The 243,133-nt window shown below is 48.2% G+C and overlaps 1 protein-coding gene, 1 long non-coding RNA gene and 1 pseudogene across 11 annotated transcripts; 1 reads left to right on the top strand and 2 right to left on the bottom strand.

The window, feature by feature from the left end:
• The first annotated feature begins 24,975 nt into the window (after positions 1–24,975).
• Cacna1b (calcium voltage-gated channel subunit alpha1 B) lies at positions 24,976–191,702 on the top strand. Of its 10 annotated transcripts, none has more exons than XM_057754967.1 (47): positions 24,976–25,259; positions 26,150–26,255; positions 29,758–29,897; positions 62,761–62,852; positions 65,098–65,250; positions 66,675–66,865; positions 76,426–76,529; positions 77,779–77,894; positions 78,668–78,724; positions 79,452–79,541; positions 88,733–88,942; positions 92,689–92,801; positions 95,653–95,765; positions 96,951–97,082; positions 97,344–97,416; positions 103,463–103,580; positions 106,976–107,043; positions 109,836–109,942; positions 112,703–112,765; positions 116,093–116,881; positions 117,667–117,884; positions 136,286–136,412; positions 139,314–139,443; positions 139,779–139,838; positions 141,190–141,296; positions 143,801–143,897; positions 145,092–145,252; positions 147,596–147,733; positions 148,165–148,366; positions 148,635–148,799; positions 149,648–149,758; positions 150,143–150,226; positions 160,634–160,750; positions 161,121–161,186; positions 162,363–162,454; positions 163,609–163,753; positions 165,888–166,015; positions 172,594–172,690; positions 175,296–175,404; positions 180,513–180,620; positions 181,202–181,314; positions 182,033–182,160; positions 184,778–184,913; positions 185,102–185,218; positions 187,574–187,778; positions 187,999–188,243; positions 188,561–191,702. In XM_057754967.1, exons 1-47 carry the CDS (start codon positions 24,976–24,978, stop codon positions 189,089–189,091), a joined length of 7,056 nt encoding a protein of 2,351 aa, XP_057610950.1. In that variant the 3' UTR covers positions 189,092–191,702. The 10 variants fall into 10 exon arrangements, with proteins under 10 accessions (XP_057610950.1, XP_057610952.1, XP_057610953.1 ...); XM_057754969.1 differs by having other exon boundaries at positions 79,449–79,541; positions 116,096–116,881; XM_057754970.1 differs by having other exon boundaries at positions 79,449–79,541; positions 180,516–180,620.
• LOC130864502 (ATP synthase subunit g, mitochondrial-like) lies at positions 37,502–37,806 on the bottom strand (annotated as a pseudogene).
• An 11,640-nt stretch (positions 191,703–203,342) lies between the features above and the next one.
• Positions 203,343–205,825, bottom strand: LOC130864303 (uncharacterized). Its single transcript, XR_009055973.1, has 2 exons — positions 205,520–205,825; positions 203,343–204,408 (listed from the first exon to the last, which is right to left on the bottom strand). It is a non-coding gene; the product is annotated as an uncharacterized LOC130864303 (long non-coding RNA).
• Positions 205,826–243,133: the final 37,308 nt, after the last annotated feature.

The raw sequence follows: 243,133 nt of genomic DNA, 5'->3' as shown, positions 1-243,133 counted from the left end.
TGGCCCATTAGCTCTAGCTTCTTATTGGCTAGCTCTTAACATCTTAATTTAAACCATCTCCATTAATCTGTGTATCACCACATGGCAGTGGCTTAGGGGCAAAGTTCCAGCAACTGTCTCCGGTGGGGCTACATGGTTTCTCCCCCGACCGTGCCTCCTTTTTCCCAGCATTCAGGTTAGTTTTCCCTGCCTAGCTAAGTTCTGGCCTGCTATAGGTCCAAAGCAGTTTCTTTATTCATTAATGCTAATCACAGCATACACAGAGAAATCCCACATCACAGAATTGGACTACATGATGTGAAACTCCCAGAAAATCATTAAAGTTAAAAAAAAAAAAAAAAGGATGTTAAGTATCTGGTAAGTTTTGACCACTACACAGACATTTATATCTCTTTGGAAGTTTTATTATATTTTTACATTTAGGCCTATAGTCCATCAAGTGACTTTTTTTTTTTGTAGAAAGTATAAGGCATGTGTCTAGATGGACGTTTTTCCCCCATCCATATAGAAATATGAAGAAGCCTCTATTCACCTGAGATAGAGTACTGCAGACCAAAGGGAAGGGTCCATCAAAATCCAGCTTTGGGAACCACTGAATGAAAAGCAGATTTTCTTTTCGGTATGGGATTTGATAGGAGCTGTTAATGCCACAGAAAGACGGTATGGCAGGGACTAGTAGGTGCATGAGGCAAAGCAGAGGTTTCAAAGAGTGGAGGAAGGTGTCATGATAGAGTGATGAGTAGCCCATAGTATGAGCTTGCAGTCAGGTTGTCTCTGATTCATGGTTGGCAGGAGAGGGACAGGTTTGACCCTTGGTTCAATGTGTATCCATCATATGGGATGTTCCTCTTGTGGCTCCTGATAGCTTAGGGTACTTTATAAACTTCTGTGAGCTTTGAATTAGAATGACTCACTCGGGTTCATATATTTGAATGCTAGTCCGCAGTTGATGGAAATGTTTGGGAAGGATTAGGGGGTGTGGTCTTGTTGGAGAAAGTGTGTCACTGGAGTGGATTTTGAGATTTCAGAATCCCACACCATTCTCAGTGCACTGCACTGGTTGGTTTTGTGTCAACTTAACATGAGCTAGAGTCATCAAAGAGAAAGGAGCCTTTGTTGAGGAAATGCCTTTATGAGATCCAGCTGTAAGGCATTTTCTCAATTAGTGATCGTTGGGGGAGGGCCCAGTCTATTGTGTGTGGTGCTATCCCTGGTCTAGTGATCCTGAGTTCTATAAGAAAACAAGCTGAGCTGGGCGGTGGTGGCACACACCTTTAATCCTAGCATTTGGGAGGCATGGATCTCTGTGAGTTCGAGGCCAGCTTAGTCTACAAGAGCTAGTTCCAGGACAGGCTCCAAAGCTACAGAGAAACCCTGTCTCGAAAAAGCACAAAAATAAAAATAAAATAAATAATAATAAAAAAAACAGGCTGAACAAGCCAGGGAAAGTAAGCCAGTAAGTAGTACCCCTCCATTACCTCTGCATCAGCTTCTGCCTCTAGGTTCCTTCCCTGTTTGAGTTTCTGAACTGACTTCCTTCAGTGATGAACATCAGTGCTGAAGTATAAGCCAAATAAACCCTTTTTTCCCCAACCTGCTTTATGGTCATGGTGTTTCACTGTAGCAATCGAAATCCTAAGACAAGTTGGAGTAGGGTATTGCTGTGGCAGACCTGACCTTGTGTGGGTTTACTGCTACATTTTACGTCTTGTTTATTTCAAGGTTTGTATCCTTGTGTCTGCAGACCATTAGACAATCTTGGTTGATGGTAATATTTTACTCTAAATTTACAGTTTTGGGTCGAGAGAACTGGATTAGCAGCATTTAGGTGGGGGAATTTAGCAGACTGACAACGGGCCCAGTGTTTCCTGCTCATCCATAACTGAACCCTAAGCTGACTCAATGCACTTTAAAATAGACCATCAGATTTTATTGCTTATTCTTGTATGCACTAGTTTTGTTTCATTCCACAAATTCTCGTGATATTTTCAATTAAAGTTGGCTTAAAGGTTTTTGTTTTTGTTTTGTTTTTTGGTTTCGTTTTTGGTTTTTCGAAACACTAGTTTTGAAGCCTGTCTTGGAACTTATTCTGTATACCAGGCTGGCCTTGAACTCACAGAGATCTTCCTGTCTCTGCCTCCCTAGTGATGGGATTAAAGACATACACCACCATTGCCTGGCCTGGTTTAAAATATTTTAAAAATTCATTTGTGGCTTTGTTTTTGACCCATGTGTCAGCTATCTGGGATTTTTTATTCTATATAGTTATTTTATGTGTGTATCTGTGTACAATATGCCACAGTGTGGGGTCATAGTCACCTGAACAATCCCAGTTCAGCTACTGATGCTCTGTAAGCCAGTCAAAAGAGACAAACTAATAGTGAAAACCATAAGAATGATTTGTTAATGTGGTCATATTGGGAGATGGGACAATGAGAGCCAGTAACCACTCCCAGAGTCCATCTTTGGAGTCCCGACATGAGGTAAGTTTTAAATAGAAAGCAAGAGATATGCAAAAGTAAGCTTTCTGACTGAGGGTCCTGCCCATTACTCCAAGTCTCTGCTGCAAGGTCAGTTGACAAGTTCCTCTGCTGCCTGCTCCCAGGGTCCTCTAGTTGTCTCTTCCTCCGGAAAGAAGAGGTTGCTGGGGAAATTCTGTCTTGAGGCCTACTGTCCTGGGAGTCCAATCACAAAAGTGAGATACAAATATCTTTTTAGAATACATTCATTCCTGAAAGTTAGATTCTACAGAGGACAGCTTATGGGCGTTGGCTCTCTCCTTACATGACATATGTGGGGATTCAGCTTAGGTGGTCCTTCTTGGCGGCAAATGCCTTTACCCATTGAGCCATCTTTCCAGCCTAGCAGTGTGACTTTGTGTGTGTGTGTGTGTGTGTGCGTGTGTGTGCTCTTCAAAGATTTGGGGATTTTTCAGGTGTTTTTGTGTGTTCAAAAGGGGCCAAAGAGATGCTCCTCAGGTAAAAATGCTTGCCACTAAGCTTGACAACCTGCGCTCAATCCCTAGAACCTAGAGAGACACACTACAAAAATTGTCCTCTGACCCCCACATACACACTGGCGTGTTCTGCCTATACCCACATACATCATAATCATACAATAATAGTATTTTTAACGTGTTTCTATTTTACTCTGTACTCATTCTTAAAATTGTTTTGGGACTGTAGATTTCCTGGTGGACAGTTTTTCTTTTCCTTTTAGCACTTTGAATGTTTGTTTTTTCTTTTTCTCCTGGCAGGGACTCATATATCCCAGGCTGGTCTTGAACTCACTGTGGAGCAAAGGATGACTTTGAACTTCTGGTTCTCCTACCTCTATCCCAGTATTGGGATTAGAGGCGTACCCCGTCAGTGCTGGGATTGAACCCAGGACTTTATGCATGCTAAGCAAGCTCTGCACTGAGCTCACTCCCAGCCCTCCCTTTTAGCACATTGAAAATGTCCTGATCTTTTCTGGCATGCCTTGTTTCTGATCAGAAACCAGTGCATTGTCTTCAGTGTTCTACTTTATCTTCAACACTGGAGAGCTTGCTTTTCACAGACAGGTTTTGGGGGCTGGAGAAATGGCTTAGCAATTAAGAGACCTTGTTGCTCTTATAGAGGACCTGAATTTAGTCGTAAGCTAGGTCAGTCCCTAACACCTACAACTATCTATTACTCCAGTGGCAGAGGATCCGACATCCTCCTGACCTTCACGGGCAGCAGGTATGCATGTGGTACACATTACATACAGGCAAGATACTCATTCACAGAAACAAAATTTAAAATTAAAAGAAATTTTCATCTCTAGACATTCTCTTTGGTTCTTTGTGAAGGGAGAGTTCTTTTGAATTTCTTTAAATGTGAATCAAATGTACCCATGAGCTGTCTATTAAGTTTCTGTTTTTATTATTGTTATGTGCATATATAATGGTTGGTCATGTATGCGACACAGATTGTGTATGGAGGTCAGAGGACTCTGTGGATTTAGTCCAAAGAAGTGCACTGTGGAGCCTGTCACGGCAGAGGCCCATTGTCTGTGTTTGCTACCTTCCTTATCACATGACAGAGCACCTGCGAGAAAGAGTTTGAGAACATTTTGGCTTATGGTTTAGAAGGGTCTGTCATGATAGGAAAGCATAGTGACTGGAGTGAGCGGCACCTGCTCATTAAACCGCACCAAGTCAGTGGCAGAGGCTTACATCTTCATTATGGCTCCATCCTGTCCCCTTCCCCTCAAATACCAGCTTCTTTTGCCCTCTCCGTGTCTCACCTATCATCTCAGCAGGAAGACTGACCTAAGTTTAAATCACACCTATAAAGTTATGTACACTTCCTTTTATTTATTGTGCTTTAGAGAAGCAAGGGCAGTAGTTAAATTCAGTTCCTTCTGTCTGCCCTATGCACAGTGTCCCAGCAGCCTACTTGGGCTTTACAAATATAAGCCTCTTCATTTTACACAGTGACTCTTTAGAAGGATTGCATCCCCATACAAGCAAACAGCACAAAGCTTACACAGCTTGTAAAAGCAAAGTTGTGATCTGCATAGTGTCTACTCCAGAGTCCTGGAGCACTATAGCGTTGCTTCATCTCAGGACAGTCCCACTAGCTGCCTGCCAGCATCAGAACTGTAGTCCTGTGTGTTGAAAGTTCTTTGCGATAGTAAGAAACAACTTTTCACATCCTTTCCCTGTTTCTAGTTGAATCATTAATGCTTTTGTTATTGATCTTAAAGAGCTCTTTGAGTATTGAGAAAATGCACTTCTTGTATTACAGGTTGCCATTATTTTAGATGTGGTTATTTGCTTTTCTGATGATGTTCTTAGGAAATTAACTTTGAGAGATTTACCACAGTTTCAACTATTCTGCAATTAGGTGAGCAGTCTGTGCCTGGATGGGTGGCTCTCGGCCCCAGTGGTACAGTGGGCTCCTGTGTGATTAGATGAGCATGACACTTCTAAGCTTTGTGAGTGGTAGGAGGGGACCCCACCTAGGCGTCCCCACTCTGACACCATGAGATTATTACCTCCTTGTGCTAGATACTTTTCTTGCGGCCGTGACAGATACCTGGCAAAGCAACGTCAGGAGGGAAGGGGTTCCTTTGGCTCAGGGTTTACGATGGGATACCGGGGCTGCAGAGGCAAGACGGCTGCCACGTTGTGCCCAGCACGGAGGCAGACAGGCCCCCTGGTGCTCCGGTCATGCTCTTCCTTTCATTCAGTCCAGGACCGTAGCCAATCCTGTGGTGCCCCCCACATTCAGAGTGGGTCTCCCCTTCTCACACCTTCCTGGAAATGTTCAATAGACACACCCAGATGTGTGTTTCCATGGTGATTCTAAATCCAGTCAAGTAGAAAATGAAGGTTAACCATCTCACTCTCGTTGCTCCCCCGTGGTTTAGTTTGCGTTGGCCTCATCTGACCTAGAACTTATTGCAGTGTCTACATGCTGCACCTTGTGGGTTGTGGGACATTTTGAAGTACATTTTCATATTATCCTTGATTATTGTTCCCTCAGTTGTCTCATTTCCCTTCCCCGCTCTTCCAGATTAGCTTTGTTATAAACTTGTCAATTTTCTCCCCTACGGTCTGAAATCCCATTTCAGTGTCTAGGGGAGAATGTCTAGAAGGAAAATGGACCCTCAGGTGCGAGGCTCAGGGCTTGGGAAGAGCTGTGGGTCTGGGAACTCGAAACACAGAGAAGCAATTTTCACCTGGGAACGGTGCAGGGTTGATAGGCGGGGGCATCACCCAGTGTGTAGCTTATCCTCCACCCCAGGGACTTGTCTAATCCAATGTCAGTGCTGTTAAAGGGCCATTGTAGTGACGGACAAACTAATTGAGCCCATACTGCTGGGTGTTGTTACCTGGAACACACTTGGGTGATAGTGTGGAGGCTGAGAAGAGGCCATGCTGCACGGCACTGTGTTCTAGAGAATCACCAGCTATGAGTTCTACAAACACAAGCCTGTTGGGGAACACAGATCTGCATGTGTTTAGTGTTGCATTCTGAAGGCTAAAGAAGGACCCAGCCCGTTGCTGTAGTGCTGTGGTTCCTAGCGTGGGGCAGCTCTACAGGTGAGCCCAAGGTGACAGTGAGAGCAGCGGCAAGGCTGAGCTTAAAACAGTCCAGCGGGACAGCGGCTGGTCAAGAGAGAAAATGTGTGGCCAGCAGTGTTTGGATTTCGACTAATGGCCCTCACAGCCTGCCCAGTGTGGTACCAGGCAGAAAGCAGTGCAGACTGGCTCATTCTCAGGGTGTCTATGCAAAGATAAAACAGTATGCACACTGTGATGGGGGAGCAGGCATGTGTAGGCTTCTCCAAGGCCTGAGCCAGCACGGCCCATGCCAGGCCTGTAGAGACATGTGGTGGACATTCGTGGGTAAGGTTTTATTTGAGCTGTGTTTTCGGCTCTATTAATTTTGATCAATTCCAACTCAGTTTCATTAATATATAAAACCTTTGCTCCTGGGTAGATAGCTGGTTCCCATATGCCGTTGTCACAAACTACAACTTTGTACACTGTGCCACCAGCAGGATGTCTTTAAGTGTCCTCAGCAGTTGTCTTTAAGTCACAGAGTTCTTCCAGAGGAACCACAGACCAACACCTTCAGATTTATCTGGCCAGGAAGCAAGGCAGACAGAGTATTAGCCTGTCCATTCTACCAGCTTCTCCTTCCTAGGCTAGCTGCCTCTTTCAACAGGAGGTCCCAAGCCTGAAAACTGAGGCAGGGATCTCAACTCTGCACCTCCAAGTTCCATTGTATCCATGCAGCATCTTGATCCCAGATCCCCTCCACATAACTTGGGCTTTCACAGAGCATGGCCTGGCCTCTTCCACTCAGTGATAGGCACTAGCATGGGGCACAGTGATGTCCTGATGAGCCATCAGCTGCTGACACAGCTCTGTCCCATCGTCTTTCTGCAGGTTGTGTGGACACAGGAGTCAACCAGCCCCATCTTCATGGAGCTCGGTTTACTTGTGCCTTTTGTTCTTCAAAGGCCTCATTAGTCACAGCATCCTCTTCCTTGGGCCGTCTTCTAAGGCCACCACCCATTTATACCTGGAACACCAAGTCCCAACAACTGGGGAACCCACTTCTTCCTTGAAAGATGACACTTGAGCCAGTTCCACATCTTCTCCTGATGCCATGCGTGTGTTCAAGTCTTCAAGATACAGGTACAGCTAGATATGTGTGGGTTAGATAAGGCCTCATGATACATCATTTCTAGAGTTAAACCTGGGGACAGCTGGGAGAGCAAGCAGCCAGAAATGTTGCAGTTCCAACATTAGTGAGGATGAGAGATGCAAGGTAGGGGGAGCTCTGCACCAAAGAGGCAGGGCTTGAGCATCTCCATGGGATAGGTCTAGATCCAAAGCATGGAGCTGGCCTTGTATCACGCTCTTTGTGATTTCATGCATTGCGTGAAAGCAATAATACCCTAGATGGATTTTCTGCCTCTCTTCCTTCTCTTTTTCTTTTTAAAAGCAAAGGCAAGACCGTAGGGCAGGTAACTCGATTGGTAAAGTGCTTGTCTTGAAAACCTGAAGATCTGAGTGGTCCCCAGAACTCACTCTTTAAAGGCAGGGATGATAGTGCTTACTTGTTTCAGCCCTGGGAGCTGTCAGGTAGATCCCTGCAGCTTGACAACTAGCCGGTCTATACTTGTTGGTTAGCTTCCAGCGAGGGAGAGACTTTAAAACAGCAAGGTAGAAAGGTCTTTGGAAATGACACTTATGGTTGATGTCTGCCCTCCACTTGCCCACGAACACATACATCTGCATATACATGTGCATGCCTCCCTGAACATACATGACCACATACGTAGAGAAACTGTGCTCAAGGTATAGAGGTGAATAAAGACTTTACTAGGAACTGGGCTAGAGGCTTAGTCATACTCTGGGGGAGGGGGATGTGATTGCCTTCTTCCTGATAATTTCACCATGCTGAATTAAAAGATAGTGGACTAAGGCATTATTGAGGAAGTTTGAAGACCGCGACATAGCTACCGCTCATGGCTCCTATTCGGATCTGCGGTGAGAAAGAGCAGCAAGAGGAGCAGAAAGCTTGAAAACTGTGTGAGCAGTTCTGACGCCGCACAGAAGAGTGGAGAAAGCAGCTGTGATAGCAAAGGATGCGCACATGGAAGAGAGCGCTTTGAGTTCTACCCTGGGACAACAGGAGAGGCACAAAATCATGCCGTGGAAGGCTCCAGCTTGTGCAAATGCGAATTGATTTGAAAGGGGAGAACCCCAATTGAGAATGCCACTACAAGGGTTCCTGCTCAAACCCTCTCCTTGGGAAGTGCTTTCTCGGGGTCTGCCTCAAAGACACACATAAGTTCTGAGCAGTGACAGATGTCTGAGATGAAGAGCAGTTCATTTTCTGGATTAGACCTCCTTGAAAGACGGCTGTGGTCCATGCTGCCCCTGGAGGCCATGTTGGTATCCATGGTCTGTTTCCCCAGGCCGTGTTGAAATTCGTGGTCTGGGCTGCCACTTGAGGCCATGTTGATGTGAGTGGCTTTACCAAGGACCATATTGGTGCTCATTGTCCTGATGTAGTTGGGGCCACGTTGATGTCAGTGACCTGTGTTAACCACTGAGGGCCGTGCAATGTCTGTGACCTATGCTGCTGCCAGGGCCATGCTGACGTGGCTGGCCTGTGTTCCCACCTGAGGCCATATTGATGATTGTCAGCTGGGCTGCCGTCAGAGACTATATCGTTGTCCACCGTGGGCTATGTTGGTGTCTATGGCCTGTGCCGTGGCAGGGGACTGTTTTGTTGTCCACGGTCTGTAATTCATCAGAGACCATGCTGAGGTCCATGGCACTTGTGATGGTGGAGATCACATGGATGTCTGGTTTGTGCTGTCACCGGAAACCATGTGGAAGTCCATGATTGGTGCTCTCTCCAACTATAAACGGCAAGGAAGCTACCTTTGCAGTAACATCGATGACTGCAGAGTCACAGTGGAGAAAGAGGGCTATAGAAGGCTTCTCCGACAACCTCCACACCCCCAAGAGTAACAGCCTAGATAGGAAATCATCCAAGAGAACTCTTAAAAATTGTGTTAGAGCCCAGGGTCTAGATAACAAAGAGGACCTTAAGAGAGACATGCATGGATTACATAAGAAGGGGAAAAACACAAGATCTCCTGAGTAAATTGGTAGCATGGGGGTCACAGGAGAGGGTAGAAGGGGAGGAAGGAAGGGGAGGGGACAGTAAAAACAATACAAAAACTGTGATAGGGATACTGAAGTGTAGCTCTTCACAGTTAATGGCTTCTGGTGGGGGTGGGGGTGGGGAAGGACTCAGTTTTCCTTAAGGGACTGGCCACTGGAAGTTTGGCCATACCCCAGTGAGTATATAAGCAACAGGAATTGACTTGAATTTGTTTCTTTTCTTTTTCCTCTTTTTTTTTTTTCTTTTTTTTTTTGGTGGGAGCAGGCCACAAGGATGGGGGGAAGACCTGGGTGGACTGGGAAATGAGTGTGATGGGGTGCATACTGGGAAGCTCTCAAGTAAAAATATTATGTTGGAAAAAAAAGAATGTTTACTCTGTGCTCTGTGTCATTGTCTATTGGGAGTGTATAATTTGTATTTTAATTTCATAGAGTTCACAGTTAACAGATTGCTTTGAGTCTCAGAAGACTCTGGGCTCTTGAACAGTGTTGGTAGTGTTAAAAGACTCTAGGAGCTTTTGGAGATGAAGTCGATGCATTTTATATTGCTAGATAAACATGAAAGTTTATAGTTCGTAAATGATATGTTATGATTTAAAAAGCATATGTTTAGGCTTTGGCCATTGTGGCCCCTGTCTTCAATCTTAGCACTCAGGAGGCAGAAGTAGGCGAATCTCTGTGAGTCTAAGGCCAGTAGGGGCTACGTGATCTCAAAACACAAGAAGTTAAAAAAAAAAAAAAAAGCGAAAACAAAAAAACCCAAGACATATGTGTTTAGGTGTCAAGTTGACAAGGGGTGCAGTTTTCATAGTTAATATTCATTGTCAAATTGACTGGATTTAGAATCAGCATGGAAACACTCCCGAATGCTCTAAGCCTGTGGCAGTTCTCAACCTCTTGAGTGACCCTTTCACAGGGGCTGCCCAAGACCATCAGAAAATACAGATATCTACATTATGATTCTAAACAGTAGCAAGATTACAGCTATGAAGTAGCAAGGAAAATAGTGTTAGGGTTGGCGGTCAGCACAGCATGAGGAGCTGTTTTAACACTGGCAGCATCAGGAAGACTGAGAACCGATCCTCTAAGGGTATTTCCAGAAAGGTTTGATGGAGGGAGGAAGGCTATCCTGAACATAGGTGGCACTGTCCTGTGGGCTGGGGTCCTTCACTGGATGAAGAGAAGAGAGCAAGCTGAGTGCCAGCATCTGTCTGTTTCCTGCATCTGCCTGAGGATGGGAAGATGACCAGCTACCTCATGCCACCGTACCACCACCCCACCATGGCACTTGAGCCAAAACACAGCCTTCCTTTCTTAAGTTGTTTCTTGTCAGGCATCTAGTCACATCAGAGAAGTAACTAATCCTATCAAAGCATGAAAATGGATCAATATCTCAAAAAGAAACAGCATAAATGTGTAGAATTTTTATTAAAAAGTGAAAGCGTTTACTGAAATGCATGGAGAATGGCCCTACCCAACAGCGATACACATTGCTGTGATATTAAAAGCTCAGAGTCACGAAGATTTAATTTTGCCCCTAACTGGTCTGGTGATAGATACTATGCAATTTCTGTGAAAAGCCCACTGTGTGCATATGCTCTACTGGACAGGCTGATATAAGATCTACAAGGGTAAATCAAAGCTCAAGAAGAGTTACATTTCCTACTGAAAATCAAGTGGGGCTATCTGCCTTTCCGTGAAACTTTAGGAGTCCGTGTCTTTCGCTTACCTGAAGGGAAGGCCGAGCCCAGGAATGACAGTCCTTCCCGTAAATGGTGTTGTGGCGATTTGATGCTATAATAAAAACAAGTAGATACCTTCTTTAAATCATGCAGGAAATTAGCTGAAGTGTTTAACACAGAGAAGCCCAGTCACACCAGTGTTCGAAGGGAGCACAAGGGAACACATCCTCAGCACGTCCAAAGGATGGCAGGAGGGTGCTGTCTCAGTGACAACTAAGAGCCTCTTAGGGTCAGTACCCCGCAGCACAAAAGCCAGATGGATGGGGAGTTTCATGGAGCTGTCCAGGGCATAACAGCACAGGTGCATATGAAAGAGTTCCTTCCAAGGTGGAACCCGTGCTGCTGGCAAGATGGGGCTGCCAAACCCGTGACAGGAAATCCATCTCCAGTACCCATGCAAAGTTAGGAGAACAAACTCCTCAAAGTTGTCCTCTGACCTCCACACACAGTCCTTAACATGTGTGTTCATGTGTGCACATCTGTACACACACAGTAAAAAACAAAATTCTACAAAGATGGGGCCTCGGGTACCTTGCTGGAAAAGTGACTGTTGAGGGAAGTGAGTTGAGGAGACTCTGGGGTTTAGACAGAGAGCCTGCTTCTTAGCCCTGGGTGGCTCTGAGAAATGCACCAAGACTATTTTGCATTATTTGGGAGCACAAAAGCCCTTGTGCCCAGAGATCACTAGGGAAACCCGGAATGTTAAGTATGTCACGTTGTCTTTTCAAAGAAAAGGATATATAACTTGTTTTTCTACCCAGAAGGCTAGAAACTGGACATGTTTAATAGCTTGGTAATCTGTGTTATCTGAAGGGCCAGGCCATATCCAGCTCCCACAAGCAGGATCAGAGGTGGCTATTAGTCTAGGTGATCTTTGTATTATCTGTATGGCCAGAGGCTTCCTTCAAGCTCCCATATCCAGGACTGAATGTAGCTAATAGTCCAATGCTATCTGTATGACCAAGACCATATCAGAACCTCTCCTGGGTTCTTAAGCTAATACATGTAGCTTATCTCTAGAACCCAGGTTACTGGAGGAAGTGACATGTACATTGAGTTGAGTTTTGATGTCGTTATGCCTCCTTGTGCACAGGGGATTGTATTACACTAGGAAACTCCCCTTCCCCCCTGATTGTACTGTGTTTAAATAGTCTTAAAATAAACGGCTCAGGGTCACATTACAGGAGTTTGAAGCTGTCCAGCTAAGTAAGTCATGCTGAACCAAGCTTCCTTCTTGCCTCTTGAGATTGCTTCCTCTGCTGGCAGTCTGAGCTGGCAGGTACCCCATAATGAGATGATCATGGTACTTTAGGGGCCATGGATGCAGTGCTATGGTTTGAAGTGATGTGTTTGGGGGTCAAGTGACAAGATGTAGGCTGTGTTAGCTAATTTCAGTTTTTCATTTGATTAGATAAAGAAGTACTTAAGAAGCTGGGCATGGTGTTCCGTGCCTTTAATTCCAGCACTTGGAGGAAGAGGTAGGAGGATGTCTGAGTTTGAGGCCAGCCTGCCCTACAAAGTGAGTGTCAGGACGGCCAGGGCTACCCAGTTAGAACTATTCCCCCGCCCCCAACAAAACCCTAGCAAAACAAAGCACAAGCAAATGAAAAACCACTTAAAGCATTACTGAGACTATAACTTGGGATGTGTCTGTGAAGGCATTTCTGGAGAAGATGAACTGAAGGGGGATGAACTACCGTGAATGGGGCAGTATCACCCCGTGGGCTGATGTTCTGGAGTGAATGAAGGGAGGCAGAAGCAAGCCAGTGCTGGCATCCCTTTTGTCTGCTTCCTGATCTTTCTAGATGTGAGCAAGCAGCTTCATATTCCTGCTGCCGCACCTGTAAGCCTGTTTTGCGGATATGTCTTTGTCTTCATGATGGACTGTTCTCCTTACATCATTCATTAAAATAAACCATCCATTTCTATGTTGCTTCTCTAGTACAATATGTTTAGACTGTGTTACAGCTATGAAAGCTATGAACTTCCATATCAAAAGAATCACTACAGGCTGGAGAGATGGCTCAGAGGCTAAGAGCATTGCCTGTTCTTCCAAAGGTCCTGAGTTCAATTCCCAGCAACCACATGGTGGCTCACAACCATCTGTAATGAGGTCTGGTGCCCTCTTCTGGCCTTCAGGCATATACACAGACAGAATATTGTATACATAATAAATAAATATTGAAAAAAAAGAATCACCAAATGGCAAGAGACAAATCAGAGTGAGGGACAATAATACTATGACTAGTGGAGGGCTCACATGGGAGAGAAAACTCAGCCGAGAAGAGAATGAAAAATTTGAACAGCCCTTTAACAAAAAACAAAACAACAAAAACAAAACAAAAAACCCTCAAATTGTAAAAAAATGAATAGATTCTCAGCTTCGTTAGTTGTTAGGGAAATGTAGATTAAAATCAAAACATGGTACTTGAAATACCAACCAGATTGACAAACTGTATCTGACAGCACCAGAGTCTTTGGGGTGTGTGTGAGATAGAAGGTGTTGTGGGTGCCACCTCCGTTGTGGCAGTATTAGCAGCACCCAATGGGGTCGCAGAGATATGGTTACTTCTTCCCTAGGGTCAGATGGGCAGACTCTTGCCTCACATCAGGAGAACCCATCAGCCAGGAATGTTTCAGCACCTACGTAGAGAATAAGTGGTTACACAACAGACTAACCCGTGTGGCAACAACAAGTGATTCCCGCTGAAGTGCGGGAGCACATACATCTGTGTTCATGTAGTTCACAGGGTTACAGCTCAGAGAGGACGATGCTGAGCAGCGTCGTGGCAGAGCAGGCTCAGGGCTGCAGAAGCAAGGGGTTGGGGAGCAGGTGGGAGACAGGGCTCCTGCGCCTCGTCCATGGAACCACTGGTTGTATCTCACTTTTTTTAAAAAATTTTATTTATTTATTTATTATGTATACAGTGTTCTATCTGTGTGTATGCCTGCAGGCCAGAAGAGGGCACCAGACCTCATTACAGATGGTTGTGAGCCACCATGTGGTTGCCGGGAATTGAACTCAGGACCTTTGGAAGAGCAGGCAATGCTCTTAACTGCTGAGCCATCTCTCCAGCCCCCTCATGTCTCACTTTTAAGGTAAATGGTGGTCATACTCAAAGGAAAAAATTCTTGTCCTTCTGTATAGCCAGGAGGATGGCACAGTAGCCAAGGTAGGATTTACCTAGCAGACATCAAAGGCAATTAAAGAAAGGGGACTTGCCAGGGATATGCAGAGACCATGTAATACCCACTCCCACTGAGAGTAGCAGGGGCCTGTCCTTAGACATTATCAGAGCATGGTTATAATCACCAGGCACGGGGAGGTCAGCAACTCAGGGACTACAGGGTCTTCTGGAAGATGTGGATGTGCAGTGCATGACTGCCAGCATGGAGCCTAGTTGGTACGACCCTGGGGACTTAAGCATTTTGTAGACAGATGTGAGGAGGGACAGAGTCAGAGGTGGTGGAGTAGGAGAAGTCGGAAGCAAGGGGTGTTGAAGTCAAGAGAAGGAGAGTGGCGCCTGGTACAGTGACAAAGACCTGTAGTCCCAGGGTTGAGTGAGGTTGCATATAACAAGAATCTGTGTTTAAACAGTAGAGGAAAGGGTAGGATTGATGAGTGCCATGAAGGTTCTGGGAGGTGAAACAGGCTCATGGAGGCAAGTTACTGTTCTCTTGGCCATTCTTTCCCAGCCTAGAGCCCATCCCCTGACATTTCTATCATGAGAGCTCTTAGTATATGCTCATGGACAAGTGACCAGCACCTATCATACTGACTTAGGATTTTGACTGCTATGAAGAGACACCATCACCATGGCAACTCTTATAAAAGAAAACATTTAATTGGGGGTGGCTTAGAGTTTCAAAAGTTTAATCTATTATCATCATGGTGCAACATGGTGGCATGCAGGTAGACATGGTGCTGGAGAAGAAGCTGTGAATCCTACATCTTGACCTGCAGGAATCAGAAAGTGTTCTGAGACACTGGGCATGGCTTGGGCATATATGATCCCTCAAAGCCCACCTCCACAGTGACACACTTTCTCCAACAAGGCCACACCTCCTACTTGTGCCACTGTGAGCTTATGGGGGGCAATGACATTCAAACTACCACACCTGCCCATTCTAATTTCACTGAGCAAGAACAATCAAGACATAGTCTTTGGTTTTTCCAATTCATCTACAACCCAACTGACACAAGCAGCCTGGGTTTGGCCTCTGCTCTATGAGAGCAGGACTTCATGAATACTGAGCCTCTTACCTGGACCTGGCACTCACCATCCTCCGGCATCAGCAGCCTTCCTTTATAATGAATCAATCATTAGTACACAAGTCCAATGACATTGCTTATCATTAAAGAAAGACAAACAACAACAACAACAAAAATCTCAAACTCCTGGTGAATTCCTCAAGCTCACTGGCTAGCCAGCCTGGCTAAATAATGTTTAGTGAGAGACCTTGTCTCAATAAATAAAAAGTGTAGAGTGCAATTGAGGAAAGATACCTGACATTAACCCCGCTCCTTTGCACATGCACACACACACACACACACACACACACGCCCCCCTGTAGCTGTTTACAACTGCTGTATATAAGCCCTCGCTGAATAAGCTGTCTACATTCCTGTGTGCACTTCCTCACTAGACAAGATGTTTACACACCTGCCCAGGGCAGTTCCTCACTGAATAAGCTGTTGACACCCACTGTGGTCACTTCACTGGACAAGCGGTCTACTGGTGTGGGTGCTTCTGCTTAGGAGGATCTGTCTGCGGTGTTGTTATCTATGCCTGTGTAAGTATGACACAGTAACTGGTGTCCCTTTGTCCTCGGGTGCAGCTGTTTCCTATTTCTCTGTAACACCCACTTTATGGAGGCAACAGTTACTCTGATTTCCTCCTTCCGTTTGCACGTCTGTTCACATCTCTCAAGGAAGCTGAATGCAAGTCCACTCTTGGTGTAGGGCGTCTTTGTGTTCCTCCTCGCCTACTATAGGTCTGACTCTTACCTGTTTCCCTTAGTCCCCTGGTAACGGTGACTCTGAGGCAGGCTGACATGCTAGAAGGTATAACCTACCAAGCTATGTGTGTGGTACAGTGAAGCCTCAAGAGAGCATCCGTGTATTGTGCCCAGAGGCTGCAGAAACAAAAGAAGGAGCAAGGGCCAGAGGCAGAGGAAGGACACAGAGTGAGGGCAGCTTGATGGACCTGCCCTTGGTGTGTATGTATGTGTGTCCTGCCTTTACCTTCTCTCCTCAGGAGGCTGCTGGTGCTTTCACGAACCACTGAAGCAGGGAAGTGTGGTAGAGAGGAAGAGGCCTGGGGATAGGTGTGAGATACAGTCCCAGCTATGACCTGCCATATGGGTACCTTTTGACAGCTGTGCCAAATAGCTTGGTGATGAGCAAGCTCTTCCCTGCTTCATTAAAGAGCACAACTATCTTCACCACCCCTCAGGCCCAAAGCCAAGAATCTCAGTTCCTTTTTTTTTTTTTTAGATTTATTTATTAGTGGTGTATAGTGTCCTGTCTGCATGTATCCCTGCCCGCCAGAAGAGGGCACCAGATCTCATTACAGGTGGTTGTAAGCCACCATGTGGTTGCTGGGAATTGAACTCAGGACCTCTGGAAGAGCAGCCAGTGCTCTTAACTTCTGAGCCATCTCTCCAGCCCCCTCAGTTCCTTTTCTTTCACTAGCATGTCCAACATATCCACAGTTCAGCTTGCTCTGGACCAGTTATAGCCTTTTTCTTTTATCCCCCAAGATAGGATCTCTGTTTAGCCCTGGCTGTCCTGGAACTCTCTCTTTAGACCAGGCTGGCTTTGAACTCACAGAGATCCTCCTGCCTCTTCCTCTCAAGTGCCCCACACCGCCCAGCAAGTCATAGCCTTTTCTATTATTCAAACCATGCCGCCTGGCGTTGTTGGCTGTCAAAGCCATCGACTGGCCTATTTCTCTCTAGGACAGTTGGCAACCCCACACCACTTCAGCTGTCCCTTTCACTATTCAGAGAAGAGAACCAACCCTGATTGTGTTTGGTACAGCTGTATGGCGGCTCTGGGGATGATGTTCTGTGTACCCAATGACATTTAAGAGTTCTACTAGGAAAGTGAGCGCTCACAATGAGATGGCCAAAAATTGTAGTTTCCCACATGTTGTGAGACAAAACTTTTATGGGGGAGATGCAACACACACATCTATTCACCCCAACTAGGGATCCCATGACAGAACAAAGTATGGATACCACCACAGTCCAACTTGTTGAACCAATGAGTTTTATTGGGGTTACTTACGAGAATATGGGTGAAGGGTGACTTGCAGTAGCAGAAATGACTGAAAGACCTTATCAAGGTCTACACCAGCATGAGTGATAGTTCACAAAAGCTGGGAAGCCTAGTGCACTCTGCACAGCCAGTAGGAAGCTCAGCAGGCCGCAGAATGGCTTTTCCAAGTGACTCTGGTGTAAACCTCTTCCAGGCAGCTCAGCTGGTTCTTCTTCCAGGTATCTGGTCTAGTCTGTCGTCTTGGTGACTTGGCTAGTCTGAGAGCAACTCTCAGCAGTCTTTATTGCTTATTCTGACAGGGAGGGCCTAGTCCACCTGGTTAGTTTCAGGGACTTTCTGAAGTCATTTTGAGTTGTTTACCTTGCTGCTTAAAGAGTGGGCTGCCAGTTCACAAATAATGACATGGAGACTTATTATTAATTATGAAAGCTCGGCCTTAGCTTAGGTTTGTTCCTAATTAGTTCTTCTAACTTAAATTAACCTATATCTTTAAATCTGTGTTCAGTCGTGTGGTTCAATACTTCTTCTCTCTGTATTGCCCATTCTGCTTCCTCCACACTGGCCGGAAACTCTGCCTTTCTTTTTCTCAGAGTCCTTTCTGCCCCTGGAAGTCCCACCTAACCTTTTCCTCCCTAGGTATTGGCCATTCAGCTCTTTAGTAAACTAATCAGAAGGCCCCTTGGCAAAGACACATCTTCACAGAGCAAACAAATATTGTGCAATATTTCCCCATTTTGTCTTAATAAAAGGGAAAGGTTTTAACTCTAACACAATAAAAACTGTATACAATGAGGGCAATTATCAGGAATTGTCTAAATAAAAAGGAAGGGTTTTAATGCTAACATAGTAAAACTATATACAATAAGAACAATTATCAGGTAAGAATTGCATTAACAATATCCAGTCCATTTGTATTAAGCAAATTTGAGGAAAGTACAGTTTTATCTGTTGTATTTTAGTGAGCCCAAAGTTTTGTACCTAATTCACTTGCCATCCTAACTTTTATTACCAACTCAAAACTATCTTTTTATATCTCTCAACCTTATATACTTTATACCTCTTTTATAAGTTTCTTTTCTGAATATGGTAATGAAGAAAACTATATCTAGTCTTCAACTCCATCAGAGACCCAAGAAGGAAACAATACTACCTGAGTAAACAGAAAGTATAGAGCAAGCAACTTCCAAAACCATAGAAATGACAGAAACAGCTGGCTGCCTGGACAGTCACCCAAGGTCTCTCTGCAACATTGGGTCATCTATCTTCAGCCTACATGCCTAGAATATCTGACAGACTTCTCTGTGAAGCAGGAATTTTGAAGGACTGTCCTACCTTGTCTTGGCAAAGTTTGACAGTTGCCTTTTATGTCTGGCTTATCCAATTTGGACAGCATACTGTCAGCAGTCGAGGCAAGGCAGTTTCTTGTCCAATGGATAACTTTGCTACAATTAAAGCAAACTCCATATGGAGGTTCTTTGATGCCTATCATCTCCTTTGAAGTAAATTGGTGCTGCCAGGAGCAGACATGTCTCATTGTCCTAAAAGCCTTTTGTTATTGAAACATCTTAAATGCCATATTATGTAGATCTCTGAAGTGTTTGAAGACCACCTGTTGATCTAAAATGTCTAAATATCTCTGTCTGACCTTGAAAACATACCAAACATGGCTACAAATTTGATTGTTATAGATGACTACTAACCTACATTTTTAATTAGTAGCCTTTAAGGACTAGAACTTTACATTACATTTTAAAATGAGCTGCATATATACAATATCTTAAACAAGAGTATAAATGTATATAAAGTATGTTTTTAACAAAAATAACCTTAAGTTTCTATCAATATATAAAATACCTTAAACAAGAGTATAAACATATATACAGTATAACAAAAATAGCCTTAAATTTATATCAAAATATAAAAATCTATACCAATATAAAATATTTAAGGCTGGTAGTTGCTTTTTTAGTTATAACTGATCAAATGAAAGACATTTGTTAGTCTTATAAGTTAGTTTAGTTTGAATGGCCACACTATTTGATGAACGATTGCCTCTTCTAACCAAGAGATCTTTCCTGTTCAAATTGAATTTTTAGCAATTTCGAAGGTATCCATAGCTTTATTCTCCTATGGAAACAAAAACAAAACCTCTTTCCCAATGTAACACATATCCTGGTTTCCATTCTGAAGTCAACATATCTTTAAAATATTCAAGCTGATTTCATTCAATAGTTTTTTTTTTCTATCCAATGTCTCTTTGCAGCTGTTGTTCCTTTCTCATTAGCATTTAAAAATTCAAAGTCAACAAAGCACTATGGTCTTTCTATGGTGGTCTTTATTATCAATTTCTGTTTATTAAGCATATCTTTTAAAGTGAAATTAGGTCTTTCTATAACTGCTTGCCCCGTAGGATTGTGTGGTATATCTGGTATATTCTTTATGTTGTAATATGTAAAAAACTGTTTCATGGCCGGGCGGTGGGGGCACACACCTTTAATCCCAGCACTTGGGAGGCAGAGGCAGGTGGATCTCTGTGAGTTCGAGGCCAGCCTGGTCTACAAGGGCTAGTTCCAGGATAGGCACCAAAGCTACAGAGAAACCCTATCTCGAAATCCCCCCCCCAAAAAAAAAAACTGTTTCATTTTACTAGAAACATATGCTGGAGCATTGTTAGACTTAATTTGTACAGGTATCCCAATGATAGCCATATATTCTAATAAATCTGTAATTATAGAATTAGTCTTTTCAGAACTCAAGCAGTTGCCCATTGAAATCCTGAATATGTATCTATGATATGGTGCACATATTTTAATTTTCCAAACTCTGCAAAATGAAACATATCCATTTGCCAAATTTCATTTCTTTGAGTACCCTTTGGGTTACTTCCTGCAGATAGTGGAGTTTGGTTATACAAAGAACAAATAGGACATTTCCTTATAATTTCCTTGGTTTGTTGCCAAGTGATAGAAAAATCTTTTATCCAACCCTTGCTATTAACATAGTGTTTCTTATAAAATTCAGAGACTTCTAGCACATTTCCTACCAATAGCTGATCAATTTCATCTTTACCTTGTTCTAGAGGGCCTGGTAGGCTGATATGGGATCTGATATGTGTTATATATAAGGAATGATTTTATTTCTGATTATTTCTTGTAATTGGATAAATAGCAAAGCTAATTCTGAATCATCTGGAATAGGTTCAGCAGTTTCAATATATAAAACAACTCTTTCTGCATATTGAGAGTCAGTAGGTATATTAAATGGTTCTGGAAAATCTAATAATACCATGAATATAGCATATAATTCTGACTTTTGAATAGAATCATATGGATTTTGAGGCATGTTACTTAAATTTCCTGACTTGTAACCTGTATTTCCTGATTTATTTGCATCAGTATAGAATGTAGGAACTCAAGAAAATTGGTGTTCCCTGTACAATATGAGGAAGAATCCAATTCTCTTTATAAACTGAAGACTTTTGCTTTTGGGTTATTGTTGCTAATCTCTCCCAACAAATTAGTGCAAGCTCTTTGCCAATGCTCATTTTTCTATCCATAATGAGGAAATTTCAGCTTTCGTAAATGTACCACAATTTCCGCCCACTCTATTCCTATTAATTGACAAAGCCTTAATTTTCCTCCCAGAATCAATTCAGCAACCTTTTCTACACAGGTCTTTAGTTTTTACTCTGTTTGTATGGTGAAAATATCCATCATAAGGTATTATCTTCTCTCTGCGCAAGAATTCCTATGGGAGAATATGTAAAATAACCAGGATACAATCAAGCTCTGGATCCAACTGATCCACCTATACATCCTGTAATTTCTTTTCTACCCAAACCAATTATCTCTCAGCCTCAGCTGATAGTTTTCTTGGAATATTCAAGTCCTTATCACCTTGTAAGGTTTGATAAATTACTTAGTTCTTGAATTGTCAATTGTGGGCCATAGCCAGTTAATAACTCCCAGTAATTTTTGAAAATCATCAGTTGTTTATAATTGATCTCTCCCAATTTGTTCTTTCTGTGGCTGAACTTTTCTGTAAGCCTATCTGATATCCTAGGTAATTAATAGAATCTTCTCTTTTAATGTTACAGAATATTTGTGTACACTATGTAGATTTGTCTTTGCCAAAGGGCTTTTCGAATGGTTTAATAAAGAGCTAAATGGACAATACCTAGGCAGGAAGAGGTTAGGCAGGACTTCCGGGGGTAAAGAGGACTCTGGGGAAGAAGAAGAAAGGAGGAGTTGCCAGTTAGTACCAAGGAAGCAAGATGGGCAGTTTGCAGAGATGAGGGATTGAGCCACACTGCTGAACACAGATTTAAAAATATGGGTTAATTTAAATTATAAGAACTAATTCGGAACAAAGGTAAGCTAACACCAATTTACAGAATTTCATAATTAACAAGAAATTTCTGTGTCATTATTTGGGATCTGGGTGCCTAAAGAAATATCTATCTACTTATATATAGTTTTACTGTGTTAGAGTTAAAACCTTTCCTTTTAATGTAGACAAAATGAGGGAAATGTTATGTCTTTTTGTACACTATGAAGATGTGTCACTCTGATTGGTTTAATAAAAAGTTGAATGGCCAATAGCTAGGCAGGATTTCCAGACACAGAGGATGTTGGGGAGGGCAGAGATGTGAGAAGGCATGGCACAAGCAGGGAAAGATGGATAGATTGTACATAGAGGAGGTAAATGGGCCTTGGGGCAGCACATAGATGAACAGAAATGGGTTAATTTAAGTTATAAGAGTTAGCTAAAACAAAGCCTAAGATATTGGTCAGGCTTTTATAATTAATCATAAGTCTCCTTGTCATTATTGGGGAGTCAACAGTATGACGAAAAAGTCCGACTCCAATTCTCTGCAGGAAACAATGTTTCAACCTGGACGAAACTATTACCTAACAGCAATAGTGCCAGCTACTCAGTGGTGTTAGCTTTCCTGGACAGATAGTAAATCGGTGATGTGGGCAGCAAATAAAGAGACTGGCAAATACCCACAGTGGAGAACCCCAGCGGATCATTTATTACTGTCTGTCTAGATCCAGGGCCATGGGATCCATACATACCCATATGTAGACAGAGTTACCTGTATAATTACACATATAATTAAAAGGAAATTTTATTATTATTTTTTGACAGGGCCTGTTTGGTTTGGAACTTGCTGTGTAAACAAGGTTGAACTTGAACATAGATGAGACTGGACCCAAACTCACAAAGATAAACTTGCCTTTGCCACCTCAAAAATATTTAAAATATCAGAAATATTTAATTTTGTAGAGTTTATTTCTTGTGTATGAATATCTGCCTGAATGTTTGTTGTGCCATTTTCATGCAGTGTCCTTGGAGGCTAGAAGAAGGCACTGGATCCCCTGCAACTGGAGTGACAGACATTGTGAGCTGCCATGTGGGTGCTGGGAATTCAACCCCAGTCCTCTAGAAGAGCAGCCAGTGCTCTTAACCTCTGAGTCATCACTATACCCCATCATAAGCAAATCTTAAAAAGTAAACAAATGTTTTTTTTCCATTTTTTGTGACTTATTCATTTTTTAATTTATTTTAAATTTTTTACATTTTATGTACGAGCCCCATATCCGCCTGAAAACAAATTTTTTTTTTTTTTTTGGTTTTTCGAGACAGGGTCTCTCTGTAGCTTTGGTGCCCGTCCCGGAACTAGCTCTTGTAGACCAGGCTGGCCTCGAACTCCCAGAGATCCGCCTGCCTCTGCCTCCCGAGTGCTGGGATTAAAGGCGTGCGCCACCACCGCCCGGCTGAAAACAAATGTTTTAAAGTGAAAAAGAAAAAACCCAAAAGTTTAAGAGTTGTGAACAAAATCTTTCCTTCAGAAATATACCCCTGTATAAAAGGATATGTATAATGCACTGATTTTAAAAATAGGTGCTTTTTCTACCTTCCTTCCCTTGCTGATACGACAGTGTAAACCTGTGACTGCATGGCAGCCCTTTGAGTCACGAGGTAACAAGCAAGAAAACAAGAGTATGGTGATCATGAAAAGTAGGGGGAATAAGATAAGGATCCCAGAGCTGACTTTTCATTACGTCAAGTTACAACTGTTTCTTATAAGCTGCTGCTTGCCTCTGCTTCCTTAGTACTTCCTAAGACCCGTGTACTGGTCTCCTGCAGTCTATGTTCTTTGCATAGCCAGCGGATGGATCCTTTGGAATGTGTCAGAAGCCATCAAGGAGAGCATCCCACTTCCAGCCATGGACTGCCCTTGCTGTGTCCTCTGCTAGGTCTGGCTTTGCACCCCTCACCTCCCAGTAGCACCCTGGAGTCATGTGCGGATCAACTTTCATTCACTAAGAACAACTTAAAGGAGGAAGGGTGTATTATCGCTCACAGTTTCAGAGGTTTCAGTCCATGGTTTCCGCGACACCATTGTTTGTGGGGAGTCAGAGTATCATGCCAAAAAAGGTGGAGGAGTTGAGAGGAGGGAGGGAGGGACAAGAGACAGAGAGAGGAAGGGACCATAGACCCATACAGCCCCCGGCAGCATGCCCCTCAAGGGCCCGCTCCTTTCAGCTACGTCACACTTCTGCTTTCCACAGCCTCCCAGCAGCCCATCAATTTATGAATCCATCAACGAATCAATCCTTTCATGAGGTCAGATCCCTCTCACGATACCAAAGCCCTCGCTTCTGATTACTGCTGTAATGGGGACCAAGTCCTCAGCACACGAATTTTCAGGCAACGTCTCAGATCCAAGTCAGAGCATGGCAGAGCGATCCCCCACCTTCCACTCTTCCACATCGCTGTGGCTTTGTGACCTTCCTTTGTCCATTTCCTGCAAGGGTAAAGAGGACCCTTCTCTTCCTCTGCCATTTAAGTGTGATTTGGGGAAGGGGTTAATCCCAATGCTGTTAGGACCCACAAGCCGTCCTGTGTACTCACCGTGTCTGCTATCACCTATTAAGTGCTATATAAATGTTTCTGCCTTTGGTAGAAAAATGTCAGCTCGGTGAAGGTGGATCCTGGGCGTGGCAAACAGGTGCACCACGAAGCTCTGTCTGAATGTTTATAGAATGAATGGCAGAACAAGGACAGTCTGAGCTGAGATCTTGGAGCGGCTCAGGGTCCGGTATACGAAAAACCGCAGATGGAACTCTTGACAGGGTCCATTGCGAGACCTTCAGGGGCCAGGGATTTCAAAGCAGGGCATGTGAGGATATCAAAAAATGAAGGGGCGACGATAGCCTCGGCATCCGATGGCCAGCATCGAGAGGGAGTGGCTGACGACATGGCCTCCGCAGGACAGGGGTGTGGACGCCAATGGGAACCTAGGCTGCCGCTTCTGGATGCCACGGACATCGCCCCACCGGGGAGGGTCTGTTCGGGTTCGAGGAGCGCAAGGGCACCCGGGGACCTCTCAGGCTGCTGACCTGGGGAACCAGAGGCAGCGAAGGCTTTGGGCGGCGCCCCAGGGGCACGCAGAGGCTCACGCTGCCTAGAGCTGGGCACACGCAACTCGGCGTTCCCCGAGGACCGCCGCGGACTCCGGCGGGGGCGGCCTCGGGGGCGGGGTCTGTGGGGTCCGGGGGTGGGACCGACGCGGATTGGCTAGGCGCGGCCGCGTGACCGACCCCTTATAGGGCGTGGCGTAGGGCCGCGGCTCGGGTGCGGTAGCAGCTGGCGGGCGAGGTCCAGGCGGCTCGCTGCGGCTCGGCTGGGAGCCCCTGGCGCGCCGCGCCCTCGGTGCCGGGCCGCGGAGCCGGGGATGCTCGCGGCGCCCAGGAGTCATGGTCCGCTTCGGGGACGAGCTGAGTGGCCGCTATGGGGGCCCCGGCGGCGGGGAGCGGGCTCGGGGCGGCGGGGCCGGCGGGGCGGGTGGCCCGGGCCAGGGGGGTCTGCCGCCGGGCCAGCGGGTCCTGTACAAGCAGTCCATCGCGCAGCGCGCACGGACCATGGCCCTGTACAACCCCATCCCAGTCAAGCAGAACTGCTTCACCGTCAACCGCTCGCTCTTCATCTTCAGCGAGGACAACGTCGTCCGCAAATACGCTAAGCGCATCACGGAGTGGCCATATCCTACGGGGGCCTGGCCGGGCGGGGACCGGCGGAGGTCAGGGGCTGGGGCGATGTCGGTGTCCGCGCGGCGGGTCCGGGAGGGGCGGCTGGGGCCTGGGCGGAGGCGCCCAGTGGCCATCTTTCTGGTGCTGGGAGGGGGTGCGACCCGGGAGAGGCGCGTCGCGGACCCCACGGGCCGGCGAGGAGGAGTGGGGCGGAGCCTCTGGGGCGGTCTCCGAGTGCGTGTGTGCGTGGTTTGGGTGTGCGCGTGTGTGGTCGTGGAGGCCACGACGGACTGGGTGCACGCTGGGCGGAGCCCCTTCTGACCTGGGGCTTGTCCCTTCGTGCACTTGGTCTTGGGGAGCCAGGTTGGGGCACACAGCATGCGGCCGTCCTGGAGGACACGGGAGGGCGAGTCCGAGTCTTGCAGGTGTGAGGGCCGTGTGGATGCGGGTCCTTGCGCGTGCTGACTGCAGGTGCCTGCGTTTGTGTGCGGGCATCGCTTGAGCCGGTGCTGCGCGTGCGTGTGTTCGGCATTCTTGGTACATTATGTTCACGTGCGGGTGTAGATACTTGTGGCTGTGTCTTTAGGTAAGGCGTGCGCCTGCGCAGGACCCGCTTCTGCTGCTCTGGGGGGCTACTGGAGGGTTCTCCCGTGGCGCTGGCGGGCTAGGCAAGGCAGCTGTCCGTGGTGCTGACGGCGTCGGAACTAGCGGAGGGGCTGGGCAACTGCAGAGGCCCCGCCTCTTGGCTGCCCCCAGAACTAGGGCGGGGAGCTGAGAAGACTAGCCTTGAAGGGGGGAAGGTGGGTGTCGGCCAGCAGTACTCAGCCCTGGCTACTGCACTGCGCTGTCCTCATCTTCACTACCTCCGTAGCGCCTCCTAGCCAGTCCTTAACCCACACACGCCCTTCGAATACATGATCCTGGCCACCATCATCGCCAACTGCATTGTTCTGGCCCTGGAGCAGCACCTCCCTGATGGGGACAAGACTCCCATGTCTGAGCGCCTGGTGAGTACTGGCTAAGGGTTTGGGGGGCTGAAAGCTTGGATAGTGGCAGGTTGTCCCATGTGTCTGAGCTGGACAGGCAGGGCCCTATCCTGACTCCCTGTCCAGTGCCAGGAAACTGGGGATGGCCAGTTGAGTGTGATGAAAGACCAAGGAATCACTAGCTGGCGCCCTGTGACTTTAGCTACCCCTACTCCCCAGATGGTTCATTTGTGCATGCTATGCTGGCCTTGACTTAAGGACCCAGTTCTAGACCTGGAATGAGGGAGGGGCATTTCTCATGGATATAATAAGAATGTCAGGCTTTATGGGTAGCCCTGTGGCCAGCTGACCCTTTCCTGCCATATTCCCTAAGGAAGCACTTCTTCCCAAATGTTTCGAATCCATATTCTCCTCTAGTGTCTTGCCAAGAGTTTCCTAGAACCCGGTGATGTCCATTCTGGGAACCAGAGGCCATACCTCTGGGATTATGACTCTCATGAAGTGGGAGGCAGGATTGAAGGCCAGCCTTCTGCGCTCTGGAGGTTTGAGGGGCTAGTGCCACTGCACAGATGAGGGCACAGCCACCGCTCTCTCCTGCTGACCTTTTGCCTGGGCTTAGCATGTGCAGGGTGTGACTGTGAGACTATAGTACTTCTTAGTATGGAGGAGAAGCTAGTGGGGTTCAGAAGGACCCTGGGGACCAAGCTCTCTAAGGAGAAGAGGCTGCTCCATTCTCTCTCCATCCTGGCTGTTGCTTCTCTGACTTCAGCTCAGATAAAGCAATGTATAGCTTGGGACCTGGCATCCTGCTGAGCTCCGGTGTGGCCTGTCTTCCCATTCTCTTCTGAAGTTTGGCAGGGGAGGTGGCTCTGAGAAGGTGGACTTCATGACAAACTAAGAGGATGTTTAGGATGGCCACCTGGGGTTGAGGATCTTCCTGGAGGACAGGAGAAGGCTAAGTGGGCTTAGAGAGTATAGTCTGGGAAGGAAGATTGTGAGTTAAGTCATGTGTCAAGGCAGAGGGTAAGTAATGGTCTCTGGACACCTTTGGTCATGTCCAGAAGGTTTTCTCTGTTCCTTTGGGCTTCTGGCCTAGTAGGAGCTCTGCTTGCTCCATTCTTCTCGTGAACAACCATTCCAGAGGCCTGAGAAGGGAGTGAAGTTGGAGGTTTACCAGGTTGAGCATCACCAGCGCCAGGCCACAGGTCATGACCATATCTCTAGGGGACTCTGGCACATGGGCCAAGAGGGTCACAGGACAGACTGAGGTCAGCTCAAGGGGCCATGAACTTAGGCATCCTTTGTTGGCCAAGTCTCGTGTTCAGCTTTCTGATTACCTTTGTCAGTGCAGCAGGTTTGCTTGGTGTTGATAATGATGGGGATGGGAAGATGTAACTTTTGTGGCTAAGCTATTGGGAAAGCAAGCAGTATATGCCACTTCGGGCCTATCCTGGAGCTCCAAAATGTTCTTGACTAACCTCAACCTTGCCTGTGGGCTAAGTCCTCAGGGGCTGTGAGGTTGAACAAAAGACAGATGGGCTTGGACACTAGAGCTTCTAGCTACCTAGCAGTAAGGGGCTGAGTGGTGTTAGGACCCAGTGTGTCTAGCCTCACTTGGGGTCGGTTCCTCATCTCTGGGGCCCCTGCTTCTTCCTCACTTCTCCTCTATAGCTGTCAAGCCTCTGTCTTGCAGCTCAGCAGCTCCCAAGCCATTGGCATACCCATCTTCCTGTCCCATCAGCCTCAGTCACGGGTCTGGCTTAGAGGAGCTGGGCAGAAGAATCTAAGGGAGGACTTTCTTGCTAGTGGCTCTAGAATATGGTCAGTTCTTCTCTTTGTCCATAAAGACATTGTAAGGTCAGTTTCTTCTTTGGTGCAGATAGTCAACAGTCCCTCCCCTTGGGGAACGAAGACCCTCCCAACTAAACCAGACCAGAAACCTTGAGGCCAAGACCAATGCATGAATTCCTTCAAGAGCTTCATCCCTGTTATGAGTCAGCATCAGGAGGCAGGACAGAGACACTGGGCCATCATGGATGCTCAATGGCCAGGCTCCTCGTTCTACTCATACCTGCCGATAGCCACTTCCCTTTGCAAACTTCAGGGCCATCAGCCAGTCTTAGGGGCTGACTCCCTGCAGGCAAGAGAGGGAGGATCAAGCTCATGTGTTGGCAAGGCACGGGGCCCTTGAGGGTCATACTTCTTGGAGAGAGGCTCCAGCTGAAGGAGTTAGTTGGCCCATCTCATGTGGCAGCTCCTTGGAGCATGTAGGCCACATGCCCAGTCTTCCTTCACGGGGGCATGGTGTGTTCAAAGAACAGTTTTTGCTGGAGCTGGTCCTAGGCGCCAACCCTCGTGAATGGACTCTGGAAGCCGTCCTGCTTCCCATCCTTTCTTCCTATTTTTAAAGCTGCTGCCCCAGAGTGTAGCAACTGAATCACGCTAAGCCTCCTTGTCCAGCTCCCTGAAGCTGTCTGCTCTCTTCCCCTTACACCTGATGCTCCTATTGCTTTCTACATCCGTGGTCCTGTAACATCCTTCTCCCCACGCTTCATACTGTTTGCTCGGCTCTGGTCCTCCCCAGCATCATTCCTTGTAGGTGTTGGCTAAGAAGTGGACATGGGGATCTTATTAGAGTCCCTGTCTCCATTCCCTTGGTCCTACAGTTTTCTCCGACAACAGTCTTTCCCTTAGACTCTAGCCCTAGAAACTTTTGTGGCCACGCCTTTGACTCGACTCCCTGAGCCTTGGTCTATCTGGGTTCCCGGGTTTGCTCCCACCTCCCAGTCTCATGCCTACTGCTGGGATGTAGGCCTAGCCTGTAAAGGGGCACTGTTCCCTGGTCTTCCCAATATTGTCACTGTAGTTTCCTTAATGCTGGAGCTTTGCTTCTGTTTATTCCCCCATCAGAATCTGCATGTTCTGCTTGTCTATGTGTGTTGCATGTGTGAGTGAGTCCCAAAGCAAAGACTAAGGATGTCTTGCTTTCCAGGTGACCTGGCACAGTGGCCGGAGCCTAGGGTCAGACCCAGGTGGCTGCTGGGGTTTATATATGGTCCCTGGTCTAGCTATTCCCTCTCTGTGCCTTTGTGCCCTTAGAAGGGAGAAGACCTGACTGTATAGTAAGAGTTGTTCTAGTTAATACAAGGACTTGATTTACAGGCATCCAAAATGAGCATCATCACTACCGTTTTTACCTCCTTGAGCAAAGTCTTCTTGATGATTCCAGCAGGACAGTCCTGGTACCCTGTGAGTGGAGCGGAAGCTGGGATGACAGAGTAGAGACCTAAGGACTCGTAGGCATGGTCAGGGCACTACTGTCGCATCAACAAATGGTAGATTCCATTATTAGTCGTGTCAGGTGGTCACACTCAGGCTAGTGGGAGTGAGCAGTGCACACTGGAGAAGCCTGAGGTACCTGGCAGGGTTAGCCGTGGGGTAGTAGGTGTGCCCAGACAGGGACTGCTGACTAGCCATTTTGCTGAGGGGACAGAGGTGAACACTGTCCTGTGCTCCTCCTCAGGATGACACGGAGCCTTATTTCATCGGGATCTTTTGCTTCGAGGCGGGGATCAAGATCATCGCACTGGGCTTCGTTTTCCACAAGGGCTCCTACCTTCGAAATGGCTGGAATGTCATGGACTTCGTGGTGGTTCTCACGGGGTAGGTGGGCCAAGCCTGAGTGCATTGGTGTGTGCTGCCCCACCGTAGGGCTGAAGTGGAAGAAATGTTCATGTTGGTACCCCATCCCCTGAGTGCAGTGCAGAGGTTAAAGAGCTCTCTGATTATACTTCTGGACAAATGGCGATTGCTTCTCCCCACTCAACTTACTGGGCTCCCAAGTAAGGCTCTCAGAGACATTGGGGTCTGTTCCCATCTGCTGTGCTCTGAGGACCATGCTTGTGTTTGTACTGTGTTTTCCCAAAGGGCTTGCTCCAAGGCCTATCAGGAGGAGCCTGATTACAGATCCTAAAAGCAAGGCAGACACTGTGGGCATAGGGTCCTGGGCACTATGGATGGTGTGACCAGCAAGTGAGGTGCTTCTTCAGAATGCTCTTACCCATCTGTGATCTTGAGGAGCACTTGATATCTGAGCCATTTCCTGTGTGAGAAGCTACCTGGGACATCTCCCTGATAGCTCTGTGCCACTCCACTGTGTGAGGCTGAGTATGTGATCCTGGTTCGCCCTGGCAATGTTTCTGATTTTAGATTTATTCAATGTATGGATGTTTTGCTTGCATGTGTATGTATGTGTACCACATGTGTGCCTGGTGCCCTCGGAGGTCAGAAGAGGGTACCAGGTCCCCTGGAACTGGAGTTACTATGTGAGTTCTAGAAGCTGAATCTGGGTTCTCAGCAAGAACCAGAAGCGCTCTTCGCTGCTGAGCCATCTCTCCAGTCCCTCCGCCCCTGAACGTGTTTAGTTCCAGTGTATGCCTGCTGCTCCCTATCTGTCAGTCCTTTCATACAGTGACCAGATTAAAACTCCCTACCGCCCAGGAGCTTGCCCATCTCCTGGCCATCTCGGTTGATCTGTCTGCCTAATGGGCATTGCACATTCTTCTTCCATTTCTCTGGTGTAGACTGTGGACTGGGGAACTCCTGTGCTGGGGGCCGAGGCTGTGGTTGGGATGAGGGTTACTCACACAGAGCCTGTGGCTTTCTCAGAGGCTCTGTCCTGGTCTAGGGATGGCAGTGTCATCTTCCGTAGGGCCTTGTGGTTGGGGCTTTAAGTGCCAAGATCAGGGCATAGGGAGCAGGCCCATTATAGGTGAGAATGCTGCACTTTTTAAAATGGGAGCTAGGGAGGTTCCATCTCTGCCCACCGACCTCCATGGAGGCCTGGTGCATGTAGGTGTGTGTAGGAGAGGGTTGAGTGTCAAGAAGGAGGTGTCTGAGAAGCCTGGGTCTGGGGCTTCAGCCACCGTGCTCCCTGTGGTTGAGGAACAAAGGAAGTCAGGTAAGACTTCTGGGCTCCTAGGTAAGACCTGCAGAGTCATGGGAGACAAAGATGCTCCCCATCTTTGTGTTGTAGCTTCTGTCGTGAGGTCCACGTTTGTAAGGCTGAGGCTGGGGAAGGTGTAAGGTTTGTCTTGTAGAGTTATCTGGTATTCCCGAGGAACTCAGTGTAATGATGGCCTCAGTGCCACCGTGTGTGATCTTTGCCCACGTCTGTGGCTTGCTCCTTGTTCTAAAGTGGGAGTGTGTTTACAGAAAGCCCTCTGTAGCTTTATGGACGCTTGCTTTCCACCGAAGACACAAGTGAAGGATCACGAGGGGTTGGTAACAAGTGTGGCCCCTGTGGGTCGGGTGTTCCCCACGTCCAGGCTACCACCTGGGGCATCTAGGAGTAGCTACAGCTGTTTACAGTTCTCTTTCCCTTGAGTTCAAGTCCCCGAAGACAAGAATGGCGTCTTATTTTTCAGAGTGTCCCCTGAGCCTATCTTGGGGCAGCCATCCAGGAGGGGGCAGTGAGTGGTGGCAAAACGAATGGATGCTGAGGGGAGAGGCCGGCAAGGGATGCTGGACCCCTGCTAGTAGAATCTGCCACTCAAGGTATAGGGTGCCCGGGAACAAGGAGGCCCAGGAGGGAGACCAGAGCTCCCTGTCCCACCCCATCCTTACCTATAGGACCCCTGGATCCTAGGAGAGGCCTGATTTTAGGGGACGCAGCCCATTGCTGGGTGGGGGAAGACAGGAATGCTAACCTTTCTGTGAATGCCTGTGAGACGATGCCAGGGCCCCCAAAGGAAGGCAGGACTGTCTCGTTCTAGTCTTGGAGACCCCTCTCTCCATGTTCTCTTTGCCCCTTCTCCCTTTCTGTCTCTTTGTACAGCTGTCTTTTCTTCCCTTCCACTTCTCCACCCTTTCTGTTCCCCCCACTCTCCTGTCTTCCTCCCCTCTGTCGCCCGTCTCCTCTCAGTCTCTTGCTTCATGTCTCCGCCCCTGCCCTCCTTGTCCACGGGAAAGTTGGCACTGCTGTTGTGGTTTTAGGTTTCTCCCCTTGTAGCCAGTTCCTTGAGGTAGTGCCAGCCCCAGGTGGGAGGATGATCCATGTCTCATGGAGGCCCACACGCAGGACCAGAGCCACACTTGGAGCTGCTCTGATGCTCCCATAGGATAGAGTCACGAGGACCCTAGTGTGTCTGTGTTTATGGGAGGCTTTGGTGGAAAACCCAGGGAAGAACCCATCTCTAACCCTTCTGAGCTGAGGTCCCAGTGGTAGGGTATATGTGGGGGTGTGGCACGTTCTTGTTATTTTGTTGTTTTAATTAGGCTTTGTTTAATTGGTGCTTAGAGGGTTCGAGGCCCGGAGGGGAGAGGCAGACAGCACCCTGGCCTGTTGCTTAGTGAGGCCAGGCATATCCCCAGTGGCCAGCAGGGGTCTCTGTTCCTGATGCTGGTTGTGAGAGATGCCTGGGTCGTGGTAGGGTAGGGAGTTGTGAGCCACCACCCTGTTCTTAGAGAAGCTGAGGTTGGGTGCCTGCTGTTGTCTGCCTTGTTTCCTTCTCTGGTGTCTCGTTATCTGCATCAGCGGATATGGTACAGGGGCTGTAATCAACTAGGTGCACTGGTCACTTGCTGCTCTCTCTGAGGCAAAGATGTGATCTGGTTGTGGATCTGTATAGGTCACAGGGATGCCTCTGGGAGCCTGGGGATTATGAGAGATGGAGTATGGGCTTGTGCTCGGGGAGTCTGGCCCCTCAGTTATGACTTCCTTTTTCCCACTGGACTAGCCCATGGATTACTACCCAGACTGTTGTCCCTTGGTAGGGTGGGGACAAGTGCCTAAATCTCCTAATATGAGCCCTGCCTCACTGCTAGAAGGGTTCCCTTCCTGGTCCTACAGCTTCCCTGCCCACCTCCTTTTCCATGGACACTTTTTTCCTCATACTAGGATGAGCAGGGCCCAGAAGTGTCCGGATAGGAGCCCTAGTTGGAAAATGACAGAAGAGTCACCGTCCCAGCGCAGCCAGGGGCCTCCTGAGAGCCATGTCCTGCTCCTCTTCGGCCTGTTTATCCCGTGCCCATTGGCATCATGTTCACCCGCAACTCTGTTCATTTTCCTGAGCACTTGGACTTCTTGTCTGCTCACACACTCCAGCCACTCACCATTAATCACTACGTTCTCGGCGTTTACCAGATGGTGTGAACATGGGGACAGAGCCACAGAGTCCCTTCCGGTGAGTGGTGTCCAGAGTGGCAGGCATCCTTCCCAGCCTATTTCTCATCAGTGTACGTGATCTCATGCCTGGGTGGTGCTTACATATGCCTCTCTGCCTCTGAGACGGTAGCCAGGGCAGTCTAGCCTTGGCACTGACCAGCTTAACATGTTATGGAAGGGCTTGATCTTGGTGGAAAAGTGGGTGAGGAGTACATAGGGCAAACTTTATATAGGCAGTCAGGGAAGGCTTCAGGTTTGGGAGGGCATGAATGGGCTTCAAGGCTTAAAGGTATAAGATACTTGATTTCTGGGGAGAGCTGTGGCCAGAGTATAGAGAGACCAGGCAGGATCGCCAGGAACTAGAGAAGCTGTCTTGGACTATACCCTGATTCCTATACCTATGGCTGCTCGGGCAGGGAGGTGATGGAAACCCAGGGGAACACTTGTGTGCAGCCGGGGATTCAGGAGGAGTATGCTCTACTACAAAGCCGACATCGGAGGGAACCGTGTGATGTGGCCTGAAGTGGATTAGCTGTGTGTGGGAATGAGAATACTGAGTATGGGGGCCTCGAGGGAGGACCTGTTAGTAATGCTCATTGTTAAAGGGGCTTTGCAGCAAAGCAGGAGAGAGACAGTTGCGTACTGTGGGTAGAGGAGAGAGGCCCAGAGTGGCTGTGTTAGCCTGGGAACTAACAGCCTACCCGAGCATTGGTGGGAGGTCCAGGAGAAACTGATGCAGCTGGAGAAGGCCAGCCCTAGAGACTCGAGTGAAGTCATGTCCAGGGTCCCGGCCAGTGTGTTGGTCTCTGCAATGGAAATGAGTGTCTGGGGGCTGAAGATGGCTGTGCTTAGGTGGGCAGGGGTGGTGGGGATGGCTGGAGTCTTCACAGACTGAATCTGGAAGCAAGTGCGTCGGCTGGGATGTGTGAAGATGAGTGAAGGGCTGTGGAGACAGAGATGGAGGAGACAAATGTAGGGCAGAGCAAGGAGGGGTGCAGAGAGAGGGAGAGCAAGCGAGCGCGTGGGGCCCCTAGAGCTCCCCTCGCCAGCGCCAGCCTTCCTTCCCAGCTGCCCTCCTCCATTGCCTGCTCCTCGCCTTGCTTGGCCACCTGGAAGGTAAAATTGCTGGAGACGCCTCTTGCCTTCTACTCTGTTTAGGTTTCTTAGAACACAGAAGTACCCCAATAGGTTTCTTGCCCTCTGCAGGCCATGTTTTTCTGGATATATGAATGGAGTGTCCATTTGCCCTTGGGGAGGGGAGGGCTCACAGTCACTAATGGGAAATTCTGTCGCTGGTGTCAGGAGGTCCTTGAGAGACAGTTTTGGTGGATGTGGTGGGGGGCAGGACAGGGCCATGGTCTGGGTGTAGGGCAGTCGAGTTGGGTTTATACTGGGCACAGGGAAGAAAGCAGACGATTGAGACTGGGGGCACTGGGGGCAGCAGCAGCCTGGGTAGAGACTCCAGAGAGTTCAAGGGGTGTACTGAGAAGGTAGAGTCTCCAGGAACCTCTGGCACCTTCCAGATCCAACACTCGTTTCCCAGGCTGCTGTCTTTTCCGTGCTCCCTATGGCAACCATCATACTTCCCCCACCTCACACCCACCTTGTCACTGCCTCCTCTCCTCCAGGACCCCTAGAGAGCCCTGCTGTGGCCTTTGGCCTGGAGGACTTCAATTCATAGGTAACAAGGACCTCTGTTGTGGCCTAGCCTGCTGTGTCCCCTAATGGCCTATAGAGACACAGAGAAACATGTCTTGGCTCAGGCAGGTGGCTCCCTGGGGGGGCATTTCCAACCACAGCTTCTCATTTTACTTCAAATTAAACAGAGATTCCTTTCCAGGACGTGTAATTAGAGCTCAGGCTCCTCTCTCTGGATTCATCTCCTGTGGGAAGAGGAGAGGAGTGTGGGCTGCCTCGTGGGAGGGAAGGTGGACAGTGAGCTCAGAGTCAGGCACGGTCACCACAGACTCGGAACCTAGTGCCAGTGTCTAATGGCTTTTAGGGCACAAGGATGTAGCCTGATTTGGGAGGTGCTCCCTGGGGGCTGGGGAGGCACAAGGATGTTAGGGACAGAAGAAATAGATGAGCACATGGATATCTGCCAAGGCAAAGGGGACAGTGCTTAGGGATACCGTGCCTGCCGACTAGTGACTCGACATATAGCTAAAGGCAGCTCCACACAGTGGGCTCTTCTATAGCTCCCTGGTGTTTAACTGTGACTCTGCTGGGGAATGGCCTCTGTGCTGCTCAGGTTGAGATTCATTGGATTCCCTTTCCTTTCCTACATCCAGGGCTCTGATTATTTGCTGCCCTTAAGTGTGGCTGGAGTTAGGAGTTCAGGAGTTCTGTTTTGAGAGGTAGCCTCTGCAGCCGCATGGAGGAAACCTTTGATCCCTATCTTCTGAGATCAGGGTTAAGGTTTTCCAGGTAGTATCCTTGGGTTTTGCAACCTTTCCTGGCCCTGTGGCATCTGGGAACTTGCCAGGACAATGGGGGTCTCCCCAACGCCCCCGCCACGTACAGCGAAGTCTCTGCCCCGAGCAGCTCTGTGAATGTGGGCACTGGGTGAGGGGGTGGTGACGCTGGGTTCAGCACTGGTATTCATATCTCAGATGGCCTTATTGATAGTGGCCTCCCATGGTCTCATGTCCCTGTGACAGCTCTAGAGTCCTCTGCCGGTTACATAAAGCCCCAGGGATGCCCTGCTCTGATGAGTGGCGCCCAGCCTCCCTCCTTGGCACACACCCCTGCAAGTGGGTATTTATAGAGGACCCAGCTCACTCTCTTCTCTGTCTCCTACTTCCCCCAACTTTTTCCTTTGCTTCAGGACTCTGTACTTCTAAATCATGGAACAGAACCAGGCCCTTGGGGACAATCCCCATTGACTTGTGTTCAGGGGTTCAGGCTGCTCCCTGGTCCTAGGCAGGTGGGGATCCCCAGTCCCCTTGCTGAAGTAGCTTCAAGCTCTCATCCTGCCAGGTATTTCTAGGGTCTAAGAGTCCTTGTGTGTTTCTGGGTTAGGAGCAGCCCTGGGGAAACTATTGTACAGTCTTCCTTATATGAAAACAGAGTGGGGTCTTCTTGATGAGTGGGGGCTGGTTGGGGTGCAGACCTTGACCCTGTGACCCTCAGTGGTTGCACAGAGGACCACCTTCCTTTGGGCTAGACCACAGGTGAGTGTGGGGAGACATTCCTGAAGTCCATTAACCACTGACTCACGGCAGAAAGCGTCCATAATCCCCAATAGCCCAGACCTCTGCCTGACTGCAGGGTCTAGGAGTGGGATATGCTTCTAGTTGCTTCTTGCAATTGCTGGCCACCACCTTCCAATGCCCCAGCCATAAGAAAGGGCAGAAAGCAGGAATCTTAGGCCCTAGGGACACATGCCCACCTGTCCCTTGTACTTCCACAAACTGCCTTTAGACTTGGGTGGGTTTTGGGCTAAGACACCTCTAAATCCAGCCTCCACGGCCTTTCAGATTATTCGGAATAAAACCCAGAAGTTTCTTGGTGGTCAGCACCCTGGGTGGTCAGTCAAGACACCTGCCCATGCCCTGACCTGGTCTGACCACTACAGCTTAGAGCTCAAGAAGTGAAACCTTTTCCCAGAACGTCCCATTGGAGAGAAAGGGACATGCATGTGCAAAACTAGCACAGTTGGTGCCCAGACTGGTGAGGGACCACAGCCTAGCCTTGCAAGATCTACAGAGCTCCAGACACAGAGTGGACCCAAGGTGCTGGAAACACCACTGCGAGCTGTGGACAACAGTGCTGGGCCAGGGAGCTGGTCCTGTAGCATCCAGCGAGGGCCTGGCACAAGGTGTCAGACAAAGGAGTAAGGGTCTGGTACAGCATGTACTTCACGTGGGTCCATGAACCCATTTCCAACCTGGCCCAGTAGCTGGTGGCTGTAGGCCTAGTCAAGGTTTCTAGATGGGCTCTAAGTTAGTTGTCACCATTTAGGAGGGAGGGGCCTTGTGAACTCCCTCCCAAGTTTCCATTTTTTTTTTTTTTTGACAGTTGGTATTTTATTCAGATAGCAGTCTCATTACATGTGGTCCAAGAATATTGAAAGAACTGAAATAAAATCAGATGTGAAGGTCAGTCTTCACACATCATAGCCGACGATGCCACGTTTGCCTATGATCTCTCCGACATAAAACCACATCCACGCCTCAGTGGCCACCAAACCATTCAGCACAGCTTCCTTAACTGTAAGATGTTTGAAGCTGCCAGTTTTAGCACTTTGAATTATTTTTTTCGCACTCTGAATAGCTGCAGGGAGTTCAGCAGGGGTTGGGGGAAACCAGCTCAACCTTGGCGTATTGCCAAAATGTGGCCAATCAAGGCTTCGAGTAAGTCACAGCAGCGGATACCCGGGGCGAAGTTACGGATGAACTTGGCCATGGTCTAGGGTGGAAGGTCCGTCTCCTCGAACCACCGGCTGAATGTCACCCTCGGAAGCCCAAGTTTCCATCTTGAGTAGACACACCAGTTCTACCTGGTGGTCTCTGCCTGTCTGGCTCACTAACATGGCTCTGTCCTAATTGGTGGTTCCTCGATAGGCTCAGGCATGGGTGTTCAGGTGTGGGTGCCCTGGTGTGTTGGGCCTTGTCCAGACCAGCGATATTATAACCCAGGGCAGCTGGTACTGCATCCTGTGGCTGTACCCCCACAGATGTCACAGGAGTTTAAGTTCACACCCAGCAAGGGTGGCACTGTGAGCAAAGAGGAGCGAGCGCACTCATTGGCGTCTCTTCCCCCCTCCTCACACCCGCAGCCCAGAGCTGTGATCCATGCCGAGGTGAGAATGATTGCTAATGGTGTCTCTCTGTTACTAGGCTTGGAGCTAGTCCCTGGACCAAGAGCAGGGTGGCAAGCAGGCCTCCTGCTCACCCTCGATTCCCTGATCAGGGGCCTTGGGAGCTTCCTAGTTCCTGAGCTTCTATGCCTACTGGAGTAGAAAGAGTGGCTCTTCACTGTGCTGCTTTCCACACTGTTGTAGCGTCCTCTAGTTGGCCTGTTTTACACCCCACCGTTTAGCCGGGCAGAGTTCCAGCAGGCCACATAGCTACACCTGTCATTAGCTCGTGACACTTAATCTCTGCCTGCTTTCTTCCCTTGCTGCTGCCATCCCCTTTTGTTGTTCCAGGTCTGGAGTGGCAGGGTTCATACTAGAATTCACATCACACCGTCACAGAGTCCATCTGCGGCTCACCCTAGGAAGAACCCTGTGCCCTGGTTGGCCTACAAGGCAGTGCTGGGGCCCATTTGGAATGGACTTGTACTATATCACCACCCTCTCTTCCCCAGTGCTGGCCTTAGTCATCTACTCTCACCCCGCCAGGGCCGTCGTGTGTGTGTGTGTGTGTGTGTGTGTGTGTGTGTGTGAGAGAGAGAGAGAGAGAGAGAGAGAGAGAGAGAGAGAGAGAGAGAGAGTGTGTGAGAAGGCAGGCATAACACAGTCCCACACAGACTGGGCAGCTTTGCCTGTTCTGGGAGCTGGAAGCCCAGGTTCCTGTGAGTACCAGAGGCTGTGATTATGGATGGGATCCAGCTGTAGGCCCAATTGTTTTGTGACCCCTTGCCACCCTGGGCTGGCCTGCTCTTCTGGTGACCTGAGACTCTAGCTAAGCATTGTGGAGTGCTGCGTCACCCCCAACTTCAGGCCTCTCCTCACGTGCATCCTGCATTTTCCTCCCATTGGCCACGGACCCTGACAACACAGCACCCAGAAAAGGATGAGGTTGGGAGTGAGGAAGGTGACGGGGTGTGTGGTCTGAGGGCAGTGTGTTGTCTAACGTGGAGTCCCTGGTTCCACCTCTTCTCAACATCTGTCTCAGACCCTAGCTCAGGAAGCACAGTTGTTCCCTGTTGGAGAGGAGGCCAGGGCTGCCTTGTCTGCTTGCAGACCTAATCAGTACAGGGGAGGTGGCTGACTGCTGCCCACAGGTGGGCAGACAGGAGGGGCCAGAGGTTTTAATTGGGAGCGGTGGACATGCAGGTTTCCACGGACTTATTGGACTCACACTGGTGCACACTGGTAGGACCAGGGCCAGGAGTGTAAGGGATGTGGGCCAGTGGACCAGGGCCAGGAGTGTAAGGGATGTGGGCCAGTGGACCAGGGCCAGGAGTGTAAGGGATGTGGGCCAGTGGACCAGGCAGATCAATGGACTGGGCACTGAGCTCCGGAAATTAACACCACCTTAAAAAAAAAAAGGTCAGGTTTTGATTTTGAGCCAGCCGTAGTATGGAGGGAGTATCGCATCCTTTCTCGGGTTTCCCAAGTGACCACCTGACAAGTGCAATACAATGCCACAGCTAGGACACTAAGCCTCATATTCCCAGAGGGAGCTCTCCTGGGGGCCTTCTGTAGCCCTGCAGACTTCTAGATCATCACCCACCCTGACCCTGAGTCCTGGAAATCCTTTCTCTATTTCTATATATATAGAAATATGTATTTCCATTTATTTCTGTATTTCACTAATCCTTTCTATATTTCTGGGCTTGTTGTTGTTTCCAGAATATTATGTGAGTGGAGTGGTATATGTCTTCAGGATCCCCCCACCCCCCACTGGGCACAGTCCTTTGCAGGTTGTGGCAATGGCAGTTTGCTCCTTTCATTGCTAATTTCAGGCATGCCTCAAAGACATTGTCGTGTGGTTCTCATCAACTACCATGAAGTACATTTTGCAATAAAGCAAGTCAGGACTTTTTATTGCCCTAATGCATATAAAGCTATACATTTTATCTGCTGTATTAACTGCAACAACATTATGTCTAACATGTGCATTCCTTACTTTAAAAAGTGCTTTATTGCCGACAGTGTTAACTATCTTGAGCCTTTTCCGTTGAGGGGTCTTTTTGTTGGTGTCAGCTGCAGAAGAAAGTGGCGCCTGGCAGTTTGCTAAGACAACAGTAAAGTTGACCTTTCGGCAAACTCTTCAGGTACATCTCCTCCATTTGCTAAGACGACAGTAAAGTTGACCTTTCGGCAAACTCTTCATGTACATCTCCTCCGTCTCCAGTACTGTTTGATAGCACGCTATCCACAGCGGAACTTCTTTCAGAATTGTGGTTAGTCCTCTTAAGATGCCACTGCTCTGCCAACCGATTCATGTGGTGCTGGGAACTAGGAGCAGATTCCACTTCAGGAAGCGATTTCGTCCATCTGTCTTTAAGAAGCAGCTCGATGTTTGCTCCTGAGCTGACAGTGGCTCAGATGGTTCTTCAGGTCTCTTGCTGTTGTCCACAGCCGCCGTCAGCTCCTCTGCCAGAGTCTTTAGACCCCCAAGCCCTCCATCAGTGTTAATATCCTCTTCTAGTCTGTGTACGTTGGTGTTTTGATTTGACCCACCCTGAGTTACCAGTGTTCCTGCCACTTAGCACAGTGAGTCCTCAGACTCTGTAATGTTTATTTCCCAGATTTATCAGGAGACTAAGTTGGAATTATGTCTCCATTTGTGAGCTATGGAATGGCTGTTGTGTTAGCTGGCTCTCAAACAACACCCATCTCCTTTAAGACCCACATCCTACCTCTTTAGTGACCAGGTGCATTGTCAGTGGGCAGTGCTGGTTAACAGAATCCTTGTCTCTGAGCAGTGAGCAGTGAGCCTCCGTAGTGGGCCCAGTGTCAGCAACACATACTTAGGTGTGGGATCATTCGAGCAGAATAGACTTAGGATAACTTGTGAGGCCCGAGGATTTCCGCACGGCAGATGAGCAGTGGCTTCCACTTGCCTTTCTGTCTGCATCAGTACCCGGTGAAGTCATAGGTCCCTTCTACCTGTGACAGCTGTCAGTGGCTTCTTCCCCCAGGAAGTACTGCTCCAGTACTGCAAATCTGTTTTAAAGAAGCCAGCTCCCTCAGCTCCCTCAGCTCCTTCAGCTGGGCCGTCTGGATTTCTTGCTATCGCGGGAACTGCAGCACCTGCTGCAGTCCCTGACTTGTGTGTTCCAGCCTTGGCCTTGCGGACGTGAAGAGAGTTGGACTCTGCTGAGTTAGGTGTTGGCTTAAGGAGCAGTGGCGGCCAGCTGATTTCTACAGACCGCTAGCTCTTTATCCCTGTCAGCAGTAGGCCAGTAGCTTTCCCTTATATGGTGTCATTGGACTTCCAGAATATTCATTTTGATTTACAACTTGGCTGTTTGGAGTAAGAGGCCACTTAGTCCCTCTCAGCTTCTGATAGCCTTCCTCTCTCTGCCTCCTCATCCATAGTTTCTCTTTAAGGTAAGAGATACATGGGTCTTCTTTTCCCTTGGACACTCTGAGGCCGTTGTAGGACTATTGCTAACCTGAATATTGTTGTGTCTCAGATTAGAGAAGCCCAAGGCAAGAGGGAAGATGGGGAATTTGCTGATTTGGGAAGCGATCATATCATAACATTTCTTTTTTTTTTCCTTGTCTTATGTGTGTAATTATGTGTCTTATGATAAATGTTGCTCTCAAGTATAGTAAAAGTTTCAGATATCAATCAGCTCACAAGAGTGGGGCTGTGTCCTTTATGTTGGACATTATGATACAGAGCATCCGTGATGATTTACTTGAGACCCTCTTTGGGTAGATCTGTTAGTCCCTTTCCTTGTGAGAATTGGAGGGAGGCTTACAGGATTCATTTCCCAATCCACCCCCACCTGCTATTCATTCATCTATCTCTCTATCTCTTGTCTGTCTGTCTGTCTGTCTGTCTGTCTGTCTGTCTGTCTGTCTATCTATCTATCTATCTATCTATCTATCTATCTATCTATCTATCTATCTCTTATAGCTGTCCATAGTTGCCAAGGGCACTTCCTGGTGGCATAGCCACCTCTGAGTTGTCCACATTCCTGTAGGTAACCCCAGCAAACTCACTGCTTATCAGGCCAGACTTCTTTGGTTTGTTGGTGTCCTATCCAGGGTGAACAGATGTTCTTATATCTCCCCATGAAAAATCATGCAACACAGGTCACTCTAGCAAATCAGTAAGAATGTTTGGAATACCGCAATAGTTGCTAAGTTGTGGCAAAAGCCAAAAGCAAGAAAATGTCGTTGGAGAAGTGACACAGTACTTGATGGACACATTTTATTTTATTTTTTTTATATTGGTTTATTTATTTTTTTGTTTTATTTTATTATTTATTTATTAAAGATTTCTGCCTCCTCCCCACCACCGCCTCCCATTTCCCTCTCCCTCCCCCAATCAAGTCCCCCTCCCTTGTCAGCCCTAAGAGCAATCAGGGTTCCCTGCCCTGTCGGAAGTCCAAGGACCACCCACCTCCATCCAGCTCTAGTAAGGTGAGCATCCAAACTGCCTAGGCTCCCACAAAGCCAGTACGTGCAGTAGGAACAGAAACCCATTGCCATTGTTCTTGAGTTCTCAGTAGTCCTCATTGTTCGCTATGTTCAGCGAGTTTGGTTTTATCCCATGCTTTTTCAGACCCAGGCCAGCTGGCTTGGTGAGTTCCCCATAGAACATCCCCATTGTCTCAGTGTGTGGGTGCACCCCTCGCGGGATGGACACATTTTATAAAAACACTGTTGGATGCGCAGGAAAGCCAAGGACAAATCAAGGGCTCTAGCTTGTCTAACCATCTCCTTGTGAAAAGTTTCCATACATTTTCAAATAGAGTTGTCGTGTGTGTGTGTGTGTGTGTGTGTGTGTGTGTGTAGCTAAGGAGTATATTAACCAGGCTATATTATAACTCCATGTTTAGTGTTTTTAAAAGAAATTGTGGTAGCCCAGAGCAGGTCCACTATTGCTGTGTTTACATCCCCTGGCGGGGTGCAGAGCTCTCTGTCTATGCTGGCTCATTTGGGGTTGTCGTTATTTCTATTTTTCTGTCCTCACAGGCAGTGGACTGCCTATGCTGTGTTGAAATTATTGCAGTTTGTGTTTTCTAATGACAGTGGCAATAGACATCTAGTATCAAACACTCCAGCTAGAACTGAGCTGAGGGTGTAGCTCAGCGAAAGAGCGTTTGCCTATCATATATGAAAGCCTGACTTCAGTGCCCATTATCATAAAAACAAAACAGACAAAAAAAATCAGCAAAGTATTTAGAGACTCAGTTCATGGGCTAGGACTCAACAGGTGGCACATCACTACAGCTGTCTTTATTTTGTGTTTTTATTTAAAGAGTGTGTGTGTGCATGTGTGCTGCATGTGTGTGTGCATGTGTGTGTGTATGCCACAGTGTGCAAAGGGCAGCAGATTGTTTGCAGCAGTTTCTTCCCTCCTACCATGTGGGTCCTGACGATTGAACCTTTCATCAGGCTTGGCAGCAAGTGACTGAGCCGCTGAGCCATTTTGTTGATGCTCTATCTTTTAAAAATTAAATTAAAAAAGTTTTTGTACTGTGGGTTCTGCCTGCGAGTAGATACAAGCTTTTATAAATTAAATTTGGAAATGTTCTCTTTTCTAGAAGTCACTACATCAAAATGACATTTCTTGAAATGTTCAGGATTTCTGGAGTGAATCCATCTCTAATACTGGAGATTAATTTTTTGGGGAGTTTTAAAAATTTAAGATTCCATTTCTTGCATTGTCATGGGGATAGTCAAATGATCCGTTTCATACTGGGTGGGTTGTAATAGCTTGTGTTCTTTTGGGAGAAGTTCATCTAGTCTGAGGTCTCAAGAGTGGCGGCTTCTGTAGGAACTCTTACTCTGCAGGGCTTGTAATTTTCGGCCTTTCTCATTCCGTAGATGGGTAACTGGCATCTACCCTTTTGTTTTTGTTTGACAGTGCGGTTATAGAGGTTAGTCTCAAAGATGACTAAACTCTGATTTTTTTACCATAATGTTTGAAAACCTGTTCTGCGTTTGCCAGTTAGTGTTGCTTTAGCTGTCCACCATTTATTTTGATATACTGTATTGTCAGTTTAACTCAGGGCTGTGTTATTGAATGTTGCTTTGGATTCCTGCTGTGACTTAGGCGTTGTTCAGAGGTGTGCTCGATGTCCAAGGCCTTAGAGATTTTACACTCTTGTCACTTCCCTTTGACTCCATCGTGGTCAAAGATCATACTCAGTATGATTTCAGTTTTAAAATTTTGTTAAGACTTCTTTTGGGGACAAATTTGATTTATGTTGTTATCTGCTCCTGTGGATACTTGAGAAGATTGTGTATTATGTCATATGGAACGTTCCTCAGCATCTCCTCCTGTTAGTCGCTTTATTCTAGAAATTATTGTTATTATTATTTTTTGTCTTCTTGAAAGTGGCATTGAAGCCTTCACGTCTCATTTCGAGTTTGTATATTTCCCTTCCAGCTTACTAGTTTTTTTTCTTTTTTCTGTTTTGCAGCTCTGTGGATTGGTGGACATACTGCTTTGGTTTAGAATCAGTGGTTCTCAACCCGTGGGTCTCAACTCCTTTAGCAAGCCTCTAGCTCTGAAAATATTTACATTACAATTCATAGCAATAGCAAAATTAGCAATAAAAATAATTTTTTTGGTTGGGGGTCACCACAACATGAGGAACTGTATTAAAGGGTCACAGCATTAGGAAGGCTGAGTGTTATTATTTTTTAATGCGGGGGTGTTGTTCGGGAGGGGGAGACACGAGACGCGCGGGGTTGGGGAAGGAGAGACAAGACACGCGGGGTCCCACGTGGGTAAACTTTAATGGGGGAGGGTAACATACAAGGAACGGGAGTAAAGAGACGAAAGGAAAAAGGGAGGGGAGAGAGTGAGAGGCGGGCGAGAGAGAGCGGGCGGGTTGGAACGCCCATTTTTAAAGGGCTCTGGGCATTTTGGGAAAAAGTGTCCTTGCGCGTGCGTAGTTTTCCATTGTACCACTGGGGTTTGTAGTCCGCTTTGTAGTCCGCTTGGAGACTGTATTTTCTGCGCACGCGTGGCCTTGTCTCCAAAGGAACAGCATTCCACCCTTTTGGTTTTATTAAAAAAAATTGAGGGGGGGGGGTTGAGGGTCTTAACGGGTAGGGAATAGGGGCGTAGCCCGGTCTCTCATGACTGCTTCCTGCTGACTTTGGGCGTCGAGGGGTCCGGGGAGCGTCCGGTTGTCCTGATGTCATATCGATGTTTTGTCCGCTGGCATCAAGTGGCTGATTGAAGAAATCGCATCTGTCTGGAGATTGTATCTGTCTGGCTCTTGAGTAGCTGGGTCACCGTTAGGATGCTGGAAAACAAAAGTTGCATTAGTAGAAAGAAAAAAAGTTAGAGGGGAGATTTGGGGTGGAGGGGGTGGGCTTCAGGAGGCCAGGGGTTAAGAATAAGAATAAAAAAGGTAAATGATACTTATTCCGTTAATTGAATGATACTTATTCCGTTCTGTTTGTGTCTGCTTTGTCCAGGTGGGTCAGGCTGGTGTCTTGGAGCTTAAAGAAAATGTCTTAAAAGAAATAGATTTTAATCATATATTCCTTAACATTTTAGGGGTCACTGCTGCAGTCAGTGACAAACCTGTTATGTCAGGAACTTGGTTAAGCATTTGCTTATCACCTGAACCTCTTGGCTCTGTGTTTGATGATGATTCCTGCAGAGACAACTGGATGGTTATTTAGGAATTTAGAAAAGGGAGGGTGTATTAGCACAGGAGGAAAAAATGAAAAATGAGACCATTGTTTTCCTTAGGCTGGAGTAGAGGGGGTTGGACCTGTTGTCCTTTGGAACTTGAGGGAACATGGTCCCGTCTGAGTTACCGTGTAAGGAGGATTGTTCTGAGCTGTAGGGATGAACGGTTTCAGATGTGACAGGTGAATCCAGTGAGGAATTCCCTCGAGCTTGGCAGCTGTGGGAGTTAGAAGAATTACCCTGAGAGGACCCTGCCATTTAGGGGAAAGGGGTGAGGGACGTTGACCTGGAGGTGAGAATAAAACCTTATCTCCTATTTTAACCGGTGGTGGACATGTGTTAGCACATGGTTGAGGTAGTGAGTGATCCGTGAAGTCCCACAGCAGTGAACGTAGGTGGAAAAGGAGGGGAGTGAGCAGGTGATCAGGAAGGGGAGAGGTTCCCGATGGGAGGCCAGGGGTTAAAACTGGCCGCCCATACATGAGTTCAAAGGGTGAAATGAAAAGAGGGCCCTTTGGGAGAGCCCGAAGCCTTACCCAGTCGAGGTGAAGTTCTTGTGACATCTTAACGAGGGCATCCTTTAAAGAGCGGTTAGTCCGTTCTACCTTACCTGAAGACTGGGGGTGGTATGGTATATGAAAATTCCAGGGGATTCCAAGTGCCCTAGACAGATTTTGAGAAATCTGGGAAGTAAACTCTGGGCCGTTATCTGACTGAAGAGAAGTTGGGAGCCCGAACCGCGGAACAATTTCTCGGAGGAGGATATCAGAAACTGTCTGGGCTCTCTTGTTAGAGGTGGGGAAAGCTTCAACCCACCCAGACATTGTATCCACCAACACCAGGAGATATTTAATTTTTTTAACTGTGGGCATATGAGTAAAATCCAGCTGCCAGTCAGTTCCCGGAAGGGAGCCCCTGGCTTGGTGAGTAGGGAAAGGAAAGCTACGATGTTTGGTCCTGGGATCTGACTTTTGGCAGATCTCACAGGAGGCAGTGGTAGCCTTTAGGCACCTGATATCCTCAGGGAGTGAGCGAGGCGGCGGGCGGGAGTGGAGCCCAGAGGTGCTTTGGAAGATCGCGGCCTAGGGACGGGGCGGGAGGGGGATGGGGAAGAATCCGAAGACGTTCCCGACTGTCTGTATGTCCTGCGGTGGGGGCGGGTGGAAGCCTCCACCCCCCCATGCGACCTGTGGTGGGGGTGGGGAGAATTTTCCAGCCGCTCCCGGGATCGGCGGGGGCGGGTGGAAGCCTCCACCCCCCCCTGCGACCTGCGGTGGGGGTGGGGAGAGTCCTCCAGCCGCTCCCGTGATGGGCGGGGGCGGGTGGAAGCCTCCTCGGAGGAACTGGGCGAAATCCCTGTAGATCCAGAACGGGAGCCTGTTGGGGAACTAGACGGAGAATGGTTAGGTGACCTGGAGGAGGATTTTCTGTGCCTAAAAGAAACTTTGGAGGAAAGGGGAATGGAAGAACCATCGTTAGATCTGGCAGAACGGGAAGGAGTAGCCCCGCGAGGCCGGGGAGGTGGAGGTTCGTCCGCGGGGTCCATAGCAGGAGCAGGAGGTTCCGGGTGGGGCGGCATTGCTAAGAACATGTGAGCAGGTGAGCACTGAGAGACAGTAGAAGGATTTGTTTTTAAAGCCATGTAAAAGAATGCCATAATATACATCATTTCTTTCCATTTAGCAGAACGGTGGCAAAAGTTAGCTAGTTCCCGTAGAATATCGGGGTCAAAAGACCCGCAAGATGGCCATTTAAAGTTCCCCTGTAGGCCGTAGGACGGCCACCTCTTAGAGCAAAGGCGGATGAGTGTAGATAATTTAACAGAAGGAATTAAGGCGTGGGGCTGTAGGGCTTCCAACAGCTGTCCCAGAGGAGAGGAAGGGGGAATTGGTTTTGAAGACTTAGCGCCCATGGCTAGAACCGTGAAAATATCCGCAGAAGGCACCCGAAGATGCCCCGAACACAGTTGCTCTGGACACAGGCGTCAGAGTACCCAGGGGACCGTGCTATGGGCTAGCTGACCCAGTCCTAGTTTTCGACGGGAGACGGGGGTCTAGGCTAGGAGGGGACAGTTACGCCCGAAGGCTGCCCGTTGCAGCCGAAGAACACCCAGGCCCTGTGAAAAGGCGTCCGATTTCACAGGGGGGGTGGTAGGACCTTGGCTGAGTCGAATTCAGCCAAGGTCGGGCCGCACCGTAGCAGCGGGCCGCACCGTAGCGGCGGTCACGATGAAGAAGAAGAAAGAAAAGGAATGAAACAGAGGACAGAGAACCAAAAGCCCCGGGCTTTTGGGCGCGGATAAAAACAGGTCTAGCCTAGGGCGGAAGGTCGGGGGAAGAGGGGGGGTTAGCAACCACACCCAGGACACGACAGAGGAAGCCGGGAGCTCGGCCGGCCTCCTCCAGGTGAGAGGGGATGGTTAGCCAGCCCAGGTAAACTCACGAATTAGCCGCTGACGGTTGGAGAGGGAGGGCCGTGTCGAGATGGCTGGAACACGTGGAGTGGTCGCAGGTCGTCCGGTTCTGACCTTGTCCCGGGGGAGGCCCCGAGCTCCAGGAGGCGCCAAAACCCAGAGCCGAGGCCTCAGGTGAGGGCCCCGGGGCGAGAAGGTCCCCGAGCAGACGGCACCAATGTTATTATTTTTTATTATGCGGGGGGGGTGTTGTTCGGGAGGGGGAGACACGAGACGCGCGGGGTTGGGGAAGGAGAGACAAGACACGCGGGGTCCCACGTGGGTAAACTTTAATGGGGGAGGGTAACATACAAGGAACGGGAGTAAAGAGACGAAAGGAAAAAGGGAGGGGAGAGAGTGAGAGGCGGGCGAGAGAGAGCGGGCGGGTTGGAACGCCCATTTTTAAAGGGCTCTGGGCATTTTGGGAAAAAGTGTCCTTGCGCGTGCGTAGTTTTCCATTGTACCACTGGGGTTTGTAGTCCGCTTTGTAGTCCGCTTGGAGACTGTATTTTCTGCGCACGCGTGGCCTTGTCTCCAAAGGAACAGCACTGAGAGCTACTGGAAGCTTTAGATGTCTGTGCCCACTTAAAATTCATGTTGAATTTTAATCTCCTATGCAACCATATTAAGAGGTGGGACCTTTCAAAGGCAGTGGCAGCGTGAGGACTCCACCCTTATGGGTGGCCTTTCCATCATTTTGGCTCTGTGGGGATGCAGAAACTGGCTCTTAGCAGACATCCAGTCAGCGGCCACTCCATTTTGTACTTTCTAGTCCTCAAACCCATTAGAAATATAAACCTCTGTCATTTGTAAGTTTGTAAATATTGGTCTGGGGAGTTTTGTCACAGTAGCACAGATGGCAAGTGAATGAACAAGTAAAAAGGAAGGGCATGACCGTTCCTAGGTATGGCAGAGGAGAAAGTCTATTGTAGATAAAAGGGAGACATAGCTAGAGGCAGAGACATCTGGGAGAGTCCAGAGTGGACGACCCTGAGCCATGTGAGGAGAGGATGAAGGGGAAGAGAGAGGGGAGAAAGGGGAACCAGGTCCAGAGAGAGAGCAAAAGGTAAAAAAGAGGCAGGTAACCAAAATGGCTGGATTATATAGGGAAGAGCCTCTGGGGGAAGGGCAAGCTGGAGAGTTGTGGGGGGGTGGGCTGGGGGGGTGTTGTGATGGGTAGGGACTGTGGAATGCTGGGGGAACCCAACAGCCAGGTTCGCTTTGATATGCTAAATAGGCACCTCAGCCTTTTGTCCCAGGGTTTGAGACCTTTGTGTGTAGAATCACCACGTAGTCTTGGTAGGTACTGGCAATGTTTGGTTCTGAAGTCTGCTTTTTGTCTCCCCCGATAGTAGTTACTGCTGCCTTTTTTGGGTAGTATTTACGTGATGTTTCTTTTTAAACCTTTTATGTTCAACCTGCCTATGTCATTATGTATAATTATTTTAATTAACTACTTTTAAATTTATTTTTATTTATGTGCATGTGTATGTCTATATGTGCATATGCCATGTGTGCAGGTGCCCAAGGAGGCCAGAAGGGGTCATTGGATCCCCAGGAGTCACAGGCAGCTGTGAGTGCAGCCGTGTAAGTGGTGGCTTGCGGGTGCAAGACTTGCCCCTGCCTTCTGAGGGTATTTTGCTAATTTACAGGAGGAGAGATCCCGCCATTACCACACTCTGCTTACAATTGCCCTAAGCATTTCTTGTGTTTATATTTAGAAGTAAGTTAGTAAGTCCAAGGAAGTTGACTTTTGGTTCAGCCACCAAATATATCTCACAGAGGGAGAAGCAAACTGTGTTTCCCCCACTCACACGGTGTCCTGATTTCCCTTGCCTTCCTGAAGGACGTTTTTGCAGTTGACAGTTCTTTTCTTTCACCCCGGGAAACGTGCCGCTTCCTTCTGTCCTGTGTGGTTTGCGATGTGAAATCAATTCATGAATTGCTTTCTATTATCATCAAGATGAGCTTTTCTGTCTACTTTTAAGACTTCTTAAGATTTTTCTGGAGGGTTACTGTGTTGTGTTTTATTTGGAATACCTATGAATTGGTCCCGTGCAGAGTTTATTCAGCATCTTGAGCCTGATGGTTTATGTGGCTTTCATATTTTTCAGACATCATGTTTTTGAGCACTGTTTCAGCCTGTTAAACCTGAGAATCACAGGAGAAAGACCATCTCCACAATTTTTGAGCTAAATTTGAAGCAAACATTAAATACTGGCCAGGATGATGGGCTCTGGCCAGGACTATTCCAGGATTTCCAGAAAATGGCAACAAATCACGTTTTGCAGAGGCTTAAAAGGGCAACACCACCAAAAGCTACAGAGAAACTCTGTCTCGAAAAAATCCAAAAAAAAAAAAAAAAAAAAAAAAGGGCAACACCATAGGGCCATGCTTCCTCAGGTTCAATCAGGAGCAAGCATGCATCCTGACCTGTTTCCTGCCTATGTACCGCCCACCCAGGTATGATCAAGCACATGCAGTGCAGTTGGCTCAAACAACCTTGTTTAGGGGTGAGAACATGTGGCTTGTTTTCTCCCACAAACAACAGCCTCCAGCATTTCAGGGGCTCTCTATCTGTGGGCAAGGGGGCTTACAAGTTACAGGCGTTTTTGTTTTATGGATCTCTCAGGCACAGTAATTAAATTTTAGAACATAACTTTGGCTCTCCCAGGCTCAGCCTTTCTCTCCTGGTCTGGAACTGTGATGGTATTAACATCATAGTCCAGAGGTGCAAGCCTCCCTTGTTGTTCTTGTGTTTTTCCTTATGTCTGTGTTCTCTCTGCTCACGGTGGACAACGTCCATCATATTCTGTCATAGAGTTCCTTGGTTCTGTCCCCTGTCCCTGTCAATCTGACGTTGAGCTCATCCACTTAGCTTTTCATCTGATGAGGGTGAGTGTGTGTGTATGGGATGCACACATATGCCGCTGCACACTTTTGGGAGGTCAGAGGACAACCTGCAAGAGTCAATTCCCTCTTTCCACCCCGTGAGTTTCCCAGGTATTGAACCCGGTTTGCCCAGCTCGGCAGCAAGTGAGCCTTCTCTCAGGCCCTTTGTGGTGTTTTTGGAGTGATTTTTACATTAGAACTTGGACATTTCCATATTGTATTCTGGGTCTCCGGATCTTACTTAGACCTCCTGTTCTATCTGGGCCCTTTTGAACCTAACACTAAAGCTGTAGAGGTTGTGCACTGAGGGTTCCTTGTTGAGGAAGGAGGTAATGTTCATCCTGCTAGCTGGAGGTCTTCGGCCGCAGGTCATAAATACAGAAGGTTCAGCACCAGAACGAAGATTCCAGCTTCTTCGTTCCTAGAGATGTAAAACCCCAGGAAGGGCTGGAGTGCAGCTCTGGGGCCAGCGCTTGCCTATCCTGCCTGGAGCCGCGACTTCAATCCCTAGCATTGTACACACTGGGTGTGGGGTGTAGACTTGGAATCCCAGCACCCAGGTTGTGTGTGGGGTGGTGGCCGAGGCAGGAGGATCAGAAGTTCAAGGTTGCCCTCAGCTACACTTAGAATTCAAAGTCAGTTTGGGCTATGTGAGAATTTGTTTCAAAACGACAACAGCAACAAAATAACAATAACAACAACAACAAACGGTTAAGAAAAAGTCAGGTAGCACCTGAAGCATTTCCTGGTCTCATGGGCACTGTGAGTGTCCTGCTCACTCACTCAGCTTTGCTGGCCCGAACTCTACTGCACCTGATCAGCTGTAGGTCTCTTCTGCACATATATAGAGCACACTAGCCAGCGCAAGGTTTCAGTGTCCTCCTAGGTCTCTTTCTCCTGGTGGACGTGAGTGACAGAGGTCTGAGGGTGATGGTGAGGGCCATGGAAGCCTGTGAGGTTGCCCTTCCTGCCTGAAGAGGAAGTTTGAGGCCTGGAAGTCACGGGGTACTATGTTGTCTAACTCTGTCTGTTTGTAGTGACGGAGAGGATGATGGCACAAGGCTAGGGCCTTTCCTGAAGGGACTAGGACATCCCTCTGCACATGGCGCTATGTGGCAAATGAGGCTTTGGGATTTTGTCACGATTCAGAGATTTTTCCTGAAGGCTGATTCCATTCCCAGTTGCCCTTTTCTGTGCAGTGAGTGCCCCGTGTCTGCTGCTGACGGTTGTGGTGCTAACTAAGGGTGTCGTGCAAGACCCTGGCATGCAGTGGGCAGCCCACAGTTGCCTGCTGTTGAGTGTTCTCAGGGTCTCTACATGACAGACCAAGCCCTTCTCCATCCTACCTGAGATCTCTTGGGTTAAGGGGGAGCAGGGGCTTGTACCACAGGAGAGGCAGGGAGCCCTGGGTTTGCTCTTCTTGTCCTCTTGGAGTGGGGATGGGGCGTGGAGGCTGGGATAAAGCCAAGGCATCTTTGGATAAGACTCAGAAAGTCTGTCTCCATGGAAACCAGCAGCAGCTTCTTGGGTGACACCAGCACCTGGAAAGTCAGTGACAAAGCAGTTCCTGGGAGATGATGCCTCTGCTGCCGTCTGCTGTGCAGCAGCTGTCTCTCTGGGCTGCCCTGGGTAGGCCAGAGCCAGGGTGTGCAGTGCAGACCTTTTCCAAGCATAGCACCCTGAGCTGAGGAACTCAGATGCCTCCTTACTACTCTCTTGTCTTACTGTGGTAGCAGGTCACAAAAGGACACTGGTGTCTGATCCTGCCACTAGGTGCCAATGGAGCTGGGCACATTTGCATAGCACTTCATGACATGACACTTCTCTGTGACCTCTGTTAGAGTGATAAAGGACTAGGTATGCAAATAGGTTGGGCAAGAGGACAGGCCAAGCGTGCGACTCAAATGTCTGTCATTTAGACCACTAGCTTTAGGTTGCAGGAGCCTCTAAGTTCCTCCAGGCATGACTTGCCGAGCCCAGAGTGTGAGTTAGGCTAGAGTGGAGAGATACCTCTAACTGCCTGGTCTAGTGGATGGAGAGATGCCCCTCCTATCTCAGCCCTTAGCGGGAGAGTCTCGTTTTAAATTTCCATCACTGGAGTGGCAGCCCACGAGAGATGGGTTTCCTTTCCCCCTAGGTTTTTGTTTTTGTTTTTTTGATTAATTTATTGCCCAAACATAGATGTTTCTAAGTGTCAAAGGGCTGCCAGTAGCAATGTTGGGATGGTATGGTCCTTCTGTTTTGTCCTGTGGGCTGTCCTATATTGCCCTCGCTGGAACTTTATGTAATGGGAGCTTCAAGGTAGAGCTGTCGGCTCTGTTCAGAGGACGCTCAGCCTCATGCTGGCAAAATGGAAGACAATTGCCTATGTTCCAAGAGGCAGTACTGGAGCTCAGTGAGCCTTGCAGAGACTATGTGCAGATTCAGTGCTGTCCTCGTGGTTTTGATGGCTGTCCCCAGATTGCTCCAAAAGCATGTGTACATGGGCATGGGACTGCCGGGTGCCGTGAGCTTTGTGGTCACCTCCATGCTTGGTACAGGTGCCCCGAGGAGCCAGCCCAGGTGGATGGGGCCCCAAGACGTCAGTTTTCAGTTACCTCTGGTATTCCAGCTGGTGTGGCTGGGCTCAAAGGATGAGGCCTGAAGATCATGGGAGCAGCTGTGAGGGCCCGGATGCTGCTGCTGACAGATATTGAGTTAGTCACCTTTGCCAGCTTATGACTTGTGGGTGTGTGGCCACGAACACCCAGCTGGGACTTCCAAGTTTGAGTAATAAGGGGTTAGTTTCAGGGTTGGCACCGGATGATAGCTATAAGGTCCTGATCCCTCCTCTGGGCCTCTGTTCCTGGGAGGGCCTCCTACTGCAGGTGCTACCGCTCCCCAGGGAAATGCTGTTTTATCTGTATGAGTCCCTATGTCTACACATGTGTCCACATGTCCCTTCATGTGTCCACACATCAGTCCATGAGGGTATCCCTTGCCTAGGTTATGTCCTCCTGTCTGGGTTATCTGGGCCATGTGTCTGTCTTTCCATATCCTTGGCAAACTTCCGCGTCTTGCGGTAGCTGTGTGTACAGAGGTGTCACGGTATGGACTGACCGCCCACAGATGCAAGATGTGTGGCTGTGTGTTCTGAGGCTTTGAGTCCCCGTACATTTTATAAATGAGGGAAAAGTTTGCACTTAACCTTTTTTTAAAATTGAGGCTTATTGTGGCAGACACACCACCACCTCCATCTTTTGCAGTGCCTGATCACTGTGCTTTGTGTGAGTGATGTTGTATGCTCATGGAGTTGCACCCCTTGGTCTGACTTTAGCACATTCGCATCCTTAAAGAAGCCCCCAGTGGGCCTTGTGGTGCCCACCCTGCTCGGTGCCCCTGCTGACAAGCGCATGTCTGTCTGTTCTTGTTATATCTGTGAGCTTTGTGTGCCATGACTTTCTTTCAGGATGGTGGGAGGCCCATCTATTTTGTAAGTGTGTCAGTCTTTGACATTGTGTCACATGTATACGTCCATGTATTGCTGTTGTCTGCAATGACCACTCTATGCTATGTTCTGTTCTTGTACTAAGTGCTCTCTGCTGAGCCCTGAGAGTTCTGAGTTGGGGCCATTGATTGTGAGCCTGTGACAACCAGCTTTGGCGGTACTTTGTAACTCTGCACGGTTTTGGTGGGGCAGGTTCCCAGGATTGCAAACAAGCGTGTGAATGGTGCAGCGCCCATGGGCCGGTTTGTTTCCAGATGGGCTGTGCCACTTTCTGTGCCCACCACTTCCATTATATCTTTATTTTCATGTCTAGTTTGCTGCCTCTCGGCATCCTGGTTTTGAAACTCTTGTTAATTCTTTCTTTGTGAGTCTGTGCACCATTTCTGTTTAATTTTTTGGCTTTACACTCTGAATCGTGCCCACTTTTATAAATTTACAATGAGTCCTTTGCCATTAGGTTTAGAATCTGTGGAACTTGTGTTTTCTCCCAGGATTTACGTTAACTCTTGTGAGAGGGAGACCCGTGAGTGAGAAGGGAGGTGAAGGCGCTGGCTCTGAGCATCCACCGGGCTGTTTAGGGGTTTGTAACACTGAGGACTTAGAACATAGGAAGCACTCAGGAAATACTGGCTGACTGTAGAATGAGTGTTAGAATAGACTGGTGAACTCAACAGAGCTTGCTTGCTCTGCCTTCCAAAGCTGAGATTAAAGGTATGTGCCACCACTCCTGGTATTGAGCTTTCGTCTCTATCACTATTAATATGAATGTTTAGATTATCTTGAAGCTGCTGTTTGTTGTTGTTTTGTTTTGGTGGGGGATTTATCTGTGACTTTGACGGATAGTCTGTTTCTCTTCGTTGCAGGGAGGGGGGCCCAGCAATAGACCAAAGATATGGGTCTGCCCAAGCCCAGCTCCGTGAAGCAGTGAGTTTGACTGGGTTTACAGGAGCATGGGCGGCGTAAGGGCAACTGCCCCCTCCCCCCACAAAGGAGTTTCCTTTGCCATCAGGTCTTTGTCACATGCTCACACATGCTTAGAGAGGGAAGCGGTGTCTCGTGTGGTTCGTGAGCCTCTCCCCTTCCATGAAGGAATGTGCTGTGGACAATTCCAGCTACTCTGATCTTAAGGTGTCAATGGTCCTGTCATTCTTGGGAGACAGTAGAAGAACCCTTCTGTCCACAAGAAGGATAGCAGTTATAAGATACCAAATAAAAACAAAAATAATGACTGTAGAATGCTTATCAGAAGGACCATGGTGGTGATGCGGCGCCAGCACCTGGCAGGAGGATTAGTCCAGAGTCCTTTATTTGTCTTCGCTATCTCCCTCCCTCCCTCCCTCCCTCCCTCCCTCCCTCCCTCCCTCCCTCCCTCCCTCCCTCCCTCCCTCCCTCCGTGTGTGTGTGTGTGTGTGTGTACACACCACAGTGTGGACACTTAAATGCAGAGGATAACCTGTGAGAGTCGGGTCTTTTCTTCCAGCTCAGATTTCAGGCTGCAGACTTGGCAGTGCCTTCGCCGGCTGAGCCATCCCACTGGCCCTCATACCTTTTAAATTAGACTCACTGTGCAGTTGCTTGTGTTCCGATAAATTCTCTTAGTCATAATTAAAAAATATTACCACAGGTTTGATTTTTCATAAATATTTTTGTATTATTCAGGGTTCCCTAACTTCCTGATGCTGTGACCCTTTAATTCAGTTCCTCCTCATGTCGTGTTGGCGCCCAGCCATGAAATTATCTCACTGCTACTTCATAACTGTAATTTTGCTGCTGACATGAATCATAATGTAGATAGCGGGAATGTGACTCCGGTAAGGGTTGCGACCCACAGGTTGAGAACCACTGCTTTAGAGGCCCAGAATCAATAGAATGAATATAATGATGTGTATGGAAAGGGGATGTATTAGACTGGTCTGCAGGCTGTGGTCCAACTAGCCCAACAATGGCTATCTACTAACAGAAGGCTCAAGAATCCACTAGTTGTTCAGGTCACGTGGCTGAACGTCTCATATGCCAGAATCCCGAAGAAGTAGACTCTAATGCCAGTAAAGGCACAGACTTGCCAACGAGAGCAAGCATGGGAGCAAGCAGGCAAAGAGAAAAAGTTTCTTCTTCCATGCCAGCAGAAGGTGGAGCCCAGGTTAAAGGTGGCTCTTCCCAGCTCTAAAGATCTGGATTAGAAGTGGGTCTTCCCACCTCAAATGGTGCAGTTAAGGAAAAATCCCTAACAGGTGTGCCTAGTTGCTTTGATTTTAATCCCAAATGTGGTAAAGTTGACAGCCAAGACTAGAACCACGTTTACTCTACATCTTCTGGGGTTTAGACTGCTAAATCCACTAAGGAAACTGTCTCCTAACAGCAGATGAGGGTAAAGACACCTTTAGCACGTTTATGGGTTTTAGCATTACACTTGGTGGCTGACACTGTGGGCTGGGACAGGGGCTGGGGTCTCAGAGCCTGGGAAAGGCGGTTGGCTGTGAGTACTACAGTGCTTATTTGGTACTTGGGTGCTGATCAAACCCAGGGCTTCATGCATACCATGCAAGCTCTCTACCAGCTGAGCCACAGTCCCAGTCCTGTTTTAAACATTTTATATACTAACGTATGTGGGCCTATTTAATTTTGCACACTCATCCATTTTTAACTGTAGTATAATGTGCCATTCTAGGCGTAGCCCCTGATTATTTTCTCCCCTTTCTTTGTGAGGAAAGCAGTAGGCTATTTCTGATCTTGACTTTCACAAAGAGCTACAGGACCATGCCTGCATATATTGTCTGTATAGCTAGCAGTGCTTCCTGAGTCACAGGCTGCTCACTTTAGCATTTGCCGGGATCAGCCAGCCACTCTCTGTCATGATTCTGCAAGTTTTTCTGCCTTCAGTAGAGCTGTTGGGAGAAACAACACCAGGCTTAACATAGCCTGCTCAGCTTGGGGTGTGAATTTCCCTGGCTGCCAATGGCTCCGAATGGCTTTTTTTTTCCCTTTCCTTCTTGTGACATTTGATTTTTCTGATAAGCATTTTGCAATTTTCATGTGAATTTTTAGGAACTTACTTTTCCTGGATGCCAATTGTTTTCTGCTGCTATGTGCACTGGAAGTATTTTTCCCTTCCTTTCCTTTCTTCTTTCTTTCTTTCTTTCTTTCTTTCTTTCTTTCTTTCTTTCTTTCTTTCTTTCTTTCTTTCTTTCTTTTCTCTCTCTCTCTCTCTCTCTCTCTCTCTCTCTCTCTCTCTCTCTTTCTTTCTTTCTTTCTTTCTTTCTTTCTTTCTTTCTTTCTTTCTGGTGGTGTTGATGATTGAACCTAGGTCTTGCATAAGCTAGGCAACACCCTACCACAAAGCTACATTCCAGCCTTCATTTTACTTTTAATTTTGTGATGTCTCACTAAGTTATGCACGCTGGCTTTGAACTCACTCTGTAGCTAAGGATGGCCTAGACCATCTGGTTAGTTCCCCAAGTAGCTGAGGTGCTAGGCCTGTACCTTCAGGCCAAGCTAAAAATATCTTTTTTTGTTTTCTTGATAGTATTCTATGTGTGTTGACAAAATTTTCTGTGTCTTGACAGAATTTTCTGTCCCGCCTGGTTCCACAGCCATTCAGTCCCCCCCCCCCCCCAAAAAAAAACCACACACACAGAGGTCTACATTAATTATAAACTGGCTGGCCTAGTAGCTCAGGCTTCTTATTAACTTTTATATCTTACATTAACCCATAATTCTTGTCTGTGTCAGCCATGTGGCTTGGTACCTTTTATCAGCGAGGCATTCTCATCTTGCTTTCTCTGTGCCTGGGTGACGACTGCAGACTTCCCAGAATTCTCCTGTTCTCATTGTCCCACCTATACTTCCTGCCTGGCTACAGGTCAATCAACATTTTATTAAACTAATACAAGTGAGAAATCTTTACAGGGTATAAGACAATTGTCCCACATTATAAGTGGTATTGTGGTAAGACTTTTCAATTGCTACTTTGTAATTTGTTATTTTAGTGTTCTTTGACATCCTTCAGTGTTTTAATACCAGTATTTTAAAATTTTTATATATATGGATATTTTGCTTGCTTGTATGTCTGTGTACCAAATGTACATAGTGCCTATGGAGGCCAGAATATGGCATTAGATAGATCTCTTGGAACTACAGTTAGGGAGGGTAGTGTGGCGTGTGGGTGCTGGGAATCAAATCCAGACCCTCTGCAAGGGTAGCCAGTGCTCTCCAGCCCTTCATTCCTTTCTCTTTTGAAAAGATTTAATTATTTATTTATATGAGTGTTTTTTTTTCATGAGTATATGTATACCATGTGTAGCTTAGTTCCCAAAGAGGCCAGAAGAGAGTGCTGGATCCCCTCCAACTGGAGTTGCATACAATTGTGGGTTATTATATAGATGCTGGGAATCAAGCCTGGGTCTTTTATAAGAACAAGTGCTTTTAGCGACTGAGCTATCTCTCCATCCTCCCCCCCCCCCATGTTCTCAGGTGACTCCCAAGACCCTTTGTCATAGGCAGACTGGTCACCTGACTTGATGACAAGGGAAAAGGAGAACAGCAAGCAGCCTAAGGCATTAAAAACATTGTACCTTTGAGAACAGCTAGGAGATAACCCATTTCCACCAGAGGTTAGTGTTGCTCATCCCATGGTATAAAAAAATCCAGTTAAGGTGGGAATGAGAAGCTGGAAACTCATCTGTGGAGAGACCTCTGCCCAGAACGCTAAGGTGAAAGAAAACTCCAACTGTGGTAGTAGGCTCCCCAGGTCATTTCTGCTGGGTGTTAGCAGCATCCGATTTGATGACCTTACCTGTCTGCCACTTGCTACTTGTTTTACTAACTCTTGTTTGCTACATACTTAATACATCCATGCAAAATGGAATGTCTGGTTACTGTAGGACACTCTTTGGACCAACAGCTTGTCCTGCGCTAACTTCACTCCTAGGCCTACTTTTCTGTAGCCCGTAGACTTTGATGCGTTGTTTCTTTCTTTTCATTTGTGCTACAATACTTTGTTTTTCTCCGTAATTTCTTTATGATCCTTTAATTATTCAGGAGGCTGTTTAATTTCCATGTGTTTGTATGATTTCCATAATTGTTGATTCTAATTTTCCTCTACTGTGGTTGGAAAAGATACATGATATGATTTTGATGGCTTAAAGTATGGTTCTCCTAGAGGGTATTTATATAATGAGAGGAATGTGTATTCTGATGCTGTGGTAGGAAATGTTCTCATCATTTGGTCTAGACTTCATTTAATTGATGTTTCTTTGTTGATTTTCTACATAGGGGGTTTACCCATTGATAAAAGTTGGGTTTTTTCAGTTATTATTATGGTGGAACCTGTCTCTCTTGTAGATCTGATATTTGCTTCATGTGCTTGTTTGGCTCAGTGTTGGGTTCATATGTGCTCACAGTTGTTGTATTCTGTTGCTGATTTGTCCTTTAATCATTGTACAATTGCTGCCTTCTTTGTCTTTCTCCTCTTTGTGAAGTTACTTGAAGGTAGTGTGTCTTTTCTTATGAAGTGAGTTTTTTGTAGTGGGCATACAGTTGGGCCTTCTACTTAAATTAATTTAGCCAGTCTATTGAGGGATTTACTTAAAGATTATTATTCATAGGTAACAAGTGACTCCTGTCATATTAATTACACTTTGGCTGTTAATGTATATATTTTATTCTTCCTTTTTTTTCACGAATCCTTATAGTTTGGTGATTTCTATAGCAACAGGGCTTTCTTCCCTTTCTCTTTTGTATATCTTCTCTACCAGTAAGTTCTACAATTTTGTGTCTTTCATGATGGATATTTTCACTTCTAGATAAAGGATTTCATTAATCCTATTTCATAGGGCTGGTCTGGAGGTGATGAATTCCATCTGGGTTTGCTTATTTGAGACAGACCTTAGTTCTCCACTTCTGAGGGTAAACTTTTCCGGGCATGGTATTCGTGGCTCCCATTTCCCGTTCAGCACTCTGAATGTTATCTTGTTATCTCTCTGCCTGCAAGTTTGTCCTGAGAAATCTACTCTAATGGGAGTCCTTTATATGTGACTTTTCCCCTCTAATTTTAGAATTCTGTCTTGGCCTTTAACCTTTGACCTAATATTAAGTTCTAATGTGTCTTGGAGAGTCTTTTTGGATTGAGTCTCCTTAGGCCTATGGCTTCATGAATCCAGATGTCCATGTCTCTCCCAAGTTGGAAAAATTTTCAGGTATTATTTTGTTAAATGTGCTTTTTGTGCCATTCTCCACCTTACTCCCTGGAACTTTCATATGAAAGTTTTTGTTTATTTAATCATGTCCTGTAGGCCCCATAAGCTTGGTGACTTTTTTCATATGATTGAATTAGCTAAAAACGCCTGTCCTCAAGATAAGAAAATTCACCTTCTACTTAATCTAGCTTGTGTAGCCGTCATCAGCTGTGTATTCTTATTTCATTCATTAACTTTATCAGCACCAAGTATTCTGTTTGATTCCTGGTTGGCCATTGGACTGGACCTGGGTGCCTGAAAGTTCTGCCAGCCAGGGTCTCTGTGTTGGCTTATCGAGGACAGGACTGTTTTCTGACTGGTTGTTGAGTTAGGTTTGGGCACGTGTGATTGCTTCTGCTGGCTGCCTATAGCAGGTGAGTGTGGTAGGGTTGCCGTCTGTCTGGTTGTAGGTCTAGGCTTTGTGTGTGTGCGGTCACATAGCTGTGTGTTGCTCTCTTCAGAGGGAGAAACAAGGCTACTGCCTGACTGTTTATCAGGCCAGACACAATATATGTGGTATCCCGGGCTACTGACTGTGCATGCTTTCTTTCTGTGCACATTGACCCGTATCTGTGAGGTAGAGGCTACACAAGTGTAGATGCCGAGTCTTGGGCTTTTTTCTGAGTCAGTGCTCTGAGCAGCTTTTGGATCTTGATGTTGCAGCCATTTCTGTGTGGCATGAAGGTCACCATTGCAACCACCCCAGGGTCAGATGTACTCAAGTAGCGGGCCCAGTTTAGAGCTGACAGGAAGCTGTCTCAGCTTAGGTCCCTGGATGAGGTGGAATTTGAACAGGGTGGACTACTCCTATGGCAGTAATGTCACACGAACTCCGTGTTCAGGGTCTGTGAGGGCTGTGGGCGTCTTCTGCAGTCACCGGCCACAGCAGTGTTGAACAGCTGGTCTGGATGAGGTGAACAGTACAGGGCGCCTTACTTTCCTCTTGATGGTGTGTTATGGGTTTGTATGCTTAGTTAATTAAAAATATTTGTCTTCAAGGTCAGAAAATCTCTCAGTTCATGTCTTGTAACTCTAGTAAGAATGACAGCTTTCCCCAAAATTTCTGCTGTTGACCCATGGGAGCTGAGCAGCGGGAGGAAGAGACCAGACATGGGAGCTGCAGGAGGAAGGGACCTGACATGGGAGCCCAGCAGCAGGAGGAAGGGACCTGACGTGGGAGCCCAGCAGCAGGAGGAAGGGACCTGACATGTATTATTTACTACTTGTTGCTGTGATAAAATACCATGACAAAAGCAACTGATGGAAGGATTTATATGGCTCCTGGCCCCAGCCTTCTTGCCGACATCATTCCATAATGTTTCTCGAGTCCTGAATCTTCTGCTCTCTTCTCTAGGATAGTATGACGGAGGGTTATGGGAAGTGAGACTCGGCTGTCCTTCAGGATCCAGTCTACCTCTGCCACTACACTCTGTGCTCCTCTGTGAAGCAGCAGGAAGCACAGTTAGGGCTGATTTGGGAATGTGGTTTAGGCATGGACTCAATTGGAGTAAGATTCACCGCCAGGCCAGTGGTCGTGTGACCATGCAGATGAAGCCCTTGAACTAGAGAGACAGCAGGCAGATGAAGTCCTTGCCAGCGGTCCTCCAGGAGTCAGCTCTGTTCCCCCTTGCCTGGCCATGACCTGTCCTGGCTTGTGGTTGGATGGCAAGGCACACAGGAAAGAATGGTTGCTGCCCTTGGAGAAAGGGCACACAGTGGTAGCATGAGTGTTATTTCTTCACGGACTCATAAAACTCTTGTATCCCTTATCCTTGCTTTTGCCAGGATTCTTGCCACAGCTGGAACCGACTTTGACCTCCGGACCCTGAGGGCTGTGCGTGTGCTAAGACCTCTGAAGCTGGTGTCTGGAATTCCAAGTAAGTCTAGCTGAGACAGCCAGGCCCATACAGCTCTTCACCCTCATCAAAGCTGTGACTTCTAAGTATTGGGCCCTTTGAATACTTTTTCTGTGGGGGGAGGGTGTTGGGGATTGAACCCAGAGCCTTGTGCGTACCGGGCACGTACTCTACCTGCTACCGCTGCAGGTTTCTCCTATGACAGAGGAAAGAGGAGCAGACCTATATTGTCACCTTTTGCCGCTGTAAGTGAACATCAGAGCCAAAAACAACGCACAAAAGAGCTTGTTTTCATTTATGGTCCAGAGGGAGAGTCCTTCATGGTGAGGGAGGCATAGCAGCGGGTGGCAGGGCAGGAAGTCCAAAGAGCACATCTCAATGACGCATAGGCAGCAGACGGAGAAAACAGGAAATGAAGCCAGGCTGCCCACTCCTCCTCCTCAGTGACAGCATCCCTCCAGGAAAGCTTTAAATCCTAAAGTTCATAACCTTGGCAAGCAGGGCCACACACGGGGGACCGGTGTCTAAATACCTGAGATGGGGAATAGTTCTGACTCAAACCACTACAAAGCCCCTTTCAGTAAACTCTTTATGAAATCCCAGAGTGTGACTGTCTTGTTAGAGTTTCTATTGCTGTGAAGAGACATTACGACCACGGCAATCTTATAAAGGTAAACATTTAGTTGAGGTGGCTGCTTATAGTACAGAGATTCAGTCCATTATTGTCATGGGGAGGGGCATGGCAGACATGGTGCTGGCTACATCTTGATCAGAAGGCAACAGGAAGTGGACTGTGATCCTGGGTGGTATCTTGGGCATAGGATATCTCAAAGCCCTCCCCACAGGAACACACTTTCTCTAACAAGGCCACACCTATTCCAAAAAAGCCACACCTCCTAAAAGTGCCACTCCCTATGAGCTCATGGGGGCTAGTTACATTCAGACTATCATAGTGGCCCTGTTGTTTTTCCTGACTTGTGTTTCTGCCTCTTAGCTTCATTTTCTGGGATTGAAGAACAGATTAGAGACCAAGCAAGGTGGTAGAATAGAGAAATGTCTAAGACTGTGAAGGGCAACCTTGTCTGAACACCAGAGGGGCCTGGTACTGAGATGGCCAATAGGTATGCTTCTGGGTGGTGCCACTTAAGAAGGTAAATATGGGCACGAGGTTGGCATGGGACTGAGTAGGCTGTTCCTTGGTGTGGGACAATTCTGTATTCTGTCAATTACGTTTTAAATAAAAGCTAATTGGCCAGTAGCCAGGCAGGAAGTATAGGCGGGACAACCAGACAGGAAGCAGAGGCGGGTCAATGAGAACAGGAAAATTCTGGGAAGGAGGAAGCTTATTCCTCCTCAGTCCTGTCCAGACACCAAAGAAGAAAGATGTGACTTGCTCCCCCAAAAAAGGTACTGAGACATGTGGCTAACACAGATAAGAATAATGGGTTAATATAAGTTATAAAAGTTACTAAGAAGCCTGAGCTAATGGGCCAATCATTTTATAACTAATGCAAGCTCTCTGTGTGATTTCTTTGGGGCTAAATGGCTGTGGGACCTGGTGGGAGGACAGAAACCAGGCAGGACAGACAACCACAGTCAACAGTTCCTTGTGGCTGTTCCCTCAGGCTGCCAGAGATTTGGCTTTAGGGTTACTAAGGGCCTGGTTTCTCTACAAGAAAACCCTTGGTGGACTTCCTGTTCTGCTCAGAATAGACAAAGGTTTGGTTCCATATCTAAGAGCTGAGGCCAACAGGGAACGGTGAAGGATTAGGGTTATAATCTATCTTGGCAGTTTCTGCCCAGCTCACTTGTGCCCTGTGGCTAGTGACATAACACTTTCTGGTAATTTGGAGAATTACCTTCCCGAGGAGATGGATCTACTAGGCGTCTCTGTTTACTTTTCCAGGATCCCCTGCTCCTTATTCCCAAGATCCCTCATTCCTCTTAGGATGCTTCTTTTTCTTCTATGTATTTCATTCTCTCTCCGCCCCCTCCCCCCGCCCTTAGTGTTTTCTGCTCTTTTCAAACTCTGAATTCTTCTTTATCTTTCTCCCTTGTGCCTGTTCCCTATCCCGTGTGCATGCTCTGAGAATCCCTTGTCTGTCTTCTTCCTTCACTTTCAGACACGTTCATCCTGCTTTTCCTGAGGACCTTGTGCTTTGCCAGGAGGGCTCCTGCCACATGAGCTCTCACTGTTCTGTCCTTCCCCTGCTGTCACTCTGCCTCTTCTGCCGCTGACCTTCCCTCTGCTGTCCTCTGGTTCCAGGCTTGCAGGTGGTGCTCAAGTCCATCATGAAGGCCATGGTTCCGCTGCTGCAAATCGGGCTGCTGCTTTTCTTTGCCATCCTCATGTTTGCCATCATTGGTCTTGAGTTCTATATGGGCAAATTCCATAAAGCCTGCTTCCCCAACAGCACAGGTGAGTTTAACAGTGCCCCGTGGGCTCAAAAGAGGACCCCAGATGTATTTACCCACAAAACAGGTCCCTGGTCCAGTGCCAGAGGGACTTTTGAGCTTCTAGACCAGTAAGGTAGAACTTATGTTATGATAAATAGTAATAAATAAGTAGACACATGAATAAAATGACACTGTGAAAATATCTATGAAGGAAACAAAATATATAGATATAGAATAGATATAGATGGCTTGAGGCCTGTTTGCATAAGGTCCCAAGGGGCGGCCTTCCTGGTAAAGCCGATGATGAACGGATATCTGAGCAGGGCAAGGATAGCTGTTTGGCCACCCAGCCAGAGTGGTCCAGTTACAGGGACAGTAAGTGCCAAAGTACAAAGTGGAAGGACACTGAGATAAGGAAATCACGTGGCTTCGGGGCTGTGGCCAAGATCCTGAGCCTTCTACAAGAAACAGGAAGACTGGAGGGCTTTGAACAAGGTGTGGTGTCTTCTGGTCCCAGTGCCGCAGTGGGGAGGCAAAAATAGAAGCGAGTTGAGTAGGGAAACCTTAGTCCAGGAGCGAGGATGGCAGCCCTCGGCTGGCTGGACAGTGGCTGGAGCGGGTGGCATCCACGATCTGGGGATATGCTGTAGGTGAAGCCAGAGGCTGTTCTGAGGGTTGAGGCATAATTGGATAAAAAGGAGAGAGCTACATAATTATCTTTTAGATGCAGAAAAAGCTCCGGCTAGAAATTAAGTTATTCATTGTTAGAAAAAAATATTTTATTAAACTTGAAATAAGTCATTTTGTTAGATTCTCCAAAATCGCTACAAATATTAAACCCTATTGTTTAAGTTCAGAACTCTTTCTTTAACGTGGGACACCAAACAAGTTGTGGCAGTCCCTGCTGGTCCCTGTGGCATCGGTAGTTACAGCGGTGCATGAGACAAGGAAACGAGGGAAATTGTGTCAGGAAATGAAAAGGGGGAAGCAGAACTGTCTCTCACAGCGAAGACAACTGGCCACAAATGCTCAAGTGATGGTATTTTTGAAGCCTTAGTCAAGCAGTTTGGAGAAGGAGAAGTAAGTGTAGTAATCATTTGTGAAGCTTATCGTTTATCCATCATTTGTGAAGCTTATCATTTATCCGTCCCCCCACCCCCCAGGCTGGAGCAGGAACGGTCAGGTTGCACTTAGAACAGGCAAATAGGTGTCTGCTCGTGTTGATTTTAGGATGAAGGGATCTTGAGACTATCTGAATGGTGACAATGGGGAGATTTCAGGAGAGCGAGGAAGAGGGAGGGGTGAGCACGTTCCTTGGGGTGGGGGCAGATGTTAGGTTAGTGAGAAGACCAGTCAGGTGATCAGGCACAGGTGTGATAAAGGATGGGGCAGTGGTGGCGCCTTAGGGAGCATAGATCTCAGCTTTGCTTTACTCCCTCCTCACAGACGCAGACCCTGTGGGTGACTTTCCCTGTGGCAAAGAGGCCCCTGCTCGGCTGTGTGAGGGTGACACTGAGTGCCGGGAGTACTGGCCAGGACCCAACTTTGGCATCACCAACTTTGACAACATCCTGTTTGCCATCTTGACAGTGTTCCAGTGTATCACCATGGAGGGCTGGACTGACATCCTCTACAATGTGAGTTCTGTCTTGGCCCTAGCCCTGGCGATGGGGGCTGGAGGTCTCAGGATGGTGCTCTGGGGAATGGGGGTGTAGGGACTTGGGGTCTCTCTTAGGGACACTTCTTTCCCTGCCCTTAGCCCATTCTCCTGCTCTAGGGTGTAGTATAGGTCCCTGTATCAAGATCCTGTGGTCCATGTCAGCTCATACTCTGGACCCAGGTCCTCCTGCAGTCTTCTTTTATGATGCTGAGACTGGGGGCTGCTAGATCAGAGAGTTAGCGTAGAGAAGGTGCTGCTGTTGCTCTTGGTGATGACGGCAGCTGATGCTGTGAGCCTGCCCATAGGAAGCCTGTTGAGAGTCTCAGGCCACACCCCTGTTGACTTGTTGAACAAATGATTAAGAACAGGTTATAGAGAGTTGATTAATTTGTAGCCTACTGTTGACCACTAGCATATTCCTATTGGAATTTTCTAGACTGAGTCAAGGGACAGTGACGTCCGAGGGCTAGGTAAAGGTGGCGTGGAGTAGGATGAGGAAGTGCAGACACCTCCTCACCCATATCATGCTGGAATTCCTCCAGAGCTCGTGTTTTGTGTGTTTGTTTTCTGTATACTTTGTCCATTGTCCTGGTTGGTCTGTCAGCTTGATACAAACTCGAATTACCTGAGAAGATGGACCCACTTTTATATATATATTTTAAAAAATGCTGCAAGATCCCCGGCGGCAGTAGGCAGCAGAAATGCTGTAGGTCCCAAATGGTGGTAGCGGGCCCTGCGAACAGCTAGTCCCAGGCAGAGACGGCTGCCAGTCCCCGAGCAGTGGCTGGTCCCAGGCAGGGAGACACATGGCGGGCGGGCAGAAAACAGACATGGATAGACATGACTTGCAGAGTGAGGTTGAATATTTATTCAGGGGGTTATGAACATCAGCCTGCCTTAGCAGATGGGGGAGAGAGTGGGCATGACTTGTCTCTTAAAGAGACAGAAAACCATAACACCCACGATTGAAAAAAAATGTCTCCATAAGATTGGCCTGTAGGCAAGCCCGTGGGACTTTTCATAATCAGTGATTGATTTGGGGAGGGCCTACCTCTTGTGGTTCATGCCACCGCTGGGGCAGGCGGTGTTGGTTGTATAAGCCAGCAGACTGAGCGTTGCTCCAGGGCTTCTGCTTCAGTTCCTGCTTCTAGGCTCCTCCCTTGGGTTCTCTCCCTGACTTCTTTTGATGATAATGGTGTGGGATTATAAAGCAATAAACTTTCATCCCCCCCCGCCCCCCCCCCCCCCGCATTCTCTTTAGGATTCTAGCCTGCCTCAGCAATTCGAGGTAGTCTGGGTTTGGTGGCTGTCTTAGTCAGTGTTCTATTGCTGTGAAGGGGCACCATGATCAAGACAACTATTATGAGGAAAAGCATTAACTCTAGGGGCTTACTTACAGTTTCAGTGGTCTGGTCTGTTATCAGCATGTGCTGGAGCAGTAGTGAAGAGCTCCTGCCTGATCTATAGGCAGAGAGACAGACTCTGGGCTTGGCAGGGACTTTTGAACATTGAAAGCCCACCCCTGTGACCCACTTCCTCCAACAAGGCCATACCTCTTAATCTTTTCAAATAGTGCCACTCCTAGATGACCAAATCTATAAAGCTATAGGGTCCATTCCCATTCAAACCACCACAGGGGCCATGATGGATGTCCAATATAAGGTCTCTGGGGTGCCGGTGACCCACTTAATTTCACTTATACCCGAGGTTCTTCTCGATGATTCTTCAGCCAACTCTAAGAAATCTCCATCTTTTTGTAGGAAGATGGCCCTGTTACCTCCCTCACCCTGTCCCAGAGTCTTGTAAACCATCTACTAGGGAACAAAGACAAGGAAGAGCCCTCATGAGCTGTGGGATTTAGACAATGGGAATGGAAAGGCACTGGAGAAGGTGGGACCAGTGGACCCTTGGTTTTGGATCAGTAGAGGCATTTGGTTTGGGCTACAGTGGGGATCTGGAGAGTAGGGCATGAGTGGCTGTCATTTACACTTGAGGGTGAGGCATCACATGGCCCTGGAGCCCCGTTTCTCCTTCCATGGACTCTAGCAGCTGTATCTGAGCCTCCCCCATGGTTTCATGGGGACCCCGGTGATCTTAGCACTAAGAATTCAGTAGGTGGCTAGCAGATGCTTGTTGGTCAGCTCTGTCAAGCTTGAGCAGGAAAGTGAAGAGTTAAAAGAGAAGCTGGCTGAGGGTCCTCTGAAGAGGACGGTTTCTTAGTGAGATGGTGTCGTGTGGTAGGGATGGGGAGCATGAATGCAGCCTCAAAGGCAGGGACGGGGACTTGGGTCTTCTTTTTTGCCAAGCATAGAGAAATTTCCACAAGGACAGACCCTAAAATCAGCTCCATACTGGCCACATTCTTGCTGTTTGGCCAGGTTTCTATAGCCCTCAGAGCCCATGGGAGCTTTGTTGAATGGGCATAATGACAGGTTCCCTGTCTGTGTTTATATCCAGGAAGGATTGGCACAGAGAGGCCAGAGTGGTTTCATCCCATATATATTTCAGCTGGACTCACTGGCAGGGGGCACTTTTATGGGGGAGTCAGGCCTGAGGACCAGGTGATGCAAAAGGTTGAGGAACACGGAGTGCCTATTTTGAGGGTGCTCGAACCTTTAGAGTCCAGAGGCCAAACACACATGCTGAGGTACGAGGATGTGGGTGGCATGCAATCCAGAGCAGGAAGCCGTGCACCAAGGCGATTTATTTCCCTCCTCGCATCACTCCTTGGAGACTGGCTGTTGGCGGTTGGATAAGATTTTTCAGGGGACTCTGGAGGGAACCTGCCCTTCACCTCCTGACAATCCTGGACGTTGAGGCAAATGCCCCTTTGAGTGGGGAGACTGGGTTTTGTGTGGGCAGAAGCCTCTGACCTGCTGTAGGAGTTGAGGGAGCCAGATGGAGAGGTCACTTGGTGTGGGAGCAGGGCAAGCCATATCTCCTTGACCAGCGCAGTTAGGACAACTGCAGCCGGAAAGCAGCATGTCCTTAACAGGGAGCAGATTCCTGTATGGCTGGTGATCACAGCTGGGGAGGGGACTGTGGGGAAATTACCTGCCTTTGCTTTGGCAAGTGTGTGGACTCCAATGGAGCTCCAGGAGAGATAGCACAAGTGACTTATGAGGTTTTGTCATCGGTACCTTCCTGCCAGGCCAGAGAGAGGGATTGTCTCAGGGAAGCACCGTTAGGACAATCCCCTCCGCTCTCCCTTCCCCTGCCTTAACAGCTTTGGGTGAACATCTCCACAGGCAGCTGAGGAAGGGGAACAACGAGGGGCCCTGTCTGCCTCGCCCATTGAACGTGCCAGCTGTGGCGAGCAGCTCAGGAGAGCAGCAATTGGCAAGAAATTTATTAGGCAGTTTGCTAGCAGTTGGGACTGGTCACATCTGATTACCAAATCCAAACTTTTTTTTTAATGTGAAGTGGTAATATTGCCATGACAAACACCATGACCGAGGCCCCTGAGGAAGCAGCTAGAGTCTATGTCTGGTCCACAAGCGCAAGTGGGGAGGGCAGGGGAAAGCATGCTACCTGGGAACGCTGTGGGCCTTTGAAACGCCAGAGTCTACTCCCAGGATGCACCTCCTCCAACAAGGTCACACATGTTAATCTTCCCATCCACGAGCTGGGACCAAGCATTCAAATAGACGAACATTCTCATTCCCTTCCCGGCCTCCATAGGCTTGTGGCCATACCGTAATGCAAAAAACAAACTTGGTCCCCATAGTCTTTCACAGTCTCAACACAGTTTAAAATTTCTAAGTCTCCTCTGAGACTCAACACAGCCTCTTAATTGTGACCCCCTGTAAAATCAAAAAGCAAATTATATACTTCCAATATACAGTGGCAAAGAGTATGGGTTATCATTCCAGAAGAGAGGAAAGGGGCATAGTGAGGAAATACTGACCAAAGCAAGACTCAAAACCAGCAGGGCAGATTCCAGACCTATAGGGATAGATCCAAGTTTGTTGTCAGAGTCTTAATGGCTCCTCCCTTCCAGCTTTGCTGACTGCAGCACACTTCTCTGTTAGGCTGGGTCCACTCCCTGTATGTCGCTCATCCCGGCAGACATTCCATGGCTCTGGCACCTCCAATGTCTTGGAGTCCTCCAGCACAATCCAGGCCTTGCTTTCATAACTTTACTCAATGGCCTCTCTGGGCCTTCATGCAGAGATTCCCCTGCCATAATCTGGTCTCACCAGCTCTCCTTAGCTGCAGAGGAAGCGTCCACAATCCCTTTATGCCTGTATCCAGTCACGGCTTTAAAGCCAGAACCACACGACCAATGCTACCAACTTCTACTGCCTGCTTGGACTGGAACCTGGCTCCCTTACTGAATTACATTTGTGCAAGCTTTGACTTTAGGAACAGATAGTTCCTTAGGCCTTTTCTGTTCACAAGTGGCAGGCTGGGTGGAATCTGGCCTTGAGGGCACCACTTCCTTTATTCCCTTCTCGCCTCTCTTACCTCTTTCAGCACAAAGCTTGGTACTCTTTTCCTCCCACACCGTACAGTTGTATTTCTTTTTGCCCCAGTTGCCCTTTTTCATTGTAGACCTGTGTAAGAGTCATCACTAATAACCATATGACAATCAATATTAGGCTGTTTTGAAATTATCTCTGCCAAGGAAACTCATCCAGAACTCTTCACTGTGGCCTTGGGCAGATTCTCAGGACAGGAGCAGTAAACAACCACATTCTTTGCCAAAATAACATAAGAATGCTCTCTATCCTAATTGCTAACATTGCTCACCTCTGAAATCACAGTCAACGTAGCTATCAGCACTGTTGACTTCTAAGATCCTTGTAGGATGGCTCACTAATCCCCTATTACGTCCCACAGCCACCTTCCTGGAACAAGGTCCCAAAGTTGTAGCCAATTTTCCAATAAACAGTGTGGTCATGCCTGTCACAGTAATAATCCCTGTCCCCAGTGCCAACTTCTGTCTTAAGCTACTTTTTACTGCTGTGACACAACACCATATCCAGGGCAGCTTATAGATGGAAGCATTTTAACTGGGACTTGCTTATGGTGCCAGAGGGTGCGACCATGACCATCCAGGTGGCGAGCGTGGTAGCAGGCAGGCTGGCATTGAGCTGGAGAAGTAGCTGAGAGCTCACATCTGATCCGTAAGCACGAAGCAGAGAGAGCTAACTGGGAATGACATGGGATTTTGGAAACCTCAGCACCCAGAATTCAAATATATGAGCCTATGGGAGCTGTTCTCGTTCAGATTGCCAGAGGTATTATTGGAGAAGTCATGGGACTTGTCTAAATTTTTTTATCCAGGCAGGCACATGGGAAAAGCTCAGAGGAACAATGGGATAATACCTCACTTTGTTGCCTGCAATTTACACATACCTCAGGAAAGAAGTATTCTGAGGAGTGGGTATAAGGCTTTATTTGATGTTCACAGAAGCAGGACTTGATTCTTGATGGACATGGGATGAGGGGAAAGCAGCTGCCGTTGGCTGAGAAGAGCTGGGGGGCAGGTGCTTTTCTAGCTTTGCTTTAGTGCAGAATGATAGGCAGCTCATGGCTGTTTTGGCTCTGTAAGGCTGTCAATAACTATTTTCACCCTAGAAGAGAGCTCAGAAGGAACAGAGAGATGGGATGTACATCGAATTACTAACTCGAGGACAGTGTTGAGAAATAGAGAATTATCGGCGAGGATGAGAGTACCTGGATAGTGAGGGCGGGTGACAGAAAGATGTCTACCGTTTCTCCCTAGTAGGAGTCTCCTTTTGGAGGCCAGGGAGATAGGGACCATCAAAGAGTGGTGGTGGAGCTTGTGGAGGGCAGGAGGAATGCCAGGAGCTGGTCCTGGAAACAGAGCAGAACATTTGAAGAAGAGGAGCCAGATGTTGCTGGGACCAAGAACCAGGGAAGAGAAATCTGACCGTTAGTATACAGGAAGATGAAGGCTTCCTCGGGAAGAGCCTTGGCCAGAGCACTCTTGGTGCTGTGGGTGAAATCCTGGATGCATGGGCTGAAGGGGAAGGGCAAAGAAGTGAGGCTTCCAGTACAGACTGCCATGTCTAGGGAGAAGAACAGTGGGAGTGGGCACAGAAGATGCGCAGTTACACAGATGGGATTTTGGTGTGGAAAAGTGAAGTCCATTGGAGAGTGCTGTGACTTTACCAGCTGCTGTACAGAAAGGCCATGCGTATCTCTGCCCTTTCTCCTCTTCTCAGTACTAATAACTTGAAAGACTGTGTTAGACAGGGCTCTCAACCTTCCTAAAGCTGTGACCCTTTAATACAGTTTCTTATGTTGTAGCGACCAGAAAATTATTTTCCTTACTATTTCATAACATAATTTTACTACTGTTATGAATCTTAATGTAAATATATGATATGCATAATAATATCTATATGTGACCCTGTGAAAGGGTCATTCGACCCCAAAGGGGTCGCAGCCTGCAGGTTGAGAACCACCACTCTAGGAGAATGTGGAGTGAATATGTGGTGAGAGATAACATATGGATTGGCTCGCTCGCTTGATTTGTTCTGAGTTGTCCCAGCAACCACTGTGCCACACCAGAGAGGCCAAGAATTTGTTTGCTCAGTCCAACACAGTAAGATATCTCAACAGTCCTAACCTGGTGCTCAAGGCCTGGAAGGTTCTGGAGAGCTGCTGGTCTTCGCTCTATCTAGAAGCTTGGAGAATTTGGTTCTAATATCAGCGGAGACACATAGCAGTGACGACTGCAGGACAGGTGAACTTGCCAGCAGAGTGAAGGTCTGCCGTCCCCTTTTATCTGGGAACCCCCAGAAGGTGCCACCCACATTTAGGGAGGTTCCTCCCACTTCAGATAATCTGGCCAAGAAAATTCCTCATCAGAGTGCCCAGCAGCTTGCCTATTAGTTGATTTTAGATCCGGTCAGATCGACAGCTGATATCAATCATCACAAAGACCATAGTCAATATCACAGCTGGGGCTTTGCTCCTAACACAGATGTGACACAGAATATTCCAACCCTGGATGATTGCCTGCCCTCCATAGTCAGACTTCCTTGTCTGTTGTCCTCACCCCCTTCTTGAGCTCTGTCATCAGGAGCTTGCTTACTACTTGTGTTATTTCTGATTTTAGTAATAGTATATGTAGGGAGCAGTACCACATATATCTTTTTTGGTGTTAGCATTTCACTCAAGCTTGATTCTCTGGGTTTCTTTAGTGATTCTATTTTTTTGTTAATTTATATTCTTATGTCTTGAATTGTCTTCATTATTTTCTTCAGCTATTCATCTTTTTCATGGTCTTTGTTATTATGCATGTCCTCTTTGAAGTCTTTGGATATAGTCACACTTGCTATTTTGAAGTCCTTGTCTTGTGCTTCAGCTAAATTGCTTTTCTCGGGGCCTAAGATTAGGGTTGCTGGCTTCTGGAGGAGACATGTTGTCTTGGTTGTTCATGTTTGTGTTTTTGTGCTTGGATGTATGCTTTTGATGTTCCTAGGAGACAGTCTCCAGAAAACTCCCTGAACCTCTCTGTCTCTTTACAGTCTTTCTGCCTCCTCTCTGCCATGTTCTTAGGTACGGCGCGGTATAGATGTATGAGCTCCACATCTCTTCATTTTAATTGGTTATGTTTTACTGTAGTGGTATCCATTTGTTGCAAGAGAAGTTTTCTTGGTGAAAGTTGATGACTACTCTTATCTGTGGGTATAAGGACAGATGTTTATAGCATTTTGTTAGGCATTATGCTGGTTTAGTAAATTAGTGGAGTGGCTGTTAGATTCTCCTCCAATAACCATGACTTCACTGAGTAGTTAACTAGGTCTCCAGTACCAGGCATGGCATCTGCCTTATTGGTCTTAAGTCCAATCAGAGAGCTACTGGTTACTCCCAGGCATGTGTGCCACTACTGCGCCCTTAGGGTTGTCATGCCATGGCCGTTAATGTGGTCATAGGCATCATAGCTGGGTAGGACTGTTGGTTGCCTACCTCCTTTGGAAACATGCATGGCACCTTCTGGTACCATAAGAGCTGGTTCTCAGGGAGGGGGGATTGAAGTCAGTTCTAGCTCAGGGGTCTCTGGGCCCTGTTTCTGAAGTACATGGTTTCTTTAGCAATAGGGACTTACCTTGTCTAGGGGCTAGCCATGGGCAACAACAATTAGGCTGTGTACTTTGGAGGTCTCTTAGCTCTGGCCAACAATTCATAAAAAGAATGGAGGTTCAGACTTCTTTGGCTTGAAGTCTGGGGTATATGAGGTAAAAACAAAACCCAGGGAGCTCCCCTTAGGTCTTGAGGTCAGAGCTGGTCTACCTTTTCTAGGAACTTTCCTGTGCTTCCTTCTATATAATGTTCAAAAGAATTGATCCTGTTTAGTAGAAGCAAGGAGGAGAATGTGACTACTTAGCTTCCCAGAAGTGGAAGTTCTGGTTTGTGTTGCTTTGGAGAAGGGAGAAAGTGCAGTGGCTTGGCTCGTGGAGAGGACGATCTACGAGGAGAAATATGGGTGCTCTGTGGGGGAGGGGCGGGTGGGGTTGCAGCAGTGCTGTCTCCTCTTTGAAGGAGGATTATTCTGAGGGTGGACTTGCAGGGAGGTTGCTGCTCTCGGTGGCTGTTTCGCCCATGGGTCAGAGGCACTGTATGTTTGTGCAGGGTGTGGGATATGGGAATATGAACTACAGTTTAGAGCTGGGATTCTGAGTGTCAGTTCTGAGTTGGAGACAGGTATTTTGGTGACAGCCTGCAGTCAGTGTTCAGAGCTCAGAAGTTTTAAGCTGCTAGGTGTCTAGGGCTGTTTAAGAACAGAGCCTGCACAAGTGCCTTGGTGCCTAGCTTTGGAGCAGGGCTCAGCATCCACCCCACGCCGTAGATGCACATGGAGAAAGAGAGTCACTGCTCCCTTCAGCCAGGTCCACTGGAGTCCATACAGTAAAACAGCTGTGGAGTTGAGCTGGGTTCCGGGGAGCTTTCTCTTCAGTGGGCTTGGTTATAATAAGCAAAGGGGAGCTGTGGAGTTGAGCTGGGTTCCGGGGAGCTTTCTCTTCAGTGGGCTTGGTTATAATAAGCAAAGGGGAGGCCTTCACATTTTCAGCTGTTCAGATCATGCCTGGGTGCCAAGCCATCGGGAGCAGTCATGGGATGAGATATACGTTCTACAGGCTAGTGGAGAATGCAGTGTGGAGGCCCGTGTGGCCTGAATTGGGAACCTACTGAAGATATGCTCAGACAGGACTAACCCTAACCATGGAGCCTATGAGGCTCCATTTACGAGGAAGTACCTTTGGAGCTGCTCAAGGAGGCCATGAGTATCCAGTCCTATCAAAGAACTGTCCTACCAGACAGAGGCCAGACAAGTAGTCCTCAGTGTATCGTGGGCAGCCTCTGGCTCTCTGGACTTGCTCCTGGCTGGAGATGTGTGGTTTTCCTGGTCCTCTGGAAGCCTCTGCCCAGGGAAGGTGTTGTGGGGCAGGAACAGGTCTGCCCAAGCCCGGACTCCTTGCCTGGACCTTCCTGAGGAGGTCTAGAGGCCAAGCACCCAGATGTGGTTTGCCGACTTTCTCATCTCCTCTTTTTTTCCAGACGAATGACGCAGCGGGCAACACCTGGAACTGGCTGTACTTCATTCCTCTCATCATCATTGGCTCCTTCTTTATGCTCAACCTAGTGCTGGGTGTGCTCTCGGGGTAAGAACCATGGGCTGTGGAGCGGGCCCATGGGCACATAGCACCCTTCCTTTCTGCGCCTGGGCTCCTACCTTATATTAGCCAAGGAAGTTATGTCACAAAGATGGTAAGGGGTCAGGCCTGACCTGACTCTGCTCCTACCTGAGCGGCAGATTCCCTGGATGGCTCCATTTGTCTCGACCGGGCCTTTGGCTTCCAGGGTGGATGGCAATAGAGCCTGGTGGCCCCAAAGCAGCTGCCAGGATAAAGAGTAGAAGTAGAGGACAACATGCTCCAGCGCTAGCGTGGTCCTGGTCTCTACGTGTCCTACGATAGCTGCAGCCATCACTAGCATAACTTTCCAGGTACCTTTGCAGGGGCTGCCTGGACCTCCAGTGTAGGTGACTGTCTTAGCCACTGTTCTGCTGGCATAAAGGAGCTCCATGACCGAGATTGTTAGAAGAGAAGACATTTAATTAGGGCTGGCTTACAGTTTCAGAGTTTTAGTCCCTTGTCATCATGGCAGGGAAGCATGACGACATGCAGGCAGGAGCTGGGAGTTCTATATCCTGACAGAGAGAGAGAGGGAGGGAGGGAGGGAGGTGTGAAGAGATAGATTGGTTAACTAAGAGTGACTCTGTTTGGGCATGACAGGGGCTTTTGAAACCTCAAAGCCCACCCACTGACACCCTTCCTTTAACAAAACCGTACCTCCTAAACTCTCTCAGTGCCACTCCCTAATAACTGAGCATTCATATATATGAGCCTCTGGGACCATTCTTACTCAGATCACCACAGATATGAGCCCATGGGGGCCATTCTTACTCATATTACACAGTGACAGTAGAATTAGTCTGATGAGGAGATTTAAGGCTGAGAAGGAACCCGAGGATGGGGCATCTCTACCGAGATTCAAAGAGAGGGTTAGGAATGAGCCAGGTAGAGGATGGATGAGAGCCGGCTCAGCAGAGCACAGGAGGCTGGCGGAGCACAGGAGGCTGGCATCTCAGTAGAGCACAGGAGAGTGGCGGAGCACAGGAGGCTGGCATCTCAGCAGAGCACAGGAGGCTGGAGGCGCAGCAGTAGGGAGGAGTATGACACAGGACTAGGGATTCCCAGGACTGGAGCCAGAGCATGCGGTGGGTGAGGTGAGGTGAGGACGTGGGCGCTGGCAGGAGCCTGCCTCCAGTCATGAAGCTTCCAGAAGCAACACTGTCCTGCACACCTGCGCTCACTGGAGCTGCTTGCTCTTCTCTCCTACGTGATATAGAGAGTTCGCCAAGGAGCGGGAGCGAGTAGAGAACCGTCGTGCCTTCCTGAAGCTCCGTAGGCAGCAGCAGATTGAGCGAGAACTGAACGGGTACTTGGAGTGGATCTTCAAGGCGGGTGAGTCTGTGGGCAGCTGTACTTCTGTTTTGTTCACTGTCTATCTTGCTGCCATCAAGGAATCCTGGGCTCTGGGTTGGAGCTTGGGGAAAAAGGCTAACTCTTAGTGCATTAGTACATTGTCGTGTGATAGTCAGAAACCCTCTGAATGGAGGATCAGTTCACACTGGGTCTGAGTACCCTGCTATTGCCTTGCATTTTTCTATCACCCTTGCTCTGGGCACTGTAAACCTAAATCTAACCTACTTCCTTCATCTCCAGTAAAGTAGCTCCCCTGTGTGTGGCTGCTCCCTCCACTTGGGAAATTCCCTTCATAGGGCTATCTCTATCCCTTTTGACTGCCCCTCTCCATGTGGGCAGTTTCTCCTCTTCGCGTGGGCTGTTCCCTCCATGAGGTCTACTCCTCTCAGTGTGAACTGTTACCTCTGTGGGCTATTCTCTTCCATGTGGGTTGGTCTATCCATGTTGGTAGCTCCCTTCCATGTGGTCTACCCACCTGCCTGAGTCTTAGAAATGCTTCCTGAGTGGTAACTCCCAGTTCCAGCTGCTGCCCAGGACAATCTGTAGGTTGGACATGGGATGGTAGGGATGCTGGGCCTCTGCTCAGGGCATGGTTTGGATATGGGTAGAAGGCACGCAGTCACAGCCTGCTGGAGTGGGTGTGTCCAGAGGAGCAGGCAGGTGCTTCTAGACTACTTTCCCAGGTTTCCCTGGGATTGAACCCCTTTGGGGGATGTGTAGAAAGGCCCTGACCTGAGCTTTGCCCCTCGCAGAGGAAGTCATGTTGGCAGAGGAGGACAAGAATGCAGAAGAGAAGTCGCCTTTGGATGGTAAGTGATCTCAGTAACACTGCCCACATAGCGGGCGCTCAGAGACCTGTCTCTCTGGGACACTGTGACATGTTAGGTCCCTTACATCTGTCATAGTGATACAGGAGCCATAGAATCTGAGCAGCCTGGGTTCATGCCCATGTATACGCTATCTTTGTTGGAAGCTAAACTGGACAACATTGCTTCTAGAAGCTTCATACCTGCAGGGTTTAAGATTAGCTGTCTGCCTCTGGAGTTATGGTTATCCCCAAGGCCACAGAAGACTTTGGACACCATCCAGGGCCCTTAATAGAGTTGGAGGCCTCCACTGCTGTGGGCGCCTGCTGTGCCTGCACAGTTCTAGCCACAGGCAGGCTTCGGTTGGGACCAGACAGCGTGGTATGCTGTCATCTCTGCAGGTCACCCACTAGGAGCAGATCTATACCTCTGCATCCCTGGCCTGGCCCCAGAGGGATGTGTCTATGTCTTCTTGGTGGTCAGGCCTCCCTAGGGTCCTTGCTTCAGATGAAAGAGAAAGAAGGGTGACCCTTAAAATTCCATGTCCTTTTCGTGTGAGGAGTAAGAAGGGCCCAAGGGTCAGGGAATTGCTTTGCCTCAGTGTCAGTGCGGAACTGAGATAAAGGGACCATTCTCAGGCACGATAGTGCCACACAGCTGAAAGACGCCCTGAGACGGGTTACCTGATGCTTGACTCACGCTGGTCTCCACTACCCATTGTTTAAAGCAGTGTTGAAGAGAGCTGCCACCAAGAAGAGCCGAAATGACCTGATCCACGCAGAGGAGGGGGAGGACCGGTTTGTAGACCTCTGTGCCGTTGGTGAGTCTCTGGAGCGCCTCCTGAGGCGGTACAGGCCCTGACTGGATGCATATGTAGTGCAGATATGGGCTTCTTCTGTCATACTGCTGGGTCTTCCCTTTCCTCTGCCTGATCACTCCCTGCCATACCCTTCTCTGGGGGCTGCTACTTTTGTGGTCAGAGAACCAGGTTGAAAGGGACAGAAGGTTCCGCTTGTCTTCTGTTGATCTTCCTTTCCTTGGCTTGGGCCTGTAACACCATGACTCTAGGCCATCCTTCTCACGTAGTGAAGCAAGACTGGTTGATTTTTCCTTCAGAGCAGGAACTTTAGGTCCCTTAGTGCCCCAAACACCTGCCATTTCCCTTCTGAAAGCATTGGTATGCTTCATTCTGCCAGGACGATGCAGCTCTGGGTCTCCTGCACAGCTCCAGCCATGCCAATGCCACACAGCGACCCCAGCTGGCTTGTCTAATCCTTCCGAGTGTCCCAGAGTATGGTTACAGTTGGAGTCTGGTCCCTGCTTGTCACTGTGTGCCCTCTCCTGCTTCTGGCTGTCCCCTTAGCCATGCCACTTACTTTTTTCTATTTTTTTCTCATAATGAGAATTGTTGCCCTAAATTACTGTAAGCGTTGGTGTTTTCTTACCAGAGCCGTTGTCTCCACAGATAGACTTCACAGGGTGGGCTCCCGAGGTGTCTGCACTTTTGAGAATTCCAGCGTTAGTATCTTTCATTAGTAGTTCAAAAAGATGTTTGCCCTTTACCTCGGTGTCTGTTCCTTGAAAAACTTTTTCCAGGTTTTTGTTTGTTTTATTTGAGATTGGGGTCTCTATGTAACCCAGGCTGGCCTTGAACTCATAGAGATTCACTTGCCTCTGCCTGTCAGGTGCTGGGATTTAGAGCATGCGCCATTGTGCACCATTATCCTCTTCCCCACCCCCAGTCTGGAGGCAATGGTTGAACACAAAGCCGTCTTTGACTGGGGCTGTAGCTGTTGTTTTATTGACTGCTGACCGTTCTGACCCTCTGGTTACCTGGAGTGAGCAGCCACTCACTTGCTCTTCTGTTGAGTTGTGTTCATTCTACAGTAATGACAGGCCAATGGGTATTACAGATCTAAATTTAATTTAAAAAATTATTGTTGTATTTAGATAACTTTCTTTGATCATAATTTTACCTACATTCTGATTTTATAAAATAAATTAAAAATTTTGAACCCCCCCTTTTTTTCTTTTCTTTCTTTCTTTTTAACTGTGGTATAACATGCTTTTAAAGACTTAGAATTGTATGGCTCCCGGTTGGCTGGTTGACCACACTCTCCTGGATGGCCCCAAACCCTGCATATACAGGCAGTACAAAGTGAACTTGGTCAATTATTTTTTAAAAAGTAAAGAAGGACATGGAGTTTGGAGGAGGTGGGGAGTGGGGGTGAGACATGGAGTTTGGAGGAGGTGGGGAGTGGGGGTGGGTCTGGGAGGAGGTGGGGAATGGGGGTGAGACATGGAGTTTGGAGGACGTGGGTAGTGGGGGTGAGACATGGAGTTTGGAGGACGTGGGGAGTGGGGGTGAGACATGGAGTTTGGAGGACGTGGGGAGTGGGGGTGGGTCTGGGAGGAGCTGGGGAGTGGGGGTGGGTCTGGGAGGAGGTGGGGAAGGAGCAGGAGGAGCCTATGATCAAGGGACATTGTAAGGATTCCTCAAAGGAATTCTTAAAGATGTTACACTAAAGAGCGCACTGTAGTCATTTATAGGCAAGTTTTAACTGACGGCCTGTGTGGTCCCAGAAAAACGGGGGTGGAATGGACTTGGGCCAGTTTTGTAATTTGTACTTTATTAAGAAATGTATGGGGGTTTTTCCTATAGAGTTGCATGTAGCATTCTCTTAATTAATTTAGTCCCTCTTGTGTTTAGTCATCTGTGTGTTTATTCCCCCAGTAAATATTCAGGAAACACCCATCCTGCTCCAGAAGTAGTTTGAGGCATTTGAGCTGTTGTGTTGGACAGATGATCAGGGCCCTTTTCTCTGGGGTATCTGTTGCAGCGAAGCCTCAGATGGGACGGACGGATGGCGTCAGATGTGTAGCACACCAGATGGAGCTGTGACAGAGGAGGGGAGGTGCAGGAAGGGTCTTAATGTATTGTCACAGTTCATGGCCTCAGGACAAAAGCATACCCTTGAGTACAGAGCTGAGAAAGAATGGAAAGAACCTTCTAGAAACAGGTATCCATACCCTGAGGCAGGAATGGAGCTAGCATTCATGAAAAATGTCAAAGGCTACAGGTAGGCTAGGTCCGGGCAAGGATTCCAGGTGCCTGTCTTTGGTCTAAAGGTCTGTTGTCTAGCTTTTATGGAAACAGCTGTGTCTCCTGGGGATGCTGAAGGTAAAGTGATCCGGGGAAAGACCCAAGCAGGGAAGCCAGTTAGTAAGGCCAAATCAAAGAGGAGGAGGGTTCCTGTGCCTGGCTTTGGAGGTAGTGGAGGAGAGATGAAAATGCTCGGACGTCTTTGAAGATGGTCCAGTCAGGTGTGTCTGAGAGGAGGCGCGCCATCAAGGAAGCTCTGGGTTTTGCCTGAGGAACAGCAGGGGCAGAGGAGCTCTGGTTAGGAGAGGGGCTGTGGGTTGGGTCGGGGCATGAAGGTCTTGGTTTGCTGGGAGCACAGGTATCGTAGATGTCTGTTGAAGGCCAGGCTCACACAGGTGTGTGTATGTGTGTTGTATGTGCAAACTGCTCGTGGCTTGTGGCTGACACAGCCCCTGTCAGCATGGCTCTGCTGCTTTTGGCTGAGTATCCTCAGGGTTCTCTTTTTTCTCATTAGGATCACACAGAATGACATGTGGTCATTGTCATCATATCACACATTAGCATGTATGTACTGATGAATGGTCATTGTCATGTGGTCATTGTCATCATATCACATATTAGCATGTATGTACTGATGAATGTTAGACAACCTGCTCTTTAGACTTCTTTGATCATATTTTTAATTTTATTGTTTTCCTCATTTGTGATTTATTGTTTTGTCATTATTAAATCTTATATTGTTTTGGTCTATTACTTTCTAATTTATTTACAAATGCTTACTTTTGTTTATGTGTGTGTGCCTGTGTGAGTTAACCTGTGCCACATGGGTGCAGGAGCAGAGGCCAGAGGGCATGGGATCTCCTGGAACTAGAGTCACAGGTGGCTGTGAGCTGCCTAATGTGGGTGCTGGGAACTGAACTCGCAACCTCTGCAAGAACTCTGAGCACTCTCAACCCCTGAGCTTTCTCTCCAGTTCTATTTTTTTAAATTTCTTTTTCTTTAAAAAAAAAAAAAGTACTTATTTTCTGTGCACGAATGTTTTGCCTGCATAGTGTGTGCCTCCAGGTAATTGTGAGTCACGGCGTGGGTGCTGGGGGGCAGATCTGGGTCCTCTGCAGGAGCAGCAAATGATCTTAAGTGCTGAGCCGTCTCTCCATCCCTTTTCAATTTCTTAAACATAGGTCATTTATTTCATTTTTTTCTTCGTAAATAGTGAAGGCATTTGGGTTGTGTGCCTTCCTCTCTGCCATGAGCTCCTTTTTTGTTGGCCTCCACATCGTATTCTTTACATGCCCCTTTGAGCCAGAGGTTGTCTAGGAGTTTGCTTCTTAGCTGACAAGGAGGCACAATATTTGGATGCTCTTTAATTCGGTAAAATTATACTAGATAATGGTTGGGAAATGTGGCCTATAAATCTCCTGAATTTTATAAATTTTCAAATTAAGGTTTGTAACTAATCTTAATGTTTCATTAGCAGAAACAGGAAGTATATGTCCTGTAGCTGAGAGTTATCAGGCTTGCTAAATGAAGTCCTTTGGTTTCTGCTTTGCAGAACTGTCACTTCGGAGGGGTGCTGTTGGGCTTCCTGCTGCTTGCTTTTGAAATGGTGTTGTCTTGTATTCTAGCCTTGTTTGTGAGGCTGCAATCACCGTGCCTCCCTCGGTTCTCTCCGTGTCACCACACAGGGTCTCTTCTTATGCCACCGGACACTTAGCTTTTTTTAAAATTATTATTATTATTATTGACAAGGTCTCACTCAGTAGCTCATGCTGGCCTGGAACCACTATGTAACCAAGTACCGCGGGCTGGGATTATAGGCACCATGTCCGTCCTTTATCTTGTCTGACGTTATGCTGTTGTTCTGTTCTTTTGTTGTTGTTATCAGTGTTTTTGGATTGCATTTACATGGCAATTTTCTCTTTTTTATTCCTCTTAGAATAATGTCTTAGATAGAGTTCCTATTGCTGCAATGGAGCACCATGACCAACAGCAAGTTGGGGAGGAAAGGGTTTATTTAGCTTACATTTCTACACATCACTGTCCATCACTGAAGGAAGTGGGACAGGAGCTCAAACAGGGCCAGAATCGGGGGCAGGAGCTGATGCAGAGGCCATGGAGGGTGCTGCTTCCTGGTTGCTTGGTTGGTCTTTCAAATAGAACCCTGGACCACCAACTCAGGAATGGCACCACCCACGATGGGCTGGGCCCTCCCCATCAATTACTAATTGAGAAAATGCCTCACAGCCAGATCTTATGGAGGCGTCTTTTCAGCTGAGGCTCCCTCCTCAGGTAACTCTAGCTGTGTGAACTTGACTTGAGACCAGCCAGCACATACATGACGTTCCTTTATAGAATGTATTTAACTGGCTTTCGCTTTTCCCTCAAGCTCTAGTCGTGGGTCTAATGTGACTTCTTTCCTGGTTGCTCTGTCTTTATTCTCTGTGTTATTATTTCTGTGCCATCTGGTCCTCACCTCAATTTTGCTGTCTGGATGGAATGGCGCTTGTCATGTTCCCATGCCTCATTTTTAGCTCCATCCCACAGACGACCTTTCCCTTACCTGCTGTCATAAATACAAAGGATATTGTCCTGGATTTATTTCCTTCTGTACCTCAGTCACTGAATTGTTGTCTCCATTTATTCTGTCCCACCCCTCACCTGGGGGGGCGTGGCCTTTGCAGAATTTCTGCATGCCATTGGTCCCTTGGTGAGCCCCTGCTGTGGGCTTCCTGTGCTGAGCGCCTCTCCCAGTGTAGGGGAGAGGAGTATGGTGTGTGGCTGTGTTCTATGGCTCTTGGGCCTTCCTTTGGTCACCACGGGTGGTACCTGGACTGCTGTGGACAGCTCCTCCTTGGCTCCAGGCTGTGGCTTCATCTAGTGGTTGGTTACTGTTGACCTCTTCTCTGCCTCCGTGTCAGGGTCAGGCTTGCTGTCATGGGACTGTTTGTCCACCTGGTTATTTAATCTCTTTTTACTGACCGAATGGCTTAGAAATGAAATTCTTTTTTCTCTAAGAAGCCTCTCTGAGTTAACTATTATGTTTTGTGAAGGAACACTATGATCAAGGCAACTTTAAGGGAAACCATTTAATGTAGGGGCATTTCATTTGTATTTTAATAAATAAAGCTTGCCTGAAGATCAGAGAGTAAAACAGCCCCCCTGGTCAGCCTTACAGACTGGGCAGTGGTAACACATACCTTTAGTCCCAGTAGCCACGCTAGTTGCCATAGAAACCAGGCGGTGCATGCCTTTAATCCCATTGGTGCATGCCTTCAATCCTAGCCCTAGAAAGAATTATAAAATGGGAGGAGACAGCTCTCAGACACAGTCTTATGCTGAGATTCCTGGAGGCAGGATCGCCATTTTGGACTGAGGTAGAGATAAGAGCAAGTGGCTGGCTATTTTGCTTTTCTGATGTTCAAGTTGAACCCCAAATTCTCTCTCGGCATTTTTATTAACCATGCTTCAATTTAGTTGGGGCCTAGCTCACCATTTCAGAGAGTTGGTCCATGACCATCATGATTGGGAACATGGTGGCCGGCAGCGGGCATGGTGCTGCCGCTGTAGCTGAGAGTTCACATCTGATCCACAAGATGGAGGCGGAGCGAGATGAGACTGGGCCTGGTAACACGAAGCCCATCCCTAGCGACCACACCTCTAACTCTTCCCGAACATTCCACCCACCAGGAGCCAAGCATTAAAATAGATGAGCCTATGGGCGCCGTTCTTACTCAGACAACACAGGTTCCTTCTCTCTGAGATTCACTTTGTTTTGATTAACTTGGTACTATCCTTAAATGACTTCCCTTCTCCACAGAACCCAAGGATGTTGGCGTGGGGCTTGGACTATGTTACTCTCAGTACCACCCACTAAGAGAGGCCAGCTAGGCTGGAAGGGTGCTTGGAGCTTTCTTTATTCCAGTGGTCTTAGGTAGTCAGTGGTGGTGTGGATCTTGGTTATCCTTTGCTTTCTAGTACCTTCCTTAGAGCCCCTCCTGTATCAGTGTATACATGGCTTTGAACTAGTGTGATGAGGGCCCATGAGGTCCTGAATTCACTGCTGCTCCTCATAGTTGATTGGGGGGACCCTGTGTGTAGCTGGCTGGGCCTGCTGTCGTTCATGGATTACATAGTTGATTGAGGGGACCCTGTATGTAGCTGGCTGGGCCTGCTGTCATTCATGGATTACATAGTGGATTGAGGGGACCCTGTGTGTAGCTGGCTGGGCCTGCTGTCATTCATGGATTACATAGTGGATTGGGGGGACCCTGTGTGTAGCTGGCTGGGCCTGCTGTCATTCATGGATTACATAGTGGATTGGGGGGACTCTGTGTGTAGCTGGCTGGACCTGCTGTCGTTCATGGATTACATAGTGGATTGGGGGGACCCTGTGTGTAGCTGGCTGGGCCTGCTGTCGTTCATGGATTACATAGTGGATTGGGGGGACCCTGTGTGTAGCTGGCTGGGCCTGCTGTCGTTCATGGATTACATAGTGGATTGGGGGGACCCTGTGTGTAGCTGGCTGGGCCTGTCGTTCATGGATTATTTTCATCTCTCCCATACTTGTAGCGTGAAGCCGGGAGATCTTGTGTTCTTTCTTTCATTATGCGTGCTTTTATTATAGCTGCTATGTGCTGACCTTAGCTACGCCTGGGAAGCACAGAGGAGTAAAAGAAGGCCCTAGTCGCTGGTTCCCTCATAGCCTACACGGCGAATGGTGTGTCTACCAGAGACCTCGCTGGAGCTGCTGTCCACAGCAGACTTGAACACACATGGTCTGCCTGATGGAAAATGCAGCAGAGACCCAGGTTCACAAGGTGCCCTAGAGGTTTATTGGCCTTGTTGCTATGCTTCCTGCCCAGGGGCGCCAGGCTTCTGTGTATCTGCGGCTGGAACACCTATTTTTTTTTTTTTTGTGCTAAGGAGCAGAAGTGGCTTCAGGTTGCACTCTGAGGGCCCTGCCATGCCTTGAGTATGTATTTAGAGTGAGGAGCTGGTGGGGGGGGGGGTGTTTCAAGGGCAGTGTAGGGGAGAGGAGTATGGTGTGTGGCTGATAGTCGTAAAAAGACACATTCCCATGAAGCTTTCCTACAGGAGTTGCTGCCCTTTCTTGGATGGTATGATGAGCTGGGTGTGGATGATCTTGTTGTCCCCACCCCCATCCCCCAAGACTTTGCTGAGTGACTCGCTCACAGTGGTTTGCACATGCTCTGTATTGTGAGTGGCCCTGTGTGTGTATGTATGTTCCTGTTGGGTGCTGTTGAGTGTGTGAGCATCTGCTTGGGTCTCCAACCAGTGAGCCTGGCCAGGTGCTAGATGTGTTCTGAATGCACACGTATGACTCTGAGGTTTCTGTGTGACCATGTGAGGATGTGGGTGTGCGGGGTCTGAGGCATTGCCTTGCTCTACACATGAGCTATCCTGCCTGGTGCAGATCTTTGCTTGTTTGTTCAGGGGCGCCTTCCCCAGACCCTGTGGGGAAGAACAGTGCCTTATTCACAGCCCTTCTCAGCACTGGCCCAGAGGCTTCTTCGTATGATTCAGCCCCTGTTTGTGGAATTAGGCACCTACTGGTGCCCATGTGAGCCTGAGGCTGGCTTAGTGGGGAGTTGTGAGGGAGCACAGTCTTCTGTGGATGTGTGTTGCTGTGGCATCCAGAACCAGGCATTGGCCTTGGAGGTCATCGCGGGCTGATGGACTTTTTCTGCACCTTCCTCTTGGTCCTGACCATCGTGAAAGCTTTTGCCTATGGAGAAGTTCCTCCAGAGGCTCAGGGACTTGGCTCCATTTCCCCAGACTGATAATATTTTCAGTGTGCCCCTGAAAGCCTGGGCATGTAGACACTGGGTGTGAAAAACATATATTCTACATCCATTCACACCCCACCAGACCCAGATGCTCAGAGGTCCCGTAGCTGGGGTGCAGTGTGTGCTCTCAGAGGAGCACATAGAAACAGCTGCTCTCAAGGCCCTCTGTGCAGAAACTAGGGCAGTAGTACAGACTTGAAGAGCGATGCACTGGTATCTAGACACAGCTGTGCCCTTCACTGTACCCAGCCATCCAGAACTTCAGGTACCCAGAGACCAGCCTCGCTTTTATGTCAGCATTTATGGAAACCATCTGTGTGAACAGGGCTCATTGGCAAGCACAGTGACTGTGGGGATGAGGCTTTTGTCCTTGTTGGGAATGGATTGAGGACCGTAATTTAGATGGAGCATCAGAAAAGGATGCTGTAGAGGTAACATTGAAGCCAAGACTCAAACTCAGGAGCCAGTATGTAAAGGAATAGATGAAGGCCAAGGTGGAGCAGGAACAGTGAATGCTGGAAGTGGGAGGAGGTGGCCATTTTGTTGTATTTGGAGTCAGATTACAGCAGGGTCAGCAAACTTTCTAGAACATGGGTATTTAGGGCTCTGGATACGCTAGTAGCTGCCACTACCCATAAACACATTTAGCTGTGTTCCAGAGGAATTGCTTAAGAAACAGGTGGGCAGTGGTTGCAGATCCAGGTTTATAGGGAAAAGGGAAAGGCCAGAGACTACAGAGCTCCAAAGGTGGGATTCATGGTGGGCTGTATATCTTTGGGGGAAATCTTGGAGTACCGCAGAGGGTACCCGTGTCAGAGATATCCTTTTGGAAGTTGACTAGGGTCTTGGGGACCAGAGACAGTGATTGTTGACCGTCTGGTTTGATACCTAGTAGCCCTGGACTCCCTAACCTGAGTAATGAGAAAGGGCTCAAATTCATTCAGGGGCATGGAGGTAAGCAGCTTAGTTACCTGTGGTCAGGAAGATGTCTTCCGAGTGCTCAGGAGTAGGTATATACCTGAGGGGGATGTGGGTAGGTGGGTGGTTGCTTGTCCTGGGTGCCCACTGTTCCCTGAGCCCTCATCAAGACTTGTCCTGCAGGGTCTCCCTTTGCTCGTGCCAGCCTCAAGAGTGGGAAGACGGAGAGCTCATCATACTTCCGGAGGAAGGAGAAGATGTTCCGGTTCTTCATCCGGCGTATGGTGAAAGCACAGAGCTTCTACTGGGTGGTCCTGTGTGTGGTGGCCCTGAACACACTGTGCGTGGCCATGGTGCACTATAATCAGCCTCAGCGGCTCACCACTGCCCTGTGTACGTACTCTAGACCCTTCTCCAAGGCCCTTCCCAAGCGTTCTGCTCTGTAGCCCAAAGACCCTGGTGCTCTGGATGTCACCCCACCTCGACTGCACAGTCACGGACCTGGCCTCTGTTCAGGGCCTGAAGATCCCCCATTCTTAATTGATCTGGCCAGATGCCCATCATGACTGTGTTATGACATGAAATGGGGATCCTTAAGGGATGACCAGGGGTGGGCCAGACTAGTAGACCCGGTCATCTAGTGACCAAGTTCCTTGCCTCTTTGCCCTAAGGCTACGACTGCCACCCTGGATGCCCAGGGAGGCAGAGTTGGGTTTCTGCATTCTCCCAGGGGCTCTCCTAATCTGTCTCTACCGTGGGCTGAACTGGGGAGTTTCCATTTTCCCACAGGGCCAACTTGTCTCATATCATGAGCCTCTCACTAGTCACTAGGCTCTGAGTCATGTTCAGCTGGCCCCAGCCACAGTTCAGAGAAGGCAGACGGGGGACCCTGGAGGGTTGAGACTTCCTATGCTTGTCTGACATCAGAGTGGATCCTCAGAGAACGACCCCCCAGCCTCCCTCAAGTGTCAAAGAATCTACCAGCGTTCTGCAGTCAGTGTGTTGTTCCCATTTCCTCGGGGCTCAGCTGCGCTGGCTCTTGTTGTCTGCAGTGGGTGTGGAGGAATAGAACTAATTTACCTTCACTTTCTCCTGAGGGGCTCTGTATGCCAAAAGTTGCCTGAGTCCTCCTGGGGGAGCCCGATCTGACCTAGTGAGGCTCCATCCTGGCCTCTGCTGGCCGAGTCCTTGTCCTTATGGTGGCCTTTGGTTACCACACTCCTATCCTGAGGACCACTCAGCCTGCTCACTCCCTGAAGGGCTCCCGTCTGGTGTAGGCACTGACAATCCTGTAGACAGTCCGTGCATGTCTGTGCATATTGTTTTGGGAGGAGGATTCTAGGTTATAGCTTCCTAAACTGTGTGTTGAGATGTATTATTGCCTCATAAGGTGAAGGCGTAGCTGCAGTAGAGACTAAGGGATAGAGGTGGCATCAGCTGTCAGCCTGACTTATGCTCCGAGGGCAGGGTGAAGATCAGGGTTAGTGCGTATTACACAGCAGCAGGGCCTGGCCGCCAGCACCTGTGCCCTAGGGCTGGTGGTTTGATATCTCAGGACTTTTCTCAAGACTGAGCTCATTGTTTCTGTTGGTTCTCTAGGCTCACGTTTTCCCCACCGTTGGGGCTGGGTGGGAACAGAAGACTCTGATGCCTGCTTGCTCAGTTGTTCAGTCTTGTACATGAGGAAGCCGGTGGAATCTTGTCAGCCTTTCAGTTCTCCTGGTGTTTGCTGTCTGAGCAGGTTGTCTGTATATGCTGCAGAACGTTGTCTGCTCGCGTGTCCGATGTGTGGGAAGCACACGGCTGGAACTGCCCCAGTGTTGGGTTAGGCTGGAGTAGGCCACCAGGCGATGTGCCCCTTGGGTCTGTGGTGGTTTCTCTTAGTGGTTTCCTGTAATCCTTGACTCTCTTGGCCTCGTTGAGGGAAAATTGCTAAAGGATGCTGGGCCTTTACAGGATCTGAGTGTTTCTGTGCTGTGTCTGAGGCGTTATTTGATAACTCGGCTGACACGGTAAGGTAGGGGAGCTTTGCCTTGAACAGACCGGCGGGAGCGCTGCCACACTACTGATGGGCTCTGTCCGTCAGGGTACCCATGCCCCTGATGATACCAGGACCTTGGAAGCTAAAACTTGGATTATGAAGGGGGAAACTGTGGAGTCTTGTCATTCCGTGAGCCCTATGAAGTCTTACCCGTCATTCCCCTCTGTTCTATGGCATAATGGCCTCTTACTAGAAAGAACTAGCAATACCCCAAAGCAAAACAATTTTTTTAAAAAAAACATCTGATTGGTCAGAGGGCAGCTTTTGGGAGTTAATTCGCCCCTTTTACCATGTGGGTGCTGGGGAGTCAAACTCAGGCTGTCAGGTGATGACAGGTGTCTTCCCCACTGAGCCATCTCACTGACCTTAGAAAGACACACTGAATTATCTCTCCCTGCTTCTCTTTAGCTTGCAAGCCCGACAGAAAACTATGAGTATTGTCTCCCATGGCAGCTCCCGGCGGCTGTGGTGCCAATTGAATGAGTAACATAGGAATGAATGAAGGAGCCTTCACTGCTTCAGAGGGAGGCTGCATCTAATGCTGTGACAGGATATCAGGGCATTTTTTTATTTCTTTCTGTGAAACTTTAACTCCTTGCAATTCTTGTCCAGACCCTCTTATTTTATTTTTCTGAAGAGCAGGCTCAGTGCGTGGGCAGCCACACCTTAGCACATAGGTGGAGGTATGCCAGTTCCCCGGGGTGCTCTTTTTGGTATCAAGGTACTCTGGGCCTCAGGAGGGTTGGGTCCCCTCGTTCTGCTGTGTGTCTCCTTTGTCTACCGAGCTGTTCCAGGCTGGTAGGTGTCACTATAGCTTTCCCCTATATCTCACTGCTTGCTGCCTAGAACATTCAGGCTGAGTGTTGGTCACCTGGGCAGTGTCAAGCCTGACTGGGGGGGTTCTGTCTCCGGTAGGCTCCTCCTGCTTATTAGGATCCCATGTTAGAAATGGGTACCTGACAGTTTTCCCAGTGTCTCTGAGGGCAAGCTTGCTGGGTTGAGTTGCTCTTGGGGTACGAAATGGACGCCTCCTCTCTCTGTGTGACGCTGTGGCTAGCATTGCAGCTGCTGCAAGCTCGCCCCCATGGAGCATTTGGATGGGCACAGAATGACCTTTGGAGAGTGGTGGGTGCAGGCACATCTCAGGGTACACTGGCATGGAGAATGAGTATCTTCTGTCTTATCAGGAGCTGTGTCTCCTTACGATCCCACGTCCTTGACAGTGGGATGTTAGGTTGACGGCTTTCTGTGACAGGACTCTTGGAAACTCGTCTTTGGTTCTTTGTTATGATTCTGTGCTCTGTGCGACTCTGCTCTGGGTTCTGAGTGACTGCCCTGGTCAGAGGTCGCAAACACTGGTGGTATCTTTGGAAGCCCATACTAGATGGGTGGTGGAGAGTAATCCATTTAGTAGTTGAGACAGACACATGAGTAAAGTTATCAAACCTGGTTTCTTGGGATTCTAAGAAAGGGTGCCAGGAAGTTTCCATGGGAGACTCTTAGGAGGAGGCTGGGATCCCTAATGGAGACTGGAACATGGACAGCACAGAAGGCCACTGGGATGCCCAGCCTCCTGAGTGTTCTGAGGCAGCACAGAAGGCCACTGGGCTGCCCATCCTCCTGAGTGTTCTGAGGCAGCACAGAAGGCCACTGGGCTGCCCAACCTCCTGAGTGTCCTGAGGCAACACAGAAGGGTCACTGGGCTGCCCAGCCTCCTCTGACGTGTCCTGAGGCAATGCAGAAGGGCCACTGGGCTGCCCAGCCTCCTGAGTGTCCTGAGGCAACGCAGAAGGCCACTGGGCTGCTCAGCCTCCTGAGTGTCCTGAGGCAGCTTACTCCTGAGGCAGCTCACTCCTGAGTTGATCCTGTGGTTGTTTCTTACAGACTCTGAGCACTTGTTACCTTATAGACTGGGACTGGTGCATCTCCTATTGTTCAATTCTTCATCCCTCTCCTAAGCTGTGGCCAGAGTGGGGAATGAGGGGAAGGGGTTACAGACCAAGCCCAGAAGGCTCAGAGGTGTGGTCATGTCAGGCTTGGGCTAGAGGCCAGGTGGGAGGAGCCTGAGCTAAACCTTCTCTTGTCTGACTTCTCCTAGACTTTGCAGAGTTTGTTTTCCTGGGTCTCTTCCTCACAGAGATGTCCCTGAAGATGTATGGCCTAGGGCCCCGGAGCTACTTTAGGTCTTCCTTCAACTGCTTTGACTTTGGGGTGAGTAAGAGGCCTCACTAGGACCCTTCTGATGGGTGAGTCTGAGCTGTGCACAGCCCCCTCCCCTATTATACTCAGAGTGGGCTCAGATCTACCTAGTGGCCAGAATGTCAACAGCTGCTTTCCTGAAGGATGTGCCCTTTCCTCCCTGATCCTACATATAGATTGACAATTACAGCAAGGCTCTGTAGCTCCTTCTGTACCCGGGACCTTGTCACTTAGTAATTCAGTTTTCCCAGTAGAGCTTTGGGGACTGCAGTCCAGCATCCTGCCCTCCTGCAGTCTGGCCTGGATACCTGTACCTGTGGCTGTGAGAAGAACAGTTTGCCCTGCTAGACTTGCCTTTTTGGAGAGTATGTGGTAGTCCTGGCCTGATCTCCTCCTAACCTCTATGGGTCAGAGAGACCTCAATGAGAGCTCTTGCTATGGCTCATCCCGAGAGTAGACACCAGGCTCAGGGTGGGGCCGCACAATAGAACATGCAGGATGTGTTTAGCCGGAAGCCCCAGGGTTGGTCCTGTTGGCCCCTGCCGAGGTGATGAGTGGAAGGGCCACAGCCATGGGGAATGACTTGGAATGTTGGAAGCAGACAGTGAGGGAGACTTGGCCAGAGGGAAGGAAACTTCAGCACGGAGTGAAGTTTTCCTCTTCTCAGGCTCAAGTGTGCTGTTTTTGAAGTCCTCAGTCTGCTGGCGTGTGAGACTGTAAAGGACCTCCTCCACACCCAGGATCCTACCCCACAGCAGCGGCAGGATAGGGTAACCACCATCGGCATTTCTATTCAGAAAAGGGCCTCTAGGAAGCACAGGGGAGCACAGGTACAGCCTAGCTGTCCTCGGGGCTCCAGTTCTGCCCCTGGGGCTCTTTCTCTGTCTGCGAGAAGAGCTTCTTTGCAGCAGGACAGTTTCCTTGGGCTGTCCCTGTCAGTAGAGTTTTGAGAATCAAATGACCTATTTTTGAAAAAAGATTTAATTATGTGTGTGTAGGTGCTACGGGGGCTAGAGGTGTCGAATGTCCCCAGAGCTGGAGTTACAAGTGGTCGTGGGCCACCCAGTGTGGGCACTGGAAAGCGAGCTCAGCATCCTTGTGAGATCAGTATATGTGCTTCACTGCTGGGCGGTCTCGTGCCCCAGAGACTTCGTTTTGTTTCGTATTGCTTGATCGTTGTCAGCCATCTTGGTGTGCCTGGTATACACTTCTTTTAAAGGCATATTGGATATTGAAGGTTATTTTTATGGCTATATTATAAACCTTCTTGGAGTTTACTCCGTTAGATAAAAACCAACTCCTTTACTCATGTTTCCTGTTGTACATTAAGGTTAACATCCTTTAGCTTCCTGGAGCACTCACCGTCTCAGGAACAAGCAGGGATCACACCTCAGTCTCTTACCCCCTCAGTACAGGGTGGGTAGTGCACCCCAATGTCTTCCTCAGTACAGAGTTGGTAGTGCACCCCAGTCTCTTACTCCCTTGGTACAGAGTTGGTAGTGCACCCAATGTCTTCCTCAGTACAGAGTTGGTATTGCACCCCAGTGTCTTACTTCCTCAAGACTAGGTAGAAAGTCCACTCTTACGTCTTGACTCCTTTCCAGCTGGCCTGGGAGGCACACACTAACCAGGACCAAGTTGGGAGTCACACTTGGGTTTCCCTGTCAGAACTGCCTTAAGCCATTTTCTTTTTTTCTTTTTTTTTTTGGTTTTTCGAGACAGGGTTTCTCTGTGGCTTTGGAGCCTGTCCTGGAACTAGCTCTTGTAGACCAGGCTGGTCTCGAACTCACAGAGATTCACCAGCCTCTGCCTCCCAAGTGCTGGGATTAAAGGCGTGTGCCACCACCGCCCGGCTACCTTAAGCCATTTTCAATCCAAGTGGAAGTCACGGTGTTGTTTATTCTTGGATTCGTCTTTAGACCATGCCCTTTCTCAACGCTGGCCCCATTTGGTATCTGGAAGGCCGGGCACTTTCTGAATCGGCAGGGCCTGGCTCCCTTCTGGTGATTGTTTTTGCCTTTTACATTTGACGTAAGCAGAGTCCAGGCAGTCCTGTAGCGCTTGGCTTGGACATCTCCAGAGCAGAGTTTCCCTCACAGTTTACTGAGCTCACTTTCTGCTCCTCCCACATTTGCAGGCAATGGTGTGGCCGGACGTCTTGCCAGGGGCCCATGGCACACAGCGCCTCTGGTTGTCTACAGGATATTTCTTGTGCTCTTGTAGGTCCTGGTGGCAGTGTTCCCAGTGTCCAGGGCACTTTACGTTTTCACTGACAGGCTGCTCAGGGCTTGCCCTTTGCCTCGGAAACTGCTGCTAGTGTTTGGTTTTAGTACACAAGTGCTCTACTTTGTCCCTAAAACCCGTGCTGACTTTTCCTGCCTGGAAACATTATCTCGATAGTGAGTGGCTTAAAGCAATGAGCACACAGTGCCTCACCGTGTCTGAGAGTGACAAATTCTAGAGTGTCTCGCCTGACTGCCTCTGGCTCTAGTGAGGTCCTACGTTATCCCAGGTTCATCCGGGTATAGAGAATTCACTGCTCCGCCTGCCGCCAACTCTGTTCCTGGTCCCCCAAGTGCTTTCACACTACTGGAGAGCCATTGCTGCGGTGTATCAGGTGACAGGGAAGAGCCCAGAGCAGTGAGATGGACACCACAGTATCCGTGTCTTCTGCTATGTTCCCTGTGCTCCCAAGTCCCTGTTAGACACATGCTCATGGACAGGAGGCAGGGCGGGTGTGTACTGAGCAATGCCGCCAGACCAGCGCACATGCTAGGCCATGTGCATGCGTGTGTCAGTTTCACCCATTCCTGCACATGTGTCCAGGTACAGATGTGCCCTGTGTTGATGCTGTCTATTTCAGGTGATTGTGGGGAGTATCTTTGAAGTAGTCTGGGCTGCCATCAAGCCAGGAACCTCCTTTGGAATCAGTGTGCTGCGGGCCCTCCGATTGCTGAGGATTTTCAAAGTCACGAAGTATGTCATCTGCGTGTTCCTGGTTGGGGGACACGGATGGAGGCCACGTGTGACGCTGGATTACACGGGGATGGGTGGCATCTGGAGGCTTACGCTGGGGTTTACTGGCGTAAATACAACCTTGGTGGTAAACAGCAAATGCAGGGACTATCGTGACAAGAGCCTTTAGGCCTGTAGATGCTCCCAAGGGGGTCAGGGACCCTTGTCCGGAGGTAGGGCAGCTCTTTCCAGACCAGAAGACTGGACCCTTCGTGAGTTTTCTAATACTCCTGAATCTACTCATGTTCAGATTCAGAATCAGAGAGGCTGTGGAGGGTGCCTGGGCCCCTGACGTGGGGTCAGGGGGAGGGAACCCCTAAGAGGGTGCACACAGGGAGCCTGGCATCTGCCTGGTGTCCTTCCTTCCCTGTGTCAGGATGGCAGAATAGCACGTGCAGAGATGCAGAGGCTGTTGGGGATGTCTGAAGGCTCCTGGGAGAAGCGCTCTAGAGGCTAGGATGGCAGTTGGAGTTATCACTCAACAGCAAAATCATTATAGATACAGGTGGGCCCTGTATGCCACGAAGACTGTCTGTGAATGAGGAAGTTGCGTTTTCTCTTCCAGGAGTGTGGTGAAGGGGCTTTAAGAAGCACCAGGTCAGCTCTAACTTGGCCGGCCGATTGGACATTGGGTGGTGAAGGAGCTCGAGCAACAGTTCTCAGCCTGTGACCCTTTCACAGGTCACCTAAGGCCGCTGGGAAACTCAGATATTTACATTATGACTCCTAACAGTAGCAACATCACGGTTAGGAAGTAGCAATGAAAATAATTGTATGGCTGGGGGTCAGCACAGCAGGAGGAGCTGTGTTAAAGGGTTGCAGCATCAGGAAAGTTGAGAATCACTGAGCTAGAGTGTTGGAGAGCAGGAAGTCTAGGTTTGGGCCTGGCCATCTGATAGGTGGTGATATCTTCTGTTGAGAATTGATGTGGTTTGGGAAAGCTGGGGAACCCAGCACTGCAGACACGTGTCTGCTGTGGCTATCCCACGGCTGGACTGAGGGTCCAGGATTGTGGGTTTTGATTCCTGGAGAGGTGCATGCTTCATGTGTAGACAGGGGCTCAGCTTGAATACGGAGAGCCTGGATGAGTGGGAAGCAGCTCTGGGGTGGTCCAGCAAGACTTCCTCCATCCTTCCTGCCTGACAGGTATTGGAACTCCCTGAGGAACCTGGTGGTATCCCTCCTCAACTCCATGAAGTCCATCATCAGCCTCCTCTTCTTGCTTTTCCTCTTCATTGTAGTCTTCGCTCTGTTGGGGATGCAGCTGTTTGGGGGACAGTAAGTAGCCCGGAGGAGGGCGGGCCAGGACCCCTGGGGAGGCAGAGCTCAGAGCAGACAGTGCTGCCCGCCCCAGGCCATTTCCACCCTCCTTCCTGAAGGTCCTCCTCCTACCTGAAGGTCCTCCTCCTTCCTGAAGGTCCTCCCACAGGGCTGAGAATAATGAGCGCTTCAGAGCTGAGTCTATTGATGTCAAGGGACTGGTCCCCTGGCTCCCGACGGGACTTACTTGCTCTTCTCAAGATTTCTCTTTTCCCCCAGGTTCAACTTTCAGGATGAGACCCCGACCACCAATTTCGATACCTTCCCAGCTGCCATCCTCACTGTCTTTCAGGTGAGGCTTCTTGCACTCTCCGTGGTTCTCGTCTCCCCCAGGAGCTAGGACAGAGTGAGTGAAATTAGAGGCCCATGTTTAATCGTAACTGCATAACAAAAGATGAGCCTTGGCAGGTCCTGGGTCTGGGTGTCAAGGGCAGGTGCGTTGCCAATCTGGGGAGCAAGCGGAGCTCCCTTGGGTGTCTGAGAAGCCACTTCGTCACTTTCTCAGCTCTGAGGCCTGAAACCACTTGGTTTCTACCCTCAGAGCAAAACCAAAGCTCCTCCTGAACTTCTGTAGGGTCTCAGGCCCAGAGGCCCCCTATTCATTTTCATTCTGGGATATGTGCCTACCAATGCCCCCTGGAAGGCTGTGGCTGTGGGCCCATTGTCTGTTTGATGAGGTCCTTATTGGCTTCAGGGGTCACCTCCTCTCTTGGACAGCTTGGTTTTGGGTACTCTTGGTTGTTACTTTCTCCTTTGATAGTTAGCCTTCTAATGTTGCTCATTGATCATTTGGTATTCTGTGTACACGCCCCATGATTCCTGCTTGGATACCTTGTCTGAGACAGACCAGGACAGAATGAGCTGCCTCCCTGTTGTGAGAACTGTTGGGAGGGGGACTGTCAGGCTCAGATCTTGGTGTCTGAAGAGCCTGAGCTAACCCAGAGCTGCGCCCACATGTGTGGAAGAGCCTTTGCTCCCTGTCAGAGGGAGGGTGTGTTTCCAGCAGCTGATCTAAACCCAGTCAATGACCGGCTAAGAGAGCAGCAGTTTGGCCCTGGGATTTGTATCCCTGCCCCACCCTTGGATTCCCAGTGCTCCTGTCCTTTCTCCATGGACTCCCTTTCCCACTCTGGCTTGCTAGCAGGTCAGTGGCTTCCAGAGTGTGAGCCTCTAGTGTGGGATCGGGCCTGTCAGCCCCTAGAGACAGAAGAATGTTGCCCATCCCGGGTCCTTGCAGAGTGCATTGTGTCTGCTTGGGAATAGATGTTCATGGTGGGAGGGAGATTTCTTCATATGGTTCATGGATCTAGGGTACCCGAATACCAAGGAAGGGAAGCTGGGAGAACCACACCCCAAGGCTTGCAGTGAGCGTGTTGGGAGAGCAGTCCTTGACCAAGGCCCAAGGATTTAGAGGCCAGGTTAGAGAGCCCTGTAAGCAAGGTTTTGACAGGTGCTACCCAGTGGCAGCTCTGATGTGACTCCAGACCATGGCGGGTGACAGGCTAATTGTGACTGTGCTCTTTGCATTTGCTGTCAACGAGGAACTAAGCCTAGCGGGGGCACAGGAGAACTGCTTCTTTCCGCACACCGGGTTCGGACAAGACCTCTGCTCTAGTTTGCTTTCTGCTGCTGTGATCAACACCATCACCACAAAGCAACTGGAGAGCAAAGGGCTTATTTGACTTATACTTGCCTGTCACTGTTCATTACTGAGGGAAGTCAGGGTAAGGGCAACCATAGGAGCCAAGGAGAAAAACTGCTTCCTGGTTCGTTTTTAGTCTCTGGGTCAGCTACCTTTCTTACAATTCCCAGCACCCTGCCCAGAGGTGACACTACCCACAGTGGGGTGGGACCTCTCACACCCACCAATCAGCAATAGAGAAAATGCCACACAGACTAATCTGATGAAGGCTTTTCCTTAATGGAGCGTCAAGCTGGCAACAACTAACCATCATGATTGCGCACCCTCTGCTCCGCACACAGCAGCAGCACAGCAGAGAGCATCTGAGTGCCACTGCATCAGTGGGGTGCACGTGTGTCCAGACACTGATTACTGGAGGAGGCCAGCAATGCTGACAGGCTAGCCTGTCCTCAGCAGGATGTCTTAGACCAGAGTCTTAAGACCCAGGAAGGGAAAGCTGGTGGAAAGTGTGGGTGGGAGGGTGCAAAGGAGGAAGGAGAAACCTTCCAATTTGCTCATGGCGGGGGTGGGGGGGTGGGGGGGATGGGGGGGGAATGGGGAGTGGGGCTGCAAATTAAATACTGTGAAGCGTTGACACCCTGGAAGGGAGGTGAGACTACTTTCAAAGAAAAGGGAATAAGAGAGCAAGTGCATCTGACTCTGGGCCAAGTCAAGGGACAAAGGAAGAACTCCCAAAAATCCCCCAACTGAAGAAAAGCATCTAAGTCAAAGAGTAAGAACTAAGCAGAAATCCTAGACATTAAAGCTGTAGCAATTCAAGTAAAAAATGTAAGCAGACTGCACTCTGGACACTAAGTGACGGCGGGCAGCTGAGTTAGAGTGAGATGCCCAGCTGCCTGTGTCATGGAGATGGGATTCATGCATTGTATGAGCTGGGCTTGGAGATCAGAGGGGCAGGGGGTATAGCTGAGTGGAGAGATTTTGCCTAGCATGCTCTGACCCCCCAGTTCAATTCCAGAAAATACAAAAGGAAATGAATGGAAAGAGAAAGGAGCGGCTAGTTCTAGGCAGACTAGAGGAACATGTGTTCATAGAGGCTGAGCAGGATGAAGAGTATAGACGGGGACATTGTGCCATGTAGAAGACTGCATCCCGAGGGCTGCCCTGGAATAGCATTCATACAGAAAGACAGCTCTTGGTGTGGCACTGGTGGTATAGTGGCAAGCACAGCTGCCTTCCAAAAAGACAGCTCTTTTGATGGTGTATCATGAGTGACAGATACTAGAAGGTCATGGAAAGTAACTGTGGGATATTGGGGTGCGGTCTCAGAGCCCAGAGTCCTGGGCTGTGACTCAGCATGAGGGAGGACCTGTAGGACTGTGCCCAGTGGTAACCGAAAGCACCTCAGGTGCCCACGAAGGAGAAAATACATTGACCTGAGAGAAAATAGGAGGCCTGGGTCAAAGCCAGCAAGTTAGGACAGCGTTAGAAAGGAATTCTCCTAAATATTTGAAAGGAACTGCAATTCTGTGTAGCCCATAGAGAATATATAAGTTTCTCAGTTATTTTATGAGGCTAAAATGTCATTGATAAGAAATACTAAATGAGGATATGAGAAAAGAAAAATGTATGTCATGATCACAAACAGAGGCTAAATCATCCAGAAGAAAACTGAGGTGTCTAATATAGTCACACTTAAACTTTTCTACATAAACTAGGTCAGACCGCTCATATATAATTCTAGCAGCAGGAGGGTGAGTCATGAGGATTATGAGTTTGAGGAAAGTCTGGACACCTCCCTCCCCTCAAAAAGGTAAAACAGAATCATAAAATAATAAGAAACAAAAGAAAAAATGGTCTGTATAAATAACTTGTATTCTTCGTGGAATACAAGCAAATGGTAGGGAATCCTTGAATGTGAGTCATGGTGTTATCCAGGGTATTAGAACATGAGACAAGCCACCCGGCAGGGCGGAGAGACAGGCGTGGGACATTCCAGCAGAGTACACTAGTGTCGGCAGCCTTGCTGCAGTAGAATAAGAAACAAGCAAAATGTAAGATTTGTTTAGAATCAACAATTAAGGAAACTACTCATTAGAAATAAAATCTATGTGCTGCAATTGCATGTGGCATGGAGAAGTTGGCCACCCATACAGAAGAATGTGAAACTGGGCTGTGAGATGGCTTCTTGCACAAGAGCACTTGCCATGCAAGCCGGCAACCCGAGTTCAGCTTCCGGGACTCACATAAAGTTAGAGGGAAAAATTTGCTGAAAAGATCTGCCCTCTACGTGTACACTGTAGCATGCGTGTGCTCTCTCCACGTGTACACCATAGCAAGCACATACCCCCTCCACATGTACATCATAGCATGCACGTTCCCCCCACATGTACACTTCAGCATGCACGTGCCCCCTCCACATGTATATAGAAGCATGCATATGCCCCGCCTCCACATGTACACTGCTGCATGCACATGCCCTGCCTCCACATGTACACTGCAGCATGCATGTACCCCTCTCCACATGTACTGCAGCATGACCGTGCCCCCTCTACATGTACACCACAGCACGTAGTGCCCCCTCCACATGTTTACTGCAGCATGCACATGCCCACTCCACATGTACACCACAGCATGCACGTGCTCCCTTCACATGTACACTGTAGCATGCACATGCCCTTCTCCACATGTACACTGTAGCATGCACGTGCCCACTCCACATGTAACCTGTAGCATGCACATGCCCACCCCACATGTACACCATAGCATGCACGTGCCCCTCTTCCACATGTACACTGCAGCATGCACGTGCCCCCTCCATATGTACACTGCAGCATGCACGTGCCCCCTCCACATGTACACCGTAGCATGCACGTGCCCCTTTCTCTCCTGCTCTCTCATTCATGCTAATATTTAAAATTTAAATTTAAAATTTAAAAAAACATAAGCAGGGTTTCTACATTGTACTTGGTATGAAAAGTAAGCAAACCTAAAATTTTAGTGCACACATTGAGTACCGTGTTATTAACTAAAGGCAGGAAAGGCATTAAAGAAAATATAAACACACAACACAAAGGCTGTGATCAACTAATTTGATTGTGTAAAATTAATTTTCTGTGCATTGGAAATCACCATTAAAATACTTTTAAAAGTCCAGAGCCAGGGAGCTCTTCCTAGTGTCAGCAAAGCAAAGGATTAGTTTCTAGAATGTACTGAAAACACTTAGGAAACAAAAGAAATGACCCTGTAGTAGGAGAGGGCTAAGATACAGACCTGCGGTTACAGGAAAGGAAGGCCTAGTGAATACGCTAGAAAAACTGTAGTTTTTACTGCCTCCAGGGAGATGCAAATTAAAACCACAGTGACCATCCTTCCCACCTCCCATTGTAGCCAAAATTAAGAAATCATACATCAGAGTTTAGAGAAGGCATGGTTTTTAGAGGCCCTACCCCGACCCCGTGCACTGATGGTGGGCATTGAAGTCATGCTGGACCGTGACTTCCTAACATCCTGTGAAAGCTGCCTAGCTGCGCTCTCCCGCTCAGGGGTCCAGATGGGGTCCAGATGTGTGTGAGGTGGCTCAGCAGCACCAGCTGTCATGACAACATGACCATAACATCAGCGTGCTCATCTTGTAGGGACAGTGGAGGAAGCATGTGTTTGGAACCAGGGAAAGCAATTGACCCGGAACTAAAAGTGTCAGCATGGATGCGTCTCACAAATGTAATTTTGAGCAGAACAAACAAGCTTCAGGGTAATTTGGTATTACTGGATGACATTGTATGCTGTGTAGAAGAAGCCCTCGTGAGATGATAAACGCCAAAGTCAGGAACTGTATAACTGGTGGGAGGTCCCATCAGGAGACCTCAGTCCCATTTGGATGTTTACTTTTATTTTTAAAAAAAATATTTTAAACCTTGTGTATGTGAATATCTCTGTGTGTGAGTGTGAGTGTGAGTGCCCACAGAGGGGAACTGGAGTCACAGGCAGTTGTGAGCTGCTGCTGTGGGCAGTGGGAACTGAACTCCGGTCCTCTTCTACCAAGTACCAAGCCATCTCCCCAGCCATGGAAAACCAGTTCTATGAGAAATATAACACTGAACTCAATGACAAAGGCTAGGGTATTCACAACCTGGGTCTGGAGAAATGAACACCATTAAGAAAGAACAGGATAACCATTCCCATAATACACAGGGCTCCAGGTGGATTAGAAACTTATGTGGAAAAAATTCCACTTTCAGTGATTAAATAGAATATCTAACCAGAACAAAGGATGGGAAGTGGGGCAGGGCAGGGAGAAATAAAGGTTTGCTGACGGGGCAAAGGTCACACTTATCCAGTCTGTGAGGGTGGACCTGTGTGGCCAGAGGTGGCAGGAACCTGGGGAGTCAAAGGCTTAGCTTCCATCGTGTGACACTGGGCAGCTTGTTTTCTCCTCTGACCCTTGCTGTCTGTAGTAAATGACAGTTGTGGCCAGGGTGGCTCCAGACGGCTTTGCTTTCCTGTGCCACCATCCTCTGTTGCTTGGACCTTGGGAATTCCTGTCATTTAAGGATGTGTACATGGGCACACTGCCCGCTGATGTATGTGTGCCTTGATTCAAGCCTATGTGAGTGTGTGTACATACTCATGTGTACATGTGTGCTGTGTGCTCCTGGGTGTGATACTGATGTGTCCTATGTTTTCCCTCCTGCAGATCCTGACAGGAGAGGACTGGAATGCAGTCATGTATCATGGGATCGAGTCACAAGGTGGTGTCAGCAAAGGCATGTTTTCTTCCTTTTACTTCATCGTCCTGACATTGTTTGGAAACTGTATCCTTCTTGGGGCTAAGTGCGCGTGGTTCATATTCAGCACGCTTCCTGTGGCCACCTCCTGGCTTCCCCGAGAAGGGCTGGGGTATTTAAGCAGTTCCTTTCAGAGTGTGGCTGATGTTCATCCCCAGGAGGCAGAGCCCTGACTGTGGAGGTGCTGTGTGGGGAAGGGGTGTCTAGAGGTTGGGGAGGACCATGTAATTAATTACCAGGGGCTCAGGAAGCACTCTGAATGATCTTGGGGTCCTTGTAAGAAGGTGTGGATGTGGAATGGGTAGGGAAGAAAAGCTTTCTTCCTCATTAGGTTTAAGGGAGTAAGGTTTGGCTCTGGACTCCCCTGCTGGAAGTAGGGAGTTGCAGAGCTTGCCTCTCACCTTTGCTGCAGGCCAGAGCTAGGCCTGCAGGGCAGCGGGGAGTGGGGATGTCCACCTCCTGGACCAAGGCAGACCCAGCGGCAGCAGGGACAGTGTGGGGAGACTTGGGGCAAAGAAGAGTCTGCATGGCTGGTCATGCCTGCCAGGGTGAGGGCTGAAGGAAACAGGTGCGAGTGTGGTTCGAATGCACGTGAGACAGGAATGGAGCCTTATCAGGGTTCAGGTTAATATTTTTGTGACCTGCATCTGGCTGTCAGACCTCTGAGATTCTAAAGCTGGAGTCCCAGCCTTTGTTAATAGTTCTGTTGGTGCCTGAGAGTTCACAGGCAGGGTCTGATGTGCTGGTCCAGGAGCCATTCAGAAAATGTGGTGGAATGTTGTAGAGCCCAGAAGCAAGTTGTAAGCAGAAGCCAAACTGCTGTGAATTGTTTTCCAGATACCTCTGCAAAGGGGGTTCTTTTATAGCCTAGGATTGGTGTTCCGTTCCCTGTCACGAGGCTGAGTGAGGTCTGGAGGGCGAGTGGGTACACAGTGAAGGCAGCTAAGTGTGGCTCTGGATTCAGAGAGGGAAAGGAAGTGCAGTGTTAGCCTCACATTGGGCAAAGCAGTGACAGCACACAACTGTGTTAGTCAGGGCTCTCCAGAGTAACAGAATTTCTAGAATGAATCTTGAATGACTCACAGGTTGTGGTCCAGCTGATCCCGCAATGGCTGTCTATGATCAGAAAGTTCAAGAATCTAGTAGTTGTTTAGTCCACGAGGCTGGATGCCTCAGCTGGTCTTCAGTAGATGCCAGAATCCCAAAGAAGCAGGCTCTAATGCCAGTGAAGGAGCAGAGTTACTAGCAAGGGTGGACAGCAAGTAGACAAAGAGCAAAAGCTTCCTTTGTCCATGTCCTCATACGGGCTTCCCAGCGCAAGTGATCTGGATTAACAATGAATCTTTCTTAGAGATGCAGATTAGAAATGGATCTTCCTCCTTCACATTAAGCAAAAATGCCCCATAGGTGTGCCCTCTATATTTGGGTTTTAGTTAATTCCAGATTATGGTCAAGTTGACACCAAGAATAATCATCACAGTAGATGAACACTGACATTAGGTCAGGCATATCAGCCATCAGGTGTTTCCCTTCCTGTTTAATTCAGGTGGCTTCTGATGCACTTGTCTTTCCATCTGCATAGGAATGCAGCCTGTAGCTCTGCCTTGGGCAGGGAAGAGCCTCTAGGCTTGTGTGGTTGGATTAGTCCATAGGGTAGGTAGTACTGAGAGGTGTCCTGCTGGGTGTCAGCTGGGTCATGATGTCCTACCTCATGGGTACTGCTAGAGCCCTGAGCAGGCTTGCCTGTAGCAATGCTCTGGGCCATGGGCCCCAGCCAGAAGGCCAGACTTGGGTTGGTTATGGCTGCCAGTTGTTGCTTGACTGGTTAGAGTCCAGGGCAATAGGGAGAATGGTACTGCCTGGCAAGGGTGAGTCCCCAGACATAGGATGGAAGGGGCCTTAGTCAGGTGAGCACTGGGCTCTGTGCACAGCCAGGAGACATCAGATGGGGTCTGCAACATTTTGGTTGTCAGGATTAATGCCAGGAAGTGCACTGCCTAGTGTGTTAGCAGTACCAATGTTTGAGATTACTCAGGAGGGTAACCTACATGGGAGGAGGTGAACAATAGCAATGATGTCATTACAAAGAACAGTTCCCTTCTGTAGTGAGAAGAGGCTTGTGGGAATGGCAGTGACAGAATGACCAGGTCCTGGTGAGATTCAGGGAAGACGCTTATGTTACTCTGGGATCTGGTTCAGGTATCTCCCCCTGTCTTCATCAGGGTTCCAGTGCTGTGAAGAGACACCATGACCACAGCAACTCCACAGTGAAAGGAAGCATTTGATTGGGGTTGGCTTGCAATTTCAGAGGTTTATTCCGTTGTCATCATGGCCTGGAACATGGTAGCATGCAGGCAGACATGGAGCTGGAGAAGGAGCTGAGAGTGCTACATCTGGGCCAAAGGCAACAGAAACTCTGGGCCTGGCTTAGACGTCCGAGATCTCAGAGCCCATCACTAGTGACATATTCCCTCTGATAAGACTACTATCTCCTAATCCTTTCAAAAATGCCACTCCCTGGTGACTAACTGCTCAAATCTACATACCTGTGGGGCCATTCTCATTCAAACCACTACACATGCTGTGTAACTGTGGCTTCCTTGTCTCCAAGGCATGGTGGTAGCACCTCACCATAGGGTTTCAGGGGCCAGTTCAGGGTGGGTACAGTGTTGGGTGCTCAGACCAGTGTTTATAACCACCCTCCCGTTTCCATTGTTACTCAGGGAAGCATGCTGAGGAAGGGTGCCCAGAAATCCACATGAAACAGAAATTTCAGAAAGGGAACTTGGAAGACAGGGAGGTTTTGTGAGCCTGGCTTGGAAACTAGGGCCTGGGAGGTGCTGGTCATGGGTGGATTTGTGGATTAGATTGGGTGGGTTGTCTTCACACCCCTAGAAGGTGGCAGAGCCTGTGAAGGCAGGATGTGTTTGTTTCAAGGCTTCTCATACAGACTAGAGAAGAGAAAAACTGGGGCTAGTGGAAGATGGTCTGTGTATCCTCTGAAGGAGCCAAAGGCAAATAGATTGAACATGACCTTTAATATTTGGTTCTACAGTGCCATCCCCAAAGATCTAGATGAGAAAAGAGCATACTCTCGCCCCTCCCCTTTCTGTCTGTCTGTCTGTCTGTCTGTCTGTCTGTCTGTCTGTCTCTCTCTCTCTCTGTGTGTGTGTGTGTGTTAGAGAAGGTTGAGCCTTGTGAAACTGTAGAGGTGCCATCCAGCTTGTGAGAGCAGAGGCCTTGGGGGAGGGGACCTTGTATGTATGGTACAACAGGGCCCAGAATGGGCTGATGGTGTCAGGGGACAGAGACTGGGGACTTGGTAGATAGATGGTTCTTCTGTCTTTCATGGGCCACGGTGGTGGACGGTATGGGACAGGGTGTGGGATAGAGGGCTCCCTTCCTTAGCTGGAGCCAACCAGACACCCTGCTGAATGTTTTCCTAGCCATTGCTGTGGACAACCTTGCCAATGCCCAGGAGTTGACCAAGGTATGTAGAAACACCGCCTGCAGCCTAGAAGGTGCTAGAAGGTCTGGGACTCAGTACATGTTACTGGATACATGTGGAGTTACGAGGAAGGTCAGCTCCTGGGTCAGGGTTCATGTGACTTCAGGGGAGTCTCCTCAAAGTCATGAACAAAGAAATATTAATGAGAGCTCTGGGTACAGAGGATCGCCACCGAAGCAAGGAGGGACAGGGCCATAACGAAGGTTCACGTGTGGACAGGCTCCTGGAGAAGCTATGGAGGTACAGACTGGCCAGGACTACCCATGTCACAGAAGTAGAGGGTCCTGAGACAGGCTGATCTGAGCAGGCGTGTGACGAGGATGAACAGCGTTCTCAGACAAAATGTATGCATGGGCCCCGGGGAAACACTCAGCTCTGAAAACCAGAAAGGGCAGTGAGAGGACACCTGTGGTGCTCCCCTCAGATGCTCAGCTCGGCTGGAAGCTGGAGGAGCAGCGGTGGTTCTGTCTGTGCACATCTGTGTCACAGCAGGGCAGCTCCTTCTCTAGGTAGAACCCAGCAGGCACCATTCAGTATTCATTTCTTACATACAAGCCCCAGTGGGGGACATGATTATACACATCTCTCTCTGGTTTCCCTCTAGAAGACACCACCCCCTGTCTGGTAGCCCTCAGTCTACTGCCTGCTAGGGAGCTAGGCTGCCTGCTGTCAGCTTTAGAATTGTGTTTTGATTCAAGTTCTGCTACCACGTGCATTCCAAATGTCGTGTGTGCGCGAACCGCATCTCTGTAGGGTCTGTGTGTTCTCTGCTGCTCAGGTTGTCACCTGTGCACAGCTCCCAAGTCTGACCTCCTCAGTGCTATATTCTCCTCACTCCGGGTCCGAGGAAGGTGGGTTTAGACGCATGCAGTCCTAGGCTGTGTCTGAGGTCTGGGACACCGCTTTGGCTCTGATCCCTGGCTTCTGAGGAATTCCACCAGTTTGTTTTTGTCATCAGTCTGGTCAGTGCTGATGATTACAATCCTGCTGTGGCCAGATTCCTGGCTGGAATGCATGGGCTGGGGGAACCCGTGCATTTCCAGAGCTGTCCTTGGTGTTAGTGATTCTGGGACACCAGCAACTTTAGTTCCTGTACAGGAGAACACTTGAGTCCTGATGTCTCTCTCTTCATGTTCTCCTGTGGGTCTTCAGGGACCTGCCTGCATATAGAATTCTGCACGCTGGATCCTATACAGGAATCCTCCCGCCTTGGGATTTGAGACCAATGGAGGCCTGTCTGTCTGAGCACATGATACTGCCTGGATTGGACAGGAGCCCTAGAAGAGAGGACTTAGTCCATTCTGTGTTAGCTCCTCACTGCTGTGACAGGAAAGCGAGAGAAGCAGGATAAATAGGTGGAAAACTTTATTTTGCCTCATGGTTTGAGAGGGCACAGTCCATTATTGGCTGACTCTGCTGTCCCTAGGTCTGTGGCAAAGTCCAAGGTCATGGCAGAAAGTTGTGGTACATCAGAGTGCCCCTCTTATTGGTGGCTAGGGAGTAGAGATGCATAAGAAGGGGCCAGATCATGGTACAGCATCCAGTGACATTCCCTAGTGACCTCTGCCCTCCAGCTAAAGCCCATTTCCTAAACAGGGACAAAGCATTTGACAGATGAGCCTGCAGGGCACGTTGAATAGCCCATCCACGCCTGCAAATGTGTTCCAGCACTAATTACTTTTCTGTGGGGTAGAAATAAAGTCAAACTGGATTATTTGTAGGATATTTAGGGCAATTTGCATATACCTTGAAGTGATTAGGGGGACTCCTTCCCAGGGGGCTATAAATCATGACTGGTCTTGTGTCTTTAAAGAGTGCATGGCTGGGAGTGCTCTATGGGGGAACTAGTTAACTCTTTCTTGGAGCTGGAGCCTGAGGCTCGTCTCTGTAGAGGAATTTTCTGGACAGCGACTAGGAATTCAGTTTTTTTTGTCATTTTTGTGCTCCTCAGGCAGATTTGGGCACATTTTGAGGAATGCTAGCTTTCGGGGGAGCTAAGTAGGCCTAGGCTTAGGGGTTTTAAGAAGCCCTGGAGGACCCAGTAGTCCAGAAGAACAGCGTGGAGACCGTCCTTCTTGGGCCTCGGACTCTTGAGTCCTGGAGCACAGCTAATTGGTTTGCTTAGTGACCTGGGGCCAACGTCAGAGGGTCTGTCAGCTGTTTATTCCTCTTCCTGGACAGGTAACTGCACAAACATAAGTCCTGTTCCAATGGTAAGCAGCCGTGTGGGACTTCATGGAATCTGAATGGTTCCGGCGGAGAAACTCAAGGGTGGAGTAAGGTTCTAGTGGGAACAGGAGGATCTTAGCATCTTGCCCTCATGGGGGAGGCCAACTTTGCTCAAGTGGTTCAGGAGCTTCTAGAAGGACAGGTGGATGGGAAGAGAGACAAATTTGCTGTGACAAACCTGAGGTAAAAAAAAAAAAAAAAAAAAAAAAAAGAGAGAGAGAGAGAGAAAAGAAAAATAAAAAAATAAAAAATAAAAATTCTGGCAGTGTCTTTGCATGGTGTAGTGATGGCAGGGATAAGGCCTGGCTGCAAGCATAGCTGCAGCGGCATCAGCTTGTAGAGCATGCCGCAGGTGGCACAAGCTAGACAACATGAATGCAGTGTCTTGGATACTGTCACTTCTAGCCACAGACAGGAGAATGCTGGGGAGAAGTAATCCTGGGTCACAGGGAGCTCTACCCCTCAGGGCCTGGATGTGTGCTCCAGGGCAAAGCAGCCTCAGAGTGGCCGCAGCCCCTTGAGGAGACAGTTTGTTGTTCAAACAGGATGAAGAAGAGATGGAGGAAGCAGCCAACCAGAAGCTCGCTCTCCAGAAGGCCAAAGAAGTGGCTGAAGTCAGCCCCATGTCTGCTGCCAACATCTCCATTGCTGCGTAAGGCTCCCGGGAATGGAGTATGGGTGGCTGTGGGGAGCAGCAGTGCGAATGTCTTCCTCAGAACCCCCCTTGTCCAGGGCTGCTGAAGACACAGCCACCCCCCTTGAAAGGAACTTGAGCAGAGGGCTCACTTGAGCCTACTTTATGGCTTTCCCCAGCCTGAATGTGGGCAGAGTGTGGAGGCGTGGCCTTCATGGTGAGTAGGGATAGCTGGGCTTCTGAGTCACTGGATGGTGTCTGGGTGACCCTAGTGCTCCTTTTTTGGTGAAGCCCTGGTTGGGGTCAGGGTACAAGGAGTCTGCGTGTAGATGTCATACATAATTTTCCAGAAATGTACTTTGTGAGACCAAAGGTTCCAGTGGCACTTTGGCAGCCCATCCACTTCCAAAAATGTCCCTGCAAGTGCTTGGCATGAGGGCATCTGTGATGAGACATGGCAGGAGGACTCTGGGAGGACCCAGTCTCCCTGCCAGCCAGCTGGGTGTCAGGTACAGTGATGTTATGGGGGCTAGGGACTTTGGGGGGAATTTAGTGTTTAGGAGTCACGGAATTAGGCATGTGGCCTGGGCATCGGTGAATCTTGGGAGAAGTACACCCTGCTGGCATTGAAGCTGCACACTCGCCCTGCCACAGTCAAGGCTGGGCACATGGCCTTGACTCAGCCCTTTGTGGTGACTTACGCCTGCACTGCTAAATTATGTGTTGGAATTGGTTGGTTGTGAATGTTGGTGTTGTGTGTGTGTGTGCCCAGAGTGGTTCTGTTCCTTCCCAGAGGTCACCAGATAGTATTTTCAGACACTTGTCTCTACTAAGCGTAGAGAAAGCATTTGGCCTGGGAGCCAGAATGGCTGCAGTTCACACAAACGGCTTTTGGACCTCACTGTTCTATTTTGGTTTTCGCTGTCTGGCTAGTTCAGTTACTAACTAGCTGGCTAGTTTAATTCAACAGTTTGATCCTGAGGTTGACGAGACTTGGCAGTTATCCCTCCTTGTGTCCTTCTCTTGAGCTCTGTGAGCTGCTGGTGCTCTGTAGTTCAGAGGATGGCATGATGAGTTCCCAGCCTCATGTGGACCTGCGGCATGTGTGATGTTCTTTTTAGCACGTGCCTTCTCTGCTGTTCCTGGATGTGAGTGCTCTTGCTGCCTTGAGGGCCACCATTCCCGGAGGTGTTCCTGTCTAGACTAATGCCTGGGGAAGTGAGTCTAGGTCCTTGACATAAGCCAGAAGAAACTGCCTAGACATCCCCACTCCCGTCCCTGCGTGGAGACACTGTGGTAGATGGGGAGTATCCCCAAGAATGGGATATGTACTGCACAATATAGTGGTGTGGTGTGACTAGAGATTCTGGAGAATCGGTCACACAAGGTGAGGCCTTTCCTGGGTGCATGGTACTGAGTATGGGGGCTATTGGCTGTTGACTCTTGCCACTCATGCCAAGAGGGCGCTGTATATGAGTTCCCCCTTGTTGTTTGCTGCCAGACTGGGGAGACTGTGGCTGTCAAGAATTTCTCGTCTTGGCAGTGTTCCTCACAGCCGTGTCTCCTGGGGTGTTGTGTGGCTGCTGAAGGGCCCTCGGTATGCATGGTGATCAGGCCTTCTGCACTCTGGATAGCAAGACAGGTGACTCCAGGATTGCTGGGGTGAGGTGCAGTCCTGCGTAGGGTGAGGTGCAGTCCTGTGTAGCCCCGGTGGAAGCTCCTAAGGAGCAGGACACTGAGTGAGAGGCATTTTCCTGCTCTCCTCTGTGACTCCTCATCCTCGCCTGCTCTTCTAGGCGTGCGCGCGCACGCGCGTGCGCACACACACACACACACACACACAGAATTGCTCTCACGTTGTACATAGTCTCGCACTCACAATATTGCATGTTCTTACACACATTCACTCATACGTTTATAATCTCCCATTCGCAATTTCACACACTCAAAATCTCACACTCACAAGTCCTATGTCCGTGCTCGCGCTCACGGTGCTCTGTCAGCAGTATTGTAATGCACTTACATGCCTGTTCACCCTGGTGTGAAGGTGAACTCTTTCTAGGCTGCACTGTAAAGATCTCGGCCTTTAGAAAGGGGCACTGGAGACCTTCCTGGCCGTCCCTGTGAAGCCAGAGGGAAAGGAAATGACTGAAAAAGGGATTTTTGCTTTCTCTGTTTGTTTTTAGAAAAACTTTTACACGTCACTTGGAAGTGGCTGCATTAGTCACATGGAAGGCACTGTGGCCTAGAAGCCATGAGACTTGTGTTTGGGAACTGAGGGTCTGGGAGCAGAGACTCAGTGCTTATGGGGAAGGCAGATGAGGTCGGTGGCAGGGCCTGGATAACACCTCATGTAAGGGTGCTTTTGCCTCCTGTGTTTGCCATGTGCTCATTGGAGGCCCACAGCTTTAGGTCAGCCTGCCCGGGTCTCTGGGTGTGACTGTAACTCTTCCCAGACCACTCCCTCTTAGAGCAGTGTGGACCAGGCTATGGTGATGGATGGTCCCAGAGAGAACTCTATCTTGTCTTCCAGCTGTGTAGGGTCTGCTGGTTCAGTTCAGGCTCACTTGTCTGCACATGGAGAATTGGTTCTCAGCTTCTCTTTAGCCCTGGCCTTGGCCAGTGCCTGTCTGGTGGATGCATCGCTAGCCTTCTGCCAGATGTGCACTGCGGCCCGCACCTGTACCTGCACCGACCTGGTGCCCAAGTGTCACTTGTGTCTCAGAACGTTCTCTGGTTTTCTCACTCCTGTTTATGTTTTGTTTCTTGCATGTGCAGTTTTGTAAAGCAAACTCGAGGTACTGTATCTCGCAGCTCATCTGTCTCCAGCGTAAACTCACCGTGAGTGGTTCTGCTATGATTCTCCATCTGTGACTCATGATGACTGTGTGCACACCTTCCCTCCACACCTGACTGCTTCCCCCAGTCATTTGCTTCATGGGCAGCTCCAGCCCAGCCTTCTGTGGGAATGGTGGGCTTGTTGCCTGTTGTCCCCAAGTCCTACTAACAGGCCCAGATCTTTCTGAGCTTGGCCTTCCTCTCCCTTCTGGTCTCTGTCCTTTTGTCTGCCGTTTGTCTGTGTGCAATCTCTCTGGTACCTTGTATATGTCTACTTCTTGGATAGGGTGGAGCTCTGTGGACTTCTTCACAGAAGACCTACTTTACAGGTCTTCTGTGCGTTTCATGAAGTCCTGTGCACAGGGGTGGCAGAGAGGGTTTTTGGAGACATTCCTTGGCTCCTCCTAGCCCCTCCTTACTTTGGGGGAGATTATGTAGGTTATTCTGAGGCAGCCCTTGTTTTAGCATGAACAAAGCTGCTATTGAGCTTATAGTACATAGGCCAGGGGAGTGCTAAAACTCCTGATTGGGAGCTGAGGGCCTGGGAGCAGAATGGGGACCCATATTCTGCTCACAGAGGAAGAAAAGAAGGCAAGTAGCTGATCAAGCTGGCTTTCCTGGTGGTGACATTAGCCTGGCTGGGTCACTCTTCCTGGGAGATGTGATTCTGGTTCTTCCTTCAAGGATGGGGCCAGGACCTGTAAGTGACGGTCCCCTGTTTCCCTCCTGGAAAACCAAATTCCCAGGGGAGGTTCTGGTACTGTCTTCTGCCAGTATCTCCTCATGTTAGAGAAGGGAACATTTGCTGTTGAGCCCTCTGTGTGGAGAGTCAGGTAGCTCCTGTGTCTTGTGGCCGCTTTGTGTGCCTTCTCAACAACAGCATAGAGCAATCTGGGTCTTCTCACAAGTGTGAGATGCCGCCAGATGTTGGGGCCCTGATGTCTGGTAGGATGAGAAAGTCTGTTGAGTTCTCAGTAACTTCCATGTGGCAGAAGTGAGGTGTCAGTTGGACATACCTTCCAGGTATGGCTGGGAGCAGGACCTCATGAGAGCAGCTCTTCCCCACGGCTCCTTAGAGAGCCCTGTTCAGGTGGATTCTGCCTGCGTCATGCTGCCAGCCATGTAGCAATCTAGGTCAGCAAGCAGTTTGCCTTTCAGGAGAGGCTCTTGAACTGTTTGTGAAGTTTTTAAGAGGAACAGTGTGAGGTGTCTGTCCTAGGTGCAGTGGACAGAGGTCAAAGAAAAGCTCTGGAGAGTGACCAGGGCAGGGGCAAGATGGCTCAGATGTGTAGAATGAGACTCAGGAATCTGTCCTGGGAGGAGTCCAGTGATCTCTACAGGTTTGTGACGAGATAAAAGCAGCCGGGTGTTATTAGGTCCCAGAGCACGGGGCTGGGGGACTCTACCAGTCAGCAGAGGTGAGTGGTTGGCCCTTGCCCAGCTAGTTGGTACATTGTTCTGTGTTTGAGGGGCCACTGCCAGCCCAGTGATGCCCTTCAGTCCCACAGGCACCCTGTCTTCCTCCTGTACTGATGTGGTTCCTGAGAAAGGGTCATACCTGGGGCAAGGCTAGGGCTGAGTGAGCCCAGTCCTGCCTGTGCTGGAGTTGGAGCTTCAGGCCGGCACATGTACCCATCGTCTTCATTGTCCACCTTTCACAGCGGAGAACCGTGATGCTGGCCCCCGCCCAAAGGTTCCTGTGAGCCATCCAGCTCTGCTGATCAGGGGCTCAGGATCCAGGGCCATCTTGGTGTATTGGACTGATTGAGAGTCCCAAGGTAGTGAGCAGACATCAGTCCTCCCAAGATTCTTGAAGATGGGCGCATATCTTCAGGCCCTCTTCCTTTTCTTGCCTTCCAGTGTGGTACAGAGATGAACCGTACCAGGGACAAGGAAGCTGTGTGGGAATTCTTGGAGCAGGGATATCACGGTGGTGATACCTCGGCCTCGGCGAGGACAAGTAGTAGCCGAGGTCCTGAACTAGCAGGTGCTACTTGTCCTGTCAGCCTCACCAGGGCTCCTAGGGGTGGAGACACAGATTCTATTGTTCTTTAGCTTCCAGACTTGCCAGCTGCTGGCTCCTCTCAGGAGAGAAAGCTTAAGATTTGCTGTCCTTCCTCTAACCGGTTTATTCCAGTGACTGGGCTGGTCCCCCGGGCACACTTTGCACCCGTGTTTTGATGCAATTGAGGTTGACTGAGAGATTGTGTGTTCTTCAGGCACTCCTTCCCTTCTGCCCCGTATGCATGTGAACCTCACTCCATCAGTGACTAACTATGGGCCCCGAGCAGGTCATGCCCTCTTTCTAGGCTCAGTGGCCCTCCTTATGGAAGGCACCTGTCCTTGAGGTAGCCATAAGGGCTGTGCGAGGGGGACATGGAGCCCAGAGCACTGGTACTGTCGCTGTTACTGTTAGTGATGCCTCAGACACAGCCAGGGTTGCCCAGAAGCCTCCAGAGATGGAAGGATGAGGCTGTAGCCTCAGATGAGGTCTCTACTTGGCAGAGGTGGGACTGGGGCCACATCCTTTGATGCTCTTATTCAGAACCCAGACTGGAAATGAGCTCCCTGTTTTAGATGTGGGAATGGAAGATGTCTGGGCCAGCGAGGTTTCAATGAAGATGAGGCCCTTCATTGTTCAGTAAGGACTGGACTAGACTGCTTCCTACCCCCGTGGCTGGAGGATTTCAAGGGTACGCCTGACTCTTAGTGGAGTGTGAGGCTCCCTACAGAGTAAGGGACAAGGGCGTATTGGTGGCGGTGAAACAGGGTTTTCTCAGCTCCAGACATGATTTCCACTACTCGTAATTGGTTGAGTCAAATAGTGGGGCTTCCAGAATGTTTCAGAATGCAGCAGAAACTGTGCTCACCACAGGGCCACATGCTCCCTTGGGAGGTATGGTGGGTAAGTGCCTCTAGAAGTGTCCATTTGACTGGCCTCTCCTGGACCAGCTCCCAAGGCAGGCTGTAGGGGTGCCTCCATCAATCCTTCTCGGTTTGCAAGATGGTCTCCCTTTCCATTTTGCCTTCCTGGCTAGCTTCCCATTTACCTTGAAATTCTGTTTACCCACTCTGCTGGTACCTGGCATCCCCTTGCGCCCTTTAGACTCCGAGCCATTGTCCTCCTGCTAGAGTGGAGTCTAGAAGGACACTGACAGGCGAGCTAAACTGTGCCTCCCCCCAACCCTTCCCCACCAACAACAGCAGAGGTCTTTAAGACTGGTTACCTCTCCCCTGTCCCTACATCCCTCCATCGCTTGTGTTCATCTGCGGCTTCCCTGTGAGGCAGAGATAAGCCGGCCGGTGACACTCATGACAGTCTCCCCGCAGCAGGCAGCAGAACTCGGCCAAGGCGCGCTCAGTGTGGGAGCAGCGGGCCAGTCAGCTAAGGCTCCAGAACCTGCGTGCCAGCTGTGAGGCACTGTACAGCGAGATGGACCCCGAGGAGCGCCTGCGTTATGCCAGCACGCGCCATGTGAGGCCAGACATGAAGACGCACATGGACAGGCCCCTAGTGGTGGAGCCTGGCCGGGATGGCTTGCGGGGACCTGTGGGGAACAAGTCAAAACCCGAGGGCACTGAGGTCCCTGAAAGTGTAGACCCACCGCGCAGGCACCACCGGCACCGTGACAGGGACAAGACCTCAGCCACGGCCCCTGCTGGCGGTGAACAGGACAGGACAGACAGGACAGACTGTCCAAAGACCGAAAGCACTGAGACAGGGGCCAGGGAGGAACGTCCGCGCCCACGGCGCTGTCACAGCAAGGAGGCTGCAGGGACTGAAGTGCAAGCTCGCAGTAACAGGCGTCACCACCGGCGTGGCTCCCCAGAGGAGGAGGCCACTGAGCGCGAGCCCCGGCGCCACCGTGCCCACCGGCATGCACAGGACTCGGGCAAGGAGGGCACTGCACCGGTGCTGGCACCCAAGGGCGAGCGACGCCCACGACATCGAGGCCCTCGCACAGGCCCCCGTGAGGCAGAAAACAGCGAGGAGCCCACACGCCGGCACCGTGCAAGGCATAAGGGGCCATCAACACTTGAGCCCCCAGAGAAGGAGGCTGCAGAGAAGGAGAGCAACATGGCGGAAGGAGATAAGGAAACCCGAAACCACCAGCCCAAGTATGTAAGAGGCAGAGTATGGTGGGGTGGGGTGGTTAGTAGCCCTTATGCAGATAATAGGGAAAGGGACTCTGCCAGGCTGCTCCTGTTGTCACCTCACACCCCCATTCCCAGTTCTCCTTTTGGTAAAATCCCTTGTGGCAGCCAGTGTGTACTCAGCGACACCCAGGAAGGGACAAAGGACTTAGGGAGAAACTGGAGACACTGGGAACACACTGACCTGGGAAAGAGCAGAGCATCCAGGAGAAGGGAAAATTGGGGAGGACACTGGGAGAGGAGACACGAACAAGGTTACTGGCTGACTTTACAAAAAGCGGACCAAAGGGTACTGGCCTGCTTTTTGGCTCTGACTCTTCAAGAGACCTGGAGACTGGAGGTTGAGGCTGAAGCCCCCATCTTTGAGCTTGCCCACTGGCTGCCAGAAACCAGGTTAGGCACAGCTGGAGGCCGTTGTTGAGGGTCAGCCTAACAGAGAGCACCGGGTGCGGCGGGGTGCGGCTCTAAGGGTGTCCTAGGGAAATGGCCTTCTTCAGATTGCTTCGTTCTGCAAGGGGGTTTGATCCACATACAAACTGTAACACCAATAGTGCCCGGCTCTGCTAAAAGCAGATGGGTCAGCTCCATACCCTCCTTCTAGACTGCAAGATAACCTAAGTGTGTAGTAACAAACCACGCAAAACACAGGAGAGCTGCTCTCCCGAGCTTTACTTGCCTTGTGTAAAGGGGTAGCTGTTAGGAGCTGGGTCTCACCTACTGTATCAGACTAATGGGCATTTTGGTTTCAGGGAACCTCACTGTGATCTGGAGACCGTTGCGGTTACAGGCGTGGGCCCTCTGCACATGCTGCCCAGCACCTGTCTCCAGAAAGTGGAGGAACAACCGGAAGATGCAGACAACCAGCGTAACGTCACCCGGATGGGCAGTCAGCCTTCAGACCCCAGCACCACAGTGCATGTCCCAGTGACACTGACAGGCCCTCCCGGGGAGACCTCTGTAGCTCCCAGTGAGTATCTCCCTGTACCAATGGCAGGTCCAGCTTCCCCCATTCCTGCTGTTCCGTGTCAGTGGCTGGGCATCCAGCTTGCCTCTCTGAATTTTCTCCCTGATGGAGAGAAAGTTCTTTGCTATCGGTATCTGACCTTTGATATCTCTTGGCTTTCTGTTGCCCTTCAGGCGGGTGGATGTTAAATACCTTTGTCCCTCCTCCTAAAAAACGTTTTCACGTTGCTGGCCATGCCAGGCTCAGCGTCAGAGTGCTGAGAATACAGCGGAAGGTGGAAAGACCGCAAAATCTTCATCTTGTGTCGCTTGACTAGTGCTGGTGGCGGGTGGGACCAGGATCTCAGAGCTGTTACCTATTCACTGCTTCGGTACCCTTGCCCTAAGCCCCACCCCCTTGTCTGACTTGCTCTCTTCTTCCTGTGTGTGTGAAACCGGAAAGGAGTGTGTGGCGAGAGCCCAGTGAACAGGCGTGTAGTAAGAAGAAACTTGCAGGTGCCCGTGTGGCCCTCGCCAGGACAGATGCCAGAGAGGAAGAAATCATTCCAGGAGAGAGGCAGGGCCTAAGGAAGGCAGGGACGCGCTGAGCTCTGCGGTAGAACACGTGAGCTGTATACCGCGTGCCCAGACACACCGGTAGTCGGTCACACACGCTGGGAAGACAGTGCTGGAGGGCGGTGGCCTTTAGCTCTTTAGCCACCAGTTTCTCTGAGCTTCCAATGTGGAAAACTTGATCTTGGCCCATTCTTGATTCACTTGCCATGCCTACAGATGGGTCTGTCTTCCCGGCCCCTCCTTTGTTCCTCTGTAGAGTAGCCTGGACTGAGCCCGGGACCCCCTGGGATTTGGTCCACAGTCGGCCCCATCCATGCTGGCAGCCACAGACCTTGTATCAGAATGTCACATACTTGGCCATGCAGCACATAGATTTTCAGGTTAACGTTTAAAAAAGAACAAGTTTTATCACCAAAAAAGGGGTTTTGTGGCTTGCTAGTTGGTTTCTTACCACACTGAAGGTCCAGTGTCGGGGTGTACCACAGCTGTCCCACACCCGTCAAGGGCGTTTCAGTTACTTTCGTTTTGGTGGTTATAAGCAGACATACGTGTTTGGGGTTCATGTTGGTGTACTTTGGGAGTGCACACCTAAGCATGATTGTGAAGTTGTATGTGATAAGACTGTGCTGGGGTTTATGTGAACCCCAGACTGTCTTCAGTGTGGTGGTGCTAGCTACATCCCCATTAGCGGCTGACGCTCTGGCTGCTTCACGTCTTTCTGAACCTTGTGTCACCAGTGCTTTGGATTCAGTTGTTCTAATGAAACATTAGTAGAGTTTGTTTACCTTGGCAACTTCCTAATGATGTACGATTCTTATTATGGTTACTTGGCAACTGTGCATCTTCTATGGTGAGATTTTTATTCAGGTCTTTTGCCAATTTTTAAATTTGTTTAATAATTATGAACTCTCAAGATCTACACATACACATATGGATTTACTTATTTTATTTTACGTGTGGATGTTTTGCCCGATGTATGCTTTTGCACCATGTGCATGCCTGGTGCTGGTGGAGTCAGAAGAGGGCTCCAGAAACCCTGTAACTGGAGTTAGAGACAGTCATGAGCTGCCATGGGGGTGCTGGCTACTGAGCCCATGCCCTCTGCAAGAACAAGAAGTGCTCTTAACCACTGCCCTGTCCCTCCAGTATATATCTTTCTATATTTTCCACAGAGGTCTTTTTATCAAATGTGTTTTATAAGTATTTTCTCCTGGTCTCTGACTTGGATTTTTAGTGTTTGAATGCCGAATGCCTATATATATATTTTCCCCCCTGAGGCAGGGTCTCACTCTGTAGCTTAGACACTGAACTCGGTCTTTGGAGTGCCAAAATTGCAAGTGTTCAGTACCAACTTTGTTCTCCGTCTGGTGTTTGTGATTATCCCTTTTGAGGTTAATCTGAAGCCTGTCACTACTTCTGCTAGAAGAAAAAAATATATAACTATTGATTTTTAAATTTTTTATATATTTATTATTTATCCTTTTTCTCTGACTCTTCAAATCAGGCATTAGTTTTAATGTCAATTCTATGTTTGTTTTCTCTAGTACATTATCAAAACTTCTGTGAGTGAGTGTGTCTCTCTTCCAAGTTTTTGGTCTCTCATAAATCTGATAGCACTGGTGAAAATATCCAGGTTACTGGGTACCCTGGCCTTGTTTCGTCTGCACTGAGGTAAAAGTTCTGACTTGAGACCTATGTAGAAACATGTTTCTAGTATACATTAATTCCTGTTTGAGTAGGTTTTTTTTGTTTTGTTTTTTTGTTTGTTTGTTTTGTTTTGTTTTGTTTTGCCTGTCCACAGAGTTAAATTTGGTTAAGTCTTTCCAGCATCTCTTATTTGTGGAGATATAGAGAAGTGGGCTTCAGATCTGGATCTGTCTATGTGATGTCGGAATATACCTCAACTGGCCATTATTTATTAGCATTCTGTTTTTCTGGTATGAAAATAGAATGAGCTACATCTGATAATAAATAAAAACTGTGGTAGCCACTGAAGGAGCCTGCGTCCTCTGAGTGGAGACTTCTGTGTGGGTTTTCACAAGATGGTCAGTGAGTTCCTGATAGGGAGACTTGGTGAATATGGGCTCTTTCCAGAGGTTGGGGGTCAAGTAGCTGTAGGTCTTGGAGATGACATCAAAGGTGGCCTTGGAGAGGTTGCCAAAGTAACAGTATAGACCTAACTCAGTGTTTCTCAGCTTGTGGGTCGTGACCCCTTTGGGGTTCCATTTCAGCTGTCCTGCATATCAGATATCTACATTATGATTCATTAAAGTAGTAATATTATAGTCATGAAATAGCAAGGAAATAATTTTATGGTTGGGCGTTACTGCAGCACGAGGAACTGCATTGAAGGGTCGTAGTGTTAGGAAGGGTAAGGACCACTGGCCTAACTGGTGTGTAGCAGTCATCAACATCGGTCAGCAGCAGCAGCTTCCTGGACAGAGGAGCAGGGACGAGGCCAGTGGCTCTGGGGGCAGAGATAGGGCACAGTAGCACAGAGACACAGTGGTCTGTCACTTGACATGGGATGGCCAGTCTTGTTTCCCCAATAGCCTCTCCCCATAGGGATAATGAAAAGCTTTGGCCAAGGTGATGACCCCTTTAAAAGATGCTGGCTACTCTCTTGGAGCATTTACCTCCAGGACCGACATGATCATTAGGGTCCCCAGCAGTGGTACAAGCTTGTGAGGAGACTTTTGTGAAGTGGCTGGTGGTGATTGTAGCACCAGCTCACCCCAGCTCATGTCTGTGGTGCTCCTCTGGGCAAGAGGGGCCGCCGTGGGGCCGCTCTCTCCTCTCTCACTGTGTACAAAAGTCACACGGTGAAGCCTAGTGTGATTGCAAAGACTAAGACGGTCATACTTACATTGGAATGTGCTGTTGGATTCTATTATTCTTTTTCTAAGATTTTGGCCTGTTTCTTTAAAGTGAGGTGTGTACGGTGGTTTTATCATCCTGTGTTTAAGCATTGAAAGGTTAGGTTATTAATGCCATATAGTCATATCATGCTCAACCTCAGTACTCCATCCCTGAAAATTAATTGTTCCAACTATAGCCATTTTTTTTAAAAAATTGTATTTTGTCTTCCTGGTGTTAAGGACCAAACCTAGGGCCTTTCACGTGTTAGACAAGGAATTCATTACCGTTCTCACTTAAAATAGTTTTTAAAAATTACAATGTTGCATGCTAACTGAACCCCATGGTTTCATAAAATATGATGAAAAAACTTCCAGGTCAAAAAGTATCATGTTAGGGCATAAAACATAAATTTTTCTGATCACTGGTTAAAATAGCTATTAATAACAATTTGGATACATCTCTTTGCAAAAACATTCTACCTGATTCTGATAATCTGCCACTGGAATTTGGACTGCTACCTGTGAGTTTTTCTCTGCATTACTCTGTTAAAAACATTATATGATGTTCGGGGTGGGCATACCCTTCTACATGAACATCAGGCAGTAATGATGACAACATTGTAGTGATACAGTTTCCTAGAATGCTGGGCATCATAAAAGGTGAGGATGTGGACTGGGGAATTTTCCTCAAGTCAGGAGGCGGCCTGTGGAATGTTATTAGTTTATAAGAAGAATTGGAGTGTTTTGCTGGTCATTGCTGTGGCACAATCTTTAAGTGTTTGGTAGAATTTTGTAAAGCTCTCTTACGGACTTACATAATGGTGTAGATCTTTGTATACTGGTCTGTTTATTGTCTCTTGAGATGAGCTTAGTAAATTATATTTTCCTTTTAAAAATTACCCATTTAGGGACTAGGGAGATGGGTAATTTGGTAGAGTTTGTCCCACAAGTGTGAGGACATTAGTTTAGATCCCATGGAAGATGGCAGGCCCAGCAGTGAGCCTGTAAGCTCAGGACTGGCAGAAGATAATCCTGGGGCGTGCTGCCAATCAAGCTAGCTCACTAGTAAACTCCAGGTTCAAGAAGGGACTGTCTCCCCAAATGAGGTGGAGAGAGATGAAGGAAGATGCCTACTGTTGACTGGTGGTCTCCATATGCACGCCTTTACGCATGTGTACGCATGCATATGTACACACCAAACAGTACGTTTAGTCTAGGGTTTTTAACTTACTTACATAAACTTACGCAAAGCATTGACTTAAGTTCTTTTCTTTTGATTTTTTTGTTTGTTTTCAAACAGGGTTTCTCTGTGTAGCCCTACCTGTCCTGGAACTCTCTTTGTAGACCAGGCTGGCCTCGAACTCACAGAGATCCTCCTGCCTTTGCCTCTAGAGTGCTGGGATTAAAGGCGTGCACCACCACCATCTGGCCTTAAGTTCTTTTTCCTTAATTTCCTTCTTTTTTTTTTTTTTTTTTTGGTTTTTCGAGACAGGGTTTCTCTGTGGCTTTGGAGCCTGTCCTGGAACTAGCTCTTGTAGACCAGGCTGGTCTCGAACTCACAGAGATCCGCCTGCCTCGGCCTCCCGAGTGCTGGGATTAAAGGCGTGCGCCACCACCGCCCGGCTCTTAATTTCCTTCTTGTTTAATGTTTTTTCCCCCTTATCATTTTTAGAATTCTGAGCATTTCTCTTTTTTTTTTCCTTGATTAGATCAGATTAGTTGGTGGCTTGTATACTTTGTAATCATTATAAAATAAAAATTAATATTATAATTCATTTGTTATTTCTACCATAATTTGTTGTAAAAATCATTGTTTTCCATTTTTGTCATTATCTTCCTCTTTTTTGTTTTATTTTGTAGTTGTTACTTTTCTAACTTCCTAAGTTACTCAGGCTTGACGTATTTTATCTCAAACATGTATTTGTAGATCCTTCCAAAGTCTTTACATAAAAGTCACAGATGAATAATTTAATTTTTTCAGTTTTTATTAATTTTTTTTTTCATTTCTTGGTTGTGATATTCAGTGCTACAAATTCCAAAGCTCACATTTCTTCCAAGGCTGGGATTGTAGACTGACATAGCACAATCAATTTTAGTTTTCTTTTTCATGTGTCCTTGTCTGGCTTGGGTATCAAAGTAAAAGTGGACCCATAAAATGTTTTGGATCTTCTGGGATTATTCCCTCTGCTAATTTCTGGAGTAAATTATGTTGAACAGAGTACTAATTGTCCTCTAAGTATTTGGTAGAAATTATTCAACAAGCATTTTCATCTGAGTTTAAGTTAGTACCTACTGGGTTATGTTCCTGGTTTCATTTTGGATGACTTTCTTCTTTCTGCTTTTGCATATCATTGAAGTTGCTAATTTTATGTGTGTATAGTAGGCCATAGTTGGTCCCTTTTTATCCTTGTGATGTGTTCAGGCTCCGACCACGTGCCTTTGATGGGCATGTATTGTCCTCTTTTCTTTCAAGTTTGTTAGGTTTTGTTCCATGGCCCAGGATATAGACCATAACAGACGTTTATGATAGTTGGGAAAGACTATGTGTTCTGCTGTTGCTGGGTGGAATGTTGTGTAAGGGCCAGCTCCATCCTGTTGGTTGGCCTTTCTGTGTTTGTCAGTTGTTGAGAAAAGGATGCTCAAATCTCTGTAGCTAACGCTGGATCTAAGCTTCCTTTCCTTTCACACTGTAAGTTGTTACTCTCACCTTTGTGAGTTGCTATTAGATACGAACACATTTGTGGTTTGTCCTTTTGGTATAACAGCCTCTTTATCGTTGTGCTATGCCTTTCTCTGACCGGGTAACTTTCCTTGGTTTGAAGTCTATCTTATCTTGTAGTAGCATCTTTGCTATTTTAAATAATATTTGCATAGTTGATCCTTTTTACCTTTCCATTTCAGGCTAGTTGCACAGTTGTATGTGAAGTGAATGTCTTATAGACAGCATGTGGTTGGGTCATGGTTTAATTCACTGGAAATTCTTTTATTTGGCATTATAACATTTACATTTAATGTAATTGTTGGTAAGATTAGAGCTTAAGATTATTATTCAAATTTTTGTTTTTTATCCTCTCTGATTTTTTATTTCTCTAGTTTAATTTTTCTGCCTCTCTTGGAGGCAGGAAATGTATTTTAAAGTCCAATTTGTTTGTCTGTAGTACTTTCAAGTGTCTATTGTATATGGTAATTGCTTTAGTTATTTTATTATATAACTTACCCCAGTTTACTCATTCTGCCAGTTTGAAAACAATATAAAATTTCTCTGTGTATACCCCTCTCATTTATGATAATAGCATTCTTAAATTTTTCCTCTGCACAAGTTTAGAATATCAGCAGAATGTGTTTGAATTTTTGTTTCATCTGTCAACATAACATAGAAGCTGAAGAGAAGAAGGGAACTGTTATATTTAATCATTTTTCTCTTATTATTCCGTCTTCCTTTCTGGTATTCTATATTCTCTCATAAGTTGTCTTTGTGTGGAAGGCTTTCTTTAGCTATTCGTTGGGGAAAGATCTGCAGGTGGCAGATTCTCTTTAATTTCCGCATCCAAGAATGTCTTGATGTTCCCTTGGTTCCTGAAGGATATTTTCCCTGGGTCTAGAATTCTGGGTTGACAGTTCTTTTTTTTTCAGCACTTGAAAAAAACGTGTGCCTCTTCTGAGCCCATGGTTTCTGATGAGAAATCCACTGTCAGTCGGGTTGTTTTCTTCCGATAGGTAAGATGCCCTTCCTCTCCCGCTCCTCAAGGGTGTGTTTGTCTCTGTATTTCAGAAGTTTGAGTACAATATATTTGGATGTGGACTTCTTCAGATTTATCCTGTTTGGGGTTTGCTTAACTTCTTGAATCTGTAGGTTAATGTCTTTTGCAAAATTTGGAGCTATTTCATCTTTTATGTCTTTGGAGTGCCTCCATAGTTCTGCTTCTCCCTTTTCTTATTCTCAGACTCTGGTGGTATGAATGCGCCATCTTTGGCTGGGCTCCCAAAGCCTCTTGGGCTCTATTGGTTTCTTCTTTTTTTTTAATTTTTTTTTTTTTTTTTTTTGGTTATTGTTTTTCCAGTATGTTTTCTCCCCGTTGATCAGGTTGGGTAATCTCTATTTTCTTCTAGTTCACGGATTCTTTCCTCTGTGTCCTCCATTCTATAGTCGAGCCTGCCCCGTCTGTCACGGTTTTCATTTTAGTTACTATGTTTTTTAATTCTAAAGTCCTCGCCTGCTTCTTCAGGTCTTCTCTTTCTTTGCTGAGATTTTCTACTTTTTGTTTGCTTCAAGTTTTTTGTTTTTCAACTGTCAAGAATTTCTGGGATGTTGTTTTAAATTCTTTGTCAGATAGGCTTAACATCCATTTTCTTGGGGCCTACTGGTTGGTTTTTTGTTTTATTTTGTTTTTGTTCAGGTGGATTTCCTGGTTCTTGGTGTGACAAATAATGTTTTTATTGAAACATAGCTACTTTGGAATTATATCCTGAGCCTCTGAGTCTTGTTTAGGTCTTCTGCTTCGGCTTGTGCTATGATATCCTCAAGGAGGAAAGTGGACAACTGCCTCGTTAGCTCCAGCTGAGGTAGGGAAGTAGATTCTGGCTTGGCTGCTATGGCATCAGTGGTAAACACCCTTCATTCTTGTCGGCCTAAGGTGAGCGCACAGTCCCTCAGCAGGTCTCTGCTGCTCCTGTGTGGCTGCCATGCACAACAGGCTGGACCCGACCACCACTGGCTGGAGGTATATGTGATTCCTGGCTTTCTACCAGCACTCCAACTCCAGCTCCAACCGGGGCTTTGGGTTGCTTCCAGGTAAAGGTAAAGATGTAGGCTTCTTCCTCGGTCTGTGCTGGTGTGAGTAGAAATAGGACTACCATTTTGTTTTGTTTTGTTTTGTTTTGTTTCTGTTGAGTTTGGCCATAGTAGAGCGATTGCTGACTGTAAGACCTGGTTTGCTAGGCTTGTTTCCTAGGCCTTTCACTGGGACTTTTTCAGGTCTGTGCCTGTCGGTGTTTATGGGTTCCAAGCCAAGTCTGGATATATGAGGCATACAATAAAACCCAGAAAAGGAAGCATTCTTATTGTGCTGCTCCTTGGTTCCAAGGTTCCATAGCCAAACTTCATTTTCTTCCTACTTCAAAATCTCTCTCCATTTATCTTGATGTGGTCCCCAAGGATCATGTCTGTCTGGGTGTGCTTCACCGGGTGGAGAGGGGAGGATACTTTAACTCCATCTTTCCAGAAGGTCACATCTTGAGTTAAGTTCTATATGTGGCATAAGGTAAAGATTAAGGATCTCTCCTGACCCCTGGGCCTTGCTAGATCTTCAATTGCTTCATTACCATTTGTTTAAAAAGGACTGACCCCTTTCTATTAAATTACTTTGGCACTTGTGTTGAAAGTCAATTGGTAGATGATACCGAATTTCAGAAAAAATTTCTGGAATTACATTTTTAATGATTAGTTCTGTCACATTGTTTTGTTGTTGTATATTAGACGTTCTAGTTTTCCCTGGGTTTGCCTGCTGCCTGCATAGCTTTCTACCCTTTTTAAAGCTCATTCCTTATTTGATATTTGTTCTCGTGATGCACTTTAGTCCATCTTTCCCACTTGCAGTACTTTCGGCCCCCGTTCCTCTGGGGGCTCCCTGCAATTTCTAAATTTATAGTTTAGTTTGATTATTTTTCTCACTTTCTCTCCTGAACTTGGTGAGCTGTCATCTCATCTCTCAGGTCTCCACCGATCTCCCCTGGGACTGTTAGGTCTGTGGCCCTCTTTCTCATTGGCAATTGGCTTGTGCATTGTATTCATCATTTCGTGTTTGAGAGCTGTTTTAACTTTCTTCCTCTTTACAGGTGTGTGGATGTAATATTTCCATTAGTTTCCGTTTTCTTACTATAGGAACCGTGCATATTGGAGACTGTTTCAGATAAGGATGCAGTAAGGACAGTCTTCATTGTACTGGTTTTGTTTTTTTCTTTCCTAGCAGTTGCATTTGGTTCTGTGGAGCACATGTTAGCGGTGTGGAACAGTGGGTTTGCTTTCTAGTTCAAGAGGTTCCCTTTATGTTGACGCAGTGGAATGTAGCATCTTTGTCAGGATTTGGGGTAGGGCTCTTCATTCTTCTAGCACTCAGTATACCAAACACCTCTGTTGTGCCCTTGACCTCAGCCCCCGAAACCACCAGCATACAGTGGCTCGCTCCCTCTTTGTGGTGATCCTCGTCTTCAGTAGCAGGGTCCAGGTGGCTTCCTTCAGGCCCAGGCACTTTCCACGTCCCCTGCTTTTAAGTTCCCAGGTGCAGTGGTCTGATTCACCTGGCCTCAGACCTGTTCTTACTATTATTTGTTAAGGATGGCACCTCTCTTCTAGGGCAGGCATCAAGTGATGTCCGAATCTCACGTCACCAGGACTCTTATACAGCCTCCTTCCCCCTGGTTTCTGCCTGCTTCTTCAGTTCTCAGTGTATCTTCCCATTTCCTGTTAGAGTCCAGACTAGACTGTTGCCTAGACAGTGCTAGTCTGCTTCGTGTCCCGCCCCACCCAGGACTATTCCTAGGAACATCCCTGCCCCGAATTCCCTGCCTCCCTGTTCCCCCATGAACCTGAAGACAGCCTAACTTGGTGAAGTCTCCCGCTCCTCTGAGACTGACAGGAAGGAACCCTGACTCTGCCGCCTGGGCCTGGACTCCTTCGCAGCCCCTGCCATGGCAGCCGTTACTCTGGGCAACGGGGCCTGACCTCTGCTCAGGCCCCGCCATGCTGCTGTTCTTCTGTCTGCGTGCTCATGGCGTTCATAAAGTTTAAGAACGAAGCTCTTACCTAAATGGCACTCCGAGTCAGTTCTTCCCTTGAGTTCAAACCAAGACCATTTACTCTGTGTCCAAGTTAATAGTTTTTTTGGTTTTGTTTTATTTGTTTTTAGATCTCCTCTATGTGAGAGATGTCAGGTAGGGACAACTTGGTTCTCTTTCCTTATTGACCGTACGGCTTGTGAAGGGCACAGGGAGAAATGGAAGTACAGAGGCTGCCACATCTGTGCAGAGTAGTCTCCTGCTCCTCAGCTGGATTTATTTTATGTGTAAACAGTGCTCTCCCACTGACCCACACCTCCAGAATTCTTTACCTTTTCTTTTGAGATAGGGTCCGAGGCTTTACCAAGTGGCCTGGGCTGGCGTTGACCACTCTTGAACTTGGGATTCTCCTTTTTCTATCTCCTGATATCTGTGACTTCAGGCCTGGGTCACCAGCAGCTCTGTCTGCATTCCTGATGTCCCTCCCTCCATCCTTCTGAGCCCTTTCTTTCTCTAAAGGCCTCTCTGCTTAAGTCGCTGTCATGGTCTTCCCCACTGTCTTTGCTCTGTGTTAGTTACTGCTCTTACCAGTGCCCTTGTCCTCCTTTCTTCTCTTCTCTGCCTTGTAATGTCCCTTCTCCACGTTTCCTTTTGATGTCCTCCTCTCAAGCTATTTGGGCTTTTCTACTTTGTGCATTTTAAGCTTCAGATTTCGCTCTTAAGGATTCTTTTGGTTATATAAACAAGCTTTTGAAGCTTGTTTTTGTTTTAAGTCTGTCAAGTTTCATTGTTCCTCATCTGATTCATCAGTGTGGTTTGAATTTCCAAACAGCGGAGCTTCCTCTCAGGGGTGCCCAACCTGTGGCAGTGGCTTAAGATAGCAACGAACATGGCCCAACTAGAAACTGCAAACTGTACTTAGATCAAGATGAGGCTTCTGTGGGGAGGGGGACCAGCCGACAGTTCTGGGCTGTGAACTGTAGACGGGGTGCTGCATTAGCAGAGGATTGGCTACTCCTGAACGCCTCTACTTGATATTTTTCACCGTTCATTTGTTGGGTTCATTATTCCTTCTTAGCTTTCATTACTTTTATATTTCAGATCGTGTTTTGGGTTTCTTCCCTCCCCTCTTCTGCTTGAAGAACACATTTCCTAACTCTTTTTTAAATGGAGTTTGACAGTGAGACTTTCTCTGGATAACCTGTATTCCGGCATTGTTGTGAAAAATGGTTTTCCATTGTATGGCATTCTAGCTGCTGGTTATTTTCTCTTCCTATTGGGACTGTTATTCCATTGTCCTCTGCCTCCTGTTCTGTTCAGAAGCCAGTTGTTAATTCAAATTATTGTTCCTTTGTATAGCTTTCTCATTTATCTATGGTTGCTAAAATAAAACCATTTTTATTTTGGAAAATTGAAATGTATGAAAAGTAGAGACAGGCATAATGAACCCCCATGTTCCGTTCCTCGCCCTTAGCGCTGCTCTCTCTGCAGTCTCGTTCCAGTTGCTTCTTGTTTTCTTCTGTATCGTGTTCAGAATAATCACGCCAGTAGGCATCGCAATTAGGGGTTTAAAATAATCATAGTAGCTTTATTGCACTGAATGCTGATAGTAATTCCTTTATTTTGCTCATTACACATTCCAAGTTCAAGTCATACAGTTGTCTCAGAAATAACTTTTTATGTGGTTTTCTTTGTATCGTTATCCAGACAAGGTTCATTCATTGGATTTTTTTTTTTTTTTTAAAGTCTGTCTAAACTTCTACCCTACTAAGCATCTCTCTTGTCTCCCTTGTTTATCCGCTGGGTGGAACTCCCCATAAGCGGTGTCAGGTGTCTGTCATGTGGTACCTGTCTCTGGCTGCACCACACTCTGCTGACTGGCGGGGGTAGACTGGGCTTCCGGACCCCAATTCCTCTGAAACTGTCTTGTTGGCAACTGCATTGTTTTAGGAGGTTTGGTAGCTTCCTTGGCCTCTACCCGGTAGGTGCCATTGCTATTCTGTGAGAATCGAAGGATGTCGTTAGACGCCCGATATCTCCGTGTCTAGAGACCTGGTGGTGAAAAGAGCTCCAGTGATGACCGCCTGGCCCAGGGCAGCGTCACACCTGCCGTCTCCATGGGTGATGTAAGAACAGAACGGTGGGTTAAGACGAAGCCTTTTCTTATAAAATTCCCCATCAGCCTTTTCCCATAGCGCCAGTGACAAGGATGATTGTTACTTGATGTGCGATTTCAGTAAGGGTCACGGATTTCCATTATATCTCCTGTATTTATCATTGAGACTTTCACTGGGGGGAGGGGAGGATCATTGCCCATGAAATACTTGGTTACCTTGAAATATGTTTTGTGTTTGTGCTGAGAAAGAACGTGCTTATTTGTGTTCACTTACTTATAAAATCTCAGAGTAACAAATCAGGATCTTAGCAACTAATCCAAATCAATGAGAAATATTATTTTGAAATTTTAGATTTTAGTGTATTTGATGTGAAGTGAGGTTTTTGATATTCCTGTTACTTTTGGTGTTTCAAGTTTTCCCATTTTGGCCCAGGGAGTCCCTTTACATTGGGCTTTTGCCCTTCTCACACAGAGGACATTTATACAGATTCCTCACTCTCCTGTGTAGCATATTCCAAGGGCCATTTTGTACGTCTCTCCCAGAAAACCATGTATTGAATACTGCTGCTATGGCCAGATTCCCCTTCCCTTCCTCAGGAAGCTCTGGCTAAGAACTGTGAGAATGTGTGGGTGCTCCCCTCCCTAGGGCAGCCCTGGGCCAGCCAAAGGAGTCTTGCATATTTTGCGCACCAAGCCCTGCAGCTGCAGGCCAGGATGACCTGCAGGGTTACTTGAGAGCCCAGAATGCTTTTGCTGGACTCATCTGAAATTACACCCCTGCTTGGTCCCTTTACATCTCTGTCCATTTTCACTTCCTTCTGGTTGCTTCTCTGGACCCTCACGCAGACGCCACAGTGATAAATCATGACCTGTGGTCTTTGCTATTGAGTCAGTCAGTCTCAGTCATGTTCTCCAGATCCTTCTGTGGCGTTGGGAATGGAATCTAGGGCCTCACACGTGTTAGACAAACTCTGCCTCTGAGCTGTACCCCAAACCTGCTGCTGGCTTCTTTCATAGCTGTTAGACTTTAGTGTTTAGTGTTGTTGTTTGTTTGTTGTATGTTTTGAGAAACCTGTCACAAGTATGCTGTCCTTACAGTTCAAACATAAGATTTATTTCTAACTTCTTTAGTTTTGTATTCTCGTTTCTTTTATCCTGAAAATTTTGTCTTTTTACTTTGGTTTTTCTTTTTTTCCAGAATGGTATTTTTTGGTTTTTGTTTTTTATCTTTTAAAAAAATTCTCTCCCTCTTTCCCTCTCTCCCTCTCTCCCTCTCCCCCCTCCTCTTCCTCTTTCTCTCTGTATTTGGGTATAGGGGTGTGTGTGTGTGTGTGTACCTGAGGGCCAGTGTCCTTAGACTCCAGAAGAGGACATTGTATACCCCTGGATTAGAGTTACAGGCAGTTATGAGCCACCTGATGTGAGTGCTGAAAACTGAACCTGGGTCCTCTTTCTTAGCTGCCAAGTCACTCTCCAGGCTCAAAGATAGTGGTCACCCAAGGAATGCTGAGAGTGGAGACATAGTCTTCTCCAGGGAAGAGCTCACCAACTGGTTAGCCGATGCCAGATGGTCAGCCCTGAAAACACACATACATAACATCATATAGACTGAGCAGGTTAAGAATGTAGTTGTATATACGTATCCATATATGCTGTAATAACAGTTAATGAAAAAGATCATAGATTTGAAAGAGAGCAATGAGGGGCATCACGGCAGGGTCTGGAGGGGAAACGATTAGGGAGAAATGATGTAATTACATTACAATCTCCAAAATTAAAGAAAATTTCTATTTGCTAATCTTTTGTTCCTTTATAAAAATTTAGGCAAAATTTTAATCTGGTGACCATGTTAAGCCACAGAAGTGCAAATAAATGCTCTCCTTACTCTCCTTACTCATAGAAGTATTTCTTTGGACTAAACTGCAGGATTTGTGAACACGTGTTCACACACATGCACACACTTTTCGAGATAGAATCTCACCATACTGGTCTCTAATTCTCCCTGCAGTGCGGCTGTCTCACAGCTGAGATATAAGGAGCCTGACATGTCTGAACCTACTTCCGCCTCTGAGCACAAAGACAGACATACATCACCATGCCTGGTCATTGTCTGAGCCTACTTCCGCCTCTGAGCACAAGGACAGACATACATCACCATGCCTGGTCATTGTCTGAGCCTACTTCCACCTCTGAGCACAAGGACAGACATACATCACCCTGCCTGGTCATTGTCTCACTTTTGATTGATGGGATCTTTAAAGTCCATGACACAGTTACCAAATGTGAAATTTTTATTTTAATCTTTTTGACTGTTACTATGATTTCTAATTTAATTGTGCCATGATTAGGATATTGACCTGTGAAGCACGATTCATAAAAACTCAGAGAGTGAAATTGGGGTTCAGTCTGAAGATCCAAAAAACAAAACAGCCAGCCACTGGCTCTTACTTTGATGTCAGTCTGAAATGGCGATCCTGCCTCCAGGAATCTCAGAATGAGACTGTGACTGAGAGCTGTCTCCTCCTGTTTTATAATCCTCTCTGTTCTGGGATTAAAGGCGTGCACCACAGGGATTAAAGGCATGCACCACCCAGTTTCTATGGCAACTAGTGTGGCTCCTGGGATTAAAGGTGTGTGTTATCATTACCTGGTCTGTAAGGCTGACCAGTGGGACTGTTTTACTCTCAGGTCTTCAGACAGACTTTATTTATTAAAATACAGTTGAAATGCCACCTTCAGACCTGTATGATAATTTCACTTGAGGTTCGTTGATAATTCTCCAAAGCGTAGCTCTTGGTTCTTTATATCTTAAGCTATTTTTTTTTTTTTTGTAAGCACGTGATCATCAAGCAGTGGCCTGTGTCCTGTTTTACTCAACTTCCTTATCATTGCTAGTCAGCATTTTTCAGGATCACTTAAATAGAAGTTGTCATTGTTTATCTAGAGAGACAATACTTAGATTTTCCAGTTTATTGGCATACTGCTTTTTTGCTGTAACATGATTTATGTTTTCCTGAAAATTCAATAGGCCCCTTGGAAAGGAGGGGTCCATATAACTGCAAAGAACAGGAATGAAACAAGAATAGTCTGTAAATTACAGCAGGTTTCTTCTCCATGGCGTTGGCACCCAGAGTGGAGATCAGTTAGAACTCCTATAGCTGGGGCTCCTGCAGGCTGCAGGACTGGATGTGGGGGATGGACTTACTGCCAAGGGAGCCTGGTCTCTTCTGTACCCCGGGACATCTGTCTGTGCCGCAGACGTGCTGATGGCTCTTTCCTTGGGACTCAGACACCATTGTCTTTAAACTCAGTCTCTCCACCGTTGTCTCTGTGAAACAGTAGTTTCTGCTGGAATTTCGTTGCTGAGTGTGGCAAATGGGAATTGGTCTCAGAGAACATATGGGTGGACACGTGGGCTCTTGTTTCTTCCTGCCAGAGAAGTCTGCTCTCGTCCCTTACGGCACTGATCATGGTTTCTTCAGACAGACTGCACCTGTGTTTCCTCAGCTGTCACAGGGCCTGGGGGCGGCAGTGAATAAGTTCCAGAGTTTTATTGCTTGAAATTTTTTTGAGAAGATTCACTTTTTATTTCTCAGATTTTATATTTGTCATCTAAAAAAAAAAAATCTAAATCTGAAGTCGTTGGTGGTGCCAGTTGATTGACTGCCATTTCTACCCATTTGGTTGTGGTGGCCTTGTTTCCTGTGTGTGCATTGGCCTTCCTTCCTTCCTTCCTTCCTTCCTTCCTTCCTTCCTTCCTTCCTTCCTTCCTTCCTTCCTTCCTTTCTTTTATTTAAAATGTGATTACTGTTAACCTTCCCTTTCTCGCCTACAGTGTGAGGTCTTTACCTCCTACAAAGGACTCACTGGCTTCTCACTTTGATTCTAAGTCAGCATCTAACCAATGCTGTGCCAGATGAATAGGAAAACGGACTTAAATTATTTTAAAACTCTCTTAGCCTATAGAGATTCTGTGTCCCAAACACGGTTAGTTTTCGTCAGGAGGACTTACATGTCCCCTCCCCAGCAGCCCAGTCTTGCTCGGGGTAGCCACTTCTGGAAGGTGATTTGAGGAAGGAGGCCATTTCTGCCCTGTCTTAGAGTGAGTGCCATGCTTGGAGATCGCATTTCAGCACCCGTGGTCATTTCCCCACACAACCATTCCTTGGGTCAGTCTAGATTTGGGCCTGGAGGGAGGAAAACCACCTAAGGTAGCTGGGACACAGCTCTTGGAGTCTGGCTCTCTTCCTGCCCCACCCACTCTGCAGCTGACTGTTCTGCTGAGCGTCCTGTTTTTCAGTATATCGACTTGTTAGTCAGAAGTCTTGTTTAAATAACCCACTTTCAAGAGTGGATTTCATAGCCTGTGGAAGCTTTCATCCTGACCTTTTCTCTTGGTTTGCTCCCTCCGAACCCTATCATGGACCCCCCCTTTGCTGTCTTTCAATATCATGGCCTCTTTTCACTTTGTCACTAGTCGTTATTACGCGCATGTATCTATATGTTTGTAATTTTCCCATGATTTTGTTATGGCAGTTTTTTTCTCAGTAGTAGTTCCATCCAGGCTCTGGTGTGTTTATTTCATTTCTTTCTAGTAATTTAGTTCTTCGACTCCAGAATGGTTCTTTTCCTCGTTTATTTCCTCTTGGCTTTGCTGTATTTCTAAGGGAGGAGTTAAAGGCACAACATTAAAATACTTCTTTCTTTAAAAGTATGTGCTCATTATGGAAGCATTTTCTAAATGTTAAAAGCTAAAAAATAGTTGTTGCCAGAAGCTACTCATGCCAGGTCTCCTTGTTCTGTGTCCCTGTGTGGTGCCTCTGTGGTGACAGGGCTCCTGTGGGACAGCCAGCACGGTGCTCATGGCTCCCCTCTGACCTCACTAGATCACATACCTCTGTCCTTTAAACTTACATGCTTTCAGTATCCTCCATGTATTTTTGTACATTACCTGTGTTTGCACGGTTTATAATTTTTCACTATTAAAGAACTTAACAGATTCTCTCTACCCTCAGAGATAATGTTGTATGAATTAGGATGTTGGAGGGTTAGTAAGTATTGCCAATTATTTCCTCAGAAGACGATGTAACTTGCATCTTTGGCAGGAAAATTTGATGGTGCTTGTTTCAGTGCATTTGCTTTAAAGCACTTGCAGACGGGTGGTCCTGGAGCCAAGCTCTGCTGTTTTGCTCTAGCTGTTCTCCCCTGCGTGTCAGTGGCCAGTGGTCAGGGAAAAGCTGGATTCTTTGGTCTCCACGGTGGGCTTTGGCATGAGCACCTCCGCTTTGGTTGCTCTTTAATATTGTCTTTGGTTTTATGGGTGGTCTTTAAAAGGCTAAAACGAATTCGGCAGTGGGAGGTGGCTCAAGTCACTGCATTGTCTCCTTTGATGTCTCTGAGGTCGTAGCCACCCTGCTATCCACAAGAATTGGAACAGTGTATTATTACAGCTAAAAATGAAGAACTGAGAGAGAGATATAGCATACCTGAAAAGGATGACACTCTGGGCTGTTATAACCTAAGGGAGCTGCGTTTATGGGCACAAAGATGGTGGGCGCTGAGAGAGCAGAGGGGACAGTGGAGAGGGAGCGGGACGAGTGGGAGTCAGGGAGGAGCCCGAAGAGCTGGGTCTACAAGTGGGGTGGCTGGCAAAACCTCTGTTCTCCAGAGCCCTTCAAGAGAAACCCCAGGTCAAGTGGAACTAGGGCTGGATGATGGGGCTCAGGGGTACTGCCAGGTGTATGGGTTCCCAGAAGTCCCCTGCCTCACTGCCCAGAGATCTGCCAGGCAGAAGGAAGGGCTCCCTAGGCTCTGGGAGGCATTGGTGTCCATATCAAGGGAGTGGTACCACCATGGCGCCTCTCACATAGCAGTGTAGGAAGTGAGCAGGGCCTGCTCAGATGTGTCCGGTCATCCTCTCTCTCTCGTTTGGTGGTGGATCATGTTCTGCTCAGTAAAGCATTGATCTTAGCCAAATATCCTTCCTTGCCTGGGGATTTGGTAGCCCACCTTACTTGCCCATGGTCTGGAGCTGGGAGAGACCCATGTGTCATGGCTTTACGTGTGGACATCCCCTAATTTTGAGGCCCTGTGTCCCTGTAGGTGGTAATGTGGACCTGGAAGGCCAAGCAGAGGGCAAGAAGGAGGCAGAGGCTGACGATGTGCTAAGAAGAGGCCCCCGGCCCATCGTTCCATACAGCTCCATGTTCTGTCTCAGCCCCACCAACCTGTGAGTCTCCTCAGTGCCCACGGCCTGGGTTTGTCCTGCCTGTGTCTCTGCCGTGAGTGTGTGAGCAGCTAGCCAGTGTGTATGGGTTGTGCGCCTTGGAGAGACTAATTCTATACATTATTGAACATTGTCTTTGCTCTATAGATGAAGATACAGAAGCACAAAGTTTCGTGCCCTGTATAGACACACAGCCACGTAGTCTTGGTGGTGGGGGCTGGGTCAGATGCCAGTTCCTCTCAGAGCCCTGCATCAACCTTCTTCTCTGCCATTGTGTTCATTGCCTCACACAGGGCCCTGTTTCTACGAGGCACACAGCTTGTTTCATTCACCCGCCCTCTGTTGCCATCGTACGTTCCTTCCCACGGTGGTCCTGACTTTTCATCCATTCACCATTTCGGTACTTTGTTAACCTAAACATTCACATGCAAACAGCATTGTATGTGCTGAAATTTGGTGATGATGAAGACAGGCAAGACTTGACTGTGTTTAAAGTATGTGGTCTGGTGGGAAGGACAAGCAAGCAAGACGAGGCAGTGACATATAAGATACGGGACAGTGATAAGCACAAGAAAGAAACGAGCGGAAGTGGTGGCTGGGCTTCTGTTATCACTACAACTAGTGGAGTGGTCAGGGCGGGGCCTCAGAGGGAGGAATGCTGCAAACACTGGAGGAAGGGGAGAAAGAACTCTCTGGGTAGAAGGGAGAGGTTAAAGCCCTACAAAGGCCAGCTGGCCAGAGTGGGGTGGGTGGGGAAGGGGTCAGAAGGCAGAAGAGCGACTGTCACTGCTCAGCTGCCTCTGCCCTCAGCTCTCCACACAGCTCCTGCTCTTCAATGCCCCCTTTCTTCCCCACCCTTTGTGTTTTCACTCAGCACCTGCTTACCGGGAGCTTACTCTGCTGGGCTTTCGGTTAAGGGTAAACGGTAACAGCGACATCCCTTTCCCCTGCCTCCTCGGAATGGCTGCCTTGGTGAGGCAGAGAGATGTAAGATGATAAGGTTCCGATGTTCTGGAGCAAGTGGGAGAAGGCTGGTGGAGTTGTCCTGGAGGGAGTGATGGCTCAGTGGAACATGAAGGGTGTCGTGAAGGATGTGCTCGGATGAAGTGGAGAGGACATTTATGATGGCCCAGAAGTCGAAGGCAGCTAGTTGGACGGATGTAAAGAGAGGCTCATTTTCAGCTGTCTTGTGGAGGGTTGGGCACAGTGGGACCGGTCTACTGCAGCTCAGTGCTGCCCACTGGTGGACGGATATGGAAAGGAGACAAGGGCCAGACGATGAGCTGTGACTTTGTAGTGAGGGTAGAGGCTTGAAAGTGAAGTGTGTGTGTGTGTGTGGGGGGGGGAATTTCAGATGCAGAATATGGTGATGGATTAGAGATGGATGGAAGGGAGGGACCGAGGCTCTATGAGCTTCCGTTTGCTGACAAAAGGCTGGGAAATCAGTGAGACCAGAAGTGTTTGGGGGAGTCTGGCTGAGCAGCTCTGGAGCTCTAGTCTGTGTGCTAGATCACACAGACGTAGGACGTCTGGGGCAGCTCATGGCCAGGTGAGCTGGGAGCACAGCTGAACAGAGGAGCTGTAGCTATGAGCTGGACGGCTGAGTTAGAAGAAGAGAGGGCTTGGTGGAGGAGTAAAAGGCTAGCAGGCTGCCTGGGACGTGGGAAGAGTAGCTCTGTAGGACGGGCAAAGGGTTACGGAGGAAGAGGGGAGAAGTGGGTACCTGAGAAGGTAGGCTTTTGACAGCAGATGTCGCTGGAGACGTTAGCTGGAGAAGGGACCTGGAGGGGTTGGTGGCAGGGGTAGACTTGCAGAGCCTGTTGGGTGCTGGTGATAGTAGAAGAGACGTCTGTTCCACTTGCTAGGCCCGTGTTGTTCTTTCTTGTCTGCCACATGGGTTCAGCCATTGCGACCTGACCGGGTGGCTGCTTCACTACGTGACAGCTGAGGGGCTCTGGCTTCTTTATCTGTGCACTGCTCAGCAAGGACTGCTCATTAGAGTAGAGCTTCCATTACAGGGACTTGGCTTTCTCATTTGATGCACAGGAATGTTGAGAACCAGACACAGATCCTGGTCAGCTGACGTGGGCGGCAAGTACACAGTGGTGGCTTGCACTCCTCACAGGATCAGGCACTCTAAGCCAGCAGTGGCCTGCCTGCTGCCCGGCTGGTCCAGGCTGGTGACAGTGTTCTGCCTGCTGCCCGGCTGGTCCAGGCTGGTGACAGTGGCCTGCCTGCTGCCCGGCTGGTCCAGGCTGGTGACAGTGTTCTGCCTGCTGCCCGGCTGGTCCAGGCTGGTGACAGTGTTCTGCCTGCTGCCCGGCTGGTCCAGGCTGGTGACAGTGTTCTGCCTGCTGCCCGGCTGGTCCAGGCTGGTGACAGTGTTCTGCCTGCTGCCCGGCTGGTCCAGGCTGGTGACAGTGTTCTGCCTGCTGCCCAGCTGGTCCAGGCTGGTGACAGTGTTCTGCCTGCTGCCCGGCTGGTCTAGGCTGGTGACAGTGGCCTGCCTGCTGTCCAGCTCATGTACTAAAGAGCTCTCTTCACGGACCACCTCCTCTACGCCACCCCTCTGTTTACATGTCTGTGAGGGGCCGGCTGGTTCCTATCCTCTGCTCTGGGGCTACAGACAGAATACGACTGGATGGAGGCAGCTGTGCTCCCCAGAATGCTCTTCACAGGCATCAGGTCTGGCCTCGACCTGTATTTTGCTGATCTCTGACCTGAAATGCTTTTTCAGGAAACCCAGTCACAGTCACCTGGTTGCGGGCTCTTCACCACAGAAATAAGGGGCAAAGCTCCATTCTGATGCTGCCATGCTCTCCTGGTAGCCAACGGGCCCTTCTTGTGGGAGAGGTTGGCATACTCGGGTCTTGGCCTATGATGACCTGAACCTTGTCCTCATAGGCTCCGTCGCTTCTGCCATTACATTGTGACCATGCGATACTTCGAGATGGTAATTCTTGTGGTCATCGCTCTGAGCAGCATTGCCCTGGCTGCTGAGGATCCTGTGCGGACCGATTCTTCCAGGAACAATGTGAGTCACAACTACTGGGACACTGTGGGGCGCCACCAGACATATTCCCAGGGTCCACGGGATGGGGTGGGGCTGGTGTCCTATTTTCCTCAGACAACCTTCTTCCCTCTGGGGGTATTAGAACCAAAGATCTGGAAAAGCCTGTCTCCGTTAGCCCTTGTCTTGGTAACATGCCAGAGTCGGCAGGGCAGCCACCAAAGGACCCTTTCCAGAGGGATGTCCTGACACCGTTGCCAACTGGTTCTGCTCAAAGACCTGGGGGGAAGCTGGGGTCCTGCCAGTGATCCTGGCTCCAGATCCAGGCCTGCCTAAACTAATCTTACCTTTGGTTCTAGGCTTTAAAGTACATGGATTACATCTTTACAGGCGTCTTCACCTTTGAAATGGTCATAAAGGTGAGATGTAGTGACCCCTGCAGCTTCCATGGAGGCATGTAACGTGTGCTCCCGGGCATGTGTTCAGTCGGTCAGTGTGCATGTGTGAATGAAGTATTTTAATGACTAAAAGCCTTGCAAGCCACAGGGTCCCCAGTGTCATTCTGTCCCATGGGATACTGCTAGGGTACTTTGGTCCTGGTGTTCTTGACTTCTGAGCATGGGGACTTTGGGCTTTACTAAAAGTGCATGTGTGTGTGTGTGTGTGTGTGTGTGTGTGTGTGTACTTAGCCTCCTCTCCAGGGTTGCCACATAACCGCAAAGAAGGAGCCATATGACAAGGCACAGAATAAAGAAGACCTTAGGGAGAGCTGGTTGGAGTGCTGTTGGATGCTGCAGACTCAGTTTCTATAGGATCGAGAGATGTCCTGATAGGCTGAGAGCCTGCCATGTTATTACAGCTCCTGCTGTCTTTACAAGGGGCCCCGTGTCTGTGTCTGGCATACACTGGTGTTCCTTCAGTGCAGTGAACTACACACATGTGCACAAGCATCAGTGCAGCTGAAGGCACGTGTGCCCCGCAAGCTCGTAGTTGGTTCAGAGAGACTGCGCACAGCACACTTACAAATGGTACTTATACCTTCTGCTGCTCATGCACTCACAGGCTGTGAGGAAGGGGCAAGCTCACTCTGCACGTAAGGATGTTGAAAAGCAAAGATTGTGGTATTTTCTGAAAGTCACTGTAGCAGAAATGGCTCGGATCAGCTTGTTCTTTTCTCCCGAGTTTAACTTTCAGGTCTGGGCTGTGTGAGTTCTTGAAGGAGTGTGTCTGTTGCTAGAGAGGTAGGGGACGATGAGACAGCCTTCTTACCACAGCGGAGCTCCAGGAAAGCTTGGAACGTAAACAGGACTCAAGACAGGTATAGCCTTTCTAGGGACACTGAAGTCAAGGCCCTATTGAAGCCATTTAAGAGTGTGAGCCAGGGACTGGAGAGATGGCTCAGCAATTAAGAGCACTGACTGTTCTTCCAGAGGACGTGGGGTCAATTTCTAGCACCCACATGGCAGCTCACAACTGTCTAACTCCAAGATCTGACACCCTCTCACAGACATACATGCAGGCAAAACATCAATGCACAAAAAAATAAAAATAAATTATTAAAAAAAAAAAGAGTGTGACCTGTGTTGTGTCCACTCTCCCAGAGTGTATGTGGAGTGTGTCTGAGTTACACTGAGGTCATAGTGTACACAGTATGTAGTGTGTTCTGAACCATGTCCCAGTTCTCAGAAGTGTGTTCCTCCAGGGCTGGGGCCTGCCTCCGCCTCTCTCTTCCTTATGGACTGTACTCTAATGCCAGCTTATCCCCTTAAGATGATAGACTTGGGACTGCTGCTGCACCCTGGAGCCTACTTCCGGGACTTGTGGAATATTCTGGACTTTATTGTCGTCAGCGGAGCCCTAGTGGCATTTGCTTTCTCGTAAGTAAACCTTGCATGGCCTCTGGATCCTGTGGGTGTAGGCAGTGAGACGTGAGGTGGCTGGAGGATGCTCTGCAGCTCGAGCAGGGCTGCCCTGCCTTCTCCCCAGAGACCTCTGGATTGGGGGCACCTGCCTTGCTTCTTTGGAGCCTGCTTACCCACCCAGAGGTGTGCCCGACTCAGGGATTTACCCCAACTGGTAGATATCTTTGTTGGGATAGGAGACTGTTCTCTCTGGTTCCTGTGTTACTCTCCCTTAGCTTGGTGATAGTTGGGACTAGACCCTCCGTAGAGAACCTAGGTCAGGCCGGGCATAAGGTGAAAGAGGGGGAAATTGTGGAACGAAATTTAGAGGCAAGAATGACCCAAGGGGAGGGTCTCTGTTTCTCTGGCCTTGGGGGGACCAGTGGAGGACTGTGTTCCACTCCTTCAACACTGACTCTGCTCTCTCTGTCTTCTTGTTGCTGGACTCTGGTAGGAGCTTCATGGGGTAATGCCTCCCCTTCCCTCCACACTGCCTAACATCATGGCACGCCTCTGGCCCCATCCATCATGGCCTCATTCCTGCTCATCCACCGTCACCCTGTTTAGGCTGCATGCTACCTACTAGCCATCCCCAGGCCACCATTCCTGCCATGCCTCTGGGGACCCGTTGGGGGCTGGGCTGGGCTAGGCACAGTCAGCCCTTGGTAGGGAGGGCCTGTATGAGCAGGGTATCTGAGTGAGAATGTGAGAGCCTGTGGCATTGGCCTCGAGAACAGTGAGGGTTCTGGGGTAGAAGTTGCCAGTAGTAACCACAGCCCATGATGCCAGACATTCTGAAGTGCTTTCCCAAATGGCTACTCTCAGGAAATGCAGCTCTATTTTTTCTTCCCTCTATACAGCCCCTTTCCCAGTACCTCTCAGTGTCTCCTTCGGGAGTCTTAATGGACTCTCTGTCTATGACAAAGGATATGAACATTTTGCTAGAATATTAGCAAGGGCTCTGGAGAACTCCAGGCCGAGTGTCAGAGAGGCTTTGGGGGGTAGCAGGAAAAGAGTGGGACTCAGCCTGTGGTCTCTGAGCAAACAGAGATGGGAAGACTTGAGTCCAGAGAGTGGCTGCAGTCGACAGTTCTTAGAAGTCCCCCTCTTCCTCCCTGGATGGTCTGTGTCCTGGTACAGACAGAGGGAGGTGGCTTAAGGTGGGTGTTGGAAGTGTTGGGCGATAGAAGGGCAGGTTTTGTTGTTTTGTGTAACCAAGCCAGCCCAGGATAACCTCGCACTTACAAGCCTTATTTCTGAGCTTCAAGGACAATTTGATCTGATTCCAAGATGTGGGGCTGAGGAGAGGGAAGTGTGGGGACCATGTGTCTCCTTTCCTGTGAAGAAGGCCTGGGATATGCAGCTGCTTTCTGTTTGTCCTGGAATTTTGCTTGAACCCAAAGAAAGCCGTTTGGGGCAGACCCAGCCACACTGTAGGCCAGGCTCAGGGTTCTGGGTGGGAGTAATGTCTGAGCTGGCTAGGCTAGGGCTCCCTGTATGCAGGAAGTCTTCCCAACCTTGCAAGTCTTGCAAGCCTGGTCCCTGACTTCTGATTCTTGCCATCCCCAACCTCCAAGAGGTTGGGACAGCGTTTGCGTCTGTTCTGGTTTCCAAGATGGTTCTTTTCTAAAGATTTATATATTTACTTTATGTATATGAGTGCTCTATAAGCATGTATGCTTTTATGCCAGAAGAAGGGCATCAGACCCCATTATAGATGGTTGTGAGCTACCATGTGGTTGCTGGGAATTGAACTCAGAACCTCTGGAAGGCAGTCAGTACCTTTAACCACTGAGGCCTGAGGGTTCTTTTCTAATCCTAGATTTCTGAGCTTGTCGCTAGTACCAGGAGTTTTGCCTAACTTTCTGACTCTCCCACCTGAGCATTCCTGTCTGCTACTTTCTTGGTCGTCCTGGTATCTGGCTGCTTCTCTGGGTCTGTCTTTCTCTTTCCTCCTCCCTACCTCTCCCTCTCCCTCTCAGTTGTTCCCTCTTCTCTTCCCTCCTCTCCCCTCCTCTCTCTCTTTCCTTTCTCCTCTTTCTATCTCACCTCTCCAGTATCCAGCCTTGCTACCCCCTGCTTCCCTTTTGGTTACTTGAGGGGTGTTCTGCAGCTGATGATAGTCAGGTGGCACCCCTAAGTTCTAGTGTAAGAGGTAGGCTCACAGACCTCCACTCCGCTGGTTTGGAGGTGTCTGTCAGGAACTCTGCGCAGGTGGAAGTGGCCATTGCAGACAAGAGCTTGGGCTCTTTCCTCTAGAGAAATCCGCTCTCCCTGTGCACTAGCTGTGTTGCTCTGGTTTGGTACTGGCCGTAGCCCACCCACTGTTCTCAGGCCGCCGTGGGAAGAGTTCCCCCGCTAAGTCCTCTGCTTGGAGCCTGAGACAGAATGCACAGGGTTTATTAGACCGAGCAGACTGGGTAGGAGCTGGACTCAAGCCAGCGCTCTGCCTGTCAGCATCAGCAACTTCTCCCTTCTAGAGGATCCAAAGGGAAAGACATCAATACCATCAAGTCCCTGAGAGTCCTGCGTGTCCTGAGGCCCCTCAAGACCATCAAACGGCTGCCTAAGCTCAAGGTTGGAGTCTGGAGTTGGCTGAAGGAATGTGCTGTGCATGTGGGTGGGCCGGTGGAGGGGCGGGTGCACGTGTCTTCACAGACTGTTCACCTGTGTGAGGGGACAGTCCTAACAGAGGACCCCCTTCCTTAGCCTCCAGCACCAGGTGGGACACTGCGGCAGGACAGGGAAGAACAGAGGACCAGGGGCATGGGGCCAGGAGTCAGGGATTCCAGAAAGTAGCTGCTGGGCTCAGTGGCACAGGGCGGGTGCAGCTGAGTTTCCAGATGGAGGAAGTGCAGTGTAAACGTAATCTAATAATTAGTGAGCCTGAGTCAAGAACAAAATACTTTCTGCGCTTTAGTTCCTCGAACGCTTCAAAATGCAGGCAGTCGGTTTTCACTGCAGCAGCTCGGCCATGTGAACCTCAGAGACCCTGGTCAAAGTCTAAGTATAAGGGAGGTGGTTTGGTTCTTGTGTACCAAGTGATCTGTGAGGAAGTGAACCCAAGAGGGTCTCAGGGAGTCCCTGGGCCAAGGCTGAACTTGTACTTGAGGCAGCGTGAGAAGAATGCTGGGTAGGCATTTGGAGTATGCTAACCAGTGTCTCCAAGGTAACCTGAGAGGAAGGTCAGCCCTGGGAGCGGGGTGAGGATCCTGAGTCACATCTTGATCCCGGACACATTCAAATTCTCTGCCGCATGGTCCTCAGGGACACAGTCCCTTGTCTGTGGCTTTAGTCATTCCCATATCAGTGCTGTTGCTGAGCGGGGCAAAGCAGGGGCCGCATACAGGTTAGTACATTTTCTCTGTACGGGCCTTCTGGCTCCAGCCTATTGCAAGGCCATTTTCCCTGGGTATACAGGTGGCTGGCCTGGAACCTCTAGCCCACTGGATAAAGCCAGGATGATGCTCCCTTCCTGAGAGAGAGAGAGAACTGTTAAGGCAGCTCGCAGTGGTGCTTTCTGTGGCCATGGGTTAGAGGGTCTTAAGTGGTTCTTCAATACCTCCGGGAGTCTAGACCTCGGGAGTGTTGGGGTTCTGAGCCTGTAACTGTCCTGTTCCTTCTTTTGATCCCCTCCATACCAGTTCCTACCTACCCCCCATCTCCTGCCCTCTCTCAGTGCCCTAGCCTCTCCCTACGACCACTCAGCTCCTCTTTGCTTCTCCCCTGCGGACTCACTCCTCTGCTGTGCCCTGTTCTCTCCCACCGCAGGCTGTGTTTGACTGTGTGGTGAACTCCCTGAAGAACGTCCTGAACATCTTGATTGTCTACATGCTCTTCATGTTCATCTTTGCCGTCATTGCCGTGCAGCTCTTCAAAGGGAAGTTTTTTTACTGCACTGATGAATCCAAGGAACTGGAGAGGGACTGCAGGTAAACTGAGGCTTAACCGATGTGGAGGTTCGTTCGTCGTGCGAGCACCTTGTTAGGACTTAACGTCAGTTCTGTGATATGCCACGTTTTATTACTGAGTCACTTGTTGCCTGGCATTTGGGTTGTTTCTACATCCTGGCCTGCAGATAGTGCTGCCATCAACATTTTTGCACAAGTTGTCTTTTCTTTTCTTCTTTTCTTTTTTCTTTTGGAAAGGTTTGTTTTAATTTCTCTTGGATGTTTAGCTAGATGCATACATCTTAGGTAATATGATAACTGTTTTGCTGTTTGAAGGGATGCCAGATGGTATTCAAAGTGGCTGAGCCATTCTGCATTTCCCTAGATCTTTACCAACACTTGTTCTTTTCATTGCTTTTTATTTATTTTAAAGTTTTGGTTCCATTTATTTGTGTGTGTGTGTGTGTGTGTAAGGTGGGGGCACTGCACACTTGGCACAGCATGTGCCACTTCCTTCTGCTACCACGTAGGCCCCAGGGATTGAACTGAGGTGGGCAGGCTTCGCAGCAAGCACCTTTACCTGCTGAGCCCTCTCGCCAGCCCTGTTTGCCTTTCTGTGCTCGCACTGATCCTAGCAGGAATGAAGTGATTCCTCAATGTGCTTTTGATTTGCTTTTTTCTGATAATTGGTGATATTGAGCATTTTTCATGTAATAGTTGGTCTTTTTATGTTTTCTTCAAGGAAAATGTCTGTTCAGATATTTGATCCATTTTAAAAATTAGGTTGTCTCTTAGCCAGGCAGTGGTGGTACACGCTTTTAATTCCAGCACACTCAGGAGGCAGAAGCAGGCAGATCTCCGTGAGTTCAAGGCCAGTCTGGTCTATAAGAGCTAGTTCCAGGACAGGCTCCAAAGCTACAGAGAAACCCTGTCTCAAAAAAAGAAAAAAAAAGTCTCCTTGGTATGGATTTTATTTGTACTTTACATGTTCTAAATACAAGTTTTCTGACCAAATATTAACAATAGTTTCTCTGATTATTTAGATTATCTTTTTACTTTGTTTTTCTCTCTCTTAACCCTCTTGAACTCATGACCCTCCTGCCTCAGCTTCCTGAATGCTGAAATTGAAGGCAGGCACCATTACACCAAGAGAACTCTTATTTTAAAAATGACCTATTGTGTTCATTTTTGGGTGGGGCACGGGCCATAGTAGCCATGTAGCGGCCAGGACGACTTGTGAAGTCTCCCACCACCCATGTCTTAGGGATTGAACTCAGGTTATTAGACCCCAACTCTGAGATGCTAATTCCTCAGGAGGGTCGCCCCATGGAACCACTCACCAGTCCAATTGATGCAAAAGCAAGAGGAATTTTTTCTCGTTTGCGCAAATGGGCTCCTCAGCCAGGTGAGGGAGAGAAGCCCTGATTAGCTATTACAGGCTACTTTTAAAAGCAAAAACCACATATTCAGGGAGGGGGTACAGTGGGTTGTTGGTCAGACGCAGGGATTGGCTCATTTTAAAGGCATTTACTATGATTGGTTATGTCAAAGGCGGGACAGGCATTTGCTGGGTCGGGCGAAGGACAGGGTAGCACCTGCAGGCTGTTGGAAAACACCTAAGGTTCTAGTCAACAGGCAGGGTGGGGTCAGGACTAGTTCACAAAAACATGTTTTCTCTAGTTCGCAAAAACATGTTTTCTTCAAGGTCATTACTTTGGGCAAAGCGTACTTTACCCCCTAACCCAGCTCACCAGTCCTCACCTACTTTCTTATGGGTGTTTTTGAAACAAAGAAAGTTTTTAATTTTGCTGAGATCCAATTTACTTTTCCCTTTGCTTTCCTTGTTCACAAGTTTGGTAATCTCGCAAAGAATCCATCCCCAAATACAAGGTCATGAATATTTGTTATGTGTTTTCTTCAAAGAATTTTATAGATTTGATACCTACATTTACATTTTTGATCCAATTTTTTTCACTCTTAATAAAAGCTTATTTTAAAAATCATCAAACAGTGAACTCAATCTGTTCCAAAGTCAGTGCATCTCAGTGATCAATATTTGGTAATGAGGGCGAGTATGCAGTGGGGTGCAGGAAGTCTATCCATCTCAGTGATCAATATTTGGTAATGAGGGCGAGTATGCAGTGGGGTGCAGGAAGTCTATCCATCTCAGTGATCAATATTTGGTAATGAGGGCGAGTATGCAGTGGGGTACAGGAATGGGGCCGCATGTAGGATGACTGGAAATGTGTTTGTCTCATGTTATTGAGGAGACCGCTCTTTCCACATGGAATGATCTGTTAGTTTTCAGAACCATTTGACTATAGATCCATGGGTGCATCTATACTGAGCAGCTTTAATTTCTTTTGTCTGTGTTCCTGTTTGCAGGGGTCAGTATTTGGATTACGAGAAGGAAGAAGTAGAAGCTCAGCCAAGGCAGTGGAAGAAATATGACTTCCATTATGACAATGTGCTCTGGGCCCTGTTGACGCTGTTCACGGTGTCTACAGGAGAGGGCTGGCCCATGTGAGTGCTAGTTTGGCAAAAACGGGTAGGCTGAGGTGGAGTCTGCTTGGTTTACCTGCTTCCAACCCATAATGAAGCCAGGTGTGGTATAGATAAGAGCACTGTCCTCTAGAGCAGAACTGGGTTTCATCCCTAAGAGGTAAATACACACCATTCCTGGGTTTCTGTGAAGTACGAACTTGTGCCCTGTCCTTGACGTACAAACAATCTCATCCCTGGGGTACACATGTGAGCCCTATCCATGAGATGTGGTCCTAAGTCCTATCCTGAGATGCAGACCTGCTTCTTGTCCCTGAAGTGCACATCTGAATCCCCATCCCTGAGGTACAGAGATGAATTCTGCTCTTGAAGTGCAGACCTGAGCCCCAAGCCAGATGTGCAGATCCAGGCACCCTGGAAGCTCTCCTGAAGTCTGCTCTCCCCTTACCTAGGGTGCTGAAACACTCTGTGGACGCCACCTATGAGGAGCAGGGGCCAAGCCCCGGGTTCCGGATGGAGCTTTCCATCTTCTATGTGGTCTACTTTGTGGTCTTCCCTTTTTTCTTTGTCAACATCTTTGTGGCCTTGATCATTATCACCTTCCAGGAGCAGGGGGACAAGGTGATGTCTGAATGCAGCCTGGAGAAGAATGAGGTAGGCAGAAGCCGTGGGATCCCGGGACGGGGGCATATGGGCAAGATCACCAGGCTTCCTTCTCTATGTGTCTGCCCTGTGGCTGGCATAGGCAGGACCTCTTTCTTCTGCAAACAGAGGCTATGCTGGTCAGTTGGGCCTACTTGGAGGAAGCCTAGCTGCCTATACTCCGTTCTCCTATCTGGGCTCCCTGAAAGGGCGTGGTGAGAAAGTTCCAGTTGTAGTGGGCGATGCTTTGAGTTCATGGTATTCCCTTCTCTGCCTGCAGAGGGCTTGCATTGACTTTGCCATCAGCGCCAAACCCCTGACACGATACATGCCCCAAAACAAGCAGTCGTTCCAGTATAAGACGTGGACATTCGTGGTCTCTCCACCCTTTGAGTACTTCATTATGGCTATGATCGCCCTCAACACGGTGGTGCTGATGATGAAGGTAAGTAAGGCACACCATACTTGCCAGGGGCCGTTGTGTGTTAGACTTCTTTTTATAGGGAGACATCATATATACATACACATGTATACACACACAGACCCTCACAGACAGACAGACGAACAGACGGACAGACACTACTACTCACCCCAGATAGGGAACCCATAACAGATCAAGGAACAATTCTACCAAAGTTCAGTTAGGTGAACCAAAGAATTTTTATTGGGGTTACTTACAGAAGAAGGGACAGGGTAAATGTGGCTGTATCACCAAAATAAAAACGAACAAACAAGCAAAAAAACCAAAACCCTCAGCATCGATGACGACTCGCAAACGCTGTAACGGAAGAGCTGTCTGCACAACTCGCAGGCAGCTCAACATGTCTGAGAATCTCCTCTCTGCAGCGAGACTGGTCAGAGTCCCCGACCCCCCCAGCATCTTTCTGTCTTATAATCCTGGAGAAGGACCCTCATGGCTCTTGCAAATTTCAGCTTTCCCAGACCTAGGAAGTCTGTCTGCAGGAGATGTTTGAATTAGGAGGAAACTGTTATACAGTCTGGGTGTGTGTCTTATTTTGAGGCCCAGTGGAGGATCCCCTTCTTGCTGGCACGTGTTGGAACTGAGTGACCTTATGTCCTGGCCCTCGCATGGTGCCCTGGGATCCTGTTCTCTCTTTGTAGCTGAGGCAGTGAGAAGGTTCTAGAAGAACCGGAAAGAGCAAGAAGGGGTGACCCAGGTATGGGCAGACGTAGATATTTTTCTGCCCACTGTGTAGACAGGAAGTTATATTGGCTCCATTTGGGGTACTGGGTTAGTTTACCTTGGCCGTCAGCCCTTATTTCTTTGGGCAGTTCTACAACGCACCTTACGAGTACGAGCTGATGCTGAAATGCCTGAACATTGTCTTCACATCCATGTTCTCCATGGAGTGCATATTGAAGATCATCGCCTTTGGGGTTCTGGTATGTGCCAGATTCTTTCCCTTTTTTTGTGTGACCTTTGAAACACATGTTATACTGTGGGGGTCCTAAGGAAGAGCTGCTTTGTTCCCAATTGCTTGAGTCTTGTCCTGCCTTGGGCTAGGAGGACTGCAAGTCTGAGATTCTTCTTTCTGGACTTCTAGCTCTCAGATGTGCAATTACCCAGCTGGGAGTATCTGCATGCTTACTATGACATCTGGTGGTCATTGGCCTTAGGTTAAGCATCTACACACACACACACACACACACACACACACACACACACCCTGCCACCTCTCCCCAGCCCTTTCTTGATCAGGGACCACAGCCTGCAGGTCCTTGCCGGATAAGCCTTTCCCACTAGCCCTTGCTGTCTTCTCTCTCTAGAACTACTTCAGAGATGCCTGGAACGTCTTCGACTTTGTCACTGTGTTGGGAAGTATTACTGATATTTTAGTAACAGAGATTGTGGTAAGTAGCATTTCCTGTCCCCCACCCAGGGTCCAAAGTGGCTTTCTTCTGGAGGGTTGTCCCCGAGGTGTGTCCCCAGGTCCCACTGTGACTGAGTTCTGGGACAGGTCACTGCTACTGCTGTTCTCCAGAGATGGAGCTGGATGGTTGGGTATTGAGGCAGCAGTTGTTCTTCTTGGATAAGAATGCAGTTCTGGGGTTAGAGAGTTAACTCAGCAGTTAAGAGTACTGTCTGCTCTCAGGAAGGACCTGGGTTCAATTCCCAGCACCCACATGGAGGTTTACAATCATTCATAACATCAATTCCAGGAGATCTGACATCCTCTTCTGACTCCCTAGGACCAGGCATGCATATGGTACACAGTCATCATGAAGACAAAACGTACATATACACAAAACAAATAAATCTTGTTTTTTTTAAAGTGGTTCTTAGAGGGCTTTCAGGTTGGTAGCCTAAGAATTTCCTGGAGCTCCATGGTAACCAAGAAGACAGGAATCTTAAGATGTGTGTGATTGTGTATATGTCTTTGTGTATGTGTCTGAATGTGTGTGAGTGTGTGTTGAATATAATTAACAACCTGGTATCAAGAATATATAAGCCAAACCCAGTAAGAATTTGTAACCCAACAAGAATTTCTATTTTTAAGCCCTTCCTTCTCTATTGAGATACTCTTATTAAACATATATGGATAATCTCCAAAAATTGTCCCATATCAGGGCGTAGACAGATTTCAAAGAATTGGAATCATAAAGCATTATTTTTTAGTGTGAAATTAAATTGGAACCAGAAAATCTCGTCTGTAGGAGCAGCTGCTGAAATGGATATTCATGCAAAAGTTACTTCTTAGAAAGAAAAAGTCAGTAGGGACTAGGAAATAGCTATGGTAGGAGAAGGTAAGAAATGCTGTATCCTGAGCCGAGTATGAAGGGAGGACCTTTGAGATGCAGCAAGCTCCCCCTCCCCCCATCAGAGTGTCTCTGCAGGGAGGGAAACTGCAGGATCTTATGTCCTGAACCACATGGGCAGAGGGTTGTACCGGGGGCGGTCTGCAGCCCCTAACAGCTCCCTAAGTGCACATGTGGAGGTGAAGTGGGCTCTGGCTACAGCTGTTGTTGAGCTAAGGGACATCACTGGTGCCATTGTCACAGGGACATATTTTCAGACAACACTTTCTGCTTCCCTGGGAGACAGACCGGAGGTCTCTAGTGTGTCAGTTCAAGTGACCTGGAGTCATCTTTCTGTCTCTCTACTGACTTCTAGAGTCCCAGACAAATGGCCAAGCCTCTGCTGCTCTAGTTTCTGGCTTGGTGGGGCAATCCATATCCTTGCCCTGTTGTTTGCCATCCTCTCGTCTGTCTCTGGCCAGTGACAGTCCAGTCACAGTTAAGGCCAGCCATGGCATCGGAGCTCCAGGTTCCAGTGGCTTCTCTCTTGTCCACCGTGCAGCAGCAGCTCTGCCCTCTGGAATAGTTAGGGTCAGGTACACTGGCCGACGTGGAAACTCCTTGCACAGCAGTGCTGGCTTTCTGAGGAAGTCTTCTTTTAATCATGTGACTGCTATAGCTTTGTGTAATTTCCCCAGTTTTCGGAATGGGACCCAAAGATTCATTGATTCCCAAAGTCAGGAAGATGAGACACAGTCCACGCTGGGTCCCTGGAGGGCTGGTGAGCGCTCCAGTACCCCAGGGCACCAGCTCACCTTGATGTTAGCACTCCATCTTCATAAAGCACATGTCCAGCGCTTTGGCTACTGTTTCACTGTTTTGTTTGTTTCTTTCTCCTGGGTGTTGTGTTTGTGCCCCAGTAGATCTCTTGTGACCACTGTCTTCTATGTACCTCCTTTGCTTGCCCTGATATTCTATGGATTCTGTGCTGGTCAGTCTGATACTGACCCTGTCTGAAATAAACAAACAACAACAGCAACAAAACAAAGTAAGGAGGGTGAAGCCTAAAGGTTGACTTTTGACCTCCATGTGCATATACACTTATGTGCCTACAAGCTCATACACACATGAACATTTACACACATGAAACCCCATGCAATGTGGTTAGCCGTATGTACAAGATTGGACCATGAAACATTTCGTCAGGGACCCTGAGGGACCATTGGCAGGTAACTCTTGCTGGGAAAGGGGTACCGTTTTCTTTAATGGTGTAGCCACTGCCAAGTATCCCATGCTCTAGTAAATAACCCTTTATCTATGGTCATGCAATCACGATATCTTCTTGCACAGAAGCTCCATGTTGAGAATGCATTTGAACACATCCAAAGAGCCAAGGGTACTCTCGGGTACCCTCAAAGTGTCCAGTGCATGGAGTCGTAGGTCATTTGATGGCCTCTTACGTGCAAAACTAACCAGAAAAAAAAGAAAAACCTTGAGATAGGAATAATTTGTTTTAAAAATGTAGAAAAATCAGCTATCCCTGGAAGAAAGCCCTTCAGGTTTAACTTCGGCTCATCATGCTGCATAGGGGATAGCAGGAGGTAGAGCTAAGCATCCTGGGCAGGGAGTACGAAACTTTCTGTCAAAATGTGACTTGGGCTTCTATTTTGAGTAAGCAGTCTTATGAGGAGGGATTGTATAAGGCCTGCCTCTGGCTCCTTGTTTGGAATGAGGCACAGAATAGCCCAAAAGCAAGTAGCTGTCTCTGTTGGGATCTCCCAGAAACAGAGCCTATGCCAGAGTTTTCATTTGGAAGTTGATGTTGGGAATACTGGGAAGCAGTGAAGTGGGGGGCAGAGTGGCCACCCACAAAGGTATCTACTACTAGAAGTTCCCCCATGGGGAGTTCGGGGTGAGTGTGAGGCATGCCTGCCATTCTGTTAAGTGACAAGGAGGGAGTCTTTATCAACTACTGTTGTTATTAGCCGAAGGCTTCTAGGGGAGAGGCCAGGGAACCCACACCTTCTGGGAAGGGGCTAGGAAAGCCCCCAGGAAAGAAGTGAATACAGTATTGGGTTCTGGCCCCCAGACACTGAGGTCTGTGGGACATGTTTACCGTAGAAGTTTCCTGCTGAGAGTTGGGCTGTGGAACTGTGAGATGGCCTGTGGGTGACAAACCACTGAATTCTAACGTGAGCAAGGGATGAACCAGGTATGGCCATGAAAGATGAGGCAAACGTGACATGGAGTCTGTGGAATGAGCTCTTAAAAAATGGGGTTGCAGTGAATAGAACTGGGAGTGATGCATGGTTGGTGTGGCTGTTGATGTGAATATTCTAGGAGCAGGTTTATTGTGGAAGTCTGGATATGTGGATGGAGCTGGACAACTTAGGTTTGCGTCTCTCAGTAGACTTCCTTGAAGAGTTGTCCAGTAAGGTGTTGGACAATAGCCCTGGAGCTCAGTGAAGAAAACCAGGCCACCTACATGAAATTTGTGGTAGTGAGTATATAAAATGTGTTAGCTATCAAAGACTGAATGAGGTCAATAAGGGGTGAGTGATTGGGCCCTGGGACGTTCCAGCCTGTGGTGACCTAGGAGGTGAGGAGGAGCCCTTGCTGCAGAAGTGGGTTCTGGAAGGTTCTAAGCAGCAAGGACCTTCTATGAGTGAGAAAAGCACAAGACGGGGACATGAGCAGAAGGTACGACTGGGCAGCTCACAAATGAGAAAACATAAATGGCCAGGTAGTACAGGAGAAGGCAGTCAGCCTTGCCTGTACTCAGAGAAGCCCGAACTGAAATCACATTGAGTTGCCATTTTATACTGCCTGGTCTGTCTTGATGCCTAGAGCTGACAGGCTGTAGGCCATCCAGACCTCACACTGCTGTCGGCTGGTCTATCCCATATGGAAATGTTCTTACAGAAGCTAAAAAGTCGGTAGCATGCACATCTTCAGCTTGGCTCTTCACATGGGTGCTGTAACAGTACAGAGATGCCTAGGCACACAGCAGCAGTAGAAGGGGTCACCTTCTGGGGAGCACCAATACTGAGAAGACAGCGGTGTCTGTGCATAGGTGACACCCACTTTGGTTGTCTACTCCTTGTCAGAGCTGTGTTTGCACAAGTCAGAGAAAGTTTGCACAAGGCAGAATAGGCAAGTGCATAATGCATTGGTAGTAAAAGTCTGTAGTAAAACTGTAAGAACAAGCAGTTACTGGTAAGTATTAAAGATTGCTACCCCCCTGTATATCAGCAAGAGAAACAGAATTCAAAGTGATGGTGCTGCTCATGCTTTTTAAACAGAATGGTGACGATATGGGATTTGTTTCTGTTTTTCTTCTAATTAATCTATGCAGACTTGTTTGTGTATATGATATGTTTCATGGTTTTACAAGGCCAATGATACGATTATTCCACGAAGAAAAACTGGAGCCTACCATTTAAATAGAGAAGCCAGGGCATTTTGTCTTTCTAGTTCCTGGTTTTATAGACTCTCACTGCAGTGCAACTCACTGGGAACTGTTAGTCCCAGTGTGGTTTCTGAGAAGAAGGCTTACTGCTTTTCTGATATTGGTGTACTGCCTCCCTTGGAAACAGGATTCTTTATCTACCAGATAAAGTGATCCAAATATCAGGCTCCTTATTGTAAGGACAGTGCTGGGGGCGGGGGGTTCATGTGGGTGGATCCCTGTTTCTGAGAGACCTGGACTGCTCATTGCTGAAAATACCTAAGAAGCAGTACAGGCAAGGACCAGGAACTGGTTGACATCACTGATGTGTAGAGCTTTGTTTGGTGCAGGAGCAAACATTAACTAGCCGTTCAGTACCTGCGCTGCTGGATGGTCAGCTATGGCAGCCTGTGATTGTGTACAGTCTGGTCCAGAGCATTGGGAGCCTTAGTGCCCATCAGGGAGGCTGGGAAGCTGGGAGCCTAGGAGGCTGGGAGGCTGGGAGGCTGGGAGCCTAGGAACCTGGGAGCCTAGGAGGCTGGGAGCCTGGGAGCCAGGGAGCCAGGGAGCCTGGGAGACCAGGGATTGTGAAAACTCAGCTACGGTTTAGCCACTTGCTCTTGGAGCTCAGGCCCCGACTCTGACTGCCTGGAGGAGAAGAGAGGAAAGGAAACCCATCACGTCAGCTGACCAGTATTCTGTTTGTGTGTTTTTCATTTGGAGCCATTTTATACATTTGCTTTGCAAATGCCGTTTTTTTCCTTAGGCAAAAATTTGCGTGTCAGTTTCAATCCCCAACTTAAAAACCAGTAGACGCCGCAATGGCACCCAGAAGAGGGCTCTAAGCCTTCATAAAACTGACGCTGATTTCTTTGCCTGGAAATAAAAATAATAATAGTAAGTGTGTGTGACTCATCTTTGGATTTGCATTACAAACAAAATGCAAATGGATCTCATTGTCTGCATAACCTATAGATTTCAAAAACTTGCTTTGAATGACACACTTTCAGAAAATTATGTGGTTTAACAAAATCCTACATTTTCTAGTTAAGTATTCAGAGTTTGAGTTCTTGCTTGTGTTGATGACTCATTTTCTCTTTTGTTCCCTGTTTTTGTTCTTGATTTACCTTAACCAACCTGCTGACTCACGCCATCCAACCAACATACAATGCGAAAACCCATGTCTCCGTCTGTATGTTGTGCACCTGCTGCTCAAACCACCCCACTTTGTAAATAATATGCAAAAACCCATCCATGAAAACATCACACATAGGAAACGGTTGGTTTCACGACTTTAAACAGTTCTTACCCCTCTTTGTCTCTGCTTACTCTGCTCCTCCACTCTTGTCTTGGGGTCTCTGCCCACTGCCTCTGAGGCATGAGCTCTTTTGCTGCACTTACTCACCTCTGGCCTCTTCTGGTGTTTCCTGAGGCAGCACGGGTTTCTGAGTCCTCTAAGGAGCTGTTTGAACCTGTGAGGAGAAGAAGTGGGACTTCCCGGGGTATGTGGTGGGCAGACCTAGGGCAGATCTTTTTGCTGAAACTCATTCAAATTTGCAAGGCGTGTTTGGCCCTCCTCCCTGTGAATCCATGGTTTCTGTTGCACTCAACCTCTCTTCCGCTATGCCCCTGTCTTGCCGATACAGAGAATGCCTATCCTTGCCAATATGGCCTCTGGTGAAGACCCCACGTATTAGTTTTGGTTTCTTTTGCTGTGATCAGGCAGCATGATGAGGGCAGCTGACAGAAGGGAAAGTATTTGGGGCTTACCGCTGCAGAGGGATTAGAGCCATCACCACAGCAGCCTGGGGCTGGAACTGTGGCCCAGAGCACACATTTTGAACCAGAAGCAGGAGGCAGAGAGGCAATCCTTTTGAAACCTCAAAGCTTACCCCTAGTGACATTTCCTCTAGCAAGGAAGGCCACACCTAATACTCCCCAACTGGCAGCTGTTCAGGTATTCTGTGTATTCAAGTATTCAGATGTTCAAGAGATCTTCAAACCGGGCGGTGATGGCACACGCCTTTAATCCCAGCACTCGGGGAGGCAGAGGCAGGCGGATCTCTCTGAGTTCGAAGCCAGCCTGGTCTACAAGAGCTAGTTCTAGAACAGGCTCCAAAGCTACAGAGAAACCCTGTCTCAAAAGAGCTCTTCAAACCACCACAGCCCAGCAGCACCCATCCTTTCGTAGACGAGCTCTTCCTTAGAGTGTCGGAGCTGAGATCTAAGGTTTAGGGGAGGGTCTGTGGAGGGCCTGGATTTTTTGTGTATTAGAACTCATGGATTCTCATCCATGCCCCTTCGCATATCACAGATCTGTGAGCATGCCTTGTTCAGGTTCCTATGGACCTTATAGGCCACTAGACCTCCTCCTGGTCCTTGAGGGTTTGAAGAAGAGAGTAAGGGCATTTGGTAGCAGCTCATCTTCTACTGTGGCTATGGAAGTTCATCCACACAGGCAGATATTTGATATCCCTGTTATGGAAGCTGAACACTTCATGTAAGGTTTTACAGCTAGAGTTAGCTTTGAGGAGACACTGTGATACTGTGAAACTTTGGCATGTTTTTTTTTACCGCTCCAGCCAGGCCAGGCAGTTTCACCTCCTTGTCTCATATATATTGATTTTATTGAGCTCTACATTTTTCTCTGCTCACCTCCCTGCCTCTCCCCTCCCCTTCAACCCTCTCCCAAGGTCCCCATGCTCTCAATTTACTCAGGAGATCTTGTCTTTTTCTACTTCCCATGTAGATTAGATCTATGTAAGTCTCTCTTAGGGTCCTCATTGTTGTCTAGGTTCTCTGGGATTGTGATTTGTAGGCTGGTTTTCTTTGCTTTATGTTTAAAAACCACTTATGAGTGAGCTCATGTGATAATTGTCTTTCTGTGTCTGGGTTACCTCACTCAAAATGATGTTTTCTAGCTCCATCTATTTCCCTACAAATTTCAAGATGTCATTATTTTTTTCTGCTGTGTAGTAAGTACTCCACTGTATAAATGTACCACATTTTCCTTATCCATTCTTTGGTCGAGGAGCATTTAGGTTGTATCTAGGGTCTGGCTATGACAAACAAAGTTGCTATATGAACATAGTTGAGCACATGTCCTTGTGGCACGATTGAGCATCCTTTGGATATATACCCAAAAGTGGTACTACTGGGTCTGGAGGAAGGTTGTTTCCTAATTTTCTGAGAAATCGCCACACTTATATACAAAGGGGCTGTACCAGCTTGCACTCCCACCAGCAATGCAGAAGTGTTCCCTTTTCCCCACAAACTCTCCAGCATAAGTTTTCATCAGTGTTTTTGATCTTGGCCATTCTTTCAGGTATAAGATGGAATCTCAGAGTTGTTTTGATTTGCATTTCTCTGATGACTAAGGATGTTGAACATTTCCTTAAGTGTTTTTCAGCCATTTTAGATTCTTCTGTTGAGAGTTCTCTGTTTAGGTCTGTACTCCTTTTTTTTTTTTTTTATTGAATTATTTGTTCTTTTGATGTCCTATTTCTTGAGTTCTTTGTATATTTTGGAGATCAGCCCTCTGTCTGATGTGGGGTTGGTAAAGATCTTTTCCCATTCTGTAGGCTGTCGTTTTGTCTTGTTGACCGTGTACCTACTTGTCTCTTATCTTCCTCTTCATAGCCCATACGACCACCCAGTGTCTGTCTGTCACTTTCCCTCTCTACCCATTTTGAATGAACGAAAGAGAATAGCTGGTTTAGAACTGCAGAATTTTGTCCTTTGGTGCTTGACCAGCCTATGTCCATAGATCTGGGCGTCCTGCTCAGTTGACATTCAGGAACAAGGTCACGTGACTAATTAGAGGCCATGGTGGGGTTGGATGCCAGGCCTCAAGGTCTGGAATAAGTCCAGCTATCCTTGGTGAGAGTGCCGTACAATGCTTAGTGTACTTTCAGCTCCCCTTCTCCACCAGTTATGCCTCATCAGCTGGGTATGGATGCCTCTCGAGGTTGTGAGCAGAGGCTGAGACTGAAGTGTTAGGGACTGGTTAGACTACCCATGCCTGAGACTTAGTGAAGCAGAAGCAAGGACAGTCCTGGTAGCTGGAGCCACTTCCCGTGCAGCAGAAACCATGGGTCCTGGGAGTACAGGACAGGTATACCTACCACCAGTGAGATGACCCAGCCAGAGGTGAAAGTACACGACGCACAGCTGTCTGCTTGTCCTTTGCCATCCTGCATGTGCTTGGCATGGTGGTTGCCTAGCCCATCACTTAACGCTTGGGGCATCTGGCAGTCATTACCATCTAATATCATGGTACTCTAGGGTTGCCTATCTGTTACTGCCCTGTTCAGTCCTGAGCACTTATGGAGCTCCCAAGGGGAAAGCTTGGGTGAAAGGGGTGTGAATCTCTGTCACCAAAGTGGAGACAACCATAGTTCAGTCTTGCCTTCATACCACAGGTCGTCTAGATATGCTGTTGCTTACAGTGCTTCCCCACCATCCCTGTTGCCTTTACTCCAAGAAGCCCTTACTTCCCCCCTCTTCAGGAGGTCTTCTCTTTGACAGGTACAGGCTGCTTTGAGTTGGGCAAGCATTGTATTGCTCTAATCCCTGTCCCTTAAACCCAGCTAAACAGTTAGTTACCAAATAGAAGCCCGGAGAGAGGCGGGTGCTTGCCTTATGCCTACTAATCCTTGGTATGAGTAGACAGTGGTTCTTGGCCCCAATGTCTATAAGCGAGATTCTTTTCTCATTGCGAGCTAGGAGTCTGCCAGCTGTGTCATCTTTCAGGGTCATGCCCTGAGGTGATATTTGCCCCATTGCTGATCTAGACATAGTTTGGGGCCCCTCTGTGTCCACAGACCCTTCTGTATAGTGCCTGAAATCAGTGCTGCTTCTAAGGCACCCACATCCTGCCCAGAGTCACCGTCAAGGTGACTATACCTCACCCCTTGCATGAACAGTCCAGAAACATTCTTACTCTGGTTGAGAGCCATACAAATCCATTCCCAAGAGTGGAAGCAACAGACAAGGCAGATGTCCATTGGAAGTCGGCATGAAAGCCATCCCCCCACCCTCACCCCCACCCCCAAGATGGGCAGCCCCGGAGCATCTTCTCAGCCGGTCCCTGCTTCCGTGTCTGCATGTACTGTCCTGCTTTTCTGTCTCATTCAACATTTGTCTCCTCTTTCCTTTTCATTCGTCCCTGAATCTTGACAACACAAACGTGTATGAGCCTGAGCTGCTTGCATATTGAAAGCTGCCAAACGGTAGGAAGTTGCTTTCAGGCGATAGCATAGGCGCCTGGTGTCTAAATAGGCAGACAACACCTGGCTGCGCAGGTGCGCTGTCAGTGCACGGATACCGCCACAGATCCAGAGCCCTGAAAAGGCCTGTCAGTAACCCAAGGTGCCCAGGGTCAGGTAATCTTTAGAGTCTGGGGTTTAATGGTTTATTATTTTCGTGTGCTTGGTTTTGAACCCTTGGTTGAGGGAGCAATGCCCAATGTCCTGGGTTCTTTAGAACAGAGGCCTGAGTGTGGGTGGCACAGATAGCTTCTATGGTAACAGCAGCGGTGACAACCATTCCTGCCCCTTATGAGAATGTCTGCTAACGTCTGGACCAGTCCCAGAGAAGCCAGCTAGTGGCTCAGACAGGCAAGACCTTTCCTGATTGAATCCAGAAGGGAAGATTGACTGCTAAGCTCAGGCAGGGGTCACTTCAGGCATGCCCTTGGGAGAGTACCTGGGCGGTTTGGCAGTGTTCTAGGAGAGGTTGCCAACATTCGAGGCTCATAGGTGATCTCCCAGCACTACCTAGCAGAAGGGGGGACATTGGAGAGTTTTTCTTTATGTCCTTTACTGTTGGGGAACGGCCCTAGTGTGAAGGGATTTTCTCTGACTTGCTGCTTGAGAAGTGACTTACGGTGACAAGCTTTTCTTAAGGAAGGATTTCTGTGCAGCCAGTTGCTGCTTAGGCTAAAGCGATTTCCTTTTCATTTCTTTTAACCACAGTTCTTTGGGGGTCACAGGGACCTGGGGAAGGGTTGTAGGATGGATGCAGTCTGTCTGCTCTTTTGGAGAGAGATTCCAAACAACGCTTCTTCTTTGCAGAACAACTTCATCAACTTGAGCTTCCTCCGCCTCTTCCGAGCAGCCCGGCTGATCAAACTGCTTCGCCAGGGCTACACCATCCGCATCCTGCTGTGGACCTTTGTCCAGTCCTTTAAGGTAAAGCAGGGCTCCGGTAAGGGCTGGACAGCTCCCTTTGGGCAGTTTCTGTTTCTCTTCCTTTGCCACGCTTCCTCTCCCCAACCCAGAGTGGAGCTTCCTCTAGAAGGCTGAGCGAGGGCAGGTCGTGCGTGCCTCTTTGGCATCTGCTCTCCTAGTGCATATCCCTAAAGACGTTCTGAGTGAGCAGTAGGTTATTTCCTAACACCCGTACAACTCTGAGCTAGGTTTGTGCTCTCAGGTCACAGACAAGCAGACAGGGCCACTTGCTGCTGGAAGGGCTCAGTGGTCAATGGGGTGGAGTTGGGCCAGGCTGAGGTGTGTGTAGCCTCAGGGATGCCCTGGAGCTGATGTGCTCATGTGTCTCCAGGCGCTGCCCTACGTGTGCCTCCTCATTGCCATGCTGTTCTTCATCTACGCCATCATCGGCATGCAGGTGGGTGCCACCTGCCCAGATTGGATTGGACACAGGGCTCCTGTCTGCCGGGTGAAAGGGATATGGGCCACTGTCATTAAATGATGATAATACGATGAAGCGATCATTTACTGTGAACCAGATACTGGTGTAAGCATTGAATTCAGCCCCAGAAGCGCTGTGTTGTGGCAGAGGAAGCCAGGACAGCGCAGGCTGGGCTCACAGCCACCCATTTTGCTCATTCCCGTTTCCCTGGGAAGCCATACTTCGGTGTTTTTGAAAGTGAGGTCCACCAGGGGTTAGGATGTCCATCCAGGCACTTTTAGATTAGTCACCAGCATCTGACTGGTGGCTCCATGCTGTCCGGCAGCCAGTTAAAGGTCAGATGTTACTGATGAAATCCTTCCCAGAGTGTAAGCAGAACCCCCCTCTCCCCAGATCATTGAACTCGACAATAACCTAGTTTTTCTTTATTTTGTCAAAGAATACTGCTGTGCTAATTCTTCAGGGCAAAAGAACATCCAGAAGATTTAAATCAGTATCCTAACTGTAAATGTGGCCACTTCTGAACAGTGTAGACAGGAAGTGCCAAAGCCTTGAGCTTTATGAATTCTAAGACTCTTATTTCAGACTGCAGTTTTCTCAGTTTAAAGCTTTCCTGAGATTTGATGCTATTTAAAACAAGCATGTACATTTTTTTGTTGCTTTTGTCTTTGGGTGTCCAATAACGTGTGCTTCCCTGATCTTTGTGGAACGATGATAGTTCATAGACGTTCACTTTGTCTGGGTATTGGGCTTAGCTTGGTTCCTGACTCGTCTGCATTTCTTATCCTGGAAGCAGTCTGTTAGATTGCCCATTGTGCTGTTTGCACAGGAGATCCCAGAGAGCATTCCTTAAGCTGTAACCAACCTAATTACAGTTTTAGGCCAAAGAGTGACCTAAAAGGCTCCCTTCCTAGTCACAGCGGAGCCCAAGCCCCATGTATCCGGACTACTCCGAGCCCCAGCCACGTGCGCGGAGCTGTGGGATGAGTGTGCTCCACCCAAAGGTTGTCTGTGTTGGGACCTGCGGTAGTCCCAGGCGACCCCATCTCTTGTGCTGCCCTCAGTGTTGCATGCACACTTTCTCTCACCCCATCTAGTGAGTATGGCTCCCCAAATCCAGCGCCGATATTCTGTTATTTTTCTCCACTTCAGGTTTTTGGAAACATTGCCCTTGATGACGACACCAGTATCAACCGACACAACAACTTCCGAACATTTCTGCAAGCCTTGATGCTGTTGTTCAGGTGTGCTGTTGTTCACCTAAAGAGCGCGTCCACTCTTAATTTGGTAGACAAGGATCAGTTCCATTCGTCGGGACCACTTCCCTTCCAGAACCAAAATTATGCCACTTCTGTCGAGTGGTCCTTCTAGTTCTTTTACTTCCTATTTATTTTTTTCAAAGGGCTCTTGTCTCCTTCCTCTTGATAGAAAAGAAGTACCTGGGGTAGGGATCCTGTGGCCCCTGTGCCAACCTAACTTGTAGCGCTGCTCCCCAATGAGAGCCAAAAGGTGTCTGGAGGCGGAACAGTGTGGACGGGCGGCAGGTGCTTGGCAAGGTCCCCTTGGACCCGATCACTGTACTGGCAGCACCTGCATCAATGGATAAATGAGAAACAGGACCCCCAGGGAGTTTTCAGCTACTTAGAGAGAGGAGCCAGCTCCACCAAACTGGTGGTCTGAACGTGCCTTCACTCTCTGCCCTTCCCCCATTGCTCTCGCTGGACCCACAGTGGCCCAGACTCCTGGATGCATTCAGAAAAGTAGCAGGCGACACTCAGGGGCCAGAGCAAGAGGCCCATCTGCATGAGCTCTAGTGCTGTAGACACCCCTAGTCTTCCTCGAAAGTGTTCTGAGGCTTGAAGTAGGAGGAAGGTGTGAGATACCTCTCTGCCTCTTACAGTCTTTTATCAGCCATCTCTGGCTCTAGACTGAGGAAATGGGCTACACCCCCGCCCTGCTGGGACCCTGTGAGACAGTGGGAGCCCACTCCAGCATTCTCGCTCAGGGCTGATAAAGGGGAACAGTGGTCTTGCTGATGGCAGGCTGCTGGTGGCAGAACGCAGAAAGTGGTTGCTAGACTGGCCACAGAGTTAAAGGATGACGAGGATGAGGAAGACTGAGTTTCAAAAGTCAGGAGCGTGCTGGAGCATGTTGTGTGCACACGGGAGTGAGTGTGCACGTGGGCAAGCTCCCAGTGCATAGGCCATTTCCAGGGCTTTCTCAGCTAGTGGTCGGTTTGGAAATCTCCTGACATCCGGGCTCTGCACTTGTACAAAACCTCATAAGAGGAGGTTCCCTCGACCCAGCTGTCCCAATGGCTCTGCCACCCAGGCTCTGGGCTTGCTGGGCAGCTCCCCCTGGGCCTGCCTTTGTGTGCTTACCACTCTGTCCTTCTCAGGAGTGCCACTGGGGAGGCCTGGCATGAGATCATGCTGTCTTGTCTGGGCAACCGGGCCTGCGATCCCCATGCCAATGCCAGCGAGTGTGGGAGTGACTTTGCCTACTTTTATTTCGTCTCCTTCATCTTCCTTTGTTCCTTCCTGGTAAGTCCTTTCCTTGGGCCACGTTTGCCTGTCTCAGGCCATCACTTTGTTGGGTCCCGAGTTTGATCAAGTTCACATTATACGCTAGTCCCATGCTAAAAGCCTGTGTGCACTGTGGCAATGGAGTTCATTGAGGCAGGGTGCCTGGGTTGCTGAGTAAGTGACTTTAGGATTAGATGTAAAAGATTGGTGGCCTGGTCCTTAGGCATGGGGAACCCCAGGAACCTTGGACAGTAAAGGATGGAGCCGCAGAATGAGTGGAGAGACAGTGGCCAAGAGGAGGTTGAGAGATTTGGGGAGGGCTCATCTACAACTTGAAGGTAGAGCTGATTAAAGAAGAGAAAAGAAAGCCACGCTCTGGAATTTTCTAAGCACTAAGTGGGCCCTCCCTCTGATGGATGCATGCAGCTCTGCCGGCGTAGGTTAGAAGGCCAGAGAGACACCGTGCGGATTTGGGGGCTGGATATGTGAATGAGTTAGCCCTGTGTCAAGGTGGCAGTGTAGCTGAACTGTGTCTTCTGTGTCCACGACGCACAGCCCAGCAACTCGTGTGTCAGCCTCAAGCAGCACGAATCTCTTAAGTGCCTGTTAGAAGTGCAGAGCCCCTGGGCTAGGAAAATGGCTCAGGCGGTAAAGCGCCTGCCACCCAAGCAGGAGGACCTGAGTTCCTCAGCACCTATGTGAGAGCGGTGCTTATCTGTAACCCCAGCGCTGAGAGGAATGCAGTGCGGAGCTGACTGGGTCACTGAAGCTCCTTACATAGTTAGAGCAGCAGAGTTAGTGACCTCCAGGTTCAGGGAGAGGCTCTGTTTTAAAAAGTAAGATGGATAACTGATTAAGAAAGACATGTGATGTATGCATGTGTATGGACACACAGTGCCCACACATGGGAACAGAAGCAAGTACATACAGCTTATGAATACACATATATGTGCTCAGGGTCCACACCAGAAAACAGGAGCAACTACACACAATATACACATACATCCAAGGAGGAGAGGAGAAGTACTGGGTTCTGCCTCAGGCTTACTATAGCTCTGGAGAAAGGATCCAGAAATCTGAGCTTTTTCCTTAAAAATAAAAGATGGCCTTATTTTTGATTTTGCATATGCACATCTTGCTGTGTCTTAAGTGTGTCCCAAAAGGCCAGAAGAGGGAATTATATTCCCTGGAGGGTCACAGGCAGTTGTGAGCCACCTATATGGATGTGGTAAACCTAACTCCAGCTGTTCTTAACTGCGAGTCATTTCTCCAGCCTCCTCCCCTTTCATGCTTGTGTGTTTATGTATGTTTTTCTATGAGTGTGTGCATGCGTGTGCAGGGGGTGTATATGCATGTGGGAGCCAGAGGTTTATGCCAGGTATCTTCCTCAATTTGCTCTCTACCTTATCTTTTTGAAACAGGGCCCCTGCTGAACCTAGAATGCATCAGTTTGGCTAGGCCGACTGTTGGATGAGCTTCACTAGTGCTGGGTTACAGATGTGCCCCTCTGTGCCTGGCAGAATGCTTGCCTAGCATTCACAAAACCCTGGGTTTGGTTCCCAGCACGGCGTAAACAGGGTGTGGTGGGCACGCACCGATAATTCCAGTACTTAGAAGGTGTAGGATCAGAAATGTAAGGTCATCTTCTGCTGTATAGCAAGCTCTAGCCAGCCTAGACTTTGCACAATAATAATAATAATAATAGTAATAATAATAATAGTAATCAAAATAGTGTTATTGACATAAGGATAGATGTATAAGTCAGTCAAAAAAAGTCAATAATCTAGAAATTATCTAAACACTATGGCTCTGACTGGCGGGCTTATTGAGCATGCTGCAGGGGCCTCATGGGAGTACCGGGCAGTACAACAGTGCCTCCTGTAGCCCGGCCAGGTCATTTTTTGACAGTGGCACTTGTAGGGAAATGATTTTCTGCCTTTTAGTCTTTCTGTCTTTTCAGTAGTAAAAATTGGGATTTCTGGGGTTAAGAATCCCCGAGTCTGAGGAGACCCTGGAAGTCCCAGTGCAAGGAGGCCTTAACAATAAGAATGACCTCTACTCCCAGAGGGCTCCTCTGGGCAGCTGTGGGCAGAGCTGGAGGGCGGGTAAGAAGGCCCACTGGATCATGTGCCACCTCTTCTTCTCCCTGCAGATGCTGAACCTCTTTGTTGCTGTGATCATGGACAATTTTGAGTACCTCACGCGGGACTCTTCTATCCTAGGGCCTCACCACCTAGATGAATTCATTCGAGTCTGGGCTGAGTACGACCCAGCTGCGTGGTGAGTGAGCACCAGCGCTCTATGGTCCTCAGGGATGTCATTACCTGTGGCTCTCCAGACAGGGCCAGGGTGGACTTAGACAGCCCCATGTGCATGTCCCCCTCAGGTGTTGGTCTGAGGCCTAGGGACTTAACCTGGTTCCGCATATGATAGCAATGGTCCCCCTTTTGGAACACGTTCCTCTTTGAACCCATGCCTTGGTGCAACTCTGGGACAGAGACACAGTCTTTGAGACCCTCAGTATGCTCCTCAGGAGAGTGCCTATGCCTGGGGGTCAGGGACATTTCCAGGGCTCTTTGCACAGAAGTGTCCTGCCTTCTCCCAAGGCTTGTGTGATGGACATGTGATCGATCTAGTGCGGGAGGGTGAAGAGACAAATGTGGAAGAGACCTGTATAACGACCAGGGGCTTGAGAGCAAATGTCATGTGTGGGTTTTGCTGCCACTGCTGCTGATGTTTGAAGTATTGGTGACTGAGCCCAGAGACTTGTACTAGTTGGGCTGGCACTGTGCCAACTCTACCCTACTGTCCATAATGTGGGCTTTAAATATTTCTCTAGATGGACTTGGGTTTTCCTCTCTGCCATTTCTTTTGGAGACAGGAGCCAATGTGTATGTCTGTTCCTAGCCCTAATTGCATGTTGTAGGTTGCTAGGTGGAGTTTTATTAAAACCAGAGGAACTGGGAAGGTCTTATTATGTTTCTGCTCCTTTAATCAATGCAGGAAACAGTTACTATGCTACATAAGTTAGGTGTGATTTGTTTCTAGACAGCAAGGGCCTCACAGAGTGGTTTGGGTTCAAAAGTCAAAGTTGTTTGGCGCCAGGTTCCACAGAGAGCCCTGAAACATTCTGTCGTACGAATCTCTCATGCCAGAGACCGTACTCAGGAAGGCAGGCAAGCAGGACACCAGGGGCTCCCCATCTGTGTGTGTGTGTTCATCCCTTCGCCTACCTGGCCCTGAATACTCTGAGCGCTCATTTCATTTACTCGTGCACTCCTTCATCTTCTCTCGCCTGTTTCCTTGTTCACTTCTTCATTGTGTTAATGACTTTTTGGTTCTGTGATTGTATCTATCTATCTATCTATCTATCTATCTATCTATCTATCTCACAAAACAACTTAAGGAAGGAAATCTATTTTGGCTTATAGGTTTTTGTTTGTTTGCTTGCTTGCTTTTGTTTTTTGAGACAGGGTTTCTCTGTATAGTCCTTGGCTGTCCTGGAACTCTCTCTATAGACCAGGCTGGCCTCGAACTCACAGAGATCCACCTGCTTCTGCTTCCCGAGTGCTAGGATTAAAGGTGTGTGCCACCACAGTCTAGTTTGGGCTTATAGTTTAAGAAGTGATAAACCTAGCATGGAGGGAAGGCATAGTGGCAGGAGCCTGAGACAGCTGGTCACAGTCATAGATGGATGCTGGGGTTCAGCTCCTGTTTTTCTTTTCCTTCAGTTGGGACCCCAGCCCTTGGAATGATCTCCCTTACATTTAGACTGGGGCTTCCCATCTCAATTCTCTCACAGAGAGACGGCTCAGAGGCTCGTACCTTGGGCAATTCTTTTTTTTTTTGGTTTTTCGAGACAGGGTTTCTCTGTGGTTTTGGAGCCTGTCCTGGAACTAGCTCTTGTAGACCAGGCTGGTCTCGAACTCACAGAGATCCACCTGCCTCTGCCTCCCGAGTGCTGGGATTAAAGGCGTGCGCCACCACTGCATGGCCCTTGGGCAATTCTTGATCCCGTTGATCCCGTTCCGCTGACGCTCAGCATTGACTGCATACCCACACATTCACTTGCTCAGTCATTTCTTACTTAACTGCTCGTCACGTATTCTCTTATTCAGTCGCTCAAGTGGTGATCGCTGAGGTCTCTTCCCTATAAGATAGATTATAGAGAAAGAGGCTGCAGGAGCTGACTGATGGGGAGATACAAGCCTCTTGTCTCATTTACCATGACTGTTCAAGAACTGTGCTGGGAATGAACAGTTTTCTCTGAATGAATGAGCGTTCACTTCCTACACCCTAGGGATGGACGTGCAGCTGTAGGCAGCTCCCTGCCTGCCCTGGCCTGCCTGTCATAGGTCTGTGTTCAGCATTTTCCTATGGGAGAGTCAGATGACTGATGATAGGGTACTCGTGGAGTGGTTAGGCCGGGAATGCTCAGGTGTCTGATTAACACCCTGGAGGATGTTTAGGTTTCTGGTGGAGAGCTAGAAGATACGATCAGACTACTGGCCAGACTCCCGCTTCCCAAGGAGCCCTTGGATTCTGCCCCCTCTTCCCTAACTTGATGCTCAGCACAGGAGTGCTCAGTCCACCCAGAGGACTTGAGGGATAGATGGACTTTCTTCTGCTGGGCTAGAAGATTCCTGTTGCCCCTCTCTGCCTCTCCTCTGCCGCTAGAGATGGACAAGAAGACTATGGTTGTATTCAATTCCTCACCTGCCCCTGCTCCTCTCACAGGGTGCTTTCTGGGGTGCCTCATGAAGCTGTAGTTCTAGAAGTTTCACAGCATTGGTTAGGAGCCTGGGACTCAGGTCTCTCCTGTTGGGGCTATTTGGACTGACAACATCTCCATGTATATTTTCCATTTATATGAGAAATCTTCAGTTTTTACATAAGCCAGAGGCAGCAGAATCATTTGTTGTTGTTATTGCATTTGTACTTGATCAGTTTTTTACTTTGCAGAGGCTTCTCATCTCTGATATATCCATATGCTTTCCCTACAATGTCCAAGACCCTTACTGAGATGCATAGGCCCAGGGATATTTATTACATTGGTTCTGTGGTTAGGTATGTCACTGGGGTGGGGTGCAATGGAGACACTAGACCTTGGCATAAAAAGGGGAGGACAGGCTCCAACTGCAGAACTGCTCCTTGGCACTCCCCAGTGAGCCTGACTATGACCTGAAGAGTCACTGCTGTTTCTGGGATGTCTTCCCAAGAGGAATATGTGCTGCAGAAAACAGGTGTTCTGTACAGTGCACTCTGTGCTGAAGGCCAGCTGCAAAGGAGCAGTGTCCTCAGTTCCAACCATCGGTTGTAACCAAGAGAGGGAGTAATGTGCACAGCAGTGCTTAGCGAATGGACATGGCCCGGGTACAGCCATGCAACCATGCACAGTAGACTTCAGTCTGTTTCCTAATTCAAGAGCTGAGGAACCTGGGGTCCTGGAAGTTACGGGCAAGTTGAAGACAGGATCAAGCAACCCAAAGTACAAGTACACCAGTGAGCATTGAGGTTGATGCTGGTTCCCCTCCACACTACTCCAGGAGCTGAGACTTGACGGTGCACCCAAACAGGTTAGAGCTGGACCCTACATCTGAACAGGGTCACTGAAAACCTGGCAGGTGGTTGTCTTTATTTCCCAAGCTACCACATGATTTTTCTCATCATCTGAGAAAAACTTTGAAACCACACACAGACGGTCAAATTTTCTAACATTTGTGTATGTGTATGCACAAGCACAGATGTGTGTGAACATGTGCATGTGTGTTTATGTGAAGGAGCCTATGTGTCCTATGCATGTGCACAAAAATATGTACATACATTATGCATACATAGGCACATACATGCATACAAACATGTTTTGTGTATCCATGTGAGTTTATCTCTGTGTATGTGTGTGAGAGACTGTTTATGTATACACATCTATGTATGTATGGTAAATATACATGTATGTTGTGTGCATCTGTAAGTCATTACATGTATGTATGTATGTACATACATACATGTTAGGGTGTTTATGTGTCATTTGTGCACTGTGTGAGCTTACACATGCTGTGGGATACTAGAAAGGCATGGAGCTCCTGGGAGCTGTGGATGCCTTTCTCCAGCCTCCCTCTTGTGGCTTCAACACAGTGTGTTGAGGCATGGAGACTCAAAATGACAATGACAGTCACATATTCACCCATCTGTTCAGTAAGCATTTCCTCAGCATCTGCTGTGTCCTGGTCTGGGTCCCAAAGATGAAACCGTCCGTAAGCAAGGCTGTGTGATGGGTTAGTCGCGTGGCCACCGCTTGAGGCCAGGATGTTGTGGAGGAGGGAGAGGTCATGTGGCATGGGAACTGTACGAAAGGAGGCGAGCGGAAGAGGGACTGAGTTCTAGGTTGCTGGGTGGGCACAGATGTGAGGGGCGAGCAGGGTGGACGATACGAGGCTCGAGCGAGTACTAAAAGCAGAGAGATTGAAATAGTGTCAAAGGGGGTGACTTTGCCTTTTTTTTTCTTGGTAGACAGTGGGGGAGCTTTTGAATGTTTTTGGGAAAATACCCAGAAATATCAGGGTTAACAGTGTCATGTCCCACGATGCTGCTGTCATATTACAGACTTGGTGGAATGGCCCCCATTGCCATTGTCCCTGGGGTCCAGCAAGATTAGCAAATAAGGGGTAAACACAGAAAACTGGGTGCGGCTTGATGCTGATTGAACTTAAGAGGGTAGAAACAGGAGAAAGGGGGTCAGTGCTGGCCAAATTCCAGGGGACACCAGTGTGTCCAGGGAGATGGGGGCAATCTGGAGGCATTTAGGGTTTCTGCATTTGAGAAATGGGTGGGGCGTGTCATGGTAGTGAGAGGAAAGGTCAGAAGGAGGAGCCGTGTGGAGAAGGGCTCTGGCATTGGGGAGCTGAAAGAAGGGACAGACAGCAAGTGCATGGGCAACGCTGCCCCGCCGAGACCGGCCAATGATAGGCGTGGCACAGCGTGCAAAGCGGGGCTCATGGGGGTGCCGCAGGCATAGACAGCATGTTATTCTGAGTGTTTCCTGGCTTCACTCACTGTAGGGATTATCTTGGGGCTGCCATTTTCCGGGGAGCACTGGACTCTAGGTCCCACTAGGAAGTACTGTCTAGTCGTAACTCTCACTTCCACCTCACAGCTCATCTTCCATTGCAGACTGGGTGGGTCGGTGGGACGGGCTCCATCATGCCTTGTTGCCATAACCTGTGACATTTCCTTTCCAGTTGCCGGATTCATTATAAGGATATGTACAGTTTGTTGCGTTGTATTGCGCCACCCGTTGGCTTAGGAAAGAACTGCCCTCGTAGGTTGGCCTACAAGGTTTGCAACTTCAGAGCCTCCATCTGACATACTTCCCTGCCCGAATTGCAAACACTGCACACACTCCCTGCCTGACTCAGGAACGACAACACCTCACCTTCTCTTTCCTCTGTCCTGCCCTGCCCTGCATTCCAGCATCCTGGATACTGTGGTTCCCTGTCTTATCTCCCCGACCCATCCAGCTGGCTGGAGGCAGGCAGCCTTCGAGACAGTGCCCCAAGGAGTTTTCTGACCTGGCTAGGCTGAGTCTAGCAGGCCCAGCTGACTGGGTGTGGGGAGTGGGGCTGGGGGAAGGGTTGTGGGTGAGACAGGTCCTGCCTTTACCAAAGCAACAGCCATCACACCCAGCATTCCTGCAGGCTCTTATGAATGGGCTGCTGGTCAGACAGGCCAGAGGCTGCGAGCCCAGAGGAGAAGTATGGATGTGGTGCAAATAAACAAGGAGCAGGGGTCCTTGTGGGTCAGAGAGGCTTTCAGGTCCCAGGGGGAGGGGAGAGAGGGGAAAAGAAAGAGGAGCCCTCCTGCGTCGCTTCTGGATTGATGTGCTCAGCTCAGGGAGAAAAGCCCTGGCCTGGAACTGGGAGCGGAGGGCAGGGTCTGGACAGATCTGCCCTCTGGAGAAAGGCTGGACTCTGCTGTGTCTCTGAGACCCCAAGCCCACAGGCAGGTGCCCTGGGGTAGAGGGAAGCCCCAGCCTCTCGACTTGGGAAGATGCTTCACCAGCCCCAAGATGCTCCTCTGAGTCCCCAACCGTGGGTTCCAGGCCCCACAAGGGGCACATCCAACCTGTTGGTCCCAACCCGTGCTGTCAAAGGCACCAGTGGCACCAGGCCACAGCTTACTCAGCTCCTCCCTTCCTGCGGTCTCCTTCCCACCCGGCCCTGACCTCAGCAGCAGCCCTGCCCTGGGCTGGCCTCGGGCGTCTCTGGGCTTGGAGCTGACTTGCCCTGTTGTTAAGTTTAGTCCCCTAAGAGCTCCAGGGCTCCTTCTCTGGTTTTCTAGTCTGTGGTAGCTCTTTCTCCACTCTAGCCTCTGGCCTTACTTGGAAGCAGATCTGAGCTGCCCACTGAGGCAGGCGTCGCTGTTGTGGCTCTCAGTGGCAGCCGTCCTGGCCCCACACAGCCTGGCCAGTGCTTCCTGCATGGTGAAACAGTTCTCTCTGATTTGGCCTTGTCTATGGTTCTAAAAGATTAAAGTCAGAAATTTATAACCCAAAGCCGCCCCGATGCAGCCCTCCCTCAATCCCTCCATGTTCATTAGCTCAGACGTCACCCCTGCCCGCTGCCCTGCACTGGGCTGCTATGAGGAGGTGAGGCTGGGGGTGGGGGCAAGCAAGGGTCAAATCAAGCAGAGACTCCCTCATTTTACTTGTTTTGATTTGGGGCGTTTACCCGACACTTTGGTTAACTGAATCTGTTTTCTTGTCTGCTTCCTCCCCTGCCCGCTCCCTGCTCTGCCCCTCCTGCCGTGTGCCTCTCCTGTGGACCACCCCACTATGCCTGGCCTCTGGAACGGGTTTCCAGTGGGCGCATCAGTTACAATGACATGTTTGAGATGCTGAAACACATGTCCCCACCTCTGGGGTTGGGGAAGAAATGCCCGGCTCGAGTTGCATACAAGGTAGACCTTGACCCTGCACTGACCCTGCACTGACCCTGCACCCAACCCAGGAGCCGGCTGTGCTTGGGCCTTGCTCAGCCTGCAGAGCACTCATGGGCTCCCCCTGCTTTTTCAGGGTTTGTCTGGCTGTGTGGCTGTACCTGGCTGCCTTACTGCTGCTCCCATACCACCCTGAACCCCATTGCTCCCATCCCAAATAGCGGGACATGTCTCTGCACTAACCCCGACGACCCACCCGGCTTCCCCATTACTGACATCCTTGAGAAGCTCAGGACGATGGAGCCAGAGTCAACTCCACCCTGCCCCCACCCTTTTCCCTTCCCTTCCTTTGCCTTCCCAAGAATGAGAAGACAAACAAACCGATGCTTTTTGGACAGAGGGTGCTTTATTCTGGGCTTGGGACTACCCGGCTGCCCTGTCCCCTGTGCTCCCATCATGGGCTGTCATCCAGTCTGCAGGGTCAGGCCTTAGGGGATACACAGGGCTGGTGGAGCCTCTGCCGCTCACCTCTTTCCCTGCCCTTCTACCCCTGCTAAGCTCAGCCTTGTAGGGATGTCTGCCCAGCTGCAGTCTCCAAGGGCTTCCTAAGCTTCCTAGTGGGAAGGGGTGCCTTGATATTGGAAAGGAATGGGTGTTCAGACACCCTGGGGTGAGGGTCCCAGCTTGGGAAGTTCAGGAATCACGAATCACCTAGTCACGAGGAAGGAAGTGAGCAAGGACACCTCCAGGCCTCCTTCCTGGCCCAGTCACAAGCTTCTTCTGCCTGCAGTGCTACCTTCAGCACCCCCAGTCCCTACTGCTCCCTAGTAAACAGCACACCCTGTGTTTGCCTCTGTCTGAGAGAGCTTTCTGCCAGAGCCTCCCTCTTTGGTTCACCGTCCTCTGTCCGTATTCTGTCTCTGTACCCCATCCTGGGTTTATGTCTGCCACGTCATTCAGTGTAGTCTGTGGGAACCAACCAGCTCTCCCAGCACTCACAGATGCCTCTGGGTTCTTCCTGCCTTTATCTGCCCCCAACTAGCATGTGTGTTGAAAGCGCAGAGGCCCTGCATGCATGCATGTCTCCATCCACAGGAGGGAGAGCTCTGTTCCTATGACACCCGGTCAGGCAGAAAGGCAGGCACGAAGGCTTGTGCTGCCCTTTCTAGCCATGCCTACGGATCCCGAGGTGCAGGGTATGACCAGATCAAGGGAGGTTTCCTGGTAGGTTGCAGGTGGCTTGGGGAAAGATGGGGAGGGCCCGAGAGCGGCTTGGAGTACCATTTCTGAAGCTTATTTGCCCTGGTCTTGCCACTCTGCTTCTCTGAGGTTCTTTCTCTGCCCTCCATGACTAGGGGCAAACCAGTGGGAAGTGGGAGCCTTATAAGGGTAACCCTTGGTGTCCTGGACAGATCTCCCCCTCTCAGAAACAGTCTGCTTGCTCTTCTCTCATTCCCATCCTAACCCCCTCCCTGGAAGAGGAACTCCCTGGCCTCTCACACTGCCATCGGTGCTGGTCTGCAGGGATGCCATGCTCTGGGAAGCAGTTTTTCTTGGTTTGTAACATACATGACATGTGAGGTCCTGGTCCTGTAATTGGATGTGCCCAGTGGGGCTTTGCCAGCATTCGTAGGATAAGAGCCTACCTCCTGTTTTCTGTGCCCCTGTGCCCCCTCTCTCACAGCCAAGATACAGAACTTGGGGACAAGGTACTAGGGGCTGGGCTTTGTGGCCCTCCCCCAAAGAAGAGTGCTTGCCCCAGGGAGGAGCTCCTGTCTCTGGTTTTCTCCTTGTATAGAGGACACAGTGGGGTACAGTAGTCCTGGAGTGCTTCTTGGCCAAGGGAGTGCTCCTTAGATGCACCTCAGTCCTCCTCGAGGGCCCAGATGTTCTCTTGCAGTTGCCGAGTTGCCCCAGAGGACTGATTCAGACACGTCCTGTTTTAAAGGTGTTTTGTCTCTGAAAACTGAGAAAGGAAAGGGATCTGGCCACTGAGATGGGAGCAGAATAAGCCCGAGACCGTATTCACCCCCTCCGCTCTGGCCCCTGGAAGGTCTGTTAAGACCTATGATAGTGTGTCTCTTCAAGTACCACCAAGTGTTTCTTTCTGGCCTGTTAGTGTGGTTAAGACATGAGTTAAGTAAGTTTCTCTCTTGAGGCATGCCCCACCGGGACTGGACCTCAGAGAGGCCTTTGGCTCCTAGATGATCCCCGTTGCAGGTAGAGGAGGACAGGTAAGCAAAGTCACAGGACAGGGTCCCATCTGTTCTTTAGGCTGTCCCAGGGAGTAGCGCTCTGTCTTGGATCCACCTTCCTCAGCCAAGACTCCCCCACCCTTTTGGCATTCACAGGCAGTGGGCAGGAGCCAGGGTCCTGGCCCAGCCTCTGCTTTAGCTTTTACTTGGATCTCTGCTCTTCTCTAGCCAGGAGAATCTCAGCTCAAATGAGAGTGGGGTCCGGGAGGAGAGAATGCTGGCAAAACTTCCACCAACCCAGCCTTCTTGGACCAGGCACCTGCCGGGACCCCTCTCAGGAAGTCAAGCCAAGCTCCAGAGCCCAGACACTAACTGTAGGGTGGGAGTGAACCTGCCATGCTTGGCCCTGATCTGCCCCTACTCATCCCCAGCGCCTGGTTCGCATGAACATGCCCATATCCAATGAGGACATGACGGTGCACTTCACCTCCACGCTGATGGCCCTCATCCGGACAGCGCTGGAGATCAAGCTTGCCCCAGGTGAGTGGGGGGCCCTGGGGAAGGGAGGGCACTGGCCAGCCCATCCTTGGCACATTTACTGCCAGCCTTGGGCACTGTGACTTCCTGTTTCTAAACAGAACAACACCGCACTAAAGTGATGTACTTCACGTAAGAAGGAGGATAAAGGAACGGGCTCTGTCTGGGCCCAACTGGAGAGATTTACCTGCTCTGCTAGGCGCTGTCTACCTTGAAGATTGCGTTAGCTCTACAATGACCTCGTAATTAGGGGAGAACCAGCACAGTGAACTGCAATCCCTTGTTCTAGATCATTCCATCCAGCAGTGATAGCCTGCCCCCATCGTGTAATAGGGAGCCTGTACCATCTTTCCCTTCCCCTCTACTAGAGGGACCCTCCACCCCATCACTCTCCCGCAGCTTAGCCTCTTGTGTTGTGAGGAGTGGAGGCCCAGCCTCCTTTGTACTCCAGGTCCCATCTTCTCTCAACATCTCCCTAAGGATGTTACCCATGGTTTCATCCTCCGCTGCTTGTGTCAATATGTGAGCACACGCTTATCGCTGCTTTCTTTAAAAAGGTTTCTTTCTCCCTTACTCCTCTGTTGATGTTCCTCTTTTTTTCTTTTAGATTTATTTATTCACCATGTATACAGTGTTCTGCTTGCATGTGTGCCTGCAGGCCAGAAGAGGGCACCAGACCCCATTACAGATGGTTGTGAGCCACCATGAGGTTGCTGGGAATTGAACTCAGGTCCTCTGGAAGAACAACCAGTGCTTTTAACCTCTGTGCCATCTCTCCAACCCCCCATGTTCCTTTTTCCTTTCTTCATAGGAACCGGCTACTTGAGGGCCTAGTCTGCTGATCTCTCTTCTCCAGTTTTCATTTAGGCAGCAGCCTTCCTCAGAGTTCAGTCCATTGTCGTTTTTTGGATCTCTGGCTTCTCTGGCCCACCACCTTTGAACTGTGGGTGCCTCGGAGCTCCTTCTTGCTGTTGCCGCCTTGCCCAATCCTTGTGCATATATTGAATCCTAATCTTGTATTTTCAGTCCAGACAAGAGTAGCATAAGTTATTCCGTCTTCACTCAGAGGCTCTGCGGGAATTTCCCACTGACTTGTCTAGCTAAACCTTGGTTCCAGGTCCTTCCGCATTCTTCCCTGTCTCCATCATGGAGAACTCTGTTCTTTGTTCCCTGACAAAACCTTGGAGTTACCCTTATTCTGTTATTTTCTAGTTTACATCTCCATGCTGACTTCAAAACCACCCTGCATGTAGTCACCTCTCTGCCTTGGCCCACTCTCTGCAATGCCCTTGCCCTCAGTCTGCCAGAGTTTCCAGGTTAAAATCATAACAAGAATGTAGGCAAGCCTCCAGCTAGACCAATCAAGAAGAAAGATGCAGATAACAGAAGTAAAGAGCAGAAGAGGTGCGTGGTCACAGTTGCTGCTGACAGTAAAGGATGGCCAGGGAGCATCGTGTGGGCGAGTGCAGCATCCTAGCGGGGATGTGGGAGCTCTTTGAAGAACACAAGCTACCAAGCTCTTCCAAGAGTAGATGAGCTCAGGGCTAAGGGCATGAGTGACTCTTTTGATAAACCCAGAGTCCACATAAAAGTGCTAGGCATGGTGGTGCTTATAATTCCAGCACTAGGGGTGTGGGAACATGATTTTTTTGGAGTTTCTGGCCAAACAATTTGTGAGCTTCAGGCTCACAGTGAGATTCTGTTTGAAAAGGGGTGCATAGCAAGCAGCTGGGCGGTGGTGGTGCACGCCTTTAATTCCAGCACTCAGGAGGCAGAGGCAGGAGGATCTCTGTGAATTGGCTACAGAGCGGGTTCCAGGACAGCCAAGGCTGTTACTTCAAGAAATACTGTCTCAAAAAAAGGGAGGGAAGAAGGGAGGGAGGGAGGGAGGGAGGGAGGGAGGGAGGGAGGGAGGGAGAGGGGAAGGGAGGGAGAGGGGAAGGGAGAGAAGGAGAGAGAGAAGAAAGAGAGGGCAGATGGCTTTGTGAAGATGATGGCCAAGGTCATCCCTTGGCCTCCACACATGCACAGAGGTGCTTCACACAAGCACACAGGTGCACATACACGTGCATATGCCCCTCACAGCCTCACGCACCCCACACATATGCATGAAAGATGAGATAACCTTAGTGATACTATATTTCTTAGGTAAACTGATAGCAAACCACCTTCCAGCAGGAAACTCAAGGCCTCGATGACTTCCTTGATGAAGTCTATCAAACATTCCAGTGAATACAGACTGTCTAGACTCTTACAGGAAATAGAAGAGGGGACATTTCTCGACCTGTCTTAAATGTACTGTGTTCTGACACAGGAAACAGAGATATGGCAGGAGATAAAACAGCATGAATGTGGGTATAAAGTTCTTCAGTATAATTTTAGTTAGCTGAATCTAGACATAAAAATCTTCAGTGCAATTTTACCAAGCAAATCTATCAGTCCATAAAAGAAGACAGTACATGATGCCATTGTCAAGGTTATCCCTGTGGTGGAAGGCTGGATTATGTTCTAAAGCCCAGCCAGTGTAACTTACTATAGCAAACGATATCAGAAACTATATGATATCTCCACGGTCACACAGGAAAAGAAGCATCTGACAAAATCCAACATTCATTCATGCTAAGAACATTTCTATGTAGACTTTGAATTAAATGTCCAATAAATGTATGATAAAGGATATCTATGAAAAATTACAGCTAGTACAATATTTAACATAGAGACTCTCTTGAAGTCAGTACTAAGAAGATGGTCGGCCATCAGCACTCATTGTCAAGGATGTACTTGAGCTGTAGCCATTGTAATACGATAAGAGAAAGAAACAAGAGCTAGAAATGAGGGGGAGGGGGAGAATATGATCACAGTAGAAATGAGGGGGAGGGGGAGAATATGGTCACAGTAGAAATGATGGGGGAGGGGGAATATGGTCAAAATATATTTAACCTTAAAAATGGTTTTAAATAATAATATAATAACAGAGAGCAAGAAGTGAAAGTGCCTGTGTTCAGAGTTGGTGTTATTTCCACTCTGTTTCTGAAGTTGCTGAAACTGACAGGTACACAAGGCTAGCCTACAAAAGATTCAGGTTTCTGTGTAGTGCTTATTAACAATAGAGTTCCTTGAAATGACGCCACAGTTATAAAGCACTTCTGCACTGTTGATGATTCTAAAAGTTCCCCTGCACACCTTATTATTTAATGAGTTTCAAATGTTCATAAGAAAAATCAAAGAAGAGTTGGGTGATGGTGGCGCACGCCTTTAATCCCAGCATTCGGGAGACAGAGGCAGGCAGATCTCTGAGTTTGAGGCCAGTCTGGTCTACAGAGCAAGTTCCAGGACAGCCAGGGCTGTTACACAGAGAAACCCTGTCTCAAAAAGCCAAAAAAAGAAGAAGAAAAAAGTTGCTACCTCTAAAAACAGTGTGTGTGTTAATTTTCTTGTTGCTGTGATGACCAGCAGACAAAAAGCCGCCTCAAAGGGAAGGGTTTAGCCGTGCACCACGCCCCCGTGTCTGCACTCTGTGCGCTGGCACCCAGTTACCGAGCTTCAGGCAAGGGGCTGGAGGTTGAAGACACAAATGCAGAGACAGACTGACACACGCAGCTCCAAACGCTGGTTCAGAAAGACCCTCTTTATTAACACCATGTAGACTTAAATACACTGCAATTAATGGCCAACAGGTGATCCTCTGATCCTCTAACTAGGCACAGCTTCTAGTAACTTGTATTAGAAGGTTCTAGGAGGGAAAAGCAACTGAAGGCCAGGACTCATTAATCCCAACAGGTTTGTTTCAGCTGACCAGTGCAGGGGATTTAGGCCGTCATGGCAGGAGGGGTCGAGGCAGCTGGTCAGATTGCATCCTTAGTCTGGAAGCAGAGAGGAGGTGTTCGTCTCTCCTGCTTGTGCAGCCCAAAGACCGGTGTGGCCCACCTTTAAAGCGTGTCTTCCCTCCCAGTCAGACCTCCTGGAGCACACCATCACACACGTGAGAGTTTGTTCGCAACATGATTCTAAATTCTGTCATCACAGAATACTGGCAAAATACCACAGGCTGGGTAGCTTGCCCAGGAAATACATTTCTTGAAGTTCTGGAGACTGCAGAGTGGGTTTTATTCTGAAGTCTTTTCTTGCTGAGGCCTTTCTTTTGAGGGTACAAGGTGAAGGGTGGCCAGGATTTGATGTCTTCTCATAAGGGCACTTTTAATGTTGAACTCATTTAATGCAGCCATTGCTTAGGCTTCTCTGTCACTGGTTCTTGCAGCTTCTGTGTGGGTACAATGCTGTGCCTTCCGATGCACAGCACATGTTCGACCCTCCTATAGAACTTAACTTGAAGTGGGCCGTAGAGGTAAACCTAAAATGACAAAACTTGTAGAAGAGAGAGATGTGTCGGCAACTGAGTTAAGTGGAGACTTGTTTTCAGAGATCAGGGATGGAGCCGGGGGTGGCGGTGCACGCCTTTAATCACAGCACTCAGGGAGGCAAAGGCCAGCCTAGTTTACAGAATGAGTTCTAGGACAGCCAGAGAGACACAGAGAAACCCTACCTCGACAAAAAAGGAGGGGGGGGGGGAGAAAAGAAGTCAGAGATGGTTATGTGGGTGTCCTCCTCTCTAGGGTATCAGAGTTTGGATCCTAGAACCACATCGGGAGGCTTACGGATAGGATCTGATGTCACTTTCTGGCCTCCATGGGCAACCCCTATAATCACACAATAAGTAAATAAAATGAATACACGAACCATACAGGAAAAAACTGATAAATTAAACTTCATAAAAACTAAAACTTTTACTCTTCAAAAGATACTTAAGGTGCTGGGGTTATAGCTCTATTACAGGGCATATGCAGGACCCTAGATTCTCTCCTACACACGCGCACGTGCACACACCCATGCACACGCACCCACGCACACACAGTTTTGCCATCTTCAGGACTCTGCAGGGAGGTCTGTAACTAGTGTGCAGGTCAGTGTGTCTTCCTGTATCCTCCCTTTAGCGCTGCCTCCTCCATCGTCCCTCTGCCCATGCCTCCACATGCACTGTCTCCAGCTCTGCCTGAATGAAGGGCCTGCAGAACTCCTGACACGTCTTCCCTTTCCCCCTTGTCCTGGCCCAGCAGGGACAAAGCAGCACCAGTGTGATGCTGAACTGAGAAAGGAGATATCTTCTGTGTGGGCCAATCTACCCCAGAAGACGCTGGACCTACTTGTACCACCCCACAAACGTAAGTGGAGATTAAAAGGTACCTCTGCCCCCACCTCCCCTGGTCCCTCAAGGTATATAGGAGTAAGACAGTGTGTTGTATTGGAGAAGTGGGCTCCCCTCATCCCTCTGTAGCTATGCTGGGTAGCACAGGAGCCATGAGAGGTGATTCAGGGTCCTCCTATTTTGAGCCTATATCTCACAACACAAAAAAAAAAAAAAAAAAAATGCGAGAGGGAATTGTATGGACACAAAGAAGAGGGGCTCCGTGTCGAGGACCCCTTGTAGGGATGCATCAGTCAGTCCCACATAAAGGACACAGGACTAGTTAGTGTGGTCCCACACAAGGGACACAGGACTAGTTAGTGTGGTCCCACACAAAGGACACAGGATGGGATGTATTCTGTATCCAGAGGAGACAGGGCTCTCGCTCCTGTGGCTGAGCACCCACCTGAGCTCCTCAGCCCGGCACGTTTCCTGGAGCCCACATAGGGGATAAGGGAAAGACGCGGCCTCCTTATCCAGCTACATCTCCTGTGGTTTCTTTGTGCTGTCTGTCCTCCCAACCTCGGCCTCTGGTTCTTCTCTGCCTGCTCTGTTCAGCTGATGAGATGACAGTGGGGAAAGTCTATGCAGCTCTGATGATATTTGACTTCTACAAACAGAACAAAACCACCCGAGATCAGATTCACCAAGCTCCCGGAGGCCTGTCCCAGGTACAGTTGTGGGGGACCTATGACTGGACAGAGTTCCATGGCAGCAGGAGGGAGCCCCTCTCAGGCCGCCTGCTCTCAGTTAGCTACTTGCTTGCTCGTGTTGTGGAGCCTTGACGCTGAAAGCTGGCTTTCAAGGGCGAGAGCAGACGCTCTGGGCACTATTACGTTCTCTGTGGTAGACAGAGGAGGGTGTGATATTCAGAGGATGGGAAGAGAAACTGTGGGACTACACGCAGGTACAGACCGAAGACATCCACGCTGATGGCCCAGAGTTGCTGTTGGCTTTGCTCATGGTTGTGTGGAAGGTTTAGGGTACAACTTTCTGGTGCTGTTACAGCCATGTCTTCAGTGACCACCTGTTCAGCTTGGAAAATCTTGTAAACACACAGAGCGTCCAGTGATATTCACCTGACTCTGGGTAGGAAGTGCCTGGCTTCATTCCTGCAGTCTCCTCAGCCTGGCATTCCGGGTGGCAGGCACTGGAAACTGAGGACAAGATGCATGATTTTGTGATATGACCAGCCCCCCGTTGTGTAGACAGAGAAACTGAGGCTCTGCATGTTCCTCTTGGGAAGTGAGACAAGATCCAGGGAAGCAAAGGTTCTATGCTGAAGACCAAGGAGCCCACGCTGTCCTGCGCAGAGACTGGACTCTGCTACATGTTCCAGGCTGAGGTCCTCAGACACCAGGCTCTCCTCTTCCCTGTTCTTCTTTGTAGATGGGTCCTGTGTCCTTGTTCCACCCTCTGAAGGCCACCCTGGAGCAGACCCAACCAGCTGTGCTTCGGGGGGCTCGGGTTTTCCTTCGGCAGAAGAGCGCCACTTCCCTTAGCAACGGTGGGGCCATGTGAGTGCTGGTGGAATGGGCAGGGGGAGCTCACGACTGGTGGGGAGTGGGCAGGGGGAGCTCACGACTGGTGTGGGGTGGGTAGGTGGAGCTCATGACTGGTGTGGGGTGGGCAGGGGGAGCTCACGACTGGTGTGGGCTGGGTAGGGGGAGCTCATGACTGGTGTGGGGTGGGCAGGGGGAGCTCACGACTGGTGGGGAGCGGGCAGGGGAGCTCATGGCCAGTGGGGGAAGGAGATCTGTGACTTCACCCTAGCTGGTTTGCAATGCCCTCTGGCCTCTAACTCACCCCCTGAAATGCCTAAGGGGCCCACCCACAACCTGCATAGTCCTCTGAGGACAGGTGGTCCTCAGGACCCATCCCACTTCCTGGAACAAACTCTGGAGCAGCTCCATATCTGCCTCCACCCAGGGCACACACAGACGTTTGGAAGCTGGTAAAGATTGCTGCTGCTAGTGGTTTCCTATCTGCCTGTTCCTACAGGGGATTTCTGTTAGCTGCCTAGTGTTAGGTAGACGGCTGTGCTACTCCTAGATGACAGCCATCGCCTGTCCCTGTCTCTTCCAGATTCTGCTGTCATAGGCTTCTAATGCCTGTGGACTGTTAAGAAATTGTTTCTGCCTTGAGTTCTCAAATACCTATTCATAGAAAATTATAACTCTGACCTTCCTGGCTCCTGTGAGCCTTTCTCCCAGTTTGTCATTTTGGCTTTGCATTCTAAGGCTGTCCTAGACAAATTGGTCGGTCCTATTGTTTGACTTTACTCTGAGACGGTGTTTCTTGATATCAAATTCAGAGTCAGAAGTCAAGGGTCACTCACCAAAGGCTGTGGAGGAGCTCTGGCCAGGGCTTGTTGCACACGGAAGGCCATGCTATTTTAACTCCTGGCTTCCAGGGACACACCATCTCATGTTGGCCCTGAAAATGTCAAAAGACGAGGTGCCGATCTCATGTGGCCCTCTCCTTCTGACTCACAGGCCATAGCCCTACCAACATTGCACAGTCAGGCCCAAGCTCATGGTGTGGGCAGTAGACAATGCAGAGGGAGCCCTGATGGCAAGTGCTGTTAGCTGGGCTTCCAACTGAGAAAGTCCATCCTGGGACCAGCCACACAGAGCCCTGCAGACACCCTCGCTTATGTGCTTTCCCTCACACAAGTTGGTTAGGGTCCCTCTTCTGCACTTAAGATTAAATACACTAGGAGCATGTGTAAACATACTAAGAGTATATGATGGGGAATGTGTGCTTGGGCATACAGGACTTACAGGTGTGTATATGAGAGTATGTGAGTGTGCATGTGACTGCATCCTATAAAATGTTAGGAGTCTTTAATTGGATTTGATCCTTGCTTCCAGGAGGAAAATAAACTTCCGGTACTTTGATGATCGTAACCTCTGCATAACGCAGTTGAAGGTCAATTTCTTAGTTAAGGTTTCTGTTGCTGTGAAGACACCATGGCCATGGCAACTCTTATAAAGGAGAACATTTCATTGGGGCTGGCTTACAGGCTCAAGGGTTTAGTCCATTGCTGTCATGGAGGGAAGCATGGCAGCATGCAGGCAGACGTGGTGCCAGAGAGGCAGCTGGGAGTTCTACATCCAGATCAGCAGGCAGCAGGAAGAGAGACACTGGGCCTGGCTTGAGCTTCTGAAGTCCCAGCCCCTGTGAAACATTTTCTTCAACATCGTCACACCTCCAGTAATGTCACTCCCTGTGACTCTGTGGGTACCATGTTCATTCAAACCTTCACAGTCAGAGAACACTGTATTTAATGTCCCAGCAATGGAGGGTCTGGGCTCTGCTGTGACCTCAGAGCTGACAGTGCCCCAGGGTTTAGCCTGGCCCCCTCTCAGCTAGAGTTCTTTCCTGGGGTTGTTTCAAGAGTCACTGAGGTGAGATGGCCTACAATATTCCCAGAAGGCAATGGGTAACTCTTGTTTAAAATGCACAGCAAGAACAGATCTGGGCGGCTGTCTCAGTACAGTGTGTACTGAGTCTGGCCCTGTGCTAAGTTGACCTGCTCCAGTGTCACTCAACCTGTATGATGCAAATGAGGTCATTGTAGAGAGGCTGCTTGGGAGTCTCACCCTGAATCTAAACACTCCAGGCTCCCCGAGGAGCATAGTAAGTGGCGGGTACTGAGGGCGTATATAATCTGATGACTAAGAGGCTAACGGGACACTAAATGTGTCCTTTGTGGTGGAGAGGTGGGTGTAAGGAAGAGCCACCAGCAAGGGACCTCTGGGGAAAGCAGCCCAGGAATGATTCTGGAGTTCCTTTAGCTGCGGGCTATTTACCCAAGCTTCACCACAGAGTCACTGTGTGGCCTTGTCCTTCCCACCATAGTCTGTGGCATGCCTGTATCACAGGAACCGGTAACAGGGTTGAAGAACTTGCTGATTGTCCCCAGACTAGGGAATGATGCATCTGGCTTCCCTCAGAATAAGTCCTTCAAGTTCTCTGTCCTCAGGAACCATCCTGACCCCATGCCCGGTGCTGTATCTCGGTTTGGGGGCCGTGCTGGAGCCCCTGTGCTGGAATGTCGTGGCTGCAGTGGAGATTTCCAGCACTAACAGCACTCCACAGCCCACGGATCTCTAACATTTCTCTCTCCAGACAAACCCAGGAGAGCGGCATCAAGGAGTCCCTGTCCTGGGGCACACAGAGGACCCAGGACACTCTCTATGAAGCCAGAGCACCTCTAGAACGTGGCCATTCTGCAGAGATCCCTGTGGGGCAGCCAGGAAAACTGGTGAGCCCTCCCCGGAAGGGTTGTGTTAGATGCGAGTGTGTGAATGGGGGTGAGGATTGTGAGTTGAAGACACACTCAAGTGCTATGGGAGATGGCAGATATGGGTCAGGGGTCAGAGCAGGTGAGATGGGGAGGAGTGGGGCCAGATGGCTCTGTGATGTGTAACCGAGGGGCTTGCTGTCCTCCAGGCTGTGGACGTCCAGATGCAGAACATGACATTGCGAGGACCTGATGGGGAGCCGCAGCCTGGGCTGGAGAGCCAAGGCCGGGCTGCCTCTATGCCACGCCTGGCAGCAGAAACACAGGTGAGTTATCTTGGAAGGGTCTGGGCTGTGGGAGGACGAGGTGTTGCTGGGAGAGGGGGCTTGGTGATGCACATTGTGAGAGGGAACTGGGGGCAGAGAGAAGCAGGCAGCAGCCTGAAGTCACCTGCCTCTGCAACCTTCCCTCTGGGACATAGTACCAGCCTCACCAGGACAGGCTTATGGTCAGAGAAAGAGGCATTAAGAGTTCTGAATCTGGGGCTGGAGAGATGGCTCAGTGGTTAAGAGCACTGACTGCTCTTCCAAAGGACCTGGGTTCAATTTCCAGCACCCACATGGCAGCTCACAACTGTCTGAAGATCCATTTGCAGGGAATCTGACACCTTCACATCAATGCACATTAAATAAACCATAAAAAATATTTTTTAAAAAAAGAGTTCTGAATCTACAGCTTTGGTGTCTTTGTCCCAGCTCTGGTCCTACATAGTCCTTGTCCACAAGACCCTACTGTCTCCTTGGTGTTCTTCCTCTGGCTCTCATAGCTGCAGCTCTGCTGTCTCCAGCTGTGCTCCCTCTTCTCCATCTGTGCTCCCTCTTCTCCATCTGTGCTCCCTCTTCTCCAGCTGTGCTCCCTCTTCTCCGGCTGTGCTCCCTCTTCTCCGGCTGTGCTCCCTCTTCTCCGGCTGTGCTCCCTCTTCTCCGGCTGTGTTCCACCTTCTCCGGCTGTGCTCCCTCTTCTCCGGCTGTGCTCCCTCTTCTCCGGCTGTGCTTCATCTTCTACAGCTGTGTTCCACCTTCAGTTGTGCTCCCTCTTCTCCAACTGTGCTCCACTTTCTCCAGCTGTGCTCTCTCTTCTCCACCTGTGCTCCCTCTTCTCCAGCTGTGCTCTCTCTTCTCCAGCTGTGCTCCCTCTTCTCCAGCTGTGCTCCACCTTCTTCTCTGCTAGTGTTTTATTCTAGCACCAGAGCAGATTCTACAGTCCAAAAAGTAATGCCTCCTGCCTCAGTCTACCCTTCTGTTGTTTTGAGGCTCTGGTTTGGCCCTTCCTGCCCTGTACCTGGACCATTATTCTTCTCTGACCTCTTGTGGGGTTTTCCTCATTAGGCCATTTAACTAGGAGCTGGATGCCTGACTTTGGAATCGACCTTTCTCAAGGCCACAGCGAAGAATCTGTGGCATTTCCACTTTTGAAGCCAAGAAGGGACTGCAGATTGATCTGAGTCTTCAGGGCCTGCCCAAGCCTGTGTGGTTCTCCTGGCTCTGCTCCTTCTTCTTCCTATGGTCCCTAGATACTGTCTCCTCCCCTCTGCCATATCTTTCATTTACAGTGTCTTTACATGGCCCTAGCCTACAGCATCTCGTTCCCTGTCTTCCCCCTCCTTCCAGCTGTTTGTTCTTCTGTCCTTGGCCCAACCCCATGGTGTTACCTCTGAGGTGCTTTCTGCTGGCATTCAACATTCGGGTGGCTGTGGCTAAGCTCCATAGCAGTTTCTCTCCATAGGTCCTGAATTTATTTGTCATGGTTGGGGGATGGGGATGGGGACAACATATGAACTGGTCCTCCAGATGGACCGAAAGAAGTTGTCCCCTATAGCCAGATAGGAATCTCACTGGGGCTCCTCAGTCAAACCAGCTCATCTCCTGGCGGGACCCACACAAAGCAGTCCTGTTTCCAGTCTGCCTGTCTGGAGCAGTGCCCCATCTCCAGACATCTGTCGCAGATGTGGCTCCCTCTGACTTAACTGGGTCTTAATCAGGTTCACTTCCTCCACCAGTTAAAGAATCAAAGGTAGGAAAAGACCTGGAGCCCACCAGGTAGCGATGGAGAAACCTCCAGCATCACAGATAGCACAGGCTGAATCAGCAGTTGAAGGAAAGCATTTATGGCAGCGAGGTACACGTGCAGCAGACATGCGTGCATGCAGCAGTCATGTGTACATGAAGCAGACACGTGTGCCTGCTTTGCATGGAAAGAGACCCTGCACAAAGCAGAAGGGCAACTCGGGGAAACTGAAAAATCCATTCTCCTTTTGACGCTGAAGTTTAAGTCTCTGAAGAATTTTCCTCCTCTAACGTAGTCAGTTTGAAGATGGTGGATTGACCTACAACGGTTGTGTAACACATCCAATCCAGCTTGCTGAGCCAGTCCACCAGCAGGGGCCTGCTGGCCAGAAAGACAAAGCTCACAGGGCAGTTATTTTAAGATGCCAGGCTTTTGTCTCAGGCCAGGAGCCTGAGGGAGAAGCTGGCCCTTTTGGAAATCCACCACCTTTATTACTTAGCCCTGGCCCCTCTCCATATCTGTTTGCCTACCAGGAAATCTGTCTAACTCCTGGTCTCTCAGCTGCCTGCTGACTCAGGCCCTGCGCCTCCTCATCCCTTGTCCTTTGTCTGCAGCCTGCCCCTGATGCCAGCCCCATGAAGCGCTCCATCTCCACCCTGGCTCCACGCCCCCACGGGACCCACCTCTGCAACACCGTCCTGGACCGGCCCCCACCTAGCCAGGCCTCACATCACCATCATCACCGCTGCCACCGGCGCAGGGAAAAGAAGCAGAGGTCCCTGGAAAAGGGGCCCAGCCTGTCTGTTGACACAGAAGGGGGTGCGTGCGCAGGGTCCCGGAAGGGTCTAGCAGTCCACAGGACCATCTTCCTTGGTGTGACATGTGGTTCCAGAGTTAGCCCACAACAGAAGGGTGCATGAGTCAGTCTGGGGAGCAGGTCAGGCACTGAGTCTCAGTCTGTCCCAGAAGAGCACGTAGGTCTAGCAGGTCTCTGCCCTGCTCCTGTTCAGCTTAGCTAACCTCTCTCCTTCTTGGCCAGCACCAAGCAGTGCTGCAGGATCTGGCCTTCCCCAAGGAGAAGGATCCTCAGGCTGCCGAAGGGAGCGCAAGCAGGAGCGGGGAAGGTCCCAGGAGAGGAGGCAGCCTTCATCCTCTTCTTCAGAGAAGCAGCGCTTCTATTCCTGTGATCGCTTTGGGAGCCGGGAGCCCCCGCAACACAAGCCCTCTCTCAGTAGTCACCCCACATCTCCAACAGCGGCGCTAGAGCCAGGACCCCACCCACAGGTAACCACACGGGGACGCATGGCTCACACGCTCCAACTTCGCTTCCCCCAGACTGAGCACCTTCCGTGTCCTGCACCCCAGCTCGAGCCTGCCTTTCTAGCCACCGTGTCCCAGATCCTCCTCAGTGCTTTCTTCTCCATTTTCCTCTCTGACTCCGGGCTTCTAGCCCTTGCTCAAGGTGTCTGTCCTTCCTGCTTCCCCTGCTTGCCTTGCGTCCTCCCCGCATCCCTTCATGATGGTGCCTATGTTTTCTGTGTGCTGTGTTGTTTAATGTGGTTTTTATTTTTTATTTTTTTGCTGTTGCCTTTTTCATGTAGGGCAGTGGTTCTGTTAATGGGAGCCCCTTGATGTCAACATCTGGTGCTAGCACCCCGGGCCGAGGTGGACGGAGGCAGCTCCCCCAGACTCCCCTGACCCCACGTCCCAGCATCACCTACAAGACCGCTAATTCCTCGCCTGTCCACTTTGCTGGGGGTCAGAGCGGCCTTCCAGCCTTCTCCCCTGGCCGTCTCAGCCGCGGCCTTTCAGAACACAATGCCCTGCTCCAGAAAGAGCCCCTGAGCCAGCCTCTGGCCCCTGGATCTCGCATTGGCTCTGACCCTTACCTAGGGCAGCGTCTGGACAGTGAGGCCTCTGCCCACACTCTGCCTGAGGATACACTCACCTTTGAAGAGGCAGTGGCCACCAACTCTGGCCGCTCCTCCAGGACTTCCTACGTGTCCTCCCTCACTTCCCAATCCCACCCTCTCCGCCGTGTGCCCAATGGCTACCACTGCACTTTGGGACTCAGCACCGGCGTCCGGGCGCGGCACAGCTACCACCACCCAGACCAGGACCACTGGTGCTAGCTGCACCGTGACCACCCACGCACCAGCTCCATGGGTGCGGGTTCCAGTTGATGAGTTTTATCATCCGCTCTGGGCTGTGGGGCCACAGCCCTGGGAGGAGGGTCCTCACGCCGTGGCCTCTGTGGTGGAGGCTCCTGCTTCTCTCCCTCCCTCCCTTTTACATTGGATGGACTAATAAAGCCCTTTCTTAGAGGGATATGGTTCTCTCTATCCTCCTGTGTACTGCCTTCCTGGGTTCCATGCCAGATGTTGGATCCTAAGCAGGAGGTAGCTGAGTCGAGATGAACCCAGCAAATCCAAATCCTATGGCATGGCCTCCAGCACCCAGGGTGGGTACTTGGGACTTTGTTAGGAGGTCTGAGTCTCATGGCGAGTATCGTTTGTCCGAATGTGTTGGCGTCGGGGAGAGGGTGCACCTGAAAGCAAGGAAAGGAGCCCAGCTGTGGCCTGGCAGCACCTGCTGGCCGCGGTAATCTCATGTCTGTTGTCGGTCTTGAAGTCAAACAGCACACGTGCGTAGAGATGCTCTCAAGGCCCTGCCTTCCATACTGTCTCCACCTAGGGACCGAATCTGGAGAATGCTCATGCTGTTGGTCCTGGCTTTCAGTCACAAAACCTTAAGCTGTTTGTCATTTCTATAGAGTTGATCTAGAAAAAAAACAAAAGCAAAACAGGGAAAGAAATGTTCATGTAACTTTAAAAAAAAAAAAAAACATGTAGGAAGGTCCCGTTTTGCATTGTTTCTGTGACTTGTATGCGATGTTCCTGTATATGGATTCTACCCTGCCTGGGAAGTCCCCAATGCCCCTGGCTCCTCTGTTCAACCAAGTGCCTGATCTCTGACTCTGAGCGTCACGTCTGAGGTGAGGCCTCAGGAACTAGCGAGTGGATTGGGTGGGAACTGCTCAGAGCAGCTTGTGTCGTGAGGAACACTGACAGTGTCCAGTCAGAGAAGCAGCTGTGGTGCCCCGTGCACCTCCCGAGTGATGGGTTCCCAAGAAGCCACAGAGTAGCAGAGCGCGTGCTTGCATGAGGCATTTTCAATCTGTTTTTAAATCTGATTCTCAGGGATGGGATGCCTGCCAAGTAGGGTATGATCTCTGTTGTGTTAAAACAAAAACAAAAACAAAAAAATGAACAAACAAAGTAGTTTTCACGGAATGCTGAAGAGTGTTAAGCACTAATAAAGATGAGGGAGAGTAGGGCAGGAGGAAGAAGCCCGTGCTGGCAACGTAACAAGACACAGGCAGGGAGGAAATGGCTCATGGGGTGAGACTGGATAGCTAAAGCTTTGTGGGGTCCCTGGCCCCAGATCTGGGCGGGGGGGGGGGCAGCAGTCAAATAAAGCCTCGCCTCACCGCTACTTTGCAAAGGGAAAACCCATACCCAGGAAGGCTCCATGTGCACAGTGGGAGGCCACTAGAGCAAGGGTGCGCATAGGCAGGCAGGCACTCCTCGGTGTGTTCTCTGTGTTTTGAAATTTCTGATGACTTCTTGGTGGGATTGTTGACTTCTATCCCATGTTTCGCACAGAAACTAATGTGTGATTGTGTGTGTGTGTGCGTGTATGCTCACAGGAGATGCAGGCGTGTGTGTGTGTGCATGTTTGTGTGTGTATGGGTGGGTGGGTGTGTTCAGCGAATGGCTATTGTTAACCATAGGGCTATGCAACAAAAGACACATTACTAGAAACAAAACACAAGACCACCACTTGGTCTAGGGTTTCAGCATGATTGTGACCAAACCTTTTATAGAATTTCCTTATATGAAGGCACAATACCCTGAAACTTTAACGATAACAGAGTATTTTATTCCAGTAGGGTAAAATTAAACAGGAACCTTGGACTGTGCATGTGACTGCACCTATGTTGCAAAGTAGAAGGATGTGCATTTTGATACTGACGTTCTGTCTCTGTTCCAAGCCCAGCCCCTGTTCTCTTTGAGTGTTGAGTGTGTACATTCTGTATGGAACCACAGCTGCTCCAGACAGCCCTGGGTTGGGAATCATCTTTACCCCACATTACCATAGCTGGCTTTTCTTCCAAGCATTGGTATACATGAAAATTACAAGAAGCAGGGAAAGGAGACATGGTGTCTTGTTTCCTGACTTTGGGTTTGTTTCTGTACTGTCTCTTCTCAAGCTGTTGTCTGTTCCCCCTTGAAATTTCATAGTGAGTTGCCAAATTTGAAATGCAACAACAACCAGCTGTCTGCATCTGGAACCTGTCAAGCAGTGGCTGTAGTTTGAATAAGTTATGTGTGCATGTAAAATATATCCATATATACATTATATAAGTATGCGCATGAAATGTATATCTTCGTACTTTTGATACAATGTATTCATTTGTTAATTTTTAATTATATTTGATATAAATTGAAGGTTTGTTGCAAAACTTTATATTTAACAGTGTTGAGAGAGAGAGAGAGAGAGAGAGAGAGAGAGAGAGAGAGAGAGAGGTCCAATCACGCAACACAAATGGGATCTACTTTAAAAGAACCCCTTGACTAGTTTGCTGCCTGGATAGTATTTACAAACCAAACTTTGGATTCTGCTCTTGTTTCTACAATGACTTTTTGTATAAAGCAAAGTCCTTGGATTAAATAAAAATAACCAAAAAATTTTCAAAATCAAAACCCAGGATGCTGCTGGGTGGTACCTGAGGGCGATGTGTCTCAGTGCGTCGGTGGAGAGGGTGCACTGCCAGGGAGGCTCAAGAATAATCGAGAACTTCAGCAATGTGCTTGTGAGCCCTGGATTAAATGCAAGAGCCAGATGTGGTCTGACAAACAGGGTGAGCATTTCTTGGAACCCTGCAGATGCCAGGGTGAGAGTTATCCAGATGATGAGAACAATAATGCCCAGAACGCTTTAATGCCCGATGCATGAGAGGTGCTGGTGCCCTGGAGTTCCCAGAAGACACTGCAGTGGAGGCTGTGAATGTAGGAAAGACTATGCTTACCCAGAATCCTGCAGTGCTCAGTGTGAGTGGGTGAATCGGATCCTGCAGCTCATAAGACCCTTAGGAGATCGGCTTCTGAGCTACAGGTTCTAACAGCGGCTGCTGCTGTGCTGTTGTTTACTTAAAAGTCAAGAGCCTAAAAAGGCAACAGTCCCTGGCCAAGACCCTCCAGCTCCAAGACTACATGTCCTAGAGTGTCCTCAGAGCTGTTACTGGTTTGTGCCCATCCCTGGAAGACACATGCCCACTGGTGTACATAGCAGAGACACATGGCCCCTGTAGACCTCACGTCTCTGCCTATTCCCTCAGTAGGTGAGGTGCCACAGTGATTTGACTGTTTAAACTCTAGAACAAGGGATGTGGAGAGTGAATTGTGGGCATCATTACTAAGTGAGGAAGGAAAAAGAGTTGGCCAGGCGTGTATATAGCAGCTGTCTAAACGGAACAGTAGTTTTAAGGCTACTGCCATCTAAAACAAAGCTAAGGTTGGGCACCTCAGTTTCTCAGTATGCCAAAGATAAGAGGAATGGTGGGAGGTAGAGGAGATTTCATCCGTGTGCAGGAACAGCTAAAGGGGTCCCAGTTCTTCTGGGCACCGACCCAATATTAGTCTTAGAGAAAGAACTGGGAAGATGGGAAGAGAGGTAGTCATAATTAGGTCCTCATCAAGGGGTGTGGTCCAGCTGGCCATTGTGTCAGTTCTAGATCTGCAGGGTGGTCCAAAGTTCATCCAGGGCACAAAGTCTTAGATGATTACTTCTCTGGGGGTGCAGTTTCATCACGGTGATAGGAGAGTCTGCCATGTGAGCCTATGCTGTCCCTGAAATCCAAGATAACTACACAGGTTTAGGATGATTGGGTACTTTTTGGTACCCTTTGGGAGTGTCTGGAACAAGATATTCTAAAAATTTGTAAGATGCCTTGGGCTATTCTCCCTGTGCCTTCAGCCTTGACTGAATGAGATAGGCTAGGTAACGCCAGTTCTAGGTAGACCAGATGACCCAAAGTAAAGGCAAAAGGTAAAAGATGAAAACAGAAAAGCTAGTCGCCCCCCCCCCCGACTTTTAGTTACATTGTTGTCTTAGCGCAAAAACAATAAGGTGCTTGGTTTATTTGGACTGTGTCTTCCTGTAGAGTCTTGGAAACTGGCCTTTTCCTACCTGATGATGGATTATACCTGATGATTATATTCTCAGAGGAGTTGTAGCCAGGTTTTGAGTTGTAAGAGAAACACACACCATTTTCATAAACATTTCTGTGTGTGACCATTTCCTTAGCTACATGAGGTCTATGGTAATAGTAATAGGGTTTTGAAATTTTCCTCTTGGAAGCAGAGAGGAGTTGAAGATGCCCTCCCCAAGATTCCATTCACCATACCCACCCATCCAAGTGGTCTGATGCTGAACCATATATGAGGTAAAAAGTTGACTGGGCGTAGGACGTTTTAGCCAGCCATGCTCCTGTGAGTAACTATAATAAACTCATTTATTTCCTAAGCGGGACTTGATGGAATCTTTGTTCTGTTAGCTTCTCTTTCCCACAAGTATCTTGTGGGAAGATACTTGTTTTATGTCTCTTCCCAGGAAACTTGTGAAATAATTCCAAGAAAGTGAGGCCAGGGACCTGTTAGGTTGGTTGGAGCATAGCACATCTTTCCTGTCAACTGTGAGCTTTCCTCAGGCAGATCTTGCAGTAGGAGGTGGAGAGGGACGTTGTTGTGATCACGTAGGACACAGTCTTTATCCTCTCTGAAAGCAAGGCTGGGTTAGTTTGGTCAGTCTCTTGGTACAGGCCTTTGGAGTAGGTGAGCATGTGCGGACAGGTCTCAGTTCTTTCATTCTTTCTGCACCCGCTTAAGCAGTCCCCTGAGAGCATGTTTGGAGTTCTGTCAGGGGAGCATAGCTGCTAGGATTTTTTTTTTCTTTTTTGGTTTTGGTTTTGGTTTTGATCTTGGTCTTGGTTTTCTGAGACAGGGTTTCCCTGTGTAACTTTGGAGCCTTTCCTGGAGCCTGTCCTGGAACTCACTTTGTAGACCAGGTTGGCCTCGAACTCACAGAGATCCGCCTGCCTTTGCCTCCCCAGTGCTGGGATTAAAGGCCTGCGCCACCACTGCCCAGCTACTAGTTAGTATATTCTTGACTGAAGGTGGGTCCTTTAGCTGGGGGAAGGTTCTCCTCTTTGACTGGGCATGCAGCCTCAGGAGGGAATTCATAAAGTATGGTGAGAGGAAGAGAAGACCAGTCTAGCCAGCTAGGTCAGCCAAGCCAACCCTGGCGATTCATGAGGTGACACCAAGTGTCAGCCAGATTGCCCTCATGTCTTACCTGTTCCCTAATAGTTTTGAGTGGAGATACTTGCTTGCAGATTTGCTTCATGCATGTTTTATCTGTAGTCCAATGCATTACTTCACTTATTTTGGGAAGTGCTAGTCAGACTGAACTAATCTTAGTACTTTTTCTAATGGGAAGAAGTAAGACCATTTTTGAAAGGGTTTTGTGATGAAAGAATATCTCAGTGATTGGGGTGGGGGCAAGGAATCCACAGAAACCACACCCTGCCACAAACCTCACTCAAGGGCAGGGATGGGGTCAGCAATAGGCCAGACTGTGCTGGCAGGCTTTATATGCACATAGGAAAAATAGGACAGTGGCAGGGCCTTGGCGCTGAGTCATTGAAGGTGGGGTTAGGGTTGAGAGAAGGGAGCTCCAAGGAACTGTTCTGGAATGTGGGCAGAGGACTTCTGGCGGTTCTAAGTATGCCCAACAATTTTAGTATGCTTTGGGGTGGTTGTATTTTAGCAGAAGAAAAGAAATTGTGGTCAGATACAAAAGGTTAAATATAATTACGATTTTATACGGCTCTGAGACTGCTATACCTGGAAAGCCGATTGAATGAAAAAAGGAAAAAGAAGAAGAAGAAAGAAAAAGAAAGGAGGACATGACTGCCCTAGCTATGGTGGAGGAGACAGCTTATTGTAGATCTGTGGGAGAGCATAGCCAGAGCAGGGGCATCTGGGGGAGTCCAGAGTGGACAGGACCAGGCTGAGCTGGGTCATGTGGGAGAGGAAACCAGGTGCAGCAGCCAAGAAGCCAAAAGTACAAAAAGGGTGGGTAACCAAAATGTCTGGGTTCTATAGGGAAGAGCCTCTGCGGGGAGGACAGCCTAGCCCCTGGGCTGGAGAGCTCAGACTAGAGAGCTGGGTATGTGAGCCACATCCTGTAACAGGTAGGGACTGAGGGATGCTGGGAGAACCTGGCTACCAGGTCCAGCTTAGATATGTTAAATAGGCACCTCAGCCATTTGTGGGGGCGGGGGGGGGGGGTGATGGGGGGTTGAAGCTTAACACTGATCATCCTCGGCAGGCAGAGTGGTCCCTGTTCTAAAATCTTTTCTACTCCTCACCCTTTGTAACCAGAGAAGTTTTATAAGATCATGAGTATGTACATGTATAAAGTACATAGAGAAAACAGCCCTTGTAAGAAGGGAGGTGGGCAATGCCATGGGTGCCCATGAACGTCCTGTAATGGTTGTACCCACGCAGGTCAGAAGAGCACAGCTGCCTTCCATGAAAAAAATTGCTTAAGAGTAAGCCATCAGGAAATTTATTTTAAAGCAAGTGTTGAATATACATATATATTTCCGTTTATTAAAGATGAAAGCAAATTTGCATACTAATGAGAGGAAATGTCTGATTATTTTTACACAAAGAATTACGTCTTAGCTGAATATTAATATGCACACAGAAGGCAGAGCATTCACAACATTATTTCAGAATTGATGTTTGGATTTTACAGTTACCATTGCTGAAAACACTGCTTCACACAAACACCACAAAATTTCAGAAATGTATTTAGGTACAGTTCAGAAATAGCTGGAAATTCCAAATTCCAAGTCAAAATTAATTTGATTTTTTTAAATAGGGCCAGAAGCACAAATACTGTAACATGATGCACTCCAAATAGATGCTAGTTTGATATATGCTGAGGAACGACAGTAGCAATACTAAAGGTTGTTGTTTTCTGTAATTAAACTATTGTTCCTATAGGGAGGGTGCAGGGGAGCCATGGGTGGGAAGAAGGCTTATTGCTAATACGAAAGAGAATAGCCAGAGGCATCTGCGGGAGTCACAAGTTCAGGGACAGAGAGGGGCAGACTGGCAACAGCCAGGGCAGAGAGGAGAGCAAAGCCGGTGGGGAAGCTTGAGGTGATAGCGGTAACCAGGGTAACCAGCTGGGGCGGGAGGGAAGCCGCTACTCTGGAACAGCCGAGAGCCAGAAGGCTGGAGGGGGTCTTTGGTGCGCTTAACAGGAGAAAGCACCAGGTTAACAGGGTTTGCTGAACTGGGGAAGTGACTTCTCAGGTTTCTGAGGATGCTCTAGGGATCCTCTTCTGTCAGGCCTGGGCTGAGCCCATTGCTGCCTTATGGGGATATTGGAAGTTTGAAACCTAATGGGTTTTCTGTACCCCGATAAGAGATCTCCCTGCTGATGCAGTAAGCCAGATCAAGCCAAATTAAAAAGTAGAAGACCAGGTTTGTTCTGGGCAAAGCAGCTCCCGGGTGACTCCTCCTCCAGCCCCCAGAAATCAAGGCAGGAAAGGGGGCAAGAGAAAAAATCACATGGCCGAACTAAAGGGGGGCATTTATGAACTGTAGTCCAGGGGTGATGATGTGTTTGCCACAAGCTGGCCTTGTGTCCAAGTGTGCTTTTAGGCAGGGTCTTGGACTGTTTGCTGCTCTAGGGGAGGAGCCACCAGGAACTCGGACTTTGAGGCTTTTCTTTGTTGGGGATTCTCCAAGGGTGGGGTTTGCAGATGGCAGGGATGGGGCTTTTGAAGAGGTGAACTGTTCCAGCTGAACATTCCCGACCTTCTTGGGTACATGGGTGCCAGTTCAAGTCTGGCTATTTGCTGTTGGCATGGGACGACATGGGAAAGGAAGTCGGGAGTCGGTGGGCTCATGTTCCGTAGCATGGGTGAAGCAGCATTGGGTTAACCACCGTCCTGGAGACCTCAGGAATCTGTTCCTCAAGGAAGCAGAGAAGGCAAGTTGCTAGGAGAAAAAAATAGATTATTATCAGCCCTGTGAACTGGGCTAGCCTTGGGAAGAGTGTAGATCGTCAGCAAGAATGGAATGGATATGTACCCTGGTTGTACAAGAGACTAAGGTGAATGAGCAAGACACAAGAGCAGTAAGCCCTTCACTGGGGCATTCCAGAAGACCAGCGGGTGGAGGGTCCCAGCTGCTGGACAGACCCTCTATCCTGGGTAGGTGCCTGCGTGAGCCTGGAGAGGTACCAGCACTGTGGCGAGGCTTACAGTGTGGGGTCCTGTCCATCAGGGCTCTGGAGACTTAGAAGATAAAGTCTTGAGAAGTACCATTACATAAGCCGCCTAGGGTTCTATAGAATCAGCAAGTGAAATACCTGGACCTGGGAGGGCCCAAAGAAGAAACGAGAAGAATGACTCAGAAGGTCTGAGAGGTGGTTGATAGACTGGAACAGGATGGTCTTGGGGGCCTCCTGGGTGAGTTCAACCTACCTCTAGGGCTCTCAAATGTGTCTGCTATCCACACACGGTGGGGTTTAGTTGTTTGGATAGGAAAGCAATAGTCAATTCAAAGGTTCAGACAGTTGGGCTAGAACCACAGTGGCCACTTTTTCATCTGTATAGAGGTGGTAAGGTTGGGTGGGATCTGGGAGATCTAGAGTGGGAGACATTAGGAGGGCATCCTGCAATAAAGAGAAGTTATGGTGGACAGTGGCAGGGTGGGTGAGGGGCCCTGCGGGGGTCTCTCTGGATGCCTGGTACAGGGGCTTGGCCATCACTGCCTGAGGCCGGAGTGTTGCAGGCTGCTTTGGAGCATGTTCGCAGGTCACAGCTGACTTCGGATGGCGTCTGTCAGCTGAGTGGAAGTCTTCTGGGGCAGAAGGGAAAGTTAAGGAACTTCGAGGAAAATCTTATCTTGGGTGTGCTCTTGAAACTTCTGGCCTATGGTCCAGGTGTTTGCTGAGTACGGAGTTCACTTCCGGAGATAGGCATTAGGCGGAAAGCTTAAGCTGCTGGCTGATAAGAGCACTTACCCGGAGTCCATTCGACCTGTGACTGGGGGTCCAAGTGCTGACAACCTGAAGCTTACAAGAATTTTTTAAAGTTTACAAAAATAAATTTTTAGCTATCATAGCATAACTACTGTCTGTAATCTGCACTAAGATCTTCGTTGTAGAAAAAGCAGCTCAGGAGAGTAAGTGTCAGCAGCTGGAGTAAACTCAACCTTGGCACCACAGGAAAAACTTGAGGACCCAAAATGATGACATTTTTATCTACCAGGGAAAGCATTTTAATTGAACACTTTAAATGTCATTTCAGCAGATAGGCCATCATCTAACCTATCAAGTATACCTGATTTCAAACAAACTTTGCTTATTTTTAGTTACTTGCTGCAGGCTTAATCTTGACAACAAATATAAAAGACCCGGGCGGTGGTGGTGCATGCCTTTAATCCCAGCACTTGGGAGGCAGAGGCAGGTGGATCTCTGTGAGTTCGAGGCCAGCCTGGGCTACAAGAGCTAGTTCCAGGACAGGCTCCAAAGCTACAGAGAAACCCTGTCTCAAAAAACCAAAAATAAATAAATAAATGACTAAAGTTTGACCCTATAAATGACTACAAGCATAGTTTGGTGCACATTAAGTAATGTGATCATCTATAAGGCAACTGGCCATTAACTTGATGTCTTAGTCACCTTTAATAGTTTGCAACAAGTGAGTAACTTTTACAAGATTAGGATTTTTTTCAGTTTTATCCTTGTTAAGTTTGAGCCTTAACATTTTGAATTGAAGGGCTGGAGAGATGGCTCAGCGGTTAAGAGCATTGCCTGCTCTTCCAAAGGTCCTGAGTTCAATTCCCAGCAACCACATAGTGGCTCACAACCATCTGTAATGAGGTCTGGTGCCCTCTTCTGGCCTGCAGACATACACACAGACAGAATATTGTATGCATAACAAATAAATAAATATTTTAAAAAAAATTTGAATTGAAGATTTAACTGGAGATCTTTTAACATCCAAATAAAACATTAAACCATCAATACAGCCCACAGAGAGACCGGGGACCTCACTTTCCTGATCCTTTTATAGTGCGCCATTACAGAATAGGGCAGTATTCCTGTATGCCTCAATTTATCCAAATAGCTAAAGTTTAATAAAAACAGCAAAAACAAAGAAGCTAGACATATGTCTTCAAATCAGTTTCTGCTAGCCTGAATGGGCCTCAAGAATTTATAAACCTTATTTATCAAACATATCTTATTCATTCAACATAAATTGTTCCTTATCTAAAGTTTTCTAGATGCCTGGTGTTGAACACAGTTAGCAAAGACATACATGGTAAGATGTATATCTCCAAGTGAGTTACTGTTAACCTTAGGAATTTATAAACCTTAAACATATACACTTTATTCTTCAAACATATGTTGTTTTAAGTCCTATTATCCACAAACCTTGTTCATGACTTTGTCCTCATCCATTTTTTTTTACTCTCAGGACAAAAATCACCATTCAAAAATCCATTCTAATCCAAAACGTCTTTGGGACCTACTGCTGCCTCCTTAGTCTAAGAAGGAGATAAGCAGAGGGCTCAGAAGGACTCAGAAGTCTATGGGAACTGCCTTGTTTAGCTTATACAAGGCGGTGAAACCACATGGTCTCATTTATTTTTATAATTATTTGCTTAATGTGCAATTGGTGTTTTGCATGCATATGTGTCTGTGTGAGGGTGTGCGATTCCCTGGACCTGGAGTTACAAACTGTGAGCTGCCATGTAGATGCTGGAAATTGAACCTGGGTCCTCTGGAAGAGCAGTCAGTGCTCTTAACTGCTAAACCATCTCTCCAACTCTATGTCTTCTCTTTGGTAAAGATGGCAGCCAGCCATATTGTTGCTTCTATCCTGATGAGGACATCAGCCAAGATGGTGGCAGGCATGGGTGCTATTTACCCCAAGGTAAGCCCACCAGGCACACACACATCCTTTTTTTTTTTCTTTTTTAAAACACCTATTTTCCTAAACAAGAGTTGAATCTACATTACCCATAAGCATGCTGTAGTGTAGTGTTTTTTTTTTAATTCTTAACCCTTTTTGTTATGAATTTTAAGCTAATGTTTTTTCCAAATTTCACATTTTTTAACCACACCCAGTGAACTTACAGATCTTGAGTATAGGAAGTTTACGCAATAGTCTTACAAATTTTGAGATACAGTTTACAGATTAGCAAAACTTTTAGAGATAGAAGAGAAGAGAGTATTTAGAGCATTAAATAAAACCAAGAAGAGGAGTATGAAGTAGGCAGCAGCAATCCACACTGGGAACAGCTTACTTTTGTCCAATTTAAAGCGCGCACGTAGTGTGTTTCCGTGTTCTGTTCTGCTTTGCCTTCCTCCCTGTCACAGCGTCAGGTGGCCTGCCTGATCGAGGACAAGATTTTGGAGCAAACTTCTAAACAAGCATGCTTGGGCCTGGAGAGGGAAGGCCATAACCCAATTCCAGAGTCAGCTCTTTAAAAATAAAGTAGAACAAGAACCGCACACGACAATACTAAACATTCTCTGTACCAAAGACATCTGTAAAGCATCACCTAGTGTTCAGAGGGAGGACTAGAGAGCAGCAGAATGAAGACTCAGAGATAAGAGCAGGGAGCCAAGAAGACTCAGATAGTGAACCAGTTCCACAAGTTCCTAAGGAATGCTGGCTTTTATCTAACCTGAAATTCTCCTTGTGCTCATTTTCTGGAGTTTTAAGACTTGCCTTTTGGAGCTTGAGGAAACTGGAGTTTTCATTGGACTTAAGAGTGTGACTTAAATGCAGATCTAATTGGATTCCAGAACAGCAAGGGCCAATGGCAGCACGTGAGATTGTTGACCCCTCAAACTATCATGAAGGCAATGCAGACCGTTTTGAGAGATGCTCCACAGTCTCCAACACTGATAGGCAAAGGCCTTGGAGTCCCGTATTCCCTTCTCAATCTGACACAGGAAATGTGCTGACTTCATTACCTGGTGATAGACACAACCCACCTTGGTCCCTCGGACCACATTAGTACAGGCCTGCAAGTATGGTTTTTAAACAGCCAGAAGCTCAGCTATATCAATTGGCATTTTCAATTACTGTGTGTAAGTAATATTTACATGAAGCTTGGGCAAAAACTAAATGCTTTTAAATAAAGCCTGATCAGACTGATATTTTTGTTCTTTTAAGTCAGTACTTTTGAATGTTACCAAGAAGCAGATCAATAACTTAAAGAGAAATTCATTGATTTTGGTAGAGGTTTGATATCAGTGTACTGCACCTTGACATTAGAAATGTCATACATGTGTGTATCATCTCTGTCTTACCTTTTACATAATTTACTCAGAACTTAATGACTTGTCCAAACTTTTCAGCTTCCTGTTTATTGCTATGCCCAGATCCACAAAGTCCCCCCAAAACCAACAAGGAGACCGAGTCCCGTATGTAAAAACAAAGAGCCTTTATTTTATACAAGTTTGCAAACTCAGTCTCTCCGCATGTCCAACGTATTGGAATAACCAAGAGCCCCGAGGTCAGTTAGAGTTGGTTTTTTATAGTAGTAAAGGTGGGGGTGAGAGGTTTCTGATGTTCAGGACCCCTGATTGGCTGACATTTTCTAGGGGTGTCCTGGTGAGTGTGCTGGCAGGTGATCCTATCTACAGCGGATGGAATGTTAGGCATTTCCTTTGGATGGTCTGTTCTTGGGTGATGCTCAGGTAATCTCAGTTTGTGGTTCTTCCTGCAACCAGGTATTGCTTCAGGGTAAACTACTGAGACTCAGGCCTCCATTAAACTTATGGATGGCTGAGTCCTACTCTGGCAGGTGATAATGGTTAGAAGTAAAGAACTTCCTTTGGGTGCTCTGTTCATATTTAGCTTATCATGGCTGGCTCCTACATTTCCCCCTTCACAAGCACCGATGGCAGGACCCAATCATGGGTCCTGCTGCTTGCCCATGGTTTTAAGGAGGTATTATTGTGACCTAAGAACTACTTTAGTTAATAAACCCATTAATTGACCACTGTGGGCCTATTTTTCTGGTATGTCAATGGGCACTATAAGTGGTTATTTTGTCCCCCATGCCAGGGAGTTCCCCCTAGTCTCAGCCTTTCAACCTATTCTGGGCAGGGAACTTGGGACAACGTGTTCCTTTCTGCAGCTACTTCCAGATGACATTGGGGCACTGTTATCAAGCAGGTTGAAAGGGTAGCCAGAGGTAGGGAGGAAATTCAGGCAATGGGGCACTCATCAGACTCTGTTGAAGGGACAGGAAGCATTCCTATCAGCTGGACTGGTCCACATCAGCTTTCAGGAAGTCCAGGGCTTGCCGCCATTCAGAGCAGGTTGCAGTCAGCAACTGATGCTTAGATGTGTCTGCCAGCCAAGTGGAAGCCTATTGAGATAAGTTTAAACTAGGAACAGAAGTCAAAATTTATGTAAAGAAAAACTCATATTGTAGAGAAAGAGAGCAGATAACGGGTATCTGTAAACAGAAGGAACAGACTCATACCTTTGAATCCTAGCAAAAACTACAGAGTTTGGTTAGAAGCATGTATAATTTTCGGCTGTCCAGAGGACCATGTATGGTTTTGACAGAGATGCCTTTGGTTGGATGAGAAACGCCTTTTAATTCATATTTAAATGGCAACTACAATAAAACCGGGAAGGAGGAAATAAGTGATCTCAGTGTTATTTTGTCCCACCCAAGCATGGTGTGGGCAGCTCTCTGTGTTGGAAGGAGTTCAAACCCCTTATAAATCAATGTGTTAAAAACTGTTCATAGATCTTTGCATTTGAGGGGCCAGCTTGGCCTACAGGGTGAGTTCCAGGACAGCCAGAGCCACACAGAAAAACCCTGTCTCAAAAAACAAAACAAAATGTTAATCTTGATTTAAAATGTTAGCTGCTTTATGTGACTCTTTCCCTCGTAAGAGCAATTAGCTGGGTACTGCGTTCTGAGGCAACGGCAGGCCCATCGATACCAAGCTGCTCATTTTCTTCTTCTTTTCCCCCAAACATGACATGACTAGTTCTCTGAGATGATTACGGCACAGAGGTAAAGAAGATGAGAACTCACGCCCAGGGAGAGAAGATAGGGAGTTAAGTGTAACGTGTCTCCTATCGCGTGGATGTCAGTCATAGATGTGTGGGAAAACAGCCCAGAGAGAGAGGAATTAGTACATGTCTTAGTTAGGGTTTCTATTGCTATGAAGAGACACCATGACCATGGCAACTTTTACAAAGAAAACATTTAATTGGGGTGGCTTACAGTTTAGAGGTTCAGTCTTCATGGTGAGAGGCAAGACAGCAGGCAGGCAGACATGGTGCTGTTGGAGTCCTTACATTTTGATCCAAAAGCAACAGGAAGTGAATTGTCTCACTGGGTGTGGCTTGAGCATATATGAAACCTCAAAGCCTGCCTCCACAGTGACACACTTCCTTCAGCAAGACCACACATCTACTCTAACAAGGCCACACCTCCTAATAGTGCCTTTCACTTTGGGGGCTATTTTCTTTCAATCAACCACAATGTATATTGAACATATCACCATCGTCCCAGAGAAAAGGCTGGGAGCCTCACAGAAAAGCCTGTATTTGTACAGGGGCCATGCTAGCTAGAAATAGCAGACTCTAAGACCTCATACAGCCACATTTTAACATCCCCTTGCTCCAGTTTGCTGGCCTTACTTTGTCAATCTTCCCAGCATCCAGAAATTCAGGTTCATATCATAAGAGGGATTCAGCACTGGGTCCCTGCAAATGTGCGTGAACTCTCCTAAAAGTGCTAATTCTCTTGACATCTGCCACTGCCGTGCGCTTCCCTATCCAGACGTGGAGCAGGGAGGGGCCCAGGCATACTTCAGTTCCTGGTCTCACAAGTAATAGAAAGGGAAAGCAGAAGAAAGAGGCTCACTCAGGTCCTCCACAGAAATCAGTCATTCTGTCTGCCTGTCTATCTTCCTTCTGTCTGTCATCTGCTTCTCCATCTATCATCTCTTTCTCTCTTTCTATCTCTATCTCATTTCAAGGAAGTTTGCCTAGTGCCCCAGCAAAAGGGATGTGCAAAGAAGACAGGAAGAAATGGGGGACAGAGTGGATCCTTTAGCTGTTGCTGCACGTACTCAGTCGTCTTCAGCGTCCCGGCCAACACCCCAGAAATGGCATGGGAACACTGAGGCGTCTTCGAGAATGTCAGAGTCTTTCTCAGAGAGTTAGAGTTCTGGAAACTAAATGTCACCAAAGCCAGCGCGCATCAGTGCTTTCGGGTTCTTGTCTTGAGAATCCGAAGAATGAATTCTGTGGTGCAAAGATGGAGAGTTTTAGGAAAAGGTTTATTATTAATTCATTGCGTGGGAGCTCGGGGGGAGGGGGACATGCTGCTTGAGTTAGGTCGGCACAGAGGTCAGAGGTCAACCCATGATGGGCAAGCAGCTAGACAGGCAGGCACATGGGCGGGGCAGAGCCTTAGAGAAAGTAAAATGTGAGTAAGAAGACCCAGCAGAACCTCATGCAGCTCACAGGGACTCTAGGGCATGTTTTAAAAACCCTTTTATATTTAGATATTTTAAAAATAGTCCGAGCTGTTTGTAATTTTCCTTGGTATATTCAACTGAAAAATACAGTGGCCTTAGTGAAGCTACAAGGAGGGTGATACTATTGGGGTTTTCCCAATGGCCACATTTTTTTTACGATCGCTTACCCAGACTTTATTTGAACCATGTCTTTATGTCGGAAAAGACTCATTTTTTTCACAACCTTCTCTCATTTTTTTTTTTTTTGTTTTGTTTTTTCAAGACAAGGTTTCTCTGTAGCTTTGGTGCCTGTCCTGGAAGTAGATCTTGTAGACCAGGCTGGTCTCGAACTCACAGAGATCCGCCTGCCTCTGTCTCCCAAGTGCTGGGATTAAAGGCGTGCGCCACCACCGCCCGGCCCTTCTCTCATTATTAACTGGTTCAAAAAAAAAATTCTAATTTTTAACTTGACAGGGGCCTATTATAAATCTTCAAGAAGGAATTCAATTTGTGGAATTATCTCTACTTTAAACACAACTGATTAGATCCCCAAGTAATACAACTTCTTATTAAGAAAAAAGAAAGAATTAGCTGAATCCAACAAGTTGGGTTGCTATGTCAGTGCTGATACTAAACATTTGTAAATATTAGAAAGGTTTTGCAGAGCTGGCACAGTGGTGCAGTGGTTAGAGCACCAGCAGTTCTTCCAGAGGACCTGGGTTTGATTCCCAGTATCCACACGGCAGCTCACAACCATCTGTAACTCCAGTTCCAGGAGATGGGAAGCCCTCTTCTGGTCCCTGTGGGCATCAGATATGCACATGCTATAGACGCAAAACACACACACATAAAGATTTTGTGAAGAACTCATGGTCAATGTCAGGGTCTAGAATCACCTAGGACACGAGGCTCCAGGCGCATCTCTGCAGCTGCTGGGCACGCAGGTGAAGGATTGCTTTGATCAGGCTGATTCAGGTGAGAAGGTTCATAAAAGTGGGTGGCACCATCCCTTGGGCTTGGGTCCAGGGCCATAGAAGGTGGCGTCAACAGTCTCTGTTTCCTGAACTGGATGAGCTCATGTGACTAAGTCATGTTTCCTCAGTTGGATGAGATCATGTGACCAGGCCATGCTTCCTTGGCTTCCCTATCATGATAGAATACACTGTGGTGAACTGGAGCCAACGTAAACTAAAACTTTCTTCCTTAAGTTGTTCTCATTGGAATGTTATAACACAGCAACTGAAAAGGAAACTAAAACAGAAGGCATACGTCAAAGGAATAAATACAAATAAATAAATAAAACAAACTCCGATTTTATTAGTTTTTGTTTGTGATACACAATGAGCTTATCCATTTATACGGATAATACGATTTATGTATTAGAGAATACTCAATATAATATTATGTAATATATCCGTTACACAGTTATGATTTTTATACAGAAAAACCCAGTCTCCAGTTAAAACACTTTTATCAAAATTAGCCAGATGCTAGAGCCAAAAGTGACCTCACTGAAGGAGTAAATACTTGCTCAAGAATAACAAAACTTGCTAAATTAGCTATAAAATAATTTTAAAGGGAATATCTTAGAAAATTATTCATATTCAGAAACATGACCTATGCTGAGAACGTTATTTAATAGAATAAAGAAAACGTATAACCTTAATAGCCCACATTTACCAGTTAAATGTGGGTTCAAATATTCCATAGTATAGTTAGCCAGGATTAAAAGTACTAAATAATTTTCGTGTTTTGCACTTGGGAAGTAAACGATGCAGTGTTACAAGATGACGAATTAACTCCCATTTCCCTTTCTTATTATTTTGTAAATAGTAAATTTAGTTATTTTCAGAAGTTACTTATCACGTATGCTCTTTTGTTTTAGTCATTAATAATACTAGATGCATAGGAGAAAGGAATTTTCTTTGTAGAAAGAAATTTAAAATAATATGCCACCATTGTCAATTTATTCTCTAATTTCTCCACTCCATTCCCTTGTGCTCTATTTCCTGTCTTTGACCCTTATCCCTGCCCTTTGTTCCTTTAGGACAGACAAGTCTCCTTAGTGCTGAGAACTTGGTCTTGGTCCTGAACTGACACTGATCTCTTTCACACACAATTTCACTTTCATTCGTAAACTAAAAATACGATTTAACCCAGGTGACATTTGCAAGGAAAGAGGAAAAGGAGAGGGAAGAGGAGGAAGAAAGAAGCCTTCTCCAGGCAGCAACAGCCACAAATGTTTGCACAGATTAACAACCTCAGAAGAAAAGTATAAAGTATTATGTTATTTAGAGGTGATGCCTTGCTCTGGCTCAGGCAGACCTAGAACTTGCTCTGTACTTACAGAGATCCTTCTGCCCTCCTCCCTGTATCTAGGCTGAGCAAGGTATCCCTCTATAGGGAATGGGCTCCAAAGAGCCAGTACAAGTAGTAGGGATAAATACTGTGAACTAATGGTTTTTATTGGGGGTTATTGGATGAAGGAATACTTAAAGGAGCAGACATAATTCAAAGACATTTATATCAAAACCAACTGGCTTAGGCTGGGAACCTGGTTCACACTGCACAGTCTGCAGGCAGATCAACAGACTGGAAGATTGGACAGTGTCTCTTCCAAGTGCCTCAGCTGGTTTAAACCTCTTTCAGGCGAGTGGTCTCATTTGTGCTTTTCCAAATAGTTGGTCTGCTCTCAGAGTCTTCTTTGCAGCTCGGCTTCTTGGAGTGACTCTCAGCAGTGTTTATTGTGTACTGATTAACTAGGAGGAGCCTAGCTAATTTGGTCAGTTTCATAAACTTCCTGAAGCTATTTTGAGTAGTTTACCTGCTAGGCTTAGGAGCGTCCCTGCCGGATGGAATGTTTCACTCTGGAAGAATGGAGGAAACAATACACAAATAAATACAAACAAACAAACAAACAAAAATGATACCAAGGTAAATGTTGCAAGGGGACCCGCCGTGGCTCAGCTTTCTCTTGAACTAGTGGGATAGATCTGTGTGAGCTACCACCAGGGGTGACTGAAGTGTTGACTGTTACCCTCATTAACTTCCAGTGTTTGCACAGAGTCTGCAGTATTAGTGACAGGGCACTCCTGGCAGTAGGAAGAGTGGTGTTTTGAAAAGGTTTGTAAAAGATGATCTAAAAGGTGTGTGTGTGTGTGTGTAAATACCCACATATGCATACGTGTTAAGGTTATTGAGGCAACAAAAATTCAGGTGCTGTTTATTTTATTCACAAGCAAGTGATTGAATGGTTCCACGGCTAACCGCCAATCAGATGCAACCTCCGCTGTGGGAGGTTGAAGCTGATGGTTGTGGTCTATGGGCTGGAAGCAGAAAGGACTCTAGTTAGCTCCTGTGAGCATGGCTCTGGCAGACTGTGCCCTTCTCCCCATTCCCTCTGCCTGGCTAAAAACCATCAGATTACATTCCTAAAGCTGGCCACCAAGGTCTATTCCCTTATTTGGCCACCTCCTCCTTTCTGAGTCTGACTACTAAGGTCCAGCTATCCATCGGAGTCTAGCAATCAGAAGCCCCCTTTGGCTCACCTAATTAACATGCCCAATTAAAATTAAACACCTCATCCTAACACAGGATTTCCCCTTTTACCTTTATAAACTGTCATTTGTCTGTGGGCCACACCTGTCTCCTCTCTATCCAGAGGCTGTCTGTTGTGTGATATTTTGATTGTGTTCTGACAGATAAAGCTTGCTTGGAGTCAGAGGGAGGAGCTGACCAAAATTAACCATAGAGGCTTGGAGGACTGTAGACAGAGAGGAGACGGGAAGTAGTAAGGTGGGACTGAGGGAGGAAGGAATGGAAGATGTAGGAGGTGATGGTCAGCTGCTCCGCTGTTTCTCTGCTCTTTCAGGTTCTTACCCTGATATCTGACCCCTGATTTTTTGTTGATAAAGATGATTAGATTAATGCCTCATCTGGTATCACAAGAGAGCTGCTTGCCCGACTTTGCAGCTGCCAGCACCTACTGAAGCTGCACCTGCTAGAGTCCTCATGCTGCTGGCTGCTTTTCCCTTTTCCTCCCCATGTCCTCTGAGCGAGTCTGGGATTTTCCTATTGCAACCTGTCTATAGCAGGCTCCACAAACCCCAAACTTCACAGGCTCCTGGGCTCCAAGCAGCCAGAGTTAGCCCCTCACCACTGACCAGCTCTGCCTTCAGGCAGCTCTGTTCTCACTTCCTGCCTGTGTGTTGCTTTTGCACGTTTCTGTGTCCACCTTTCAGACAGCCGGCTCTTTGGCTCCTTTGCCCCGCGGGTTGTGGGCTTTCACTGGACTCCCTCCTCAGGCTGCTGCCACACTAGGGTAGCTGCCTCGACACCTGCTCAGGCAACTGCCACATACTCTCAGCTCACAACTCTGTGCAGTCAGCAGCAGCTGTCCTCAGCCAGTCTGTGCACCACCTGTGTTCTCCACCCAGACACGCTACACAGTGACAGCCAGCCTTACACTTCACCCTCAGCAGATGTGTGGGACAACATTCATTCGCTCTGCGTGAGCTTGGGGCTGCACGAGCCTCCCCTGAGCTGGAACCCAGAGCGGAACTCAGTTACTGTCAGGCCAGCAGACAATGGTGGTGCCTTTGTTAGCACAAACCAAGGGTCAGAACAGAGATCAATGTATCTGGGTCGATGAGGGAAATGGACTTCAGTTGAGATTCTCAAAGAAGGAGGCACCGCTGCCTGGGAACTCTGCTTCCGTCACAGCAGTTGGGTGTGCGGGGGCCAAGCGCGGTTGCTTGGAGCTGAGCATGTGCTCTGCTGAAGCCGGGCACACGCTTTGCAGGTCAGCAAAATCCCACACATGCCTCTTTATTGGCTTTTGGTCCTTACGCAGTCTTTGTAGACATTTAAGTGGCGTTACTGGTGTAAGACACGAGCAAGCAGAGTTTTTGTCAGACAGAAAACCAATTACTAATCGTTGGAACAAAATGTCTGCGAAACATCATAAAGTAGATTTGTGAGCAAGACGCCTCTCAGCAAGTGCAAGGCCTGAGCTGGGCCCTCCCACTATAACCCACTGTAAAACTGAGCAACGGATGGAAAGCAAACGAGCTTCAGCCATTGGATAGCAGACAATGCGAGCCTTGAAAGGACAAAAATACGTTAAATCTAGTCAGTGACGTTAAACCTACTGTCACAAACAGCTGGCTGAGATTCCTGTTGTACTATTTGAGTGGAAATCACAAAATGGCAGAAGCGGCTCACCTAGAGCTGGCAGCCCCGAACTTCTGAATGTCAGCGGCCTTACCAACCCAAGTTAACCCGAGCTTTGAACCAGTCGACTAAAGGAGGAGAGGGGATTGGTGCTCAGGTCAGAGACCGTGCTCCAGGCTTTGAGTGTCCACCCCCGAGCTGCCCGCAGCTGATGTTACAAGCTCTGGGTATTGGGGACACTCGGCTCCGGAGCTTTGCGAGTTCTTAAGAACCCTTCTGTAGCCAGGGCTTATGGTTCTCATCCTCTATGGTTTCAGATCTCAAGTTCCTGCTTCCGGAACCTTTGAAAGCTGCCGGGTGGGTCTAGGTGCAAGCACCAGGGGTTCTTCTGTTCTTTGCTTAACTAACTCAGCCCCCCACCAGCCGTAATACAGACCACTGCCCAACAATAAGCCATAAAAAGGCCACTTTACGAAAGCCTTCACTAGCGCCTGGTGTTGCAACACCATGGGATAGTACACAGGGGAGAAAACTCCAGGACGGACCCAGCCACAACAGCCGGAGTCTGTAGCCAGGAGAGGAGCACCACAGGCTGGAATTCCACCAGTCACAGCCTGATAGGCGTCCAGCTCCATCCCTGTACAAGAACCAATCGTAAAGCCCCCTCCCCCATTAACCACCTACTTGCCTCTCATTGCACCAATCCTTGACATTTTGCTCAGTCCCTGGGTGACCTTCTCACTGCTGTTCTGAGGGAGAAGAGCTTCGAGATGAGCGGGTGATGTAGAGTTTCACCGGGGCTTCTCTTGCCCACCCTGGAGTTGCTTTAAGGTCGCTGTGGAGTGTTGAAAGGGACTGGCCTGCTGTGATAACAGTCCACGAAGTTGCTTTTGCCGACAAATCCTGCTGTCAATCAAGCAGCTAGCCGTCCAATCTGAGCAGCTGTTGTTCGTCTGAGACACCAAAGGGTGCTTAGAGCAAAGACACAGAGTTGGCATCTTTTACAATGCTTAAACCCTAGCGTGTCCTCAGAAAGATCTGGACCTCTCTGATGCGTCACCACAGCCACCCCCGACTTCCCGGCTAGGGACATTTTCTACAACACGGCTCTGCCAAGTGCAGCCTGGGGGAGGAAATAAATGCGAAGTGAGGGCTGCTGAAATGGCGGCCATTTGAGGACGCGGAATTAAAGAGAGGAGCAAGCTGCTAGAGAAGCTGCCCTAGAAAGCTGTATTTGGGTCGTCTCGAGCCTTTGGCGCAGCAGCAAAATCCCGGCAGTGAATGACCACAGAAGTGGTGCGGGAGTGTCACCAGCTGGACTGAGATCCCACACATCCTACGTACTGGGGGCGCCTGGTATCCTGATCATCTACAGCGAGACCTTCCTAAGCACGCTGGACTTCCACTGTAGTTTCTAAAACAGGATCCGGCTTCAGCATAAAGTTTCTCTATCGTAGATGGAGACGTCTAGACCTTCGCGAGTCTGCAGTCAAAGGTCAGTGAGCTCAAGGTAATGAATTCTGCTGGTTTTCATAAGAAAAGAATAAAATCCAGACCCTGAGCAACATACTGATATGGTTTGACTTGTTCCCCTAAGACCATCCATGTCTTTAAAGGATTGGTCCTCACGGTAAGCAGCAGGGTCTTTGGAGGATGGGTTACTGGGGGTCATGACCTTGGAGGAGATGGTGGGGCTCAGCTTCTTCCCGGACCTCTGTTTCCTGGCTTGAGATGAGCACAGCCCCCAGCCCCTGGCCTGGGAGTTGCTTTGCTCTGGACTCCAAATCCCAGCATGCCAGGTCCTGACCCCTCCCTGGAGGAGGATCAGGACCACTCCCACCCACAGTGTTTTTAAGTGAGCTTCCAAAGGAGAAATAGTTGGTCTTTCGCCCCCCCCCCCACATCCTCCCTCCCTGGTTGCCTTTGCGGGACCTCCTGGTTCCCCCTCGGGGCCACCTGAGAGCGCAGGAATCCCATTAAACCTGGATATTTCTTAATTTGGCTTGATTGGGATTTTTGCCTCGGCAGAGAGCTCACATTAGGAAAAATTCCTAACAAATACTATGTTGTACTTTCTTCTCTCATTGCTGTCATATTCTGCCTTTGCTAGCAGCCCCAAGAAACAAGTTCACTGATACTGGATTAGATCACAATTCATAATTATGAGTCAAGATAATCCTTTTTTTCTTAAAAAGTGTATTGTCTTAGGTATTTTGTTACAGTAATGGAAAATTTAAAAACATATATCGTATCCATTACGTCTGTTACAAAAAACAAAGAAAATTACTGGTCCTGTGTCGAGAGAAGACCTAATTCAAGAGAAAATATAGCTGGTAGGAAAAGACTCGGGACTGACGCTGGGATTAGAAAGTGGGGATATTTAAGTCAGAGTAATCAATGTGATCAAGGCTTTAAATGAAAACATAATTCTAACAAGTGACTTTAAATTAATTTTTTTTGGTTTTTCGAGACAGGGTTTCTCTGTGGTTTTGGAGCCTGTCCTGGAACTAGCTCTTGTAGACCAGGCTGGTCTCGAACTCACAGAGATCCACCTGCCTCTGCCTCCCGAGTGCTGGGATTAAAGGCGTGTGCCACCACCGCCTCGTTTATAAGGAAATATTTATAGAAAATAGTAATTATTTTAAAGACAGTAAATGGAAAGTTGATAGCTGCAAAATACGATGTCCAAAACGTAAAATGAATGACTGTTTAATTTTGTCAAAACAGCTTAAAAAAAGAAACAACAACAAAAAAAACCCAATAAACTGTACCAACCAAAAAGTGGCTGCCCTCAGAAGAAAGAGTTCAAGACGCCGTTGTGGAAGAAGCCTGCCTATTCTACTTATGGACGTCGTCTTTCCTGAAGATGGAGGGGTCAGCCCACTGGCTGTCCCCTAGGGACACTCTGGATAATTTCAGTTTCAGCCTGAGGGACCCAGTAAGGAAAGTGGCGCTGTGGGACCGACCCAGCCACTCACTTCCTTAGGGAGCAGAGGCCTAGCCACCCGACAGGAAGGATGGTGATCCACAGCGCCCTCTATGGGATAAGAGATGACATGGCAGTAATGGCATTATGTTGCCCAGATCCTGTAGTTGCCAGATTTAAGGGACCAAATTTGAGAACCATTAAATCTTCTTCATAACCCAAGAGTTGGACTTTGCAACAATTTGGATGTTCAAGCAGTTCAATTTAATTTGCACAGTCATTCATTGCATTTATAGTTGCATGAACTGCGAAAATATAGCTTTTCTATCATGATAATTGCTTTTTAAAATGATGATAATTGGCTTTTTAAAACAAGTTAATATTCTCATAATATGATTTCTCTTTTGTTGGCTAGTCAAGCCAGACTATCTAGTCAGACTTTTAAATAAAGAGCCATACCTTGGTTTCCATTCTTGGGCTGGCCAATATTTTTCCCATTTCAATTTCCTACTCTCTCTCTCTCTCTATATATATATATATATTTTTTGATGTTGCAATTAGGTTTTTTGTGCAAGGGATGAGTGATTTGTTGATTTTCTAGCTATTTTAATTACTTGGTTAGGTGTTCCATGTAGGATTTTATTTCTCTTTTTTGGGTTAATGTATCACAATTTCGATTGGCTACTACCTTTCTTGGCTTGATCTCTGGTCCATCTACCACCTCAAAATGGTTCTTCTTCTTATTTTTTAGTGCTGAAGCTATTAACTGTACACTGTTCGTGTGCTCATTTTTTTTTTGTGCTAGATATTGATATTGTCCTATGGCCACATCAGAAACTAGTATGCAAACTTACAAAAGCAGAGCCCCTGTTTCTGACCACAGAATTCTCAGAGGGGCTCCAGGGGAAGGCAGGAGAGACTTTCTCAGAGCACCAGGATGACATCAACTTTTGCTATAAAACAAGAACGGTTTGTGTCAAAGAGCCCATTCTCTGCCATATATAAACAGATATTCACATGTTTGCTGCAGTGATATTCACAAACCCTAGCTAGTAGAACCAATGAGGTGTCTGCTGACAGAGGAATACAGAAAATGGTGGCGTATGTTCACCACAGAATATTATTCAACCACAAAAAAGCCAAAGTCCTGTTAGCTGCAGCAGAAGATACTAGGTGTGGTAAAGTGCATCTGGAACTCACATGTAAGCACTATTGACTTCACACACAGAGACACACACACAGACACACACAGACACAGACACACAGACAGACACACACATAGATACACACAGACACACACAGAGGCACACAGACACACATATACACACAGACACACACACAGATACACATACACACACAGACACACACATGCATATACACAAACACAGACACACATACACACACAGACACACACATAGACACACATACACACACAGACAGACACACATACATATACAGACACACACACAGACACACACACATAGACACACACATAGACACACATACACACACAGACACACATACATATACAGACACACACAGATACACACACAGACACACACACATAGATACACACAGACACACACAGACACACATACACACAGACACACACATATACAGACACACACAGATACACACACAGACACACACACAGACACACACACATAGATACACACAGACACACACAGAGACACATACACACAGACACACACATATACAGACACATACAGATACACACATAGATACACACAGACACACACATACACACAGACACACACAGATACACACACATAGACACACACAGATACACACACATAGACACACACACATCCCTGTAGGGTCAGTTCCCTTCTTCCACAGTCCATATTCTGATTTATATGTGGACGTTAAGTTGATCTTGAGGAATGAGTGAGACAGTGGTTAGCAGGGCCTCAGATGTCCGCAGAAGGGAGGATGGCAGAGGGCACGCAATGGGTATCTGATGAAGCTGGAGTGTACTGTGGTAGAAAGAATGTCTGCAGCACAATGAGAACCCGTGTGGATAGCCCTTAGCCGAATATTATGACGCAGCTGATAAGAGTTTTTAATATTCCCAACACAAAGGAATAACTGAGGCGGCCCATGCATGCTGTCCTGCGGATCATTACAGACTGTCCGCATGTATTGAAAAGCCACACTGCACCCCGTAATTATCTATAATTAGCATGTGCCAACTAAGAATAAAGAAATCTTTTGTTTTTTCCTGGACTTCTTTTCTTTTTGAAACAGGGTCTCTTTGTGTAGCCTTGGATGTCCTGGAACTCACTAAATAGACCAGGCTGGCCTTGAACTCACGAAGTGCTGGGATTAAAGGTGTGCATGACTATGCTACTTTTACTTTAGTAAAAGTCTTCGTTTTCTAAAGCAAAATGTCTCTTTCTACATACCCTACCATATTCCTTGGAAAATTCCTAAACTTTGGCATATGTGAACTATAAACCTGAATGTTGTAGAATATTCTTTTTGTATACTTTGAAGATGTGTCACTCTGATTGGCTTAATACAAAGCTGAACGGCCAATAGGTAGGCAGGATTTCCAGAGGACCCTGGGAAGAAGAAGGGTAGAGTCATCAGATAGAGAGGAAGCAGGATGAGGAGCAGAGAGTAAGGGGAACTGAGCCACATAAAATAAAATAAAATAAAAAGTCAATAATAGAAACAGTTACTTTAAGTTATAAGAACCAATTAGGAATAAGCCTAAGCTATCGGCCAAGTTTTCATAATTAATAATAAATTTCCCTGTCATTAGTGAAAAGGTCCAACTACACCCGAGTTCTCCTTGGGGAACCAGAGATGTTTTCAGGCCTCAGTGCACCTGAGAATCACTTTGGGGCCCCTTCTTGAGCTCCACCAGTGACCACACGATGAATCTATGGAGTCCACGCAAGTTTTCCAGGGGGCCCTACCTAGTAGTAATTCTTGGCAATCTTGATTTGGGAGCAAAAGTTGCTGATTGGATCCTTTCTGCTGTTGGAACCATGGAACGCACACGGTGGGCATCAGTGGAGAAGGAAGAGTTGGGAAGGGCAGTCACGACTCGTCCTCTGAGAGACCAAGGAGACCACAGAGGACATGCAGTCAGACGCTGGTGTCCCTCAGTGTGGCTGCGATGGCTCTGTCCTATGGGACTTCATTTCCTGAAGGTGACAAATTGTCAAGAACAATGGTTTAAAAAAATTATTTTTAAGAAGGCATTGTTTTTAAAAAAGTTCTTCTCATTCTTCCTAATTTCCTTTTCTTTATTAAAAAAAAACTTGTTTATGTGTTTTGTATTTTTTTTTTTTTTTTTTTCCGAGACAGGGTTTCTCTGTGGCTTTGGAGCCTGTCCTGGAACTAGCTCTGTAGACCAGGCTGGTCTCGAACTCACAGAGATCCGCCTGCCTCTGCCTCCCAAGTGCTGGGATTAAAGGCGTGCGCCACCATCGCCCAGCATGTGTTTTGTATTTTGTGTATATGTACATGCTTGCTAAGACATGCATGTGGAGAACTTGTGAAAGTTTTGTTCTGTTCTCCACTTCCACCGTGCGGGACTCGGGAATAGAACTCGGGTCATCAGGAACCACGAGTCCCTTCACCCGCTGAGTCTCTCTGTGGCCCGTTCTTAGCACCTGGAGCCTATTTCCCCTCGGCAAACCTCCAAGGCTGTCTCGCGGTAATGGAGCTACATACAAACCATATTCCATGCCTCCTGCTTCGTCTCCCGCGAACTCTGTAACTCCCAGCTGCTGCCTTTATTCACCTGCTAGAGACTTCTAGTCTGTGTCTGGGGCTCTCACTGGGTCGCACCCTAAGAAGAATTCTTTGGAGCCTTTAAGCCCCGAGCTGTGTGATAGGAGACAAACGCTGCCGCCGCTGGTTCTCTTTGCTCCTTGTTTCCACTCGCCGTGAAGTGGTTCGTTTGAGACATGACCTCAAACCAATATGAGGAAGGGACGTGAAGTGGCTCATGCTTCCTTCTGCATTTTAAGTCACACACTTCTGCATCTGCGAGGCCTGCAGCGACAGCTTTTCATTTCCTGTGTCCCGCCTGCTTGCTTTCTTTCCTCTCGCCTCTTTTTAAAAATTTGAAATTAAAATATAATTATATTTTTTCCCTTCCCTTTCTTCCCCTGCATCTCTCCCATGTCCACACGGGTGTCCACACCCTTGCTCTCTCTCAACTCATAGCCTCCTTTCCTTAGTTGTTGATCTATTGATACAGATAGGTAGACACATACATACATATAGTCCTAAAAATATATAAACAATATATTTTATTGCTAAATGTACATATAATAAATAAACAATATATCCTTTAATATGCATAATTATATACCTCCATACACACACACGTGCACGCACACACACGCGCGCACACGCACACACACGCACACACACGCACACACACCCCACACGCACACACACACACCACACGCACACACACACGCACACACACACACACAGACTGCTCAGTCTGGATAAGGTTACTTACATATTTTTTATTTCAGAACTGACCACTCAGTACTGGATTTCCTATTGGGAAACTTTTCCCAGGGAAGACTGTTTCTCCCACTGTGAGCATTTTGAGCATCTAAGGCGCAGGAAGCATTGAAGAAGAGAGTTTATCAGAGCCAGAGGAACAGGACCTTCGCTATGAGATTGTGTCTCCTAGAAATGTCAGGAAAGCTACCCCCATGAAGTCTCACCAACATGGCTGCCCAAACAAGAACGGCACCAATGACATAGAATAGGAAAATCGCACGGACTCCAAGCCTAGACAACGTCAGACAGCATCCTCTTTTGGTTTTTAAAGTTTTATTTTATTTTATTTCTTTTTCGAGACAGGGTTTTTCTGCATAGTCCTCTGTGGCTGTTCTGGAACTCACTCTGTAGACCAGGCTGACCTCTGCCCCCTGAGTGCTGGGATTAAGGGCATGTGCCACCACCTGGCTGTTTTATAAACCCTTTTATCCCATACTTCTTTTTGTTTTCCTGCCTTTCCTCCCCCATCCTCTTACATTTATAGTTGGTCTAAAGAACGGCTGCTCGCTTGAACCGTTCCCTGGACCACGCCGAAGTCTCTCGCTTGATTTGTATCACAGCTGTGGGTCCGCAAACACCGACGGGAACGGTCAAGTGTTCTCTCTCCAGTTTCCCCAAGGCCAAGGGAATTTTCAGGGGATCCCAGCAATAAGCAACTCACCACTGACGGGAGCTTGAGCTTGTACCGTGTGGGCATGCCCTACCTCAGGGTTCTTGCATTAACCGAAACCTCACCACAAGTGCACCCATAACACCATGACATCCCGCAGCTGCTCCCTACTGATTCTGAGCTGAGTCTTAGGTCCTCTTCCTCACTAGCTCTGTGTAAGACCCCACCACTACCAGTCCAGCTCTGAGGCTCTTCAGCTGTGCTTACTCTGTATCTAGCGACTAAGATTCACACTGGATAGGATCAAGAAAAAGACAGCAGTTCACATTAAAACTTCCTACATAAAGGGACTGAAGAGACGACTCAGCCATCAAGAGCACTTGCTGCTCTTGCAGGAGGAGGGGGAGCAGGAGGAGGAGAGGGAGGGGGGAAGGGGGAGGAGAAGGAGGGGGGAGGGAAGAAGGAGGGGGAGGGGAGGAGAAGGGAGAGGAGGGGAGGTGAGAGGAGGAGAGGAGAGAAGGGGAGGGGAGGGGAGGAGAGGAGAGGAGAGGAGAGGGGAGGGGAGGGGAGAGGAGAGAAGAGAAAAGAGAGGTGGGCGGTGGTGGCACTTGTCTTTAATCCCAGCACTCAGGAGGCAGAGGCGGGTGGATCTCTATAGGTTTGAGGACAGTCTGGTCTACAAAGCGAGTTCCAGGACAGGCTCCAAAGCTATATAGAGAAACCCTGTCTTGAAAAATCAAAAAAGAAGAACAAAACAAACAAAACCCAGAAATTTACACTGAAAAGGAAGAGAAGTTCTACATTCTTCGGTATTATGGGTCTATTAGGGAACCATTTCAGGGAATGTTGATTGATTTGGTCTTATAAACGTGTGTGTGTGTGTGTGTGTGTTTATAAATAAATGCATGCTGCAAGAGTGCCTTCCCGTTTTCTTCTAGTTTGTCGTTGCTCTTTGCTGACTTAGCCCTTTTCTTCCTATGAAGAACCTGTTTCCGTATTGAGTTCACATCGGTCAAGTGCAGCTTAGAGCTGAGGTGCCTTGCTTCCTCCTGCCGTGTGATTGGTCTCTAGACAGAGCCTTGCATTCCCCTACCGTGCGATTGGTCTCTAGACAGAGCCTTGCCTCCCCCCTGCTGTGTGATTGATCTCTAGACAACACACACATGATCATCACATCCTCTAGTCTCTCCAATTTCTGGTCCTTTCAGCCTATAAACTATGCTTTTGCTTAGGACCAGCGACCTGGTTTGCTGTCATCTGCAGCCACTAAAAACTCCTCCAGGGAACCCGATGCCTGTGAAGTGTGCCTCTGGAAAACCAGCTACCAGGGACCTGGAGTCTTGCACTTGACCTCTATTGTGGTTCAGTTGCTTTAACTGGAAGCTTCTGGGGAGAGAAGCGGTATCTAAGAGACACCATGAGGTGTGAGTGACATAGGGAGGGTCCACAAATGGCGATCAGAGTGAGCATCCCAGAGTCTCAAACCACCAACCGACCTTTGCTGGCCTTCCACCCAGACTCCACTCTTCTGTGCCCCCGCATTTCCTTCATTACAATCAATATAATCCCACAATCGTACGTGCCTCTTCTCAAACCCAGCCCAGACTTACCCAGCTCTCTCTCACTCCCCATGGCTCTGCAACCTACGTTCTTTTTCTGCTCCCCTCACAGCTACAAGAACGATGGTCACGGCGTAAATCCACTGTCTCAGAGCCCCCAGCTGACTGGAGCCCTGAGCCTGGCAGGTTCTCATCAACCATGCGCATCTGGGACCAGGGTTTCCCAACTCTAGTGCTGCCCTAAAGTCTTTAAGAAATATTGGGTACGTACCTAGGTCTGGGTCCGCCCAGAGCTCCTCTGGTTTACTAGGGTTGCTCAGACACCATTCCTCTGCTGATCCTAACACGTGACCACAGTGTGAGTCTCCCTCTAGTGTCTCAGGCTCCACTAGCATGGTTCTTTGCACCTGCTTTTTGAGTTTACCTCCAAAGACTCACAGCCTCGGAGGACATTTCCAAGTAGGTCATCCTTTTTTTCTTATATTCCTCCACGGTTTCCCATTGTTCGCAGAATGGTCTAGAAGGCTCAGCCTGACCCAACCCTTACCTACGCCATCTCTAGATTCTCGTTTGGATCTCTGCTGTTACAGCACCCGAGGCCCCTTCTTTTTACTCAGTGTTGGGTTAGGGACTCCCAACCTCAGGCTCTCCTGCCACTTATCACTCAGTGCTGGGGGAAAAGTCCCTCCTGTAGACCTTCTCTGATAACCTGCCGAAGGAGATCTCATCCCGATTCACTTGGTTTCTTCATTTTATTATTTTTATTGCATCTTACACTACCTGAAGTTACCCTGTGTTTTGATTTATTGTCATTTAGTTTCCACACCTCCCCCCACCTCAGAACATAAGTCACAAAAAGGATAGTTTTGCTTTTCCTTCGCTCGTATCCCCAGCACCTGGTGCTCATTTAGGATTATACAAGTCGAAGTGTTTCCTCCCGGAAAAGACCAGAAAACATCAACGTCTACCACAAGGGGGCAGCATATGCACAGTCAATGGAGAGCGTCTCTGCCCCACCCCCACCCCCCACGCAGATGGTGACGTTATCAGCTGTAGGCACTTAGGCCTCGCCTCCTTCCTACACCTGTCTAAAGCGTCCGCAGACAGTGAGGACCGGTCATCATGGCACTGGCACGGAGGTGAAGACCGTAACTATTTACTACGCCGCTTCGATGTTCTTCTCAAGTACTGGACGTTATTTAAAAACTGCAAAGTAACTTAAATAGCTACCAAATCTTACAGGAATGGCGTTTGCAAGACTTTTAAAAATGAGGGTAGAGACCAATATCGTGAGGGGTCGTCAACAGAGGGTAGGAAAAAGTTAGGACTGTGCAACTTCTATGTATTTATTGATCCGACAGTCTTTAATAATAACGAATGGACGTTATGCAGTCTAGATTTTAATAGACGTTCCCCCACATGTTTGGAAAGAAAAAGACCTGGACCGTCCGTATGTTAAGTGTTCAGATTGGGCAGGTGTAGGTCAGAGGTGCTGGGCTTGCCAAGCCTGCAGGGGTCCTAGGTTCCATCCCGACCCTTGTAAAAAGAACCCACAAAAAACATAGCGACTAGATATATAGGTGATAGGCAGACAGACAGACAGACAGACAGACAGACAGACAGGACAGTGGTGGTGTGGAAGGGGCACAGTTTGAGAAAGAATGCCTAAGTCTGAATATAGCTGGTGGGGTTAGGAGCTTGACCCTAGGGTATCGTTTGGTGCCTAGTGCCTGGCCCAGGCAGGCTTTATATTCTGTGCTTAACACTATCTGCTCCATGCATACTTATAGGGAGAGAATGGTGGTAATAACTCCAGCTTCTGTAGTTAGGCAGATTAAATGTGAGGATGAATTCAAGCAGGCTCTGCAGTCAGTCCATAAAGCGCTGTGATAGAATGTGTTTTACTAAAGGCCAACAACAAGAGAGCCTGAGCAGAAACGGAGGTTGAGTATTCTCTGGAAACCCAGAAAGGTTTCCCAGAGGCAGGAGGAAAGGCTGACCTAGCAAATCCCCTGTCCTCCAGCACTGGCCAACATGAACCCAACAGGCGTATCAGGTGACTGAAGCCTGCCTTGCTCTTTTTGAGAGGTTCTTATTGGGAGCAATTTCATGCCCCAAGGCCAGAAACATGCCCCTCTCTCCGCGGTCCTTTCTGAGTGATCAACAGTTGCTTTGTAGCTGGCTGGATCTGACCCTGTTTCTACCAGGACCTCCTCTTACCCCACCCTGAACACATTAGCATCCCCAGAACAAAGATTCTCAAGCCATTCAGAATAGTATTACTGCCACTATAATTATTATAGTTATGACTATGACAGTCATTAGATGAAAAAATAATCCAAATGGATGCAAGGGGAAGATGCAGGCACCCTGAGTCTGAGCAAAGGTTTGCAGAAAGCGAGGCATCGGACCCTCTGTACCTGGCTCCCTCCCAGTCTGTGGGCGGCTGTGGGGGAGGGGATAATCACACTGTTGTGGTGTCCCTTGTCCTTCCTTAAAGTCTCCAGTACCCCACACTTGCTCTCCATCCCATCTGAGAGTGCCCTAGATCAGACCATGTTATCTAGATTGCCACAGCATCCTCCTGACCCACCAGGGGCCTTACCCAGTCCATCTGGGGCATCCCTGCAAGATTCTTCTCCAAGTGGTCCATTGCCTGGAGCAAACATGCTGGTGCCTTCCAGCATATTCTTGAAACCTGTTCTTGGTTAGTTTTATTATTGTTACTTTTTGCCGGGCGGTGGTGGCGCACGCCTTTAATCCCAGCATGAAATCATCTGACACAAGCTAGAGTTGTCAGGGAAGAGGACCCTCAGTTGAGAAAATGCCTCCGCCAGGTGGCCCATCGACAAGTCTGGAGGGCATTTTCTTTTTTTTAAGTTTTTCGAGACAGGGTTTCTCTGTGGTTTTGGAGCCTGTCCTGGAACTAGCTCTTGTAGACCAGGCTGGTCTCGAACTCACAGAGATCCGCCTGCCTCTGCCTCCCGAGTGCTGGGATTAAAGGCCTGCGCCACCACCGCCCGGCCTGGAGGGCATTTTCTTGATTGATGCTTGATGTGAGAAGGCCCACCCTGTTGGAGCAATGGGGCAGGTGGTCCTGGATGAGGGATAAAAGATAAGATGGTGGTAAGAAAGAGGGATGAGTAAACCCAGGGAACAATCTAGTAAGGGGAGCTTCTCCATAGACTCTGCTTCAGGTCCGGCCTCTCGGTTTCTGCCTTGTCTTCCTTTTCTCCTTCGATGGACTCTAAGCTCTAAACTGAAACAAACCCTTTCCACCCCAAGCTGCTTTTGGCCATTGTGTTTTTTATCACAGCAATGGAGAAACTAGAAAGACTGGTTCCGTGCTCTGAATGTCTTATGCCACCACCTCCACCCCCACAACCTTAGATTCGTGCGTGGAAATCCTAACCCCTAAGATGATTTTATTTCAAGGTGGGGACTTCGGGAGGCCATTGGGTGCTAGAAGTGGTGTCTCCATAGCAGGATGAGTGTTCCTATAGAAAGAGGCGCCAAAGAGACCTTCACCCCTCTATGATGCGAGGATGCAGTGAGAAGGAGCCAGAAAGGAGTCTCTTCAGATGGTCTGGGTTCAAGAACACACTTCAAGAACTGTGAGAAATACATTTGTTATCTATAAACTGCCTGTCTACAGTATTTTGTAATAGATTCTCATGACTACATGGGAAGAGCCCAAAGACAGACAGACTCACCTGGCACACACAGAATCCCACCATCAGGCCTGCGGTCAGATTGTTCTCATGGGCTGACTACTTGGGATTGCGTCTCCATCCTCCCATCTGCCTTCCAACGTCTTTCTCAGCTATAGTCAGACCTCTTCCTCTAAACATGGCTCCATGCTAGAGTTATTTCCCCTTCACGTCTCTAAGTATTGACATTTGGAGCCCAGTCCCTTGGCTTTGGGTGGCTAAGTTCATACTGGCAGTTCAATGATCTGCAATATCCCTAGAGTCACCTGGACCCAGGTCACCATCGCCTTTGGTATTATGTACCAGCAGGAGGTCAGAGCTGAGTACATGCCTGGTGAGTTGAAACTCTGTTTCTTCACTTTTCGTTTGATGTGGCCTTGAAATGGCCCGAGAGGCTGGGTTCCTTGTTGTGATGACTGTGGCAGAGCACGTGCACAAAGAGACCAAACAGTGTGGCCTGGCCAGACACGAGGGTTACAGAAGCATGCACAAGAACCAGCTCAGAAAAAAAAAAAAAGAGCAAGAGTAGACCCACCCAGGATGCCATAGTCTGTGTAACATGGTAAGAATCTGGACCCTGTATCTAGAGTCTAGTTTCATTATTCCCATCTGTCCAATCCTGGGGTGTTCCTTCACCTCTCTGATGTCAGTTTCCTCACTTATAATAGCTCCCCTGGCAGGACTGAACAGGGCAGAGCAGGTAGCATCAAATAATAGTGTAGAAATAGGGACATACTAATACTGAAGTCAGAGCTTTGCATAATAAAAATCTCACCAAGAATACTGACTGCAAATTTTTCTTTTGTGCCTGGGAATAGTGGCAAGGTGTCCAAAGTACCACATTAGAGGTGGGGAGGAGAGAAAATTGGAAAAACATCCCCCAGTCCTCTGAGTACATTCCCAAGATACCACGCCAGCCACCAGCATTTCCCATGCAACAAGGATTTCCTCCCCCATGCCCTGGGAAGCTGCACAAATAGAACTCATTCCACAAGCCACTCTCGGGAGCAGTCTTGACCCCCACTTGTTATCTGATACTCAAGGAGCCAGGCATCAGCCATGTTGGATGCTGTCCTCTGGATGCCAATGCCCGGAAGAGAAGCCTCCATACTTACCTAATATTCAGGGAAGTGTTAACCAGAGGGGAATCCCGTCATCCGCATGGAAGGCAGTACATATGAGGAAAAAAAGAGAAAGTTCAATGGCCCCCGAGACTCAGAATGAACCTGTTTCCCAGACAGCAACGACAGAGGCTGAGAAGTGCAGGCCGGGGGTCTGAATACTATCCAGATCCAAATGTCTACTGAAATGTATGGCTTTAGAGAAACTATACATTTCCCACATATATAAATTAAGAGTACTGCTGACATCTGTCTCCTGGAAGGGATGTGAGGATTACATGAGGTACTTCACACAAAATGACTGGCAGCCTCGTGCATGGCCAGCATCCCTTCGGGTAAGTGAAGCAGAAGTGACCGTGACGCTGCTGGTGGTGGTCTGATCCTGACCTGGGCTAGGTGAACATTCATATTCCTGTTCTGTGATGGACAAACTCAGACGGAATGTTACAAAGGCAGTTCGTGGTAGACAGAACTAAAGAACTTCTGCTCGTTCTGGAGTTTAATGAGAAACCTCCATGCCCTAAGGAGGGGGTGTTGGTATAGACAGAGCCTGCTTTTTTGTTCCTGGCAACCCAGACCTGAATAATCACACAGAAACTATATTAATTACAACACTGCTTGGTCAATAGCTTAGGTGTATTCCTAGCTACCTCTTACATCTTAAATGAACCCATTTCTATTTTTTTGTGTATTGCCACAAAGCTGTGGCCTACCTGATTAAGGTTGGTAAGGTTGCAGTATCCTTCTCCTTCGGCAGTTACATGGCGTCTCTCTGACTCTGCCTACTCTCTCTGACTCTGCCTACTCTCTCTCTATATGTCTCTTCCAGTCTGGCTATATTCTGCCCTGCTAAAGGCTGAAGCAGCTTCTTTATTAACCAATGGTAATAAAACATATGCATACCATACAGAGGGGAATCCCATATCAGGTAGGGACCAGAATAGACCATCTTCATGAGGGACATGAACAATCCAAACCAAAGCCAAGCTGAGCCTAACAGCTAAGCCAAACATTAAAGCATTTCACATCATTACCTAGGATGAGGTAAGAGCATGCTTTTTGAAAAGTCCTCAGCTTTCTGAAATTACGAACCCACTCCCCCCTGCTTCCAATATTTACCTATGGCTTGGATCATTTAATCTATGAAAAACATTACAAGGCGTCTCCCAGAAGGAGTCCTAAGGCGGAGGGTTTCAGCAGCAAAGACAGGGAAAGTACAATCTCAAGGTGATTTCAAGAGGACCTGGGCTAGAGAACAAAGCCACCTATGCGGGGTGCAAGGGTCTCCTCCCCTGACAGTGGTTCTCAACCTTCCTAATGCAGTGACCCTTTAATGCAATTCCTTATGGTGTGGTGACCCCCAACCATAAAATTATTCTCGTTGCTACGTCATAACGGTAATTCTGCTACTATTAAGAATCGTACTGTAAGCATCTGTGTTTTCTGACGGGCGCGGCCCACAGGCTGAGAACTGCTGTCCTTTGGGCTGTTGTTTTCCTCCGGGTCCAACTTGTTCAAGGGCCAAAGGTCAAGAGCTGATACTAGTGCCGGGACCCGAAGGTTGTTGTGCACTGAGGTATTCACACCCTTTGGTCAGTGAGCTCACTTTTTTAGCATCTACAAGCTAGCACGACTGGTGCTCTATAGATACCCGCTGAATGAAGAAGTAGAAGTCACCGTCAGCCGCGTGGAGCTTAGGAATACTCTGGAAGTCATTTCCAACCTCGGGACACATTCTTGTCCACTCACCTGTACACCTAACACTCCCCAGGAATATCTTGATAACACACAGCAACATGGTTCTAAGCGCAGGTCCCATGATGCCTCACCGGGAAAGGCAGCGCATTCTCTGTAGTCCGTTCTGAGAGCGGTCTGCCTCTTCCTTCCCTTTCTCCTGCGCTACCTTGAGGTAGAGTGGCTCCCCGGCAGTCTGTCTTACAGTGTTCCGATATCCTGTCTAGCCTATCGGAGCACCCACCAAGACACTTTGAAGAGTAATAGCTTTTGGCTGGGAAGTTCTGAGCTCTAAGCCTAGTTCAGTTCCCTGTTGGCCACCGGCCCCTGGCAAGTCACAAAGCGACGCCTGTTACATAGTTTCCGTGTTTGTTCTTACGAGGGTGGTAAAGTGGACTAAACAAAACCCGGAATAAGTGAGACAAGGTTATGAAAGGACTTCAGGTGGCACCAAGGGACAGAAAAAGTCATGACAAGGGGTAAAGTAGCAAATTTTATGCCAAGTAGGGCCTGAGTTCAGTAAACACTGTATATCTAGGATTATTGTTTCTGGCCAACTTCTATCTCCGGGTGACATCTAACACCCTTACTCCAGGAATGACCCCTTTCTGACAATCTCCCCTCCAACTACCTGATGACGACCAGCTGTCCCTCTTCTCTGCCAGCCTCCCTGACTTTCCTGAGTCCCTCAGGCAGATACATTGGGCTTGGGTCTGGTACAGTCGGGACCTCAGTGTTATACCCCCTTGACTGGCCTCCCTGGTTTCCTACAGTTCCGGCCTCCCAAGGACCCATGCATTCTGTGGCAAAGCTCTAGGTCATTCAGAGGCCTCCTCAGACCTGTGAGATCTGGATTCGTGTCCTATCCACAGTTTTAAATTGTCTCCATTCCTCCGTCCTACCCTCCATGTCCTTTTCCGTTCACGACTTAGCCTCTTTGCTGATAAGTCAGGCCCCCTGCCTGTCTACACTCCGCCAGAGAAAGCTAACCCACCGCAAGGCCTATCTGTAGGGCAGCGGGGAGAGAGGGGCAGAGAGAAGCAGACCTTGATAACACACGGATGGGAAATGTGTCTGAGCCTGACCTTTGTGACTCACTGGCCACAGAACCTAGAGGGAAAAGGCAAGAACTGACCTGGCAGCTGGCAAATCGCAGTTACTCAGTAAACATCCAATTACTCATGCTCAGAGTTGATACATAGTAAATATTTCTTTATTGTTTTCAAAACCCTCCCAGGAATGCGGGTATTAAGGATCAAGTTGCCTGCTTCTCTGTCTTGTTATTATGTTTTCCCTCCTTTATGTTTACACAGGACCTGAATAAGGAAAATCTTACTAATTCTCTCTACCCAACTGGAGACGCCCCAGAACTCCCTGACTATACTGTTTCTCTACTTGTTGCTAGATAGACACTGAGGTTGTTCGGTCATGAAGCTCTTTTCTAAGGAAGGAAGGGCAGTGGGTTGGTGAGTGTGCTGGGTTCTGAGTTTTAGCAGTCTTGTGTCCTTAGAGATGGCAGCTTTTGAAGCGACCAGTCAGCAAGGACACCTGTGTTGACCCCTGTGGTGAGGGTCACCGGTTCATGGGCACCCACAGACACTGTGTGGAAAGCTGGTAGCAGGACTCTCCCGTGTGGGAAACAACAGAAGCGAGCAGATAGAGTACAGGGACATGAGACAGGAACCTGGGAACTGACTTCCTATGTGGGCTCTGTAGCTGTTCATATATGTGACACGGATCATGAGCCTCTGCCTCCATGGCCTCTGTTTGAAATTTGAAAGCCAGTTTAGATCGTTGGTTCTTTGATGAATACCTGGAGGTCTGCTCAAATGTGTGTACTGGGTGGTTTAGTGTGTCAACAAGGCACAAGCCAGAGTCATCAGAGGGAGGAGCCTCGGCTGAAGAAAGGCCTTCTTGAGATCCAGTTAAAAAAGGAAGGGAGGGCAGTGGGTTGGTTAGTGTACTGGGTTCTGAGTTTTAGCAGTGATCAATCCGGGAGTGCCCAGTCCATGGTGGATGGTGCCATCTCTAGGCTGGTGGTCCTGGGTTCTATAAGAAGGTGGGCCAAGCAAGCCATGGGCAGCAAGTCAGAAAGCAGCTCCCCTCCATGTCCTCTGCATCAGCCCCTGCCTCTGGAATCCTTCCCTGTTTGAGTTCCTGTCCTGACTTCCTTCAGTATGAACAACAGTGCAAAGTGCAAGCCAAATGAACTCTCTCCTCCCCAACCTGGTTTTTGGTTACGGTGTTTCGCCACAGCAAGAGAACTAAGCCGAGAAGTGGTGGCCCACGCCTTTAATCCCAGCAGGCAGGTGGATCTTTGTGAGTTCAAGGCCAGCCTGGGCTGTTACACAGAGAAACCTTGTCTCAAAAAACCAAAACCGAAACGAAAGAAAGAAAGAAAGAAAGAAAGAAAGAAAGAAAGAAAGAAAGAAGAAAGAAACCCTAACTAAGATAATGTGGATGGCTGAACCCACCTCCAGATCTTCACCTTTACGGGGTGGGGGAGGGAGAGCAGGAGCAGAGTCTGACACAATCTAATGAGTTCCCGTACCAGGCAGACACTGCTGCCCCAAAGGCTGTGTTTGGAGAACCATTGACCTGCTGACTAGTTTCTTCCAGCTCTGAGATTTTAGGAGTCTGTTTCTAAGAAACAGCATACAACGAAAAGAAGAAATGGAGAAATAAAGTCAAATTATAGAAGAAGCCAGAGAAGTTTCCAAACATTGCCTCCTATAAAGCAGTCCCTCATCACTGCCCGGGCCCCCGCAGAGATGGGGCTGGCCTTGTCACTGCCTGGGCCCCGCAGAGATGAGCTGGCCTCGTCATTGCCCAGACCCCGCAGAGATGGGGCTGGCCTCGTCACTGCCCGGGCCCTGCAGAGATGGGGCTGGCCTCGCCGTTGCCCAGGTCCCCGCAGAGATGGGCTAGCCTCGTCACTGCCCGGGCCCCCGCAGAGATGGGGCTGGCCTCGTCATTGCCCAGACCCCACAGAGATGGGGCTGGCCTCGTCATTGCCCAGGCCCCGCAGAGATGGGGCTGGCCTCGCCATTGCCCAGGCCCCGCAGAGATGGGGCTGGCCTCGCCATTGCTCAGGCCCCGCAGAGATGGGGCTGGCCTTAGTCTAATGGGCTGTTCGCACCTCCATCTGCTTTCGGAGCCTCTTTTCATTTGATTTTCATGGATCCTACATCTAAGACTATATTTTATGGCAGCAGCTGCTTGAGTCTGTAATGAAATACTTTATGAGAAAACACATTGAAATGGCGAAGTGCAAGGCAGGAGGTTTATCCTCAACGTATGTTTGTGTTTTCTGCTCTACCTCCTTCAGGAAAAGCAAATGATGGCCGCAATAAAAAAACAGATATGGCTGATGGCAGACAGTTGAGGAGGCAGGAATGGAGCTGATTTGAATTAAATAAGACATTCATTATCCCTCATAGTAACCAAACTCTGAAAGAGTGTGATAGGGAAATCAGAACGGCTGCAAAGATAAATCCACACAGCCTCTGTTGGGTCTGGAGAGAAAACCGGCAGTAACACTGCAGGGCCCATGGGTGTGGGTACCGTGGGGCATGTTTTCAGGAGCCCGTGGAGTCACATGGCTACCTGCAGCGCTGAACTCTAGCTGACCAAAAACTCTTAGGACCTCTGGTCAGGATGTTTGGTGGCCAGATCCCAGAACGAGAACTCAGGCTCCCTGGGCAGCGCCTTTTCCAACATCCAGCACACACAGACTCGGCTCTAACTCTAATGGGTTTTCTTCTGTCTATGCAGGTCAGTCACTTTGCCGACTCTTACCCTCAGCATCACACAGGAGCTTAGGGATGCACAGAGACTAGAAGGATGAGTTAGCATTTTTACTCAAGAGCAAAATCCCTTAGGCCCCGGAGCAGCCTTGGAGTGTTCCACTGTGGCTCCTCAGCCACGATGTTTCCACAGTGAGGTGAAGAGTCTGGGGGAACTTGTCCGGGACTTGATGCCGCCTGCACATACTCCACGATTCGCGCCTACATCTGTGAGGGACCAAGGAGTGGCTGTTTCGGGGAAGCACATCAAGGGGCCAAGATAGCTCTATTCAGCCAGAAGCAACGCCTTGAAGTCCTTAGGTGAGAGCTGAGGAAAGGGGCCGGGGTAGACCTCAAGTCTTGGCTTTTGCTTTCGCCCTATGTTCTGCCGGTGCTCTGGCTGGTCTATACAGCTGATGCAAGTGTCAGCTTCGCAAAGGCATTGGGGTCTCTTTGTATAGGGAAAGAGGCTAGAGTTCTGGCAGTCTCCAAACTACCTAAGCTCTAGGACTGACCGGCTAACGCACCGTGCCAGCCACACAAGTACGCTGTCTGCACTTCTTCGAGCCCTCCTCCCGTTGGTGAGTTATCCAGAATCACACAAGAGCCCTTCACAAGGGATCAGCAGAGTTGTTTCAAGCCGAGGTCCCGGTTACTCTTGAGAACATCTGTAAGTGGTTGGCTGGCCAAGGTGGCGCCAGGCAGCCCAGGTCTCAACAGCCTCTGACCTTCCTGTGACCTCTGGGAACAGGTTGGGCAAAAGCCCCAACTTGAGCACAGTGGGTGACGTGAGGCAGCAAGGGCTCCTTTTCAGGGGCCACCGCTGGTATTCTAACAAACATGGTATAGAATTATTACCAATCAGTCAAGTGTAAACTTTTGGATTTTGAATCAGGAAGATCAAACAGATTGGTGCCAACTGGAGAGAAGCTAGTTATAGCACTGTGACCTCAGCATACACCACAGAGCTACACCAATGCCTTATATGAGCCATTTGGCTGCTAAAACAGAAACAGAAAATTAACGAAGTGTGCTGGATAGGATTTTTTTTTTGTCAGTTTGACATGAGCTAATGTCATCTGAGAAGAGGGCCCCTCAACTGAGAAAATGCCAGATTGGCCAATATTAGGCAAGCCTTGTAGGACATTTCTTGATTGATGATTGTCGTGGAAAGGCCCAGCCCACCGTGGGTGGTGCCACGCCTGGCCAGGTTGGTCCCGGGTTTAGAAGAGAACAAACTGAGCAAGCCAGGAGGAGTAAGCCAGGATGCTGCCCTCTTTGGTCCCTTCTGTGGTCAGTTCCTGCTTCAGGTTCCTGCCTGGAGTTCTTGCCTCAACTTACTCCCTGTCAGAGTGTAACGAGGATGTGTGAGCTAGATAAACTCTTTCCTCAAATTGCTTTTGATCAGGGCGTTTACTCACAATAATAGAAACCATAACTAAGACAGAAAGCTAGATCGCATTTACAGAAATAGAGGATACAAAATAAAAGAACTGAAAAAAAATTAAGCGAGTCCACAGTTGATGTATTGGGTACCATTCTAGGCAGTGCCTTAAAAACAAACAAACAAAAAACAAACAAACAAACAAACAAAAAAAAAACCATAGCAACAAAAGAGAATATTCTCTAGCCCATAAACTAATAGTTAGTTCTTAGAAAGTAACCTTTAGAAAAATGTAAAGAAATGAGTATCAGCCTAGAGAGAGTAGAAGGAAAGAAAGTTTGAGAGCTGCCTTCCTGTATTCCGTGGCCTGTATGTAAGGGTGCTTCCTTTGACCTAGATACTACAAGCGGATGCTGAGAGCCACTCTTTCAAACCGACCCGGTCCGTCTAGAGAAAACACTGTCCTGCAAACTGAAGCCCTTCAAAATGCTTAGCTCCTGAGGCCACAGCTTCATTTGCTAGGAAGTTGTTTCGAGAAGCAGTCCGGCTGCAGCAGAGGGTTTCCCTGCAATGATGTTCTCTTTCCTGTCGTCTACAGCACTGAAGAATTAGAATCAATCCAAACACCCCCCATGGAGGGCATGCCAGGCATGTGACCCGTCTCTGCTACAGAAAATTTGCCGGCGATTAGAAACGTGTCTCCAAAGACAATGTAATGACAGCAGAGATGCTCACCTCAGTGGAAAGAGCAAGCTGCATGCAGAATCTATAGTCACATGACTCGGATTTATAAATGCATGCATGCTCGCACGGGCACAAATAGGATAGAATAGACCAACACCCCAATGGTGTGTTTATCACTTATAGTTAATTTACCAGTGATCTCCTCCATATTGATCTGCCCGTGTCGTTAAAATCTTCTGCGGTGTGAACCTGCCATCGCTCTACCCAGAGCGTATACTAACAAGGCTGGAGAGCAGTACACGCAGATTTGCTGACAGCCTGCAGCTGTTCGGTGACAGCTCCCAGGTGAGGTGTGGCCTCGAGATTCTGGGGTCCAGATCTGTGGGGTGGGAGGCCGAAAGATAGGCTGCCAGGCATTAGGATGTATGGGAAGGGGAAATGGGGTTCTATGAGTGCCTGCTCTAGGTTAGTCTCTATGTTCCATATCTGAGATTTAGACTCAGGTAACCACTGCAAGGAACTGAAACCAGTAAGGGGGAGAGAAGAGACCTGACTCTGGTGTCCTCTTTCTTCCTCTTAAGCTCAGGCCTGGAGTGGGAGGCAGGTCCGCTAACATGTCCAGGAGTCTCGGCAGCCTCTCAAGAGCAAGGTGAGCTCGCGGTCTATAGCAGAAGGTGACCTCCTGATAAACTCATATGGCCAACAGGCGGAGACCCCACTGTGAGACTTCATTAAGGGAGTGGCTGGACCACAGCTAAATTCTGGTTCTAGGGTCTCTTGGTGGCGGTTTCTTCAGTCCCTCTCACTTAGATCACACATTGCTTTTGAAGTCAACAGAACAGATTTTTCCAATCCCTAGAGCAGAAAGCTACCCTCCCCCCATAAAGCCAACACTCCTATTTTCAAACTACCTGTGTTCTCTCTCTTTTCTCCCTCCTCAGCAGCCATCTCCCTAAGGCACCAAAAACCAGGCAGCACCAAGTACAGGCGACAGCAATGAGTCTGCTGAGGCCAAGAGCTGTGGGGTGAGACAGATCCTGATAGGGAACTCCAGGTCCCACGCACAGAGCAGCAATACACCTGTCTTCCATATGATTTCTAAGTTCCAGAGGATTGGAAATGTAAACTCTTGTTTTCATGAGTTTTCCCAACAGATTCCAGAAAAAAAAGTTAAAGGAAAAGAATGCCGCAGAGACATACTAGTTCTTAACATCTTTTAAACACTGGTGAGTTCCTGAGTTTTTACCTCCCACCACACACTAGCATGCACACACACACGCACACACACAGAAAAACACGCCACACAGACACACACATTCACACACAGACACACACACACCCCACAGACACACGCATTCACACACACACTCACTGACACACACCACACACACAGATACACACAGACACACACATACACACACGCACATCTTATGTTAGGCTCTAGACACGAGCTTCTCTAAGTTATTTCTTTTTTTTTTGTGAGATTGCATCTTCTTTTTTTTTTTTATTTAAAATTTCCACCTGCTCCCCGTTTCCCATTTCCCTCCCCTCCTCCCAAATATTGCCCCCTCCCCCCACTTCTCTCCCCCTATCCCCACTCCTCTTCTCCTCCCCCCCACACCATTCCCCCTCCCTCTGGATACTGAAGAGCAGTCCAAATTCTCTGCCCTGCGGGAAGACGAAGGTCTTCTAACTATGTCCAGGAAGGTGAGCGTCTAAACAGGCTAAGCTCCCACAAAGCCAGTTCATGTATTAGGCTCGAAACCTAGTGCCATTGTCCTTGGCTTCTCATCAGCCTTCATTGTCCGCCATGCTCAGAGAGTCCAGTTTCAACCCATGCTTATTCAGACCCAGTCCAGCTGGCCTTGGTGGGCTCCCAATAAATCAGTTCCACTGTCACAGTGGGTGGGTGCACCCCTCGTGGTCCTGATTTCCTTGCTCATTCATGTTCTCCCTCCTTCTGCTCCTCATTTGGACCTTAAGAGCTCAGACCGTTGCTCCAAATTGAGTCTCTGTCTCTACCTCGATCCATCGCCAGATGAAGGTTCCTTCCAGATGGAACTTCTCAGCACCTACACAGGGACTCCTGGTAGCCTCAATGAGCCAGGGACCAAGGGAAGTCTCTAAGCTATTTCTGAATCAAGCTAGCAAATATGGAAAGCCGGCATTGTTTTCAGCCAACTTTTGCCCAAATATTAGACAAAATGTTTCAATTGATAAGCCCTCCAACCAGGGTACACCTCTCTAGCTAAGAAAGCTGTGAACCCCACATTTGTAGACACTGGTCACCAAAGACTCAGCTCTAGGTGGTCAATGATGCTTGTAGACACTGTTGAAAATCAAGTTTCTTCCCATCTCCAACACATAGAATGGAAGGCAATCTCAGAAGAACACCCTTCTTATTTCCATAAAATTTGGAATAGTTTTTGGTTTTCTTTTATTTTTTTATTCTTTTTTTTTTGATTTTGAGATGTGGATTTTCTGTGTAACAGCTCTGTCTGACATGGAACTTGCTTTGTAGATCAGGCTGGCCTCGAACTCACAGAGATCCACCTGCCTCTGCCTAATGAGTGATGGGATTACAGGCACGAGCCACCACTGCCTGACTAGTTTTTGGTTTTCTTAAAGTCTGCTATATTTTCAAATACTCCCTGTTTGAAATGTTCCTAAGAAAAGACAGCCTTTGAACAATAAGCTACATTAAAGATGGTCAGAAGTGCCCAGCATGGGTTATGCCCAGTGAAGTGCCCATCACAGGATATGCCCAGTGAAGAGCCCATCATGGGATATGCCCAGTGAAGTGCCCAGCATGGATATGCTCAGTACTTTGTTGCCAGTTCCCACACAGCCCTAGCAACCTGCAGTATGGCCATGGAGAACTTACTTGATGTCTCTGGATGTCACCAACCTCCTCTATAAAGTTGTGCAAACACCAGGATGCCTCCCAATCTTAAATTATATGTTTTTAGCAACCTTGAATTGGTCTAAAGCAAGGGTTATAAAAACCACAGCTTGCCTGTTATATTCTACCTGCTGCCATTTTTAAAAATACACTTTCACTGGAGCCCAGCGTGTCCTTCACATGTGCAGTCTATGGAGGCCTTAGGTCTGCAACAGCAAGGTAGAGCGTGGTAGCAAAGCTGGGCCACAAAGCCGAAACGACTTTCTGTCTGAGCTGCAGAACAGGCTTGCTGACTCTGGTTTGTAGCATTAGAAGCCGAAGGAGCTTGAATTAAGACAGTGAGAAACCCGTCTTTCTGTAGGGAGCTCATGGAGACACATCACAGGCTCAGATCTATTTATATTTCCAGCCAGCGCCACTTCTTGGGATCACACAGCAGGCAGCAAACTTATGGAACGTGCTAAGTAGAACTTCTTGTCATTGTCCTAGAATGTCTGCATCTAAGCTTCAGTGAGTGCCCTCTTGGCAGGCTCACTGGTCTCTCCCTCTCTGCCTTCCCAGACTTCAGTCGCTCCTGCTCCGTAGCTCTCTTCCAGACATCACTGCTGCTTGTTTTTAAACGTCTGTCCTCAAACAGAAGTCTCTCTCCCCTCAGGGGTTCTAATTGCTCTTTTCTGGACCATGTCCAGATCCAGTTTGTCTTCATAGGCACCGGTGACCAGAACCGCACACTTTCAAGAACAGGCTGTGGTTTCTAACAAGGAGAGTCATTTCAGGCCAGGGACTCAGGGGATGAGGGCAGACTGTGGTCAGAGTCAGGCTGAATTTCGATTTTCTCTTTTTACAGTTATGTGACCTTTGTCATTAATGTTATCAAACTTATTGGTCATAACCTGTGACCCAAATCAGGTCTGGCCACCTGTCCTAAATGAGCCAATAAAAAATGGCCAAATTAACAGTGGGAAACAGAGAAAGGAGATTTATTCAGTGTGGTCACATTGGGAAGGGGGACAAAGAGATCTCCCAAACCCACCAAATCCATCTTCAGGGTCCTGGAGTAAGATCAAAGTTTAAACAGAGGGCCAAGGATCTAAGCAGGCTCACTTCAAGGCATGGCCTCTCCCACCACTGAGTCATCACGGCCGAGGCTATGGTCTCACCCCGAAACACTGTGAAATCCCTTTCTAGGAGACAAGTCCTTCCTCCGATGCCTTTTGCTTCTCCCAGCCTAACATTTTCTGGGAAATTTCCATTTCTTCGGGCCCCTTGTTCCGATAGTTTGACAGATCCAGAGCGTCTGCTCAGAAGCCATTTTCTCCGCCAGCCCTGTGGTGGTAACAGTGGAGAGGTTGTGGGCAGTGGGCTGGGACACCGAGGAGCCATGATACTCTGCTGCCGGCCAGACACAAATGCTCCCAAGTGTGCAGTTAGACGTTGGTGCTCGGAATGTGGGCTCCTGTCTTTGGCAAGGCCAATTATAGTCTCAACTCTGCATTTTTGTGATGTTCTTTAATATGTCCACCTGTAGATTATATATGTGTTTGTATACCACACACACATACACAGCTGAGACCACAGCTGAAGTCACACACACACATATTATGTATATACATACCGAGTTTCCTATTATTTGTTCTTACTGTTTTATTTTGCATTACTGGGAATTGAATTCAGGGTCTCAGGTGTACTTAGCAAGTGCTCAGCTGTTGAGTTTAATACCAACATTTATACATGTGTGTATACATCTATATTTGCATAAATACGCAGTTGTATACTGTGTGTATATATGTAGTGCTTTTCCCGCATGCATATATGCATAGATAGATTTATTTTAAATATTCACATTTTTTAAATTAATAAAATTAATCTTCCCAACTGAGCATGAGGCATGGGAAGGGGATGTAGCTTGTGTGTGCCAAGTGGCTAGCGTGGCGTATGACATATCAGACTGTCTGAATGAAAGGGTATTTTCTAGTTAGGGGTCGGGGAGAGTTCCTTTGAAATTTAAAGCTATAACTGCAGGACTAAAATTGCTCAATAAACCCTTGTGAACTCAGATTTAAAGCAGACTGGCTCTCACAACCCTTGTTCAAAAGTTGGTTAGCAAGCATTTATCGAGCAGCTAATGAAAGCCGTATTCCTTCCCGTGGGGTGTGTCCCTTGCATTCCTGAGTGTCACTGACAGCTCATCAGATGTTTGGGGGAAACAGAGGGCAAGGCTTGGAGAGAGGCAGAACCCTGGAAGACCTGTAGCCATTGTAACCCACAGATGATGAACTTCTGTGGTGTTAAGGGACTCTTGAGACAACACGGGGTTTCTTTCACTCAGGTGGAGTCTAAAGGACAAGAAGTGGGGGATACCCTGTCTTTCCAGGGTCCTGTGAGTGCAGTTTGCTCCATCCCCGCCCCCAAACAGCCTGAGATTGGCTCTTGGATAGCTCACCTGTCCTCTAAATGCAAGAGCAAGTGACCCTGTGTTTTGGGAGCCACAACAGATACCAACGTAAGAGGCTCTTGTCCTTAATTTAAGAGTGGACCCTCACAGACACAGACAGCCAAAGGAACAATGCCCAAGAGCTGAGGGAAGCCCACCAGGTCTCCTTTCCCCTCACCTGGATTTGCCCTGAGTAATTCTGGGTGTCTTTAAAGAGCATAAAAGTTGCCAAAGGCCCCTGCTTGAGGCTCCCATTACCCTCGAGCATACTCCTATCTCCAATGGGGATCGTGTATTAATGACAGAGACAAGTCCTTGGGAAGATTAAAGGCCTTGTATAATTAAAAAGATAAGAGCCAGGCTAGGGGGAAGGAAATTGGGATTCAATTAACAGGAGTCCCCCCCCCAGCCCCCACCCAGCCTCTCCCATCCTGCTATCAAATATGTCCCCTCTGAGAGTGAAAGGCTGAAGGCTCTTATTTATGACCTGCTTGGAGTTGAGCCTCAGGCCTTGCTTGGCTGGGGAGTTTGTTTACTTAGTGCTCAGGAGGGGAGGGGAAAGGCAACACAAATCCCACGGAAAGAGCGCACAAGGTGCTCTGGACTCCTTTTCTCTCCCATCTCAGTTCCTCTGATCTTCTTGACAGGGGAAGAAAAATACTGAATGGAAGGGTCTATTTCCTTCCTCCCTCAGCCCGAGGCTGACAGGAGGGCTAAGGGTCACTGCTGAGAAAGCTCTGTGGGCTTATTTGTGTTGGGAAGCCACACCACTTCCCCCTTTCCATCTTTCTCAGGTTTCCGTGGGGGCAGGAGGATGAGGAGGTTGGGAAGGTAGCTGCCCAAATGGCCTGTGGAACTGGACATGTGGGGTGTCCATCCCTCAGGGAACCCGGATTCTGATGACTACCCAAAGGGCTCTGAAGTTGGGAGAGACTAGGGTTGGCCTGAGGCGGCAGACTGAGCAGGTGGGCCCGGCAAGCTACGGGTCTGCCAGAACTGGCCTGAGAAGGCCTTCACCAGCAGTGCCGTTATTTTACAGCTAATTGTTGGGAAAGTTCAGCCGGAAATCCAGCAGTAAGTTGTTTTGTATGAGCTGTGTTCTTGAGCAAGATGATGCCTAGAGCCGCAGCTTCTCTCTTCACAAGCATTCCCGGGAACTTGATCAGAACGAGGCCCAGCAGACGACAGCAGCCCCGATCAGTCTGAGCACTGCCTGCTGCCAGTGTGGTTATCGAAAGAAAATGGCCTTGAGAAAACCAATACAGGACGCGTGGAGCAAGGCCGAACACAGTCTGACATCTGAAAAGAGTGGAGACAGCCACAAATACAGGTGAAGTAATCTGATATCAGATCTTGCTCCATGCTCAATTACTCTTCTGGAAGCTGTATTTACGTTTCATATTAAGTTCGGTTACCGTGCACACCACAGGCACCTCAAGGTCAGGAGGGTCCATGCCTAGTTCTATCTAGTACTTTTCCTTTTGTGCCCCCTACTGTAGCGAACGACTAACTTGGGATTTTCTGAGCACTGGGGTTTTTCAACCCACACAAGGGAGTGACCAACGCCAACTCTTTCTACTTTGGCTGACAGAATCCAGTGTGAGCCTCAGTACAAACGTTTCGTGGAACACAAAGTGCAAGGCAGCTCACCAATGCTGGTAGCTAGAGCTCTGTCCTCAGCCCTTCTTACCCACACCAGTCAGCTGCTGACGTCGAAGTCAGAAACTGTGTCTCACAGGAAATGAGCTTGCTCTATGTAGACCACAGTGGGATGTACTTACCCAAGGAAGGCCAGCCTCCGGAGACCCATCCAATGTAGTACACAGCTTCTACAGAGCCCTGGTGGGAACCAAAGGTTTGACAATGACAGAACTAATCCTCATCTAGCTCCAGAATGGATAACAGGCTTGGGGGAGAGTTATTTGGAGCAAACAAGGATATAGCTGTGGAGTGAAAACCTTTGAGACAACAGCTATGTCCTTCATTTCCAAGACATGCCCTTTCAAACTGGAAGAGGGTGCACCTGTCAGCCTTCGCTGTGAGCTCCTATCGCCTCACCCTGGAATTTCCACCCTTTAGAGTCAATCCCTTCCCAGATTTAATCTGGAAGGGAAGAACAAATAGGGTATAGAGGAAATCAGTGCGCGACTTCTGAGCCTAGATCGTAAATCCTTCTGACTTCTGCCTTGGCTCAGTCACTGTGGTAAGCCAACTGCCTGCTACGAGGACCTCAGAGAGTTCCGTGGACAGACCCACACTGGGAGGAATTGCAGCCTCTGACAACAGCTAGTAATGAATTGAGGCATCTCACCAATAGCTACAGGAGTGAACCGTCTCGGAAGGACATTGTCTGGTCTAGCCCTGCTCCAGCTGTTGGAGGATCACAGCCCCAGCCAGGGCCCTGAGAACCCGCAAGCATAACCTTCCAATTATGCTGCTCAGCTATCTGACCCCACAGAACTGTGAGACCGCAAACGCTTTGGCATCCGCTCACACATGCATTTGTGCAGGTACACATGTGTGTGCAGTTCCCGGTGCACATGTGTGTACATGGGGAGATCAGAGAACAACCTTCAGTGTTGTCCTCTGGAGCCCCTTGTTTTGTGAGAGGCGGGGTCTCTCACTGGACTAAAGCTCACCAATTCGGCTAGGCTGGATGGCCAGAAAGCCCTAGGCAGCCCCCACCCCTGCCTTCATGGTACTAGAGTTACAAACATAAACCATGACTCCCAGAGTTTCAATATGGGTTCCGAGAAACAAACTTAAATCCTGTGCTCGGAAGGTAAGCAGTTATACCCTGAAATTTCCCAATGATTACATGGTTACTATCACATCTTATTCTTATATTTTTTCTCTCTGGCTGAAATGTTGGTGTGGTTAAGTAACCCTTCCAAATTCGCATTTTGTTGGCAGAGACAGGAAAGCCTTTGACTTCCAGAACTTTCTCCTCATTTACAATCCAAATGTTAAAATCACCTTCCGTGTGTGTTCTGCGTCCTTGTCTATTGTCTGGGACCTGCTCTAACTCCTTGCTGGGTTCTATGGCACAAGAGTGTGTGACATCCCAAGTGGATGGGGTAGTCACCTCGTCTTCAGCACAACCCGATAAACTAGCTTCAACATTCCCAGTCACCATCTGACAAGCCTCAATTGAGTGCTCGCTGTATGACAAGGGTCAGAGAAGCCACATCTACAGGACGCATTTCCTAGAGGCACAGTTCAATGGAGAGCCAGGGGGTAAGAGAAAGAAGAGAAGAAAAAAATAAGAAAGCTATAACATTTGAGCTTGAAATGTCACAGGGAGCCAAAGAAGTTGTCTGATGGATTACCCTGTCATCTCTAAGCCAAAAGAAAAAAAAATCAGATTCATCAATTTGTTCCTGGCCTTTTAATCCAAACATATTTCACAGCATCAGAATGCAAAGGAACTATGTTTTTAGACACTCTACTCTGTATATGGATTGCTGAACACTTCACCAGCAAGTGGCAAGTGAAAAGCGTAGGTTGTTTTTTTTTTTTTTTAAAGTGGCCATATATCTGATTGATCCAGATTTTGTATAGCATGCCATAGCATTTATGAGAGCCTACATGGTAGCATATACTCATTCATTCAAGCATTAACTCATTGTCTGGTTGGTAACCTACTGTTTATGGAACTTGCCTTAGGCGAGGAACTTAAGGGACCCACACGCACATGTGCTTACGCTGCCCAAGTTGCAGGCCACTGTTGCCTTCTCTAAACTGCTCTTTGCTTTGCCCAGCTGGCTGGTCTGTAGACGGTTTGCAGTACTCTGACTTCCCTAAGAGGACACTTTAGGATCCTGGGGCTTTGTCTCATTGGGTTAAACACTGGGCTTTTGGTTTCAGACCCCCTTACGTTATAGCTTTGTTTATAGAGCAGGCAGAAAGACTCTTTCCCCTGACAAGATGCCGGGCAACATTAGCTGCGCCCTGTAAATGTTTTGAGAATAACAAGCACTTATGGTTTCACGAGGAAGTTTCCTGAAGTGAGATGGGATCTGATGTGGGAATTTTCCAGTCCTTAAATCCTGCTTTCTCTCACTCCTAGCTGTTTAACCATACCACTTCAGCTTCTTTTTATCCCCACCCCATGGATGCCATCTTTCCTTTTTCCCATCAGATTTGGTTCCTTTAGCTCCCTCTGTCTTGCGTGGAAGGTTCCCATTTGTGCTTCTATCTTGCCTTCTAGGCTGTGGATTCCATTAGGTACAATAATTGTACGTGTATCCCTGTACAATGTCTAACTGGGTTAATAATAAATCTTTATTAAAATAACTTGGCTGAGAGGAAATGCAGCAAGTGGAATTTCCTTTATCATTTTGCAGTGAATATTAATACAGTCACGGTGACCGGAGAGCAGCAGACATGACCGTGGGACACTAAAGTAGGGCACCTTGGCTGATATAAGCCAAGAGATGATGTGCAAGAAGGGAAATTGTCTTACTTAGGGTTTCTTTTGCCGCAATGACACACCAAGACCAAAAAGCAGGTCGGGGAAGAAAGGGTTTATTTTGCTTACACTTTTATGGTGCTGTTTATCATTGAAGGAAGTCAGGGCAGGAACCTGGAGGCAGGAGCTGACTCAGAGGCCATGGAGGGGTGCTGTTCACTAACTTCCTCCCCTTGGCTTGTTCAGCCTGCTTTCTTATAGTATCTAGGACCACCAGGCCAGCCATGGCACTACCAACAATGGGTTGGGCCTCCCCCATCAATTACTAATTAAGAAAATGCCTTACAGCCAGACCTTAAGGAGGCATTTTTCCAACTTATGTTCCCTCCTTTCAGATAACACTATTTTGTATGGCAAATTGACATAAGACTAGCCAGGACAGGGATGAAGAAGGGTCACCTAGTTTCTTAATAAGTTAAACATTCACCCTATTATCTAATGACTTTACTTCTACATTCCTACCTTTAATAAATGAAAATATGTTCATACAAAGGCGTGTGTGAATGTCCTTGGAAGCCTCATTCTTAATAGTCCCAAGTTGGAAACAACCCAAGTGTCTACATTCATAATGCAATACTGTTTAACAATAAAAAGTAATGAATGGTCCATTCAATAACAGAAACTAGCCTCAAAAATGTCATGCTAAGTGACAGAAACTGGACATAAAACACTATACTGTCTTATTCTTTTTATTTGAAATTGTAGGAAATTATAAACTATAATGAAAAAAGTAAATTAGCTCTTGTATTAAATCGCTGGTGGTGAAGCATGTATTTGAAGTTCAGAGATTAGAGACACAAGGGAACTTTGTTAGGTGACAGGAATACAAACTTGATTGTAGTTATTACAGCTGATTGCCACTCAACTAACTATACAACTATGTTTAAACTCATGAAAAATCATATTTCAAATGGATAAATGTTATTGTATGAAATTATACCTCAAGAAAATAGTAAGAAATTGGTCAGGATGTAATTGACTTTGGGTACTCTGTATTACTGGGCTTTCTATTTTTGTCTCTGGAAAAACTGGAATGTTTGAGAAAGGGAGACATGGGTGATATTGGGAATACAAATTTTCTTTAAAGAGTTACAGATTGAAGAAGAGATTATAACCTTGATGAGGACGGCAACCATCGCCCGAGAAAGATTCATGGGCGGTAATGATTGGTCCCTAAAGGGATGAAGCTATAGGTACATTCTAACTTGTTGATCTTTGTGAAACATGTCAGTGAGAGTTGATGAAGTCAAAATGGGATGGGTTGGGGCTACACGGAGAAGAAAATGAACAGGGCCAAGTACTCAAAATCTACCGCTGAAGCAAATTTCTTACTTGATTAGGTTAAATTCTAAGACCTTTCTGCAGTCATCAGAAGTGTTAGAAGAGCAAAGGACAAAGATTAAGGAACTACTAAGAGGGGGTCATAGGTTAAGTGCATGAGAGATTGAGTGTAGACTG

Source organism: Chionomys nivalis, chromosome 22, assembly GCF_950005125.1.
Source record: "Chionomys nivalis chromosome 22, mChiNiv1.1, whole genome shotgun sequence".
NCBI classification, from domain to species: Eukaryota; Metazoa; Chordata; class Mammalia; order Rodentia; family Cricetidae; genus Chionomys; species Chionomys nivalis.
This window is presented reverse-complemented; position numbering and strand designations above follow the sequence as displayed.

Bases quoted from the DNA above. Each gene is read 5' to 3' on its own strand.
- Cacna1b (XM_057754966.1), top strand. From the start codon at position 24,976: ATGGTCCGCTTCGGGGACGAGCTGAGTGGCCGCTATGGGGGCCCCGGC. The intron at 65,251-66,674 runs GTGAGTTTAACA...CCCTCCTCACAG, and splicing joins CTGCTTCCCCAACAGCACAG to ACGCAGACCCTGTGGGTGAC. The intron at 175,405-180,512 runs GTGAGTGGGGGG...GTCCTGGCCCAG, and splicing joins GGAGATCAAGCTTGCCCCAG to CAGGGACAAAGCAGCACCAG.